This window comes from Lepeophtheirus salmonis, chromosome 5 (genome assembly GCF_016086655.4).
Source record: "Lepeophtheirus salmonis chromosome 5, UVic_Lsal_1.4, whole genome shotgun sequence".
NCBI classification, from domain to species: domain Eukaryota; kingdom Metazoa; phylum Arthropoda; class Copepoda; order Siphonostomatoida; family Caligidae; genus Lepeophtheirus; species Lepeophtheirus salmonis.
In genome coordinates, this window is record NC_052135.2 from 71,740,210 (window position 1) to 72,018,401 (window position 278,192).

General features: G+C 29.4%; 2 protein-coding genes across 2 annotated transcripts; both read left to right on the forward strand.

Annotated features, from left to right (window-relative positions):
* Positions 1 to 48,725: 48,725 nt before the first annotated feature.
* LOC121118885 (uncharacterized) lies at positions 48,726 to 76,900 on the forward strand. Its single transcript, XM_040713479.2, has 6 exons — positions 48,726 to 48,993; positions 53,491 to 53,641; positions 74,087 to 74,308; positions 74,372 to 74,659; positions 76,104 to 76,353; positions 76,442 to 76,900. The coding sequence occupies exons 1-6, from the start codon at positions 48,776 to 48,778 to the stop codon at positions 76,702 to 76,704; spliced, it is 1,392 nt and encodes a 463-aa protein (XP_040569413.1). The 5' UTR covers positions 48,726 to 48,775; the 3' UTR covers positions 76,705 to 76,900.
* A 4,754-nt stretch (positions 76,901 to 81,654) lies between these two features.
* LOC121117622 (uncharacterized) lies at positions 81,655 to 243,390 on the forward strand. Its single transcript, XM_071888944.1, has 6 exons — positions 81,655 to 82,053; positions 168,233 to 169,532; positions 187,014 to 187,164; positions 231,007 to 231,164; positions 237,389 to 237,750; positions 242,380 to 243,390. Exons 1-4 carry the CDS (start codon positions 81,941 to 81,943, stop codon positions 231,051 to 231,053), a joined length of 1,611 nt encoding a protein of 536 aa, XP_071745045.1. The 5' UTR covers positions 81,655 to 81,940; the 3' UTR covers positions 231,054 to 231,164; positions 237,389 to 237,750; positions 242,380 to 243,390.
* Positions 243,391 to 278,192: the final 34,802 nt, after the last annotated feature.

A 278,192-nucleotide genomic window follows, 5' to 3' on the forward strand; every position in this document is an offset into this window, starting at 1 on the left:
TATGAACCCCAATTTTGACATTAGGAATAAGGATTTTACCCACCTCTGTATAATACATTAAATATCACATATTCGACACTTTTAATGATATAACTATTTTTTCCCCTAAACATTCTTTAGTCACACTTTCGTTCACTTCTAACTCAAATTCCATTTAATTTAATTATTGCAAACATCCATAGCTACAAAGACAGTTGTAATATTCGATGGTTGATACTGAAATACAATTTTGGGAAAAACCACTAACTGGTATAATCTGTAAATAGACTCAAACAACAGCCCATACATAACTAGTTATTTTTATTATATTTTGGATTGTTTATGTCCAACCATCTCCGAGTATTTGAGGCAAAAACAAATAAATACTACAACTGTCTCCAGTCTCCTATATTTTTAGACAAAATGCATTCTTATAGCAGAAATGACAACAAGATTGTATATAGGCACTTTATGTGACCATTAAGGTGGGTCGTTTAGAAGACATTTATCATTTTTTTCGAATTTCGAAGTCGGATATCAGGAAAAGTTGTATGATTGTTTTAAAAATAGTTTTTGTGAATATGAGTTCGAGGGAGTTGGTTTCAGAGGTCTTTTAACTGAACTGATTTCTTTTTGCGGGGATGACTATAACCTCATTTACACAAACGTAACACTTTTTATGAGGACATACAATTTATTAGGCGTTGATAATTATTAAAACCTATTATAAAATAAAGTAAATAAATTTATTTTTTTGTCTTGATGCATAAAGATGAACAACACAATATTTCATAGAAAATTTGATTTGTGGAACATTTTTTTTTTCAATTAAACAAATATTTAAACTATTTTAATATAATAGGTCAAAAATACCCGACAAATTTATTTTAAAAATTATAATGATTCCAATAGTTGGTATAATAATTAAAGATATATATTAAAAGAATCCAAAAATATATAAAAATAAAGTTATATAATAGTGATAATTCGTAGTACAAATATCCTTACAAAATCAATTAGTTTTTATGGATTTAAAAAAAATAAATATACAATAGTTATTTTTCTCCTTGGCAACTTGGTTCTAACATGAGGGATGGAATCAAAGATTTTCACCATTTTTTGAGAATTGTCTTACCAAAATGTGGTGCATCTTTGACATCAAAATTACTTGAACATAATTGACAAAACCAAAATATTAAATGATTGACTGTTACAGTTTCAGGAACATAAAAACTATAAACATTTTTAGCCACCATTTCTGAGGTACTTTCAAACAATAATTAGTCAAACAATCACTTTTTTTTGTACGAAAACCTATATTTCCAACGCGTAAACCGATCGCACTTATACAACATGAGACACACATTGCTAAGGCCATCCATTGGAAATATTATGTTTACCACAACTATTTTGCAACAATAAAAATATTTCTTAAAAAATTCGTAGTAATACTTTCTGTTAAATTTGGGGACCTCCAAAATACCTTCAATTATCCTTAAAATGTGCCAAAAATAGTTTTTCATGTTTCTAGAAATTTTCCAATATCTATATATATTTTAAATTCGTATTTTCAACCCACTCTAATAACCAGTATAATTTTTAACTTTTTTTAATATCCTTTAGCATAAATCATATTCGACTATGTACAAATACATATACCGCTAGAAACAAAAGTGCCCATGTTAAGTGGGAGATACAAACTAGTTACAACATTATGTTGCTATTTCATTGTCTACACAATGTGTTTCATATTTATTTAGAATAACAGCATATATATAATAAAAAAGTAGATTTATTAGGACAACCATACATAATAGTGCCTAAGGGCTGCCAAAACCACCCTACACACGTATCTAATCAGCATTTTTATTTGTGAAGGTTAGGGTGGCAATCCATATGCGGGGAGGGGAGTATTAAATTTATATTTTTTTGTAGACTTTATCTAAAGAGACTTTAAGGTAATGAGGCGTTATGCATATCAATCAACAATATTTTTTATTATCTCTAATTCTTATTAGTCTAAATTATGTATATGTGCTGTTTTCATCTCTTGTGCAGTTCATTGTTATATTGACTAAGATTCATTTAATGTAATTTAATACGAGTCAATATTTCGCATAGATAAACTATTAATTAACCATAGTTCATAGTATCCAAAAAGTTATTCTATATTTTTTAATAATTTGTATACATAGATTTTATTTACTTTTTTTTTGTTACCTATTTAAGCTATAAGCTTGCTCAATTTTTTGTCAAAATCAGTTTATCAATTGAAATATTGACATTAAGTCTTAATTTAAGAAGTCACTCCTCCACATCTAAGAAATTCAGACAAAATATACATTTATTCAAAATGGATTTTTTTTCTTTCATTATCATCCAAATAAACAAAGATATAATTTTAAAACTTTCTAACTTTTTTTAAGTTGATTAAATAAACTTTTAAAGTACCTCTACAAGTTTTCTATAAAATAAATTTTGCTGTAAATATGGAAAAATAGCTTAAGGATAAGTCAATCTTCAAAAAACAGCTGTTAAAGTTTCATGACAATCTGTTTTTCAGTTTATTGTAAAAACAATCTTGTGTATTAACTCTATACTGCTCCTTGAGGGGGAAAAATACCGTTCAAGCTAAGTAATGGCTTAAAAACTCTTGCGGAAATTCACTGCATAAAGGGAATAAGATAAATACATAAATCAAAATTAATAATGTCAAAGTAGATAATTTTGATAGAAAAAAATCGGGTTTCTAAAGAACAAGACTAAGGAAGCACATTTGATATATAAGGAGTCAAAAATAAAGTACATCGATCATTTTTTACACAATTTTTTGTAAGCTCCTTTGCCTGTAGACTTTAAAGGACTTATGCCTGGATGTACTTCAAAGTCACTTGTTGAATAAAGACGAGTATAACATTAATTTAAGTCTTTCCAAGCCATGGTACATAAATATGCCCTGTGATCAAGTGGATAGATATATTGTTAATATATTTTTTATTACAAATATTTTTGATGTTCTTTTGATCTATATCATATCCTCATGCATATAAAAGTTTTTATTTCTGAAAATATGATGTACAGTCTCGATATTGGTGTTTTATGGTCTTTTTGAAAAAAAAAAATCAACTAATACTTTGTTTTGAGATCAATAATATTAGTTAAAAACGACATTTTTATTAAAAAAGATCACTTTTTTTCAAAATACAAAAGTTCAATTTTTGTCGTCTATACCACTATTCTCTATGACATTATTTATGGCAAAAATGCATATTATTCATGCCCATGTAGTTAAAAGTTGACCCCCCGCCCCTCTAAATGCGGTTTTAGGTTCTAACTCTTTCTTCCAAGAGGCCGCATACTTTAAAAATATTCGTTATTTTATATAAAGATCCCTGACATCTTTAATTACAAGGTTTTATACAATTACGAAACCAAAGGACAGTTTTATTTTTATCTATGTCTGTAATTCTAAAAATCTCAGAGCAACAAAAAAAAGTCAACGCATTTTTGATATCCTCTACGGCTGCGTCAGTGCTGAGAAGCCTCAAGAAACCGTTGACATTTCCATCGGGAATGCCTATAACAACAAGAACTATATTACAGGGCCATGTTTCCAGAAAGAACCAAAATTTATTTATCTAGAATATTGTTAACTTCTTGCATGCTTCCATGTTATCCTCTTCAAACCCTGACCTCTAACCTCTAGACCTTGTAGCTAAAGGTACCTTGAAGACCATTGTCTTCCACACCCCTCATCTAAATTTTGATTTCTCTGAGTTGCAATCATAACAACGGGGTACATCATGGACACAAATTTTATGGTCAATACCTTCGAATCTGTTCCCGCCGTATCGAAGCTATTTGTTATTGCTTGTGAAAAACTACATAACAAATATACCTTAATATAATAGGCAATTATATCAAACATTGGTTTTGAAATGTCTTTTCTTGATTCAATAAAAAATAACCCTTTTCGTAATTGATTGATTTTTGGGCCCCATCTCTGTATATGTACCGTGTATAACGTGCATTCTTTTCTCCTTATTTCATTCATTGACGAAAATAACTGATTTGAACATTTGTTCAATAAAACATATTAAAATATCATAATCTTTATACAAAGCATATTTGGTAATTTTATACTCTAAAACTTCCCCTTAGTTAGAATAGTAACGGAAAAAAAGTAAGGTTCACTTAAAAAAACAACATTTGTTTTGCTCACTATATATGGATTAACACCCTAATATAGTATTTGATAGAATAGGTAGAGATATTTACTACACATGTGTTGTTAAATATATAACTGTAATTACAATTGATTTTTTTTTACAAGTAAATTATTTATTAATTTGAAAAATATCACAAAAATAATAAAAAAATCGTGATCAAAGAGTTAACTGTTTAACCATTTATAGATCATTTTTGATATGAAATAACAAAAGAATGTCATTGATATAACTTGTCATGTGATATTTCTTTTTTTCCCCACATATTATGTAAGAATGAGATCTTTAATTTCTCACTCAACCTTTCCTATCAAAAGACGCAAATACAATACTTATCTCATTATATTATGTCTCAAAATCGCTCGGACACTTTTAGATGCAACGTTAAATTCTTTATTTGTTCATTTATTTACAATGAAATATTTGAAGATGTTTGTTGACTCAAGAGATTTAAAAGTTGTTTTTATTAATATTTTACTTCTATAAACATCAAAGTTATTTTCAAAGGCCGGAGCTACGGAAAAAAAGTGTATGCATAGATTAATTAGTGTTTTTATTTTTTTTCAAATAATTATTGTGGACTATGTGGGACATTCCAGAAGTACCAATTACACCACCTGGAAACCGGAGAAATTGGCCCCAATTGGGAAGGTCAAAGTATACCAAATCACCCATAATGTACAGGTTAATTTGAAGTGATGAAAAAAACTTTGCTCTGGTCCAAATCTGATGTACACTTAATACTTTGGAGGGAAAGTCTACATCATGACCGCTATAGCACTAGATGTTGTCTGTTTTTCAAAGTGTGGTAGCTTCATATAGAGATTAATTTGTTGAATGAGCACTTTTATACTCTTATTCAAAAATAGGGACGAGAACTAGGGCTCGAACCATACAACTCCAGTTTGAATCGAAAGTTAAGACTACAGACTTAATAGGACATGAAAGTCTCCTCAATTTTTACACTGGTTATTAAGTATTGTTTAAATTATCATTTATTTTCTTATTTTAAATTTCAGTAGAGTTGTGATAAGTATAACTTTAGACAAACTAGGACATATTGTAATTGCAACTTTTTTCAAAGCTGTAATTAATAGTGCGTGAAAAAAAGATAGTAATTTATTTGGGAATCATTTGTAAAGAGTGGCCTACGAAACTTTTTCCTTTTGATATCGCTATAAAAAAAAAGACAAATGGATATTTTTAATAATTTTTTATTATTTGGAAGCCTCAACATTCCGGTTAATGATGAAACACCACTTTAATGAAATGGCCGCCGTAACTGGCCTTACAGTAGCCCATTCTGTCGACCCAATTTTTCAATACATTTTCGATTGTGTGAGCTTCAATAGCTGCAATGGCGACTCCAATTTCGTGTTTCAAATCGTCAATCGTCTCTGGATCGAAAACATCGAAAACAAAGTAGTTCCTACATATGTATTTGCTTGATAAAGAGTAAGACTGACTGTTTATTTACTTTATCTGATAGCTACTCACAGCTGTTTTAATGAAGCTGCTCTCCTCTAAAGCATTCTTCAAATCGTCAAAATTACCATGTTGATTTACAAGGTGTTTTTTTCCATCACCACAAGTATTATTTTTTACAATTCAAAATATATGATTCAGTCATTTTGATTATTCTTAATAAACTATTGTATCCTTGCATTTACATTGATTATTACAATCCCGTATATTTTTTTGACTAAATGTTTCATGCACTTAATGTATATATTATATGAGAAAATATAAGTTGATATAGACTTTAGACATTAACATTGTACTACATATGAGTTGAAATAGCCACACCCAAGTGGATCCACCTTTACATTAAACTAGTTATGTCCTGATAGGCAACATTAACATCTCTCTACAGAAAATAAAGAGTCTTTTGCAATAATAAAGAAAAATGAATATCTAAAGATCCATGAATAAGCATTTAAAGATCAATTGAATTTAAAAATATGATCAAATAATTTTAAACATATTTTTTAAGGAAATAATAAAATTATTTTGTACGGAATTAGTTCCATTTACTGGGGCACTCAACAGTTTGTAATTTGGACCAAACTATAAACAAAGAATTTAAATATTTTTAAACTATAGGTTAAATCAACTGAGATATCTAAATAGTTAATACAAACTTAAATCTAAGTTGAGAAACGAAAACCACATGACCAAGAATTGTTATAATAATTCAAATATGTAATCCAATTTCAATACAAGATAATGTTTTTATCTTAAAATTTTTGCACTAGGGCAGGATCTATCATGGACACCTTAAACAGGGTATTAAGGTGCTTCATCACTTCTTGATGGAGGCATCGGACATGATCACCCACTGCTGCTCGGTGGAAGTCATCTGAATTTTTGGTGAGGAGTAGTACAGGCTCTCTTCTCCACTACTCCTCAAATGTAATAGTCAAGAAAGGAACGGTCTGGGGAGGAGTGTGGATAAATCGATGTTTATGCTTTAACCAAGTCAACAATTTCTAGCATTTCTTAACCCGGTTGGTATTGACGGCTGTTGAAAGCAGTTGCCGATGTTGTTGTATATAAGAACCCTTCCATTAATCATTTGCATATCTACCCACAGTAGAATGGCTGACATTGAGATCCATGGTAAACTGCCTAATCGACTTGGCCTGACTTCTGGTGATCGCAGTGTCCACTTCCTCCATGATCCCATTTTACAATGTATATGGCTGCCAGCAGACCTCTCTCAAGCCTCTGACCTAAAGCCACCATGTTTTTAATCTTGTAAACCAGACACAAGGAGAATCCTACGACCTTTACGATCTCCTCTTGGACGTGGAATATGTAAGACACCCTTTGCCTTTTCGCCTCCATGCTGACACCTGTTGATTTTTGAATTTTTTGTTGTTGTTTATTAACATGAATTCTCCCTACTTTTAATATCACAACCTAGTATTTTTAAAAGTCATCCAAAAGTAACTCAGATTGATTTTAAGGCAAGTCCACGATTTTACCTCGAACACTATAAACATCAATGATCAAAGATACCTATAGAAGGGGTACTCTTCATGTAACTACTTGTGTGCGGAAAAAAATAATTTTTTTTTTTTCGGGTCTTTAATTATCAGCAGCTACCTGTTACTACTAGAATATTGGTCAAATTGACGGTAGTTTTGAGTCTTTTCATTTTTATATAAGTACTTATGTATACGTTACCAGCAAAGTATTAATATCCGGCATTTACATAATTCCCAGTTGATGCATATATATATATAAAAGTAATAGTATATATAGTCGGCAATGTATGTAATACATATAAGTTACAAACTGCGCTTTTGAATGCAATGGTACGAGTTCCAATACCCAACGTAGATAAAGGGCGGGTTGAAACGCACAAACTCTTAGCTGTTGTTATAAAACGTGATAGAAGACAGATATTACAAGCTTGGATATATAATTTACAGGAAGGGGCAAGGATTTGCCAAATGTATGTTCAATACAAAATGCCAAAATAATAGGTGTATTAGCGTAAAAAAAAAGAAGAAGATAAGTTTAAATCAAAATGTTATTCTGGTTTTTCCTGCTGCATTAAATAAAATGTACAGGGCTCGGAAGCAAAATGTGGACTGTTAATAAATGTTAATTATGTAATTAAAATAAGGAAGCTTTGTGATTTTTCCCTGCATATTACGAATTTCTTGTCCATTCTGCATAAGTAAACATAAATAATCATTTCTCAAATCTTTCATCATGAGTGAGCAAGAAGCAAAAAGGCAGAGGATATCAGAACTTGTGGATGCCAAAATTAAGATGGCAGAGATTTTGGAGATTGTGGAGTACTCCAGGAGCTTCATTTTCAAGGTGGCCAAGATGAAAAAGGATGGAAAAATCTCTCAAGGAAAGAAAGAAATGGGAGAAACAACTTGAAAAGGGATTCTGAGTTTCTGGGGAACTGAAGAAGATCAAGGAGGACTCAACAAAATCCATGAATCTCATCTCTAATGAGTTAGACGTGGACGAGGGGACAATCAAGAGGACTTTGAAGGAGGACTTGGGATCGTCCTCTTACACAATGATCCCACGCCACTTATTGATGGACATTCTGAAGGAAATGAGACTGCATAGGTGCAAGAAAGTTCGTGCGTTGATCAAAGAAAATGGATACATATTCTAATATTTTATCTGACGAGAAACTTTTCATCTTGGACCAGGACTACAACCGTCGAAAGGACTGTTGGCTTGGGAGATCACCAGAGGAGATCAAGGGGGTGTTCCGTATAAAACATCCTGCTCAAATGGTCCTGGGGTTGTGGCAATCGACGGCAAGGAGATGCCTCCATTCTTTTTTAAGACTGGGAAGAAAATAGGCCATGAGGCTTACTACAAGATACTGAGGTTCACCATAATTCCATGGCTCAAGGCCATCTACCCAGAGGACGACTACGTGTTGACCCAATATGGGGCACCCTCACACACATTGACCAATTGCCAGAAGTTCTGCGGCGACAACATAGCCAATTTTTGGCCCCAGGGCATGTGCCCATCACCTTCGCCGGATTTGAACCCGTTGGACATTGCTGTGTGGGATACTTTGGAGAGAGAGACTAACCAGACATCCCACCCGAACATGAACTCCCTGAAGGTCGCTATTGTGAAGGAGTGGACCAACTTATCCAATATGTTCATCCTACAAGTGAAAGCTGCTGAGGGCGGATATATTGAGTGAACATTTTTTCAAAGGTCGTTTTCCAAAGTTTTGTTAAAAAAATTTCGAAATTATTTATCAAAGAATAAAATTATTGACATTTTTCTAAAATCAGTCATTCAGTCCACGTTTTGCTTCCGAACCATTTATAAGTCAGTTTCTCAGAGAAAAGAAGGGTTTATGTAAGATAGGGGCTTACTATTTGTGTTAGTGATATAAATTAGAATGGATAATGTGCGAGGGAGGTCTGAAAAAGGTCCAGCTTAACTATGATATAGCAAATTTGTTACTAATTGATATTTTTCAACATAGTCTTCTTTGCAATTCTACACACTTCTCCAAGCCATTCTCTCATGTCTGTAAACCACCCAAATCGTACTGGTTTTTTTTCTCAGCAATATAATTTTTCATGAAATACTTTTTGTATTTTGGTTCAATAACTCCGAGTTGGATTGACTTAGATGCGTCAAATTTCTAAAACAACAAGTCTTTTTATGTCTGCTATTCCGATAATTTATTTTAAGATCACACTTAAAAAATAAAAATTTAATAAGAGCTCAATATTAGTTTTTATCCATTTTCACAAAATCACTCATATTAACTCACTCAAATGACTGTTTCATAACATCTACACGTCCAAAATTGCTGAAAATGTGTTAAGTAACGGTCAGCTGATGCTAGAAAGACGTGACTAGCTATTACATGGAAGTAGACTGTCGAAAAAAGTGATTGTTAGCTTGAGAAAATATTTTTTCTTACAAGACAATATGTCACTTTTTATGCTAGTGCAGACGACGTCATTTTATCATTATTTGCTATTTTCTTCATGCCTATTTAGCTTTTTCTTCGCTTCTTGAATTTACCTTTTACATTCATTTAAAAGGGTGAATTCATGGAGGCTGCGTAATTACGTACAGTGTAATGTTCAACGCTGCAAGCCGGAAAAAAATTGTAAGTAAGAACATATTTTTTTACAAATCAGGGGCTTTGCTATCTTTTATAATTTGGAGGGTATAGCGAGTGTTGTGTCAGTCCTTGTTTAGGACGAAGGACCGCGGTCCAGTCCTGTCTGGTCCCATCCAGTCCTTCTTGTCGGTCCTTAAAGAAGGTAAAATCGATCCCTCGTGAAGTCAATGAGGGTGTTTTTCCTCCTTTTAAATATTCTGTTATATAATTGAATAAATTATATAATAAAGTAACAATTTTATATGTTCGTATTATATTATATTATAATGAAAAATATATTTTTTTTTGCAAGATATGTGCAATAATCTAAATACATATTTCATATATCTTATTTGGCCCAAGGACCAACAGTCTTAAAGACTGTTCCCAGATGTTGTTTTGAGGTTAGCCTGAAATGTTAGTTTAAAAAAATAGCATCGATATCGATTAACGTGGTATTTATTCCACAATCGTGAAAAACACAGAGCGTTGTTGTCGAAATCGATGACGGAGGCGAAAATATTGGGATTGCAAACTTCTTACACCTGAAAAAGTCCTTTGTCTTGAGGTTCATGACTCATAGAGAAACAGAAAGAGTCTGGAGGTGAATTAAGTAAAGGGTGTTGATCACAAGATTTTGTAATAAATATATTTTTTTGAGTTTGGTGGACACAGTGCTTGGCCTACAGCGTAACTGGAACAAATATTGATCACGTGGTCTCCGTTTCACCACTTGGTTGATAGCTATTGGCAAGACTAACTTAAAATACATTATTTCTTCTTAAAGTATAAATGGAAATACTTAAGCCCCAAAGTGATTATTATTTTCTCAGGAAATGAGAAGCTCCAGTAGATATTTTCAAATAAATCATATTTTCTACCTATATTAATCATGACCTTTAATGATACTCCATAAAACAATTTATACTGAGCGGTAAATTACACTTTGTATATAAATGAGAAGGTCGCGATGTAAATCCGTTTATTGCACGTCTCCATCTATGTTTTTTCATAAGTTGAACAACATGACCTAGATCATTTTAGAGGATATAATTTGAACATATGTCACTTGCAATGTTAGGAAATATTACTTATTACATAATATTACATTCAGTAATATTATAGTTAATTAGTGTTGATACTCGGTCCAATACCAATTTGTCTTGAAGTTCGGTATGTATTTATTTTTACTGGATTATTGGCCAAATACATAAAATTTTATAGTTGTTTAAAATTGATAAAAAATGGAGTTTTCTTCAGTTATTTAAAAATGTTTAAAAGTTGTTAAAAGATGGCAAGAAATCCCCTTTATAGAATATAAATATAAAATTTGTTATTGTTTAAAAGCCCATTTAGTCAATTTCTCTCACAATTGTTTTTGTTCAGACCTGCCTTAAGAAGAGTCATTTCTGATATGCAAGCAAAAATTATCATTAGAGTCTTTGCTATTAATGCCTTCGCTTTAAAGTCATTTTATCCTCTCATTGTAAGAATAATAAGCCAATATGACGCCTACATACTTATACCAAATCTATCAGTAATGATAATTTCCACCATAGATATTAAAGATCTGACTTGATGACATAAATAAAATTTAAGGATTCCACACCTTCATTGCATAAAAAAAAATTCCAGGGTTTGCTAAATAAGGCTTGCTGGAATATATCGAGAATGTCACCCACCTGTTCCAAAAGTTCTTCTGTTTTTACTATTTAGAAAAGGAGTTTGAGTGTATAATCCTTGGGTTGACTGCTCGTTCTGCCATATTAAGGTTCTTGCGGCAGTTTGCCACCATCAAACTGATAATTTTGTAGTATTGTTTCCTTTCCAATGCACCAATTTCTATAAAGAAGGGGATTGGCGGATCGTGTACGAAATTAGTAGGGAGTAATCCTTGCATGAAGAATCCAATCGACAATGTTTCCTTGTGAATCTTTTCATTTCGCCTGATGATGTTAGGGTATGTTCTTTATAGTCCTGATATATGATTCTCAGGCGTAGGTTATAGTTGATTCGTTCATCTGGATCTAAATCTGTTTTGTCTATGATTGATTTTTTGGAATCATCTGAAACCTTTGATAGAAATTTCATCGTTATTAAATCATTGAAAAATGTTTGTGGGGTCATTTTATTGACCTATTTTTTTAGTAGGACTCTAACCCTTAAAGGTTGAATTCACTATGAGATCAAATAATTAATTCCAAACGAAGGACCATATTACGTATTTATTAAAGCGCAACCATCATTGATATTTTCATTACTTTTGAGCATCAAAGACCCCAAAAATATTTAGTTAATACGTTATACATGATGTTATCCATAATTGATGTATAAAATGGGTAATTGCCAAATTTAAAATGGTATTGATAAGGGTCGATTTTTTTTGTGGGAGCAATCAAATTTATGAATGAAAGCGCTTAACTTATTTTGGTGCTATGTATGGACCTTATGAACATATTTGTACAATTTTATTGAAATATATGATATTTACTTTAAACATGAAGCCAATGAAATTTTTGAAAAAGTGACAAAAACACTTTCTTTACTTTTTATTTGCAAATTTTAGAAATAATTATAGAAGTTTAAAATCATACTTGAAATATGAATTATTTTATTATATCAGTCCTTATTTAGAACTGAAGACTGCATTTTTCCCAGTTCACTCTTGGTCTGATCTAGCTGTGCCTATCAGTGCTAAACTTTATGAAGTTTGGTTCTTAATTAAGTCAACCAACATTATTAAATCTATTTTTAATCAGTATTAGTTTTGACAGTACAAAGGAATAATCTCAAGGACTGATACAGGTTTTATGACTGGACTAGACCGAGTCAATAAGAACTGTCACAACACTATTTATTATCCAGCCCAACAATGAATTATGAAGGGTGAAGAAGAGATCAGATTCTTTATAAAAAATGTCATATTTAAAATTGTTTGGGTAGCTAAACACCTCTGGCATGTTACAGAAAAGTAAAAATATTATCCATTAAATATTTAGAATAATTATAGTTAATCAATAATTATTGATGATATCTGTTTTTAATTGTATTGGAAATCAATAACCTACATACATAATTCTCATAGGACGTGGAGAACTGATATTTTATTTGTAGAATTATAAACAAACAATAGCGAAATACATTATATATACACTAGAATATATTAGAAGCGAGTTTTGTCAATACATGAGTACAACGAAGCCCCTTTGAGATCCTGAGCGGATAATTAATTACGGATTTAAAAAGAAAATATATTAATTTAAGGCATCACAAAAAGTTAGAGTTAAAAACGTTTTTTAACCTACATACATGTACAATATTTATTTTGTGACTTTTCTAAAATTGTATCGGTCCTATGATATGTATGGACGAATAACCATAGCGACAGAGGAGATACTATAATATTATAACATGGTACACCACTCACATAAGTTATTTCTGAAGATGACTGACTTCCAAATAAGAGTCTGAATTGCTTTGATAGCAGACTCAGATTGACCGTTGGGCTTTGGATAGTAAAATGATGGATTTCATGATGATGAATATCTCCATTTTTCAAGAATGTTTGAATTTTATGAGTATAAACAATTTTAATTTAACTTAAAGGAATATTTATATTTATCTAAGAGTGCATTCTTAACCACTATTATTTATTTCTTGAAAATAGTTATAAGGGATTTTTTCATCTTTGGATTAAAAAGAAATATTCTAGAGAATAAAATTATAATTTTGTAAGAAAGTATTAATTATTTTATGTTTTTTTAATTTACTAAATTATATTTACAAATATAATATTGAAAAGCTACATTCATAATATAAAAACCATTCAGAACTATTTAAAAAAACAAGTTTACAACTAGTTTTTTAAACCAATGTAACATTTATTATAATATTTAGAAGTATTACTCTTCAAAAATTCCGCCATCTGGAGCAATTAATCTATTCATTATTTTTCTAATCCTTTGGCAAACTAACTTTGCAGCCGACGCTGACATTTTGGCTAAGCACTTCTCCACACATATATCTAGGTTGTTGATATTTTGGTGGTAGGTAGAACAAGTTTTCAAATGCCAAAGTACAACGGCGGGACCTTTGACGAATAGCATTAATCCCCATTTTGAGTCCAAACTCAATCCCAAACCTCATAGGAACTGTCGAGAAAAAAAAAAAGATGGTAGACCTAAATACTTTTTACTAGAAACTATCCATTTGGCTAATTAGTCAGAATGGAGTAAACTCTTTCTATCAGTTCGAAATACTTCATCATGGCTGATTGAGTATACTTTGCCCTTCCCGTACGTCTAACTCTTAGTGTTGTATCTTTTGGATTTCTGGTGATTTACAAAGTGCTTCTAGTATTGTTCACACAGTCCAGAGTAATTAGTTGACAAAAAAAATATTCAGTACATGTTGAGAATAGAAAAAACTGTGTGAGCCAAACTTATTCTTTATTGGTTCCAAACCATTTGGCTATTTACTCAGACAAGATTTATGGCTTTTCACTTCCAACTACTGCACAAGCACTTTCTTTCCTAGATCTGTTATTTAAAAGTGACTTCTATGTTTAGTGACATATCATAGTAATTAAAGCCAATTATTAAAGCTTTTGAGTACACGATACAACTCAACATCTTTTACTGTAAATAAATCAAAGAATGAAAAAGTTATGCATTCTTCAAAAAGTGTCCGAGCGATATTGAGACATACTGTATAATCCCTTTATTACACATAGATTATAAGATTAAATAAGACCGTACCTAAAAACGTTTATATTAATAAACGTAAAAAGATGAATGACTCTGTAATTTGCAAACTGATAGTGAACCGTTAGTATGTACCATTGAATGTCCATTATTTAAAAATATATCTTAGAATTTCTTCTATTAAAATAATAGTTTTTGAATAAAAAATTTATTTGTATGTTTCAAAAGTTAACAGCATATTCTTTAATGGGTTTTAAAGTATTAAATAACATAGAAATAGAGTATGCCTTAAAAAAATTGTTGTCCAAGGTAGATTAGATTTCACAGCAACTCTTAACATCAAAATCGGTTTTTTAAATAAAAAATGATGGAATAGTATCAAATTTTAATTAATGTTAATTTTCTCGTTACTATCAGGACGTTTAGTGATTATTTCTTGATATTCAGTTTTCACCGTCCTTTCACATATACAAACTATACTAATCATCTAGTCATTTTATTATCAAGAGAGAGCAACAAGCAACAAGGGAGCGCATCTCAGATCTCATAGATGCTGGAGTTAATTTGATGTGATTACAAACACTTTTAAGTGTTCTAGGAGCAAAAAAATAAATGTAGGAAACCTTTCCAGGATGTCAGGAAGTAAAGGAATATTTTAAAAGAGGGGTATAAAGTTTTTTTTAAGGTTGGAGAAGAATATAAAAGAGGATTAATCGCCTCGCCAACGACTTCTGTGTTGCTTCTAAGACATTCAGTAGGGCTATACAACACACCTTGGGATTAGTCTCTTTCAAAAGGACCCCATGCCACCTTGTTGTAGAGGTAATGAAAGCCAGGAAGCTCGATATGTTTAAGGAAATCCTCACATGGATCATGGAAAATAGGTCAATTGTGAAAATTTTAACAGACAAGAAGATTTTCACAGTTGATCTATTCCACAACCACCCAACGACTGATGGCTTGCAGAAACAAAAAAGGTCAACGGGTTTTACTGCACAAAATATCCGTCTCAAACAATGGTCTTCGGTGTTGTGACCTCTATAGGAAAATAAATGCCTCCGTTCTTTTCCTAGGCTAGACAGAAAATCCCCCGGGAAGCCTACAATTTGTTAATAAGGTATACCATCTTCATAGCTGAAGATCAACTAACCAGAGGGTAACTAAGTGTGGACTCAGTACGGAACCCGCTCTCACACGTATGCCAAGTGGCAAAGGTTCAGCTCAGATAACATGGCTCGATTCTGTTCCAAAGAGATATAGCCCCCTTCCTCACCAGATTTGAACATACTGAACCTTTATATATAAGATACTTTGGTGAGGAAAACCAACAGGACCTCACACCCTAATGTAGACTCGCTGTAGTTCTCCATAGTGGCTGCATGGGAGAACTAGTCAGAGGAGTTTTTCATCATCTCCTGATTTCTCAGGCATGATATTCAGGCGACGTGTAAAGGCTGCGATTGACAATGAAGGTGACCATATTTAGTCAGAAAAATTTGTAGACTATTTTGATTACTACTACCACCTCGTGACCAAGGACCAGTGGTCCCCAACAGTCCTCATCTTAATTCAATGGATTATTTTATCAGGGCTACCTTGAGGCACACACTAATAGACGTTCCCATAAAACTAAGTCATGTTTCGTGCCCAACATCAAGGATCACTTCGTATCCTTGCCCAGGGATGTTGTCATCAAGACTTGTTTCAACTTTAGAGGCCGTAACGAGGCTGAGGGCAATTTTATCGAGTAAACCACAAGACACATGACCTACTTTGTTTTTAATTTGATATAAAATATTAAAAATCATGGGTTTTACGTTGTTTTTTGTAAATAGAGAGAGAGTGCAGATTTCATCTTCGATTCCTATAGTGCTCTCTGATGTATATCATCAATGTATTTTTATTGGAGATATACAATGTAGCCCAATAAAATGAACTATAGCAGGGGTTTATATATAGCATCAAACATGTATACGAGAACAAGGTGCACTTTATGTAATTACGTTTCATTGAAGAAAAAAAAACGTAGTTGTGTCAATGAAATATTGTGGGCGTGGTCATGAAGTATCGAAATGTAGGAATGTTTCTAAATGAATTGTGTCGCCATATGCTTCAATAAATAATTCTACTTAATCCATGATTAGATATATAACTTTATCATAACAATATTAGAAGGATCTGATAACGTTACCCCCCAATTCGAACCTTTGCAAGTCCAAAGTATTAATTGACAAATGTATTATCACTACAGGTGGTGGATAGGATTCGAAACTTGTACTTGAGTTCATATTGCGAAGATTCTAAGACTCGATTTAATCTCACTATCAAAGACTTACATCTGCATTTTCACCGTAAAACTAATTTATACCGACCTCAATAAAAAATAAAAAGATTCAAGGACATAGACAACAGAGCAAGACTTGAGAATAGACTTGTAGTTGCAGTATAATGACTTTTTCTCACCTCTAATAATCACTGCATAGAAGACATAACACCTATTTCAGTATTTCATTTTGATATCCATGACTGCATTTTGCCACATTTAAGGAGTTTATTGGTCAACCAATACTTTGCACCTTCAAAGGTTCACAAAATATGAGATAATTATGTTTGAATTTCAATGCTTAAATAATACATATATTATAAAATAGGATAAAATTAGCATAATAATATATTTTTTTTTACATTCATGACTCTATAAATAATAATTAATATGAAGAATAAAGTTGAAATAAATAGAGGTGGTAAATGACGACGGACGTCAAGAGAAGTTATTAATTAATAATTACGTTTGTATGGTTGTTGAAAGATTGAATGTTTGGTGGTATGGTTGCTATTTATTGTAATAGGGGGTAAAATACCTAATGGTAAATGTTTCAGGGGGTAGATGGCTTGGGAAGTGAAATTCTAGGCGGTAAAATGACGAGAGTAGTCATTTAGTAGGTAAGAGTTCAAGAGCCTTTATGATATAGGTAGATATGTTACTCTGAATCAAAAGTATTAAATGAGATGGATGTAATTACAATAACAATATCTAAATTCATTAGAGTTTTCAAATTATATCACAAAAAGGGTACTAGGAAAAATGACCAGGAGAAAATTGCCAGTTAGGAAAATTGTACGTGATAATTTGCCTTGATTTGGTTTAAAGTTCATGATGAATGACAACACATTATAAATTCGCTTAACTTTTTTGGATTGACAGGACACTGGTATCTGATATTTTTAATCATTCGTCATTGCTTTATTTTTCATGATATTTAGGACATTTTTAAATTATTCGAAAAATCATTTTATCATAGGACTTTATATTTGTCTTTTATAAGTCTTCAAACTATGTCATTTTTTGGAATTTAATAAAAGAACATTCTACCTTTAAATACTTTTCATGTATGGATAATTAAGATTTTTTATTTCTTGTTTAAAGTTTCTTTAGTATAAGGAGTAATTGTGGAAAATTTTGCAATTTTTGATGGAAAATGCAAACGTTATTGCAGTTTTAAATTGTTGGGACACTGCTGTCCCTCTGAGCTTTGGGTTTTGTCATTTTAGAGTATTCATAGGGCGTGTACAAGGAATTACACCATAGTTAAGGCATGGTGATTTGTATTCCGAGTTTTTCTGAAAGATTTTGTAGTTTTTCTTGTACAATTTTGTAAGTTAAATACGATGACCACATTTTTATAGGCAATAAATCTCAGGGTTGCCAAGATATTGAGGTCTAAACTTGTTTAGGATATAAAATCCGCACTTGTTGTTTTATTGAAAACTACATAAATTTTATTTTAAATAGCTTATAGACCAGTATTTAAAGATGAACTACCAATAATAATGAAGATTGTTTTACACTAGTGATGAGATGATTCAATGGAATATAAATCGGAAATCAGATATTTTTTCTGGAATCAAAATCGGAATCCGGAAAAAAAAGTTTTATTCGTAATTCCAATTCTTATGTATTAATGCTATTCAAATATTTATTACTTTTCTAGGTTATAAAAACAATAAAACCCTCCAAAATTAAGGATTTCTTGCTTTGTACAAGAAAATTTAATGTTTAAAATTCACACTAATTAATTTTTTTGCAAAGATTTAAATTTTAGTGAATAAAAAAGTATTTTTTAAATTTTGTCCAAAAAAATTAAAATTTGAATTTATTTTTCAAAAAATTTTATTTTGGAAATTTAATTTTATCTTTTTTTGAGAACAGCTGGAGATTTTTGAAATTTTTATTCAAATTTCCATTTTTTATTTCAAGTCATCTCTAAAATATAATCCTATGAAAGCCTCTGATAGCAAAATTGTATTTTTTAAATATTATTTAAAATAACAAAGAATCAGCATCGGTAATTTTTGCAAGGGTTTAATCGAATCAGAATTGGTATTTTTTTTTTTTTTTTTTGTTGGAAGCGTTCCATCACTATTTTTAAATATTGAAAATATAAATATCTTAGAGATCTCATATGATTTTTTATTATACGTTTCCAGTTTAAGTATAATTTTTTTATGATATTATTATATTATCAATTGCCTATAACTATTGCCAATAATTATGAGTTTTCCTTACAATATTTGGCATTGAAAATTGAATTATATTAAATAAAAGATGTTACAAACGAAAATTATTTTCAACAGTGAAATAGATGATTTAAATTAAATTTAATTCAAAATTTAAAGATTCTAAATCTTTAAAGTTACATAAAATATTATATACTTTAAAAAAAAAAGAATTTAATACCCAATTTATCCCTATGAGTTAGTGTAAAATAAATAATGAAGTTTTGATGAAAATAATCTTAAAAGTATATCCATGTGAGTAACATAACACATGGGCGGAAAAGACTCAGGTTTCACACATATAAGGGATTTATTTTTTAAATTTACCTCATTTTCAGTTAGTACCAGCCTTCAAAAGACAATTGTCAAAATATTAAAAGAATCTGTTCGTTAGTTTGTGATTTATTGTACTAAGTGTGACGTTACTTTGTTATTTCTAAAAGAATGGATCAAAAACAATTTTTGTGTTTTAATTTATCATTGCTTCTTGATGGGAAAAAATAGCATTCAAGATTAGCAAAGGCTTGAATAATGTTTGGAGATTTTACTCCATAAAGCTAATATATAAAAAACAATTTTGTTCGAAACCAATAGTGTTTTCGTTGTTCAGCCCTCGACATTTAACTCGACTTAATAACCTAAATAAATTTTATTGTGTGTTCCTTTGCAATCTCCTGTCAGTGATTACACAAATTATTAAATAGCTATTACATAGGTTAACAAATAAACCTGCTCTAATGGTCAACTAATCTTTGCATGTCACTTTTCAAATCTGCTAAATCCAGTTCCACGTATGGATTTTAGAACATAAACCACGGTAATAACTGTGTCCCTGCAATCCCCGGGTAGCGGCCACACAAATTATTGAATATATAATACAGGTTAACAGATGAACCTGCTCCTAACGGTAGCTTTTAAAAACTTAAAACAGCCTATTGAGCACATAACAAAGAAGGAGTGACCGGTATACAACTTATAATAGACCATCTCTTGACGACTTAATAAATAAAATATGCACTCACATAATTTGAGAAGTGATGAAAATCGTGTTGATATTTTAGTTGGCCTGTTTTTTTTTTTTTTTTTTTGGAATTGGTGGTCTGAGGAATAAATTTTCATTTCCTTAGCAGCTATCATTATTATTTAATTCCTGAGTAGCGAACTATCTGCTCATAAAACATGGAGAGTGGTCTTGAGGATTTGTTGTAAGTTCCAGTGAGAGATTCAAAATAGAATTGGGGATCCACATGGAAGTAATTCTTGCCAAGGTCCTAGTTTATTTCCTTCTGCACCTCCTTCCGAGCCAATGGTGATTGTAGACTTCAATACCTTCTTCAAATTGGCAGTGTTGTTTATCCATTCCTTTTTTTTAACATGCCCATTATGTACACGATTTTCATCACTATAAATAAATATTTACCCCCCATTTATGTCTTTCCTTCCATTATTATCAGAGCATAAATTTATTCAATTACTACTCCAACGTAAAGATGATCTGTTATTGTATTATTCACTATTTTCAACTTTTGAAATGGTCCAAAAGTTCAAATCTGGTTTAAGCAGTCACAGGCACTATGTGATTTCCTTTCCATATTGCATAATAAAGGTTTGACTGTATAATGATCTATTTCTATCTCAATGTATTTTTGATATAGGAAATCATTATTCCATCTAAAGATTTATTACCGACAAATAGTTTTTAACAAAACGCCCCTTGCACTATATTTATCTCAACGCATCATCTCATCCATGTCAAATTAAACCATAAAGTTCATCTAGTATAAAGCCAACTCATACCGTTTTTTCTTCCTTCGTAATAATAACCATCGCGTAATATGTAGCATAGGAAGACAATATTTCTTAATGTCTTTTTATAACATCAATTTATTGTTCAAAATACCCTTTAATACTTTTTTAGGATGTCCTTAACATACATATGTTGAAGAACTCAGTTCTTAAAATAATTCAAGGTTAAATATACAGAGTGCAGGAGGTAATATTCCCACGCAGTTTTATATGATTTAAGCAATAACGTAGGGGTGAAAGAAACACATTGTTGATGCCCGTGTTTTTTGAAATTTAGGCTTAATATTCTTTCAATCTGTAGGATTTTTAGTGCATTACATAAGAAAAAATTATCAAAAACCAAAAATGACATTCATTTCCCGCAAAGCGCTTCTGTGTTTATTATTCTTAAACCAAAATGGTTTAATACATTAATAGGTGTAAAGATAACAACTGTATCACTTTAAAAGCTCTAAATATGGCTCTTATCAACACAAAAACAAACTAGATTTTTTTTTTCAAAACGTAGTGTTAATTAAATTTGTATTCTTTGGCGAGTATACGTCAATTTCTACCCACAAATTACTATTATTAATCCTTGGGATGTATCACAAAGTACACTTAATGGAGCTAAAATTGATGGTAAAATAAAAATAATGATAATTTAAATTGTCTTATTGAAAAGGAAATATTGTGGCCAATATACATGGGTATCTTAAATCAAATAAAGATTCTCGCCTATGACATAAATTAATTGATTATCTTATTTCATCCTACAAGTTTGAAGACAAGGGATATAATTAACTCAAATATTAGATTGTATTTATATATGAAGTTTTTATTTTATTTTTCTTCATGATTGGTTTTATGTAAGCTCACCACACCCATGATAGACAAAGCTTTAATTTTGAATTTATAATACAAACTTTATTAATAAATAGATTGAACAGTTTCTTGACTAAGAAAAAAAACATTGAACGTTGATTTTGCAAAGTACATAATTGCATCAGTTGTAAATGTAACTATGCGAGATTGAATTACTTTTGATCTTATGAGGCCTAGTTAATTGATTGTTCAAAAATAGAAGTGCTGAGCGGGAACAGAGCTGTAATCGAGTACACCTTTCTCAAGTCAAGTCTGAGTCCCAATGGTTTCGAGTCCAGAGTCGAGCACTGTATCATTAAGTAGATAAAATACTAAGCAAGAGTAGACTGGAATAGTTGTAGCAATTCCTTATTTCAACATTAAAAAAACTACAACTGCATTGTATATTTCATAATAAAATGTCTGCTTTAATATTGCTATCTTATAGTGCATTTTAGTGAAAAGCGCAGGCTGTAATTTTTTTGTGCAGTTTTATTCTAGCATTATCTGATAGGTGAAGAATAAGGAATTGACCTTTTCCTTTCACCTCTATTTTTTAGTCAGACAAAAAATGAGTAGATGGCCAGCAAAGGGGCAACAGATATCTGATTTTGTGGAAAATTATTTTGTCTCTGGGTAAGAAGATCTTCACTGTGAAGGTGGTTCTAGACGCCCAAAATTAACAGATTCATTGTAAGGACAACCAAAGAAGTTAAGAAAACTTTGAGAACAAAGAGTTCAGCTAATCAGGTCATGTATTTTGGTGTCATAGCAATTCATGACAAGTTGGTTAACTTTATAAGTCGTTAATAACAAGGAAAAAGTTAAAATATAGGCCTAAGACAAGGTTTCGAGACTAACCAATAGAATGGTCTTTTATAAAGTTATTCGATAAAGCTACCTTATGGAGGAAAAAAGAGAAACAAACATAAAAATATTTATGTTTCCTTTCTAAAATGTAAAAAAAAGAAAGGGGTCAATACGCTAATCATGAAATTTTCTTAACTTTTTTCACTTAATTTGTCCCATGTGACAATTACTTTATGCAAAAAAACATAAAAGAATCCTATTTGTATCTATATTCACTAAGTAAAGAGTTTTGCTCATAATTGAATCGAGATGTGCGACCTCTTAGGACAACGCAACTTTGAATTGGTAATTTTGTACTTTGTTCAAACCCCTCATAGTTTTGCTTTGCAAAATTTACCTCAATCTATGAAAAATACTTATCGCACTTTCCTCAGTTAATCTCAATCATCTGGACAACGGTGTATAGAGCGTTTAGGAGGCAAAACTTGCTAAGACCTCTCAACACAATGTGGGCAAATTAAAAGCCAGCCTCATGAAACCAAATTTCAAATTAATACATCCACAAAGGTTGTGGCTACTTTTGTTTTCATGTAAAGAATATGACTGTTTTTATTAGATCAACATTTAAAAAAGATAACAAATATTTTTCTGCTTATTGATTAGCTTCTATAACTAATGCTTTGGAATTCTCCATGAATACTTTTAAAATATTTATAAATTATAGACTGTTTTTAAACGGATTAAATTTCGAAAAAAATCCCTCCCGCACCCTGTATATCAACATTGGTAAATTGATGTAGAAAAATTATGGAAATAATAATCCAATGAAAAAAAAACAGAACATAAAATTAGATTATGTGACAATGTTTTAAGGAACTAATCTACAAGGGATATCCTTCTAAATATTTCCTTGCTAAAATGATGATGAAAAGCTTTTTCTGCTTATTGATTAGCTTCTATAACTAATACTTTTAAAATAAAGCCAGATCAACTGATGTAGTTATTATTTACTTTTCCCTAATTAGTCTTCAATTCATTCATAATAATTATTATCACTATTAATTAATAAAGAAGACTACTTTAAAAAAAGCCTAAAATACTATATAGCTTAATAACACACATTACATATATTTTCATTAAATCCAGCCATTATTTATCTTCAAAGCGAACAAGAATATAATTTGACACTCAAATTTTGACTCTGATTTTGGAAATATAGCAAGAGTACTCCATTTGTAGAATCAGTAAATTTTGAGCGACATATACATTTGAAACGAAATATGTACGGTGGTAGTTTGAAAAGTTTCCAACATAAAATAGATAAAATATATTATTTTTTAGTTTTTATTTTTCACCATAGTCTCCATACTTCTTCCAACGATGCTTTTCTCGCTGTAGCCCGTACTCGGCGATACTCCATTTTGTCAATTTTCACAAGAACACTTAAACGACTGTTACATAACAACTACCCCTCCAAAATGCCTGCAACTTTGATGAGTAACTCTCAACAGATGCTAGATAGATGTGACTAGCTTTTATTTAAGAGTACTGCCATATTCACCTTGAGGTCAGACACATTTCAGACCTCCCTTGTAAGTGTATGAACGTTTACCAAAAGTACTTCTTCGTACAATGACAAAGAAATGCACAATCATTAGATAGGTAGAGCTTCATAATTATAAAATAATGCAAATTGTGGTTAAAAGAAATAAGGGCTTGTTTTCAGATGAGGAAGACATTTTTTTCTTGAGTGTGATATTTTCATGCCTAAAAATGGTTAGATTGAATGTTCTTTATTAGCAAAAAAATAGAAAAAAGGGTGGGAATTCTAGTCATAACATCATGAAAATGACTTTTGGGCCCAGAAGATATGCCAAGGCTTATTTGAAGGACTTCTTTTCAAAAATATAATTTATTTTCAACATAAAATAGGTATAATATTTTATAGTAAATATTTATGAGCAGGCCATTTTGACGTGTAAAGCAAGGGGAGAGTATAAAAAGTAAAGGCAACACATGGATTAACTTAAAAAAAAGTTATTCCATCATTTTGATTTTCACAACAAGTTTAAATGTACCATAACTAATTGGAATAGTAGGGGCTTGAAAAATTGGTCAAGAATATGTTCATATTTTTTTCTTATCATCTCTGAATTATGATAATTTTAGATGTGAATTTTTGTAATAATAAAAAAAACATGACGTCTTTTTTCCAAATGGAAATAAAACATGTTTTATGATTATGAAAAGCTATATTTTTGTTCAATAATGGTAGTACATATTAAACACTCATTTAGGATTTAATGAAATATTGTGCAAAATTTTTTGATTATATGTTCTTGAATTTTCATGATTCATTTATTACCCACAAAAAAACAAAATTAAAATTAGTAATCGTTAGATTGATATAGTAAGCACTACCTAGACAGATGTGGGTATCATATTTGATATCCTATGATTTTAAATAATCTTTATGTTCCAAAACTGTGTACGAACACACTCAATCAAGTTCAATTATAAATGAACAAGTCTAGAAAGGAATCTTTTAACTTCTTGGAAAGATATAAACATGATTTTGATGAACTATTTATACTGATTCTACATTTTATTGTCCAAGAAAAATTATCGTATGAAAAATAAGACATTATTATCTTGTGTCCATATCTTATCTTGATTCAGAAGATGATGATTTTGAATTGGAAAAGATGAAGAATATGGGCAACCACTTATATCAAGTTCTTCTAATGACTGTTTGGAAGTTTTTGACAGGCTAATCAGTAAGTAACTTTGTTGAATAACATTAGTAGTTTTGTTATATGTATTTATTTATAACTAATTTGTCATTTTTATCATTTAAAAAAATGCTAGTATGCAATTGCAAAGTGACTTAATTCCCGCCTTCTAAGAAACATAAATCAAGCAGTTTATTAGAAAAGTCAGTGAATCATGGCAAGAATAAAACAATCTGGTACAAAAAATAGGAAATAAAGTGAGGTTAGCGCGTTTTAGCCATGAAAACATTTTGAAGGAAGTCTCAGAGGTCCAACATCATTTGCGAAACGTAACATCCAGATACAAATATAAAAATAAATGGGCATCATTTTTGATACCGACCATCGTTAAAAAGGGGGGGCATTACCATGCCTAGTTTCAATGTTAAAGTTTGGTCTTGTAGAGTTTTTGAAAATTATATCAGATAGTCCATCATTACAAATATACTGAATAAACCAAACTTTGTATTTTATAATTATATGTAATTATTTCATTATTTTTACTTCTCTATAGATAAATTTTCATTCAAAGGTTTTGGAATGATTGTAATTTCATACAAAAAAAACATTTAACTTTATAGTTGTTGGTGATTCATTTGGCGAATCCAAAAAGGTCTTACAAATATTTGTTCCAAAAAATCCGGTTTCTATTGCTTGATTTGAACCAAATAGTTTTTACACGACAGCAAATCTGATGGTACCAAATTTAGCTCTCTAGTATCATAATCCTTGTATTCGCGTTCAATTAACTTTGCAAATTATAAAACTGAATTGAAAAAATTATTTCATGGAAAAAGGAAGTGACATTTTTGTTATTAAAAATTTACATACTAAATACTCTTTGAAATGCTGCGTCCTATTCTTAATGTAAGTTTATCACTCAAAAATAATTTATAAGCGTAAAAGGTTAAAGTCTTCCCCACTAGAAATATCAAATTTTACATCGTTCTTGATATTAAGTGAAGTTAACATTATATATAAAAAGAAATACTTTTTTAGATAATCTAATGATATTTAAAAAAAATCATTTATGGCATTCAAGAAGAAAGTTATATAAAGTTGAATTTACATAATTACTTTTACAAATGGAGTTATACAATATTGTGAACATTCAGAGTTTTTTTCAACATCAAAAAATCTCTTATGCTCTACAATTGAAAATATACTTTACAACTCATAATTAGACAATTGATTTCAATTCGATTATTATTCATTTGAGTGTAAGGGATTCCCTTACCAATAAAAGATAATCTGGAATTAACCAATTAACTTAACATCACTAAAAAGTGTTTTCATTGACGTCACATACTGCAACATAGTTGAAGACCACGCCATATGGGGAGCCTAAAGTTGTTAATATAATCTGAGTCTATCATAAATTATTTCATCAGTCAAAATGAATGTTGAATGAATCTTTTAAAGGTTAATTAACAATTTTTGTAAAATGAGAAATAATATCAAATATCAAATGAAGGTCCGAAAGTTGGTATATTTAATTGTTTTCAAACACTGTAATGACATTTTTTAAGAGTTAATTGACATGGTAGATTAGTTTATCATTACCTGCTAGAATATGTTGAGGGTGCTATTGCCGACACAGATCTAAGTAGAGACATGTAACCTTTTTGCTTTCATCTTCTTTGTTAAGTGAGTTACAAATAAGCTAAATATTTTTTTTTAATTAGATACACTGGCTCTAGTTTGTTTTGTTTAACAATTTCATAGAATACATTTAACACTAGAATGGTCAAGGGTGTAATTATGATAGTTCTGTTTTATTTTGTACTTAACAAGTAAGAACTAATTAATTTTGAATTTTCTTATTTTAAGAATTACTTAAATTTTATTAATATTTTAATTGTAAGATGATAAAAACGACAAAAACACCTTATCACCTAGTACAGACTGGGATGTCATTTTGAAATTACTTATGTTATATATATATATTTTCTTTAGAAATAAGAATTTATTAAAATGACTTTAGAAATTACAATTATTAATAATATTTCTCTACATATAATCTATATCAATAATAAATAATTTATCTCCCCCCTCTCAATATTCGTAACCCTCCAATCCCTTGATCCAAATATTATGATTCCAGTTACCTCTCACGGTACGTGGTACTATTGCCTTTAACTATTTTTCTTCATGACATTTTGCCTTAAATTATTACACCTTAGGACATTTTTCCTTTAAGCCATTTTGCCTTTAGGATATTTCCTTAATATTTAAATAAATGAGGTTAATTCGTCGTATTTTATTTTTATTTGTTTTTTTTTGTTGAAATTGATAATCGTTTGAATTATTTAATTAAAAATCTAATGTTTATTGCTATAAAATACATTAAATGTTTCTATTCTATTAGAATAATAATATTTGTTTTCTTGTATAAAAAATTTATCGTGTTTTGTGATAATTGATAGGATAATTTTAATAGAATCGTTGACGGGTTTGATTATTCGCTCGTTTTTATTATACAAATTTTATTGCTTATTTTATTTCTGGTTCGAATTCATTGCATACTAAGATTTTTTGGGTCTATACATTGAAATTTAGAGGCAAAACTCCAATCATTTTATGCCTTTATAGTAATGTGAAATATCCCTGAGGCAAAATGGCTTTTAGGCAAAATAGTTTAAGGTAAAAGTACTGAGCGCCACCCCTCACACCCAACTTTGACCATTAATGAGGACCCAAAAAACTTTCTTATCAAACGTACTTTAACTTCTAAAAATATGAAATACTAAATTTGTGCTAAATCTTGGCTGTACGATGGATGAACGTTCTTTATTTGTTTATATCTTTTTACAATATTAAAACATTATTGATTCATTAAACATATGTTATGGTTTTTTTAAGAGTGATGCCAATATGCTATAGACCGCTCAGGTGGTATACGCAACCACTCATGCAAAAGTATTAAATTATTTGGAAATGCAATTTAATAGGTGCTGAATTACTTTTTAAAGGCTCAGTAGTCCTTAATGATGTGTTAAGATAAAAAAAAAGAGTTATTCATTTTTTTTATTGACATAGATTTAATTATTTACAATACTATTATGATATAATACAATATACTGAAAAAATAATTCGTTAAACATGTAGAAAAACGAAAATCAAAAATACTATTATAAAAAATAGAAGAATCAAGAATATTTAGAAATATCATTAATTGGACGATGAACAAAATAAATTTTTTTAAAAACATTCGCATAAAGATTAGCAATATGTAAAATTCCATTGAGGTTGATTTATTTTACTGTCTGTAATAAATAAACTATATTTTGCATTTTAACAATAATTGCATCAACTCTCTCATTATTTGAAGTAAATAGAAAATCTGTATTGCCTAGTTGTTTTATTGAGTAATGTACTAACCATTTCAATTACGTCCCCATAAATTTTAGATAAAAATTGACATTCCCACAAAATATGATCAGTTGTTTCTTTTGAATATTGACAGAAGAAGCAAATTCCCCGTTTGTCATTAGAATACTTGGCAGAAACTTGAGAGTCCTGGAAAGTATTCTGTATTTAAACCATCTTTCAATCGACGTAAAAAACCCATTGGTAATTGCCTTAAGGCTTTCTTGGCTACGTTTTTTAATGCAGTGTCGTTCCAGATTTGTGTTGAATAATGTTAAGGATTGTGAGTACATATGTTTTCTCAAATAGGATGTACTTGTATAACATTATTTCAGTCTAAAAGAGACAAGATGTTTTTTTACTGAATTGTTTGTTCCAAAAATAGATGAATAAAAGACAAAAGCCATTATATTCACTAGAAAATCTGCCAAGTTAACATCCGCAGCAATATTGTATTTTAAGGTACACACAACATTATTGTTATTGCAACCTCTAGTTGGCATCTCCCATTGTAAAGGTAGGTCAAACTTTTTACTATTTCAGTAGCACCATCACAAAAAATTTAAAACGCCTGAGTATAATGATAATACTACCAAAGCATCCGCAAGTCTTAAATATAGGCTTACCTAAAATTTCTCATGGTTAAGCTTTAAGAAGAGTCATTTATAGATAGTGTTTTTTGGTATAAGGACAAATTTGACCCAACCAAATTCCTGATTATTGATGAGTATTCTACATAATTTGTATTCTACATAATTCATGCTTAGACTGACGTTTCATAATTGGTAAAATAATGAATGTGTCCAAATTAGTTTTGGAAATTATGCATTCCATTATTTGCATTAATAATGGCTTTTTGCCTCATTATTAATGAATCATAAATAACTTATGTTTACTAATCAACATTGTTTATTTACCTTTGATATCTAATTCCTGTGCAATTAAATGAACACAGGTTATTCAATCACTGCACATTGCACAAAAGAATCATTTTATTTTTATTTTTTTGTCATTGGTTATGCTTAAATTATTAATAATTATATATCAATCATATCTTTATAACACGATGTGATTGTTATCTTTAAGTTTGTGGACGCCTCCGTCCTCACATTGAAGAAGGATAAAGAAACCACAAAATCGAACTGGAAAGGGCTATTATCATCTTCGAATTCCTTTTTGCTGGCTGTTCTTCCACGTTTACTTGAAAATGATCCATGTTACATTGCATTGAAGGCTATCAATGTACAAAATGTTCAAAAGGAGCTCATGAAAAGGAACATATCCAATTCCCTAATTCTTTTAGATTCCAAACGACTCCAAAAGCTGAATAGAACAGAAACGAGAGTTGGTGAAGTGGGATGAAGACGGTCATCAGAAATTCATTCACCGATTCAAGAGAGAGATGGTTACAAGATCGTCTAGCTACATTAACATTCTTTACCAACAGATAAAAATAAAAAGATGCTATTTTGTAACTGATGAAAAAAAATAGCTTTTGAAACAAATAAGCTAAACTGACAGCGTTATTACAATAATACCAAGTTATAAATTCAAATCTGAACGCTAAAATTAAAATTCAACAAGATATAATTGATGAATTAACAATATAATTTCAACAAAATTAATACTATAAATAGTGCTGGATGACAGTGGGTTTGAGGGCATCGGTGTTTGCAAAACGGATACTATAGGCTTAACTCTCGACATGCACCCAAAAGGTGTAGTTGAGGCCGTTGGTATCAGGGCTTTAGGGTGGGATACATGTGTCAAAAAGAGTTTAAAAGAACTCAAAAGAGTTTTGCAAAAGAGAAGTTGGGCTTTTTTCATTGCTATTGTTGCTGGGGGGGGTAGCCTCTCCATCCTTACAATACTCTGTTGACCCACTTTTTAACACCTCCCTTGACAGTTTGGTGTGAAACTTCGAAATCTCTTGCAAGACCACTCATGGACTTGAGGAGATTGCCCCTGTGGTGTTTTTTTAACTTCTCAAGGTCCAGTTTGGCCTTTTTGACAGAGCTCGTCTTCCTCTCTAAAGTTTCGGGCTTGCTTACAGGGTAGATGGTTGTCCTGGAAACGCCCAACTGCTTGGAGTGTGCGAATGGAAATTCGTCTTTCCCATTCAATTTTCTTTCCTCCACTTGAACGTAAAGTAGAGAGCTCAAATTTGTTTTGTTTTATGAGTAATTGCTTATGCCTTAATATATCGAAATATTAATTAATGTTAACCACTCAGCCTTCTTTAGTTATTGAATTAGTAATTGTTCAGTCTTTGCAGGAGGAAATATATAGAAAATAGATTTAAGTGAAATATTTGCTATCAAGGCTTTGGGCGAACGTTATCACATATTTTATTTTTCAACACCAGCTGTTCTCTGCTCCTTTTATTTTTAATTTTTTGGTCTTTTTTTATGTTTATCTGACCTAGGAATCTTGTTTGAAATCCATATACATAATGTATATTTCTTACTTGAGGAATGACTGGAGTGCTAACCTACGCACATTTAGTTCAAGTGAAGGATTTCTCCCTGGCGCGTTGTCCATGTAGCTACGTCCATTCCATCAGTTGTACCATTAATTGGAAGGTAAATCGATTAATTTTAAATGATTGGTTTTTCATTTAGAATGAAGCACTCACTTTTAAATGGTGTAGTTTGTCAATAATATTGACTTGATTGCAAAATGCATGTACAGGGAGCGGGGATCAAATTGTCCCCTACTTTAACCCTTGATAACTTGACGAAAATATCAAATAAAAAACCGGTTACCAAATAGGAAAGCTATTCTCGTCATCTGACGATACGTAGTTCAGTTAGCATCATGCCGTCATCATATGAGGAGATAAAGAGCTATAAGTGGAACGAGGAGCTTTCGAGATCCACCGTAGTCATGGCATTGGTTAATAGTGGAGGTGAAATCTCCAATGCAACGATTGCTTCAACCTTAGGAGTGATTTTACGGACTGTTCAGCGTATCCGTAAGAAGCTAAAGGACACCTGGGATGTTGATGCCACCAACATGAGGGCACCCAAGGAGGAGGTCACCGACAGGAAGGTCAGGGACACCGACTTTGTCGACAAGGTGAAGAAGATGGTTGAGGATGACCCTACCAGGTCCATGAAGGCCGGAGACAGGCCCTGGGTGTGGCAACAGGACTCAGCACCCTGCCATGTGTCCAAAATCTCCATGCAGTGGTTAACCGAGAACTGTTATGACGTCGTAACCAAGGATTTGTGGCCTCCTAACTCTCCCAACCTTAATCCTTTGGACTATTTTGTCTGGGGCTATGTCGAGAGACATATCAACAGACATCACCATAGCACCAAGGCCAGCCTGATGGACTCCATCAAGGAGGTATTCGGCAACATGGACAATGAGATGGTCAGAAGAGCCTGCGGCCGGTTCAGAGGCCGTATTGAGACCGTTATTGATACCAACGGTGATTATGTCAAATGAATGGCTACTCAATATCTATATGCTCGTTATAGTTTTGATTTTCAATAAAAAAGTTAAAAAATGTATATTTTGTGTTGTTTTTTGTACAAAAATATTTTGACGACAATTTAATCCCCGCTCCCTTTATATTAACCAAATCTTCTTCTTTTTGGAATGAAAAACAAAAATCATATTTTGAAAAGTACTCCTTGTCTCGTAACTGTAACTTCATAAACATTAGTGGGCATATTTACGTGTGGATAGTTCCTTAAATAATAATAACTTTGATTGATCCTATGTGAGATTCTACTGCTTGTAATGGGTCTTATAATAGCCATATCTTTGAATTAAGTCTCTTAATATAACGATAATGATAAAAAGTAATAAAGGCGATACATATATTTTTTGTCAAATATCATGCTAGACTAGTTTGACCACCTAGACAATTATGAAGAATGGGAGACCTAAGACAGTTGTAACACTAAGAGGTTACTATATGTTTTTATGGAAATTTTTGAACAAGGATATTTGTAAAAAAAAGTAGTACCAATTATAGTAGATAAAAAATGGGAGAGGGGTCAAAACCATTATTTTTTGTAACAATGCCGAGTGTTACAATTTAATCTGAGCACTTACAAATTATTATTATTTCGCTTCATATACATTAAAAAAGTCCAATTCCAATTTTTATTATTTTATAAAAACACAATTTCCAATTATAAATCATGGTCCTTAAAATGAAATATTTATGTTGCGTAATGTTCATAATTTTGCAAGAGATGTAATGAACATATCTCAAAAATTGTTTGACATTTGTACATACAGGTAGTATGTTACATTTAGCAATGGTACAAAGTAGAATACTTTTTAACATCAAAAATTTATCAAATTATTACCTAAATCTGTAATAAAAATATCCAAGGAATTATGCAATCAATCCTTGTTGAATCAAAAGTGGATAACTAACAGTCGAGGCAGGGATTTATTGCTTAAGAAACAAACTTTCATCAGTTTTTATACAGAAGAATCTTCTAAGAAAACAGAGTAACTATAATTCACGTTTTAAGCCCCTGGTTCTTCACTGTATTTAATGTCCGTTAAATTATTTTCCAACAGAATGGTTCTTATATTCATTTTTAATATAAAAAAATGCAAACGCACAAACATCATTACCTGTTCTACGATCATCAAAAGGAATTTAGTTAGATGCCTTATATTTATTCAATTGAAAATGAAAATCACAGAACTCAGCATTGGAGCCGGTACATGATAGGTTTTAATCCAGTGATCCTTGGGTAAAGTAGGGAGAATAATTTATTCTTAAAATATAAATGCTATCATAACCAAATTTCAATAATTTAGTAAGAAATGTCACGAACGGATATGTTCATTAAAAGATTTCAAGATGTACTCCATTAGATGTAGTAAATATTGTCTGGAATAAGGTGGATCAAATTGTAACCCATAAAACTTACTGTGGCTAATTTTCATTAGTTTGTCAACCAAGAATTGCAGACAGCTGCGTTCATAGGATAAAATAAATATATATCTATATACATATATTTTTTTTTTTGGGGGGCTTTTTTTTCAATTTTTCAAAAACAATTTTAAAATTACATTTGTGTTTGCTCAACCCAATAATTTGATCAAATCACATTTTTTTAGAAAATAAATACAAAAATCTTTATTTTCCCATTTCCATTTTTCTTCCAATGCAATAATTTTTTCTTGATTAAAACAAAAACAAAATAATTTGGGAGGGGTTACAGCCCCTCCAACCTACCTCTATCGGACAACCCTGCCATTATTAGTCCAAATTACAGATAAAGACGTAATTTGTCTAAAAGATCGAGTAAAACCTGTTCGTGACCCTATCTACGAAACATAAAGATCATGGGTGTAAAATGAGGGTCGGGATAGTTGTCCTCTGAGTTTATTGTGGGATGAAGATATATTATATCATTTTGAATTTAGTATGAGAACCACGGAATTCATACACGCAATTACTATCCTATTAGTGCACCTGAGGAGAGGGGAGGGAGCTGGAAGATGTGATCAAACACTTTATTGAACATAGTAATGACAACAATGGTGATTACTTCGAATAAGTCATAAGATATCAATTAAATATTTTCTTTCCGTATATATCTAGGAAGATTGTTTTGATTTCCTTATATTAAAATATATAATATAATAATATACTTCAGGACAATTTAAAAAAAAAATTACTGTGCGGACCAGAAATAGATTGATTAACTTTATTTAAGTAACCAAGTATTATATATGACTTAATGAATATCCATGTCTGAAAACCCGGAAAATATGACATAAATAGATAGATGGAATGTTAAATGAGGATTTCATTCACGATATCCGAAATTGAGTTATAACTGGTTTATTTGTGTGTATATAAATAGACTTGGGATGAATCAAATTTGTTTTGTATTGTATAATCGAATAGCTCAACATTTCATCTTCTTAAGAATATGTTCCATACTGCAATAGTCTCTGTGCACCGTTTTTGAAAATAAGGTACCTAAATGACAACTAAAAATTATCACAAAGTGGTGGACCATGACCCCTTTCCCTTGCTATGTGGCCCCCAAACTATGCCTACTACAACTCTTTTAATTACAGATACAAAAATAAGGAAGAGGTAAGGCAAACGGATGTATTGCATTGCCAAAACCTTAACCCATTAACGCCGAGTGGCGAAATGCCTTGTAACCTATTCAAACTACTTCCTTTTTTGTAATCAAAATGAGAAAGACTGAGATGAAATAATACTTTACAAGTTTATAAATATTTTCTTGAGAGGGTGTGAATCAATTTAAATAGTTGTACAAGGCTTTTTAACCCCTTATAACTGAGTTTTGTTGGAGAGAAATACGATTGATAAAACCTTTAAATCAAAGTTGTAAGTTTGCAAAAAGTTTCCCTTATGTTCAATGGGGTGTGATTGGATAAACATTTTATTTTTATCGGGACCTATACTAAATGTTATCATATGACTTTATTGCCGAGTTGCAAAAAATCATGGCCGTATATATTTCCAATACTGTTGTAAATAGGAAAAGAAAAAAAATATGATATGTATATTAATTTAAAAAGAAATTATATCGACCATTGTCCATCTGATTTCCCGCTTCTTACCTTTGCTAGTTTGTAGAAATTCAGAAATGGGAAAACGTCTTCATACTGTGAATACAAGTCAAGACGCAAAGTATTCATAATATGGACTCGAGTAGCACGTACCTATCTCATTTAAAACAGACATGTTTCCTTATTTATAAAAACTATACAAAAAGTTACGCCAAACATTTCCTGAAGCTTTGAAGTATTTGTTAACTTTATCTACGATTATAAAGGACATCATGTATTATAAGTGCAAAAATGGTGACGTATTACCTAACTACGACGTAAATATTTAAGGGAAATCTTGACAGCTTAAAAAGACCGGACTTTCCAAGTAATAAATTATTTCTATTAATTTTCAAAAGAATATGTATGTAATATTTATTTATGCCCAAGAAAGGGATGAAGCATTGAAGGGGAAATAATTAGTTGGATCATGCAGTGGTCTTTTTAAGATTTTTATATGTAGATACAGGGTAAGGCAGCAAAACGTTAACTGTTAATTAATATTTATTTTCTTATTACTATAAAAAGGGATTAGTGATTATTTTTTGATATTCTGTTCCACCGTTCTTTTTACATAAGCAAACATACAAATCATTTAGTCATTTCATCATTATGAGTGAGCAACAATCAAAAAGGAAGCGGATCTCAGATTTTCTAGATGCTGGAATTGATGTGATGTAAATTATGGACATTGTTCAATGTTCTTGGAGCCTGGTTTTCAAGTTGGTCAAGATGAAAGAAATTGAGAAGTTTTCTTCAGGATGTCAGTAAGTGGAAGGCATAATTAAAAGAGGGATAGGAGCTTCTTGTTAAGTTTGGAGAAGAACATGAAGGAGGATCCCATTAAGTCGATGAATCGCCTCGCCAACTACTTCTCTGTGGCTCCTAGGACCATCAGGAAGGCTATGGAAGGCATAACCACTGGAACGACCTTTGGTTTGTGACTGAAAAATAATAGGTCCAAGGGGTTTACCACACCAAATATCCGGCCCAAACAATGGTCCTTGGCGTTGTGGCCTCTCATGGAAAAAATAAAACATCAGTTCTTTATCAAGGCTTGACAAAAAATCTGCCAGGTGCTATCGTAAGTCACCTTGGCATGGCTGAAGACCAACTACCATGAGGGTAACTACTTGTGGACTCAGGACAACGTCCCCTCTCTCACGTCTACCAAGTACCAAAAGCTCTGTGTAGATAACATGGCTCGATTCTGGTCCAAAGAGATATGGTCCCCTTCATCACTAGATTTGAAACCATTGGATATTTCTATATGGGGAAATTTGGAGAGGGAAACCAACACACCCACATGTAGACTCACCAAGGTCATCGTGTGTGCATGGAACAATTAGTCAGAGGGGTTTGTCATCAACTCGAGCATGGCCTTCAGGCGACAAGTAAAGGCTATGATTGATAATGAAAGTGGCCATATTTAGTGAAAAAAGTTTCGTCAATACCTTGTCTACATATTTTGTTAACATTATTTTTTGCCTTTTATTGAAAATATAAAATTGTTAATGTATTTCTAAATCCAACTCTCCATTCCACGTTTTGCTGCCCTACCATGTACATATACTAGTTTATCAATTAATGAAGAACTTATCCTAGACTTGATCTAAACAACAATAAAGGCATACATTGATTATAACATCGACAAACAAAAAACCTGTAGACCCGCCTAAAGATCTGATAAACAAGCTACTATGTGATTAAACATAGCCGAGCCAGTTCTGATAAATAATAATGTGTAAACATTATAGTCTAAAACAGAAGAAGCAATCTCAACTATCTTTCAACGAAATCCTCAAGTCGTGACGTTTATATTTTTGAGCCCAAAGTCCAGCTGAAATATAATATACACATAATTTTAGTAATGACTGCGTTTGTTTTTTTGAGTTATATTCTATATTCAATATATGGACTGATTTGTAATCTTACAATGACATTTAATAAGAAAATAAATGATTTCTTTCCATCTGTGATTTAAAAAAATAACATATTTCTTTTCAATACTGTCGATATTTAAAAAAATAAAACTCTTTATTTTGAGATTGATATTACTTTTTAATAAAACAAAGGCGCTTTACACGTACTTTCGTTTCACAGTCGATTTAAGATTTCATTGAAATAATTATGAGTGTTCCAAATAATTTTTGATATAACATGGACAATAGGTTAAAACTACTAAAGTTGTTATATAACAACTTATCATAAAACTAGTTATATAGTTATCCAAGCATCAAATGCAGATATCTTAGAATCAAAACTATGCATGCATTTAGTTAAATACGTTTTAAGCAGTAGTAAAGCTATTTGAGAAACCAAATTACTTTTAATAGTAATTTACCCTTCATAATTAAACAATCTTTTTATAAAATGTTTAGTATACCGAGTATAAATTTACTCGAAAGATAAAAAAAATCAGTCATTATTTTAAATCTCCGTTAGTGAATATATTTTTCGAGAAAAAATAAATCCTCATTTTGACAAAACATTGATCAAAAATAGTTATGTATACGAATAAATCTAAAATAGGATATTTTCAAGTTAAATAAAGAATTGTATATACTCAGATTTACTGTTTAAGGAGCAAATTAAAAAGTATGGGCAATATAACGTAGATACAAAGGAATAAGAAACATTTTTATAAATATCATGATGTTTAATATTCCAGTTGACTTACAGAAGGCAGACTTTTCCGTCCATTTTATACTCGTAAATATCAACAAAAATTGTAAAAATACTTGTCTGTATAAATAAATTTATTTCATAGCATCGGAAAAAAATAAATTCATATAATAAAATAATCTTGACTAAATGATTTGGGATTTTAACAATAAATAATATGTTATTCTTTTGGTAAAACTAGTGATGTGCCACGATTTGAATTTTACTGTTTGAGTATTTTCCAGTTTAAAAAAAAACACTCGTGGAATTACAAGCTATAATTGTTACTTGCCTTAGAGTTCGTTACATTCCCTAATACTGTTTGCTGATTAAAATGAAGAAGAAATAAAGTTGAATGATGTCATCGAGGACTGAACTTTATAAGTTTTTAGGGCGGATATGCAGAACTGAATCGGACCTAACCCATAGCAAACAGGACGGGAACTACAGTCTTCAAACAAAATTGAGAACTGAACAACAATAGCTAAAATATAATAAATTTGTTTCGAACCAGTAGTCACACTGATACAAAAATATTTTTCTAAACCATATTTTTATAGCTTGAGTATGCTATATCAAGCCTAGTTTTTTAAAAAAATGGCTGTATTTTCTACAGATTTCTTTGAAGACATAATACTATGCATAATAGTTTCCCAATTAGATGAAATAACAAAATTTATAGTGTGAAAATGGAATGATACTTTTTAAAATTAAATATATGGTCTGTAAAAATAAAAATCACATACTAAATGTAAAAGATAAGGCTAAAATTTTGAATTTTTGAAATTTCATATTGGTCCTCAATGCCGAGTTATTTTGAAGTTTTTATAACGGGGTTGTGTGACTCACATTTGCAGCATTGTGATTCTAAATCAATCATTTATATACTTTCCTATTTGATGTACAAATGGGTAATAGTATGTCATGATTAGAAATTTGTGAGTCTCGCACCAATAGCATGAGACTTGAGAGCCCTATAAATGTAATCCAGTCTTATTTTTGCGAATAATAATAATCATTGCTTGTTTTAGTGTTGACAGACTAAATATTTCGAGTGAAACATGTGCATTTAGCACCTACAAATATCCAGCCTACAGTCTCAACATTTGAGCATACAAAGTTAATGCGAAACATGTGAGTCAAATTACAATGAGTAATCTAACACACAAAATGGATTTTTTTATTTGTTAAAACTATTTATTATCGACCTCTATAGGTCTATAGGTAGGTATTTGCATAATACCTACATACTTTAATAACATTTAAATGTTTTTTAACAATACATAAATATTTAACCAGGAGTCAGCCTAAGCAGTAAGTATATATATATACACAAGACAACCTAACATTGCAAAATAAGTCAATAACATTAAAATCTAATTTAGTGTTGTATTTTAGTCAAAAAATTTGAATTCCGTGGAGTTCAAGTAATTGATTTCTGCATCAAGGCATGGCCTATGGATACTGCAACCAATACAACCATAGTGGCTAAATTTCTTTACTGAAAAAAATAAATTCTAAGGAGAAGGTCATCTGACATGTCGTTTCACTTATTTGTAACCCCCAAACTTTCTTTAGAAAAAGAAGAAAAAAGAAAGACCACGAGCATTGAATTATAGCAATTTCTCCAAACAATGCAATTATTATTTAATATTGCTAGTAATTGTACACACCTAAACAAAAGCTAACTTGTTTTCAACCAATCCACGTTCAGAACAGAAGCAGAAACATCAACAGCAAACAAAAATGCACTGTAAAGTTTTGTGTTTGTGAGATAGTACCATGTTGAGAGGAAAATGGGAAAAAAATTATAAAATAATGTATAATGTTTAATATTTTCTTGGAAAAATTATAACATGCTTAATTAAATTCAAATTTTCAAAAAGGATGGATAAAAAAGTGCTTTGGAAATTAATTTTTGCTTCATGTCCAGTTTTTCTTTAATCAGTACTAGGATCAAAAATTTAATCACAGATTTGTATCAGGGATAGATTTGTAGATACGTTAACACTGTCATTAAAATTAAAAGGAAGTAAGAGGCTTTCAATAAAATACGAGCTGTACACTCCGTACCAAAGCCAGAATCAAGAAAAGTTGCATGGGACAACAAAATTAAAAAAATATATTAGGTGAATAAATTTAATATATTGGCTAAGTTGGTCTAACTTTTACGCTAGAGCTTATAATTTTAATGCATATGACACATATCTTTTGAGTAAAAAATTATGATTTTGTGTAAGTTGCTACCTGGTAAAATGAGAATTCACATTTTATCAAAAAGAATTTAGAGTGCACATATTTGTCATCTTTTCAATATAGTATTTGAAACATCATGAAATGTTAGTTAAGTTGGTTGGGTAATTTTTGACTTTTCTTGGGAAAAATAATATTAAATATTAGTGTTTGGGGTTTGGTCTTAAGCCTTTATAATTTTGAATTTTGTTGGTAAAATTTTTTGATATTGACAAAGAAAAAATATTGATTCAGAAGAAATGGAGCAACAAAATAAAATTTTGAAATTTCTTTTTCAAAAATAATGGACGTAACAAAAATTTAAATTTTGAAATTGAAAAAAAACAATATTTATTTTATAAAAAGGTCTTTTGATCAATCCTTGGACCCAAAAAAAATTTATATTGAGGATTTTTTTTTATGAAATTTTGGTTGTTTCCTAATTCCAAAAAAAAAATTTAAAAATTAAAAAAAATATTTATTTTCTCCATTTCTTCCAAATAAATAATTTTTTTGTCAATATCAAAAATTTCTAACATTTAATTTTAATAATTTAATCGATATATAAAAAACTAATATGTCAATTGAATAATAATTGAAAAATTAAATTAATTCCATTTTTGTTCTGTAACTTGAACGTTGAAAAACTTTACAGAATGTAGGAACCTTACCTATTTTTATCCATTGAAAACGCTTAATTATTCATCTGAAAATTTACTTTATGATAATAACAAGATATTTAAGTATGTAAAGAAGACTAAGGACCCCTTTGTCCAATTATCATACAAAAACATCCCACAAAATTTACTTTACAATTAAATAATTAAAAAGTTTTGTTAAATTTTCTACGAGATATTAGATATAAACACAATAAACGTGGGTACTGTCTTCTCTCATCCTCAGCCAGCCAAGATATTGGGTATATTTACAAACAAGGAGTGAAAATTTTTAATAACCCAACTGAGAAAGGACAGTGAGTGTGACCTGCAACTCTCATCTCAAGGAGGCTCACATTTGTAAAAATTACAATGGGGAAATTCAAATTATGCGTGCAAAAATAAAACTAATTTATTTTAATATAACAAGCAAGATTTTATAAAACTTATTTTTGAGTATTTCTAGATCATTTTATAAATTTCAGGCTTTTGCACTAATCCTAACAGTATTGGATTTTAAATTGTCTGATACTATGCTTATGATGGTTTATAGAAATAATTCCAACTATGCCTGGGTTGGGGGGGGGGTTATGGGGGGGGGGCCTGGTTAAAAATAATACATAAGTGAGATTTCGATTGTTTTAATACTTATTTTGATTTTTTTTAACATCATCGGGATTAATGGGAATTATGTCGTATTAAAAGGCTCTCAATAATATATGTAGAGATATACATTGAAGTAAAAAAAAAATAGAACTCAATTTCGGCTAATAATTTTGTCTTTATAATTGTTGAATGTATGAAAAGGAGTCAATGTGTGCTCTGAATAATTTATGTTCATTTTCAGTATATGTTAAGATTTGAATTTAATATAAATGTTGGTATTTTAAAATGAATGTAGTTTGATTTATTAGTAAAAAGTTAAAGTAATAATAAGTGGCATGTTAAAGAAAAGAAACCAAAATCAAAATCACACACAAATGTTTAATCAGGTTTTGAATATAATTGAATCTACTTAGGAATAGATATTTAGGAATTAAATAAAAAAATCATTCTTCAGATTACCAAATCCAAAAAAGATCCAGCTAAAAAATTTACCGGATTTCAACCACTGCTCATATATCATTCAAACATTTTTTTCTCAAACTCTTATCATAATACCATTCAACACCATTTTGACCTGCAGGCTCAAAACCACTTTTATTATTAGATTTTTTTTTAAATCGATGATTATTATGAAAAAATTAAATTTTTTCTGGATAAAAAAATTCTAAAACTACAGCTATTTACAAAAAAAAAAATCAAATGTAAAATTTTTGTGAGAAAAATTTTAAAATCCATAATTATTCATAGAAAAATAAATTAAATTTCAAATATTACATTTTTTAGTAACAAACAAAAATTCCTTAATTGTTTTTTTTGGGGGTTGGGAGAGCTAAACACCCTGAGTTATGTACTACTTGTAAAATATTCTTTCAAAATCCCAAGTACCCCCTCCCCAGAGGGTACGCGTACCCCCATTTGAGAACCACTGTTCTATATTAATAACGAAAATTGGTGTTTTAGACTCCGTCAATGGTAGGTAATATCGCTATTATTAAACACAAGAGAGCGAATATTCCACTCGGCGAGTTTTATCACCGGCAAACTTTACACAAAGTTAATTTTCCATGGGTGAGCTTGTTATAAGGTGAGTATCCCCAGAAAAAACTTTTCAAGCAAGTCTACCAAAAGCAAGTATTCCAAGATCCGCAACTAATCCCAGCCTCCCTACTGAGTCACTACTGAGCAGTATTCAATCTACTAACTGAATGGTTGTTGCAAATACTACAAATAATATTGTTGTATCTCTTATGCGCATAAATAATGCGTGTATTCAAGTATATATAAAGAATTTCCTCATTGTTTAGCAACAATAAACACATAAATCAAGTGAAAATAACGAGAATCTATTAAATTTTTTCTTTTTTAAAAGCATGAATAATTTCCTGTCAATTAACTTTGGAAATTTAAATAATAATAATTTAAAAAATAACTGAAAAATTTAGTATACGGCAATATATAAGTAAATGCAATCATTATTTGAAAAGGAAGAGGCAAATGTAACTTGTATGAAATACGTTTATACTTTTAAAAAATGTACTTAAATTATTTATTTCCTTGTAGAATTATATATTATGTTTTTATGTAAATAATTATTAATATTATAACTAATTGCAAATAAAATAGTTCATAGAACAATCATAAAATATAAATTACTTTCTAAGGGCTTATTCTAAAATTTTAACATTAACTTAATCCATTACATTTTGAGGAAAATACCTTCTATGATGTATTTATAATTGAATGTTATATTTGAATAAGATTATTTTTTTAAATTAAGATTGTATTTAGTTCAAAATATAATTTTTTTTAAATTATATAACGGAACTTTTTTATAATAATTTAACTCGCAACCTATTATCTTATGTTTTTCTTTAATAATTCAAAAAAAAACTACATACAAACAGGACTTGAACCCCTTACTTCCATCCTTTTTTTAATCATTATTATTGAGAAGTACTGTTTGAACAGGGTGGGAAAAGTATGTATGACAGCACTTTGGCGCTCTCTCTTGGGCAAACCAAGGCACTTAGGAAATGATTTTTATTTTTAGATAGCGTGTTCAAAGTTGCAACAGTCGGATAAAAATTAAATTAATAGTCAAATTCGTTGCTCAAAATATTTGGAAAATGCATAGAACCCTCCTTGGAAGCCGCCCGGGAGTGACAATATAACAATTGCTCAAACTCTGGCACTCAGTGAGACGTACGTTTACAAGGTTTGGAGGGATTTATATGTGGCAATAGGACTTGGTTCCCTGCCACACCTCGAAAAAAAAAGAGTATCAAATGTCTCCAAAACAATTCTGACCTCATCTCGCCGGACTTTTGGCTTTAAAACTCGCCGAGTTTTAATGTGACGGATTTTTGTTTTCCTTTGGTTGCAATCGAACAAAAAACCACAAATTGAGACTGTAGTTGAGGTTGTAGATGATTATATTAAATAAAATCAAAATCTATCAAGGTGAATCTGATAAACTGGCTGTAGGGAAAGTTACATTTGAAAAAAAACACCCATTTCGTGGCACAAATAACTTGCTCATCCTGTAAATGGTAAAATGTATAAATGAATGTCATGGTTGTTGGAGCAGTTGCTGGGCAATGCAACTTTCAACTTGGAATACTAAAGTAAGTATGACTCCTATCAGTCATCAAAACTTTAATACTAAAATAAAAATTGTCAAAACAGAGTTTCATTTGTCTATTTTATAAGATGAATGTAGGGGTCAATTTTTGAAAAAGTATGTATATGATATTATATTTAGAGTCTGGCAAGGGATTTTCGGATAACTCCTTAAACACGGTGAAATAGAGTCATGCACATCAAAAATGAATATTTAAAAAGGTAAATTATGTATAATTTTTAATAAATGTATTATTAGGTAATATCAACGTCATATTCGTAATAAAAAGTTTCAAATTACTGACATAGATGCATATCATTCATTTTTGATTACATATATTAAAACTTTATTATTAGATATTAAAAAAGACAGTAATGAGGAATGAGAAAGCTTATTTAACTCTTTGTAGTATGAATTGGATGAAATATTTATCGGATCCCAGTTGAAATAATAAAGTTTAAATATATAGGGTTGATAAGTGATTACGTCACGAGACGTCCGATACATCACTAATACATAAGTGATTAAGTTAAATTAATAAATTTGTTTGTATGGTTGTTAACAAATTGAACTTTTGGTTGCATGGCTGCCATTTATTGTAAAAAGGGGTCAATGATGGGTGGTATACAGCTAGGGGAGTGTAATGCTAGTGAGTAGAAGAGCAAAGGGGGTGGGGTACAAAATCATGGGTAAAATGGCAGGGATTAGAGACCTATAACTGCATAAAATATGTCATACCGGTTTGTAAAGATAAAAAATACAGAAAGTTAACTTAGTACTCCCAACAAATTAAATAATAATTGGAGGTAGAGCAGTTTAGCTGTTATGAAGTTTGATTAGATCAGCTGCATGCAGCCATGACAGGAAGGAATTAAACAAAAATACAACATCGCATATAGCAAGGACAGCTAGGCTGGAATAACTTCAATGTCGATCCCCAATTCTACTCTAAGTCAAATAAGCCCTTATATATGTATAACTCCGTAGAAAACTGATATTGTTACTCTGTGTCTTTTATAAGTCTTATAAACTGTTTTAAAAGCTGTTAATTTATTTAAATTTGAAAATCGGAGCTGTATTTTTTTATTCAGCTGTTATAATTATCACTTAATTACACTAAGCAATAAAATGAAGGTTATTTTGTTATTTAAACTGTAGAATACAATAATGACCATAAACTTTCAACTTCTGAAAATTAAACCTTAAGAGCCCTTTTAAAAAATCAAGTTTTAAGGGTATAGCTACGATTACGTACCATATTTCGACATGAAAGAACTTTATTGTTGAATATCAAAGTAAAGAACAAATTGATACAAATATTAAATATTTGAAAAGTGAATTATGTATTACTTTATCTTGATGAGAATTAATAAAAAATATATATAACCACTAGAAAATTGAATAAATTCGATAAGAATTGATTTTTGATCCGAGATAAAAGTTGAAAGTACATTAATCTTCGATGATTTACATCCCCAATTGCGCCTAAAGAGCCTTTGTCCAGCTTTGATGTCACAATTTTATTTTTCTTTGTGTTGGTTGAGAGTTTTCTTATTAATCCTTGTTATTTAAAAAAATCTACTAAGTCGATAATTTTCTTTTTCAACATCATTGATCTTTAATGACTACGAAAGCTCAGACACACATCTAGTTATTGTATTAATTTTGTTAAAATTCTATTGTTAATTAATAAATTATATCATGCTAAAGTTTAAAATTTTAGATTTTTAAATATTTTTCCAAAAAAAATTATTTTTTGAGAACAGCTATAAATTTTTGAATTTTTTTTCCAAAAAAAATTAATTTTTTCAGAACAGCCATTATATTTTATATCTTTTTTACTCTTAATTTAATGATTCAATATTTTTCAAAAAATTTAATTTAAAATTTTAATTTTTCATTTTATTTATTTAAAAAGCAAGCCTGCCTCAAAAGATAATCCTGCGGCCGCCTCTGAGAATATAATTAACGACTGTACTATATGAATTGTAGTTTTCATTTTCATTTTTTAATTCCGAAAATGTGTGTTGCTGTACGACACTTTAAATACCCCATTATACTCAGTCATAAGTCATAACTTATCATAAACTCAATTATGAGTTCATTGCACGGTTGTACATATATAAAATGATTATCTTTCTGTGTCATCAGAATATTAATGAGTTGTGTCAATTCTTGACAACTCTATGTATGCTCCAAATAATTGAATTATAGTACTTTTTTTTCATATAGAAACTATATTTATGTATACTTGCATTTATATATAGTGTAGGCGTTGTATTTACAAATGCTTTGAAATAGTGTAAATAAATGTATAAGTCGATTAAAGTTATGGGCACTGCACTTTATTCATATAACTATTTTCACTTTCCATAATAAGATATCCTCATTTTTTTTAAGTTGATCAACTTATCTTCTAAATTTATTTCGCTAAAGGGTAACTTTGGTAAATCAAACCACCTTTAACTACATCCTGAACAACAAGGAAAGTATATAACTCTGTTATTTCTTTTTTAAAGTGAGATGTTGAGCATTAAGCTTTAAGTTAGTTGCACTACTTTTTATTCAAAACAAGTACCATTTAAGATGGAAGAGACACGGAGGAACACCATCATCGAATTGGCTTGTGGGGGATTGCCATATCAAGCAAAATCCCAATAGTTCTGGAAGTGAGAAGAAAAGAGAAACTCTGATTAACGTTCTTTCCAAAAATTACCAAGGAAGACGTGAAACAGTCTCCAGGACCATAATCACTTACCATAGACTGCTGTCATGCCGTCTCTACAAAGACATATCCTGAAAGACAAAATGAAAGCCATCCAAGCTGTCCACAGCAAAGAAAAATGCTAAACGATTTGTACTCCAATGGTAACCGAATTATCTTTTATTCGTATGAGAAACAATAAACAGTCAGATCCCACAACATCCAGAACAACAGATGTTTGACCAAAGAGAGAGCTAATGCCCCCACGTTTTTTAAAACCAAGTTTTCGGCCAAATCATGACCCTGCGGGTCAGTGGGAGCAACGGGAGTGTCATTCACCCCTCTTCTTTGAGATAAATGAGAGGGTGGGTGCCGACAGGTATTCTGAAATCCTATATGACTAAGTGATACCTTGGATGAAAGCTGAGTCCGATAGTGTTGAATTCCTGTTTCAACAAGACACAGCCCCTCTCACAATGTCTGTAAGACACAAAAATTTGGGAAATAGGAGAAGGTGACATTTTGTGGCCCACAGGCCTGACCCTCTAACTCCCCAGATAAGAATCCCATGGATTACAACTTATTGAGGGAATTAGAGAGGAAAGTCTAATAACTTAACTCAGCTGTCTTGACTTTTTATTCGATCAACTGCAAGCTGCCTTGAGGGGAAGGAAATAAACACAATCCAACTTCGTATATATAGCAAGGACATATAAGATTGAATGACTCCGATGTCAAACTTCAATTCTAATCCTAGTCCAACAATGACTTAAGGCAAGTTACCATATACGTATAAATATACGTTGTGTACAAGTTGTAACTTGTACAAACTCATTACACCAATTGCAATATATTTGTGCTAAAATGCATTATATAATTCCGATATTGGTCGTTCTAACTACCATATATTAATAGATACATTTCATTTTGATCTTTTGAAATTACATGAGTCTTATGTATTTATGAGTAATATCACTTTGAGCAATTGAAATTTATACTGTACCATAGAATACTTATATTTAATTATTTTATTAAACTAGCTAAAATTATATTAGTAATATTTTGATCCTCCATAGAATATTCAATTATTTAAATATACTAATCTCAAGTACCGTAAATTCTTCATCTCTTTTTTGGATTACAAATTGTACAATATATTTTATACGCATCTCTTCTCACCTAAAAAGAACTGCTGATAAAACCATAATAAATTAAGTATTTACATAAATGGTTCCAAAATATAATATACTCAAAATCTTTTTAAGGATATTTTAGTATCTAAGTCTGGGGTGGATAATTAAATAATTTAATTTTTCTATAAGTTATCAATTGGTTATCTAGAAATCAATATAAATTATTAAAATCCAATTGTTTTTTTTTTGTAAAACCACTACAATACACGTTTTAAATATTTGTAAAAAAAAATGTGACCAGTCGCCATTCTTAGATAAAGGCGCCTGACAGGCAATCATGAAAAATTGAGACACTTAGATATTGGGATATTTACAAACGGCTTTAATGTATCTGATGATATTCTCACAGATCAATTAATGAACATTTAAAGTGAACTTAAGCCATAAACCAAGTGGTATTAAAAAGAGACTGTTATTATTTTTGGTACAAATTTAGTTCGCTTGGAGAATACTTTTATTACCGCTAGAGGACAATAAAAGTAACTATGCAACATCTATAAATCCACCCTTTTAATTGGATGGACAATGTTTTGATTAAGTCGTCTCTAAGGAGTCTAACATTTACCACTTAAATGACTACATTTTTTAATGACGATTTTTAGCATTATTAAATATTGAAAAAAAAAAATGTAATTGATTTTTTTTCTAAAGGATCATACCTAAAGTTATATATTTTTACAAACTAACTATTAAATGGAATATGTTAACAAAATACTTGAATAAGTTGTTTAGCAACGGTAACCTGGACGTTTCAGTAAAATGTGAAAACAACAAAATAAAGAGAAGGAATTGCATATAAACTAGCCCTAGTTGAGTTAATATTCTTACTCAATAAATATCATGAAACATAGCATTATCCTTTTTTCCATTTACCCAGCGCTTGTAATTTCTTCAAACTATCCAGCCAATTGGATTAAAAATGGGGAATGCCTGGATTTCAATGAAGCTCCACTTGAAGAGGACGTTGTGCCTGGGATCAATACAAATGTGATTAAAGTAATGGACGTTGAAACAGTTGAACTATGTTCAAGTCAATGCTTTGAATATAATATGTGCAGGTTAGTTAAATCATACATCGTACGTATTTGAATAACATAAAACATATAGAATTTTGTATTTAGTTACTGTCGATTAATCTGTAAATCAATTGGAAAATTGAATCTTACACAATTATATTTTATTTATTTGAGAGGTTCTGTGTGAGGAAATTAGAGCTGTATGTAATTTTATAGGTAGACATGTATCTTAAGCAACTGCTGGTTTTTGATTTTTTTTTAAATCAAACGAAAAATGTCATCGCAGTGAGATTCAAGGCTTAGATCATCAACTCTTCTTTGTGCAGGTCACACTCCAACAGAGGTGGCCAGGCTAACAGGAATGGCTCGTAAGACCACCGTAAATATTAACAAGAGGCTAGACCACAACGAGACCATAGAGATGAAGGAGGGCTCCAGAAACAACCCATTATTAATGTCAATACTCACTAGAACACCATCAAAAATGACCCAACCAAGTCTCTGCTCACGGCAACCATATAAATGTACGTTTTCAAGACAAATATACTCCTCTGGGTTCAGGAAAATTTTCCTGACGGCAACATCGTCTTTCGGAAAGATGGGGCCCTTCTCAAACTGTGAAAATTACTCGGACCTCTTTGCTAACAACCTGAACATGAGGATGTTGCAAACATACAGTCCAGGTGTATATCCTGTGGACCTTTCTTTCCGGCAGCACATAGAGAAGATGGCATGTAGCATTCGTCACCTGAATGTTGAAGTCATGAAGTTTTCCATCGACGAGAAGTGGGCTTCTATAGACCTGCACTTCACAAGCAATAATTGCAACTCCTTTCGCAATAGGCTTGTCGCCATCACTGAGGTCAATAGCCGCAAAATAAAATAAACCAATTTGACTAAATTGAGTTAGGATAATATAATTATAATTATCCTCAATAAAAAGTATGGATGTCGTTATTATTTAATAAATTATCTTAATAATATACACACAGTATGTCTCAATATCACTCAGAAAACTTTTATTATTTCTACAAAATAGTAGAAAACTTTTTTCATACTAACTTGACGATTTTATAAGTTATAATATGATAAACTTATTTTATACAAATATTACTTTTCAAAAATTTCAGTCTCTGTACCAATACATTTTTCCACCCCGAAGCCTTTGCCACATTAAGTTTATATTCGGCGCTGATATTTGGCCTATTGTCTTCCCCACAGAGATTTCCAGACTGGTAATATATTGGTAATTAGATATCACAAGTTTTTTCTCAATGGCGTTCTACACACAATAGTCAAAGGGATTCTGGTTATGTGATAGTTACTTTGACCAAAATCCCAAAATCTCTTATTTCTTTTAAAGTAGTATTGAGTGGCATTTTATGTATAATTATGCCCATGTCTAATTCCCAAAACCATAGAAGCTATTTTATACATCCACAAGTCTGCAATATTTCATTGACACGACTAAATGTTTCTTATATCAAAAATACATCAGGGAGTACTATTTACAGTGCACCCTGCACATAGTTATTTGTTGTATCAAAGTATTTTCATGATATATATCATGAAGCACTATATAGGTGCACCCAGTGCATTGTTTTCTTATATATAGACATACTTTGCTTTATTAATATAGATATTTCTTCTGTGCGAATTTTTCAATTATCTGGATTATTAATTTAAAACCATTGCCTCACTTCCAACATCGATATTGTCTCTTCGGTATCAATACTGATTTCCTTTTTTTAAATACATAATAATTCTTAAGTACATACTCATGCATATAAATTTGTAGTATAAGTCTATATATGTATATATATATTCATAAGTTATTTGTGCTTTAAAATACCTCCTTTATATTAATTTCAATCCTATAAAATGCATCCGTTTCTCTCTTAAAAATGATATTAAATACAAAAAAAAAAAAAAAAAGGAATAAATATAATTTTATAAATAGCTACCTTTATGAATGTTAAAATAACCGTTTCTTAAGAAAGGAGTTTTGATAATATTAAAACTAGGGCTCGACCAATTATATAGAGGTTAAAGAACCGAAATGTCTGTAGATCCTTTTTTTTCAAATCATCTATTGATTCTTCCACTAAAAGTAACAATTGAACAAAAGCTCGAATGTAGACTTTTGGTACACTCATACCTGATGTAATATTAATTTTGACATACTTTAGGCTAATATAAATATTTATATATATATTTTCAACATTTATTTTAAGAGACTCGATATTTTGACATACCTTAACAATATAATAAAAAAAAGATTATATTCAATATGAAGCCAAACAGCCTGAGTGTTAAGTTTGAATACGCCTCAAACGGACAATAGTTGACATTACGGGTGGTCAATTAAAATTCGAACACTTACTAATTCAATCATTCTTAAAGGCTGAGTAATTCGAATTAATTCATATTTTGATATATTAAGCTCTTTAGCTTATGTACAAGACAAGAAAATTACACTTGCACGTGATCGACAAATATATATTAAACACACTCCAAATAGTACACAATGTATGACTAGTAGAAGACCTCTATACCCTGCTCACACCCTCAACGACTTCACATTTTAGGTGCATGTGAAGGGGAATGTCTGAAGAGAACCATAGCCCTCAATGCCAAGCATTGGGACTCCATGACATATGACTACATCTGCTGCGGAAGACAGACCTTCTGCTGCCGCCCGGGAGACATTATTTTGATAAGGTTGCTACATCAATTATTAAAAAAGCTTAGACACATATCTATTTATAGTATTTTTGTTGTTGAAATTATAATATTAATTAATAAATTAAACATTGTTAATGTTTAAAATATAAAGTGTTTAGATATTAATTGACAACTCAGTACATATGTAGGCGTATTATGGTACTACTATATATTTTTTCCCCATTCAACCTCTCTCCTGTTCCGAAAGTATTCTGTAACATTAAAGAGAATAATAATAAATAATCAACAAAGTCCGTATACTTAAGATTCTTGGATTTTGTAATCCATTCTCTCAAATGTAAGACTTGGTTTCCTGAGTGTTTTTGCGAAAAATGATTAAAATCAGACTTGGTCTATCTGGGCCACCAGGCATTTTTACATTTTATTCAGCCATTTATACGTAAATTTTTTCATTTCCTTTGATTTTTGCTCAAAATTAGTCATATTTGCTATCAAATTATAGCTGTTTCCACGAATAATGCTTAAATTTATATAATATACTTAAAAAAAATAGAAATGTAAAAATTTGAAAAATCTAAAAAATGGCCATATACAATTTTTTTTATTTGTGAATAGTTAGTGAAGTCCTGTTGAAGCTCAAAAAGGAAAAGAATAACGTTTTATATGCGTCAGTAACCTTGTATTATTACCAATACAATAGCCTATCTCAATAGAAAGAATAAGATATTTTCAACCATTATTTTTCTTTCTATACTATTGAATATATACCTGTTTTTAAATTTTGCCATTGCAAGGATTTTTAGTATATTAGGCTGGGTAAAATTTAAATTCGTATTTCCTGCCCTTTTTTTCAACTAAGTCTTGTTTATTACTGGTCAAATCGGATCGTAAGATATAGCCTTGTAAAGTTTTGAGAATATGCTACAACCGCTTTTTGGTTTGTATTGCGCTTCACCGAATCAGTCGTGAATTATAGTGCGTGAAGTATGGAGATCTCAAAGGAAGACATTCGTCATATTTTTTATGTTTACTTCCTGAAAGGGAAAATTGCGTCGAGAGCGACCAAGAAAATTTCACAATGTATCTGGTTCCGATACTCTTTCGGTTTGTGTTGAACAAGGTTGGTTCGAGTGATCCTCCCTCCCTTCCAACAGATAAATTGTGCTCTCTCCTGTGAACAACTCAACCGTTTGAAGCTGAGGGATCGAACAGAAGGGGTGAATAGAGAACAATAAAACATATACATACAGAAGCTCCGGGAGAAAGGACAGGAAGTTCTTAAACATCCACCCTATAGTTCGAACCTTACACAAAGTGACTACCGCCTTTTCCTGTCTATGGCCAACGTAATTGGGGTAAAACTTGGCCTCAATACAAATCTGTGAAAATTGATTGTCCGAGTTTTTTGCTAATAGCAACATAGACCAGAAGGGCAACATGAAGTTTGATTCTCGTTAGCAACAAGTTATTGAATTGACATAGGCATACTTGGCTTAAATTTGATGATTGTAACACTGGTTATAAAACATTGAAATAAAGTGGATAATACGAAATTACTCTTTCCCAAACTTATTATTTTAATAATCAAATTCAAATGTTTATCAAAGGCATTATGTAGTTTTCATGGGAAATTTAAAAAAAATTATTTTATTTCTTAAGCCGTTTGATGAAGAAGTATTAAATATTTGTTTTTTTGTTATTGTAAAAATATGAACACCAAGATGGTGTTGCTATCAATTAAGATACAATATTTAAAGTCAGTACAAACAGTATAGTTTTGTATACTTTTTTGTAAATATTTATAAATAAAAATCAGGAACAGGCATGATTAATAGTAAAAATTTCATTTTCCAGATTCTTTACTTTTTATGGAGATGTTAACAGAACAAAGGAGGATTGTCAACTTATTGGATTCAATTTGAAAGCGCCTTGTTTCGAACTTAAAAATAAATGTGTACTCCTAATAGAATGTATAGAGTTTTCATCACAATGTCGAGACTGTAGCGTAAGTATTTCATATCTATAGTTGTGTTTATGTTTGTTGCCAAAGAAAAATAGGGAGGAAGGAGAAGATGGTAATGATACATTTGGCTCTACTGAAGTCTTACTACTATACGCTCTCCGTTATATGATTTTGAGGGGAAATAATAAACTAATACTCACTAATAGGATAACTTTCTACACTTAAATAGCATTAATGCAGGGGAAATATTATAAAAAAGTATACTTAAATTCATATATATTTATTTTATAAAATGTTTTTAGACAGTTTATATCAAACATAGGCATAAATTTTTTACTTCAGACGGAGAAGTTAACACCACCACAGCCTTAAAATAATAACATAAATAAAGAAAAATCACTCACAACAACCGTTTTTCCATTAATAATTCTAAAGAGTTGCTTTTTCATTACGAACATATCAGGTCTAACTCCAGGTGATCTAATAGGTGCTTCTGGAATTGCCAACAGTGTCGATTCTATATATTTTATTCATATAAAATCAACCGTAAATTATTTGGTACTGCCATTTTGACCCAGTGTCTTCCACAAGGGGCTTCAGGGTGGTGATATTTTCGTCTTAGGTGACATAAACCTTTTCCCAATGACACTTCAAAAATAGTTATGTTGACGGAGGCTAAAGTTTTTTATGAACAAAATATACCTAACCCTAATATACTTCTTAAGTAGGATTGAGTGCTCATTGGTGTAGGATGGAGCGTAGCTTAACCCGTACTCAAAAACTTCGTATAATATCAAAGTGCTTGAAAAAAACATTTGATGTCATACTATAAACAATTTATCTGTAAAATTTGTCTACATCAATGTTTTTGGGACCAAACTAGACTTAATTTCACATATGGACCGATCTAAACAGAATTTTTATATGAAACCGGTCAAGATGTAGCTTTTAACATTTTCAGACCGGTCTAGGATTTCCAGACCGAAACCCAACACTAATAATAAAACTCTGGCCAAAAACCCCTTTGTTTTAAAAACAATCCATTTTGACTTTTTTCATCGAAAAAAAAAGTTACTTCAAATATAATGTCTGATTGAGGGACCTTAGAAATTCCCATATATCTAGGACTTTGAGTAATATTATTTGGAATCTGGGCAATGTATCCAGTGCTAATGGATATCTCCCAGAGTCGACCGTAAATAGCGTGCGTCCTTCATCATTTTATAATAACCTTTGTGTTTCTTGATATTAAATAGCAATTAGGAAAATTATTAAATCTTTTGAGTCAAAAAAACATATTAAAATAAATCAAGGATGTAGAAGTTGTTCTTACTTCAAAAATGTCATAGAGATATTAAAACATGCTGTATATATATTTACATAAATTATAAAATAGCAAATTACTTTAAATTAAATTAATTTTAACACTTAAATATTTTTGTACTTTTTACCTTATCTTTGAAGTTTGTTTAAACGAATTGTATTCTGGATAAAACAAAAGTTTTGATCTAATTATTCTTATTCAAATGTGTCTTGTTTTTAATTATACATGTTTTAGAAGTGCTACGTTTTAATTAGAGACCTTTTAGTCAGTTGAGCTTCAATTCTAAGAACTTCATATATTTGTATTTAAAACAAAAACTAAATGTTGGGCTAAACAGATATTTCGCCCGTTGTTAGTCATGCACAAATTACTTTCTAATTGGATAAAGTTGCTTATTAAATATTATTGAATTTTAATATCCTCAATAAAAAAATCCATTTATAAAAGAAAAGAAAAAAAAATCAATATTTTTTTCAGTACTCGACCATTAAAAACCCCAACTATGCCAATAAGGGTCGAAAAATAGATTTCTAATCTTTTCATAAATCGAGATATTTGAATAGTTTTCCGAAAATTGATATTTTTTTACAACTAGTAGTAGTATTGGGCTATCAAAAAGTTTTGAAACGTGAATTAGTTGTGTTTTTGTTAATTTTATGCAGAAGTTGCATTAAAAACCCCAACAACTGATTATTTACCTGTTGAACCCCTTATTTACTAAGTCTCTAGGATAAATATTACCTAAATTGAGCATAAAAGGCAAGAAGTTGCCTTGAGTCTGTGGCAGATTTAGCCATTCTGAAATTATAAAGACCCTTCTTGTCTCCAGAATCACTATTTAGAGGGTCAAGTTTAAGGTCAACAATGTGAAAACATCAATGATTGTAATAGAAGCAAAAGGCAGATCAAATGAAAACCAGAACATAAACGAAAGCTTATTTGAAAAATCCGAAGATGATGAAGACTGACATGGCAAAGAAGCGGCCGGTGAGCTGTTCCATTGTGTCCAATGGTGTAAAAAAAGCTGGTGGTAAGTTTCTCTGACATATTGAATGACCATTGCTGACTCAACAACTCTAAAAATTAGGATTTGATCGCTGCAAAAAGTTATCAAAAAACCAAATTTTGTTCTTCTTGGACGAGAAGAGATTTACAGTGGATCCCGTTTACAATAGACAAAATGATCAAATCTTATGTTTTGGAGAGCCTTCATGAAGTGTCCACCACCAAATATCCGGCTTGGCATTGTTTCATCTAAAGGTCACAAAATGAAGCTAATTTGGTTTCCCTTGGATACAGATTGAATAGCAAGGATTACTTGATGATTTTGCTAGGCAAAGTTCTTCCCGGGTTTGCATGATCACAAAGCAATATAGAAGATAACTCTTCAAAAAATCCTTAGTGTATTTGAATAGATCTGAAATCAAATTTGTATTGCCTGTAGATACTCGTTTACATGTATGAGATATTTTGAAATTTTTTCGCTAGTGAGCTATCAATTAGTCCATTCCAATCTTATGTAAATTAAGACGTCGGACTTGACTTGAACTGGGATCTTAAGGACTCGAATAAAGATCTACCAAAAGGGCTTATTTTACATCAAAAATATTATATTTGACAAAATTTTGCAAATAACCTTTTTAAAGTTTTCTCTGCCGAAAAGACTAATGCTCATTAAATCCAATCTATGTATCCTTGTAATAGGACACAATCATATATATCAGTGATTAGATTATATTCGAGATCTCATTATAGTAAAATTATAAAACCGTGACTCCATAAAAATGTACACTTAATATATATGATCGTCATTCGGGGATAGTGGATTTGTGATTATTGCTATAATTTTATGATTTTTACTTTGACACTCAAATAAAATAAAGATTATTCCGCTAGAGTTGGTCTTGATACACACTTACAATTTGACAGTTTACTTATCTGATGTCGGGAATGACTTGCTTACAAAGATAAAATCAATGGTTCTGGCATTTTTAAATTTTTAGAACGTCTGGGCTTTATTATCGATAAAAGGATCTAAAAAAGTGTCATGACCGCTAAGCTAATTATTCAAATTATCAGGAGTAGTTCCTGTCTTAATGTCCTTGTTTTATACGCAGTAGGATTTGAGTTGCTTTCCTTCCTATCACGGCAGCTTGCAGATGATCTAATGGAACGTTATGACAACAAAGCTGCACGTCTCGCAAACATTCTTCAAATTACTCAGATAACTTCTATCATATTATACTTTTTGTATTATTACATAGCCGCAGAAAATTTTTATGTATCAATGAGTATATTGCAGTGAAAAAAAATGAATTATCACCCACTCGCTGAAGAAAGCAAAACTATGTCGGAGCGAGTTGATTTCAAATATCCCAACTTGTCCTCAACTATCGTCACTCTTATTTTACTCCTGAGTAGGGAACTTTATTTCTTTCACATTCAATCATATTCAAAACTTGATACGACATTCGCCTGTTCGTATAAAAGATGGAGAGTAACCTAAAATATTTGTGGAGGAGTTATAATTGTAAGTCCTTCTTGGACTCAGAGTAGAATTGAGGATCGACATCGGAATGACTCTTGCCAATGGCTCTTTTATTTCCCCCACCCCTCTCTTGCCACCGCTTATTGTAGCTTCTGTACTCCAAAACATTCTTCAAACTGTGATGATTACCATGTCGACTTTCATTTTCTTTATTTTTTAACATGCCCAAAATATACATGATATTCATCACTATCCATCTTCATAATTTCCTTCTATAGTAACGGTCAAGGCGAAAACCTGCGCACATTAAATTCAATATATTCATTCATCCCAAGTGTGTTGTCCATTGAGCAGCGTCGTTGTTTTCTTTCTATATTTATCTTTATCAAAATCATTTCACATTTATTTCCAATCAATGAGAAAAATTATTGTTTTTGTCCTCCGAAAACCCAATTTTACTAAATATCTGCAATAAACAGGATTTAATGAAACACTGGTTGCCTCAAAATGGGGTGATTCCACATTACTATTTACATAAGTATTAAAAAATGGTCGTTTTTCAAACATAAGAAATATCTGCATATGGTTAACTTTTCATTTGAAAAAGAGCTGTTTCCTTTATTCAGATGTGACTGTTTATACAGTGTGCGTGAGCAAAAAATTTAAACTTGACAAGAACATAATTTGAGAAAAATAAGTGAGACAACTCTTATACTATTTCCGATTTATAAACCAAACTAGTCACTATATTTTCTATACAAAATGTGATCCTCCATCAGTAACCATAGCCTCCAAACGAGGCATGTAAGCCTTGCAAATATTGACAACATAATCATCCGGCATGTTGATCTTCTCAATCTCCAAAACAGCTTTGAGGTCGTCCACATTTATATGTGGAGTAGCATAGGCCTTGCCCTCCACGAATCCCCATATTCCAATAGAGAACAATCTGGTGAGGAAGAATGCCACACTGATGCTGTTCAGAAACTCTGGAGATTATCTGTTTGCCACGTCTGTGGCTCCTTTATCTTCATGCTGGGGGCGTCATTCTATTACCACACATAGAATATCCAAGCATTATTAGTATCAACCCATGGCTTTAATATTTTTGTCAATCCTCTTTTTACTCTCTTGGGTGTGGACAAGATCCAATATCAATTGCCTTTTGGCCTTTTCCATCTTTTTTCGGTCCGATTTTATTTTTGTTTTGTTTTGGGAGGCTCATAAATTTTTTTGAAATTCAGATTAAAGTTTTTGCATAAAACATTGGATATGTCAGTTTATAACTACTTTTTTGAGTAAAACCCTTTTGCTTACACGTACTGTATATTATAATAACGTATGATAATACTAGTTCCTTGAAAACATTAATACAAAGGGTTATTTTTTCCTACACTTATTAAAAAATTAATATTCAAAACGATCTCAAGCTTTCATTAAATTATCATCTTTATATTTTATAATTCTACTTTTGAAATAGTACCACTGAGAGTTAAAATAAAATATTTCAACCCATTCAAAAATTATTAAAAAAGTGCATTTCAGTATAGATATAACTTAGTTTTAATTAGTAGTAATTTCATCCTCTATTCCTTATAATTAGATGTTTAATTAAAAAAGATTAAAATTTTGCCAAGAGAATGAATAAAGGTTAATGAGAACTAAAGCTAACTTCAACAAAAAGTCATAAAAAACTTTTCTTATAGTTTTTTTCCCCCTGTACTTTACACAATCAGACAATTTTAAGAAGTTTTTTAAAGTATTATTTATGTATTTAAGATGTGGGAATTATTCTTTCTCTAAACCTTTCCTCTTCCCAAAAAAAAAAAAAAGAAACAGTGATAAAACAGTTACTAACTATTTAATTTTTTCAAACATTTTCGCCTTGGGTATTAATGAACATAATCTTTAAGATAATGGGTAGTTCTTTTCAACGTTTGTAACTTTCTCTGGCCTCAACTCATCCCCCTATAAACTTTTTTTAATACAAATACACAAAAATGAAGAGTACGTCCGGTACGAATGTTACTCTACCACGTCAGTTGCTGATTATACCTTGTATTCTTTTAATCAGGAACAAAAATGTTGTACTTTTTATGAATAGTAATTGCATTTTAAATGGTAAATTTTACATCGAGTTTTTGGCAAAATTAGGAAACTGTGTTGAACAGGATAGCGATGACCCACTGACAAGGATTTCCCGGAAGACTTTTGTCCCGGAAGCAGCAAAAATTGGCAAAATCTGCGAAAATCCTACTTTTATTGAGAAAATCAAACCAAAAAGTAGAAAATAATCCAAGATAATTGATAAATGCAATAGCTTACTGTATCGATCTCTAGAGGACTTTGTTTCATAACTGCATATACATATTTATGTACATATAAAAGGATTTGATAATAATAATTATTATTTTAGTATAAGAGAAGGATTATAACAAATTTACAAACTTTGAGGGCTGAATGAGTGCTGAATCAACTAAATGACAGTTGATCTACAAAAAAAAATGGTCTCTCATAATGTACGAGACCGAAAAAAATTGGTCCATAAATGGAGACTGAAAAAAAAGTTGGGCCGTAAAGTGAGACCGAATTAAAATTGGTCTACAAATTAAGACAAAAAAAAATCTGTCTACTGTCAGAGACTGCGGTCTGGACCGAAAAATAAGTCCAAATCGGTCTAGAAAAAATCACTTGAGACCAAACTGAAAAAAAATCGGTGCTGCACTGAGTCTCAACACTAGTAAATATAAAAAGAAAAATAAAGAAATCATGTGTAATTGAAAGACGATTAGAGAGGCAAAACTTCGAAGGTCATGTCCACAAAAAAATTACTTATTTGGAGCCACAAAACCTTAGTAATTATTTTAAGGGAAATTTTGAAAAACAATACACACCATAGTATTATGTCATAAGGTTATGACAGTAAGGCTGCTCTTTTACTAAAAAAATTTCAAATGGTCTTGGAAGCTACATTCATTTTGAGTTTTTTTTTAAATTTTTAAATTTCCGGCGGGACAATTTTTATGCATCACTAAGTATATTGTATTGTAAAAATTGAAAAATCACCCTCTCTGTTTATTTTTTAGCCGGCTCACTTTTTGAAATTAGTAATCTGGAGAATGACATTTCTGTTTTTATTATTATTCAACTCCTCAGTTATGAATTTATTTTCTTTTACATCCAATAATATTCAAAATCTGATGGAAGAACTTTCGTGTGTGCGGATAACACACATGATGCAGAGATATAATTGTAATTCAATGTTGGACTCAGAGTAGAATTGATGATCCACATCAGAGTGATTCTTGCCAATGTCATTGTACATTTTCTTCTCCTACCTTGTCACACTAACTGTAGCTGGTGTAATGAAACATTATGATAGCTTAGCTACTCTTCTTCAGAACATTATTTCAATTGTCAGGGCTTCCATATTAATTTTCTGTTTCTTTAAAAATAACAAAATGCACACGATTTTCATTTCTGAATATTATTTGCTCCAATAGACATGTGTCTAAATTAATTAGCCGGGATCACTTTGTTGTTTCTTTGCAAGGAACACAATGATATAATATAATATATTTGACAGTTTTAATTTCAACATTTTGTTGATGCAAAGTTACGACTTTAAATAATGCATTTAAAATAGAATCAATTTAACTCAATAGAAATGGCATTTAAAGAACTGCTCCCATATGAATTTTTTGAATTCATAATTCAATTTAATATGTCAACCATATATTTTTTTTAAAAGTCATTGAAAAATTTAACTATAGCAACAGGGGAGTTTTAAATATTTTTTATAGATTCTAGATCTACTTACGTATCTGTTAAATGTCATATAAATATATATATTTGGTTTCTTTTTAATGTTTTTTATAAGGAAAAACCATTTTATTATGTCAAATTATTTATCAATTATATAAAGATACTGGTTAGAATTATGGTATTGGGGACTTGTTGTCCTTTACACAATGTTCTGTACTTTCACCTTAAACTATATTGGTTTATACTAATTCATCTATGGGAATTTCACCTTATAACCATTTTGCGTCAATGATATTTCCCATTAAAATATAAATTTCCTGAGATTTTTAAGTCGTATTTAATCATTTTTGCTTGAAAATGATGTTCCCTTTTTATTTTTATTCAAAGAATGTAACGCGTAATACAATCAAATGTATTAAATGGTTATTTTCTCTTGAAATAATGATGGAATTATGATCTTTTTTCATAATATGCATGTTTGTCAATCAAGGAGTTTTTTCCAACATGACTAATCCATCCTGTCCAACGATAATTAATAACGGAGTATTGATTAGATTATCTTCCATTTGTATCGTTGTGTTGTTTTTCATATTATTTTTTAATTATTTTGTTTTTGGTTCGAACTTTTTATATAGTGAGATTTTGAAAGTATATATGTGTAAACATTTTGAGTATAATTTTATAAATATTTATGTATATTTTAAGCCGAAATATCCTTGAGGCACAATGCTGTTAGGTAAAATTGTTTTAGGCGAAAGGACTTAGAGCCATTTAAAATTACCCCGTCTCTGTAGTTATCTTATCTATGTCAGATGTAGTAGCACATATTGATTATAAGTAAACATTATAGTATCAAATTTACTCTATATGACCTAGGAGTTTATTTGCAGTCCATTTACATGAAATCCTTCTCTAGAAACGACTGAGAACCAAACCTACGCAAAATGAATTTAGGGTAATAATTTATACAGAGGGGTTTGTCCATTAAGCTACGTCGTTCCATTATTAAAGTTCTTATATAAAAGTAAAGGTGGCTTACCACACGTATCATGCGTGTACACTTAATACATATACAATAATTTATTTATAAGAAATGTGCATATTATAGCCTTCAAACCTCAAGAACTCTTCCTTTCAAAATGAAGAAGTTTTGTTCCTTTAAATGTGTTTTATTGTTAGGAGTGAAAATATCATGACACAATATATTTTAGAAAAATGAATAATGCTTACGTGGCATATTCTTCCCCCAAACAGGAAACGCTTTAAATCACAAAACCTCTTTTTTCAATGGTGAGAGTTGTTGATATTTGAAATTTATAATTTGGAAAATTGTTAGAAATAAATGATGTGTAACCACATGACATATGTATGTGGATACCCACCTTAAGACACAAGTACACATAATTGGCAATATGCTAAAAATTTGCATATACTTTTAAGCACTAAAATATTTAACTGCATTGCGGATTATATTTATATTTTTAAATTACCAAGTGAAATATCTTTTTTGAAAAAACAATAAAAGTGCAAATTTTACAAATACTTTTCACAACTCTGCAAAAAATATATACCCATCACCAATACAATTACATATATAAAAAGCAGAATTATGAGCTTGAAGTAAAAATTTGTGAAAATAAAAGAACTTAGTATTATAAAAAACTTATTCATTTTTGTTAATCCAACTGGATCAAAAATGACCTGAAAGTCTGATTTTCTTTACATGTCTTCATAAAGAAAATTTAAGACTGCATCATTTTTTTCTTTATTTAATAAAATGTCATTAACCCTAATAACCCTTTTGTACATATACTGTATGATAATTTATTAAAGACTAACAAGCACGAACTTGCTATCTTAAAGATAGCCAATAAAAAGTTAAAAATATTTATTTATATTTAGCTTGTTTTTATGAACTAAAACGATCTACTATAATTAAATAATAGGTTAATTTATATTGTCAAATCTCCTTAAATACATCATTTTTTTTTCTGTCCATTTGATGTTAATATATTCAAATCTGTACCCCCTTTTGAAACTCTTGAAAATGCAACATATAAAATACAACGTGTTTAAATACTGATTTTGGTGAATATAAAGCAATTTATTCAAATGCTTGACTTTGTGACATATTTATTTATTGTCATTGTTAATTCACCATGTTCCTTCTTCAACCATAATGAAGATAGAAGATACATACTAATATTAACATGCTAGTGTTATTCATAATTACCTTTTTTAATTCACGTTAAGTTCTACGTTCTCCCTTATTCTACAATCAATATCAACTATGGAGTAGTGGAAAAACTGACACAAGAGGAGAGTCTATAGAAAACATAATTGATGAAAACAATCTGACTGTTATAAATTTGGGAAACGAGCCTACGTTTATCCCCCAACGAGCCAGTTCAACCACCGAGATCACAATTGTGAATCAAACTGCCTTCAACAAGTTCGAAATAACAGGTAGCATGTAGATCTTAGACCATCAATGTCTAACCATAGATATATAGCTTTTGAATTAGATACATGCAAATTTATGAGCAATCAAGAAATTTTAGAAAAGCTAACTGGGACATCTTCAGGTCCTACATAGAATCAGCGTCATTACCAGTTATGTGTTCAAACCCAAATGCTGTTAATGATTGCGCTGAATTGCTTAACAAGGCTATCAACATGGCATTAGATATTAGGTGTCCAAAAAGAAAAACAATCATAGTAAAATCAGTTCCCTGATAAACCAAACATCTTGCCAGCCTAAGGTATAAACTCAGGAAACTACGATCCAAAGCGTCATCGTAGTTCCCACAGAGATGAATAGCTTGTCACAAAGAATGATTATCACTCAATAATAATGGGGTGATAATTATCCAAAAAAATATATATATGTTATATTTTTTTTTTTTAAATGTACTCAATTATAGATTAAAAATAAAAGTTCATTTAAGGTTGATATTAGAAGGATTTTTATTCATTTTTTATTATTAAACAATAATGTATGTAGAAGCTGTTTTTGAATCAACTATTTAGAAAATCAAAAGGAAATCAAATCTATTCAAAGTCAGTTAGTGAAATACATAAAAATATCTTTGAGTTGTCAAAAATATTTGAATTGAGTATATATAAAATGGTACATTTTTTAAAAATGAGTGAAAAAAGATTTACAAAACCTTGTAAACATGTTTTGTTAACATTATTTGTTTGCCTATAATTGCATATATAAAATAATTAATGAATTTATTTATCAATCTCTTTAGTCTACGTTTTGCTGCCCTACCATGTACATTCTCCACTTTGAGGGCCTACACAATCAAGTTTTATAAGACTAAAAGCCTTTTCTTTAATTGGAATTAATGAAAAAGATGAAGATACTTAAATGTCAAAATGTGACTGACAAATGAAAAGGCTTAAAACTTTACTGTCCATCAAAATCAATCTCTCTAACCTATTTATTAACTAAAAAAAAGTGATAAAGTAATTAATTGTTTTATTTACATAGTGCCTCTCCGGATTATTTTAACAATTTTTAATACTAGTTTTAAATTTTATTGATATTAAAAATTAAGAACCTTAGAATTATCTCTCATGAAAATAAATTTTATACCGATATAGATCAACATTAATTAAAAAGGAAATGAAATTCTTATTGAGTCTTTTTCTTGATTGCTATTTCCTAAAAACCAGTTATGACATTTTCCAATATCAATTATTATGTATGAGCAGTAAAAAATATAATTTATGTATAATTTTGTTTAATAAAAAAGTGTTTGAAGATCACTATTATGAAATTTTTAGCATTTTAAATGTTTAAAAAGAGAAAAAATACTTAATTAAAGAAAGTACTTTTTACCCAAAAATGTTAAGCAAAAAAAAATTGTTTTTACATGAAGAGTTTTAAAATATTTTCTGTGTAATCCGGTAGCCACGGGAAATTGAACTTCAAACTTGGATAGATCCGGGAATTTTGAAATAAAATTAAAAAAGTAATGCAACTCTTTTAAGGATATAATAAAAATACTTAGCTAGGGTATGGAGTCTAAATCGTGTAGAAAGCCATCGAAGCACAAACTCTAATACGGTTTTGGGTAGCTAACGATCTTGAGCCATTGGACTCAAAGGTGATATGCAAGTTTCCAATTCTTATCTCTGCAGCGCTTTTCAGAGGTGTCTGTCCTTGACGCCCAAAAATATTTGCTCCGATGTAGTCGTCTGAACCAGGATACATTGAGGGATTTTCAAAATCTGAACACATTGAATTTTAAACATCAACAATATATTAATTAACAATAGAATTACATCAAAATTGTTTGTCTGAGCTCCCTTAATCATTAATGTAGACATACTTAGTTGCTATGATAGCTTCCAGGCGGCAGTGACAAGGCATGGCATCGCCTATGGATGATGAATGTAGTTCGTCTGTCATGGTGTTTCCATTCTGGGTGACAGTAGCATTGAGAGCCTTGGTGTTTGGATGGTGGCCAGTGTAGCTCTTTCCTTGAAATGTAAACAAAATGTGTTGTCGAAAGGGTTTGCATTGGGACTGTAGTGTGAATGTCAAAAAGAGATCAAAAAAATCTTGCAACGGACGAGAGGTGTTTCTTTCATTTCTGGTGTCAAAAGTGTCCTCTCCACCTTCAAAAGACTCTTTTCATCCACTTTTTTTTATAGCTATCTGGACTGTGCAAAAAGCCCAAGATCTCTTGCATGGGTTTTCATGGACATAAGGGGACTGACCGAGGGTGTTTTCTTTCACTTCTTGGAGTCAAACTTGAACTTTTTGACAGAGCTATTTTCATCTCCAACATTTTGGACATGCTGGCGGCTTGACCTGGGTCCTGGAGATGACCACTGCGTGAAATGCATGAATGGATATTTGTTAATCACGTTGAAGAGTCAATTTCACGACTATTACGTATGATAGAAGGATAATGTTTTTTTTTTTTTTTTTGTAAAAAAACATTTATGCTTTAAAATATCAAAACTATGAATTACTTTGAAATAGGCAGCTATCATTAATTATTGAATAAGTAAGTGCTCAGATTTCAATTGACCACCTGGTATATTAGACATCACTAGTACATTGCATATGTAAAATGTAATTTCGCCTTTTTACTCTTAGTTAGTTAACGTATACAAATGCAATTAAGTTCAACTTTATTTCACTCATTTAAATAGCTCACAATTTTTCAATTTAGGGTATCACATTAAAAATTTTTGTAACCCATTTAATATCATTAATCAAAACATTAAAGGGGTACTTACTTATATGAATGATTGGTGATGCTAATGACTGCATATATTATTCATTTTGATCTCAAGCATATTGTGTTTAAAAAAAAGTACAGAGCTTCAATAGTAATTATACACTGCATTTTATGGACTTCGTTTAACTCAATGTCTAAAAATAATAATAAATAAAAGCTTCCTTAATAATATTACTAATGATGTAAATTATATCCTAGAAAAACATCTTCAAATATTCTGAATGATTACTAATTCATTAAGAATTGTATGATGCATATAATACTACTGCCAAAAAAAGAAGGGTATAAATTTGAATGGGGTATATGAATACTTTTAAATAATTTAAATGATCTCTTAAAACTGTATTCCTTTAGATAACTCGGCAATACACTGTATTTGTTAGTATGCTTTCAATTTTTATCCTATTTCTCATTATAAAGATTATATTTATGTGAAATAGTTCTTGTTTAGATATGAACTCTGAACAATTTTTCATCAATTTTGGAATAGATGGTGGTGCCCTTATCGGTCTAATGGTTCAAGAAGTTGTATTTCTTGAACCGTTAGAACCAGAACAAACAAAGTTGAACCGAGACCAAAGTCTATTACTTATCGGCTTTGGTTCGTGTGCTTTTGCTCCTTTATATAATACATACAAAAATATAATATATTTTCCAATAAAAAATAAGCTTCAATCAACAAGTCAATTTTCTGAGATTTTTTTTTTTTTTGTGCAATTACTGTTTTTTGTAATTATATTTTTACGTCACCAGTGTCATCAAGTTGAATCTGATTTCCAAAAGAGATAAAGACTTCTTATGGATCTGGGGTAGTGGTTTTAAACACCAGACGATGTAAAGAAAAGATGAAGAAGTGGGTTAGATTATGGATCCTGGTCCGCTACTAAGTTTGTCGGATCCTATAATATGATAACAGCACTATTTCTAAAGGAATGTTTTTCCAAACATTATTATGCCAAAGCCCCCATTCACTAATACATCTTTATCTGGGGCCCTATTTTTACGTAACATATGTACCACGAGTACGCGCCTGTTGTCTGAAAGCAATCCTTAATTCGCCATCTTCATGCGCCTCCCACCCCCTCCAAGCCTCCTATTACGTCTCCCACTTTGAAAACCATTGTGTTAGCCAACCATAGTTTTCGTGGCCTCTGCTGGAACTTGGGGCACTACGAACTCTGCTTATAAGGTAGCTGCGGCCCGGTTTGTATCTAATATTATTTCCTGGGCCACAATTTTGTAGCAACACCCCTTATTTGATGTGCCCGTTACCAAATTGAACTAGTATAAAAATGAACCAAGACCTAATACGCTAAGACCCAGACCAACCTGAGAGACAACTTTCCATATTTTTGAGACCTCAGCATTTGGATGCCTTCCTCTACAGACGTGAACCCCTTTACTCTATATAGGCGTGTCTGGAGGATAGGGTGCATGCTACTTCTCACAGGAGTGGTCCAGTTTCCACAGATTTACATCAAGAAGGCTTTCACTAAGTTCGAGTGGGACTACATGGTCAAAGTCTGCAAAAGATTTAGCTCTAGAATTGAGGCACTTATTAGAGCTGAGGAATGATATATTTAATAAAAGTCGTACAAATCCCAATATTTCGATTATTCTATAAAGTAATTGTCCTTACTAAACTGTTTGTTTAAATTTTACTCTTGAAAAGTTGAAACAATAAAATGTGTACCACACGTTAGAGCCAACCCTGTACATTAAAACCTTTAAATTCGTAATTTTTATTATTATTATTATTTTTTGATTGAGGGTTTTAATGGGTTGGAAAAAATGGCATCTCAATAAGAAATATATCTTTTAACATTTTAAGGGACAGTGGTGCAATACTTCTCTTGCGGACGTTTGAAAAATGATCCCACATATTTTTAAGCAATACAGTGAATTAAATTTGCTTTACAAAATTATTTTGAAATTTGAAAAAAAAAAAAAAATCCCGTATGAATATTATAAATATCTTTTAATAAAATAATAATTACGAATTAGAACAACATTGGTATATCAATTACATTCGCGGGTGGCTGATATGAAAAATGTTCTTACCCAATTTTTGAAAATTATGAATGCCAACCAAATAATGATATTTTTGTCTTTTTCATTAATATATTTACAATTATATTATTTAATTTAATAACAAAATATCAAAAAATGAAGTTCTATATTACCGAGTACATGTTTAAATAAGAGAGAATAGGTGAGTTCGAAAATGATTCTACTACCTGCTGAGGTAGAACAAACTGTTTTATGATAATTAAAAAGATATCACCTAAGAAATTTAGTCTAGACGTATTGTTCTTATCCTATATAAACAAATTTTTTAAAGGCTAGTGTTTAACTTTTAGTAAATTCAAAATCTTTAAGTAAGTTGATTATCTCCTACTTCTAAGAAATTAATGTTAAGGAAAAAAAAATTAAAATAAAAAAATTTATAATCATTTATATTTCTAATTTCCTAAGATTATTTTTGGGTAATTAATTATATAGGCATTTATGAGGGATCTAAAATATTCGAGTAATTAATAGAATTTAACCAAATAGGAAGTTTTATTGAGGAAAACAAATATTCATCTAATAAATGAATAGTTATATTCATTCGCAACATTTTCACAGGATTAACGAAACCTAGGTAATTCATAAAAATACCCGTATTTACTAAAATTTATTTTTAAAGGTTATAAAATGAATATATACTTAATTACATATTTATTTACTGTAAATTAAATGTTTGATACTTTAAGTTTGTTAGTTAGGTAAAATTCAAATTTGAAAAAAAAACCTCAAGATGTGCATATAATCTATTTTTGTATATAGTAGTACAAAAAATTTATACTAGCTTTCATGTTATATGTATATTTCTAGAAAGTTTTGTTAAAGTGTAACAATAAAATACCGGTACAGGAATGTTATTGATAATTTAAAAAAAAAAAACTTCAGTTATAATTTGTGATGTAAATCTTTTTTATACTCGTACAAAGAAAAAAAAGAAACTAGAAAACAACATGGTTACCCTGTCAATTAAAGGAACGTTTTGGAGGATATAAGCTACAATCAGCTGCGAAAAGAAAAATGGGGAAGAATGAAATAAACAAAGACATTGGCAAGAATCATTCCGATGTCGATCCAATCCTACTCTGAATCCAATAATATCATACAATTATAACTCTGCAACGAAATCCCTGTGTTACGTACGTGTTTTTTGAGAACAAACACATTTTCAATCAAGTTTCAAATATAATTGAACCCATTTAGTAAAGAATGTTTACTTCTCAGGAATTGAATAATAATGAAAACTCTTAAAGAATAGACAATTCATTCAGAAATACCAATTCCAAAAAATAGGGCCCTTTAAAAAAATAACATCTTTTACATAACTAGTTATCACTCAATTGTACGTAAATACAGCTCGCTTTTTGAATTAAAAACAGGTGTAGTGCATTTTTTCATGGGGATAAAATATACAGAGTGATGATTATAAGCAATAGCATGGGAAATTCCGTGATGTCACGAGAGTAGACGAGAGAATAAAGATAGTTGAACAAAATATTCGAAACCATATTATTTCCTGCTATAAGCTCCAACAACTTTTTTAAATATTAGACATAATTTACATGCCATTACATCACATAAATCCCCTCATCATTACTACAACCCCATGTATTATTTTAATAATATATATATATATACCTAGGCCCACGTTAATCATACTGATTTGTTTGGCCTAATTGTAGCTCTGAAGAAGCAATTTTCTCAAAATATTGTATTTAAGAAAAATCAATCTATTAATGATCATGTCTCTGATTTATCTTCTGAATCAAGCCATATATTCGCATTACTTAAATCTATTTTGAAATTTTATACAGGCATAAAATTATATGATTTGGGAAAACGTGAAAGTTAGAGAAAAAATTTTAAAATTATTTTGGGAGCAAACTCTCAAATTTTACGTGTAAAAAATTAATAATTATTGATTTTAGAATTGAATGATAGTCTGATGAATTTCCCCAATCCCTCTTAAATATTTTGAAAGACTATATAAAATTATATTTAAAAATGAGAAGAAAATGTCAATATACTTTATAAATAATCTGATTATAAAGACGTTATTAACCAATTGACTGCAGCTGGTACGATACAGGGTTGTATCACGGTTTGGTGTTTTACGTATATATATATAATCACATATTAAATACTTCGTCATTATAAAAATTTTGTTATGTTATTTTTTATATTAATAGATTTAGATAGTGAGGCATTCTTATCTTTAAGAAATAATTTTGGATTATATTATACTGTAAAAAGATAATCAATTACAAAATCATATAATACATCCCAAGTGACGGAAATCCAATGGTAAGGTGGAGGGATAATTTAAATAAATTTCCCAATGTTTCCAAGTTAGCTTTACCATTTCTGGCAAGTGCAGAAGGGTGGCAATTTAATCACTTTTTGTGAAAAAGTAAAAAATTGATGGTTCAAATGCATTTATTTTAATATAAAAAATACGATTAACCAAGTTTGAACAATTTTTATGAATATTACATTTTTCTGGGGAAAAAAGTATTTTTGTCTTAATATCATCCGTATACTATACATTACAGGTTTTTAGTGTGAGTAACAAATTTAGATAAGTTAAACTTCTTTAAAAAGTTTTCCATAAATACTTATGAGAAACTATATATTATGTTTCTGAAAGAACGATAAAAATATTTTAATGAAATGTAGCCTTATTACTTATCTGTCGGTTCAACTGTGTATCACAGCCAATGAGCTGGTACAGATATCTACAAAAATTTGCAACTACGTTTTTTTATATTTGGATTAATAAAAAAAGTGCCAATTTTGATGACCTTAACCCTGATGCACTTTTATTATCTTTTTGAGGAAAAACATCTCAATAGCCAAGTTTTATCAGATAAAACAAAAAATTGTGTCTACTAAGAAAATATTGTAAAATATAATATTAATAAAATATTACGTAAATATTTATCTAATTTTTCAAATTTGCTTCAATGTTTTTTTTTATCAAAAGGACTGCATTTGAACCACCAATTTTTTACTTTCTCACAAAAAGTGAATTAATTAGCACCTTATGCTACAGGTACATTTGTATCAAGCCAAATATTTTTTTCGACAGCTGGCAATATTGAGACTGCTAATCGGTTTATTATCGTAAAATGTAGACCAGCTCATCTTTTTGCAAATATATATATTTATATATTAATTAATGAATAATAGTATATCCCGTGTATATTTTATATCAAACTTTAAAGTAATAATTTGTAAAAAAAAAATAGATTATTAATGAATAAAATATCGAAAAAGCTTGAGAAACTACCAAAAAAAACCAATACAATTATAACTTACCAAACAACGCACCATAATAGGTTTACCGCAGTTCGTACGGAGCCGTATGTTTAGCGTTCTGTCCCAACCTTACTATTCAGATCTCTAAATTTATATAATTATGACAATACATAATTATTATTACAATACACATTTAGTAAAAATAAAAAGATTTGGCGAGGTATCTATTTTTTTAACATACTTAACTATTACAATTGGAATGTTTTGGTCAACAATTTTTTATTTATTTGAGAACGGCGTCCAATACTCCTTCATATCGTAACTCTATTACGTCTTTTCCTTTATTGTATCACACAACCTATCATCCAAAAAAGAAACAGAAAAAAGGCCCAAATTCTCTGGTACATAGTTAGCCAAATAAGCCAATCATACCAACTGTCATGTAACTCTTATGTACTCCGAGACTATAACTGTCATATTATTTCGTCACCATTTTTAAAATAAATTACCTATTATTAAAATCTACATTTTATTTTATTCGATACAGTATTATAATATTGCTTAGTAATATTTGATTAAAAGAGTAGTTATGATTAGTTATTTGACTATTTCTATAAAGAAATAGTCAAAAAAATTTCTTCATATGAATAATAAAGTAGCCAATAAATATAAAAAATAAAGGATGAGGGGTCAACATGTAATTGTATTCCTGTTCTTTTGGAAGCGGAGCTTAAATATAGAATAACGTATTACTTTGTGTATTTATGAAAAAGAATAAATAATGAAATAGCCATGACGTACCAAGGGAGAACAGGGAATCTACAGCTGACAACAATATACATAGGGTAACGCTTTGGTATGTATTTATATCTATATAATCCCTTTATTTATTGTTAAGGAGGTTTATATTTTTTGTAGTTGAAAATCAAATGGAAAAAACTAATTGACTTTGTACAATACTATATGCTACAATTAATATGTATTTTCCAAGAAGACACCATTTTTAAACTGAAATAAAAAGTGTTTGATTAAGAAAACCTTTGTAGACTAAGTTTCATTTATCTGGGAGAGTTGTCGTTTGATTTATAACCACAAAAATTAAACTTTCGTTCACATGGGGTTGAATAAAGGAGACTTGTTCCGTTCTATATTTTAGTAAAACTCACTGTTTGATTCTTAACTATTAAAAGCAGCTGGCTATACGTATTATGAAGTCAAAAAAGGTATTACAAAGGATTTAGGTTTGCACAATTAGTCAAGGGCTTTCATTTAGAATATGTGTCATTTTGTATTCTGTTATAGATACATATTGTCCTAAGATAATCACTTCGATGTATATAAAAATAGCAAATACCATATTTCTTTTCAAATTTTTATTTTCCCTGGTAAAAGTCGAGGTAGAGAGTGAATAAAAAGCTGGTGGTGAGCGTAAAATGTCAATTGTGAAGATTATTTATTTATTATCATTTAAGAGTTCTAACCTAAAATCACTTGGACAAAAAATGATAATATAGTCAAAATACAAATACTTTCGGTATTTCAAAACTTTTTCTTTGACTAAAATATAAAACAAATAAATAAACTCAATTGCACTCTCAGGGGCGTTGGCATCTAAAAAAATTAAGTTGGAGTGCGCTGGTTAAACTTGAAAACATGAAAAAAAGATAAATTTTCATTATTTTTTTCATAAAGAAAATGTTTTTTTTTTGACATTACGTCATCTGTAGTTAAAAAATATTAACACGAACGGACGTTGCAAGTACCGATTTCAAATCAACTTATTTGTGTGCCATTTTAAATACGTTTGTATACCGGTACCACAAGAGTACTAGTATATCGAACAACACTCAAAATGATAACTATAACTTTGATCATCTTGAGTTGTTTTTTTGTGGATGTACCACACAGCTTATAACTAATTAAAATATTAACTTTTGAAAATAATTGTTATGGATAACATTAGATAGTTAATTCAAGATATATTACTTCTGGTTTTTGTATACCTATTTCTCAAGAAATTTATCAAACTATTTAATTAAAGGATATGAAGTGTAAATTTAAAATATAAATTATAGCTTAAAAATACCATAGTTTATAATTTACTATAGTAATTTTGTAATTGACAAAGAGTAATTTAATTTACAACAATATTTATTAAAAAAGGACGAAGTTATTAGTTTTGAATGTGCTTCTTAAAAAACATCTTTGAAGCGTCAGACAATCACGTTAAATGTATCATCGAATTAACATTCATGGCTTATAAAGTTAATAAATCATTGTGAAATCAATTTACTAATTGCTAATCTTGATGTGTTTTCATTTAGACTGGAATTCGACCTCTATCTGATATGAAAGAAACTGACGAAAAAATATTGTTATTCAATGGAGACATCGACAATCAAAATTATTTAGAGAGTGGATCAGAGCTCATGTCCCAAGATATCACAAATAATATGGAAATTTTGACAATTAATAAAACATGCTTGGTTGAGAGTCATGGACTAATTCCAAGAATCGGCTCGGTCGGAGTATATACAAAAGATAAAGTAAGTTTTAAAGTAATTATTTTTTCATATAAAAGTGAAATATTTTATGTTCAATCATTCTAGATTCTGAATTGTGGTGGTTATTCATCGGAGAATTTCTCATATTTAACGACTTGTCTAGCCTTAGACCCTAATAACTCAAGTAACTGGATGAATGCAGCTAGTCTTTCCACTCCACGAGCATATGCGAGCAGTGTTAATATTTTAGAGCGAATTCTAATACTTGGAGGATATGACTCTCATGAGGGGTTTCTTAGCTCTGTTGAAACATATAAAAACGGAACATGGAGCATTTCAAATGAATTGACGATGTTGAAAGGAAAATCACACTTTTGTGCTCTGACTACTATGGTAATAAATTAAATAAGGAAGGCAGATACTTGAAATATGCTGAAACATGGCCCTCTGTTCTGTTGGGAATGAGCCATCCCTCACTTGCTATGGGGGTTTCTGTTTTGGAGCCCCTTAGCAGGCGAGGGATGGCCTCGCTCGCCTCTCTCTCGCCTGCTAGGGGGTTTCTGTTTTGGAATTTTTTGTCCTTTTCGGAACGGGGACTCAACTTGGTATTTTAATCATTTTTTGGTTCTCTAAACACGGATCCCTTGTGTACTATGTTCCGCATAGTTATTTGCTCTCTGCCTCCCTTTGTATATTCGGTTTTCTAGTACAAATATTTACATTCATATATGAAAATTTAAAAAGTTGATACATATATATGTAAAATAAAATAAAAAAAATGTACATTAAAGTAAAATATATCGGAACACAATTACAAATAATTTTTAGAATAGTTTAATATCGAAAATAATAGTTTAAAATGGCATCATGTTATTAAACGTCAGATCGTCCTCCGATTAAAACTCTTGGAGAATATTTGAAAACGTATAATTTATCTATTTTTAAAATTTTAAAAACTTGTCCATATTGCAATTCGATAAACCAATTGCCACAAAGGAATTAATTAGATGTAAAAGATATTGGGTAAGCCAATATTTAATTTAGAACAAGTATTTTTTTTAAATGAATTAATTAAACTAAGCTATTCACCAACTTTACCCACACTATGAATTAAGGAGAGGGCTACAGTCTGAAAAAGAATATAACACTTAATGTTTTTAGACTAAATACTACTTATCTAGTCGAAGAAAAATAAAAACATGTGAGTTGGTGCGCTCCTATGACTGCTAGTGCGAATTCACACTGATTCGCTAACTAATATGCGAAAATTCTGAATAGAAAGGGGATGCACACTAAAATGAGGCTTATCACCTACAATTTTTTTGAATTTTGAAAGATAACGCTTGATAAACCTTTGTTTGATACTGTGTTTGGACCCGATGATTATACATATATATGCAATTTCATTTAAATATATATATATTTATCGGGAACCCAAAGCCGATGGAATTTTGTAACAAGTAACTATAAAGTTGGTATTAAGCAAAATTTTATAAAAATTTAAAACCCCCCGTTTTTTAAATGATAATTATATACAGTAAATATTGGTAATTTTAAGCTCTGTTCCAATTTTTGTTAGTTGATGATATTTTAGGATATACTATCTATTTCCTAAACGTTGTATTTTAATTTAAAATTAGCTGAAAATAGTATTAATTGCATTAAAATTTTTTATCAGTAAATATATATTTCGATGAAATTGCACTTAAATATTTTAATTAAGTTTATATATAATAACAAAAAAAAGTCAAGCTTGTTTGAAGCGTTGTATAACTAATTTATATTTGCCATACTTATAATTCCATAAAATTATAACTTTGACTGATTTTTTTAATAGAAAAATGAAATCGTTATTGCGGGTGGATGGAATGGTCAATATTTAAAAGAGATTGATCTTCTAAAATTCAATGAAAATGGAACTGTTACCGATAAATGGATCACCTTTCCAGTATTAATGAAGGAGCCACGATCCGATGCGGCCTGTGTGGAAACTCAAATTGGATGGGAAAGAGGAATTCTAATAGCTGGAGGTTACGACCGAATGAACACATGGAAAGGATCTATAGAGTTTTATAGCTATGACGAGGGTAAAATATTTACATAAAAAGTTACTGATTACTGAGTAGTCTAAATATTGAGTATGTTATTTAAAAATTAATTTAATCCAATTGTTAGGAAAATGGAAGGATCTTGATATCCTACCAATGTTATCCACACCTCGTCACTATCATGGAATGTCTATATTAAACTCTATACCAATCATTTTTGGTGGTTGGAACAATGGAGCACTTAGTAGCATTGAGTTTCTTGATGGAAAATCGGACAAAAGTATGAATACAGTCACTTGGAGATCACGATCTGATTTAAATTTAACAATAAGACGTGAAAAATTTGGATATACTAAAATTCCATCCATATTCAAAGATTTAAAATGTTAATTACATTTTTTATATTTGTCTATCATAATAAAAAGTTGGTATTACAAATGATTTAAATTGATTTTATAATTAAAAATACAATAAAATAATTAATACAATTTATTTTTAATATTCCAATCATTGCTCAAATTAAAGTTCATCTAATTAAGTATATGTGCACAATAAAATATAGCTATTACACCAACTTAGAACTCCATTTACACAAAGTAGAATTCCTTTTCTGATAGTAATCATAAATCGAACCCATGCATACTCAGTTCAAAACAAGAAACTTTATTCAGCGCGTTGTCCACCCACTGATTTATATAAACGCTTCTTGTTCATTCAAATGTAGAATATAATGTTTTACATGCATACAATATTGTCCTAAAAAGTGCTTAATTTTATACAATTTAAAATTATTTATTGTAAAAGGTTTTTTATGGCGATTGTAGAGCTATATCTATCTAAAGACTTTACAAGGTTATATTTTATTCATTTGAAAAAAAAAAAATTTTTTTTTGAAGAATCTATCCATACATAAAAAGGAAAATTAAATTGGATTTTTTAAGATATTAATGTTGATAGATATTGCTTGTTTTCCTTTTTTTTTTTTGCATACTACGTTAATATGTTGATGATATTTCTATTTATTGATAGTATTTATATGTAAATTGGAAGTAGAGAAGTGAAAAAAAAAGATAGGGCACTCGAATTGTTCTTTTTTGTTACTTTATAATAGTTAATATTTATTTGATGGGGCAAACTATAACTAATAACTTGTAGATACAATTTAATATTTGAAGTAAAGATATAACGAAAAAAAAGAAAGAGAAAATGCATTATCAGTAAAACAAAACGAAAAAATTTACATTTCTTTGGAAGTTTAACTAATTTCTTCCTTTTTGATTAAAAATGACAAAAATTATAGCTTGTTGTAAAGTGAAGACATATTTCTTTTTAATAAAAAAAGAATATGTTAAATTACTATTACAACAGTGACTTTCAAAAAAAATTAGAAAAAATTTATATGTATATATCAAGTAATCATTTTAGATATATTGATCTAGTCAATCAAAGACCAAGTAAATAATACGTGTCTCTGACTAATAATAAAGGTTAAGTCAACCAGAATAGGATATGCCTTCCCATGTTCATACGCAACAACAACAAATAAATCCACTAATAGAAATGCATCCAACAATTCATGCAACCACAACCTCAAGGCAATTAGTCGGTTTTCTAACGCTAGAAAATTAGTTGAATGCCTACATTATGATAAATCGTCACAAACTACAGGAAACAAATCTTAAAATAATTAAAGCATTAAGAATACTTTCTTGCAATTTTAAATCAAAGGGAACTCAATTCAAATGTGCCCTTTAGTATATTAATCAAAAGTATGCTTCAAATAGATATATGCAAAATCCTCCAAATCTAAGTCAAACCGAATTAAGGAATGATTATCTCCCCTAACACAGTACTTAAATACCTCTAAACAATAGATGAGCTTCGCTGAAGAATTTATACAAATGTTACAATCAAGAAGCAAACGTTGTTGTCACGAGAAATGTTCAATCTAGAATGAAATTTTGTAAAAATGTGTATATTACCTTTGACTCCGTCTCTTAATTAATAAATTTTATATTTAAATTTTTTAAGAATCACAGGAACACATTCGTGAGAGATCCTACAATAATAAAATTCTTCCCATTTCCACCAATGGTTGCATTTACACAATTAAGAAATCTATTATCTGTTAGACTAAAGTTCCAGAATCCAGGTCAAATGTGGGGCTCAAAAAGTAAACAAAATGGACCAATGCTATTGCTGCCTATTTCGGTATATTAACAAAGAAGTATGAGCTACTTAATAAAAAACTATTGTAAATATTAGTCATTTGGTCGACTTTGATACATCTGGAGTAATATATTGCATTACTTGCTCAAAGCCCAACTGTGGAGTCACACATATAGGCAAAACAGAAAGAAGATTAAAAGACAGAGTGACAGAACATGTAGATTATATTAAGAGAGAAGAATAAGCTCATCGGTGTCCACAAGATAAACTATATGAAATTACAAATAATAGAATAAGTGACCCCAAAAACAGAAGTGATGAGATTTACCAGAGAGGGAGGGTGGATTCGGAAATTCACCACAAAGAGAGGAGGACTCAATAGGAAATCGTGAGGAATCAACGTTCACTATTATTTCCCAGTTTCCTTCTTATCAAATTAAAATAATTAATTACCAGATTGTATGTGTTTTTTTATGTAGTTACGATTGAAAAGGCTCTCAAAAAGGAGTCAAATATATTTTTATATAATGAAAAAATTGTTTTTTTTTCTCCTAAGACAACCTAAAAGAATTATTGGCTGTCTTACTCAAAAAATAAATCTCTAATAAATTTTATCTTTACATAATTCAGTTATGAATAAATGTTATATATATAAATATTCACTCATAGTTTTTGAAATGTTGCAGAGATTTTATGTGATACACATCATTTTTTTTACAAGATAAAAGCCTTCAGGCACACACTCTTTCAATCCAGAGGCAAAAATCTTTTGACAACTGATTTAATTACTTTATGTATACATTTTGAATCGATTTTAACCCTTGGTTACATTCCTGGGGTCTTTGGGATTGAAAAAAAAGTTTTATATTTTTTATTCATTGAGTGGTCAGGAATTTACGATAAAAACGTAAATTCATCATAAATTACTTATGTTTTTTTCAATTTTCTTTTTCTTATTTCTTATGAGAGTTACCCAACTTATTCATTATTTTAGTGGATATTTTGTAAAACATAATTACTGAATATGACATTCTATTTGACTTTGGATCACAACATTTTTAAATAAGAAATATAGAAATAAAGATACTACAAAACTTTTTTATTAATAATTAATAAATTAGATTGAATAGACATAGTAAATTATATGTGTCTCGGACCAATAATCAAGATGGTCATAAATGGAGATTCTTAATGGTGTCAAGTTGGTAAAAGCGGAGAGAAGATAAACTATTGCCAATAATTATCTTAAAAAGAAATGTATGTCGTAATTTTTTTTCTTTCTTCTCATTGTTGTGCACCATGCCGACGGTTGACTCATTTTTAGCATCAATTTATCCAAGTGCACAAAACACATTTTTTTATTAATCTTCTACATGTAAAATAAATGAAATACTAAAAAATACTTGTATGAGTTCAGAATATTTCTTTAAAATATAATTTTTGGTTTCAAAATTATTCTTAACAGTAATAATTACAGTCTAAACAAGATATATTTTTTATTATTAGAGTTAAAAATAATATATATATACACTTTACTTTTTTAAATTTGATAAAATATTTATCAATTTTAACGATATTTTTATTCAATAATTATCCATTTCAATGAGTTGGAGCCTGTTACATAAAATAACAGCCTATATTACATTCGAAATAATTATAAAAAAAGCCATAATCACAACAACAACAAAAATAGATTTTTTTCTGTTTCTGGCAAGACATTTCAGGGATATATTAAAAAGGGTTACACTGTGATGAAATTTAATTTCAAAATAAATTAAAGATAGTTTAATAAATTTTGGTGTTTAGAAAATCCTAGTTCAATAAAGAAGGGTGTATGAGCTAGGGTGCCCATCATGTCATAGTAAGATGCTTGGTTATTTTTAGTGATGGGACAATTCCAAAAAAGATAATAATGGCGATTACAGAGCCATAAAGGTAAAAATTCCCAATACTGATTCTTTAATATTTTAAATTATAGTTAAAAAAATACAATTATGGTATCAAGGGCAATCACAAAATTATATATTTATATTTTTTTTTCGGGTGTTTTTGGCAAAAATTAAAAAATTAAATTTGTTTTGTAAAAAAAGTTACAAAATAGAATTTCAAACATTAAATTAAAAAAATATATATTCAAATTACGAATATACAAATTGATATTTATATCACTTTTTCAAAAAACCACAATTACACACAAAAAATACCGAACACTCAAGGAATTCTCAAAAATTATAAACATTTATTGTTGTTCATAAAAAATTTTGAAATTCCTCAGCTCTTTGTGAAAAATTAATTTTTTGAGAAAAATTTCAGTGATCTTGAGCTATTTTCAAAAAAAATTATTTTTTTTTTTGGAAAAACATTCAAAAGTACACAGTTGTCTAAAAAAATGTTAGAAAAACATTCAAAATTAAGCTTTAATCAAAACATGTTTTGAAAAATAATTCAAATTTTAAATTTTTCTCCAAAAAATTTAAAAAGTACACAGTTATTAATAAAAAATTAAACTTATTATAAGAAAAATTAAACTAAATTTTAACTATTCATTTTTTTAATAAAATTTCAATTATTTAATTTTTGTAAAATAAAATTTTAATTATTCAAGTTTTCAAAATAAAATTTCTATTAATTAATTTCTTGAAAATAAAATTTAAATAAGTTAATTTTCTTACAAAAATTCTTTAAATTGGAGGTTGGAGGAATTTTTTTTCTTCATATCTTAGTATAGTAATATATTGTAAAATTGGAATGAACACAAAAATTTTCTATTTTGACTAATTGCCACATCACTCATTATTTCATATGTCTACTTGCCAAATTTCAGACTGATCTGTTTGAATGGAAAAGCGGTCAACAAAAAATATTACCAAGAAGAATAAAAAACTTTTATTTATTGGTTGTAACTAGTCTTATTGTGTTGGTATGATGAAAGATCCCCTTCTTGTAAAGGTAAAAGGTTAATTATTTTGTGTGAAGCGCCTTTCTTAATGGCAGTTCTAAGCTCCACTTTTAATTTAACTCAAAAATAAGCTATGTACTCATGAAGGTATGTACGATATGAAAGCCCTTTTTTGGAAAAAATAATAATATTAATGAAATAGTTAATTTCATAACGCGCGTGTGCTTTTATATTTTTAGAAATATATATACTTATTTGTGTGTGCTTAACTTATAGTAACAAAAATATGTTTATTCGTAGGAGGGAGCTTTTGAAATTATATACATAAAAACCTCCCTTTTTTGCTCCCTTAACTTCATATAGTTTCGAGCCTTAATCCGCGTAGTTCTTCAATGGTTTATACAAATTACTATTATCAAAAAACATAGAAAAATTATTATACTTGACACGAAAATCATCCAAGGGGTATCCCATTCAACAACTAACTCTTTGAAATGTATATTTGAACATATATAATAGAACAGTGTTATGAACAATTATGAACCATGATTCAAGAAAATGAATTTCCTACAAATAAGTGTGTTAAAATTACTTCTATTACTCATCTCATCCATTAGAGCTCAAACAAATTCATCAAAGGAGTGTAAGAAAAAGGCTGGAGATTTGATTATGTAAGTGTATTTATTCATTAGGGTTTATTTTAGACTAATAATAAATGAATATTAAATTAGAATCATGCATTGTTGAAGCAAAAAAAAGCAACATTTATTTGCTCAAGAAACAAACGTAAAATAACTTATAATTTTTTAAATTAAAACTAGGATACTTATTAGTATCTAAAAACACTTTTTTACCTACAATATTCATTTTAACTGTAACAAATGATAATAAAAAATATTTTCTTTAAAATTAATATTAATGAAGATATATCATGCTGAAGTTATTTTGAGTAGGGAGATATTTCAAGTCTCCGTCGAAACAAATGGGTCGGGTTTTCTCACTTAAACAATAGGTATGAGTCTCAGAAAATCAATGGCACTCTGGTATAATACTAAACTATGTATCACATTGGTACTGGAAAAGAATAGAGTTTTTTCCCAGTTATTTAACAACACATAACAGATTTAAGGTGCGATAAAAGAAGGGAAAAAGTCATCTTTATAATAAATATATGAAAGATAATGTATGTAGTATAAAAGTTCATATAGTGAATTTATCTCACGATTGCTTTATTCATATCAACAAGAAGAGTCCTATTTGATCTGTATGCATATATTAATGTGAGTGGCTTTGGTATTTTAGCCTCCACTTAGAAAGGATTTTCTCCTCTCATTTTAAGAGCAATAAACCAATCTGATGCATTGAAACTTATACCAAACCTATTGGCTATGAAACTCTCCACCATAGCTATTAAAGGTATCGCTCAATCACAAAAATATGGATCGACGATCCCACAACTTCTTTGAAGAAACGATATATATACCTAACAATTTAACAACAAAAGTGAAATAATATGTCGATAATGTATCCTAAAATAATTTGTTTAGATTGACAAGAAATGAACTTTATTATTTGGAAAAAATGATTTGTCAATGTCTTTGAATTATTTATTATATTTAAGAATGATTTGGAGACTTTTGCTTGTGAAGGGTATTTAAAAGATTAATTGCAAAAAGAAAAAAAAACTCAGAATAAGGGTAGGCATATTATTAGGCCGAATAATTCACCCGGTGCTTTTTTTTAAATGATAACGTTTGTACTTTTTGGAGTATTTCGCATCTTCAATATTAAATATATGTTCTATTAATATAACACTTTAACACTTTTTAGTAATTGTTACATATCATGCTTTAAGCATCAGTGAACAAATTAATTCTCTTTACTGCTATATGTATATAATAGAAGAGAAACTCATAGTAAAAAATAATTGTAGAAAATAATATTACATATATTTTGTAAGCTGTAGATAAAAGTTTATTAATAAATTAATGTCAAATAAGAAATTAACTATAAAAAAAAACATTTTTACTTCCATTCTAACACATTTTTATACTCATCTTGGTGGTAGATTATTTCTAGAAACCCATAAAAAATATTAGTAAAACTTTTGATAATTAATTCCAAAATTGTATAATAACTCAAAAAGTAACATACCCAAAAATGTAGGTAAGTAGTATACGCATGCTAAATTACGAGTTAACGTATAAAGTGAAGTAGTTTTTTTTATAATACGGAGTTAATAAATACCCTCTAATTTTATTTTTTGAGCTATTTTATTAGACCATCATATAGAAAATAAATTTCTACTTGCATTTGCATTTTCTATATATACACTGGCAAAAAAGTTTAGAAAAAAATGATTTTTTTTTCTAACTATATATGACGTATCATCAGGTTACACAGTAGTTAGACTATTAAAATGAAGAAAAATTATGGTTTAATATGGTTATAAACATTTATTTGTAACAAAAACAAAGTATTTATATTCTAATTTAGCTTCATAAAAAAATCTTTCCATTGCCGTTATAACAGCTTCACAAACTTTTGGCATTCTTGCTGTAAGTTTTTCAAGAATGGCAGGTGTGATATCATACCAAACATTCTTCCAAATGTTCAACAACTTTTTCTTAATTGTGGGCCACTTTTCTCGAGCTTTTTTGTCTAAGAGTTCCTGCAATATCTCTATTTTGTTCAAATCAGGAGATTGGGATGGTCATTGCATAATAGATAAGATGTGTGAGGCTTCTTTCTCTTCCAAGAAGTTTTTGCAGAGCTTGGATTTATGTTTTAGGTTCTTGTTTTGTTGCAAAACAAAATTCCTTCCAATTTATCTTTTTTCGGAAGGAATGGATTGCGTCTTCAGGATGGAATGATAGCTATTCTGAGGAATTTACTTCCAATCTCTTATACTTGCTCAAGAGAAACATAACATATAAAATTCAGCCTGGCCAAAACAGAAGGTTTTTTAGGGACAAATGATTAAATAAATATTTTATGTATCGATTTTTTCGTAATAATTTTAATCGGGCTAAAGTAAAAAATATTGATAAAGTAATAAACATGAAGAAATAATTTTTTTTTCAACCTTTTTCTTGCAAGTGTACACAGGCAATTTTGGGATCAAAACATGAGTATCACCTTCTGTCAACGTCTCATACGTCGAAAAGACATTGAAAACAAATTTTATGGGTGTTTTTTAATTAAAATTAATTTTTAAAAGACAAATTTTGCAAGAATTCACATTTTAATAGTTCAGAAATGTTTTTTAACAAAGATGACATTTTTATAGTAGATCAATATTTCAATTCTTGAACCAAGCCATTTATTTGACAAATTCTGTGAAGTTATCCATGTTTCTGATTGGATAACACGATGTTATTGAGGTGGTCCCCTTCGAATCTAATACAATAAAATATCTCTTCATTAATACTAAGTACAAATGTAGTTTTCTATTTTGTGGTATTCTGTGCTAGTACATTTTTCACAGGGCTAGAAAAAAATGACTATCCCATAGGCTAATTTTAATAAACGATGAGCCTTGTGTATAGATAAATAAGTGAATATTTAATTAGGTTTTATTTATTTACTGCATTTTGAACGAAACAAATTTTTCATTTAGTTTTTAAATTAAATAACATTAAACAAATTAATAAAATAAAATTTTGATTCCAATGCATTGATAATTATTTAAATGCAAAAACTTTAGTACTTATTAAAACAATTTATTTTCGTTTTTGTTTATCATAGCACAAGATATTTAAATTTTATATTTGCAGGGAATATAAAATATTGTACATGCTTTTCATTTTGCAACGAAAATAATTAAGTTTGATTTTTTTTTTGTGTGTGCTCATATAACGAATTTATATATGTGTTTATTATGAGCAATCCCGAATGCTATAGCTGATCTACAAATTTGATTAAATGAGTTTAATAACTTGACAGCTGCATTTGCTTTCTAATAATTAAGGTCAAATATATATGTTTGTACATAGATCTTTATCCCTAGTATCAAAAGAACTTACACGTTTTGAATAAAGCACATGATAAATATTTAGAAAAATGAGCAGGGTTTGTGATTTTCTCTATTTAACATAATAAACTTCATATTCCAGGTCTTAAAGGACTCAAAAATATCTGGGTGCTGATTAAATACTCTTAAGCAGAGTTTTTACAAAAAATATATGAATTTCTTAATTAAGATATCTAATAAACCTGACCTTGAATGGAGATCGACTAAGTGTAATTCTAATATAGTTTCTTGTATTATGCTCGGCTCTGACATATGAAAAGTTTTTTGGAGTCCATATCTCAAACCTGGCAGCTATATATACAAAGAATTATATGACATGGCGATCCTGTGTTTGATTCTACATCAACAGTCGATATTGTAATTACTGTTCATGACCTGTACCCTACCACAAACTCTCTGTTAAATAATGGAAAATATCAGTTTTCCTTACAAAATCTGCAAGATATCATTTAAATCCATGGCTTTTCAAGTGCTGATGTGTAGAACAAGATATGTAAAAATTTCGTAAGAAAATTGAAACTGCCGGAGTCTTTTGGGGGTATGTGATTGATTTTTATGTCTTTTTAATTCTCGGAATGTTTAACTGTTTTTAATTGTAAGTCTAAGGAAGTCTAGTTTTAAGGTAAAATGCTTATTTTTGTTAATACAACCCAATTCCTCTCAGTAATTTCATATTATAATATTTTATGTTTGTATATATCGACATGTATGATATGAATAAGTAAAAAAAAAAGCACCGAACCGTCTTTTCGACCGCTATTCTCAATTATAAGTTTATTAGGAAATAAGTGTTTGGTGTGAGTAATTTCGTGAGCGAACTTTTTGTTGAAAACCTGTTTTCAGAATCCTATTTTTCCAACACATTTGATCCAAATCCCCTCTTTTTAATTTTTTTTTTTGAATACATTTATTTATATGGTGGTTGTCATGACTTTGTTACAATAGTTTTAAAACGGGCTCTGAGGCTCCTGTTGAAGCATCCTCATATTGAAGAAAATATTTTTTAAATTAATGACCAATTAATGATTGTATGCGTTTTATCTAATAAAATTGGAGTATCATAGATTGGAATCATAGTTACATAATATAACTGCATTAATGATAATTAAATATATGAGGGTTTTTCGGCAAAGTGGTAATTCGTCAAAATGTTCATCCAGGTAATAGTTCATTTAATAGTTTAAATTTAAACCACCTTATTTTATACTTGATGATTTTTAATATTTTATTATCAATACTGGGTTATTTTTACATATCTTCATAAAAATAGTTTTTTAAACGTATACAAAAAAAATATTTTAACTATTTCCACATCATTATAATTATAAGAAGAAATACCTTCTAAGTCGAAAAGTTTGAAAATAAAAATATATAAAAATGGTTGGAAAGACGTAGCTCAATGGACAACGAGATATGGAGAAATTATTCTTTTGAACTCAATGTGCATAAGTTCTCATTTCGGTCATTCCTAGAGTAAGAAATATACAGTATCTAAATAGACTTCCAAGACATTGCCTAAGTCAGATGAAGTAATTTTAATACTATCACATTTACTTATACCGAGTGGTACATTAAAATCTGATCACTTTGAATTTTATACTTTAACAACATATAATTTATAAATAAACCCGCACTGAAAGAGAGTTAACAATAAGAAGAAATTAATTTGAAAATTGTTAATGTTATTTCCCACCCTCCTTGGGCCTATCAACGCCGGGTAAACCTTTGCTAGTTTTCTTTTAAATCCATTTTAGATTAAAATTTGATTTTTGTTTTCAATTACAACTATTTTTTTTGTTTTTGTAAATTAACAATACAATTATAATAATTTTTAGTAAGTAATTTTCCTATTTTTCCAAATCGAGTTTTAAATCGACTTTAAAAGGTTCAAGAAAATATTTTCATTGTTCAGATGTACCATTTAATATTCTACTCACGTAATACTTTAATGATATAATATGATTTTCCATTTTTATTGGGTTGTTAAGTTTAACTTAATGCACTTTTAATGAAAATGTTGAAAGAAAAAAAAAAGTAAAGCATTTTATGGATTAAGTTGAAGTGCAAAAAAAATAAAAAAGACAAAAAAATTACATTGTCATATAACTTGATTAAAGTTGTAAAAAGTACAAAACAGTACTTTGTTATTTTCTAAAACTGTTATTATTACATTGAAAAGTATAATATTTAAGTTTAAAGTTTATATGGCTATAGAAAAACTGAATTGAAAATTGAATCAATAAAACTTTAAATTTAAAGTTACCTTTGCAATAGGTAGGATAAAATGTAATATAGTATTTTTCGTATTAATTCTATGCTTCATAAGAAATGTTGTAGTCTTGCATGTCCCTTGTGTTGATAACAATTACAGCAAAGACACAAATCAGGTTAATAACCATGGGCCCAGGGATTATTTTGAAGTATTTGAGGGGGCTTAAATACTTTTTAAAGTGGTGGTGGTGGTGGATTTTAACTTGCATAGTGTATCTTACGTAGTATTTAAGGACACATGGGCTTGGGATTCATTTTGAAGTGTTTGGAGGGAGCTTTAATGGATTGTGAAGGGATGCGTTTATTTTTAACCTGCTTGGTGTCTCTGTCATTGGACAAAACATGCTTTGAACAATAAACTCTAATTTTTCTAGTAAATAACTGGAAATTTTCCCAATGAGATTTTTCTCTATAGGCCTATGGAGTCAAATAGAGTAATTATAAAACTATAATGTGTACTTATACTAGTATCAAGTGGCCACTTTAACAACATATAAATTATTATTCAATAAGGGAATTTCAACAAAATTAATATTATAAATAGATGTATGGATGAGCTCTTTTAATCATTAATTAGCAATGATTGCTTTCCCTGGGTGGCTCAAACACCAGACACACGCTGCAGATGTAGTTCTCTGTCATGTCGTCCTAATGTTGAGTGATAGTGAATGGCTTTGAGAGCCTCGAAGTTTGGATGACGTACACTACAAGGAAAAAATGCAGAAATATATCAAAATTATACATTTTTGAATAGGTCTTAGATTATACATATATTTATGTGTAAGGATTTACATGACTCTGATTAACACTTATGGAGACAAAATTTATATTCGTTCTCGAATAATATAGTGTAATTTATTTAATTGAAAACTAATTACTTTTTTTATGTATATTGATTACTTTTTTCCGTATGTATTCAATGTTCGATGAAGTATTTTTCTCCATTATGCTAATTAGACAGAGATGAATTAGTACTAAAATTATTAACTACTAATTAAGGTAAAATTATTTTATTACATTTTAATAAATGTTAATGTATTTAAAAATGGTTTGTAAAAGTAAATATCCAAATGAATGTTATATATCATTATTTTAAAAGATTCATAATTTTATTTGATATGAATATACTTGGTCATAGCCTCATGTGTAAAAGATCTACAACAGAGCAATTATAATGAAACACAATTAATGTGTTTTTGATAAATTTAAAAAGTGATAACGTATATGTTATGTCAAGAGTCAACTTGACTAGTTTCAGCTTTTCTACTACGGTAGAACTATATTTTAACATATTATCACAACTTTTAGTAAATTTTAGTCTTGGGCATAATCGATATAATATTTTGTATATTAAAGTGAAATACTTAGACAATTGAATTTTTAAGTTTCTAAATTTATATATATGAAGTGGTACTTTTGAAGAAATATAATGTATTTCTTGCTTATTTGAGCTCTTTGAAAAACTTTAACTACAAAGCTCAATTTAATCTTGAAAAAAAAAAAAAAAATCTCAATGAGATTTACCATAACGCAGATAAATAATTAAGGTTGGGGGAATTTTGTACAAATGATCGACAATAATCTAATTTATCACACAATCAGGTTATAAATCATGAACCTTGGGTTCATTTTGAAGTATTTGGAGGGTGGTTAATCTTTTTTTTGTAGGGGCAGCAGTTGTTTTTAAACTGGATAGCGGCTTTTCTACTGTACTAAACAAGTTTTGAGAGAAGAAATTTTGATTTTGCTAGTAAATGACGAAAAGTTATCCCAATAGCAATTTTCCACGCTAACAATTTTCTTAAGAACAATTTCCCCGCAATTATATTTTTCTCAAATTTTTTTTTTTCTGCATGCAAAACAATATAGAAAGTGAGTATAAATTTTCATTTTCACGAAAATACATATGTGGCCTGTCAACACAAAAGCAAGCTATAGTAATTTTTCTTAAAATTAATCCTTGACGACATTTAACGAATTATTGTCCAATGCATATTTCTCTCATCTACTTTTCTGAGCCTTTTGAAGTGTTGAAAATTAGACCTGCTTTCATATTTTTTATCTATTCGTAATTGGAAAAAATTTATAGGTCCGCGAATACATTAGATAGGGGTTCCCACACGTTACACTTTTGCTTTCTATCTCGAAGCGGTAGACAGCGACAGAGTATAATTGAAATTCAATTATCACAACCTTCTAATAAAAAGGAAATCACTTCGCAAAGCGAAGAATAAATTATTAGAATCTCAATCGATCACAATTGTTCGAATAAGTTTACACGTAGAATTAAACAATAGCTGGAATTTGATATGTATACTTATATTTTTGTACAGGGTGAGGACTCAAAAATTAGAATCGTTTTCGTGACTGTCTAGCCTCAGTTCTAAAATAATAACAATTTTGTACCTGGTGCCGTTCAAAATAGCTGACAAAAAGGTCAAGGGAACCTTCAGGACCAAACATCTAGGTCAGGTCATGGTCCTTGGCGTCATGGCGTCCGATGATAGCAAGATCCTTCCCTACTTCTTCAAGGCCAACGCGAAAGTTAAGACGGACATCTTTTAAAAGGTCCCTAAGTACCATGTATTGCCATGGTTGAAGAGCACTAAAGGAAAAACTATGTTTCTACCCAAGACGGCGCCCAGGCACACACGTTCAAAAAGGTTGGAGCATTTATGCAGGGAGAAAATGGCTACCTTCTGGACAGCACACTTCTGTATTTCAACCTTAACCGAGGTGAACCACTGGACTTTGCTGTTTGGTGCGTCTTAGAGGGCAAAACAACAACGCCTTCTCCCCCGAATATCAATGTTCTAAAGGCTGTGATCACGGAGGAGTGGTACAACTTGTCCTCAAATTTCATCAAAGCCAGCCGAGTTTCTGTTTGTCCCCTTATTGAAATCATTATAAAGAAGTACAGGTCAAATATTGAAGTAAAAAGTGAAGAAATTTTTTGAATTACTAACTTTTGTGTCCGAAGTTTGCCGATTAAATAGCACAAAATAAAAAAACGCAGAAGCGACAACGGCTTTTAAAATTTTCGATTGTTTGAGTCCTCATCCTGTATGTTTACAGTAATTTTATGTTTTTGGAGTCAATGGATTTGATTGATTGGAGATCTTCATTTCACCGATTACATTTATCCTGTAATTATCTACATCCAAGAAAGAGTCAGAGTGCTTAACTTAATGAAATGTGGTCTCCTCTAGCCTCATCTAATAGTCTGCAGATTGACTCCGACTAACTAATCATACCCACCAAATACTTCATGTGAGATAACCTCCTCCACATAATTAGAGCTTCCATTTACATGCATGATCCTCCAAAGTATTAATTGTCCGAATATCTCGAAAAAGTCGGGATCCCTCTCCTCTTAATTCAATAATATTTTCTTCGCTTTCTTTTTTATCAAAAAGCTTGCAACAATAGAATTTGAACTATCTTTTGTTGTTGTCTCCAATTTCAAGATAGATTTTGTTTCAATGGTGAGCCCCATTGCTATGAGTATATAATTTATGTGTCTTTGAATGAGAGACTTCATAGCTGGAAGTATAGGTAGTAATCCCCCTGAGACGAATATTCAAAGATGAAAATTTAAGAAGATTATACATATAAAATATTGATAAGAATAGAATGACGAAAATTTGGCTCCAACTAAAAAACAAAAACAAAGCTATCCTTTATAACAAAAATCATCTTTCAACCATAAAAAACATTTAAATTATTTCCTTAAAATATGAGTAAGGTAAGGCAAATGTTTAAAATCTGTAAATAATGAGTAAAATATATATAACATACCTCTTTTCCCAACCAATGAAAATTATAGAAGATCCCCACTTCTCGGAATATATCAGTTTATGATGTATTTAATCTAATAAAATTAATAACATTCTATATATTTTTTTTAACATACATTGTTAGAAAATTTAAACCATTTACAATATTTTTTGAAATATTATAAAAAAAAATAATGTAGAATAAAAAGTTATTCATGATTAATTACCTCTTTGATAAATATATAATTTGCTTTTTTTTCTTTATTTAGATTTTGCAATATGCAAGCATCCATTACTGATTATAGACACATATGTATAAACAAAACATCAGATATTACCTATACTTTCTAGGGTTTCTCATTTATAGGGAAATTGTCCTTGAATGGGATTCTGGGAAATAAAGGAATCCCGTTATAAAATAATAAATTATGTGCTATATAAATATCTTTTTATATTTGGAGAAAACTCAATAATTTTTTTAGCTAGTATTTCATTTACAGGGTTCGTAAGCTATCTATGCAGCCACTTCAGCGTACTCTCTTTAGCAAATTCAGGCACATAGATAGCTATTTTTATCTGCTCGATAGCTTATTCAAACTTGCTTCAGTTGGAAAAAAATTGAAATCAGTTGATGTTTTCGTTATCAACTAGATATTTGGAAAAGACAAGAAAGCGTCCCTAGAATCTGGGCTGGGAGCGACAACATACTCAATTGCTCGAACTCTGGGACTCAGATAGACCTTTTTTCGCATGGTTTGGAGGGAATTTAAGGCATTAAAAGAAATTTTAATGCAAAAGGGATGCAAGCTGAGGTCAAAGGTCAAAATAACTTTGGCCAGAATCAAGAAAATTGTCAATGAAGGCCCAGGGAATCCTATCTGGGGAATTATTCGAGATGTTGGCCGGTCAGAGTCGCTTATACGACTCTGCATTCACAAAAACTTTCGTTACTACTCACTCCTGATAAAGAACGGCCAGACTATACAGAAAGGGCAAGGAAAAGCATTTATAATACACCCAAAAACTCCTCAATCACCCAATTCATGGAGAAATGCTATGATTTTTTTGAAACGAATGTAGGGAATTATATAAATCTTTTATATGATGCATGAAAAATTTGTAGACTCCCTTGGTTGATCCCCACTCCATATTTCCATTGAACAAGTATCGAACTTTCAACTGAGTAATTATTACTTCTACCAATGAAGTTGAATGAGGTTATGTTTTCGACTCGGTTTGTTTGTAAGAAGGATTACTAAAAAAGTTACCAATCAATTTTATTGTAATTTTTAATGAAGGTTATATAAGTAAATAACAAAACTCATTAAAGTTTTTAGATATCAAATTCAAAGGTCAACACCACACAAAAATATATTTTTTTATTCTTAAAGAAGAATTGCAGACAAATTAAAAAATCGATTTTTGTGAAACCTTGTATTTAATTATTGCCCTTCTTATTTATGTTAACAGGATAAGAGTCCATCAAATTTTGAAGTTTTTTATGACGCAAAATCCGCTACAACTTTTGAATAAAATAAGATAAATTAATCAAATTAGATTTTAAGAGGTCTGTAAAAAAAAAAACCTCAAATAAGTTATTAGAATAAAATAAATTATTTTAGGTGGGGGTTTGTGATCTCATTCTAGTTTGATATATATTTAACGTTTAATTTGATGAATTATATATTAATAAATAAAGCTCATTTATTAATTGATTAAATTTAGCATGTCAAAGGAAATTTTTTAATTCTAATAGCGAAGCCTTTTACCTAAAATATATCATATCCATAATTGTTGTAATTTTTTTTTTGATGATTCAACATTACAATTGAGTTATACCCATTTTTCATTTATGCACATAATAAATTCAAATAAAATATAAGATTGATGTTTTTTATGGAAACATGTATAAAACAAAACATGAACAGACCTTTATTTAACTTTTTAAAAACAGAGTTTTAAGAGTCAGTTTGCTGTTTGCATATACAGTGAAACACAACAAAAAGAAAGGTAGAATGATTTTTATCTAAATTAAGTGTGGATTACATTTGATTTCTTAGACGAAATATACTCCAATTCTATCAAAAATTTATATTTGATAGTTACAATTAACAATGAATAGATTTTATTTGAAAGGGTCAATATCGGGCCCAAAGTAAGTCCCTTAAATGAAATGAAAAATTAAACAATAGATACAATTTTTAAGTATCTTAAAAAGTGATGGGACGATTAATCGGGACCGGAGAATCAGGTATTTTTTTTTGGAATCGGGATTAACGTCCGGAAGATAACGTTTAATTTGCCACTCCAATTTACCTTATTTATTACTGGTATTTAATCATGGATTACTTTCCTAAGTGATGGGAAAAAATAGCACTCCCCAATAAAATAATTTTGGCTTTCTACAAGAAAATTTATTTATTTTTTTGAAATGATTTCACTTTCTTTTAGTAACTATGTAATTCACAAATTTATCTCCAAAAATGTAAGTTTTAAGTTATTTTCAAAAATATTTTGAATTTTTGAAATTTTTTTCATAAAAAAATTACAATAAAAACATCGTGTATTTTGGAGATTTAAAAAAAAAAAATTAATTTTATGTGAATAGCTGTGAATTTTTGGAATTTTTTCTAAGAAATTACTTTTTCAAATTTTTTCCAAAATAAGTTTAATTTTTGGATTTTTTTTCAAAAAAGTTCCCTCCCACCCTTTCTCAATGTAGTCCTGCGTATGCACCTGAAAGGAAAATTGTATTTCTTAAGTATTATTTAAAATCTTAAAGAACTGAAATTGGAATATGCATCAGGATATTTTTTTTATAGTTTGCATCGGAATCAGCATCTACATTTCTTTTGGCATCGTCCCATCACTAATCTTAACTTAGCCAACAAATATAAATACGAAACATATAATTGATTCAAATATGTCTATGAGATATTCGGCATTACTCATATATGAAGAAAAAGAAAATCCATTAGGATTTTCTTTTTTCCGAATAAATATTCATGATTGTTTTTATGTTGAAGCGCCACATATTACTTTTGATTTACAAAATTCATAAATGTTTATAGTTGTTATAATTTTATTTGAATAAAATTGATATTTATTTAACAAGGTTGTCAGTATTTATCCCTTTATCCGTTACGGAACTTTTTTGGGAACATGAAAATACTAAAAAATCCCTTCGTAATATCACCATAACAAATTGATAAACCAATTGATACATATTTAGATTATCAGCTTTTTATTAATATATTCTTTTGATTTGTAACCGTAATTTTGTCTCGAAAAATGAGCTCAAATAAGTCATATTATCCATTTAAATAATTATACAAAGGTATCGATAGAATGGGTATTATTGAGCTGATTCTTGCCGATTCCGATACTGATGCAACTGTACATCCTTAGTTATAACTAGATTCTCTGATATATATATATATAAATTGCCTTTATTACTCAGTTTATTATATCTATCGGGTTGATTAAATGCATCCGGGCTACATTAAAATCTATCGACAACAATATTTAGAACAAATGTGCAATGCATATAAATTATTGAATGACAAAATCGGCATAGAATCAAATACTTATTTTCCCCACTATATATCTAAAATTATACATATACATTTAATATGATCATCTTCAACATCAATAAATCCCTCAATATGAGGTCATAAAGATTTATTGCCATTTCTGTCATCCACAGAATAAATATCAGTAGAGTTACATTAATGTTGCTCCTAGTAATAGCAGGTTCCAGTTACAGCAACTTATCATAAATTTAAAAGGCATCAATGTTATGGTGTTAGAAGTCCTTAGATTTAATTTAAGTTGAGTTGTAGCAACATACCTCAGAGTTTAGTTAAGGTTGAAAACTTTGCATTGAATATGTTGTAGACATCACTTCTCACTTTAGCTACCTAATGCTTATTCTATACATCTGTTTGTTTCAATGTCATCACATTGCTGCAAGTGTTTATTTTTCATCTTTGAACTATATTTATTGTTCCATTTGTGGATTTTGATGACTTTCAACTTTTTATTTCCAAGGACATGTAGTTTGATGATTTCCTTTCTAAGTACAAAATTGGTGACTTTGAAGATAGTTAAATGATTCACATGAATGGACCATTTTAGGTCAGTAATAATGGTAAGGGGCTTCTTCTTGTCAGACCTTGGTATTTAAACTTTTTTACCTCTCCTTTCCAGTTCTAAAAGTAATAATAAACTGTGTTCTTGGAGTAACAAAGCAAGTTCTTGATCGTAGTTTGACCATGACCCGTATGAATTAATTAAAGTTTTGCATATACTTGATTTTTTATGCTAATGATGAGTATTTATGATAAGAGAAATATGTGCAATAACAAATAATATTATACTTTTATTTAATACATGCCTGTCACGTGTTCTAGATACAGTATTTGATAAGGAATAAAATAGTTCGAACTTATTTAGTCGAGACTGTATATTATATACAGTCTCTTTATAAAACTAATGGCTCACTTTTTTCAACTATTTGTTTCGTATCAATCATAGTTTGACATTGGTATTATAAAAGTATTTACAAAAAATATATTCATACCTATTAAAAACGTTTTCTACAATATATCATGGAAAAACACAATAACACAATAATGATTGCATTTGAATTTGTCGAGCCAATTTAAAAAGTCCATAGTTTAGAAGATATCAAAATAACATCCCTAGTAATTCTATGTTTTAACTTGTATTGTGTCGTAATTTATATCCATAAATATTTTACTATTCAAAGATTAAAGTAATGTTTAAATTAACAAAATCCATTAAATTACAAATTAATTAACGAGTACTTTTTATTCCTTTGGTATCAAATAAACAAGGATACCATTTTGATACATCGGACCTTTCTAATATTAATTTGTAATTAGATATCTTATTTGTTAATACATGACACTATACTTTGCGTCATTAATTAATATTAGAGTCTTTCAATCTATCAGTCCCCGCAGTTTTGTCAATATATAGAAAAAATTAACTAGTTCATTAATTTGTTCTAAAAAAATGTGAAAATACCAAATATTCAATTTTGAAAATAAAGTAATAATATTATAATTGATTTACGAATCTGACATGTACTTCTATATGTAAATTAGAGTGTATCGAATGTTCTGATTTTAGAAATTGATGATGAGAAGGTATTTGTAAATTTTTAATAATATGAAAGACTACTCCAAAGCAAAATTTTAGGAAAATTGAATGTATCTATTGGTGGTACCTAATTCAATTAAAACTATATTTTATTTTGAGGGTTAACTTTTACAGAATCAGTTATTAGTATTTTTTGCCTAAATTTTTACTCTTGGGAAAATTGACTTCTTTTTTATTATTATAATCAAATGGGTCAATTTTTGTTCTCATTAAAAAAATAATATATTTGACTCACGTTTCAAATTTTATATTTTACGTAAATCATTTTATTCTTTAAGAGCAAACCAATTATTCCTTTCCTTTTGATAATTATCAATATCTAATAAATTATAACTAATCATCAAAAAAAAAAAAGTACTCTTATATTTACGATAGAAGGAATAAGGTTTATAGACAGAATTCAAATTTATAATTGTTTCAGAATACCAAACTTGGTTAGAAAAGTCACCTGCACGAAGCTGTTACTTTATCAGTTTTTCTGGCCTTACTCCTGAATAACAGTTTGACTGACATGTATTGGAGAACCTTGGAAAGCAACTTTTTATACTTAAGACAAGTTATTTTTATACCAATAGACAACTTTTGTCGATATCCCGATTTTAAAATTCGAAAGTTGATCTCCTCCCTCTCGTTAAGTAGGGATCAAAGATTATAATCAACCCCTTCTTTGGGGGCCCTGGGATCAAATATCGTCAACATTTCCTTTTTTTTAAATCACATGTAATTTACAGAAAAAATACATTTTTTTTACCAAATTTCATCACAATAGGAAAACTAAATTTGGAGCTGCCGGAAATGTATTTCACAAAGGAGGAACAGAAATGTGTCGTAGTTATATGTTGAATTAATAATCAAAGACAAATCAGGAACCCTGATCTCTATAACACCACGGGGATGACAATGCGTTACATCCAGGAGGAAAACAGGAGGAAACTAGGGGATTCGAAGAGCCCCTCGATGTCACACTAGGACTTTTGGAATTCTCGACTTCTGAGTGACAAGACAGTTAGAACAATTAGTTAATTAGGATCTCCAATGCTAGTCTTATGAGATACAAACTGGCATGATCTTGACCCCCCCCCTGGTAGTCCCGATCTTAATCCATTGGATTTTTTGTATGAAGCTACCTTAAGGATCCCACTAATAGACGTGCCCACAAAATTAAAGCAAGTCTAGTGTCTGCCATCAAGGAACACATTTTGCATCCATGCCCAGGGTCTACTTCATCAAGGCCTAATCCCGCTTAAAGGCTGAGGGTAATCAGATTGAGTAGACCTCAAGACACATTTCTATAAGGGCTTTGTTTTTTATTTCAAATTGAAATATTGAAAATTACGGATTTTATGTTTTTTTTTTTTTTTTGTAAATACAAGAGAGGGGGAGGATTTTGTTTTTCCAGCCTCACCAAATGACCCTTCCAAATATAAGTACACGTAAAAAGTTAGTATGCATTTTTCAACAAAAAATATGTCAAAGGAAAAATGCACAAAGATTTGCAAAACATGTTTTAATTGGTATATTCATATATATGTACTTAATATTTAAAAGGCAGAAACAGTGGACAAAAAAGCAAGTATGAATAAAAATATATATTAAAATGTCCTTGCCCTAGTTATATTTAGTTAAGTATGAAGATTTTAATCTGTAAGGGTAGGAGGCTTGGTATGTGACTTTTACGTACCTAGGTACATGTACTTATATATTTATAGAAATATAAATCTTTGCATGCAAGCAAAGCATTTAAGTTCTAGTTATAAATCATATCTAACTATGTAGACCAGTAATGACTTTCTTTTGTTACTTAAAAATAACAAAGTATGAGTTTTATAAAGGACATCTATTGATCCTTTAAGACTTAACCCTTTATGAAAGATATAGTTTAGAAAATAAAGTATTAATTATTCTTTTAATAATCTACAAAAACCTGCTCTTTTCACATAAATCAAATTTAACTTTCCTTTAGTAAACTGGGTGGTTATTTGACTTAGGGTTTGTGACCGATTGCTTTAGAACTTTTTTTGGAATAAAATTATTATTTTGCCCTTTTTTGTGTGAAAATAGGTCATTTGCCCTCTTTTGTATGAAAAAGGCTAATTTTTCTCAACTGATATGAAGAAAATATAAAAAGTTGGGGTCCTAGTTAGATTACACAACAGCATTTGGTGATTATTTGAAGATATTCTTCAAGGGTAAATATACGTGCAAAACCCTTCTTTAGGGTCTCTTTTTGAAGGTAAAGGATGTATATAATGAATTCAGGGTTATGATTAAATGAGCGGATATGTGAGGGAGACAGATTTTGACAACAGACAATTAGAGGAGGGACACATTTGGCTCAAAACTGATTGTCGAATAATCCCCATTGAACTTTGCGAACAAATAATATATACTTTTGCGCCAAACTGGCAGATGCGGATCTTTCAATTATGTTAAAGTTTTGACATAATATCATTGTAGATGATGATGAAATGCCTCCGTCTTACAAGACTACTGAAGATCTTGCAAACTTCAAATTCCCATCAACTACTTATTTTGATGTCTTTTAGTATGTTTAAAATGAACAGAAGAAAATTTTTCTAAAATCTTGATTTGTCAATATAATATATACAAATTTGTGTATAACTAACGATAAAAATAAACAACAAAAAATAGTTTAAATTAATCTTATAAGACTGTATTTGTCTTTTAATACAAAAAGCTCAATTTTGATATTTTAGTTACTCAATTTTCAAAAATTTAACACTCTTTTTTGCTCATTTTGGCAAAAAAAATAGCTCAAAAATCCCAAGTCTAGTAACTATACACCCCACTATATATAAAAATGCTTCTTATTCCTCTGAATATACAGGTTTGAGCAGAAAAACATGGACTTTCGAGCCTCCTGGCCTTCATGAACACTGTCAGAAGGTGGCGTGGTGTCTTTCTGGAGGAGGTCAATTCCAAGATATCCTTCTTGGCCCATCTGATGGTCCTACCAGGCAAAGAAAATCGTTGGCGAGGCGATTTTTTCAATTTGGTGGGTCATACTTGATCTTTTTTACTAGCTTGACAGGAACTACAGATCCCTCCTTTAATTGTGCCCACCACTTACTGTTGTCCTGGAGAGGTCATTAGTCATATTTTCCACCTAAAAAACAAGGCTCCTGAAGCACTTAACAATTTCCATAATCTTCACCACTTTAACATATACGTCTAGGAGGTCTGAGATACGCTGGCGTTTGGCTTCTTGGTCACTCATGATGACAAAATATTTATTTTAGTTTGTATATGTACAAATGATGGATAATAATCACTCAAAATTTCTATAATAACGTGAAAATTTACGGTTTACATCTTGTTGCTGAAGCTCGTATATTTTATCGTCTATGCTTTTCAGTATGATTTTGAAACAATTAAATCATATGCAATTCAGGTCATAGTAGAACATGTTAGAAAGGTTTCATTTCCATTAATATTAGGAAATTTTTTCTATTCTTTATCAAGTACTTGCCCGTGTATTACAGATTTTTATTAAAACCAAAATTGAGGTAATTATACATTTAAATATTCCACTTTGACTTCGTTTTTGAAATCCTAACACCTCGGAGGGGTAAAGTACCAAATTTCAAGATATAAGATATTTTGGATCAAAAAATATACAAGAAACAGCGGCTTCTGGTAATTAGACAAAAGAGCGATCTTGAAATGTTGTTCTATATAGGAACTGGGACGAGTTTTTTATCTAATGAACAACTAAAAATTATTTGCTGAAATTTGGAACACTTGACAGACTCATAAATTTAAACTAGTGTGGCAAAAATTTGATTCTGATTTTGATTGTCCAAATGTCTTGTTTAGGATTTATTTAAATTTTGTGAATTTAACTAATAGTTTTGATAAAAAGCTTTTTCATTATAATTCCTTTTGATTTATTGGATTCTATTTGTTTTTCAATTGGAAGACTGAGTCGTATAACCTATTATTATATATAATATACAGAACCTCATCAAAACTCAGTCAAAATGTTTAAAATTGAAGTCAATGTTTCATTATTGTGGCGGAAGGCCTGGCACCCGCTGCGGATGTAGTCCTCTGTCATGGTGTCCCAGTTCTGGGTGAGAGTGGCATTGACGGCCACGATGTTTGGATGACGGACACTGTAGGTCTACCCCTCGTCATACAATCAAAAGATGTAGTCGAGGGCTGGCAGCATGATTGTAAAGGGCCAAAAAGTCAAAAAACACTTCAAAACAACTCAAAAAAGTTTTACAACGAAGGAGATGAGTTTCTTCTATTGCTTACTGTCAAAAGTAGCCTCTCCACCATCGATGGTTCTATTTACCCGCTTTTTTTATAGCTTTCTGGACAGTCCATCGTGAAACCCTTCAATCTCTTGGATTGCCCTCATGGACTTGAGGCGATTGATCTGGGCTGTTTTCTTTCAATTTTCTAGGTCAAGTTTAGTCTTTTTGACAGAGCCCTTCTTCCACAAAAATGTTTGAGACAGGCTAAAGAGTGTATTCGGTAGTCCTCGAAATGCCCTATTGCTTGTAGTGTAGGAATGGAAATTCGTCGATAACGTTCCTTATATCAGAGTATCCATTAATTTCAATAACTTAAACTTCATTAATGATATAAATTAGTAAGTGGTCAGATTAAAAAGGACCACCCAGTATGATATGAAAAATGAATTGTACCATTTTAAGAAACGGGGGTAGGTTTTTCATAAATTTAAAAGAATGATATCATTTAATGACATCTGACAAAAATAGTTCCTTGAAGTTAAGGGATTTCATTTGCTAGATCTTAAAAAAATTGAATTAGAATAACCCTTTCAGCACAAATAAGTATGTTACTATTTGAGATGCTTTCTTTTTAATCAGTCTTGAATATATCATGCATATCAAGCTCTCCGAATTATCAAGAAAGTATTCTGTAACTATCTTATTTTGAAATAACCAACCTAGTATTATTTTTGCATAAGCTTTCTACTTTCCATTCAATGGAAATTCCTGACTTATCTAAAATATGATGTAGTTTTATTTTGGTTTTTCCATGAATTATCTTGAAGTTATTATCAATTATTCATTTTAAATAAAATTTACATATTTTCAATGTATACCTAAATGAAAAACTTCTATTTTGATCGAACAATAATTAAAAAAATACAAATTTGAAAAGTGTTAATTGATTTCATTATTTAGTAAAAATTCAAAATTTAAAAAGAATCACAATATTAGCGTTGAGTCTGATCTTATTTATTCGTCCAATGTAGTCTTAGGACTAATAACACGACCCTTTGAACTGTCAGTCCTTAAATTTTTTGTATAAACGTTGTTAATTTTTTAAGCCAAATCAGATAAATAATATATTTATTAAGATCGTTTTACATATTTTACAACATAGACTCAAAGAACAATGCATAATATGACTATTTGTGATGGAGTCTTTAAATTTCACCAAAAAGTATCTTAGTTAATATTTCAGAGAAATGGTTGAAATTATATTTATACACATCTCCTAATAGAGACTGGTTGGTTTTCACTTGTTCTAATCTAAGGGACAACTACAATATGTATCAAAGCATCATTCATACTGAACGAAAGAACAAGTCAAACATGGGTTGTCAACATGTCAAAAAATCTGAAATTATCCATAAAAAAATATAGTGGATTATTTTTGTATTTTTTTATGAATTTTGTAAATCTCTATTAAGTTATTTTTCTTATTACCATGAAACATTAAAAAAAATTAGCAATTAAAGAATAAGAAATTAATAGTTTTTAGCAAAATTGTCAAATAAGGCACTTAAATCAAATTAAGTCTATAAACTAAGCCTAAAATTATTTTTTTTTACCACTATTCTTATTATGACCAAAATTCAAAATCGTTTTTAATAATAAAAGAATGATATATTTAAAGATTTTATATTAAATTAGCATATCGTGGCCAAGATAAGCTTCTTAAGTCAAATTTAGTTTCCAAACCATGGCTAAAAATCTTTTTTTACCCACAATATTTTTAAAGTTCAAGCTTTTGTTTATTTCTACATAATTTTAAACCTACATGTAAAATATAATCATTTCAAAAATTCATATCTACACTAATATTAAGGAAAAAACTCCATATATAAATTTAACAGAATGAGTTATGGTTGACGAATTATGGCTCAGTATGACAAATGAACCACTCATAGTTATATAACAATTCTTCTTCTTCTCTTTTTTTCCCTCTCGCCTTTTTCAAAATTACTCTGTATATTAAAAAGAAAAATAATAGTTAATCAAGAAACAATTTAGAAAATACAATTTAAAATGAATAAGGAATGTTTTTTAAAGTTATTATTTTATGTTATATTTTAAATTAATAAAGTTGAAGGTCACAATAAAGGTCAATTTTTTACAAGATTTTATCACTGCCTGACTAATAATTGAACCAATTTATAAACCTTTACAACCTGAATAAGTTTAAGATGGAATTTTAAAAATAATAATTTTATTTTTTTGTGTATAGTTGAGGATGTTTGATTTTTTTTTTCTAAAAGTTTAATATCTGAAATTTTTTCCCAAAACAGTTATTTTTTGTGCATAACAATTGATTTTTGTTTTGTTTTTTCCAAAAATTATGATGTTAGAACTAATCACATAGAGTTGTAGAAGGGGTGATACGATAATTTAAAGTTTGGTTATTTATTTATGAAAATTTGTGTTAAAAATATGCAGTTTGAAAAATTGTTTTTATAAAATCTATAGTCCGTTAAGAAATATATTTTATAAAAAAATTTAGAAGTTTTAATTTTAAATGTGATGCTGAATTTTATAAGTTTAACAAAAGTATTTTTTCGCAGGTGATTGAGATAATTATAATGCTGATGTTTTATTTTTAAGAAAAACAAAAGTTGCTCAACAAACTACTTCTGATACTCAAACAGTCAAAGACAATGCACAGACCTCTAAATCGAATTAAATAAGTATGAAAAGTTAGTCTAATTACTGTAAGTGGCTGAAATAATAGACATTACTATAATGTCAGATCAAAGGTACTCATAGTTGGACAACTAATCATAAGGGAAACTGTTAAGAAGTTAACTCTGAAACTTAACTAAGAGAAAAAATATACAAATTTCATGAAAAATCGACAACGAGAATTATAAATATTAATAATGTAAATATTTGCTTTGATAAATTGTACATAGGTAAAAAATATTTTCCAATATAACTCCCAGATAAATTTTTATGCGTGAAGATGTATATAGTACATTAGAAGGCGGTCAGAAACCCTCTTTCAATGTATAATACAATGAATTTTGTTATATTTAGTCTATATTTTCCTTTTCAATAAATTAAATATCTATATGAAAAATAAATCTATGAATAATTTAAAATCAACGTACATAATTGATATTTTAAACGTTTTATTAAGATATTTTTTAGGGTACGGTTTTACCATTTTAAATCAAAATGTGCATTGTTTTTCACATGAATAAACATTAAGAGCAGTTTCATTATGCTAAGGCTCTATCATACCTGAATCTTGTTGTAATAACTTTGAGAAATATACAGGGTCGTACAACCTGGAAATTTGTTTCCAAATTTTGTTAAATGATCAATAATTTATGTTTTCACCTTCAGATTTTTTTGATCAAATTCAACAAATTCTGTTACTTTCCCGAACATAGCTAATATGCACTTCTCGGCATATCTTTTACAAGAAAACTTTGAGTTTTAATCTAAAGATCTAAATGTTGTCTCTTCTCATACAATATTTTTGTTCAACAAATTTATAGTTTAAAATATGTCAGCAAGATAAGCAAGTGTCAAAAAGATTTATTTTTTTTCAATGAAGAAATGAAATATCCACAAATATTTGAATATAGAAAGTACTAAAGTAATTCAATCTGCAGTTCAGACACTCGTTTGAGAACATTCCTCGGGAGAGCCAGCGTAAATTAGAATGATAAATAAGTACTTTATTACATAATCCAAAATTGAGCCCTGCACACTTTCATTGATCTGATTTGCAATTTTGATGAGCTCTGATAAACCATTGAATAGCTACTCAATAAAAACTTTACAAGCCAAGCAATCAGTGAATAAAAATCTTATGGGAAGCAACTTAAAAGAGAAGGGCTTTATTAGTGAAATTATAAGTATTTTCAAAGATGAATAATCCATCATGTTTATTTATAATTAATGGATAAAGAAGAAGTTACTTACACTTGTTTCTATGTGAATCACTGTCGTATTTTTATCTTAGACTTATACTATTTTTACATCCTATTTTTTCTCTGATTAAAAATCATTACAGTGTAAATTTTGGATTGTATGTATGCATTGAAGTTTAAAAGCATTATTCTATCATTTTTCTATAAGAAAACAACTATTTATCGATTGTATAATAATAAAAATTACATAGTTTGACTAAAAAATTCAAAGGAACATAAATTTTTATCAAAAATGTACAATAAATATGAATAAATCTAATTTATTTATATATTTAAGGCAAAATATCCTTGAGACAAAATAGTTTAAGGCAAAAGTACCCTGTGCATTACTACATATACTTTATTTTCAATATGATGGCACGCTTAATGTTACATGCAAAAGCCTAACAGGTTTAATTATTATCAATATTTGTTATTTCTTAGCTCAAAAAAATATATAACCAGATTAAACACAGATCGACAGTAAAATGATTAAACTTGGTTTTATTAATATAAATAAATTAAAATGTTTTTTAGTTAGATGAAGGCTCTTACTCCAATTCAATGCACTTCCCAAAAGGAAATACCCAAGGAAAATTAATTATTAAACAAGATATATATAGCTGTCAATTTATTAGATTAGGAAATAATGTTTTTGTTTTTTTGCAAATAATTTTTTTCAAAGAAGGTAGTGTTTTTTAAATTCTTCCTCACACACTCTAGGGAAAATAAATGCACATTTTAAAACTGAATACTAATTTCTTATTTCACTATACAAGTATGTAGGTTTTTGATGTTCAAATGGGTTAAAGAGTTAAAAGTTCATGCTACTGCGCATGTTTTTTAGCATAGAAAATTTATAAATATGCCATATTTTAAAAGTTACATATTTTAAAAAAGAGCTATTAAGCTATATTAAATCATAAATACTTTTTTTTTATAATCACTGGTTTTCTATTCCATTTTTTATTTTAAATAATTGTCGAAGTGTAAGAAGTCATTTAAACCGTCCGACAAAACTATACAGTCGACTTCATAAAAATCATTATTTGACCCATTATTATTTATATATATACAATTTTTTAAACAATTTTGAAGACTTTTTAATATTTTATTCATATGAGTAATCTGAAGAAAAAAACTTAAAGACCCATTATAAAACTAAATTTAGCTTCAGTAACAAATCACCCCACAACGCTAATATTGAAACTATAAATGGTATCTGATTAACTTTGTCTCACTATGGGGTTTCCAAAATTATAGGCTAGATCAAGGTTAATAGAAATGCAAGGTTAGACCATCATTTAATCCGGCTTACTAGAATTTTCAATCTGATGTATTGTACCAACTGCTGGGCAAGACAGGGAGATTTTGACAAAACACACAACCACTCATAGTCTATGACGTCACTGTTACTATAATTTTCAATTTAATGTATTGTACCAAATGTTGACAAGAAAAACAGATGCTGACAAGACATGCAACCACTCATTTATAATTAAGTCAATATTAAAAGTGTAGTAGAAGTCCAACATAAGTCGTACATGCGTTATGGTATAACCTTGTATTTCTATTAACCTAGAGCTGAATCAATTATGGGGCAGCGCTGAACACACATAACAAGAGAAGCAGTACTTTATTGCAGACAATTTGAGATTAATTAATATGATAATGCCGTTGACAGTGTTTTATTTTCATAACATATCATGATTTTTTTTGCAGAACATAATGGCATTAATCCTTTGCAATTTATTTGTGATCTTTTCCGAAATAAGAAAATCCCTTTACTAAGTATTTGGACAAAGTATAAACTGCTTACCAAAATGTTATACTAAACTTTTTAGCCCATTTACCCATATATTGGGTAAATGGGTACCTAACGACTTGATGGAAACCTAAGATTTCTTAAAATGTTAAACCTATCAATTAGTTGTAAATAAATACATCTAGCATCTAGAAAAAACCAATGATGGTGATATTCAACTTCTTCTAAATAGCAGTACGATCTGGAAAATAGATAATATTTTATTTACTAAATGGATAATTTTTTCTCTAAATCCTTGCCCAATAAATATGTAAGCAGAATGGTAAACAAGTCCTCTCTAGGGTTTTCATTTATGTCTAAGCTTGATTGAGTCTGTTTACACACACAAGTAGAACAAAAGCCTTGGCCAATCTCCTCAAGTCCATTAAAACACTTGTAAGAGATCTCGAAGTTTCACACCAGACTGTGTAGAGAGACATGAAAAAAGTGTGTGGAAGGCTAATTTTGACCCAAGAAATGAAAGAAACTCATTTCTTTCGTTGCATGACTCTTTTGGATGAGTCTTTTGGAGTTATTTGGAACTACTTTTTGACACATTTGCCCCCCCCCCCTAGAGCCCTGATGTCAAATTCCTCGACTACATCTTTTGTTTGAACATGTAGGCTGGAAGAGTCCTTTATCCAAACATCAAAGCCCTCAAAACCACTGTCAGTTAGCATTGGGACACTATGAGATAGGACTACATCCTATCAGTTGCCAGGCCTTTCGTTGTCGTTGGACCCATCATTGCCCCTAAATGATTAAGAGAGCTCAGACCTACATCTATCTATACCATTAATTTTGCTGAAATTGTATTGTTGATTAATAAATTACATCTTGTTGAAGTTTAAAATCCAAAGTGGTTAAATCTAAATGGATCACTCGGTATATCCACGAAACTTTTACTAATTTTAAACTTTAGTTTTGTTTTTGTCGTTAATAAAATGAATTATGAAAATTAGAGAACTTAAAAACAAATACCATCAAGATGTTTCTCACAATATTTAGTATAAAACCTATATTGGTAGCAAATATGATACCCTTGCTGTTCTAGTATTAATAAGACACCCTTTATATTTTAACATTTAAAAAAATGGTATCCATCAACTATAAATTTACTTCACAAACATGAAAAAGTTGCAAAATTAATAGACCAGCACAAGTCCCTTGTCAAGAGAGAGACGAGGAAATGAAAGAATCTATTCCTTGCCACACTGCAAAAAAAAAACAACGTTGACTTGGTATGTAGATTTTTTTCTTCTTTGTTAGACACGGTGGCAGGCCTCCAAATTGCATCGTACCTCAAACCCATGTACTTGTTTGTGTGGAAAAACGTTGAGTTACTCGCCAAAAGTTCCTCTTGCAACACAAAAACCGATTAGATTTTCAGGATGAAATTCTGGAATCTACCGAAATATATTGTCATCCAGGTCGAATAGATGCCGTTATTGACGCTGAAGGTGATTAAATCGAATAGTAATGATCAGTTTTATTCATGGGTCATTTGGTATTAGTTTTTATCAAAATGATATTTATTATCAAATCGTTTTGGTTGTTAAATAGAGATTGCAACCTTTAAAAAAAATATATTACGGTGTTGCTATTTTTTAGGGCTAAGCTGCAAAAGTAATGAAAGCCAGCAACGCACCAGAGGAGGACCAATTATGAATTATTACTTTATTTATATATAACGTACTTTCTAAATATGACTTTCTAAGCTTGTTGTTGTGTCACAGTGAAGTGAATGATTGCAAATATAAAAATTAAGATAAGAGGGGAGTTGTGAAAAGGCAGTGACCGATTAACATAAAAGAGTTTTTTGTTTGGTTTGACTTTCGCCTATAGCATTTTCACCAATAAACGGATTTGAACTCTGATTCATGTTACTGTAATATAATTGTATACACACAAATACGTTATGATTAATTTGATTTTTATCAAGATTGTTTCCTAGTACAATTTTAAGTTTATTAGGTACATACCTGGACTATTAAGTGTGAGGTAACATTATTTTGAATGCTCTCTTTTTGTTTGAATATAGCAAATTACAGAATTCATTGGTTTGAAAGTATATATATTCATATGGAAATAAAGAAAATAAGTCGATTCACTTAAATCAGTCAACAATAAAAAATCTATAATTTGATAAAATTGATTATTGTACCTAAAGATGTGCATATATAATAAAGTTTTACTTTGATATTTTGTTTTTGATTTTGGAGCTACTTAATTCAATATTTACAATTACATTAGCAAAAACGACTTGTTTAAAATTATATTCTTCCACAAATAATAGTAGTTAGTCATGGTTAGTCGTTGAATTGAGATGGTGTGTTCCTGATTACTTTTACCTAAAAACTATTTCAAAATAAACTTTACTGACACCATTATTTTATCACTATCAATATGTATTATTAGCTTAATAACTATACAGTAATATTTTCTAAAGTAACAAATTTCAAAAAACTTTTGTAACATTAATTTTTATAGTGTTCCTTATATAATTATTGCAAAGTTTTATGTTCTTACCTTAATTATATCACGGAATTTTCTTCAAAAAAGAAACAGAGAAAAAGATTGGAATCAGTTGGTGGTTAGCCAAATAAGTCAACCATACCAAATGTTATTATACTCTTAAGTACTCCTAGATACTCATAATTGTATAATTTCTTTAGAATTTTTAAAATGAGTTACAGTATATTTTTGAGAACAACAAACATCTGCGTTATATGAAAATCTGTGTTGAGCAAAATTTTTGAATACTGAAATTTGTTAAATGGGAGAATATATTTTTAAAGTTTTTTTTTTTTTTAAAGTATATTTTATAAAATTTATATAGTACAATAAAAACTTTTTATTTATCAAATTAGTTATAATAATTTATGACAGACTAGGTACTTGAAAAATATTAGTACAATTCAATTTTAGTCTTGTAATTATTTGATTTTTATTCAAGTCATTTCAATACTGTAAAATTTAAATCATCAGAGTATGACCAATATTTAATCAACAATCTTTTTAATTATAAGTTTGTAAAATAACTAATAACAAGATGTTTTAAAGCTTGTGATCAAATCAAATAGTTAATCAACACTCCCCCCTTTCCTAAATGATACACTTCTTTTATTTGAATATATAGCCATAGTATAAACAACCTCTTCAACAACTACAAAGAATCTTTTTATCTCATATATAGTTTTGTATAAATTGTTGGCATAATAATAAGTAATATAAAAGTAATTTTGTAGTTCCTGCCCCTTTATATTTAATTAAGTATATTAGCTCATTATTGCTCACATTGTATGGAGTATGGAGGTTTCAAAAGAAGAAAATCGACATATTTTACATTATCTATTTTCCTGGTCAATTTTGTGCTCTACTGGGGGCCAAACAGAGGCATTGATAAAGCGCCTTAAACTCGAGGAGCTCGAATGGGAAGTTCTCAATCATCCAACCTACAGTCCTGATCTGGTAACAAAACATTACCACCTGTTTCTGTCTATGGCCAATACGCTTGGGTGGACAAATTTGGCCTTAATAGAGACCCTAGAAAATTGAATGTGCGATTTTTTGTCAATAGGCACAAGGGTTTCTGGGAGAAGGACCTTAATGAGTTGTATTCTCGTTGGCATCAAGTTATCGAACATAATGGGGCATACTAGGTTTAAATGGGATGATTGTAGCACTTCTTATAAGCATTGAAATAAAGCGGAAAAAACGAAATTACTTTTCCCCCCAACTTATTATAAATATATTATCTTCTTGGTCAAAAAATATTTATAAGATTTTTGGTTTTGAAATTGTTTTTAGCTATGTGATAAAATAATATGGAAGTTAATATTATTATTTGATTTTAAATATCTCTATCATTATCTTTTTTGATTTTGAGGAAAGTTTAATCAGAACAAGTTACACCACCGTATAAAAAAAGATTGAAATCAAACTTTTATGGTCTCGGAAGATATAAGAGGTTAAATTTGTCCATATATATAAATTGTTTTACTTTAAATGTTACATAGTTATAATGGTTTTTAGAAGTTTTTGAGGGGTCCAGAATCAGAGGCCTATCAAAAAAGTAAAGTTACACAAAGATTATGACTTATTAAAGAATTTATACTCTTATATAAACAATAGAATATCATTAAAATTAATTTTTAAATAGATTTGTATCTCACCTTTCTTAATCATTAATGTAGCTGTCCTTAATGGCAATGATGACCTTCAGGCGGTGGAGAAAAGCCTTGCACCCCCTGTGGATGTAGTAATCTGTCAAGTGCTTGCGGACAATGGCTTTGAGGGCCTCGGTGTTTGGATGACGGACCTTTAAGGCCCTCTCTTCGATATACCCTCAAAAGGTTTAGTGGAAGATTTTGACGTCAGGGCGGTAGGTGGACCAAAAGTAAAAAAAAAATCAAAAGAGTCTTGCAACGAAGGAGATAGCTTTCTTTCATGCTGGTGTCAACTGGACTTTCCACCTACTTTTTGGATAGTTTTGTAGACAGGCTTGTGTGAAAACCCAAGATTTCTTGTTTGGGCTCTTATGTACTTGAGAGGATTAGCCTGAGAAGTCGTCTATATCTCTTCCGAGTCACGTTTGGCGTATTTCACAGAGCCTTTCTTCCTCCCCAAAGTTTCAGACTTTGGGGATGGCGGTGACGGTGGTCCTGGAGACGCCCAACAGGGAGGAGTGCGCAATAGAAATCTGTCGATTACGTTCAAGTGTCATTTTCTCCATCTGTACGAAAGCCAGATAACTCATTTTTCTTTTATTTTGTAACTAATTGCTTATGCTTTAACTAATTTGAATTGATCAACCTTAATTAATTATTGAATTACTAAGAATTCAGATTTCAATGGACAACCCGGTAATGTGATTACCCTTGTTCATAACTGAATAAAAATCCTCTCAAATACGGTACATGTTTCAAGATGATATTGCTCTAATAAACATAAATTAGTTTTATGCAATTAATTAGATAAAAACATACATCAAACTTACAATAAAACGTAAGTGTAATTAAAACTATTCATCAACTCAAGCAAAGTTAATGTAATATAAGATCCTATGATCACTCATCAGGAATGATTCTTCTTTTCTCTATGTAAATATCACGTGTTCTTCTTCTTCTCTTCTTATCTGGTGACACTTGGGACAAATTAAGAATATTATATACTTTCTGCAGGGATATTTCAAATTAAGAGTATCATATTTCTTCAACAATAACTTACCAAAGAAGCTTCATCACTGAGTTTTAGATAGCAGCCTGGAACATTTTAGCTGCTGTCTGGGAGTCCTATCTGAGCCTAGAAACTTCATTACCCCCTCTTCGACCATGTCTACATTGCAAAGTCATCAGGTGAAAGGGGGGCAAGGGCATGTTCTCGAATGGGCTAACATTTTTGATATACTTGATTTGTAATATAGCCTTTTCCCCATTCTGCCAAATATTAGAATAGTTATGGCCTAGGTAAGGATATTTTTACACACAATACTCTTAATTTAATAACGTTAAGGTCTAAGATACACTAATTGTGAAACACCCTGTACATATATTGTACATTTTCAATTAAATTGAGACCAAATAAAAGATTTGAAATTATTAGTATTCAATCATAAAAAAATTCAAATAATTGAATTGATATTTCTTTAAAATATACATTTGTAATTGAAAGACATGTAGTTTTTTTTTGTTGAAAGGTTTTTTTTTAAATCATGCTTGATTAAACAAAATATATTTCGACTTTAAAAAGGGCAGTCATTAAGGATTATTATGGAAAGCAACTTCATATTGGATTTTTGAAAAAAACAACTTTTCAAACAATGTAACTTTTTCTGTAACTGTAAAATTGATTGATAAAAGGTAATACAAGTAAAGCATGATGAGTGATTAATTAAGACCATAAACCAAAATATTTCTTTCTTGTCTATTATGCGAGATCAGGATGATTTTTTTTTTTTTTGGCTCAATTACTCAACTAATTTGACTTATACTCGTTTAATTTTACCACAACATACTTAATATATGTTTAAAGGCTAAACTGTTAAGGATTCTGTTGCAACAGTCAAAAATATCGAATTTGAGTTTGAAATTAAAAAAAAAATATCAATATAATATTTTTTGATGAATAAATGATTTTGAATCTCTAATTCAAAAATTGTAAAGATAGAGATAATCAAGTGTTAAAGAGTTTGAAATAAGGAGTTGTCATTGAAAATAAATACTTTAAAATACAGCTGTAGTAATTCATTGAAGCAAAAAACTCAATAATTTTATTAAAATGAAGCAGTCTATTAATTAATAATCTTTTGAATGATAATTATCGTCAAATGAAATCAGAATCGAACTACGTAGGGTCAATGGAAAATATGTTCGGGTAAAATTATTCTCTAGAATTCAATTGTGTAGGTTCGCATGTCGGTTGAAGTAAATATACTTAATGTTCCAAAAAGGACTTTAAATTCCATGTTATTGTAATATCTACTTATACTTAATTAGTGCAGCTTCATATGACCAGTTACACGAACATATAATAAATCAGAATTTAGGAACAGACATTTCCATCAATTTAGAGAACGTTAATATAAAATTATCCAAAAGAAGATCATTCCAGTGAGAAAGTGTTATCGTCGCTATGAATGTTGCTGCTCTTTGATTGATTTTCTTGTTAAAAGTACAGTTACATTTGGATATAAAACAATAATTATGGAAACGATGCTATCCAGAATAATGTCAACGGTATTTATCACAGTTTAGGATATGAGACCAGTAAACATGTCTCCTATAATGTTGTTTTGCATAACCAAGAATGGTATTGATGTCAAGACTGTGGATTAGCTATTAAGTGTAAAAAGTATATTAAATATTGCCTACTTTGCCCATCACAGTTTTGTTGACTCTTCAGAATGCATACCATTGTAGATATGTATATCAAATTTAATTTATGCATATGAGCTTACAAGGATCCAAAAATATGTGCCCTTATGATGGTTTACTTTCCGTCATATATCAATGACGGTTTTCTTTTTACCATCCACCAAAAAAAGAAAGTGTCAGAAATTCAAATATCCTTTAGTGGTGTAAAAACCCAATGTTCTCTTTCCAATTTTTGGCTAGGCTAACCTCTTTTCACAATGAAAGAAAAACACCTGTATTAAGGACAAGGTTTTTATTAACACTACTAAATCGAAAGATAAATAAACAACATCTACGAACAACAAATAGATAGCTTGATTATAATCAAAAGAAAGGAACACCAAACAACTAATAAAATAAATAAACTCCACCCCTTTAAAGGGTCCAACACACTATCTCCAACAAGTGGACTAGTATATTAAATACGTAGAGATTTATAATATGCTTTTTATTCCTTTGAATTTGCATTTTATTGCCGTACTTTTCAATATGCTTTTGAAACAATTAATCAGATTACATAAAGTACTTATTTCTGTTAATAGGGCCTTGTTTAGGATTTAGCAATTTTATAATCGAAGATTAGTAAATTTCTGCTGGAAAGTCGTAATGTTGTTATTACTCTTCCTTTCTTTTATTCTTCTTTTTTCAATGTGAAGATTGTGCGGCTCAGCACAACAATAGCTACAATCTTATGATATTGTTTCTGTTAATTTATATGAATAATACACGCAATCTTATCAAAATTGAGCAGTACTATCTTGATTTTTGAATTTTTTATATCTCAAAAACGTTTAACGTTTTAAAAGAAATAATACAGATTATATCTTATTGATTCGCCTAACTCATATTGTCAAGATTACTTGAATAATAAAGAATTTATTCAAGTATTTTTAACATTTCAGTTGATATTTATGATTGATAAATAGATCAAATAATAGAAATACTACAAAATTGAAATGGTGTTATTGGTATTGTTGTTAAACTGTATTCATAAAATTACATCCGCCAACGAAGTTATACGGAGGTTATGTGTTTGACCCTGATAGTTGTTTGTTTTTAAGTCATAAGATGACAGTAAAAGTTATGGATGGATATCTATCAAACTTGATACAAATATAATATGTATTTGAGCACAAATTTTTGAACTCAATTTTCAGATTAAATAAATCAAACCAGATTCTGAAAGCTTGATGTATCTTAATTTATTTTATTTAATAAGATTACTCCCCCTTATATTAGAGTATCTATACGAGGCCCAAAGCGCAAACATGCTTTTGCCAGTTGTTTATTCGGCAAATCCAGAAATTCCTTCTTGATCCGATTGATAAGTTCGACTGTGATATTTCAAAGGAATGCGGTTGGGTTCTTTGTCAATCGTGCTCCCCACAAAAGCATCTGTCAGATTTAGACCCGTCGAGTTTGGAGGGCAAAAGTACAACAAGATTAAGTCATCAAAAATGCCTTAGAGCCATACGAATAAATAGACTTATTTTTTGGAACACGGACCAAGTTTTTCGGATCTTTTTTGTTCCAGTTATTATTGATAAGTTTTAGCGGGACGATACTAACAAAAATAGAGCGTTGCAAATAATCCTTTTTTTCATTATTTATTAGCAATGTGACAATTAATCAGAATCTGAAAATTATGTGTTTTTTCAGGAATCATGATCGGAATCGGGAAAATAATGTTTAATTTGCGATTCCAATTCTTATTCTTAATTAGTATTTTAATTACTGTATTAAGTTATGAAAAAATAGCCCCCTACAAATTAAGAATTTTTTGGTTTTTACTATAAAGTTTAAAATAAAATATTTATTTTACAATTTTTTGTGTCTAAAAAATTCAATACTTCAATTTTTTTACGACAAAACTTAATTTCTCAATTTTTTTACGACAAAACTTAATTTCTCAATTTTTTTACGATAAAACTTAATTTCTCAATTTTTTTTCAAACAAATGTAACTTCTACAAAAATATTTGTAATTTATCTCCCAAAAATATAATATTTTTTTTGTTTTTATTTTATATTGATATTTAATTTATGAAACTTTTTATAAAGCGAATTTTTTTTTGAAAGATATAACTTTTTTTAAGCAGCTGTGAAGTATTGAATTTTTTTATACAAAATTTAATTTTTTGCCGAATATTTGTGGTTGTGGAGGCCCCTAGTATCAAAATTGAATTTTTCACTATTATTTAAAATATTAAATAATCAGATACGTAATTTCTACAACAGTTGCCTTGGCATTGGGTATTTTTTTTTTGAGAATCGTCCTATCCCTACTATTTAAACAATATTTACTTCTAAAATTAATATTAACTGTATTTCTTTTTAAAGCTACTTTTAATAACGCGCTACCTTCATTTTCCTATATTCTATACAAGTAATCAATCATATTCATTAAAAGTATAAGTGTTGGATAAAATGCTGCTAAAAGAAAAATTGTAATAAAGACATAACAAATGGTTAATAAATTATACATTTGAAGGTAAACATGGACTGTCAGATGAAAGTTTGATTAAACAAATTCTTTATTTCCATTTTTTTCAACCATAACAATTTTTAACGTGGAGTTTATTTTCATTTCTTAAATACCTTTATTTAGCAAAAAATATATTATATATTTTCAAAATATTAAGTTGCATTTGAGGATATATAATTATCCATTAGGTACAGTTTAAAATTCCTTCACCAGATTCAGGGTTATTAACATAACCTAATCTAATCATTCACGGAAAAAAATATCCATAAATATTTACTGAATAAAATGTAAGAAATTATAAGTACAATTATGTTCAACAATGGCAAAAACAAAAACAAAAAATAACAACTACGCCTAATTTCAAGTCAAGCTCTTTCTGAAAAGTATTAGTATCTTCCACAATGTCAAAAAATGTATATGACCTTTATGGGTAATAATTAAAAGTTGCCAATAAAATGAAAATTCAAAAGGAAACATATTTTTTTTTAAATCTCAGGGTGTATAATATTTCAGTTTACTTACAGAGAATTAACAGGATCCATAAAGTGTTATATTTATTTTTTATATAGTGAAGTGTTATTCGAGATCGTTGTAATCGGGATCATCGATATTTTATTGTTGTTTAAATATTGCCTATATGAATTCCTGTAGGTCGATAATTTTATGTCATTAATTATTGTATTTATATGTACATGGCGTCCACAGAGTAATATATAAATAAATTTTTTTTTTTTTTTCGTGGGAGGGAGGCTTGGTTTGTAGAATTTTGTACAAAAAATTTTTAAAATTAAAAATTTAAATTTTTTGTAAAAACATGAAAATTGAAATTTTTCTGTAAAAAAATAAAGTAAGGTAATTTTTTCAAAAACTACAGCTAATTACAAAAAAAGTAAATCTTTTGGAAATACAATTCAATTATTAAATTTTTTGAAAAAAAAATAAATCAAAAAGCAATTGCTTTTTTCGAAAAAAATATGTTTTTTAATTAATTAAATTAATTTTTTTATAAGAATTCAATAATCAATAGTTATACTCAAAAAATTAAATTTTTATAAATTATAATCAAACTCCAATTTTTTATTAGTAAATTTTAAAAATCTACACCTAATTAGCAAAAAAATTTCAAATATTAAATTTCTAGGAAAAATATTTCAAAAATGACAGCTTTTGACATAAAATTAAATTTTTCGGAAAAAAAATTGAAAAAAAAAAAGTTGTTGAAAAAGCGAAAACTCCTTAAATTTAAGGGGTGTACAGCCCCTCCAGCCCACCCCCTGTGGACGCCCCGCTATATGAGGACTACTATTGGGGGAAGGGGTTTATCTCTTAGCTAGTGGTTCTGTATCATCATGTTGATTAATCATATCTAGAATCCAGGGCATAATATTATGTACGCTCATCATATGATAAATATGATCTGAAATGATCTAGAATATCGTAAAAAAGTCAGCACTAAAACCAAAATATATAAATAATTAGGTCGATGTCCATGTGAAAGTGAGTAATCACTATATTTTTCCAAAGTACGGTGCATCGCACAACAACAAAAAACTCTTGGCTTTATTCACAAAACAACTATGTAAATAATTTTAATTTAAGGTAAGCTTTTAAGCACCTTTTACACATCCTATTGTTGGAAGTCTCCCTAGTAATTTATTTCTAACGAAATAGTATCTATTAATTCTTTATTCCTTATTAAAAATATAAGTGTTATTTGTATTTGCCTTTTTCACGATTGCAATTAATTTGAATAAAATAGGACACAACCATAGATGAGTGTTTAATATTTCCCTCCTTATACTCTCCAGGGCATCACACTCTACCCATTAATGAATTGAAAACTCTTTAGACAGACTAGATGAAACATTTTCTACTATTCTCATGTTCTTAGATGCTTTCTTCAGAAAATATGCCATGTTATAAAATCAGCTTATTACTGAGCATGATTAAACTGCAATGTTTGTATATGATACGGTAAACGTCTAATACACTCCTTACTAAAATGTTATTTTGTAGATTAAATCTGTTCAAAGATATAAAGCCCTTTTAAAATAAACCCTTAGCAGACATATGGAAAGAGAGACAAATTTGACAATATTAAAAGAGGATATACTTACTTTTTTACTTTATCTGATATTTTGTTAATGTGAATCAATAGATTATTTCTAACTACTGCAATAAGGTCTAATTAACAAACCCCTTATGAATGTAAAGGGTTTTTTTAATATTTCCTTTTTTTTATTATGCAAAACTTACTTAATATGACCTAAAAAAAAAGATCACATCACTTTGCACTAAGTTAATTAAACTATTTATTTTGCTATAGGGTATATATTAGCGTTAGATAGAGACTATGAAAATAGTTTTAAATTAATAATGAATGTTGCGGTGTAGCTAAAACATATCTTCTACTTAATCTTATTTCATGTATAAATTGCATTATTTTAATGTCAGTATCCAACCACTAAAAAAAATATAATCATCATTTCTCAGTCACATTCTTTTTATAACACAGTTAGTAAATTGGGTAAAAAGTACATTGAAAGAAAATTAAAATTTTTAAACAATCTAAATAATATGATTTTGAACAAATTTGAAATAAATACAATTTTTTAATCATAGAGTAAAAACATTAAACGTTTATTCCTATAAAAAAATTATATAAATTTCTGTTAAGAAGAGCGTTGAGCCATTTATTGGAAAAAAAAGTTTGCTCTAAAATTAAATAATAGGAAGTGTGCATTAGCCAATAAATGAATTTCTAAATTCCATATGATAGTGGTTGCGGCGATGGTCAAGAGAAAGAATATAAACAAAAAGATTTGTGACAGCGACGTCGAGGGAGCTCCAAGACAACACCACATTATAAATTTGGTTTAGCTACATACTGAGATGTTTGTTACATAGCAATCTGTTGATTGTTTACTGTTACTTACTATTTAATTTACCGAACTTTAGCAATTTGTATCTTGACATTTTCATTTTTAAAGTGGTTCACGTGAGAGTGGAAATTTGTTTAGTCATCTTCAAAGCAGGCGTAACTGTGGGAGTATCACCGTATACACCATACCCGTTCAGAAGTAATTTTGACGAACATAAACTTCTTTTTAAAATAAAAACTCAGAAGCACCACACAAAAATTTTAATCTGGATTTATTTTATTTTCTGGGTTTTATCGATAAATATATTTTGGTTTTTGGGCTTTTTAACTATTGTTTTAGAATAAACAATGAACTGTACTTTTTACATTCAATTTAAATGGATAATATGTTTTAAATAACATTATTTTTTTTAATTTTTAAATAATTTGACAAACATAAATCCGAGCCTTACGTCCGTGGAACGGAATGGCTCAAACAGTATTACTATTCAGATTTCTTTTCATGTTTTTTTTTTAAAGATGCTACACAACATTTGTAAATGATATTTTTATTTATCTATGTACTTGTAAATTGAATTTAATCTCTGGAATACAGAGGGCATAAAAATATATATTCATAACAGTATGCAAGCTTTGGAAATCAAATTATTAACCATCTGTTTTTTATGTGGTTGTGTGTTTTGTATAAAATACTAGTTACAACAATTTAATGCTGTAAGTATCGTTGCAGTCTCAGTTCTTACATTGAAAAGAAGAAAAATCCAAGAAATTAAAAGTGAGTACTAATGGATCGACTTTTAGGCAAAACAGAAAATTACAATCTCTTACTTCTATTTATAATTTCCAAATATACGAATAAATACTAAACTTGGCATAATTTAATTCAATATAAAAATAAGTATAATCAGATTACATTTTTTAAATTGCTTTATGATTCAAGGGAATATGATGCATTTAAATAAATATCATGGTGTTAATATCCAAGTTCACTAATAGAGGGTAAAATGATTTTTTTTATATCAAATTGATCAGTGATTAAATTTTAAAATATTTTAGACCAAACAAAATCCTCCCAACCTGTAAAAGTTTCAGAAAATACAAAATGACATCAAAAGAATTTCAATGTTCGTACATATTACGACCGTTCTACATATTATGTTGATATTTCGTCAATTTTGCTTCAAAAGCTACTTAAAGTGAGAATGCGTTATTGAGCACACCTAAACATTAGGCGGGCCGCAATACAGCCAGTGATCTACAGCGAGGAATATCTCTGCACTAGATTAACAATTTGTTGCAACGAAATTATATCATAATTAAATACTTAACGATCAAATACCTTTCAATAAATTGTTCAATAATCAAATTAACTACAATCATTTTAACTGGCAGTGTAAAAGAAGTTAAAATGACCCTTGACCACTATTGAAATTTTTATAGATTATCCGGGCATTTTGAACATTGCACGTTATAACGTAACATATATTTAAATTTGGGATATCATTTTATCAAAGAAATCACTTTTATATCAGCCATGGAATTTCTGTGGACATTTGAACAAAATTTAGTTTTATATATAAGTATACATAATTTATTAGACATTATTTTAATTTTACAAAACCAAAATTACTTTGTACGTACGAATTTAAAAATTTCTTGCAATTCAAATCAAAAATAGATTATATATTATAATTAATATTTATTCAAGTGTGCATAGTTTAACTAATTAAAAGTTTTTAACTTTGCACTTAGAAGTTAAGGTAGAAATTAATTTACATTATTGATTAATTAATAAGTTGCATGAATCAAAGTTTAAAATCTTGACAACACTTAAAAGTTGTATTTTACAAAAAGATGATAATTATTTTGGAAAAAACCCTCCTTTAGTGTAAAAATAATTATGAAAACTGAACTGTAATTTCAAATTCTAATATTATTTTGTAAAATGAAATACTACCTACTTACAATAAGAGTTGTAATTCCATAGCAATTATTCGAATGCAATATTGTTGTAGTTTGGCACTAAGTGCAGTGTTTTTAATTTTTACAAAACTTTTACCATTATTCTTGAGAAGAGAACATCCATGTAAAAATTGACAACTAGATTTTCGAATATTTGTCTTTCTTATCAGGATTTTGAAAAACAAATTTCTAAACTGCAGGATCCTGGAAAAATAAAATCTATTATGAAATAATTAATAATATACAATTTTAGTACTTTTCTTTATATTTTAAGAAAAAAGAATGAAGTTTTAACTAGTTCTACGCATTTATTCTAAATTATTATCTTCTTTTTAAAATAATTAAAAACTAAATTATGAAAAAGCAAATTTTCGGTGGTCTATGTACAGGTTTGATTTTATTTAGTGGAACAAAATTTATTTTTTCATTCTTAAATGACATTTGTGACATTTTTTTGAGTGGACAACACGATATTTGATCTCGGAGAAGAAGAACCTGAAAAGATTGGAAAGAACAAAGAAGATTGTAAATTTTCTCTAGGAGAACAAAAATTCGGCAGTCCAGAGGTTTGGCGTCGGGTGAATATGGTGGTAATATTTATTTTGCCTAGAAATTGATGTTATTGTTCAATCATCTTTGGACCGCTTCAAGAGTTTGGGCAAAACAACATGATCATCCGTGAATTTAGTTTTAACCTCTGAAAAACATAAAAATAATATTTATAACAAAAAAATTCTGTTTTTGGGGATTGTTGACAGCAACATTTTAAATGTTACTTTCTATGACCCTTGATGCTTCAATTAATATACAAAAGCTCTATAAATGGGGATTTTTTTCTGTATTTATTACAAAGTTGTATGTCTACAGTTTATAACAATCCTTACATATTGTCATTTTGCTCAAAAATATATAATATATTAGATTTTATTAATTTGATTAACTTTCAAAGAAAAGGAAAAAAATTTAACATTTTTTTGAAGTTACAAATAATCTTTTCCGATTTTAAAACAGATACGAATGTCATGAAAACATTTTTTATATGAAAAAATGTTGTTAAAAACTTAAATCTATGCTCTTTTCTCTTAAGGTGAAGAATCAAACTAAATTATCCCCAAATTATTTTTCTTAAATAATGCATCATACCAAAACATCACCTTTTTATACATTAAATATTTATCGAAAATGTGTAAATCTGCAATCTTTTTTTACAACTGAAAAAATTATGAAATTAAGTTTGATTAGATTTTAATATAATTTTCCCTCATAAAATATGCTAAGAAAGTTTTTATGTATTATTATTGTTCAAAATTCATTTTTAAACTGATAAAATTATTTTCAGTTACAAAAAATAAAGTACTTAAGGGTTATTTAAATATAGTTTACAAAATAGTAATTTTGTAATTCCCTGCACCTTTTTACTAAGTACCATATCTTGTTCGTTATTTGTCAGATTGGATTTTACTATAAATCGCTGTAAAGGTATGACAATATACTACAAACGCTTTTTCCACATAATTGCACTCGCATGGACATTCGTGAATTATTGTTTGTAGAGTATGGTGGTCATAAACAAAGAAATTCGTAATAATTAACATTTTTACAACCAAAAAGGGGAAAACACGTCGAAAGTGACTAAGAAAATTTCCAATGTATACTGGGGCCTTACTTTTTCGGTTGTATTGTATAGCAGTGGATCTTATGCAGCCACCCTACAGACTGGGCATGGCACCAAGTGACAACCACCTGTTCTTGTCTATGGCCAACATGCATGAGGTTATAAATTTTAATATCAATAGAGAGCTTGAAATTGGATGTCTGAGTTTTTTTGGCAATACCGACAAGGGCTTTATAAATTTGGATTATCGTTAGGAACATGTTGCCGAACAGAACAGGGCATACTTAGCTAAAATCAAATGAATGTAACACTTCTTATTAAGCATTGAAATAATGCAAATATACGAAATTGATTTTTTTTTAACTTAATATGTTGAAAAAAAAAAAATATATATATATTTTATAAAATAACACTTTCTTAGCCACAAAATCAGAAGTTTTGAATTATAATGACCACTTTCATAATTTTTTAATTAAAAACAATCAAAAACTAACATTCTCAATTGTAGATTTAAAAAATATATAGTTTATGAAGAAGTAACTGCACTTTAAACAAGAAAAAAGCTAGTACAAGAGCGGCAACATTTCTCAAGGCGTTCGCACTTCCTTATAAAGAAAATCTCTTTTTTTTTAACTTTTTTATCAGGTTTTTCTGTCAAACTAATATGCTTTGTAAAATCGTTTTCTTATCTAAAATTTTAAATTTTTTCTTAATAAATTTAATTGAGAGCAAAAAAAAAAATATGGTTAACAAAATTAAAGGACGAATAATGCCCATAAATCAGCATAAAAGTCATCTTAAAGTTATAAATCGACATTCCCACAGCACTAGCAATCTCATTCTTTTGTCATCTATCACCATATCATGGATTTTATAAATGGTTTTTGGAGTAGTAACCTCAACATCCTGTTGATATTACTACTCCAGAACATTCAGTACCACCTGTGTTCATATGGGCACTCTGAAAATGTTGAAACACTAATAAATCGTTCTAATCGAAGGTTCCAACTACAAAGTACACATAATATTATTAAGCTTCTCTTTAGTCTCCTGAAGAGTTTTGTCTTTCAAAGAGTAATGTTTAATAACCTAACGAAATTATTTTCTGTCCATTTTTTGAAAATCACTCCACTTCTTCGATTAAAACGATTGCCAAGGAGAAAGAAATAGACCGATCTGGCTGAAATGTGTTGTGTGTTCTTTCAAGAGATGCTTCTAACTAATCACAAATTATTAGTGCCATCTATCAGACTTTGCACAGAATTTTCGAACGACCCATTTAAAATAATATTTTTTCAAAGAAATTTAAAAAATTTCTTTTCAATTACCTGATCAAATTTGAAGATTAATTGATGTTGATCCTTAACTTCCTTTTTTTCATTTTTTGATAAACATCATCGTCTTTTCGGGTTCTTATATATGTCCATATTTTTGTTGATAAAAATCATGTACATTCATAAATAGGTGTACTTTTTTTTTTACTTTCTTTTATATCTTTTACATATATAAAGTACTTACCATTTATTATAATATTATAAATTTTATTCAACAATGGAATATATCTACATGATATTAATTAAAAGAAAAATACATTTCACCATAATATTATGCACCAATGCAGCATTGAATTTCATATTTTGAACAAGTAACATTGCCAACATTAGATATACTTGTCACATGGTAATATTCCTAGTATAAGTATATATGCCCAGTCGACATAAAAACAAGCTTGATTTTTCTAAATATTAACTATAAATTCCATTTGTATTTTCCACGAATTATCCTCAATCTCAACACACAAATTTTTCTTTTTGTCCATGTAAAGGAGCTCCAAAGTGGACAAATCGGGGCCAATATAAGTCTCTTTGGTATTTTTAAATATAAAGTCTATTAGTGACATACAGATTTTGACAAAACAAACAACCACTCATCTTCTTTGACGACAATATCGAAAGCGTGGTGGAAGTCAAACATCAGTCGTCCATGCGTTAGGTATAACATTGTATTTGTATTAACCTTGGAACAAACCAATAGATTTTATAATTTTAAGGACTTTCCATGTTATAATCTTCAAACCTCTACAATTCTTCAAATCAAAACCAAGAGGTTTTGTGATTTAAAATGAACCTTGCTTGGAGGAGAGAAAATGCCACTACAAATAAATTTTGGAAGCACTTTAACTACTAACTATGTGACGTTTATGCTTGAAATACCTATAAACTAGTTCTCGAGTCAATACTTGTGTCTATTTTAATGAACCCGGGAAGGTTACAGATGACTTGAACTTTACTCAGAAACTATGGACTCGTATTCATTTCTGTTGTTTAACAATATTATTCAACAAAAATACAAAGAAGAAATATTGATTGAAAAAACTTACTTAATCGTTTCAGTGTAAACCACTCAACGCAACTACAACGGTTTCAAATTTTTGAACAACTCATGATACAATTTAAATATATTGAACACTAAATATGAGGTTATTGCTACATTGTTTCATTCAAGTACATTTCCTGTACTCGCTTGCAAATTTGTATATTCCTTCTAAAAAACTTTCCCACCTTCTTTTTTTTTTGTTTTGAATTTGATTTCAACAACGTCGTCTAATTTACCTATTTTATTGATTTCAAAACCGTAATTTTTATCCAAAAATGAGCTCAAGTAAGTCATATAAAATATATAAGTAATCATTCATAGGTGCCGGTTTGAATCGTCAATATTGAGCCGATTCGAAAAAGCGATTCCAATACGTTAAAAAAGGCCGATTATGGCAGATTCTGATAGCGATTCTAATGCATCAGTACATCCCTAATTCAAAATTATTTTAACATACCACCCATATACCTTAATATGTTTATTCTTTCCTTTCAAAAAATAGAAAGTAATAAAGCCTACAGTTTTATTGAAGTAAACAATCTACTTCAGTATATCAAACTCTTTTACTATTCTCTATATAATATTTGGTATATTCAACAATTAACAAGATTTAAATTGAGTTATGCTCAAAATAAAGTAATAGCCCACAATCTCAACGCCTCTGAAAAAATGCAAAATATTTGTTCGTTTTGGACTTGCATTCACTAAAACGCTGTTTATGCATATAATACAAGTTCGTTGGTAACACAACTTTTTTTTGAAATTATAAATTTCGAATAATAACTATATCAACATTTTCCAATTGGAGTTAAGCTGTCAATGTAATTATTATAGAAAACAAGGGATAAATGATTTGATGTTGGCCACATGTTTTCCAACAGAAACAAAAATTAATGGGGGACAATTAGGGAGGTGGGGGAATTTTTCACAAATGAAGACTAAACAATCATCGAATTAATATAGTATTTTTGAAATATCGGGGAATATAATAATTCTGGACTATTTTCATTGAAAGTCCTTTTTTTACCATTAAAACAATTCTCACATTAAAAGCAAGAATAATAAAATATATGTAAAAGTACTTTTGATAATTTAAAAAAAAACGTTTTTATTGATTCTTGTATCGTGTTTTTGAACTCGATATGTTTCAATTCCTAGCCTAAAAAATGATGAAAAACGACAATCTTCAATCGATCCTTATAACTTATTCATAATACAAAGCGATGAGAAATATGATAGACTTTATAAATTTACTTTTAATTTGGGGATTGTTTAAAGGGTAAAACTGACTCTGAATGATAACAGTTCTACGTAAACACAAAAAAAAAAAAAGGAATAAAATAAAATATAATATGACCACAACTTTTTCAACAAAGTCTTCATAAAAAGTCATTAGATGAATAATTTGAAAATTTTTACTAAAATTGGCAAATTAATATTTGCTATTTTTCATGAAAGGAAAGAGCTTGTTTTGTTTTTTTTCCAAAAAAAAAAAACATTTTGGAAAAAAAAGGAGCTTCAGATATTTTACTATTCCGAAGGCCTAAATATTATAAATTCAAGGACAATATCAATTGAGTCAAAAATAAATAACAACGATGTATAAATCTGATATATGTATCAATTAAGACAAAAGTACCCGACACCCTTTTTTTTACATCTGAGTTGAGATCAGTGGTGCTATTGATATCTGTCCTTTTGAAGGTTAAACACCTCATCCACAATAAAGAATCTTCTTGCAAAAGAATTTTTTTCTATTACTTTTGAGATACATCAGTAGTTTCTTAAACCTTCCTACCTATTCTTCCTTCTTTCAAATTTGTTGTCAACAAATGTTTTGGAGGGTTGACAAGAGATTTGAGACCAGGATTCTCATTCTCAGCGTTTGTAATTGTACACTCCGTAACATTATGGTCACTGTCAAGACTCATCATACAACGTCATTGTTTATTTATCAATTACGTAACAATTCTTCCGTTAATATTTTGATACTAATCTATCAAGATCTGTCGCAGTAATAAGAGGTGCTAGAACAACCGTATTTAGTAATAAAAAACTAAGACATGGGTCTCATCTATTTAATTTTGAAGGATTATACCATTACCTCTATTGCAGGCCTCAACACATTAAGGAAATGACTTTTAGGTGGACTTCAAGCTGTTGGAAGATATATTGAGCAAGTGGAGATCAACAGCTGTTTTTACAGTGTCGCCATTTAGGTATAGGATTGCAAAAGCCTTTTGTTTCATATGCGCCCACCCAGAATAGACCAAAGGGGATAATGCTCCGTTTCGACGGTGGCAAGAAATCCTATGACCAGACTTCATTGGACCCCAACTGGCTCTTCCGATAGAAGGTTTTTATTCAAAAGCTCTTATCATCATTATTAAGTTCAAAGCAGTTGATTTATTTCATTAAACTACAATTAAAAAGAGGTAAATATAGAAATGAACTCTACACAAGGCATTAATACTCTAACATACAGAGAGTTTAAACTTGTCTTTGTCAAAAGCTATCGACTTAAAAAGACAACTGTGTTATTTAGCTTTTTTAGTAACTGGTTCATCTCTTAAACTTAGAAATATAAAATTGTAAATATCCCTGTTAACCTTATTTTACAATCCAAACCAAATTTAGTGTTGAATTTAATAAATGTTGCCTTCAATAAAATGCATAGTACCATTTTGATATAAATAGCAGGGATACATTGCCAATTATAAAAATTGACAATCGTGTAACTTGGTGAGTTTAATGATCAGAGGAAAATTTGAATATCTTAGCTTCAATATTGGCAAAGATACAGTCATGCAAATATTGAAAGTAAAATGTTTCAGTTCAAGCGTTTCTCTAGATAGCATATTTTTTTCATTAGGTCAACAATATACAGAATGGGATTTGTGGGTATTTAGTTTTTTCTCACAGCTTCTTGCAGCTGATAAAAGAACAATTTTGAAGTAGCTCTCCTCAGGATTATCGCGTTCAATTTTCGTTTCTTTTATTTTTACATACATACATGCAATGTTTTGTACAACTCTTCTCTGACCCATTTCCGGTTAAATATAAATGCGAAATGAAAGATAATTTTGATCATATTTTTCTTTCAGCCGAAAATCAAAAGAAAAAGATTGATAAAAGCATTGAAAATAATTCCCAATTTTTTTATTACAAAATGGGATATATCGTATTACAATTTATGATATTTGTATGCAGGAAAAAATAAAAGGCTATAATTTCTTGTAAACTAGTGGAAAGTCTTTGCATTAACGGCAACAATGAAATTTTTGTAAAAGTATAATAAATAACAACATTATCATTTTATGCAATCAGTTGTAAGCTTACTCATTAGAATGGGTTGTTAGTAGCCTTGAAAACTATCAAATATGAGAAGCACCATACAAACATACTACAATTTGAATTGAGTAGAACTGTATAATTTGTTTTTACTTCCTATTTGTTAAAATCTTTTTCTAAAAATATTGATTATTATATACTTTTTATTCCAATTATAAACCATACCAAATAAACGGATAATTGTTTGGTTGTCTGCGTAGGATTATTTTTTAACAGGGAGTGTGAGTATTCATACGTCAGGCCGACATATTACAAAGCAAGGACATGAAAAAAATATGTTACTTTTTTACACATAGTTGGTATTATTATTTTTAATTCATCTCACTTTCAGTTAATACGAATCTTCAAAAGAAAGCTGTCATAATTTTATGATAATATGTACTTCAGTTTGTGAATCATTGTACTAAGTGTGATACTACTTTTTTTATTTCCAAAGCAATTGCTCAACAACAATTTTGTATTTTAATTTTTGACTGCTTTTTGGTGGGAAAAAATACAATTCAAGATAAACAATTAATGAACAAGTGTTATAAGACTCTGTTCTATCAACAACAACAATTGAACGTGGGGTTGCTGACTTTAACTGTGGTCCTAGAGACACCAATGATGCAGAACATCGAGGACGTCCAAATAATGCGGTAGCAAAAGAAAAAATTAAAAAAATCAAGTGTATGATTGAACAATGAAGCTGTGTGAGTTAGCTGACATCGTAAAGATATCAAAAGAACTTGTTGCCTTTATTTTGCATGAATATTTGTCCATGAGAATACCTTGTTCAATGTGTGCACCGTGTTTGCTAACTGTTAACCAAAAATGTGCCAATGAATCAAAGCTTTTGGCCATGTTTAAACGTAATAAACCTAAATCATTGCGTCAGTATGTGACAATGGATGAAACATAGATCCATCACTTCACTCCAGAATCAAAGCTTGCATTATCCAAGTGGACAGCAACTGGTGAACCTTATCCACTTCCTAAGTATTCTTAGGCGTGCGAGTTCTGTTGTTGTTGGCAGCCTGACTAATGTATTTTATTTTATCAATAATTATTCCTACATTTCTGATGATTAAAGATTCAAGTACTGAGTAACTAGAAGTGAATGTGCTCTTTATAAAATGAAAGTCACTCTAAAGTTCAAGTTAAAATATAGTAATGTGAAAAATTCAAATTGGAACGACATAAATCAACGGACAACGCGCTCGGGACATACTATTATCTTGATCTAAATATGCATAAGTTTACGCCAAACCATTCATATAGTGGAAAATATATTTTATGTATATGAACTTCATAGACAATACCTAGGTCATATCGAATAAATGTAATACTATAATATTTACGTAAACTTAATGAGTGTAACTTCATATGACAAGTTTAAGGAAAATAAAAACCAAATTATAGTTTTAAATGTGTAATTTTTTAAGCACCTAGAAAATAACCAATTTTACTCAAAAAACAAGTCATTTTTTAAATTGTAAATAGCTTAAGAGGTCATATCAATGGTATTTGATTATTAAAGCTAATTTTATTAGATTAACGAAGGCAAGGACCTCCCATTGTAGATTGCTGGTATAAAAGATTAACCAGCCTGTTTTTAAGTAAGTCAAATCAGTCAAATTGTCGACAAAAACTTTTTTGAAATTTAAAAAGAAAGATTTAATGATAATCTTTTTTTTTGTACAACTAATAGTTATTACAAAAAACAACAAAAATGGTATAGAACCTTTTCCTCATTATGCTGAAACAAAAAATTCCCACTAAAGTTTAACAACTATGGTCATTAACATAAGAATGATATTTAATTATGTTTTTATTAATATAGATAGTTAAATACAAGTTTTATCTTGCTGCAAAGCATCAAAAGAATGCATTCTGATTTGTCTGAGAACATATATGAAGAAGAATTATTTGTTAGGATAATTAAAAAAACAATAGCTCCGAAACATTTTAGGATTCACATGTTGGATAATTATATTTTTTTTAAGGGTAAGGCTTAAAGATTACAAAATATTTTACAGCAAAGTCAAAATGCTATCCAGGAGCGTCTGCATGATTATATCTTTAAAACTTTTTCTTAGGATGGGGGTAGAATTTTTTATGATTTTTTTGATATATTTAAAATTAAATTTTCAAAAATTGAATTTTTTAGAAGAAGAATTCAAATATTAATTTTTTGGGCAAAAATATCAAAAATCCAAAGCTATTCTGTGAAAACATCAAAAATGCATAGGTACTCTAAAATTTTTTTATATATATTTAATTTTTTAGAGGAAAATTTCAAAAATCCATGGATATTCATAAAAAAATTAAATTTTTTGGAAAATTAAATTATTTTCAAATATTAACTTTACTAGTAAAAAGCAAATATTCCTTTATTTTTCAGCCCACCTCCTGTAGACGCGCCTGCAATCAAAAATGATATCATTGTTGTTACAAAAAGAAAGATTCATTTATAACAATGATCATTAGATAACTGTCCTCAAGAGTAATACAAAAAACAATTAAACAGATTTGTTTTTTACATTTCCCCCTTCCATCTTTATTCAGCAAAGTTCCTTATTACAGATAAATAAAGATTTTATACACTTTAATTTTAGATAAAAGTAGAGGAAAAAATTGATAATTCGGAGTAAATGTGATAAAGTTATAAATCAATTGTATTTATGACACGCGAGAACTTTGAGACATTGAAATACATTTGCATAATGTTCGTATAACTCATTTATTTATTTTTGTATTAATCAAATAGTTTTTGTAATCCTATACTTTTCTCTTTAAATCTAATAAAACAACTGCATTCATGTATTAAAGTAAAGGAAGAGTCAAAAGTCATTCTGACAGATGCATTCTGCATTTCTTGTAGCATATAAATAAGCATTTAGTGTTTTATATGATCATAAAATAACAGATTTTGTACATAATCTTAGGTAACTTATCTTTTTATCCGAACAAGGGTACTTTCCTAAAAAAAACGCATTTATTTTGCATAGTAAATGTTGAGTCTTTTATGGAAATATCCCCTATGCGTTATAAACAAGTTTATATTTAAATAAATGCTCATATCTGGAGTTTCGATACAAGTTTTTAACAAATGGAGGACTTTTTATATACTAATAATCATTTGCAATTGTTTTTATTCCTATAAAAAGAATAAATGTTAGTAAAGTTACGCTCCAAAGTATCATTAAAGATGACTTAGTACAGAATCAAGTGCAAAGAGGAAATACCATCTCATTAGGATGACCAAAAAGGAGAAGCAAAAATGCGTAGGTTTCGTGGCCTTCCACTGCTCCCTGGAAACCACCATTGCCGATAAATGCGGCTTCATTAATGATTAAGAGATCTCAGACATACATCTGTTTATAGTAGTAATTTGTTGAAATGCAATTTCAAAAGAAATAAATTATGGATTATTCATTTGTAAACTCGATAAATTTACAGTGCTTAGTGAATAATTTTTATCATTTTATTCATTAAAAAAATATATATTTAACGATATTCATAGTATTTGATAAGTTTTTTGCTTAAAGTTTTGCTATAAAATAATTCTTATTTTTTTATTTTAAATAATTGCAAAATATAGCTTAGACATTGTTGGACTTACAGTTGTTATTGTGAACATAGAAATAAAATCAACTTTAATGGGAAAAGGAAAAATGGATTCTTTTTTCCAGATATCAAGAATTTGATGAAACATTTACACTGTACTATAATTCTTTTAGTACGTCAAATTACATATTATTGAAAAACTCAAAAAAAAATATTTCAAATCCATAAATCAATTCAGCTTCACGTTCTAAATTTATTTTTATGACAAATTTGATTGAAATAGGTATTGCACATGGTTAATAGAAGTACAAGGTTAGATCATCATGTAATCCAGCTTCCTATAATTTTTAATCTGATGTATGTTACCGACTGCCGGGCAAGACAGGCAGATTTTGACAAAACACGCAAACACTTATAGTCTATGACATCACTATTGCTTGAATTTTCAAGTTAATGTATCGTACCAACTGCTAGGAAAAAAAAAAGATTCTCACAAAACATTCACCCACTCATATTCTATAACATCAATATTCAAAGCGTTGCAGAAGTCAAATATCAGTTGTACATACGTTACGGTATAATCATGTATGTGAATTCACCTTGGTATTGAATACCTTTGCATTTTGGATTTTATTTATTTTACTATTTATATAATAAACACATCAAATACAAAATTCGAGAGCTATTGAGCAAATCAAACATTTTTTTTAAAAATCTACTCATTTAATAAAAAAACTTTCAGATAAGGATAAAAATCAATATCAAATTATAATAAAAATTAAAGTGGAAGGTAATTTTTTTCATAAATATAAGGTTAATTTGTCATATAAATAAAATAATATAACAAATTCAAATTGAATAGTTTTTAGAGGTGCAATCCTTATAAGTTAATGAAGAACCGAAAGTTTGAGTTTGAGTTACGTATTTGAAATTTCATTCAATCATAGGTTATTCTAAATATAAAATTTTATTTTAATTAGATACAAAGAATATTGTTTATAATTTATTTACTGAATGACCCTGTTACATATCAGTAAAAAAAGTTTTAAAATATTTTTTTTGGCATTATATTCATTGTTTAAGAAAGTAATTGGAAAAAAGCATATCAACTTTTGCAAAATTATTTCTTAATTCATAAAATGTTACAAAACAGGACAATCTTTAAAAAAAAAAACATCTTCCACACTTCTTCCATCTTTTTTCTTTATATTCATCGATGGGATAGATAAATAATATGGATGCATTGAAAACATTTCTTGAAACCTCGTTAATTAATTTCGAAATTTGTTAAAAACTAATAAAGTATCATCCTTAAAATTGAAAGCAGAATGTATATGACAAATTATTAATATATATAGAAGATGGAGGAAATATTTGATGCACACAAGAAATTTAAAGACTGTTTAAGTGTGTGGAAAGGTTTTTACTTTATTTTCAATGCTTTAATTACTATTCTCTCCTTGCTTTTTGTAAAACTCTCAGGAATTTTTCAAATTGTCAGGATAACCATATTAATAACACCATGCATCAGTATTTTGCCCCGTAGGCTAAACCCCGCACTTATTACTGGTATTTAAGACGTAAACACAAATATGATGGTTAAACATTTTAACAATATGGGTTGGAGTTAAAAATCTCTTCAAAAAATCAATTTTTAGGTTATAACTACGATTCAGTGCCATATTAAATATGATAGAGATATATAGATGAAAATAAAAGCAAATATAAATTTATAAAAAACAGTTCAGCTTTTGAAAAATGAATTAAGAATTCATTTATCTCGATTACAATTATTCTAAATTATATATAACCACCAAAACAATCGAACAAAATGAAGGACCTTACCTAGAAACTAATATTTTTTTTTGTTTTTGTCATATTCTGTATATCCAAAGTGAAATTTTAAAAAGGTTTTATTTCAATATAAAAAAAGTTACCTTATAAAATTTTTTTTTATTGATTTTTGGTCAATTTAGTTTTTAATATTTATTTAGAAATTCAAATATATATAAGCTAGATAGGCTGCATGAATATAGATAACAATAATATTCCTAGAAAATAATAATACCCTATGAGTTCAAATAATCAATTATTTTTTAATATGAAGCATCTATAAACTTGTTTTAATCCCCTTACAACTAAATTATTATCGATTATTTCAGTAAAAATTATAACAAACAGTTCAAATTTATTTTTTCAGAATATTAATATAATTTATATGTTTTATGTTATATATTTATTTCTAGAAACTACATATGAAATCTTATTGGTCCAATTTCAATTTGTTAATATTTTGTTTTTTTTTTTTTTTAATAACACATTTTCTAAATCAGCAAGAAAAAAAAAATTAACAACATGCTTCATTCAAATAAAGTTAACGACATAAGGAGGATAAAACAATTGAAAAACCAGCAGATCCAGAGATTTGATAGATAAATTGTATCAAGAAGAGAGATTCTTGAACTAGTTATTACAAATTATCGTGGGTTAACATTATATATTATGTATTACTTATTTGTATTTCTTATCGATGGAGAGGAGTTGAGGATTATATTTACTTGAGAGACGTTACCATACTTTGTATTTTGTAAATAAGGCACTCAATCTGCCACCTATTTTATATCTATTTGTTTCCAGATTTAAAAATAGTCCAGTTATTTTTATATTTGTTTATGAACAGAGGAAATGCTTATCAATTACGCCAAAATGACAAAAGTTTCATTTATATAAGGTCATTCTCATATTTTTTGAGTTAAAAGTAATCAAAAACACACTAACTCAGTCCAAGGGCAAAAATATGTATAATATTGTAGTTATTTTTAGAAACCAGATATTATTTTATACAGGTCAAACATAATTAGCCGTAGCTCATGGACAACGTGCTTGGAAGAAGTTATTCTCTTGAACTTAAAGTGTGTAGGTTGCTTCCAAGTAGACGAAAAAATATACTCCGTGTATATTGATTTCACCAAAAGATTTCTAAGTTAGATAAAGTAAATTGACCACTATAATGTTTACTTATACTTAATAAGTGCAACTCCATCAATTATAGGAACATTAAAAAACAAGAAATCAAAAAACATAATGTGTGACTTTTAATAACTTTTGTAAAACTCTAATGCTATGCCTCACGAATACTAAATGCTTTGAAGCTCTTTAGAAGGTCAAAAATAAAATAAATTAAACTTTTCATGCTACTTTCAATTTAAAAAAATAATTATAATTAGAAGAAATAATTACATTTGATATGGAAAACAAAACATTTCAAACTAAAATTGTTGAAATTAGGAAAATATTTAAATATAAGAACAATTGAATTTTAACATTTATAAAGGCTTCTTTCATTTATAAAGAAGAAACAGGGAAAAATATTATATTTGATAACATTATAATGAAATTTTTTTATCCTCATACTGTCTTTTTTATTTATTTTTTTCCCTGATATTAAAAGTAAATGTAATATCTAACATTTTATAAATGATTTTTTCTTCAAATAAAAATCCAAAAGTTTTCGGCGGTAATAATTGTATCAATGTTATTAATATGTGTTTACAAAAAAGTATATCTCTCAACGCATTTTCAAGATGCCAAACTAAGTCCACAATCCAATCTCAAGCATACTACGTGGCAATGCCAAAATGCACAAATTTTCTCATAGTTATATTTATCCCATTTTGTAGCTTTGCAGTTGATAGAACAAATAGTTTCTTTGTTCAATACTTTTTTCCAGGTCATAGGCTTCAGTTATTGTTTTCCACTTGTAGCGATAGCATCATTTTAAGTGCCCAAGAAAAGTCATTATGTTCAATGAGAGTGATCGTAGGTGCGCTGCTATTCAGAATATGCTTAGCAATCACATGAAATTAAGCAATGCTGACATCCCTGGCCTTCTGTCAATGCCAGTTAGAAGGGTCAGAAGTCTCAGGAAGCAGCTGGAGGAGTCATCGGACCCGATGGACGTTGTTGACAGGAAGAAGAAGGAGGAAAAGAGCACCAGGATTGTCCAGGCCGTCACATTCATCAACAAGATCAGGGACATCATCGACAAGGCCCCCAGCGTTCCATGAGATTCATGGCAAGGTACCTGGGCGTGGCTGGGCGGACCGTGAGGGCTTGTTTAAAGGAGGACTTAAGGTCCAAGTCCTACAGGTATCAGGCAGCCCAGCTTCTGACTGAAAAGACTCAATGGTTGCGGCTGATCAAAAGCAGTGAAGTGAGAAGAATTTTGTTCAGGATCAAATCCACAACTCCCACAACCCTTGGTGGATTGCAGTGAACAACAGAGACCTCCCCAGGGTCATGAAGACCAAGTTTTTCGGCTACAGTCATGGTCTTTGGGGGCGTGTCAAGTGAGATCATGTCATGCCGCCTCACATCTTTGGGACAGCCATAGGGTGAACACAGACATCTACCTGCAGGTCCTAGAGGACGTTTTGTGGCTGTGGATCAAGTCGGTTGTCAGTGATAGGCCATGGATGTTGCAGCAGGACTCGGCTCCGGCCCACAAAGGTAAGCGGACGCAAGAATGGCTCAAAAGCAATGCTTTTCTGTTCGTACCCTTCTCTTCTTGGCCTCCCTCATCACCGGATTTGAACCTGTTGCACTACTTTGTCTGGTCCTAGATGGAGAACATGACCGACCACTCCTCCCATAACACCAAACAGTCTCTCATCACCTGCATCAAGGAGAAATTCAGTGAGATAGAAGCAGGGCAGATCCAAAACGTTTGTTCTCGTTTTCGAAGCCGCATTGAGCGGGTTTTGGTCGCAGCCGGCGGCTACATTGAATAGATAGCTCCTCGATATCCTAATAAAGATAATCGTTTTTATTTTCTCAATAAATGTTATAAAATAAGCTTGGAGTTGTTGTTTTTTTAAAGCGGCAGATTTTGTCCACGCACTCTGTACAAATCATCTTATGAGGTGGTTAGCGAGTAAGGTATTTCTCTCCTTCTGCTGGGTAAAAGGTCACAGTAATGTCACTGAAAATGAGGTTGCTAACATGCTGGCCAAAGCTGGATATCTGAATCAACCTCTTACGCAAATTTTTGGTATCCCTCAGTCATCTTTTAGGAAGAAGGTTTCTTTCCATAACGTAAGCAAATAGTATGTAGAGATTTTTGTCCAACATTCACTATTACCTTCAAAGCCTTTTGATGTTCTCAAGAGTTTAACTCGGTAGGTGGAAGCATCTTTTGAATTTTTTGAAATGAAAACTGAACTCCTTGGTCCATTTTACAACTGGACAGTGTCTCCTACACCGCAACTATCACTTTATGCACCATAAAGTTAGCCCACTATGCTATGGGTACGGTTTATTCATGTCCTAAATTTATGATTGAGTGGAGACAGCAGTTGGACAATATTTGACTTTTTTAAGGACATTCCATCTCCAGCCCCTCTAGTTTCTTAATGAATTCTGATATCGGGTGCTGACTGGACAATGAACCATCCCTAGAGCACGTTCAGGACAAAGTAAAGTAGGATACCTAATATTGCAAGGGCACCGAAAGTTAGAGTTATTTTTATATGTGCCCGTACTCATTGTATTTTTAAAAATTAAAATGAAGATCAGCAATACATGTTTTAATAATGTATCCGTTTATATACTTAATCCCCACTTTCCCCATTGATGAGGCTAGTTGGATTAAAAATTGCCAATATGAAAATGCATATCAAAACTAAAATATGTTCAAAAATGTAACCAGAAGTTTCATATTGTACTGAATTAAGCAGTGCCTACTTTTAATTTGAAACCAGTGCGGTCCCTGTATGGAATTATCCGGCTCAATCCTGCATGCTTATCTGAAAACATTCGATATGGCACACTGCTTCAATATGCAACATAGGCAATGATGAAACTCCGGTGTAGTGTGGGCTTGTTAAAAAAGATACCAAAAATCAACACGGTAACCCTGACAATATGAAGAATGTTTGAAGAAGAGAAGGAATATTGATTAAGACGTTTTATTAGATCAGATACAATCAGCTGTGACAAGAAAAGAAGGAGAAGATGATATAAAAAAGGACATATACGATACAAAATTCTCCGATATTGATCACCAATTCTACTCTGTGCCCTTAAAGAACATACAATTAAAACTCTGAAACAAATCGTCAGAGTTACACTCCGTCTTTTATAAGTACAGTCGAACGTTTAAATGGGTTTCAAATGTAATTAAATCTTTTTAGGAAAGGATATTCACTACTCAGGAAAGGATATTCACTACTCAGGAATGAAATTATATTGACAACTATTAAGGAAAAAAAATTATTTTTTTATACTACCAATTACAAATTACTGGGCCACCTAAAAAAAAACACCGGATTTACATCCTTGATAATAGGTAACTCTTTTTTTTATGCTTGTAAACAAAAATAGGAACAAATAAAGGAAAATGGAAAATATTTTGCTGTTTGTATTTATCAGTTGTTGGATAATAGAGTCTTCAACTACTATGGAATAACACCAAGTGCCCATTTGTCATTATCTCTATCTTGACACCATTATAGATTAAGCCATTTCATCTACTATGGCACTAATTCAATTATTGATTGCGTAGTCATGTGTGCCGGTCAAAAAATAAGTATCTTACTCTCCTTCTTTGTGTCTGTTTTCTCTAATCTCCTTCATTTTTGTTTCTTTGCTCTTCTTCGTGGAGTGCCGACTAGTGTACCAGGCCAAAAACCCATTTCCACCATGGCAGCATAAAGGAATGGGTTTTATGACAACGTCTTGGAAGACCTTGTTATCAACATAAGCACATATATTTATATTTCGCTTTTATTAGCTGAGTATTATCCCAAATGCAAAAAAAGTGCCCACGATCCCCATACAAATTTTTATAATTCTTCTTTGTATGTCTTAATACAGTGACGTGATGCAAATAAATTCAAATCCCTATTTGAAAAATAGCTTAAAGTTACTAATGAATGCATTTTTTTCTTTTTTTTTTTCAGTGAAGTTTTTTTTTTTTTTGCAGTACATGAATTGATGCACAAAACATGTCATTAGAACCTGTCCAAAATATGCACTGTGCAAATACCCTCAAACATGTTTTAAAAATATTTTGAATTAGTCATTGAATGTCAATATGATTTAAAATAATAACTAAGTAAAAGAAAATATAAATTCTATTAACTTTAAAGAAACGTGCATAAAAAAACCTACATGATTTTTATTAATCAAAAGCCTTAATAAAAAAGGCTGTGCATTTAAGCAAAGGCTCTCTATGTTGTCCATAAAGGAAGTTCAAAAGAAGGCTGTGCATTTAAGCAAAGGCTCTTTATGTTGTCCATAAAGGAAGTTCCAAAAATTTGAAAAAAATTATATAGTTTTGTATAATGAGGGGCAGAGTGCATTTTTCACTTATGTGTATATTATTGAGGTTGTAAAAAAAGATCGGAACTCAAAATTCAAAAATAGGACACTTTTGTTTTAATTTTAATATATTGTAGTTTAAAAAAAAGAATAATCCTAGGCAACTTTTTTGCTAGTTTACTCCATCAATGAAGGAAGTTGGTAAAGAAGAGATTATCGATCAATTATTTTATAAAAAAGTTAGTATTTATTGTTATAATTCAAGCAAAATTAAAAGAAAAAATATATATTTTAAACATTCTAATAGACTTAAAAAAACATCTATTATATAAGTACATATGAGTAACTCACAAAGGAATTTTCATATGGTAACAGATTGCACTTAAATTCATTATGTTGTTTCATTGATAGCTTCCAACCTCATTAAGATTCAAAATATGTGAATTATAACTAAACTGATCTTTGAGAAAGAAAATAAGAAAAAAATATTTCATGGAAGATATAGTTGTACAGTAAATGATATTTTATGAACAAAAATATTCTATGAATGAGGTTATAATGTCTAAATTTAGTATTACTAATTCCCAAACTTTACAAACTTTAATCTTATTTTATAGTCTTTTTTTAATTGTAATAAATTGATTTTTCCCAAATTTTGGAAAATCAAAAGCAAATGATATTATTTAATCATCTCCATTATTCAAATTTTAAAAGGTTAAGAGTCATATTTTTTAAATTTTCCTTAAAGCAATGTTGTAGATCACATAATTAGCTGTCGATTACTACGAAAAACATTGTAGTAGTCACAACTCTGAGCACACAGTACAGGAAAAGGAGTGAGATAGCAGCGCTATCTCAGGCTATTATGCCATTTCGGAGCAGACTGGGGTCTCAAGGAAGAAGATTTATAATGTCTTATATTTTAGGGTAACGACATGAAAATGTATTTCCTAGCAATTGATAGATGATTATATATTCTTCTACATTACTAATGAGAACATCTAAAAAAAAATTACATTTAACTTCTCAAAATTTGGATAATAGAGCATATAATCACGGCTCATGATCTTGAACATCATTCTTTCTTCAATAGGGGAAAGTTTTTCTTCCTACTGATAAGAGCTGGAATCATTCATTTTACTCCTATTCTGTGTCACTGAAGAAGGAATTTTCCCCTCCAACTCTGAAGAACATGCGGACAAAATCTGCGATGGATATTTAAATTTTTCGAATCTACCTAAAGCATGGATCAAGAGGATTAATAGTTCCATATCTAAAATTGTTGATGAAAAGCAATTTGCAGCTCAATGTTTTGATATCCGAGGGTTGTTTATTTTTCACTACTCCCTGTAAGGACTACGGCAAAATCTTCAACACAGTCATAAATGCGTTTGCAAGTTGCCCGGCACTCTAAATTTGAGAGATTTTATCACACTAAACATAGCTGGAATTACAGAAAAACTTATGACGCTTTTAATTTTATTTTCCCTCTCCTTAAAAATCCAAAGTGATCCTACAAAAACAACAGCTATGGAGTTTGCCTTATCAAGCTGTAAAAATATGACTGCAAAGAGGTTGGCAGTAGAGGAGCCTATCATAGTCGAAGAAATCAGGCTATTCTGATTGTAGCCGCAGCCCAATATTCTGCCTTCCCCGTAGGGATTGAAAGGGTATATCAGTCTTCAGGGAACTATACTGGGGACAATACTATACAATACTACCATTCATTGTCAAATAAAGACTTAAAATTCTTGCGCCGTGTTATGCACAATTTTTAGAAATTTAAAAAAATATTCCGGACCTTCAGAATAACTATTGTTTCATCCTTTTAATTTAATACTAGGTAACAAATGCTGATTCTTTTTTATGAAATTTTAGGCTCTTTTGTGGCTATGTTTTATTTAAATTTATTTATTGTATAATTTTATAGAAAAAACGTTTTGTTGAAAATGGATTGATTACTAACGTCATATACAGCAATTTGTCAACATGTTTGTCTGTGTTTAGGGAATTAATTTTATACTAAAATATTTATTTATATATATATATATTATGTAACTTCTCTGAATTAATAAAGGCTTAAAAAAAAAAGTTCTGAATTATTGTTGACCAAGTAATTACGTATTTAAAAAAAAATTGTAATATAAGTTTTGTGAAGGTAACTAGCTTTTTAATAATGTATTTATTTGCCTGTCGTGACATTAGTTTACAATATATCACAAATCAACAATTAATTAAAATTTAATTTATTTGTTAATAAACCAAGAGTTGGACCAAATTACAAATTCAATATTTCATTTTTATATATGACTATTATTCACGTTTACTCGTAAAAATTGTTTGTTGAATTAACGTTTATCTAATAAAAAAAAAAAAGACATCATATTTAACAAATGACATTTAATTCGTTAATGGATAAAACAAAACTAAAAGGTTTTTATTCTTTAAAAACACACTAAAAATAATTTAGCAACTGGAACCAGTTCTATCAACTAAATTATAATTATTCAAAGATGTTTTTTTTTTTTTTTGAAATTTGTTTTTATATTATAAAAAGTAAAGTCCGTTTTATTTGACTTTAAAAAAAAATTTAAAATACAAATATTGATTGCAATTTGAATTTGAAATAGAATAAAGATAAGTATTTCAATTTTCTTTAGAGTAATATATAATTCAAATGTATCAACTTACTTTTCAAAAACTATGTTTAAAAATTTTCAACAATTTGGAAAAAAGACCCATCTTTTTTACTATTTTCATACTAACTTAATTTTCAATGACTTTACGTCTTAAAAGTTACACACTAATTTAGTTTGATTTTTTTTTCATCTACAAGAAAATAACTTGTATATTTTATTGTCAGTATGATTAAGTGAGGCAAATTACTTTTCCAAATATGTTTATAATAATTTGAAACTAGATAACATTTTGTACGATAAAACACTTAGTTGTGACATTATATGAAAAGTTAAAAAAATTATTGCTGATCAGATATAGTTCAATAAATGATAAAATTATTTTGTAAGGTTTACACATGTACAAATATTTTCTTATCATCATTGAGCCCTCCATCAAAGAAATTTGGTGTCTCTTGATATAGAAAATAGGCTCATTTTTATAAATTTCGTCCATTGATATTTTTTCATTAGTTTGAAGTTTCCTTGTCATATTTATATTCGTATATGCTCATATATTAATATTAATTTTAGACATGAATATTTTTGTAAATAGGTAACCTCTTGACACTTGGACCAATATAGATAAAAATAATATTGTCTAAGACAGATGTTAATAGTTGATATTCTGTTTATTTAAAAAGATAGTTTTCACTTATCATTGGAAAGTGTTTTAGACATTTAACCTATAATTACTTTTAAAAGAGCCTAGATAATCAGATTTTATACACATACATTTTTTTTTTAATAAAATTTGAAAAAAATAATGTGAATTACTAAGGCCTATTTGGATTTTAAAATAAGATTGACAAATAAAAGATTTAAATATTTTCTGTTTATCAAGACTATTTGTTTAAAGCTCCATTTACAAGATGAAATATGAACATAAAATATACGCAATCTTTAGATCCCCCCCGGAACCAAATTTTGTTGTCATATCATTCTTTTTTAAATCTTGTGTAATATACAAAATGCATTCATTCAGTCTAATTTTGTGTCCCAATGGAAGAACTCTACTCGGAACTACCAAAGATTTAGTACACCGAGAAGGAACGGAGATGCACCGTAGTTATATATATATCAACATCTACATTCATGTGATGGATCCGAATATGATCCCCTAGATCTCCCAGGTGGCTAGGGGCCACACCTGGATGTGGCAACAAGACTCTATTATGTGTCCAACAATTATGTTGCCAGGATAGAGGAGAACTGCTACGATCTGGTGACTCCGATCTTAATTTGATGAATTATTTTGTTTGAGGCACACACTACATAATACATATACGTACCTATACAACTAAGGCATGTCTGGAGGACACTATCAAGGAGCACTTCGAATCCATGCACAGAGACTTCTATAAGGCTTGCCCCTGCTTCAAAAGCTGCATAGAGACCCTGATCGAAGCTGAGAGAAATTATATGGAATAAGTCTCAAGACGAAATACCTAAAATGATTTCTTCTTTTTACATTTATAAATATACATACATAATTATAATAATATTAAATGTTAGGAAGAATTGAGTAACAAAAAAAACCCCATAAATAAGCAGTGAAGCTTAAAATTGGACTACCTAATCAAGACCTAACAACAGTACAAGGAATGACTAACTAATTTATAATAACGTATATAAAATATTGTAAAACTGGTGAAAAATTCCTCAATTTAAAAGGTTGTTCATTTCAAGAAATGTTCATACCGTCGGACAATCCTCTTCAACATCGAATAGTATTGTCGAAAGAAATCAGAAATACGATACGTAATCACCTCAAGGGGTAAGACCCATTAGCTACAATTAAAGTTTGAGATTTTTAGATAAAAAGCAAAATATTTCGCGGTGGCCGATATAATTATTAACCATAAATTTAGCTAACATATATTTTTTCGAACTTAATTAGCCTTGATGCGACGAAAGCCTTGGTATTTAAAAAAATGCATGGCTTGACTTTTGTGTAACGATTTTCTGGATTAAAGCCATGTTGTGGTGTGTCATTTCTAAGATCAAAAATAAAAACACTTTATGTATTCCCACAAAAGGACAATCAACGAAAGAATGCAGTATACTATGAAAGCGTTTCCTACAGTCCTTAAAAATACTATTTAAAAGAAGCAATTTGTGGATATTTGGAATTGTGAAGAAAATTTATTTCCTTCCACTACTCAATGTGGGGATTATCAGCCAAGTGTATGGTATTTATAACGTTCTTTCATTTTTTTATTTTTTTTGCACTCTTCGGATGCCTCCTCACTATATGATGGATAGCCTTTCATTTTCAGGTACCAGGGGCTGGGATGTTGATTTTTTCTTCCAGATCTCATAAGGGAAAATAAAAATTTCCATGGATGTGTAATGAGTCCAAGTTTTGATGAAGGTCATGCAGTCTAAGAATATTAAGATTTTGAAAAAGCTCTCTTCGATGAAATCTGCTTAATTATACGACCGCTGTTGTCGAATCTATGATAGGTTTAGCATACCATACCATACTTTGAACAGCAGCCCATGATGAAGAGATTGAGCTCAATTATTCATTGGAGAGATCTGAGCTGAGCCATGGATATATGATCGATTTAGGTTTTACATATATCCATACAAGTTGGGGTCTAGTCCATAAGGGAATAAGAACCTTCGTATAAATCTTAGGTAAAACTCTACTCCAGAGTACTAAACCTGCATCAAGATCTTTCTGCGATCTTTTGAAAGGCGGAATATAATATTTATGGAAAATAAACAAAAGCCATTTTCCTTCCTCTTTTATTGCCCTGCCAGCATAGAAAGGCGGAACTTAATGTTTTTATTTTTGTAAATACAAGAGAGGGGTCAAATTTCATCTTCCAGTACTGTATTTTATATTATTTTTGCATTAATAAAAAATTTATTTTATTGTCTAGCCAATATATTATCAACGATCTGGTATTTTTTTTCAGTTATTCTACTTTTTTTCCTTTCCTAATCAATCCTTGACAAAATTATTTATGAAACTGTAGGCCTTTTATAGGAATTTTCAGAACATAGATACATATTTAAAATGACTAGTAAACAAATATTTCCCCTTAAATTGAGATTGTGTGTTCTTGATTACTTTTACCTCAATAATTATGAAAAGTTTTTGTTTTTGTGGTCTACAGAATGCAACAATACCTAAACTTTTAGTAAATCTTGATAGCTTAATGAAAAAACAAAAAATAAAACATCATTAATGAAATATTTTTTTAATTTATTAATTTGTAAGATATAGTTTTTGTAAATAAAGTTACAAGCTTTAGCAAAAACCCACCAAAAGGTCGAATTTGAAAAAAACGACGCATTGTTCTACAATCTATTTTATTCTCTTAGTTAATAAAGAAAAAAATTGCTACTAAAATATCAATATAATAAAGAATTATAAATTAGATTTCCACGTTCCAATATCTTTATGTCATATGAACATATCAAAAAGCTAAAAATATAGTAGGCCTGGAATCTCTTCTTTTAATATAAATTAGATATATATTATATCTACACATGATGTTCACATATATGAGCATTCACTACATCAATAATAGGGTGGTTTGTTTCTCAACGTTTTTTTTATAATTTCGAGCCTTGCTATTATGCAAAAAAGTTGTGCTATAAAAAAAAAAAAATCTACATTAACACAAAGCATTTCTGAAGTCATCCTTTATGGGGAAGTATAAAAAGTAACACATTGAAATAATCATCTTCATAGAACACATATCTTAAGGAAAAATCAAAATATACAGTGTCATACGCGTATTACTGAGTGGTCCATTGAAATCTGAACTCTTACATATTCAATAATTAATGAAGTTTGAGTGATTGAAATTAATTTATATTTTTATATATTAAAGCATTAACAAATAGTACAAAACAAACCTCAACTCTATAGTCTACGTACAAATGGAGAAATTAACACTTGAACATGATGGAACATTTCAATTCGCCCTCTGAGGAGTTGTGTGTCTATATAACCCCATCAGCAAATCTGCAACGTTAGACAGGAAAAAGGGTTCTTTCAATAGCCCAAAACTGGACTTTGTGGTGTTAAAAAAATCAACCTTGGCCAAATTTACGTCAGGGGAGTATTAGGATAACCATTATTCTGAGATAAAGAGGAAAGACATACAGAAAAGAGGGGAAAACATTAATCTATGTATATATATACATTAGAGGCTATAGTTGGTCCCTCTATTTTTATTTTATTATCAACAGTCTATGTAAAATTTGGAAAAGAAAAGAAAAATACCCTTAAGACAGTTTCATCTATGATCCTATGTAGCAGCTATGTAATAACTTGTGTGATCCCTGGCCGTAGATTGCAGGGACACTCTTCTTACAGTTTTTATTCTATGTAATATTTGATTTGGTACTTTATATGGCTACACAGTGCAGGTTATGATTAAATTGTGACTTATATTTGATCATTATACAGCCAACAAAAACAAAGCATCGTAACCAACAGTATGGCTTACTTTTGGTCTGCCTCTATTGGACTCTCCTCTAGATCTGACATGAAACTACTAGACTTTGCATTTTAGAGTGTCTTTCAGTTGTTTTTCTATCTTACCTCTCACAAAAATTTAGATTATCTCCGAGCTGCTGTTTTGACAGCGCAGCCAGCCAAATATGTGACCTTTTATTGTCAATATGCCAATTTGTTCCCGGCATCTCGAGGTAGGAATTGCTTATGAAGGTAGACATCCATAATAAAAACATAGAGAAATATAGCATTAAACATATCACCAATTGTGTTTTAATTGTTTTTTTCTTTTGTCAAATTATTACATGCTTTGGGTTCCTACGTTAAAAAAATATACTGTAGAATATTGAAATTTTTTGTGTGTGGGATCTTCTTACCTCATGACAACTTTAATGTACAAACTGTAATCAAAATTCGATAATTGTTGCAAAAAAAAAAAAAAAAACACCCCGTACAAATGCTTGAATACTGTGAAGAAAAAGAAAAAGAGAGTATTACCCATGATTTTGAAGAAAGCAGCATGTCTCCTTTATTAATTTATGCCCAAAAATATATTTATTGGTATTAAATAGTAAGAATTTGTGGTAAATGTTTTTTAGAAGATAGAAAATGACAAAAACATTTTCATTAGGTTATTTTTTTTTCTAATAATTTATTACTTATTTAGAGAGGAGTAAAAGAGATTTAAAAAAATACCCAATAGGTTTGACAATGAGATTCACGACTATAAATGGCAAAATAAAAACAAAATCCAAGGTATATAATTTATACAGCTATGGCCTTTTAAATAAGTTGAATTTATGTTTTATTTGTAAAAAATAGGAAAATAAGAATCTAGTTCGAATTAACCTTATATCATTTGTTCAATTCTATTCACCATAAAATCCAAAAAGAAATAAGTTCAAAAAATTGTCCAATACATTTTTTTATCTTATCTTCAAATGGAATTTAATCGTTCTTTGTGGATATCTAAAATGAATGTTTCAAATACAAATAAACTACCTGAATACATAACAAAACTTTTAAGGTATGTACAGTCAAACCTTGTTTAATGACTAGCTGTTTTATGTGTCCACACATTAAGCAGCCATATCCAATTATTTTTTTTCAACTATGTGGTAAGATTGAGTAATTGTAACTCAGTCTGAACTCAAAAAAGATTGAGGGGCTTATATAGGATGAATACAAAAATCCAAATCTATAATTTATAATACTAGAACGTCGTTTTGTAACTTTTATAACTCCCCTTAAACAACATTGGGTATCAAAATTGATAGTCATTTATTTTATAACATTTGTATCAGTAATGATGTTACGGTTTACAAATGGTAATGGAATTTGGTACTTCTTTACCAATGTTTTTTTGGCTAAACAAGGTGAACTCTTTCTACTTTCTATTTGCGTGTACCAGATTGTGTTATCCTTGCCGACATGAATTGACTCTTATAAAAAGTTGGATGCTTTATGTGTCTTAGATTGTGGGATTTGAGTCACTTGATTGCATTCTGGGTTTTATGTTTTAACCTTAATTAATTATTGAATAATAGTGTTCAGATTTCAATGGACCTCCTGGTATCTCAAATTCATTTTCAAACTTTGAGGATTTTTTATAAAAAATAAACTGATAGCAAAATACTACTAGTCAAAAAACTTTTTTACTTTTATTACGAGGGTATATTCCTTGATGTTTTTTGCTCAAAAACATCAATATAACATTGACTATGAAAAACTGATTTTTGTATGGCCAATAGAGGGCAACATTTTGTAAAATATCAATAAATCTATAATAGCTGAACAAATATAGAAAAATATTTTTTGTTACCTTTATTTATATATATTTATAGTTGAATGTTTTCAATTTACTACAAAAAAAGATTTTTTTGTCCAAAATGACAAGTTTATTAGACATCAAAAGAAAGGGCATTTTCATTTTCAGTCATTTTTTTTTACTTAGAAAACCTTTTCTTCGCTGCCAAAACAATCTAAATATTTTCTTAATCTTGAAACTTATATCTACAGTGTATACTTTATGGTTTTTTTTTTTTTTTTTTTTTTTTATCTTTTAAGGAGAAAAAACACTAAATAGTTTTAATATTGTAATAAAAATATAAAAAAAAACACTTTGTAGTTCACAAAAAGATTTGTAATAACATCCCCTCTAATCCACCCCTTGTGGATTTAATGACATACAGACCATTTCGATGTGTTTACACGTAAAAACACACGGGAATAAAATATTTTCATCATGTGAAAAAAAAACAAAAAAACTTAGAATGTATACCTAGATTTTAAAGATAGCAAGATATTTAATGTATCAGGCACGAGTAATACAAACTAATGGTTGGTAGAAATTGGCATACAATGATAATTAATATATATTATACAGGGTGCGTGGACATAATCTATCGCATTTTAAAGACGACATTACTCCATCAGCTGATGTCTGATCCGTTTGTTTTTGGTGTTAAAATTTTTTCCGGGTCATAGGCTTCAGTTATTGTTTAACACTTGTAGCGATATCATCATTTTACTTGCCCAAGAAAAGTCATAATGTTCAATGAGAGAGATCGTAGGTGTGCTGCTATTCAGATTATGCTTAGTGATCACATGAAATTAAGCAATGCTGACTTCTCTGGTCATCTGTCAATACCAGTTAGAATGGTCAGAAGTCTCAGGAAGCAGCTGGAAGAGTCATCAGACCCAATGGACGTTGTTGACAGGAAGAAGAAGGAGGAGAAGAGCACAGAGACGTCCCCAGGGTCATGAAGACCAATTTTTCGAGCCACTGTCATGGTCTTTGGGGTCGTGTCAAGTGAGGGTCATGTCATGCCGCCCCACATATTCGTGGATCAAGTGTGTTGTCAGCGACAGGCCGTGGAGGGGGCAGCAGCACTCGGCTCCGGCCCACAAAGCTAAGCGGACGCAAGAATGGCTGAAAAGCAATGCTTTATGGTTCGTACCCTTCTCCTCTAGGCCTCCCACATCACCGGATTTGAACCCGCTGCACTACTTTGTCTCGTCCTACGTGGAGAACTTACCAACTGTTCCTCCCATAACACCAAGCAGTCTCTCATCACCTGCATCAAGGAGAAATTCATTGAGATAGAAGCAGTGCAGATCCAAAATGCCTTTTCTCGGTTTCGTAGCTGCATTGAGCGGGGTTTGGCCGCAGACGGCGGCTACATTGAATAGATAGCTGCTCTATATCATAATAAAGATATTTGCTTTTATTTTATCAATAAATATTACAAAATAAGTTTAAAGTTGCTGTTTTTTGAAATGGCAGATTTTGCCTCCGCGCCCTGTACTTTAGTTTTTAGAGGTTATGCGACTAAGTTCCTTTCTTCTTATAAAAATTGTATTTTTCGTTGAGAAACCACTTGTAGTAATGAAATGTTATAGAAAAGGGCTCAAGAATAGATCTGATATAGTACCTAGTATTTACTACTGTTATATTCTAATGTAAAATTACCTACAGCAAGTCAATTACGTCAAAAGGTAAAAGCATGCAAAGCGGAAACAATCAAGCGGAAAATGTATGAGGTGAATCCCAAAGAAGTCTTTTACCCCAAGCCATGGAAGAAAACTTTTGTGCAATATATGAAACAGTATGTGTTTTGATTAAATACTACTACGAGCTGTTTACCAAATATATATTTATATTCCATTTTATATTCTAATGTAAAATATTTATTTGAGTGAGTACCTATATTTGTACCCTAGAAAAAGTTTACCTTTGTTTGGAAAAAATTGTGCCATCAACTTACATAATAATAAATTATTTATTTTAATAATATTTTTTTCATGAATATTTATCTCCTGGTCAATGATGAAAATGCTTACATGACGGTCTGCCTCGACAATTTCAATTATTTTATCCGCATGTTCGAAAACTGGCCTTCCAGAAGGTGGTGCATCTTTGACATTAATATTAACAGAACGGAAACGGCAAAATTAGAGTAGCACTTGATTTTCTGTTGCATTCTCAAAACAATAAACGTAATTCTATTTTTAGGCACCTGGCTTACGTTTTTGCCTTCATTGAAGAAAAATATGGAAAATATAAAGTATTTTGTTTTAGCTGGTGTCACTTTTGTCCAATGCTCAAACAATATTATGTCAAATAATCACAAAACCATCTTAGAATTTTTTTTTGTGTCCGAAATCTACTTTTTTTAGCATCTTCACATAATTCAAAATTGACCAAGTTTTTCTCCGGAAGAAAATGGCTTTTTGGGACAAGACAATGTTGCCAAGATACACAACAGACGTGGACTTTGCTTTGTTAGTGCATTAGAAGAGCAATGCCTATGGTAAACATCACGCCAAAACAGAGCCCAGAATACCTTTGTCGATCAGATTTGGGACAAAGGCGAAATGGAAGTGCTTAGGAGGTTATGTTCTGCAAAAAGATGTAGCTAAATTAGACTGATGAAGTATGTACGTAGAGGATTCGACAGCAAAATGTTGACTGGTAATTAATTTTAATTTTCTTAAAAATGTGGGAGGGTTAGTGATTATTTTATGACATTAAGGATTTCATCCATTCTTTTTGTATAAACATTTTGTCATCATGACAGAGCAAAAAGTGAAAAGCAAGTGCATTTTAGTTATCGTAGATGTAAAAGTTGAGGTGGCGAGGATTATGGATATTGTTAAGTATTCCAGGAGCATAGTTTTCAAGGTGGTCGAGGTGAAGAATGATGATGAATAGATCCGTAGGTAATGAGGAAGTAATGAGCACAATTTAATGAGGGATCCGCACCCTACCAAATTGATAAATCACCTAGCTAATGATTTATATTGAGCGGCTAAGGTTATAAGGATGATCGTCATTGGTGACTTAGGATTGTCTTCATACATTAGAGCACCACGCCCCTTTCTGACAGAGTCCATGAATACGAAAACGGTCGAGAGTCTACGTTTTAAAAAATAAGCCTGTAGTTATTGATCAAGTTTGGTGTTCTGAATCGGAAATAGCTTTGATCCACCCAGTACTGTAATAAATTTGATATTCAAAGAAGTTAGAGTGAGCTTTATTTAAATAAATGTATTTCTGTAGAATGAAATATGTACCCTAGATACATACTTTTGTGTCTATACATAAATTTGGATTTTTTTCAAACTCATTCAAGTACATTAGCCATAAATATTAGTATGTAGTAGCTTCCATTTAAGTGAGTATTGTATTGATATTTCGAATATTATATATATATATAACAAAGAGCTCAAGTAATGTATCATGTTTCTGTTTTTAAGTTATCCTTTGAAAACAAATTTAAAAGATTGCACATAGCAAACCAATATATTTAAGTACATAAAAAGGATAACTCATACAGTTGTTAATTGAAAGCATTTTTGGTATATATGAAAAGCAACTAAATATTACAATGTAACTAAATTTCCTCATTTTTTGGGAAAATTGTCATTGACGGTATCCCAGAAATAACCGAATTCTAGTAATACTTAAAAAATACTGTGAAATTTTGAAATTTCTTATATTTTAAAAATATTTAACAAATTTTTGTATATATCGAGGCAATAACTGTTTCATAAGTTTTTCCAATAGATTTTCTGTTCATTTTACAGTTTTTTATAGAATATATAATAAATAATCAATGTATGTTTGTATAAAGATATGTCAAAATTAAAAAAAATTATGTCTATTTTTTGACTGTTTGTTAGAAGTAAAATATATATATATATTTTTTTTTTTTGGGGGGGTGGTAGATTAACCCCAAAATAAATTTATCTAATGTGGCTTAGGTAGGATAGATGTGTTATAGGAAACTTTCCCTGATCTCCTGGTATAAGAAAGTATTCGTGGTCAAATTTCCCTGGAAAAATTTATGGCGTGCTGCCTGTAAAGGAAACTTTATGTGTACTATTAACCAAACACCTTAGGAACGCTTGGTACCAGAAACAAAGATTAAGAAGATATATTTCCCGAAAATGTGAGAGAGAAAAACACTTCAAAGAAATACGGAATTAAAAATTCCCTTATCCAAGGAAATATGAAGAAATTGGTCCCTTAATAATATAAAAGAAGGTTTATACTCCAATAAAACTACTTATAGTGTATACTGGTGGAACTTTTATGTAAATTCAAACTTATATATTACTTATGCGGAGATTGGAAGGGGATGTTTAATATTGCTAAGAGGTTGCAAACTAGAAGAAGAGTACCATTTCCAAAATACAAAATAGAAAAGATGGAAGTTCTCAAAAGAATGGGAGGATTTGGATTGAACGATATTGAAATTATAATTTCCAAAACCTTAGGAAAATGATTTTTAGAATTTTAAACGAAAATGTTCCATTTTTGATTGACATTAGACAGGGGTGTGATTTTGGATGTTTACTTTTCGGGTATAAGAATATTATATATTTCGACGAAATAAAAAATATTATAGGTATTTTGGAAGAAACTTGTATTTTGGAGGGGATACTGGAGATGACAGCTATCGTATTTGTGTCAGAATGGAAGGACTTATGAGTCACAGAAATGGTAAGAAAGTGGGATTGGCAGAAAGGGCAGCTGTAGAAAATAAAACAACTATCAGCGACTTATAAAGATAATTGCATGTGTTTGATGGATTAACTGGTGAAGGAGTGGTAAAATTTACATGCTACCGGATCACTAATATGTTAATTGTACTTGGACAACCAGTTAACAAAAGTATGGTGCCTTCTTTTAATCTAGAGTTACCCCCGGCAATTAAAAGAGCGAGAAATATATTAGGATTTAAATCGGAATTTTATATAAATAATGTAGATTGTTTAAAATCCATTCTAGAAGACTGGAGCAGGGTGAAGGAGAAAAAAGTTCAAGCCAATTTTTTTCGCAATAAAAAGCATAAAGAATATTGAATGTAAAAATTTGCAAACACATATAAATAACCGATCACTAGCATGCAACAAGGGAAATCACTATTAGACCAACTTTGTACTTTTAAATATAGAGAAATTGACACCCAATTGCATATGATTACTTCATGTCACAAAAAAAATATATTTAGGGAGTTGGTGTCTAAAATTTTACGAAAATTAGGCCTGGAGGAGAAAGCCTGGACTTTCCTGCTTGCACCAATGGAAAAGGGTAACAGGTCAGCTTTGTGTAGGAACCTTTTATGTTTGATAAAAAGTTTCTGTGATTTGCAAGAACGAAATATTTGTGAAAAGTATGGATAGCTTAAAATATCATTTAACTATACATTTAATGGGAGTAAGGAATTAATACGACAGACTATAGAAACTTTAGCGAAATCAACTTTTAAAGAACACATATAGACACAATTAAGATTGGTGTTAGGGAACCAATTGTATTTTTTAGTCATCATAATCGAGGAAGTGTTAACACCTCAATTTATATCAGTGCTACTAGTCTTGTTTTTTGTTTTCTTTTATTTGTTTGTTAAATTTTATATTATAGCTGAACATTAGATGAAATATGGATAAAAAAATGAAACTACTCACCCTCCAATTGCACAGCTGACGCGGTCCCTTCTGCTCTCCTTCAAATCGACTATAAGATCCAAACCTATGAATATGGTTCTGAATGTTCCAAATCGTTCTATCAAAGTTGAAATGTGTTAAGAAGATCAAAATCTGAATTAACTCCAGATTTTTACAAGAGTTGCTCTAAAAAAAGAAAAGAAAATGTAATTGATTTGGTTATATTTCACTTTTGATCTCTTCTTTTTATAAAAATATTCATTAATTTTAACAATCATTCAAGTAATTTACTTTATTTAAAATATTTTGAAATTCAAAAAGGAGGAGAAGCGAGTTGGTCGTAAACAAGAGTTGGGATAAACTTTAAGTGACTAGTTTAAAGATAATAGCAAAATCTGGTTTTTTGAGGGGAAGCCCTAATCTTCAAAAAATTTTAGGTCGTCTATCTGCTGGCAATCAAGAGCCTCTAGGTATGATGAAATTCTTCTTTTACCAACGTTTTCTGCATATATAATTCCTTGGACTCTTGCAATTATGAAATTAATTTTAAAAGACTTAGGGTGTTTTGGGAATGTTGCAATAATCCAGTCAGAGAAGCACAGGACCACATTATAAGCTTTAAGAATCATACACTCTACCATACGGATAAGGTTGAGTTTTTTTGGGTAGTGAAAGAGAAGATGGAGAGACGACTCCAGCTCCAATATACACAAATGACAAAAAAGAGCATAATAAAATGATATTTAATATATATAATTATAATACATTAAAGCTAATTTAATTGTAATAAGTAGTCCTCGTTTCTCTCTCCTCCAAAGAGCATATAACAAGTAGTTGATATTAAGATGAGTCTTAATTCAGTAAAACGATAAATATCACGCCCTACAAAATTCCCATACTTACTGTAATATATAGGTTATTTGTTATTATTTAACATACGTCTTACCGGTTTTAATTATGAAATATATGTGTGATACGAGTATACTGATGTAGAAGTCTTCCACGCTTATTCCAAGATGATATCCGTGATATAATCGAAAAACACAAGGCGCAGTGAGTATAATTTTAAGAACAATAAAGAAAACAGACTTGTGAATTCATAAGAATGCAAAAAGATGTCGAATGAAAAGAAGGCTGACTTCATTTCCTTAGTTCAAAGATTACATTAGAATTATTTTGAGTAGCGAAAGCGGATGAAGACTATCAAACTACTCACAAAAATATAATTTTCTTTTAAAAAGAAATTCAAAAGTTAAACTTCAAATATACAATTTCTTTAAATTTTTTAAAACGCTCAAAAGAAATTTGTAATAATATATACTTCCCAATAAAATTTCAAAATTTATAGACCTTCACCAAAACTTAAATTTTTGGGGAAAAAAATTGCATTAAAAAAAAAAAAAAATTCGAATATATTAACATTCTAGTCAGAATCAAAAATTTCTTGGGGGGGAGGCTACAGACCATCCACCCTGCGAACGCCCCTACCCTCTTTTAGTAAAAACCCATTGAATAACTCAGTTCAGAAATGGGGTGAAATATAAAGAATAAAGGATATATTAGATTTTTCAAAGAAACTACAATTTTTCTTGATTTTATGTATTGTCTTTTATTTGTAAAAAAATATATAAATAAATATAATACTTTAAAAATTTGAAAATATATATATGTGCAAGAATTATAATTTATGCTCTTTATGTTATTTTTGATTATTTTGGAGAAAAATAGGGCTAACTCGAAAAATGTGGCCAAAAATTATTCAAAAAACAATACCATATAGATCACAAAAACGATAACATTAAGCCAAAAAGTCTAAATTCAAAAAAATCAGAGGCAGACAATCTCAATCCAAGGGCAACAAAATTCATTAATGATACTGATAAATGATATCACTAAAAAAATCCGATTTTTAAAATAAAAAATAAAAACTATTATATATTTTTTCAAAAACTAAAATTTATCAATTTTTGTTGATTTATTGACATTAAATTTGATATATTATACATTATGCACAGAAAGATAATTTGTATTCAAATAACATCAGAAAATATATAAAATAAACTAATCTTTGTATATGCGAAGATACAATGCATTTATAATTTATAGTACCGAGTGGTCTATTGAAATCTGAACACTTACTAATTCAATAATGAATTAAGATAAAGCGATTGAAATTAATTCATATTTTGATATATTAAAGAGGATGAGTTAAAGAATATAGACTAAGCCAGTTCCCTGAAGTCCATGACAGTCCATGCAATACATCTCTGGGTTTCACACTAGACTTTCCACAGAAAAATCAAAAAGTTAGCAGAAAGAGCATTTTGAGGTTTGAGAGGCTCTTTTGTTACCAAAGACGAAAGAACCCCATCTCTTCCTTAGCCTGTATTGCAACAAAAAAAAGAGTTGTTAGGGGTTGATAAGCAATTTGAAGAACTTCAAAAGCAAATATAATGAACTATTTATTATGTACATACTTTGATAACCAAATAAGAATTATGTTTGATTTCTACAAGTATTCAAATGTTGAAAACCACTTTTAATGGAGTTTTTTGTTATTTAATAAAATAATTTATTTGAATTTTTAACAATAAAAGTCACTTTCATAAATTAGGAACTGAAGTATATAAATTTTTTTTGGATTTTGTTAAATTATGATGGCAAAACATACATTTGGATTCCTTATAATATTAAAAATTTATATTTTCATCTTTATTCATAAATTTTTTATTAAAGCAATAAAAAAATATTAAATATTTAATACGTCAAAATTAAGACAATTTTTTAAAAATCATAAAAAAAAAATTCGTCATATCTCTTTTTTCACTTTTTACAGTAGAATACTTTATTTACATATTTGAGTCTATTTTAGCCTTAAGTTCAAATTTGTAGGATAAATTCAGCTAGGCAAAGATTGAAACTATAGTTTTGAACCTATAATGGCCTCAAGGGATACATTTTAGAGCTTATATTTGGCAATGTCATATTTTTTTATGAAGACGATCATTTTTGTAACATTCCTGCATTTGGCTAATATATTATATAAAAACATACGTATATTAATAAACCAGGGTAATTGTGTAATAAATGTATAACAAAATAGTATAATTTATAATAATGCTCCGGGATAAAATTTCAACTAATATTCTAAAAATCAATCTTTAAAAAAACAAAAAATATTTAACATGCAAATTAACAATCAAATTAAATATTTGTTAAAATATTTTGTTACCTTTTTAATAATTTTTTATAATTACATGAAGTCGATGAAAGGTATCAAATTTAATTTTGCATAGTTTAAGTTCAATTTATACCATACATAAATGGTTTATTAGAATAATTTGTAAATATAAATTGACGATAATTCGTTTCATAATAGACATGAAATCCAGAAACAATTTTGAAAAAAAAAAGAAATATTATGGATTGCTTTGGGTTTACAGTTCACATATTCACAATTTTAACAAATTAAAAGAGGCAAATTATAATTTTTTTAAATTTATTCTCTTATGGGACTATCAATCAAATATTGATTGGGTTTTGCAGGAAAGTTATAAAATCTAAAATATGCAATAATTAATGAAGGTCTTCGACCTATTTAAATGTGAAAAGCAACAAAAAAATAAACTTAGACCAAGGGTAGTCTACACAACACCAATTTTAATACGTTCAATGTGTGTCAGTAAATTTCTAAGTATGAATAAAAAGTAATGTGAAAATCCACTTTTTTTGTCAAAACTATGAAATGTTCTTTTTTTTTTAAATTTTTGGTTAAAGGATTTATAACTTTTTGATTTTTCATTTATTTATAAAAATCAGGAACTCATTTGCTGTCTGAGTAGTATATTTTTCATTTTTAAATGGATATTTGCTTTAAAAACGTTTTAGTTTAATAACAATATAGATTTAATTTACCTTTTTTAATTGTCAATTCAATCATTTAAAGATGTAAATATATTTTCGTAATTATAGTTTTTCCATATTACATTAAGATCATTACATGGTCGGATTAGTATCTGGCAGGTGCATGCAGAGATGTCCAATAGTTTGTGCAGTTTATCTTCTAAATTATTTTGTGGAACAGTGGGAATTGACCTTCTATTGATTTCTTTGGCTCTTTTAAAGCAAGCTTTATCAACCATTTTTACCACATGATAAATGATTGTATAATGCCAGATGTGGGTTAATTTATCTCCAGATTTGAATAACATCCGATGAACTTAGTTTGACAATCTCATAATATTTGCATTTGGCTTACTTTTGAGAAGAAAATAGTTATAGAGAATCAATTGACAGAGGGTAAGAGTATCTGTCTTAGTAAGAGGACAAGGATGACTACCGAACTTTTTCAAACATTCACTTATAGTAAGCACTATCTCTTGCCACTTTCTTTTGAAATGTCTATAAATTCTTAAAACACAAAATAGAAAGAGCCATCAGTTTTTTTTCCCTCAATTATTATCTGGATCATCCAAAATTTGCGTGGTTTTATAAATAATTTTTTATTATTCCTGTCTTTAAAAATAGAGGTTTCGAGAATTGAGTTTTTTAAAGTTCCAAGAGCTTAAATTATTCTAAGGATCAAGGATTACTCTTGTCATAATCTTTTGATATTTCTCAAGCAGTGATCCCATAAGGAAACAGGAAAAGTAGATTCCTATGTTTAACAGAGTGAAATCCTAATATCTAGGTCTGTCCAATGATCTAATTCCAAAATCAACCTACCTTACTGTTCAACCAGCAGCAAATTTATTTTTATTAATCTTTACAATGGTGATAGAGGAGGGATGAGTCCCTCATGACTCCAATGATGGATAACAGCTTGATAAGAATAGACCGTAGAATAATCTTTACATAGAACGCAAAATATTTTTTCCTTTTCTTTTTTGAAAACGAAATGACTGGGGTTAAAGGAACTCACTTGTGTGAAGCAAGCTTTTTAAAAATAAAGAAAGGGTCAAAAGTTTATTACTATTCTATTACATATAGGTTTTTCTCTCCTTCCATCTCTCATCTAAATGAGGAGATATCAATGAATAAATAAATGATTAATGAAGACTGAACAACGAAAATCAATTTATAACTGTAAATAAAATTAAAAATAAACTTTTTCCAATTATGATCATATAAAATATATGTTTATTTATTTAAGTCAAAAATAAAATTTATATATAATTAAAATGCTGTCGTTTTGTCAATTTTCTTTGACAATGGTCGTAAACTAGGACTTTTAAATCCCATTAATATATTTAAAAAATTTAAATTAATGACCGTATTTTTGCCGACTTCTAATTACTTTGAGCAATGCAGGGTACTCTGGCTAGTACCTACTAATAAAAACATAGTCAATCAGCAAAATCAACAGGCATACACATTTTAGACATAAAATAAAAGTTGTTCATAATTTTGAGCTATGTACAAAAAGCTATTCTGATCAGACCATATTCCTGGGCTCCAGTGGGTAAGTTTGATTTTTTTTATTAAGTTGATTTTTTTTCTCATAAAACAAGTTCAAATCCCCGTGTCTCCATTTTTTTAAGGTATGGCTTGTCGGTTCGAAAATACACCAAAAAATTAAAGATCCAAAATACAAATGATTGTTCAAACAGAAAAAGGGAGAACGGGTATTAAATACAAATTAAAATAGGGAATAAGGAAGAGGATGAGCCAGTTAATTTAGTATGTATCTTCAAAATGGTTGAGGAAAGAGAATGACAAGTTAGCAATTGCAAAGATTTTTTAAATAAATCATTTTTGTCAAACATATGAAAAAATTGCTTTATATTCATCAAAATCAGTATTTTCACATTTTCAACAGTGTCACAAAGGGTGCAAATTATATTATATTTACATGACATGACAGAAAAGGAACCAAAAACATATCATTCAAAAAGATTTTAGGAAAAAAATTATAGTTTATAATATATCGTTTTAGTTTAGAATTTGAACATATTAAGCTAATAATAAATAAATAATTTTTCATTGACTATCTTTAAAATAGCGTATTTTGCTGGTATTAATACATAAAAATTTACTCATAAATATATTACATAATAGTTTAAAAGATGTATTTATGTGCAATATTTATTAATATTATTGATTAAAAATAATTGTAGCATTTGACTTAACGAATTTAATTAAATATTATTTTTTTTACTTCTGTAGACTTCGATAAAATTAACTTATCCAGCAATTTTTCATTTATTGAATCTTTTTATGCCTTTACAATTGATTGTACATTATAAATTTATATAGCAATTACATATATATAAAGTATCATAACCACCTAAAAAATTATTCTACTTATTATAGTAGAAACAATGTGTCTGAGGACATTCTGCCTAATTCTATAGTACTTTTAGGAAATTACCTGTAGGAAAAGTATAATACAATTCTTATTGCTTTCGTATAAGAAGGTATTAACAAGATAAAGAATAAACGATTCCATAAATTATTTGATATTGTGCGGCGTCTAATTAAAGATTTTTGTTCATTTCCCCTGCATTTATAAGATAACAAGCATTAAGTTTAATTAATTAAGGAAATACAATTTTGTTAACATTTAGAAAAGAAGACAATAAACTATAGAATTAATTTTAATATTTTCCTCGATTGCAATTCTTTATTTTGCTAGAATCGACTTAAATATTAATGGACCCATCTTGAAACGAATTTCAATTTCTAAATATATTTAGCAAATTATTCGTGTCAAGACAAAACAAAACATTAATTTATCTACGACTAGAATTAAATCATCTGACCTTAATTTTGTATCCAACAGCAAACGATTTTTGTACAAATTTTTCAGCCCTTAGTAAAGCAACTTCACTGTTTTTTAATTGTTAAAGTTTTTTGTATGTTCATATAAATTGTTTGGTGATCAAAAATGGTATAAAAGCAAGACTTTGTTTTTTAAACATTATTCAAACTCTGCACCAGCAAAGTTAACCATTGAAAAGTAATTAGAACTTTACAAAATAAATGTTTTTTATTATGTTAGCCTGCAAAATGTTTGGCAATTTTGGTATTATACAAGTTTATTATACTATTGCACAACGATCATCTTTTATGTATCAATACTATTAGGGATGGAATGTTTATAGAAAAGCATAACATTTATATTATCTTAAAAAAAACTAATAATAATATTATATCTCTGGTTATTCAAGGGTCTGAGAATGAGTGAAAATAATTTCAACTGTCTTATATTCTCTTTCCTAAGAGAATATTCAAATAATTGTTTTGGTCTTGTGACACTATGAGTATGCAATCTCTATCAACGATATCTCTTCTAAAAAATAGAAAACGTTTATGGCCGAACCAACATTTGACTGTTAAATTATTCCCAACTGACAATTCTTCATTTCAGGAAATATTAACTAATTTTTAACATCTTAACGGAACTTAATTCTACTTCAATTGATCAATGTTAACAACAAGACTAATTTACAATCTGATAGGTAACCCAAATATATATAGTTACAATACTTCCAAATATATAAAAAAAATATTTGCATCCTGAATCATAAGATAGAGTTTTATAATCAAAACCAAATTCCAAAGATTTTCACTATAATTTTCTTAAATCGTATTAGCTTTTAAGACAGGGGTTTATAAATGGATGTTATTTTGGAGAGTGTAAGGCGAAGGCGAGTATAAGCCATGCTATTACTGAATAAAAACTTTTGTTAACATCAGTTGCCTCTTAAATGATTTTTGGGAAAGGGAGATATAAAGAGGAAAACCTTCTACACATAAAATAGCATTACTGCTAGAGAAACATTATTGTTACATATAAATAAATAGAGCAAAATTAGGAATTTGTCTTTCAGAGAGAGTTGTGAACACCAAGAGGGTCACTGAACCCTTTTGTATTGACTGAACACTGGTGTCCCATATTTTGATTAATTCTTCATTGAACTATTATTCATAATATTTAATATATTTTTAAAATAATGGAAAGATCAATAGTAGATTAGTAAATTTTATTAAAAATATTTGTTCATATATCTTTACGTTCGAGCTATATAAGTCTTCAAACTTTCCCATTTATTTGAATTCCATAAAAAAAACTATTTTTTCAATTATATACCTTTCATATATGGATAGTTCAAAACACTGGTGTCCTTTGTACTTGAAAGGTATAATTTTGTATTAAACTATTCAAATTAAATTACACTTTTGACAAATTAGTAAATAAAACATGTACTAACGTAAAAGAAACTCCAACAATTATACATATAGATATTTTATGAGTACTTTAGGATTGACTTTAGAGTTGTTCAAACAATAAATTATGGAAAGAAAAAAAAAAACAAGATATTATAAAATTTTTAGCAAAACTATTGGTGAGCAAATATATACCATTTTTAGATGAAGTAGACATTGTTGATGAAGAGAAGATTGACAATTTATTAAATAACATTGATATATTTTATATTAGATCAGGGGTCAGAAAATTACGGCCTTGGGGCCAGATACAGCCCTCGACGTCAGTTCATCTGTCCACTGACGGTACTTGAATATACTTTATAAAACGTATGGAACGCCAAACTTTGTGATTAATTCTAAATTTGAATATGTTGATTAGAAAACTAGAAGATAATGATTGATTTAGTTTTGTTGTAGTGCATTTTATGTGTATTATCTTTTAAATAACTATAGAGTATCCTTATCTTCTTCTATGCATTTCATGCTATGCTTTCCCGTCCTTTCCTTTTGAGATCCCATTTCTTTCACTCATCATTATGTCTATTAAAAAAGAGAAGTGGACACTGAGTGTCGTGTTTTCAATTAAGAGTGGGGAGTAAAATATTTCTTTGTAGAAACAAAGGACCAGAAAGCTAGTTACATAATATGTAGAAAAAGTATTGCAGTTTTGTCGTCACAATTATGCAAAATATCTACCAAAACTATTCTGGAACGTTACACTTTGAAAATTATGAATCTATGAAATGTGGTTCAGAAACTTTTGCTGAAAACAAATCTGTCACTGTTACAAGTTAGAAAGAAGAATGATTATTTGGCCCAAGATAGTCATTCTTTTATTAATCAGGCCTACAGTAAAAATAATTTTGGTAACCCCTGTTATAAATGATGAAGGGGTCGCACAGAAAAAAATGCATAATATGTTTTATTGACTCCTGAAGCCACGATTCACGTCGTCAGAAATGATACTTCAAAATCTTCACTTTGATGATAATCTCCTAGATGATAAGAGTGACTGATTATATAATTGAAAGATCAATGATAGTCTATTAGATCTAAAGGTTAACAAAATTATGGCCTTTGAATTGTAAAGCTTTGCAATAAAGGCAGAGTGGGAATCATTTTCATGGATCAAAGAAGCTATATCTTCTAGATATAATATGTGAAAATAGCTTCATAGTTTGTAAAATAAATATTAAATTAAATTATAGCTTCTTGAATACAAAATTGTAATTGTCCAGAGTCTAAATAAATATTATGTAGAGCGTCAAAGGGCAATAGAATCATCTGGGCAACGGAAAATAATAAATATATCTCTTGTAACAGACAACCATGGTAGACATTTACTGGAGTTTGAATATAAAAGAAAAGATGTGCCTATTGTAAATATACTTTTGATAAAAAAGAAGATTTTAAATAGAATGATTTTTCTTAAAATTGAGCGTGGATTTGTTTGTATTCTTTGATTAATTATTGTCAACTTATTTCAAATAAAATTCTTATTAAGCCTCGGGTGGTCCTACAAATTGCACTAAATTACACCAATTGTGAAATAGATCATCACAATCAATAATGAGGAATTGATTGATTTTATTTAAAAAGCCGGATCGAGCTAACTTAAGTCTAATAAATCAAATAAAGATTTTAAACTACCTGTTGTTCCATTGAAGTAAGATGAATTACTATTTCAATAATTTATTGAGGTTAAGTGATTGAAATTAGTTCATAGTTCGATTTATGTAAGGATAAACAATTAGTTACAAACAAAACAAACCTTGGCCTTCTAGTTTACGTACAAATCAATAAAATGCCGTTTAACTCATGGACAAAATTATAATTAGGGCACTCAAAGCAGTTGGGTGTCTCCAAGAGGACCGTTTACGATGTAATCAAGTCCTAAATATTGGAGAGAAAGAAGTCAAAAAGGCATTACTGACCCGTAGGAATTAAAGAATTCAGTTCAGGCAAATCCCCTCAAGCCCATGAGGGCCTCTTCAAGAGATATCGAGGTTTCACACCAGAGAGATAAGGAAAAAAGTGTTGGAAAGAGCCTTCTGTAGCGAGTACGAGTTCTTCTACTGTAGCCTGGAAGACATCATTGCCGCTAAGGACTTCTACATTAACGATTAAGATACCTCAGACATACATCTATTTATTGTATTAATTTTGTTAAAATTATATGGCAAATTAATAAATTAGAACTTGTTAAATTTTAAAATTCAAAGTGTTTAGTTTTAAATGGACCACTCGGTATATTAAAATTTTTTGGATCGATAAAATTATTACATAAATTTGAATACAATACTTATAATTAATTCAAATATGTCTATTATAAATATGTATTTCTGGTTGTATATTTAAAGTTGATTAATTAATTATGATTTTCTTCTTTCTACATTTTGATTTAACATTTTTTTTATGTTGACACAAATTTTAAAGTCATGGGATTATCCAATAATATATGTATAAATGATACTTTTCCAATTAATTTAAAACTATTTGTATACCTTTTATTATGCTTGGAAATTCGTCGATTTCCTTTAAATTAATTTTACATGACAATAAAATATTGGCAAAGTGAATTGATAATGGGAGGTTCAAAATAATTATCTACTTAATTATATTTTATTTGCTTTTGAAATACATTAAAAGTAATAACATAAATATTCATTAATTAAAAAATAGCATTTTTAATGACCCTTAAATATTTATGTTCAATATTTGATTTTAAGTCAGAGTAAAAATATCAAATATATTGAATGCATAAAACCCTTTATAAATTGTTATTGCACATATGTTCATAGAATTAACTGTAATATTTGATAACTTTTTAAACATAACCAAGCTTATAAGATAACTTTTCCTAAATTTTCACTTCTCGTTCTAAATCTTAAGGGTCTGTCATGATTAGTCAGAAAGGACGTGTCCTGGACCATGGTTTTTTAAATGACATCATAGATATGAGTCATTAGCTTATCATCCATCGATATCAGCTGTCTAGGTATAGTCAGGAATTACTCCGTTTTCAATCTACAATTTTATTCTGGCTCCAACAGTTACCACTGCCAACAAATCCTCATAATTACTCTCCATCCTGCATGGTCACACACTTATGGTTATACTTGCTAATTAGATGCATTCTGTGGACTTTTTTGAAAAAGAACAAATGGAGTAAACTTTTGGAACATATTTCTGTATAGGTATATGTTTTTATGTTTGAAAATGATTTTTTCATTGGCTGTAACCAGGGCATACAACCTAGGCCTAACGGCACACGATAACTTTGAAATGAAGGCCTTGGATATAATCACCCTTTAGGGCATCTAAATTTTTTTGTTGAGTAGCACTAAGAAAACAGTCTTGTATGAAGACTAAGACGGTTAAACCATTTTATTTTAACCAAGTCATCAATTTCTAGCCTGTTTGACACGGTTGGCATTGGTTACTGATAAAAACAGTTGTCCATGTCATCGCCAATAAGAGGTCTTCCACAAATCCTTCACAAACTTCCTCAGAGTCCAATCACCAACATTGACGGTTTTGGCATGCTGTCTCATCAACTTGACCAGATTTCTGGTAATGGCAGTGTCCACGTCCTTAATAATCTCAATTTTCCGGCGTTTACCACTGCCAGGGGACCTCTTAAGGCTCTGATCTGGTGATTGTCGTAAGTTTTGTTGGCCATTGCTTATTAGTCGGAAAAGTCTTTCTTTTAATAACACAAACTAATATATTTAAAATATTCACCCTAAAGTAATCTAGATTGATTTATAGTCAAGTCCACGATTTCTCCTCTCACACTATATAAGATTTAATTTAAGTGAGAAAACAAGCCTCCTGTCTTTCTGAAAATCTTTAGAGCTACAAACAAAATCACAAAATTATGTAAGTGCTAGGAAAAGTCGGATAAACAAAGACAATATAATATGAGTCAAAGGGAACCAGTTGTAAATGTATTTTAAGGGTTAAAGAATATTGAAAAAAAAATAAAAAAACACATTATTATCATACTTGAAAGATAATTGATATTTTACCTGGCCAGTTTTATTAGCAAACTGAGTGTATAATTTACTATTTTTGATAACAATAAGTGTTGTAACTTTTATATCAAGTGTTATGCACCCTATAATAACTATGAAATTTATAACTATATAACTATAAACAGTAATAATTAATATAAATATGTACACATATTTCAAGGGTTATCTGAAAAGTTTCTTACTTCAACTTGAAGATGGTAGAACTCGTATATAAAATCAATTCACATCTATCCGTTGCAAGTTACTCAGCAATGTAACAACCATTTTTGACGCACAGTTGTTCTTTAAGAGTCGTTTGATTTAGTTGATGTGAAAATAAACATAATCGAGTGTCAAGCAGTCGTTCATTTTTTTTTTTTGAAAGTATAACGTTTAAAGAGATTCAAGCAATAACAAACGTACAAAACCGTGTTCTGTTAAAATTTGACGCGTCTAAGTGAATCCCAGCCGGAGTAATTGAGACAAAAACAAACAAAGAATAAACAATTATTTTGCAGAGAAAATTGCATCGTTGTAAAAAGTGTATAGTGCTACAGAACGACTATGTTGAAAAAAATAGAAAAAATGTCTTGTATCTTTATTCGGTCGGAAACTTTTCAGACCACTGTTGTACAGTTGTGCGCGTCTAAAATTGAACACTCCTTTAAATTTTAGGCGGGTTTCCTTGTCTACATGCTTGAGGGGTTGACAAGAGGTTCTCTTGTAGACTTTAAGGTCAAGATCTTTCTTAATTAGCATGTCTACGATCCTTCTGCTGACGTTGAACTCCCTGGAGAGGCTACTGACGCTGACCTTGCCTCTCTTGTCCTCGACAAACTTTTTCACGGCAGCAACCATTTTGTCGGACCTTCAAGGCCTTGACTTAGACCTTGTGGTAGCCTCAGGAGTCCCTTTGGCTAACACGCTGTAAACGGTAGTGCGACTGCAGTTCAGAACCTTGGATATTTCAGTGGGTGTTTTTCCCCGCACGGAAAGTTCCAAAATTGCGACTCGACATCTCTCCATATTATCGGCTGTTGTTTCACAGTTGCTATTTAGATTTTGCTGGAGTTTTGTGTATAACTAGTCAAGACCCTTGCCTCGAAGTATAAACCGGTTTCAACTCAACAATAAAATCACGAATATGTACATGGTATAAAGTTTAAAGGAGTGTTCAGTTTTAGACGTGCACACCTTTATACGTTATATATAAATACCAAACACTGGAACAATTTAAATATCTATTATAATAAGACAATAGAAAGGGAACTGATTATAAAATCTATATAACAGACCTAATACACAAGATAAATGATGTTATAAAGTTTGATACCATTTTGACTTCCCCATAAAAATTTATTTAATGTTCAAACCCTCCAGATTTTATTTCATTTTAATGGAGTACATCGTTATAGGAAGAATTGAAGCTATGGATGGTGAAATTATTTTTACATATACCAACTTTTACTTATTTAAACATGTAGCCGGGCATATTGGAATTCATTGTTTTGTTGTTTTGCACCAAGTGAATACTGGTATAGCCACTATATTAGTCGATACGGACTTAAACATACTTTTCCACTTTTGTCGAATTTCGATTATGGCTAGTTTGGAAAAGTTGTGATACGGTAAGAAAATAGCTTAAGTAAATTTGCTTAGACTGTTTTAATTCAAATTTTGAATAGAGACAAAATTTATTTATTTCACCAGTAAAAATTTAACAAAAACTAGCACATATTAATTTTTCTTTATCGAAATTAGGTTAGTGAAATAAAATAACTTTAATTTTACGAGCAAATATATTTAAAACAAAATGGAGGTTATTGCAGTCTTTGCTCTTTTTGACCAATTATCACAATAAGTTAGTAAAAAAAAAAAGTCCATTGCAAATATATATAGATACATTTCTTGTATTATAAGGTTTGTTCTAACACCAAGGGCATAGTTAATAATTGGAGAATTTGGCTACCTCTAAATCTTTAACTATGTTGTTTCAAATCTATATTTAATCTGACCCTCAGAGCTCAATATTACTAATACATTTAAAAATAAGCTCAACTCTTCTAGATGTTGTCATTTTTGCTGATATGTATTTATCATTATATAGTTTCAAAGTGCTATTAAGAATTTATGTATTAAAACTATGAATATAAATATCCTATAACATTAAATATACCAATGTGACTTTTCTGTTACCCTTTACTCTAAGCATTGCTTTTTTGCAACAAAACATATTAACTTTTTTATATAATAAAGTAAAATATATTTAAATAATAATCTCATAAGCCTTATGTCTTGTCTTTTATAGAAAAACAAATCCAGTTATTGTTGAAGAAAGAAGAGAGGGTTCAAAGATCACAACAATTCAAATCAGAGAGGATCGGTACTTGGGCTCTCTGACCTGTCACATCCTGCAAGACTCTGGACAATCCTTTCAAACTCATTTTTCAGCCGAGTCTGTTACAGAGTTTCCAGGATCTTCTTACGACATATTCCGATTTGGAAAGCCATTGCCAAAAAAACGATATTTTGATTGCGATATATTTTTGTCAAATATTGAGGGATTATCAAAGGAAGAAATCTCTATCGATTTAGACGTTGTTTTGCTTTTACAGCCATTAAATCTAGCCAATGCTGCCAGCTCAAATCCTTGTACAAATCCAATTGTCTCTAGAAAAAAATTAACAATTATACTACCAGGAATAAATGAAAAAGATACAAGCTTACAAACAACTGTTGAACCAGAGGACATAACCTTGACAGAGAGTATTTTAAACCCATCAAATTTAGGACCAACTTTAATAAGCCTCACATCTAATCCGACCAGAGCCACTACTTGGTCATCAACTTTTTCACCTATAAAACCTATTGCCACACTCTCAGATAATGAGATAACTACTCTTCTATTCGAAGAATCATCAACAGACTTACCAACTACAAGTGTTTACACTAGCTCTTTACCAAAAGATGAAACAAATAGTTTTGAAGGAAACAATGGCATCGAACTCACTACATTAAGTACAAAAGCAGAAACTCCAAGTCCGATAATCCCATCATTTATATATCAGTCAACTCAAACACCTGATAGTGACAATAATATAGACATTTGGGAAGAAAGTTCTGATTTCCCTTCAAGTTTTACTATTCCATCAACAACCACGAATATTGATTACAATGACAACGCATATATAGGTCCACCTAATTCAGAAGAATCAATTAATTCCAGTCCTAATATCCCAGAAAATGAGTCTTCTTCCATAATCGGCTTAAATAGTGTTGATGACAATAGTGTGAATGAAAATAATTTATATACGTCATTGCCGTCTTCAGCGTCTTCTGATCCAGAAAAAACAGCTTATCAAGAGGACGAATCATTGAATAATGAAGATGATAACTTCATTCCTCAACCAGAAAACAATGGATCTTTATCTCCAATAGGCATAAACCAAGGTGACTACAATATACCTTTACCAGAAGAAGAATCTCAACCAGAGGAGGACCCCACTTCATCTAGAGGCCCATCCAACGAAAATGCAACACTTATAGCTGGTCCTCCTATACCCATTAATAATCTAAATCAAGAATCAACGTCCTCGACATCTAATTTGGTAATATTAAATAACTGTTAATTTATAATTAGAAATGTCGCTAGTTTCTTAAAAGTAAACGGGTACAGCTTTTTATTTTTGAGTTAGTAAGGGGAGTGTGGCCTAATAAACGTACTTTTACTTTTTTCATTTTTGTTTAGCCTTTAGAAATAATATTGTATTTAAATTTTTTTTTTTACTATGTTTAAAACAATATGCAATTTTTAGGATACATTGAATGACATAAATCATGGTAGATTAGCTGTAAAAATGAATTTAAATGATGTTATTTTGTGTAGCCAAATTGATGAAGAAGCGACTATAAATTAGTAGTACAAAACAAAATAGAATTTATCATTTTAGTTAAAACAAAAATGAGATTAACCAAAAACATATTTTCCAAAAACACAAGTCATGGTAGTATAAATACATGAATATCTTTCAACGCCGTTTTACTGGCCTATTTTTCTGCGTTTATCTTGTTGGATTTTGCTCCAAATACTCTTCAGTCATCACTTTGTTCTGACCTCCACTCTCCGGCTTCCTTTCAAAATTTTCCAAGTCCTCGGTCTTCTACTTCACCATATAAACAGATGTCCTTTTGTAACGAACAATCCCACAAATTGAGGGGAATATAAATTCAAGCATGTAGCTGCCACCAACTTCTTGTCTTTTTTGCATCCATTTTAAACCTTTGCTGTTGTCTGATTTGAGGAAAACTACTGATATTCCAACAGGATTTATTGTTATTTTTATTATTGAACGATCTAAAATAAATAAATTTTTTTTTAAAGATAAAAGGGCTCTTAAAATATACAACTTCAATTCAAACACAATTCTTTTTTAGTTTTGTCCTTAGGTTACTATTTGCCAGGTCTAGTTTCTACATTTATTTTCCACCAATTTGGTTTTTTATCAATAAGTTTATTGATATACAGAGAAAATTATTAGTATTATTAGTGCCTATCTAAAGCCAATAAATAATACATTTTCTTCGCAGAAAATTGGTTTCCTACACTATTAATAAATAATTTATCATCAATAAAATTGATTAGAGAGCAACACTACCTTCAGATGTATAGTTAATACAATAACAACCAACCTTAATCTAATGTACATATGTATGAATAGGTATATAGTGTTTGAGATTGTCTCCCGGGATCCCTTTGTTTGTTACAATTCATTCCGATTCCTTCTTTTGCTACAGAATGAGCCTTTTTGCCAGTTGTATTATTTATATTAAGAATCATAAATGGTAAGAGCAAAAACCATATTGATTTTTAAGGCGAGGTCGTCGGTTTGATTTAATTCACACGCAATTATTTTATCTTTTCCAACAAGGTAACGAAGTACAGGGCGGTCTACACCCATGGCCCGTAACAGATTTAAGTAAAATTTCACAACATCCAATAACAGTTAGAATTTTTTATCCAAAATGATTTCTTCTTTATTGCAAGATTCAAGAAATATTAATCAACAGTAATTTGGTTACACATTTTCCTTTTCCCTTATTAGCTGCTATAGGAATATGGCTTCTTCACATGCCCGATATGAAATCATATAATCATATAAATAGCTGTATATACTTATTTTATGTAAGATTAGAAAAATTACTAATTTTCACAAGTAATTTGCAAATGAGCTATTTTTGTTCAATAAGTCAAAATGAAAGTTATTTGTTAAGCGATTGAGAGTTCGCTCACAAATCAAAAGTCCAGTTCTTTTGAAATATGATTTTACAGTTATTATAAAGTTTTCATAATAAATCGGGTTTTTATGGTACACACAAATTACTTATAAGACAACCAAATATCTAAAATACTTAATATTAATATAATCTTCATAGGAATTTAGGAAAATGAACAATTCCCAATATAATTTTTTTCTTTTCAATCAATATGGATACTTATCATGAGCGCCCTGAGAAGAACTGCTGAAAAATCCTTGATTATCTATTAAAAATAAGATCTAATCAAACATTGCCTGCCTCAAAGATAGGAGGTTAACTTTTAGTTTTTACATATGTTTCCAAAAAAATGTTTTTTTGTATATACTGCAAAAATAAGAAAAAAACAGATACGGTTAACTTTTTAACGTGAAAAAATAGCAAATTCCTTTTACCTGGATTTGACTGTTGATCCAGGTAATTAATTAAGCGCTCCTCATCGGGGTACTAAAGATCTTGTAAGATATCTTTATGAATATAGTTATCTTATTTAAGTCCTAAACAAGAAAAATTAAATAGCTCAATTTTTTCTATCCCATTATTGGTTTGAATAGGTATATGTGATATATGTATCCTGCATGAATTATTTTTGGAGACGGAACTTCATTAATCAATTAGTTATGAGCAAAGTTTGGAACTAATTATGGAGTATTGGAAGAATGTTTTCTTATGTGTTCATTATATATAGAGCATGTCTTTTATGGTAGTAATTTATCAGTTCAAAATTAGTCTATCCTCTACAGTCCACGCAATTATATGTTTTTTTTACTCGCTACTAATTTAGCCTATGAGTCCATAGATATAAAATATTATGGTGAATAAGAAAATATTCAATTTGTTCTGATGTTTAAAATAGATATCTTATGAAACTAGTACTTACTAAAGTTTTAAATGCTAAAATATATATTTTTATGTTTACCATTTTTCTGGAAATTTTTTAATTTTTTTCAAAATTAGAAAAAATTATATATACTGATGTAAGTAAGATATCTTCTTAAATATTTAATAGTTATACTTTGATACCTGAGCGGATAGAGTATTGTCCTGTATAAATCTAGGTATTGAACGAGTTAAGGATCCTTATATTTTTTTTAAACTCAAAACATCGTTTCATTTTATATTGAAAATGGGCTAAGAAGGCTTTACATCTATTCAATTTTTATTAAAACTACATAAAAACAAATGATCACTTCACAAATGGGATACATAAAACATATTCAAGGAGGGTTATCCGCAACGTAACGAGTTTTCTCAACTGATAGCAGTCTTTTGCTAATAAAAATTATTCACATTAAACGTCTGTAATCTACACGGTCAAATCCTAACGCTGTATTCCTTAATTATCAATCCCTCAAGCATTTTCTATAGGTGAAATAGCCTAAATATGTCTATAAGTTAAGGTAACTCGAAATGAAATAAACTGGCACTTTTTTTGTATATAATGTTTGAATAAAGGAAGTGATATAACATTGATTTTTTTTATATTTTATCTACAGAGAACACGTACAAGTAAGTGGATCATTCTGGCAAAAGCACTATCATATAAAAATAGGCAATTGAGAAAATAATTACTTCTTAAGTATAGACATTAATGTTGCATTACAACAGCGGTTCTCAACCTTTCTGGTGTTTTGACACTTTGATAACAATGATCCATTTGCTGTTACCCCAAGGAAACAAAATAAGTTGATTTGATCATCTTTCTAAGCATTGATTATGAAGGTGTTATTCGACAAGGTTACTGATTTTAATTCATTAGCATATTTAGCTCGAAGCATAACTCGAAAAATGTGTTTGGTTGATAGCTGCAGTAAGTCCACAGTAATTGTGAGAAGTTTATGGGCTTTGGCGATTCCAAGTGTAACTAAAAATGAAGTTTTATTTGGCTGCCATGCTTTGATGTTAGTATTTGCCCCAAAATCAAGTTTGTAGTTTTTTTACACTAACAGTTTGGTTCTAATAATACTGGACATCTGTGTCTGCAATGTTAGGATTTTTACCATCAAAATGGCGTTTTATTCTGTTGGGCTTCATTGATCGGCTGACATAATTTCATAGCAAATAACTAATAGTGTTTTTTTCATTCCTGTTTCAACTATGTTCATCCATAATAATTTAAAAATTCCATCTGTAATTTATTTTCATAATACTTCTTTTTCAATTCATCATAAAAAATCTGAGACTTTACAATATAAATTTTACTTGAGTTAACTTTTATAATCAGATGATATTGCTATTAAAAAGATGAACACAACATAAACACTTTCACTACCATATAACAATTTTTTAGAAGACTTTAACTAACCCAACGTAAATTATCAGGGTACCCACTTAGGGTCACAAACCACTGTATTGCAACCACATAAATACAAATATTCTTTACATACAGTGGGCATATCATCACACAAGCCAGGTATTTAACGAAGGAAATTCCTACGTAACAAGAATTGCTTACCTAACATCGATATTTTCTTTATACAAATAATTCCCATCAAACATCGGGCAGCCAATCGGTCCTTGCCTTACTCTTTAGCCCTAAATTGTCCAAACTAAGCTCATTTTTTAAGTGTAAAAAATCATTTTAGCAAGATTGTGCCTCTATGGGTCTAGCAGTTGAAGCGATTCCAGTTCTTTATTATTATTAAATCATCTAGCCATTTATTCTTCTAAACATAATATTGAATCATTAGTGTAGACACATTTTTATAATACATTTAAAAACACATCACAAGAAAATATAACATAAATAAAAACAGTATATGAAATAATGACTTATCCCTGCTATGACCTCTTCAATATGTATACATTAGGGTATGCCGTAATGAAAAAAGTCGGAATTTGGTCTCGTCAGGTATTTTTTATAAAGCATTCTATTCTTTTAAACAAGAAAATATCCATCAAACGTCCGAAAAAATGATCCTTCATGGACGCGTTTTGATTTGAAAATCAGTAAAATCAAAAAAAAAAGAAGAAAAATTTGGTGTTGTTTCTTTAAAATTATCGATCTGAATCCAGCTACAGGATTTTTATACTATTAAGTATTATAGAAAAAGGATATATATTACAAACCTTAGAAATTAAGGAATAATAAATAAAATGTCCTATTTTTAGGAGTTTAATTGACTGTTTTCATAGTCCAAAATTATAAATTCGTTAAATAGGTTGTCTCATTCAGCATAAATGAACAACAAAAATATTTTTGGTAATAATGTATGAGTCACTTTGTATCAAGAAAGTGTAATTTGAGTAATAAAAATGAAGATGAACTTCAAAATACTTGCATATAATACCCTTTACCAAAAAATAATGGTTACTGATTGGCAGCATGTTTGAAGTTAAAATACACATATCATGAGAAAGTGCATTTTTAATTATTTTTTTGCAAAATATATGCATTTTCTATCATACTTTATAGTATCAAATTCCTCTAATCCCTCTACTCCGTTCCAGTTATTGAACCACTAGAACCGGAACCGACAAAGTCGAGCCAAGACCGCAATATATATATTTTTTTTGCGTGCAATTGCAGCGTTTTCCAATGATTTTTTTACGTCGCCATGTTGATACAGTAGTATCTGAGTTCCTAATAACTAAGGGCTTCTTATGGATCTGTAAAAATGTATTTAGGTACCAGACGGCATGAATAAAAGAGCAAAGGAGTGAAGTAGATTATAGATTCAGCTCTACTACTAAGCTGGTAGGGTTCCGATAAAATGATAACTATAAAATGTATTAAGCCAGGGTTCCCATACTGCACTATGCCATATCCCCTACACTAATGTATTTTTAGCTGAAGTCATGTGTAAACTAAAAACAATCATCGATTCTCTATCTTCCTGTGCCCCTCCCCCTTAATGTCCTCACCTTGAAGAACATTTGTTTTAAGTAACTTCATTTTTCGCGGTCCCTGCTGGAACTTGGAGCGCTTCGCATTTTGCGTATAAGGTAGCTGCAGCCTTTTTGAAGCTAATATCATTTCCCAAACATAGTTTTTCTATCGACGCTTCTTTTTTTAAGTGCCTGTATAAAAATAGTACCGAGACTGTTGAAAAAAAAGGACCGGTACCGATAGAACCGCAGAACCTTTTAACTTTAGAAATATAAAAAAATCTTTTGGGTCATATAAGTACCCAAAATCGAAAGGCTAAGAAAATAGTCTCATCTTGAAGTGAAATTTCTCTTGTGTTAACGTCTCCTCTACTTGGTGTAAGTACCTATCTGCTTAACATCAAGAAATGATACATAGTCTTTTTTTTTTAAAAATAAGGTTTTTCTGATACATTACTTGTGGAGATGAGCATATGGTTTTATAAACACAGAATATGACACTCCTAACACAAAGAAGGAATCTTTTGGTCATCCTTTTTCCGCCAAAATATCAGTTCTGAAGTGAATATTGGCTAAATGGAATATAAAAACCACGCTAAAGGGCAGTTATAAAAAATATGGTAACATTAAAAAATGGTGTCTGCTGACAGAGATCACCTTATACTAATTTACTCTTTGCTTGTTGATATGTAAGAACTTTCCAAACAAGAATAAAAATTTAAAAAAAAAACAATCTGATTTGGCTCCTTTACAAATTTACTTTTTTGATTAAGCTCATTCCCTTTTAGCCAATTTTCACAGCTCTAGTAATTGAGTAAATTTTATGTACCCAAGAAAAAAAGTATATTAGCAGGGATTAGAAATAAGACGGTTCTTGGACCTGGATAAAAGTAATTGGGTAAATTATAAATAAAGTTTTATTATTTGGTAAGATCTAAGACCTTAGCAGGTCTGATTGGTCTAATAAAAATGAACTCTTGTTAAGCTGTGAAAAATTATCAACTATTATTGAATAATAATTCAATAATGGGAATAATTGTATTACTACCAGCAGATTTAGGGATTTTTACGAATCTTTTCAGATGAGAGATAGCGATATCAATAAAGGTATTCAGTTTGCTTTTTAACTTTTTTCGAGTTTCCACCATAGCAAGTTCGGAAACGTGGGGATTTGGTAAGAAAAAACCTAGTCAAAAATTATTTTTTTACGATATTATATCTTTCCCTGTCTGTAAATGTCAAAATATGATTTGCACTCAACGTGGATCATCAAATTTTCCTAACTTTTTTTTCTTTTTTTTTGGTACGTAATACAATTTTAGAAAAACTTTTTATATGTCGGAAAAATGTCTATCAAAATTAGTCAATGCAAAATAACTAAAAAGGAACTTTTAATATCTATGTTGGCTAAGTAAACTGTTTATACCTTTTCTCATAATTTAAACTAGATTTGCAATCTAATGATGACCTCAAAAACAATGAAGGTTTTATGGTTAGTTTTTATACAATATGACAACTTTTTCGCACTAGCTTTAATAAAAAAAAGTTAAAAACGCCAATAACTGATGCCCAATTTTATTTTAACAATTCTAATATAAATTAATTGTTATATTAGACAATGTTATATATCTTCCAATAAAATAGGTTTAGTAACCTTCAATACAGATGTTCCGTGTATATGTTTATTTAATAATATATATCATGATGAGAGTAATTCAGGATTCTCCTTCTGTAAAATAAATTAAATATAAAAAGTCCATGTCCTCATATATATTGGGTATTGTTTTGGCATCAGTATATTTAATAAAATATTTACGTCTAAAGATCTGAATTGACATGGATCCTAGAAAAGGTGTCCCTTTATCTATTTATCTACAACCTGGTTTTATATGCCCTAAGTAGGATAACACCCTATCAAACCAAAATTCTTAATTTGAATACTTTAAAATAGTGCATTTGGTCGTCATATCATCATTATTATAGAGTTTTTTTAATAGTTTCTAAAGCCATGAGCAGAAAAACTTTTGTTAGTCTTCCATATAATATGTATTTTCCTTTGATAATATGGACTTAAAAGGGGATTATTTCTTTTGTATGTTTTTACAAACATACTACATTTGAAGTGCATTAATGGTATTACTCTTTGCAGTTATGGTATTTTGATCTCTCTAGGTAATACAAAATGACATGGATGCTAGTATTTTGTTGATAATCATGTATAAATATTTTTTTTTATGAAAATAGTGACAAAAACTGAAACTGGAATTATTTCATGATTAACTTCAGTCTCTAGGATTGTTGTACGAACCGCCACTATCCCGGTTGCCACAAGGGTTGTATATGTTATATCTGCCGCCGTTATGATGACGCTGTAGTGGCGATAAATTCCTCGATCTATACCCAAAGTTTGTTTCACAAGATTTTTCTGTATTCAATTTCTTCTGAGACTGCCAATATATTTTACCTTTATTTCTGTCAATCGCCTGACAGGAAATAAAATAGAAAAATGACTTGGATCTTTGGTTATAATTTTCTTCGACAACAACTTCTGTCACAGTTTGTTTGCTCTCTCCTACTTCAAAATCACTGTTCTGACTTGCATTGCAGTCTCTTCAGTATGTGGATGATTGAGGGAAAAAATAACAATATATATGTTTTGGAGGATACAACTGGGCCATTATTCTAAGAAAGGGACATCCAAGTCGAGGAATAAATCCCAATCGGGAAACCAGAGAAGGGGATTAAACTATATCTTTCAACCTCATCTATAAATTAGATACCTGGTGATCCATTGACATCTAAACCCTCACTAATTAAATAATTAATGAATGTTGAGTGCTTAAATTAATTCATATTTCGATATACATAGTAAATCATAAACAATTAGTTACAAAACAAAACAATCTGAGCTCTCCAGCTTATGTGCAAGTCGATAAAATTACGCTTGAATCGGAACGACGAATTTTCATTTGTCGTACTCCAAGCAGTTGGGCGTCTCCAGGATAACCGTCTTAGCTGTGTGAAAGTCTGAAACGTTGTAATTGAATTTGGGGTCTATCAAAAGGGACAAACTGGACCCGGAAGAGTTAAAGGAAACAGCCAAGGCCATTCCCCTCAAATCCATGAGAGTTAATGCAAGAGATCTCAGGGTTTCACACCATACTATCCAGAGATCCTTATAAAAAGTGGGTGGTATAGAGCTATACCCAACTGCCCAAGAGTTCATCTCAACTAAATGAGGAGTATTTTTACTTCAGGATATTTTGCTGCTTGTAAGTGTAACTAATCATTTGTATTATTAATATATACGGTCTATATGAGCTGTTATACAAATGGTGTTTCTTTGTTTCGTGGAAATTCATCAAATGCATACTTATACGAATATGCTAATAAAAAATGTAGAGAAATTTAATGCATTGATTGAAATATTATGGAAAAATATTTCAAGGTTGATGTGCATGTACATTAGTCTGTCCCGTTTCGGCTTTGATTGTTTTTCCCTGCTCTATAAAAAAATTCAGCTGTTCATAAGCAACACGTTAATTTTTACGTATGTTTAAAGTCTGTATCGGTATTTTTAACGTGGTACAAATTAATTTAGTTTTGAAAAACACATTATTATTTCTGAGTCAAAATTGCCAACTTTTAGTTATTGAGTACTTTGCCAAATATGATGCAATGATAAAATAAATATAATTTTATATAGTTATGAATATTCAAATTAGAAATTAGAAATATATATGCGCCATGTTTTTATTATTTAAGGTCAACACCATTATTACAAAAACACAACAATTAATATATGCAAAAAAAAACTAATAAGGACCAAAACCTTACCGACCTCATCCCCATGATTAATTTACAGATTAAAGTAATTAATGATATGGGCTAGTTCTTGAAGTAAATGAAGATTATACCAATAACATTATTTAATTTCTAATTATACTTCTGTTTGTTTTTTATCTTTACTTTTTGTTTGATGATTTTCTTATTTTTGCCTTTTTTTTTTTTTTGTTTGCTAATTTTCTTGATTTCACCATTGCTTTCTTTAAGCTTAAAATCGTATGTTTTATGCCATCTACTAAGCCTTTTGTTTATTTTGGTTCTGAATAAAGTTAGGCCATGTAGCAAAAAGAACTACTGTTAAATTTTAATATGTTATTTTTTATCAAACAAAGAAACTGCAAAATCATTGAGTATATATCAACGGCCGTTCATGATTTATAATAAGGTACACCATCAATTTTATATCATTCAAAAACTGGTAATTTATATAGAAAGTCCATATTTGTACTTCTGACATTTCATTTGGACAGGTAAAAGATACCTAAAAATGCCTTTCACTCTTCCAAAAATGGCTTGTGAGGTACCAAACTTTCTCAATGTCTGTTGTTTTTTTTTTACTTCAGTACTACTATCTTTCAACTCTTAATCTGTAGTGTTCTGCAGATTAGTTTCAATATTTTGTAAAGTCCTTAGATAATTAATTTATTGTGCATCAAAACATCTATATGTAAAATTATTAATTTTATATGATAAAAATATAATTTAACATACGCTTATACTTAAAAGAACCAAAAAAACATCAATTGTAATTTTTAGCAATTCATGTGGTTTCGGAAAAATAACCAAAAATCAGGACAGTCTAATATGCATATATGGGCCAAATATTAGTATTATCATTTTATTTTTTAAATGTATTTTTTCCACGAATAAGAAAGAAGCAAATAAATAAAAATAAAAGTGCATAATCTGATTGGATATTGTGTGTTTCTCATAAACTCAAATATTTAAAGAAAACTTCCGTATCTTTGTTTTATTTTGATTTATATAGCTTTTATAGACATTAAAATGGGCATTTACTTGTTATCAGTGAAAACTTTTTTTAAATCATAGTTAGTAAATAAAAATATACACTAGCTAGCCTCAAAAATTATACACGATGCAGAATAAGGACCTAAAACTTTTTGTAAAATTTAATTATACTGATTCCTGTTATTTTTAATAACAATGTTTCATTATGCAGTTTAATGACAGGACAAACAATTTTTTAGTTTTACCCTGTCTTTAAGTGTATAAATGTCACAACCACAACAAAAAGACAAACCTTGAACGAACTCTTCCATACTGATGTCAGGATGGAGAAAGCTGCAGACACTGTGGCTATCTCTATCAAGAATGCCTATAACATCAAGCCCCATACACCCTAGAAGATCCAAAACTTCTTCCGTAACTATATAACACACATATAGCTTGGATCTTTGTGGCCCTCCTCCAGCCCTGCCATTAATGCCGTAGGTTGTATAGTTTGAAGCGTGTTGAAAAAGAATGTCTTCCACAATTTTCATTCAAACTTGGATTCCCTCCAAACTAACATCAGTATGGCATAAACAGAGCCTTCATCATCAATTGCTGCCCATCTGTTTGCAGGCGTGTCTAGGAGGTTATTGATTGTGAAGGAAAATGTATTTTATAAAAAATAAAGTGTTATATAGTAACCAAACATAGGCTAATGAACATATCTTTGTAATTTTATTGAAATAAAGTAAAACCTGTAATAAACGGTCAGGCAATGGAAACTGAAAAAGCAACCGCTCAATGTAGGTGACCTTATTCACCAAATTTCTTATTGTGTATAAATTATATATTTCAAAACTGGATATTACACGCTTAGTGCAGAAACATTCTTCAACAGGTGAATCTTGAGACTAAGTTCGTCTGTTTATAAATATTTTGTTTAAACGCAAATACGTATAAATTTTTGAAGCAGTGACAAAAAACTGTAAAGATTGGGTTTTTAAACAGCCTTATATATTTTTTACTATGATATTATAGTGTATGGTCATTGTTATTCGAATGTTTCTTGAATTTTAAAATTATATCAATAAAAACACTTTATTTTTTTTAATCAAGATATCGAAACATACTCTTTTTTTTTTTTATTTAAAAATAGCACATTATTAGATTATTTTTTATTCTTTTTGTTTATTAATTATAAACATTGTAAAAAGCGTGGAGAACAAAATGTATTTTAACATCTAAAACAATTTATGAATGATACTTTTATAAAAAAATATTTTTAAATTTTACAATAAAATATAAACATATAATGGGAAATATGGTTTTTTAACTTTTTTTACTATTATTATCGGTCTGGATCTTGCATATATTGAATAATTTAGTTGTAGCAAAAAATATATTTGTTAGAATTATAAAACTTTCAATTAATAAATATAGTTGAATAATGTGTTAGAAAAAAATGCTTAATGAATCCAAATTTTGATCATTTAACCTTTTGATAAATTATTTTTTAAATACTGTTCATGAGCTATAATGAGTTTTTAGTTAAACTAAAATCAGTACTATATTACAAAGTATAAAAAATTTAGAAACAATTTACTTGGCATCTTCCAGATAGTGCATTAAAAGACATTTAAGTGAATAATCTACTATTATTAATAATTTTGTCAAGATATGAATTGTTGTATTTGTCTTCTAGAAGATAACATGGATAAAAAGTATATATACTATTTTCTGTGAATAATTAGTATGTAGTATGAAAAAATGAAAGAACATTTGAAAACAGACTAATTTTAACTTCAGTGACTTTATTTATATTTTTCCAAGAAATATATCGACATAATTTGGTTTCATCAATATAAAAATCTAAATGTTGTAAATAAACCTAATATTTTACATGTTCGTATACACGAAAATGTTGTTCATATTCGTATTTTACAAAAGTATAGCAACCATAGGTGAGCATAGGTGATTTGTTATTCCCCTAAACCTTAACCCATAAATTGTATTGGTCATTTCACTATCATTTATTCCTCTTATTTTCTAGTATTATCGTTATGCCAAAACTAATCAATTTGCAACATATTCTGGAAGATTTACCCCAGGAAGTTCTTTTAATTAAAAGTTCCAGGCTTTGGGACTAATTCTTCCAAACTCGGTCTCGACAGAAGCTAAATAGTTAAAAATTGGTTCATTTATATTTTACTCTATGGTTAGTGCATTTGCTGCAAGAAACTACAGACTAAAATTTGAAGTTTTTTTGATCAGTATGTCTCAAAGATAGCAAAAGTTGATACTAAGACCAAAATAAATATTTAATGATATCAATGAACTTTTATGATCATTTGTACTCCATACATATCTTTGATATTCTGACTCAAGGTATTAATTACCCAATCAAACTTTATGTATATTTTTGGTATCATAACACATGGGCTGAAACCCCGGGCTTAACAAAAAAAAACACAATTTTCTTTGTTCAATTTTGATTTGTTTTTTAATTTGTTTTTTTTCATAGAGTAGAATCTCCATAACACTTTTCAAGGTATTTCTTAGCTTATACTGTACTTTTTCCAATCAAGAAGCAGTGTAGCATTCAAAAACGAAACTTTATTCAATCCATGGTTTTATAAATAACAAAAGTAGCATTGCACATAGCACAATAGCTGACAAACTAAATAAAACAAGTTATAATGAACTTCTGACAAGTCTCTTTTGGAGGTTGTTACTAACTTAAAATAAGGTGAATAAAAAAAAAGTTCTGCTATGTATGTGCAAAGCATGGGATTTTTTCAGCTTGTGTGTTATATTTTCTTGTTCTCATAAAAGTATTCATGTTTCCAGACGTACAGAAAAAAAAGATATACTCCAATTAGTAAAGTCAAAATTTAATCGTTTTTTTGCATCACTAATTAGCTGAATTTTCACCTCTGCTTTCAAAAAATTATAAATAATTAAGCATTCAATTAATATTTTTAATTATACAACTACTGTTTAAAATCGATAAATAATGTTATTACTTTCAATATTTAAAAAAATAATGGTATACTACTGCAAACTGCAATAATTTATTTACATATTGTATATAAACTTTCCTTTAAAAAAACCAAAAAAATTAAATTAACATATATAAATACTTACATATTGCAATACCAATATTTTAAATATTTTGCAATAAATTATAACATATTTTAATATAAATAGAAATCCGTATATTTCCAAAGTAAAGAAATAGTATATCTACAAATATATTATTTATCTTTTAATGTTTTTAAAGACTACATTCATTTGCATATACGAGTACAAAACGATCTATTTAGGCACTAGAGTTTATCTTCTGAGATACTTGGAACCCATTAACTTGGTATTAAGGAGTGTTTAACCTCTATTGAAAATTATCAAAATATGTGGCCTTGAAGAAGTGTGAGCTGTTCCATTTTAAAGGGCTCCAAGACAACTTAGAAATATTAAATTAAGACAAGCTTCAAATTATTTGCACCTACTTCAAATACAAAAAGAAATAAAACAATTTCATGGTTTAAATGATTGTATCAGAGTAAATAATTATTTTCTGGAATACAAAATTGAAAAAAATAAAATTATTGTAGTCATACCCAACGAAAATTTTCTCATAGTAAATATTTTTTTTTCAAAATGTCTTCTCATTTTTTTCTGACTCAAATATAATATAACATTTTTTTTTATGAACAACATTTCAATTTGTGAGTTGTATCCCATTTTTTTAATGTTCCTTTAATTGGTCAGATGGAGTTTCACTGCTTAATTATAAGTAAACTTTATTCAAGGTTAAGTGTTGAATATTTTATGACGCCATGGTCATAAATAATACCTTTATATTAATATAAATAAAAAGAAATATATATATACAATTATAAATATTCAAACTTGTGATATTCATCAATTTTTATATTGTATATAAAGTTATTGATACGCACGTTCTTAAATATGTGCTTTATTAACATAAAAACAATATTTAATATAAAAATCAAAATTTAAATAGTGTGTGGGATAAAATTGTCTACTTTTTGATAAAGATCAAATAGGATTAACTTTTGCAAGAATGAAAGTATTGCAACAATAAGACTTTATCACATACTTTTTGATTGGTTTATCTTTCAAAATGATTTCGCTTGGGTTTCAAAATATTCCACCTAAAGTAATTCCGATCGTATTAAAGTCAAGTCATCTAAGCCCTAGGCCCTCAAAGACACAGTCAATGCGATGTTATAACAGAGGACTACATCTGCAATATGTACGAGACCTTTCGCAGCCGCTTGAAAGGAATGATTGACGTTAATTTTGTTGATTGATAACATATATCTTGATGAAGTTTAAAATTAAAAGTGTTAAGATTTTAATGAACCACTCGGTGGAATTCATCCAAAAATATATATTATTTGATGTTTTTTGTTGAAACATAACTATTGAAGTATGTACTTCACTTTTTGGCTTTATTATTTTTGTACAGTGTACACACAATATAACACTTAAGATAGTGTAAACAAGGGTGACTACAGCCCCCAACTTCTACTCCCCCCATCAATTGATTAATATTACACCCTCACGTATTATTAAAGATGGAAAAATGGGATGGAATTACTTAACTCAATTATCATCGCGCTCAAAAGATTTTTTTTTTTAACTCTAGCTACTCAGGTTGGATACTGGGTTGTTCAAAAGAAATATACATTTAGAACAAAGTTTGTACATATTTTCCGTATTTAAACAGCTCCTACTATTAAAATTATAATTTTTTAGATAAAAATTGAATTTACTTTTTGGAAAAACTTCCACATATATTCTTTGATTATAACGTAACCAGTAATTATTTTTAGTAATTTTGCCTGTTGAAAACAGGATCGACCGTAAAAGTTTTCTCATCTGAAAAAATGATGATGCGTCCAGATGAGCTCTTGATATCATGCAATATTTTTTTGGCACGCTCAAGTCTGACTTCTCGCTGACGTTCAGTTAGCAGAGGGCGTTCAGTACGCCTCAGGGACTTTCCTCCAGCCCTTTTCAATGCCCTTGAAACAGTTGATCTCGACGTTCCCATCTTTCTGGCCATGTCAGCAATGGACCTGTTGGGAGTCCTCTAGAACACTGCCTTTACTTGCCTTGTTGAGACAGTGGGATTCCTGCAAGCTCCAGGGGAATGCTTGAGATCACTGCCAGCCTCCAAGCGCTTGGAAGCGTTGTAAATTGTCTTCAACGAGGGCCCAACCTGTTCCTTAATGTTGTTATGAGGCACTTCCGCTCAGAGGAGAGCTGCAATTTCGATCCTCTTTGTTTCCTGATTGGACATGGTCTCACGTGTGGAAGTTGTTACGCTCTCAGAAGAAGGATTTTTGTTTATTTTAACAGTAAAAATACGAAACAATCAGATTGGTTGCCACAAAACCTCTGAAAAAGTATATTTACATCATTGTTAAATAATTTTGCACGGCCCGGTAATTCATAAAGCCTCTGTCATATCGAAAGGATATTTTTTAAATAAAAATGAATTTACGGGTATCAAAATTTGTATCTATGTATTCTTCGTATATATTTTATAAAATGATAAAGTACTAAATAGTAATGAAAATCTTGTGTATAATGGGCATGTTACAAATATATATATATATTTTTTTTTTTTTGCTTAAATATGATATTCCCATTTAATATTTTATTTTCATTGCTGTATTAAGTGCCCGATGGCAGTCAATTAATTATATTTAATTGTTTTCTGCTTATATTTACAAAGTTTTTATGATCCAAATAGTATCTCATAGATATACCTTGTTTTTAAACGTATCTTGGTCGTGTTAATTTTTAAAGAAGGCTTCCACATAAGGAAGAAACGAAAAATAGCAATTAGTAAAGGAAAAACGATTGCTGCGTGTGTTCTTTTTTCTTTTTTGTTCAATATTTTATAAGTCTTGGGGTGTTAACGAATTACATGTACATTGATTTAAAAATGCATAATACACAAAATATAAATATATGAATAAAAATATAATTACCAAGTGGTCTCTAAAAATAACACTTTTTGATTTTATGCACTTTTGAAGTTGGTCTTTCCGACAATGCAACGATATTTGACATTACTTCAGTATATTTATTTTATTTTTCGCGATAGTCTCCAGATAGCTCTACAATCTTCTCCCAGGGATGCCCCATCTCTTTAACTCGTTGAAATAGCAAAACAGTTTTATCCTCCGCAAAATATATTTTCAGGAGACCCTTTTTTTTGTCTCTTACTTTTAGTTTAGGAAGCGTCAAATTATAAAAGGACATCCCTCTATTTATTTGTTATATTTTGAATCTATTTAAAGCTTACACTTCCACTAAAATACAAATAACTATGTCATGACAGCTCGATACTCAATTTTGTCCATTTTCACAAAAACACATCAACTCATTCAAACAATTGTTGCACCTCCAAAATGGCTGAAACTTTTGTAAGTAACTGTCAACAGATGATAAATTCGACTAGCTTATATATACAAGCACTGCCATCTTCACGTTGAAATTGGAAACTTTTCAGACCAAGCTCATATATAAGCCAGGATATTGTTTTTCAAATAAATTCAATCAATTTCTCATATTTCAATATGGACTATTAATTTTCGCTACTCTCAATGTGATTTGGAGTGTTTCAAAAGAGAAAATATGAATGATAACTTATTAGAAATCAACAACTGTTCCTAAATGTAACTTGTGTTTCACTTTTAGAAAATAATTACCTCTTGCTTTTTTGTTAGCAGGCAACTTAGATCGATAGCAAATGCTTTAAAAATCCACAAAATTTATTTTTAAAGACTTCTTTGTACTTTATAAAAAGTAAAACCATTGTACAGCCATATCATATCTCCAAAATTAAACAACATAATAAATGTTTGATTAGGACTTTTTTTTAACTAATTGCCTCTAAGATTTATATCTAAATTGCCAGATATAAATTTACTATTTTATTTATTTTTTCTTTCATTATCTAATGTTCTTCCCTTTATTTATTCTAACGTCTAAAAATGCATTGGGGATTATACATTTAAGTAAGACAAGTCTTAGTTATATGTTACTTGTAAAATAGAACATGTTATTATATTAAAGTGATAAAGTACTTTATAATTTATTTTTTTATTTAGGAAAAAAAAGATCATGCCGCTAATGAAGAGGGGGAGTTGTCAGTGCTTTTTGGATCCTTCTTACTTTGGGGATTCTTATTCTGTTGCTCCTTATTTGGATCTGTTGTTGCCAGTGTTGTCCTGAGCTATGCTGCTGTTTGTGGGGAAAATGGTGAGACTTTCAATAATTTTCTATTTACTTACTATAAAAATTAATAGATAAAAAAGTGTAATTTTGTAAGATTTCACATCATAATGTGTCAAAAATTAATTGTTCATTCTGAAAAAAAATACTAAAAACAAAAAGTTTTGCATTTATCATGAGTCTACTGTATTATAAAATTTCATATTTTATAAATAATACATAACTACAGGGTGTACAAGCTACTATGTCACGTTGTTTGGGCAAAGTAGGCACTAAGATAGCTGATTTTGTTGTTTGATAGCTAGATAAAACCTGCACCAGTTAGAAAAAATTTAATTATGTAATGAATTTTTGTCCAAATATTTTGTAAAGACAAGGAGCATCCCTAGGAATCTGGATCGGAAGCAACTATATAAAAAATTGCATGTAAGAGACGCGAAACGTTGGATGGACAGAGTTGAATGTAGTTGCAGAACTCAACTCTCTGCCACACCTACGAAAAAATTGCAAATAGCTCGAAGAAAATTTTGACGACTTAATATGTTCTGGGCACTTTTGCCCACCAAACTTGTAGGATCTAAATCCTATCGATGTTTTGCACAATCAGACGAAGAACTATGAAGTCTGAAGGTGGCCATTTTGGATAAAATATATATATATGCTACAAACGCTTTATATTAAAATTACGTTTTTCTGGATAACCCTATTTTTGTTCAACTTGTAGATGATGGGTTCGGTTGAACCCAACTAGTATTCAAATGCGTTTTATGAATTTATTGTCCACGTTTAATTAATCAATTTACTTTGAAACATTAGAAGAAACTATCAAGGGTTCGGAATGGTCAGTAATATGACCACAATTGGAAAAAAGACTCGTGTTCTTAAACTTATGCAGCAAGGAGTAAATTTAAAAAGGGTAGCTAACGACTTGAAGTTAGGCAAATATGACTTTTTATGCTCAAAATAGTTACTTTTTTTATTTACAGAACGACCAAAATTACAGTGGATGTAATTTTATGTTTTACTAACCCAAAAATGCCTTTCATGTTTACCATTTACCTACTTTAATTCCATTGTTTAATCACAATAATTGAGATAAGCCATAGTAATATTTAAAAATTATACTAACTTCTATAAATATGGTCATTTGATGCAACAAATTTAGTCAAAATATTAATGTATTTATGATGATTGCACATTCATTGAAACGAAGAAATAAAACTTAAATGTATGAATGTGTATATTTTTAAATATAAATACAGAATACATAAATATTAATAGACTTATCAGAGTATAAATTTAACTTGATAATATAATGTTCTTTTACATTATAATGATCGCTATTTCTTTGATGAAATAGTATAAAAGTGCCCGCTTGAAGTAAAAATGTGACATTTTTCAGAATAACAGAAAAAAAAAAATGGATTTACTTTTAGTCTTGGTCTTTCAAAAATTCGACAGGGCTATTTTGGTGATTTTTACTAATTTTACATATATATGTATAATATCGATTTTAGACATTCTTCAAACAATATTTCACTACATTAATGTGAGAAGGCAACCTACAAAGAAAATAAAATAGGCTACTTTGACGTTTAAAAGGCTAATGTAGTTTCAGAGGAAAACAAATACAAATTACTTTGTTTAAATTATATCGCATTCAGGAGTCAGATAAAAAATTAAAATGGATAATCAAGTCGAAGATTATTCTTTCATTTATTATTGTATATTGTAAAATCCGTATTAAATCGCAGAAACGTCGATTTCTTCGCTTCTCAGGCATGTATTAGATATGCAAAGATGCCGAGATGATTCGTGTATCAAAGTTGTGTCAGAAACACTGGCAGTAACAGGACATCTATCTGTTATTTCAGAAGTTCAGAAAGAGAGACACTTCCACACATTCTGTGGAAGTGTTCTGTTTTAAAGCGTGTTTACTCAACTCTTGGATAGCTGGTAGAGGAACACTTTGGAGACTCAGTGAACTGGAATAATAAGCAATGAATCCTCAAAATTCACTTTTGCATCTATGACATAAAGGCATCCGGTTACAAGCATGATGGGTGTGAGATAAATTTAATAAAAAATCTTTACTAGTACTTAAATACATTTAGGTTATGTCTTGAATATTTTATTAAAATTTGTGTGTATATATATATATACATTTATTATCTTATTATAGCATTTGTCCAATATTTGCAAATATTTGAAATAAATTATGTTTATGAAAAAAAAGGAGAATATCTTTTATAGGTTATCTGTATATTATTGACCTATGGAAGATTCGATCATTCATCCTACTGATAAGTGATCGGGGACACTGCTTATGAGCTATTGCCTAAGGAGCTATAAATTACAGTTATATTAATTTTTATTAAAAAAAGAGGTCATTTTCTTTGAGTACTCTGAAAAGTGCACTTAGTTTCATAAGTAAGGTAATTTTCAAAAATATAAGATTTATTGAGGTTGTTAGTCATTGCCAAATGATCCTGATAACTACAAATAACCTATGGTACATGAAAGTTTTGATCACTAACCTTGGTTCCATTTGATTACATACATGCAAAATGTTTATGTCCTTCTTGAGAGATTTTATATGTTTATTATTGAAGTTTTGAAAATGTGTAAATCATATATTTACTTAGTCGACTGCTTGTAAGTATTACTTTAAAGGAATTTGTTCGTTAAACCTTAACTATCACTATCAAAATCTTTTAAATGACCCAGGCAAGTTTGGGAAAAATTAGAGTTATGAAATTTATTTTTATAATCCTTTGACATGTTATAACTGAACTTTACATTGGCATTTCCATACTATTTTCCTTTATTTAAAAAATAGTGGTCACTTTAATATGCAGATGTGCAACATATAATATTCAATATCGTTTATTACTTTTTTTTTTAGTTGAAAAGGAAAAAAGAAAAAAAAAAGTCATTTTATGAATATTCAATTATAGAGATCAAAGAGTAGTTTAACTTTTGATTTGAATGCTAACATTTTTATTTTGTTAATCCATGAACACATTAATTATATTAAAATGTTTCATGCATATTGAAAAGACAAATATATATAAATTTATTTAATTTAATTTTTTTTAAAGAAAAGTTGCATTGGATAACCAGTATTGGCTTAATATATCTAGAATTGTAAATTTTTTGTCAGCAAGATATAAATATTCATAACAATTTGATAATATGTTTTGACACTATTTATTGCAATGGCTTGCAAAACAAATGAGTTTGGAATCAAAATAGTTGGATCCAATGTGGACAGATCCAGAATCCTCCTATGCAGTAACAAATAAATCATTGTCAATATACAAAGATTTAATGTCCCATTTTCTCATCTTATTCAGTTCAGTTTTTTATGGGAGATTCAGATTATATGCACTAGTTTTTTTAATGTCCGGACTATTCTTAACCAAGGGCGTCTGCAGGGTTTTATTTTTAGTGGGTCTTGGTATTTGTCGAAAAAGTTTTTTTACTTTTTTTTCAAAAATTATTATTTGTTATAATTAATTTAATTTACTAGAAACAAATTTCAAATATTAAATTTTTAGAAAAAAATATCAAAAATTAATTGTTTTGAAAGAAATTTTTAAAAATTCAAATCTATTCATAAAATTCAAAATTAATTTGTTTTGGAAGAAATTTTTAAAATTCAAATCTATTTATAAAAAATTAATTGTTTTGGAAGAAATTTTTAAAATTCAAATCTATTTATAAAAATTTAATTGTTTTGGAAGAAATTTTTAAAAATTCAAATCTATTCATAAAAAATTATACTTTTAAAAATAAAATTCAAATATTAATTAGTTTTGAATCAATTTAAAAATTCACAGCCTTTCACAAAAAATTAAATATTAAATGTTTTCAAAAAAAAATTCAAAGTATATTTATTTTATTAATAATATCAGGAAAAAAAATTAAAATTGGAACAACTCTATGAATTTAGCTCAAACAACCTGTGTTTATTGCTATATTTTGTGTATGTCAATATAAACGTATCAAATTAATCTTCTACAGTCCCCGTAGAAGGTCAACGTCCCTCCTGATGACATCGACCATACATGTGGATAGGGATATCAACCTTTGTACCTTGCTATATGGAGATGGCTTTGATGAGAATGGAGTCCGCTTTTAAGGAGTAGAGACCTCCAGGTGATATGGCAAACATCCAGTCTGCCTTTGTTAGAGTTATACCAAACTTATTTTAGGATAAGTTCCTTGACTTCGTTTCCCCATGGAGTTGTCATATGACACTTATAGAACATATGTAGCGAAGTCTTCCACTCTTTGGCACAGAAAGAACATTTACTCACTTCTTCGTTCTTATTGGACTTGTTTGTATAGAGGTTTGAGGTAGCGAGTCTCTACCTTAGCTTTTTTTGTCTCAAGTTAAATTTCAAATATTAAATTTTTTCTCTGCTGTATAATTTTCATGAATAACGAAAAAAGTTCTAGTAAAAGAAAAAGTTCCTTAATTTGATGTGAGTAATTCCTTATTGAAAGAAATAGTGATATAGCAACTTAAATAAGTGCAACCATGGCTAGCCCTGATTATATTCATGTCTACAGAAAAGTGTAATTGATGCCATTATTTATCAAAGCCTTTGTTTTTGTCTCCTAAACAATTTTGTTGTAGATTTTGTCTGTAATAAAAATTTATAAAAAATCAAGGAAGAGTTTCATTTCGAATAAATCAACTGGAATATATTGAGCGCCTGAATATATATTTGGAATCATAATTGTCCAACTTAAGATCCCATCTGATTGTTGGTGCTTGACTATTTCCGTTCAAAAAATTTTAATCTTGGTAAATTATCTAAAGTTATACCAACTTTACTTTGCCTTTGCTCCTTTTATTGATTGCTTTTGATGCCAACATTAGCAGGGGTTTCATCTTCTCTATATTCCTCTTCCTGAACAGAACTCTGCAATTCTGCAGATTGACCAATAATTATTTTTCTCTATAGAGTTGGCGTCTAAAGCCCGGCCAATCTTATCTAGGTAATCGTCTTCATCACTCAGTTTGGTCTTGCTGTGGAAAAACCTCAACATCAGTAAGATAATTAAGACTATTGTCTTCTAAAAAATCCAAAAATTATAATGTTCTAAGTTCAGTTTTTTGAGCAAAAAAGGAATAAGAAAATAATTACATACATAAAAAAACAGCGAATTTTGTAGCTGACCTTTTGTTACATACTTTAAAGTACTTTAAAAAAAATATATATTTTACTTGATACCAAATTCTTACACCACATTTTTTTCTTGATAGCAAAGTTGAGGGCTTAAACATGTACTATAAACAATCGAAATTAAACTTAAATTATTTCATTTTTCTCACAATTGACTTTAATTGGAGCGTTGATTTTGGCATTTTGAAATATTACATTTACTCTTTAACTATTTATTAGAAACTAATGAGATTGATGACCCGTTATTATAAATAAGCTATGATTTTAACCAATTTATCCATCCTTTTTATTATTTGTATAATCTTCTACAACTGAGGATTTCATCGGAGTAGTGCAACAAATTTACTCTTCAATTATCAAGTAAAAGTACATCATGAAAGTAATAAAAATAATATTCTTAAAATTACATAAAAGTACAAAGAAAAAACTAACAAAACAAATAATCCTATATTTTAACTATATACGAGTATATATGAATATATATCACAAAACAAAAGAGAATTAGCTAAAAATCTCCTGAGGTCAGCATCACTTCCTGGAGAAAAGCATGGAGGTATAGAATTCCAAAGACTATCCAATTATTAATATCTGCTTGAAGATGTCTACATTTGGATAGGAAGATGAATGGATCGGAAAAGTAGCCATGGTTTAGTATTCAGAGTGGAAGAGATAGATTTTTCTGTTTGTTTAAAATTCGGTAGAGCGTAAAAACATCTTTCATTACATGTTTACACATTACGCCCTTTATACTTATGTTCAAATGGATCTTTTAGAGTTAAAAAAAGAAACTAAGTTGTTTTTAGCCTGAGTAAGAGAAAAAAACAAATTTGACTTCATATTATACATTTTGTGTCATCTGGTAGATTAGCTGAATTATTCTCTGATCTTTGGTAATCTATATAATAGTTTTTTGATTATTATTGTAAGCTTTCTCCATCATTGGGTTAACAAATATAAATAATTATTTTATAAATATTTTTTATAACCTTCCCAATTTTTAAATTGTATTAATTTTAACTAAATTTTGATAGGTTAATGATAACTTCTATGCATAAATTAAATTTAATATAACTTAGTAACTTAATTTCATTTTTTTGCTTTAATATTACACCAAAAAAATGTCATTTTTTTTATTAAAGCATATTTAATCTGGAAATATTTCATATATAAAAATCATTTTTCTGAAATGTTGCAATTTTTGTATAAGTTCTAATAAAAATCTATTTTAATCAAGTAAATTTAAATCAAAGAAACATTTCAGGTACACAGATTAATCATAAACATAAAAACACTCTAATAATTTAATATCTATTAATTATTCCATCCTAATTACTAATGAAAAATTGATTTTTTTTTGTTATGAAATTTACTAAAATATATTTCATTTTTTTCAATTTCTAGCAACAGATGATAATTTTGTAATGCAATATATAAGAACATATCTTTATTTGGAAAAAAAATATTTTATTTAACAAAGACGAGGCATAGTTTTTTTTGTTTGGTCTGATTAAAATATATTACAGGGGTTAGAAAAAGTATCCGTACAATATTTCAAGTAAGTTGAAATAATAGTAGATTGCATTTTAAAACAATATTTATAACAATTTAAATTGAACAATTATTTGTGGTGTCATTCAATATAATTACCATATGTAAAAGAGACATAAAGGCTGACAGAGCCGTTATTACATATTTCTGGTTGAAGTGGGATATGTTCCTTTTCACTGAGAGATTTTGGGATGTTAAGGAACTATGTGGATGTTTGTTTACCTTCCTTCTCAGATTTCACCACAACTAGAAATAACACAGGTTAAGGTCAGGGATGTTGGAAGGTCACTCACCGGCTTTGATAATGACGTGGAACTGACTGTAGATTGTTGTCTATGGAAATTTCTTTCAGGTGAAGGTAGAGCTTAGTATGATAATCACACTATATTAATAAAAACAAGTATTAAGGTTTTCGGATACTTTTCCCCACCTCTGTATATCACATACAATCTTATTTCAAATTATAAACACTTAATTGGTTAAAAAAATTCCGCTTTCTAGAATTTTTTCCCATTAAATTTTACAGTTATTCCTTTACTAATTTACAACTTTTCACAATACACCGATTTCCAAATTTGAAAACATTTATTAAACCTTTTCCAAACGACTCTTCCTTCTGTTTATCATTTATTAAGGTTTGTTTGTTTTTTATAGTAAGATTTTATTTCTAATTGAAATATTAAATATACTACTTATACGAAAAAAGTAATTCAGAAGAACATAAATAAACATCAGCTGTTGAATACTGTTGATTTTTTTTAAAACTGTAGTTATGTTATTTTGTAATTTCATTCCACTTCATAACAAAAATAATTTTTTTTTATATGCACAATACAAACATTTTTGTCTATGTAAGTGATTATGTTTTTAAAGAAACTATATTTATTTGCCCATATTCACCAATTAAGGCTATTTGTATCTTATTTTCAAATAAAGCTCAAAAATTAGGCTCGAAGAGGGAATTAGATGTTTTTGCTATTATCCAACACAAGTTTAGATCTAATAATCCCACTAAAATTATGTTTCTGGACGTCGTTTCCTGCAATTTTAAGGCATGTAAAATCTTTTTTTTCTTCAGCTGTTTTATAATCCACTACACTATCATTTTTTTTTAAATTGGACTTTTATTAGAATTTAATACAATAATATAAAGATTAAAATAATTATAAAATACATCAAGAGGGATTGCGATAAAATTAGTTATGAATAAACGTTATAGAATTTCCTTCAATATATACAAAAATTGAAACATAGCTTATTTGTAATTTTAATATATTTAAAGCGATGTGTAGTGTATTGGAAGAAATATCCCTCTATACCAAATGAACACGACTATGGGTACATATGTACTTAGTCGCAAACAAATTCTAAAATTTAGTGTAATATTATATAACAAGTTGTTAAAAATAGTGATGGAAATCGTTTGTATATTTAAAAAAAATCCATTAAAAGTAATTAATTTCTTTTATATACAATGAATACTTTACACATATGAGTAAATTATTTGGCTGTAAAAAGCGTTCCCTCATAATCATCACAGCTGCATCTCACAGACCAAAGCATTAAACTCAAAAAGATTGGCGGTAATATATGGAACCACATTAAACAAGTTTAATCAGTGTGCATCTTGAATCAATCTAATAGTTGTTCTCACTCGTCATTTACAAGTACCTGGTTCTCCCCTGTACTTAAATTTTGAAGACTTATCAGGAAGCCTGCCAGAATAAAAGGATATCAAATAATCTAATTTCTATAATGTTATTGTGATTGTATTTTTCAATGTAGGGTTTTAATTTATTGTCACCAATCATATTAAACGGTCTTTTGAAAATTCAAAGAAACTTATGCATGAACGATTATTAAATCTAATCGAAAACGTTGTTTTGATTTTCTATGCGTTTTATTAGGAAAAAATATATTTCTTTTCGAAAAAAGAAAAATGATTTTATGTATATTATCATACAATTGATTATAAATGAATATATATAATTTTAAAGTATTTATAAAAGCACAATAAGTTAGTATGGATTTAATTTTTTAACGAATTAATTTTTCTTTAAAATATTCGAAGCCATTCAATTTTGCATTGTATTTCTTTAATAATACATACATATTTTTTGTGTATACGCATTTATTAGTTTTAAAATATTATGATACAAAATCATAATTTTTTTTTTACAAAAACTAAAATTGGCATTTCATATAATGCCACTAGTCCATAAAATTTTAACTTTTGTTAGCTTTTGAATTGAGATTAGATGTTCTTGTTCGGGTTATTTTACCTCTTGAAACATGAAAATGATCCAATTGATATTTTATTAAAACTTTCATATCTTCTTCGATTTGAGGTGTTGGGTTTATTGATTTTTACTTCCCCAACACTTGTTGAGGGGTTTTCTTCTATGACCTTCTCATTATCTTTACTTTTTATTATTAATAAACTATCAATTTTCATATTGCATTTATTTTTTTTGATAATTTTTATATAGGCATTGATTATTGACTTGTCATTTTTTCAAACTTCTGAACCGCTTCATATGTAATTGATTTTAGTTTCCAATTTGCTGTTCGTTTGTATCCTTTGTAATGTTAAATTTTTCTTTATTGAAATTCTTGTGATTACTTATTTTCCTGGCAACTTCGCCATGTCATGTTTCGATCAAAATAAATGAATGCACCTGCAGGACTTTAACTAATTTTTTTTCTTAATCAAATCAATATTATATTTACTTATCATTCCATGATAATTGCATGATAATACTCATACTTGATATCACATCAGGTTCCATAAAAACATGCAAATCTTTGGATTAACTAGAAAATTCATTTATCAGTAGTTGAATTATTGAGTAAAGTTGATTATCCTTATTCATTTCATCATAAAAAATGATCACTATTTAAAACTTAATGACGATTAAGTATTGATGATGATAAATAATTACTACGTTTGAAACATAATGATAATATTTTTCCATCCATGATGCATAGAAATGATATTGAACTGCATATACAAAATTTGATTTCTGAGACCTTTAAATTAAAAAAACAAAAACAAATTTGAACCATTTGGTTATTATAAGTAGCAAATACCAGTCAAGTTTCTCTAAGAAGCAAACTTTGGATAGTAATTGGTAATAATTGAAATTGTTAATAAATTTTTTTTAACTTAATAGGAGAAGCTTTAAATTATTATGAGTCATTCTAAAATATCGCAAAGGAATAGTCTGTCATAGTATTACCAATTTCCCAAGAAACCCCAATTTTTGATTCTGAGACGGTTATTTTCGACTCATTCTAATATAAAAGTAAGGCATTTGAAATGTTTGCAATTTTGTCTGGCCTCATTCCATCCCCTACAAACTAGATTTTATAGAAACATTCACTAAAGGAGAGTAAACATGGTACGAATGTGACTCTAACAAGTCTCATTTATATCAGGAAACAAACGTTATAAACTTTTGTGTATTTTGTGCAATTTAAATAAAAATAAACAACACTTTTGGAGCTAAATCCATTCACCCTAAAAACTCAGAAAACGTGTCAAACAGGATAGTTTGGACCTGCAAACGATGATATAATTCAATAATGACTTAAGGTTGAATAATTGAAATTAGTTTATATTCCCATACATTGAAGAATAATCAACTATTTACAAAACTAAACAAACATGAGCTCTATAGCTTAGATAAGTCGAGAAAAAAACAATTGAACGTGATCAACAAATATCCATTCTGCCACCCAAAGTTGTTGGTCGTCTCCAGCGTTGTAGAGGACAAGGGGGTCTGTCCAAAAGACGAAACTGGGCCACGAGCAGAAAACTGACTAGGCTACTCCTCTCAATTCCATGAGGGACAATGCCAAATATCTCAGGGTTTTACGATTGACTGTCTTTCAAATTATAAAATAAAAGTCGATGGAAAGAGCCTTGTAGGGTGGAGAGGCCACTTTTGATACAGCAATGAAAGAAACCCATCTCCTCCGTTGAAGAAACTTCTGAGTTCTTTTGAACTCTTTTTTTTTACCCTTGCAACCCCTCTACAACTTAATGGCGACCCTTTCGTCTAAAATTTTTAGGTGCTTATTGAAGGGACGGCCTACAGTGTCCTTCACCCAGACACCAAGGCCCTCAAAGCCACTCACAGCAGCATTGGGAGGTCATGAAAGATAACTAAATCTACAGCGGTTACAAAGGCTTCTGCCGCCGCCTGGAAGCCATTATTGCCGCTAAGGGAGCCTATATGAATGATTAAGAGAGCGCATACAAATTTATATTTTTAGTATTAATTATGTAGAAGATTTATTTATTATTTCATAAATTATATCTTGTTAAATTCTAAAATTGAAAGTGTTCTGATTTTAATGAAACATTCCGTTAACTTGATTTTTGTGAATGTTTGATTGGAATTAGTAATAATTTAAGGTCACAGCAGCGTTTTACTTTGTTACTCATCTTACAAACGTTTAGATAAACAGTACTTTTCATGGAATTGATTCTATGAAGCTTTTGAAATAAAAAATCATCAAATTGCTCCAAAAAAGGACTTCAACGCTCATTTATTCATATATAATACGCATTAGGGGTATCACAGGAGCCCAAAATTGAGCTATCACACATTCTGATCCCACAAAGGTTGCAAATGTTAAATATAAATCCGTTTTACTAAAAAAAATAATCCAGGAGAAAAAAATGTATTCCTCACCCTATTTTTTGTCTGGAACAGTTTCTGTATGAAGTAAAAAAAAATCATACATAAACTTTTTTTTCTTATTTATAAAAATGCTTTATGTGCTTAAAAAAATGATTTTACACAATGTATAATTTTTTGATAAAAGTTAAACCTCTCACTTCTTAGCGTGATAAACGTTACTTTCCCCGGATTTAGTGCGAAAATAAACGAAAAATATAAAAATTACTCATGAAAAGGAAGAATTCTGCCATTATCTTATTTTTTTTTGTATATAAGTTAGTGTAAAATAATGTGGATACCATAAATATTTGTAAATTATATTTAATTTGTACATTTGAAATAAAGAAATCAAAATTTGTTATTACCTCTTTGTATTTTAAAAAATAGACTTAATAGTAAGTGTCTTTTATAGAACAACTTCAAATAGAACCATTATTCAAGAATACTGAATATAAATGCGATGCAAGTGATTTTTCACAAAGTAGTATTCAAACAGAAACAACAATGGCTGCAAGAAGTTTTACACTGCATTTCCTTTTTTGTCAGCCCAGTGATCTAAATCCAGCAATTCTTACATCTACAAAGGATGTCAATAAATCCCTTTTAATTGTAAAGCAAGATTTAAATCAAACTCGTCCTGGTAAATGGTTTAAAAGATCTTATTTAACAACTGATGATTTAGTTTTGTCACCATGGAAGCAATTCAGCATTCCTGCAATGAACAAGTACTTTGTTGATGTTAAAATTTTAAAAAAATAGACGAAAAAGTTGACAGGATTTCTGAAAATGGGTTGATAACGGAAAATCCTTGGGTCAAAAATTTTGTTAATGAATGTGATAAAATGTTGGATATTACTTCATGTCAATGCTATAATAACTGATTGTGTTACTACAAGAAATAATTCGGATACTGCCAGTATGGGAGACTGTCAAATTGAGCGGGAAAATAACAAAGGGAAACGGTTAATGGACCGAAATTCTTATAATTAGTCCTTAACCAATTTTTCAGATGTTGAAGATTTCCCTATGCCTGAAAATGCTGCTGAGAACTTGGGCATTGACAAAGAGTCTATGAGCAATTAAAAAAATATGACCATAATAAAGGGAGTTACCCTAATCATGCAAAAATGGCAGACACATTTTGGTTGTCACATACAACAGTAGCTGCTATATTTATTTATTTTTAAAAGATTTCGAATTAATTTTACCTTCAAATATATTAAATAAGCAAAAAGTTCAAAGAGAAAGACAGAAGTACAGGAAAATTCAAGGAAAATCTTCAAAAGAAGAATCAATGAAAATCAAATACTGTATTGATTTTGATAGCAAGTTCGACCTTACCAAAATGGTTAAAAGTGTTGAACATCAAGAGAAAAGCAATGAGAGCTTCTTACCCAAAATGTATTCTGCAGAGAAAAAGAGGAGCATATAGTCATTATTAAAGTTTCTCTAACATGAACGAGTTTTAATTTTTATTCCTATAAACTATATAAAGGTGCTAAATTGTAACTTCCATGATTTGAAACTAAAAACATTAAATTCACAAGAATAATGTTTCTTTTTCAATTTTGAAATTTTAAAAACATATTCATGTTGGTCTTTCCCCCATTTAATTACCCCAACTTGTATACATTGACCATTTTTCACCAAAAAGTGGGAAAACGGAAGATCAAAATAGAGAAATACTATCGGTTCTAAAAGATCATGAAAGCCTAGAATCCATAGTTGTTATCATATGTGATGGTTGCAACCCAAATGTATGAATTGGGTCTGGCATTGTAAGAAGGCTTTAACTTTTCCTACAAAGACCCTTTAATGGCTTTAAAGTTGATGTACAAAATAAATTGATGGTGATCAAAAAATATCAAGTATTTATAGGGCTTCATTTGAAGATAAATAAATTAAGATTTACAAAAAATGTCATTCGTCAATTTCAGGCCTGTTGTAGGAAAATTAACAAAAATAATAAAGATATTTAAGGGATTTATGTTCTTGTGTCGTTTTTTGCAGGCCTTTATCTCCACGTGCGCCTAGATAGGGAAGTCTAGTGGGTTCAGATCTGGGCTCTGAGGGGGCCAGTAGTCCTTGGCCAAAAGTTCATGTTGTCCTTGAGCTTTCTTGGAAGCGTGGGCGGGTGCTCCATCTTGTTGAAAAACCCAAGGAGAGTTGCCGACTATGGATTTGATACACAGAAGGATCTTGGACGCCAGAATCTTCACATAATCCTCTGCTGTTAGTCTGAGCTAGTGGGGAACTATACCGGCTTCATGGCCTTCCCATTGGATCTCCAAACATCTCCAAAGCTCACAACACGGTCATTTTGCCAGTTGAAAACAGGATCGACCGTAAAAGTTTTCTCATCTGAAAAAATGATGATGCGTCCAGATGAGCTCTTGATATCATTCAAGATTTTCTTGGCACGGTCAAGTCTGACTTCTCGCTGACGTTCAGTTAGCAGAGGGCGTTCAGTACGCCTCACGGACTTTCCTCCAGCCCTTTTCAATGCCCTCGAAACAGTTGATCTCGACGTTCCTATCTTTCTGGCCATGTCGGCAATGGACCTGTTGGGAGTCCTCTTGAACACTGCCTTTACTTGCCTTGTTGAGACAGTGGGCTTCCTGCCCACCCCAGGGGAATGCTTGAGATCCCCCCCAGCCTCCAAGCGCTTGGAAACATTGTAAATTGTCTTCAACAAGGCCCCAACCTGTTCCTTAATGTTGTTATGAGGCACTCTCGCTCGGAAAAGGGCTACAATTTCGATCTTCTTTGTTTCCTGATTGGACATGGTCTCACGTGTGGAAGTTGTTACGCTCTCACAGGAAGGATTTTTGTTTATTTTAACAGTAAAAATACGAAACAATCAGATTGGTTGCCACAAAACCTCTTAAAAAGTATATTTACATCATCTGTAAATAATTTTGCACAGCCCGGTATATAACTTATGAAAGCAAAGAATGGTCCTTTGAAATCAGAGAAATATCCATACCATTCCCAATCTGTAGAAAGGGCAGTGAAACTAGATTCAGAGGCTTCGTATAAGGTTGACGAACATAACCAAAGACACAAATACATTTTGTCAACATTAAAATCAACAAAAAAACTAAAGAAATTTAAACAGAGTGTCCGTACCAAGTTTGATATATGTACATACTATTTGTTTAAAAATAGCATTCACCAAAGATTACGGATAATTATCCACATTATTATATACTAACTTACGTAGAAAAAAAAAAAAATATTGGCAGAATTTTCTCTTTTTCATAAGTATTTTTTTTTCATTTTCGTCTATTTTCACACTAAATCCGGAGGCGTGCAACGTTTATCTCGATGTAAAAGTAAGTGATTTACTTTCTGCAAAAAGTTACATATACTGCAATATTATTTTTTTAACACGTATAGCTTTTTATAGATAAGAAAAAAAAAATATTTTCTAATTTTTTTTTCAATTAATAAAGAAACACTTCTGGACACAAAAGGGTGGGTTTAAATGTTTTTCTCCATTATTTTTTTTGCTAACAGATTTTTATTTACCATTTGCAACTATGGAAGGGGTGGAATGCGTGATAGCTCAATTTTGGGATGAAGTGATACCCCCTAATACGCATGGTCTTATTAGGTAAACGTACTACGTCAATATCTTTAGGCCTTAACTCAAATATCCTGACTACTACTGAAAATAATAAGGCAAACAAAATAATATTTAATCCAAGTATCCAGAGAGGCCGAGAGAAGGACAAAGCAGTTGATGATTAATTTAACATAGATATATTTACATTCTATTTATTGTAAGAGTATACGGATTACTTAAAGATAAAAGGATTAAAACAAATCATCTTCGATCTAATACGTTAAACGTAAGCCTTTTGTGTATCTTGTAACCTTTTTTTTTTATGGAAAACAAGAAAGAAAAATGGGCATTAATCTATTGATAATAGATATACTTGTATATATATATTTTTTTTAGACTATTATTTATCTTCAACCAACCAGGAAAACATAACCATTATCAACGAATTACTAATTAAGATATTCATATAAATTATAAAAATACGTAATCTTACAAAAAAAAATATAATTAAATGAGTTTTTTGAAATTCATTCAGTTTCATGGGGAGAGGGAATTTATATCTTCTAATCTTATATAAGATTAGTATTTTTTTTATTTATTAAAATGGTAATTTCTTCAATACATTCTTATCTAAATAAAAGTAAAATGACTCGTCAGTTTTTTATCTCCCTTCTTTTTCCAACTTTTTTTAATTTTATTAATATAAAGGTAGCATTTTTATCAGACATTTTTGTGGACTGAAAAATGCAGTCCCCTCCAGTTAAACCTCAGTTCAGTACAGGTCTTACTCAATATAAGTTTTAGAACTTTTAACATCTGGTCCTTGAAGTCGTCACTCAACTTTATTTTTTTTTCAGTCAGTTCTAGCACTCACAGTCCTAAGGACTGAAAGTCTTAAGGACTGATAGAACCGATCCAAAAAATGGACTGGACTTAGCTGAATAAATAATGGTTGACACAAAACTAGGAACAATGCTTACCGAGTACACTACAATTTATAGTAGCAATTACAGCTATTCAAGAAAAAAAAGTGACAAGCTAACAAAATTGTTAAATCTCTCTCATTTACATTTTGGCAATTAAGAAGTCATGTAAAAAAGAATTATTTTTATAGAAAAAAAGAGAATCTGATATTGTATGAATATAACAGGTGGTCCATTTATATCATAACATTTCTTAATTAATTAAGATGAAGTTTTGAAATGAATTCATGTATCAATATATTAAAACTTACAAAAATATATGCAGGAAAAAAAAAAAAAACACTTGAGCCCTTTAGCGTATACGCAAGTCGAAAAAAATATTACTTGAACATAATCGACGAATGTAGATTATCTCACTCTAAAACAGTGGGACGTCTCTTGGACCACCGTTTAAGTCATCAGCAAGTCCAAAACGTTTGAGAAGAAGAAGGGATTTGTCAAAGAGACCAAACTGGATCCGTAGGCAAACAAAGCTAATTCCCGTCCCCTTTATTCCATGAGGGCCCTTGCAAAAGATCTTGGAGTTTTAAGCTAGACCATCCAGAGAGCTATCAAAAATGTGGGGAGGAAATATCCTTGTCAGAGTGGAGTGGTCACTTTTGAAGCCTGCTACGAAAACCCATCTCTTCCTTTGCAAGAGTCTTTTGAATCTGTTTTTTTAACACTTTTGGTTCTCCACAGCCCTGTTGCTCACCCCCTCGACTATACTTTTTGGCTAAATGTAGAGGGGAAGTCCTAGAGTGTCCATCATTGAAACACCTATGCCCCCAAAGCCACTATCAGCCTAAGAATGGGGCACCATGACGTGAGTGCCAGGCCTTTCACCACCTGAGAAACCTTATTTGCCGCTAAGTACAGATACTTTAATGATTAACAGAGCTCTGTCATACATCTATTTAAAGTATAAATTTTGTAAAAATGATATTGTTAATTAATAAATTACATATTGTTGAAGTTTAAAATACTAAATGTTCATATTTAAATATACAACTCAGTAATTATATGTAATGTTTTACGAACAGACTAAATTTTTTTGGCGATAAAATGTAAATATAGAGTAAGAAAAAGCTTTTTATTAATATAGGGGTTTATAATACCCAAGTTCACTAAGGGAAAAATGAGAAATTACATTCATTTTTTTATTATTGAAACTATGTATTCTATCATTAAAATTTTTGGTAAATAATATGTATTCATATATTATACTTTTACTTTTATTAAAGTTGTCAATACTTTCTATTTCTGAGTTGTATTATGGCACTAAGCCAAGATTACTTTTGAAAGTGTACTTAGAATCCCCTAATGCATAAAATAAATTGGATTCAGGCTTATAAATAATGAGTATATTTTACCTTTGGAGTTAGTTTCTTTTTGTTAGCTTTTTTATATAGTTTAGTTGTAATTTTAATTTGATTTCAATTTTACAAGGGAAGAAATTACAAAAAATCAAAGTAGTTTTTTTATTGGATTCTAAGTAAATATCAGATGGATAAAAAATAAATCCATTAATTTTAATGGACTTTTTATGTGTTTTTTCCATTAATGTTTATTGAGACGACAACAACTTTTTTTTCAAAAATAAATGCACAGGTTAAAAATGATTCCTAATTGTAAAAAAAAAAATTTATATGTATTTGCGAAAAGTTTAAACAGTTTAAAAAAATATATAAGTAGGGGAATAAAATTCTGAAAATTTATCTTTTTAACACTAGAATGGCCAGAAAATTGATATCCCATTTTTGGCTGAGATGTCCATTTGGACACCTAAAAAATTTGATGATTTCTGCCAGGAAACATTACCCAATTCTTTTTAGCAATAGTAAATTTTGATTGAATATTTTGAGAATACGGTTGTTTCTTATACTAAACTTCATAACTTTAACATTTTTATATAAAATCTTTATTTTTTTTTAGAGGATTGACATTTTTTTAAATTAATTTGACTTTTATCCATTTTTGTACTTTCCACTGTTTAGTTTTTAGCAGACTTGACATTGTGCAACAGTATTATTTTGACAATTTCTTGAATGACACTTTCTGCGTTTTTACTTATCAGAAGAAGAAACTGTATCATCAGCTGCTTTTTAAGGAGGTTGTCATTCTTTCTCGCTCGTCAAATTATCTGAAGAATCCCAAGAGAGTGCAAGAGATCCTATTTCTTCAGGAGTAAGCTTTCGTTGCATTGTGCAAGGAATTGAAGAAACAAATTATGTAAATGATGTGCATGAACAGTTATTTTTCATAGTTCCTAACCAGATAATACCCAAATAAACTGACTCTGCCAAAATCATCGTAGGTGTCGAAATCGACACCTTGTCCAACGATGGGGCACATTTAATTTCCGCAACATTATACGCTAAAACAAAAGAGAGACATTGCAAATTTCAAAGCTGTCCAAAAATAATAATTGTCATCTAAAATCAGCTCCCGACTCCTAAAAATAAGGTTTCCAAAAAGAATAATTGTGATGGAAAATCAAATCCTGACTCTTAAAATAAGGTGTCAAAAGCGATACTTCGTCCATTCATATGTTAAAGTGACAGATTATTTGCTTCAATATTGTTTCTATACTTCAAATTGAAAATTTCTTCTAAAAACAATCAACTCTGCTAATTGAACTTACAATTAAAAATATTATACCATTTTTTCTAAAAAATTTATAATATATGTCTACAATAAAGTAAAGGAAAATTGATTAAAATTTAATTGTTAAACACTTTTTTATTGCCTGGGCATATCACAATTCCACTATTTGAATAAAAAATATCAAACTTTACGGCTAGGTTGAAATCACATTAAATTAAGTGAAAAATGTTAATTTTTATTAATCATGACCAAGTAGAACCCCTGTTTTATTATTCATTGCATTTTTAATGTCAATTTACTTGCTTTAATTTTGTTTCCAATTTCCCATTGTTTAATTTCTTAAAATAAAGTTTTTTTTCCTGTACCAGATGAAAGTTTGTCTACTGACAATAGCTTATCAACTCCTTTTCCTATAGATAAACTAAGTTATCTATGAGCTGTTTTGAAAAAAAATTGAATCATTCTTTAGTCTCAAAGAGGAAGCTTCAAGAGAGCAATTTGCTTTTATATCATGTGATTCTTTGAGTGTGTTCTTTGATCTGTTTTGACGAATATATTATCATTTTTGTAAATGTTTTGTCACAGTGCAGCCAAAATTATAGCAAATTCTGATAATATTTTAAATTCTATTTAAAATTAAAAAATTGAAAAACATTTTAAATAGAATAGATTTTCAGTTTTGTGAAATATAATTGAATTAAAATTATCTCTTCCTTGAAAAAGTGATAATTCTATTAAAAATTGTTCATTTTTGTCTAAATTTAATGACCTTTTTAATAATTTTAACAATATATAATAATTCTTTCAGAATTTCTAATAAAATATATTTAATTAGCAATTTATAAAAGTTTGATTTTTTTTTTTGCAAAAAGATTAAATACTTTTAATTTGTACTTAATGAACAATATTCAAGCAAATATTCATTTTTTCCTACAAAAATGTAAATTGAACTACCTCTAAATATTTTTAAAAACTGTTTAAACTTTTTTCAAGTGTTTTTTTGGGATAATTAGGAATCATTTTTTTTCCTAAGACATTTACTTTTGCCAAAAAATAAAATGTTCTCATATTTTTCATGTTTTTGGTAATCACAACAGGGACAGTCGAAAATATCACTCGATAGGCTGTAACAGCGTCCGGCCCATAAACACTATTCCCATTTATAGCCGTCTGGCTTCCGTTTTCGATTTGTTTGAAGAAAAACTGGAACTTAAGGCGTATTTCTTTTTGCTGGTATCCATGTTTGACGAGTGCTTATACATTACTTTTTCAAAGAATATCTAAACTGTTTCATGAGTTTATTTAGTACAAAATATTCTCTTTCTAACGTTATCAATTATAAAGTAATCGCCGTTATACTTCACCAAATACACCATACTCAAATCATCAGTAAAAATAAAAAGTTTATTGTTACCTCAACATGAACGTTGAATTTAAAATTATATATCTGTTAATTAATTAAATTATAACTATCAAAGTTTTTAATAAAGTTAGAAACTTAACAAAGATATAGTTCATACAAAAAGAATAAATAAAAAGAAATAAAAACTATCAAAATAAATAAGTAGTTAAGAAGGCCTATGTAAGAGGGTGTTACCGTATCGTACCCTAATCTTTAGACTTCAGCAATTCTCCCTTTTCAAATTATTATGTTCACTGATTTAAAACATGTTTTCTTTGTAGGAGTCCAAATGTCCTGACTACCCTTGTAGCCAGTGACGATTGATATAGTTATAAAATATCAGTTTCGAGTTATAAATTTTAACAATTGGACACAATAATAAATTAAAAAATAGAATTTCCGTGATGTTGAAATATTTAAATTAAATTTTTTAAAGAAGATTAATATATACAGGGTAAATCTAATCTAGTTTTACGTATTTTATTATTCACAATCCGGAATAACATTGGTACAAAATCCTGGAGGGGACCAAAAAGACATCTTATCTCCAAACAGAGTAAGCTGAAATGGTTGTAAAGAGCAAAGAATATTCTAAATTTTCTCAAGAATAAAAAATGTTTTGGTAAGCTTTTGCCCGTTTCAAATAAAAATATTTTCCCATTGACGCCAGTTTAAATAATCGGAACAGCCATTACTTCACTACCTAACCTCCAGACAATGTCTCAGCTCATTGAGAATATATCCAGAACAAAAAATACATGCGGAACCATGGTTTTGGGCGTTGCAGAGTATGCCCTGCCATTATGTGGAAAGAAGGAATGGCTCAATGCAGATGCGTACATCAAACGTCTGGACAAGAAAATGCAACCTTGGGTTAGACAAAAGTTCGAGGACATCACTTTTTCACTGAAGACAGAGCTCCATGGGTGCCGCTAAGGTTAAGAGTTTCCTGACAGACCATATTCTAGGAATTTTTGGACATCAACATGTGGTCATCCTCCACTCCATTCACGAACCCATTGGACTACTCTATTTTGTTGCACCAGGAGAAAAGGGTGTTTTTTTCTTCACAGGAGTGTCCTAAGAAGGAGTGGACTAAGCTCGATTCTGAATTGATGTTTCTACTAATCGTAAGATAAAGAAATAAAGCATTAAACGCTTATAAATTTCTACTTGACTTTATATTATTGATCTTTTTATAATAGTTGGCATTAAAGTATAATTAAGATGTAAACTATATTTCACAACTTAATTGATGTTCGAGAAAAGGAAGTGATGGTACTGTCCTTTACTTCTCTTACAAAATGGTTTTCATATCTGTATATATTATATAAGTACTAATTTTTGATTCAATAAAATTATAATATAACAATACTTTTAACAGTCTATTTAAATGGAAAATTTTATTAAAATTAAAAAATCAAATTCTTATTTTGGGAATAAAGTTCATTTCCACTTTTTGCTTTGAAACATAAAAAAGTTGACTTTTATCAAACCCCATAAAAGAAAATTATTTGCGTCTGTACATTTATTTTTCTTTAAAAAATCATTTAATATAAGAAAAACAATTTTTTAATTAAATATTTCTTTTTACATAATATCTTATTGTGCCTACTATACAGGTGTGAGCGTTTAAAACGAACACTCCTTTAAATTTTACGCCATGCACATATTTGTTATTTTATTGAGTTGAAACCAGTTCATACTTTGAGGCAAGGGTCTTGATTTGTTACAAACAAAACTCCAGCAAAATCTAAATAGTAAAAGTGAAACACCATCCCATATTATGGAGAGACGTCAAGTCGCAATTTTGGAGCTTTCCACGCGGGGGAATACTCCCGCTGAAATTGCCGAGGTTCTGAACTGCAACCACACCAATATTTACAGCGTGGTACCCAAAGGGACTCCTGGGGTGACCACAAGATCTAAGTCACGGCCTCGAAGATCGGACAAAATGGTTGCTGCCGTGAAATTGTCTGTCGAGGACAAGAGAGGTAAGGTCACCGTCAGCGCAAGGACCATGGACGGGCTAATTATGAAAGATCTTGTCCTTAAGGTCTACAAGAGAACCCTTTGTCATGCCCTCAAGCCGTAAAATTTAAAGGAGTGTTCAGTTGTAGACAGGCACACCTGTAACACAAAGCCAAATAACTCATAAACTACAAAAAAAAATTGTCTTTTAAATTTTGACAGCTGTCTTTTGAAGGCTGTTACAAACTGATAATGATTTGGATTATAAAAAAATACCTCCATATATGTTGAAGCCCTCTAATTTTCAGCCCATGCGTTCTAAAGTATCTTATTAAGAGAAATATGTATATTATATTAACACAGATCTATTATAGTTTGTAATAGTAAATTTGTTGTGGGATTACTTACCATATAGAAAATTGATCTTTTTTAATTTCAAATTATTAATAATGTTCCATAAAACTAATTATATATATTTCTAGATAATTATAATCTATTTTAATTTGTTTTAATATCTACAGGATGCACAAACTTTCTGTGCCGTGAATAGGACCTTTTTCAATAGAACTTTCTCTCTAACGAGTTATCAGATAAAAAAAAACACAATATTAAAAAACATGATATATTTTGATTTATTTACTGAGTGTATAACATTCGTTTTGATAATGTTTCCATAAATTCACCTCCATACACATTTACGTCTCGATACAAGGCCGAATGCATAAGTAAAACATGGCCAATTAGTTCCTTTAGTAAATCTTGAAATTATTTTTTGATTTCGTATGTAGTATTACAGGGGGTTCTATTAATTTGTAGTTATATCACACCCCACACACACAAAACTCCAACAGATTCAGATTGGGTGAGTTTGGATGCCAAAAGTGTGCCAAAATGAATTTGTCAAAATTGTTACTTCGATCTTTGACCTCAACCCGCATTGATGTTGACTCTGTTGGATTGTTGGAATATAAAAGGATATCGGGAGAATAACTTTTACGACATATAAGATAATACAGACCATCACTCTTAATGCCTCGTCCAACGACTTTATCTGAGTTATACATAAAACATTGATCTCCTATGAAGGAAATTGAAGCTCCTCTTTCAGACACTTTTGAAATACTTAAAAAGTCAAACGATAATTCTGGTACATATAATACATCATGAAGTGTGCATGGTCTATCCAAAGTATCAGTCGTAATATCTACATTGCCAATTCCAATGATCCTCAACGACCTTCCATCTCCAAGTGTGATCTTCATGGACTCTTCTTTCATTGTGTTTATCTCTTTAAAAACACTTTTATCACAACACAGATGACTCGTTGCACCTGAATCAATAATCCATTCCTTTAAATTAAACTTATCTAATAATGCAAATTGGTTAATTGTAAGTCTGTAATCTTCTGATTTAGAGCCTTTACACGTTGCCACTTTGTTTATTTTATTACCTTTCTTCAACCCATGGGGAAACTTACCCGTAAAATTTCTCATTTGGTAACAATCCCTTTTCTTGGGTCCAGGTTTGCCCCAAGCAAAACATTTGAGCAAGCGTCCGCTCCCAGTGGCTAAACCCTTTTCAGGTTCTCTTGAAGTATTATCTTCAAGCTTCCTCTCTGTGTTCAAGATCCGCTCCACGACTATTTCCCAATTAGGTATCTCAGGATGAGCCTCCAATGCCATCACAAGCATGTTCAAATCTTTAGGAAAGCTAGTGTTTTACAAACTCCCAGAAGAATCGCAAACCAAGCTATACAACTTTCAAATCTTTTATGATGACATCGATGGCTTTATAAGCAAAGCGCATAGCCTAAGTGTTGTCATCAAATCTCATCAAATATAATGCGTCCAGTCAAAACCCTTAACTTTATCTTGCACATGAAAGAAATAGTTTGCAGCCAAATAAGTGAAAAAGATTGCATGTAAATCATAATGATTACTTTTCATTTTCTACAGGTAGCAAGATTGTACTATCGAAATGTAAAAGTGAGACCTGAGTTCCTGCAGTCATTCAAAAAGCTTCTCTATGAAGCATGGTTCATCTGAAATCATTTTGTAAAGGGTAAATCTATCGGTGTTTCTTCACAGATGAATAATGATCCTTATTATTATCGCCAAAGAATGTAAACAAAAAATCAGTTAGCACTTTTGAATCAATACAGCTCCCACATCTACCTAGCTCTTTGCCCTCTTTAAAAATACCAATTGGGCTAGTAGATTTTTATCAGATAATTTTGAATTCAATATCTCAACAAGAAGATTTGTTTTCTGGTTGTAGGTCCAAACATATGTATAGTGAATTTGTTCCACTAACTCCTGGTAATATAGACAGTTTGGGTCTCAATGTACAATTTTTGATTAGACCATTTCAATCTCAGGATGTGTCTTTTTCAAAGACTGAATCAATTCTTTCAAGTTACTTAAAACCAATCGTTTTTGCTTGTGAACATATTTATCAGTTTCAGTGCATTTTTTATCAAATTTTATTTTAATTGAACAATCTTTTTCCTTCCATTAATGTTGTTTGCTCTCCTCGACAGCAGATAAGATACTGATTCCGTAGAGTTGAACAAAAATACTGTATAAATTTATTAAAGTATTATAACTGCTGTCCATATAACTCAATGAATCATCCTTCATTAATGAATCTTGATTTACAGTGACTGATGGATACTAACTACTTCAACTTGATTTTATAATAAATTTATACATTATTAAGAATTAAATATAGATAACATAAAAATGATAGGAATATAAATAAATATATGACTGATTTTTAATGTAATATACTTACTAAATATACAATATATTGACTAACCTTAACAGTAATTTATTCAAGCATATTCTTTCCCAAGTAGATAATTTTATCCGAAATGTTGCAGAAATTAATTGACTTTGTTTCCGAAAATAAAAATTAAAGTAGATTTCACCCTGAACTAAAATTGTCAATACTATATCAAATATATATTGCCCAAGCACTAAACTTTCTATGTATTTAGTTTTTAGTATATGAAAATAAATTTGTCAGAAAAAAATAGGGTGTTTAAGATATGGACCGCAGAAGAGGGTGCTGTCACTGAAAGGGAAATAGGTTTCTTTTAAAGTATTTTTTTCATTTTTAATGTTCGAATGGGTGTTTGTGTTTTTTTATATTAAAATCCGAAGAAGTTGCATTGTTATACATACCATATAAATAACCCTTATAGTTTAAATTTAGTCCTTAGGACAAAAGACATCATACTAAAAATGTAAATATTTATAATCAAACAAAAGTATAAAAATCTAAAAAAAAGTTCATATAATTCAAATAAAAACTAAGATAAAGTTGTGAAACTAGAAAATGTACAAACTGTACACTTTTCAAAAAAAAGTAACAAAAATAAAAAATAACAAAATTGACATACATTTTTGCCGGATTTGAACCTCCTGTATCTTCTTATAGTCTTGTGTATGGTTGTGACATGGATTGCAGAGTCCTCATCAAGGAATCGCCTGCCCATGACTAATCAATGTTGCCAAAATTGGGAATCTTCATAATGAGCACTACATACCGGGCGCAGGAAGAAATTACAATTGGTCTTACGTCCTTGTTATAAATTTCTTCTTCAATGTTTCATTTAGTAAAAATTAGTGTTTTTCCATTTAAAAAAGTATAATTTACGGACTTACTTCTGATTGAACTATCGGTTGCAGGTCCCAATAATAAAATTGATAGTAGCATTTTTTTTTTCTTCAAGCATTTCATATTTGAAATAATATTTTTTTTAAATTTTATTAGATGAGCAATCAGCTATATTAATGTTTTAGCAAGGAGAGTCCAAATAAATATCTTCATTGGCAATTTGGAGCTGACCGTAAATTGTCTACCGTCTGCGATTTGATTCGTTGAGCTTAAAATGGTTGATTTTCATGATTTCGGCAAATCAATAGTTTTTTAAATAACTATTGATAATTTCAAACACCTCCTCTGAAGTAGCTATAACAAAAGGTATTTCCAAGTGCCAAGGCATTAGAGGGACATGCTTGTTTACAGAAAATTTGAATTTTCATATACATAATTGGACAATTCTCATTTGTATAGTGAATAGGAATTATGTTTTGTCTAAAAGTTTAGTACACTTGGGTCGATTCTATTGACAATTTTTTTTTTTTTTTTTTTTGCAAAATTACCTCAAAAATAACCACTGTAGAGTTGTAGTTGAATCGACGATTAGCCTTCCATCAAGCTCTATGGCTAGCACACCAGGAAGGAAACAAGGCTGAAACATATAAATAAGTGTTTTCAGATTCTAGCATCAACCATCCGTAAATAGGACAAGTGTCACTCAGTTGTCGAATTTCGCGACAAGTCAATAAAAATATTTTGATAAATTTTATGTAAAATTCTAAATAAAGTGTCCTTCCTCCTCCCATTTGAGATTTAGGTCGTTTTATAGCTACAATGCACCTTCGATGAAACAACTTTACTATGCACTTTTCATCTTCCTTCATTCAACTTCTATTAATCTGGGTAGAGAAGTAGCCTTATAAATAACCTATGTAATCACCAGGTTATTGTAGACATTGATTCTTTTTTGCAGATTGAAAGATATCAGCCTCTAATTGTCGATTAATTTTTTGATTCAGGGTCAATTAATTGGAGTCCGCTATATTGCCATATTATACCTAGTAATTAAATTTGGTTTTTAATAGGACAGCCCATAAATTTTGTATGTTATTTCTGGACACCATTCACCTAACGGAAGAAATCCTGATTTTTCGCTATTATTTTCCTGTCTTGATTTCTCTCCAAATTTTCTACAGAAGTTCACGACTATTTCAATCCTTTTCACTAATTTTCTTAATTGCACTAGGTGTGATAAAAGTTTCAGACTTAATCTGTTTCAATCGTTTAATTTGGTCATTTTGGGTTCCAAGCCTTTTTTTTATCCATAGCTATCTATGAAACACAGTATAATGTAAAGTTTTGGAAAAATATAAAACCATATTTGAGAATTTATTTTAGATTGTTGCGAAAAAGTTGAGCCTTTTTTTTTTCTTTGCATTAATACCTTTTTTTGTTGATGAAAAAATAAATTAATTGAGTTGATTAGCTATAGCTTTTCCCGATGTCATGGATACGTAGCTGCCCTGAAAGCTTTGTCGTAGTTTTAAAATAAAAAAATCATAAGAGAAGGTTTGCTTTGGAATCCTAAAACCATAAAATTTAAAAGGAGAATGAAAATCGATTTCAATTTGTTGGTGATCGAAGCTAGCTCAGAGTGGTAATACGCATTTTTTGTGATTTATATGATGGATTTCGAGGCAAGAGCCAATTAATCCAGGAAATTGGTTTGCTTTTTCTCAAGGAAACAGTTTCATTCAGACTGAAGACATACGCTAAAATAGCCATATTAAGCATATATATAACTTTTTTTTCAAGATTTTAGTATTAAGTTGGTGGTTACTATATATCTCTAAGCTAAGATATCCTAAAAGGGTAAGAATTAGCAGTTTTTTACCATGATTAATTATTGCTTGAAAGAATGGGAAAAATCTCTGTTTGTAAGAATTTACCGAGTTAAGACTCAAATTTGGGAGCCAAGTCAAGATCTTATCCAAATCACTCATTCTAAAGAATTCTTTGGTACATGTTGGACTAGGGACATTCTTGGAGACAAATGTGTTAGTACTCTCCTTTCATATTCAGATCCAGTAAAAAAGGAGTAATTTTTTTAGCCTAACAGTAAGGGCAATTAACTGTACATATCTAAGATACAATTGCCTCAATATTTTGCATTAACAAATCTGGTTTTAGTGACATTAAATTTTTCATCAGAGCATGTCGAGGTATTCTACTTTTTCCTCTTCTCATATTAAATGAACTTATTTTATGAATTCCAACATTGCTCAAAAACACTTTGGAATTACTACCACAAAAGTAATGCTCTATGCTTGTTTGTTTTTATGTATTCATTTTGAAGATTAGGTACTGTTGGAACGAAGATCACTGGTATTTTTCTTATTTGAGTGTGACTAAGATATTCTCTTTTGAAAATAAAAGAATAATGATAGTTATAGAAAACAAAAAAGATTGGCAACAACAAAAAAACTCTCACACTAAAAAATGCTTGGGTGCTATAATCCTAAATATAGGCATTATCACTTCTGCAGAGGTTTTTCTTTAAGCATTGAATGGTAAAGCTTTATGTCAAGAACTCAATATATATAAAAATAGCTTCTTGACTTGAATTTGCAATAAGTCAGTCAAAGATGCTAATTTCTAGTCAGAATTACTCTTTAACTCTGTTCTCGAGTATTTTCTGACTCCAAAGATCTTTTTGTCATTCTATAAAATAAATGTAGAATATTGCATATAATTCTTTATATTTTATAAAACCAAGAATTATTCTGATATCGATCTCCAATTCTATTCTGAGTCCAACAAGGACTTACAAAAATAACTCTGCAACAAATCTTTAAGATTACTCTTTGTCTTCTATGAGTACACACGAATGTTCAATCAGGGTTTGAATATAATTGAAAATAGTGGAAAAGCAAGTTCACTTCTTAGGAGTTTAGGCCAGGATACAAATATATTAATATTTACATCGTTAATAATGACAACAGTCAAGGGAAAGAAAGTTCTTTCTATGGATTACAATTTTTTTTTAAAAAGACGGGCCTGAAAAGGTTCATGAGTAACTGTCAAAAGAGTTGTATATCTTTCATTTACGAGTGCTGCCATATTCACATTGAGGTAGGAAAATTTTCAGAACACCATCGTTTAATAATAACATTTTTTATTTCACAGTATTAATTATTAACTAACTGGATCAAGTAATCTAAAAATAAAATCCCTCCAAAATGAGAAACCATATTATGTAAATATCTATGTATATGAAATAAATATATAAATCAATAATAGTACCATAATTTTTGGTTTTTCCTTCCCTTTTGCAAACAAACTAAAACAGAAAATGCATCAATATCGTGATTGCAAATTTTTAAGTTCATGTATGTTTTAATACTTTATTCAACTTACATATACATCCATGTTTGTAGTGTACATAAGGTGTATCTATGAGTAGTTACTAGGAGTTGATTAAATTAAAGATGTGCAATCAAATTCATATATTTGTAGTTAAAAAAGTTATATTCTTTTATAAATTGGTAACATGGATACTGAATATATAAGTAAACAAAACTTTTATCTAAATAGTGAATTTGGTAATTGATTTTTGTGAAATTAAAGTAAATAAATACACTATACATATTTGATATACAAACAACTTATTTATATTTAAAAAATCTAAAAATATAGGTTAAGTATTATTAAATATAATCTCAACTCGAGTGAGATTTTTGTTTGGTGTTTATAATTTTCTAAATCTGTAAATAAAATTGTTTAATTCTTCAAAAAAAAACATGCAATTTTATAAAGTATTTACTATACTCATGATTGCTCATAAATGAATGTGAGTAACTTTAGATTGTTTGATGGGACTTATCAATAAAAATTATTATGTTTAATTACAAAAATCCTGTGTATTATAGGACAAATAATAATATTAAAAAAAAATGATCAAGGCAAACTTTGACAATTTAAAATTATTTGGGGAGGATAGCAGCTACAGTCAACTGTCACAAGGGAGGAGGAGGAGGAGAAGGAAATAAATTAGGATATTGACAATTTGAAGAATGTATTTTAGGAGAGCAGTTATAATTGGCTGTATCTTGGGAGAGGTATAAAAAAAAAAAAAAAGACATGACAAAAATTACTCCAATGTCCATCCTCAATTCTACTCTGAGTCCAACAGGGATTTACAATTATAACTCCCCCACATATACTCCAGTTTACCCTTTGTCTTTTATGAGCACACACTAATGGTCAATCAGGTTTTAAATAAATTGAATTTAGTAGAAAATAAAGTTCACTACACATGAATAAAAAAATTATGGCAACAGCACATGAAAAGAAAGTGATTCTTCAAATGAAGAATTCCATACAAAAAAGGGACATTTTAATAAAGCATAAGATTTGCATCCTCAATTATATTTATAGATAAACGATACAATAATAGAATTGTAGAATTAGAAGGGGAATATGTTGAAAAATAAAATAAATTCGGAAAAAAGTTTTGAATCTTTTTAGGTTGGAAACTTCTAAGACCACACTCGTATACTGGCAAGTGTGTTTTTGTTATTTAAAGCAGTTATCAGTACTATTTCTTTCTTTCAAAGAAAACAGATGTGTATAAAATAATCACTAGTGGTGTGCTCATATATAAAAATAAAGTAAGATAAATAATTTGTTAAAGAGTTATAAGCGAACACCATGCGTCATATTTAAGTTTAAACTAAAGATTATTTCTAAACTTTATGAAAAACAAGTTTGTTAAGACAGTGAAAACAAAACTATGAGTATTTCCACTGAATTTTAACTAAAATTGACTTTTTTTATCCAATATGGCCTCCCTCAGCTTCAATGACGGCATACACATTCTTCCAGAATTCTGAAGATACCTTATGGAGGTATTCATTTCACAAGTCAGTCCATACAGCCTTGATGACAGACTGCAAAGATCTGAAAAAACCCATAAGGTTTGTTGCAGAGAGCTCCCTCGATCTTTGTCTAGATGGAATAATCAAATGGGTAAAGATCAGTGTAGCTGGGAGGCCACATGTTCTTGGACGCATTCAAAAAAGTTTGGTTCTGTACAACCTCTTTTCTTTGGGGTCGTCGTAAGGAAATATTTCTTACCCTTTTTTTATTTTTTGCTCCCAAGTTACCTTTATTGATCTTTCAGAGCGTAACATCGCTCACATTTATTTTATAAGTCATACTGCGAATTGTCATCACTGGGTTTCTAGCAAAGGCAGTGTTTGACACGCATTATATTGGCGTTTGTACTTACTGTTCTTTTCCAAACTTGACAAGACTTTTTGGTGATTGTTTCTAGTACTTTAAATTCCTTTCTAATCACACACTCATTATAAATCTCGGTTAAGGTCTTCTGGCGCATAAGCATTTCTAGCAAAATAAATTCTTTTGTTAATCATTTTATCTTTTTTGAACAAAAAGCTAATATTAAAAAAATTGCAAATGATGATTAAAATATTACACATTTTTCTTTATGTGTAAACATAAATATGACGCATATTGTAAGTCCCTGTCAGACTCAAAGAAGCATTGAAGATTAACAAAGGAGCAATTCTTTCATTTTTTATTGCTTATTGCAGGGTTAACCTTTTATATATTTACTTCCTTTAATAGTTGCTTGCAGCTAATCTAATAAAACGTCATAACAGCTCTCCTCCAAAAAATTATTCAAAATGTTAAGTTTAACATATTAATTACATGTTTTTTTATTTAACAAACTTAAAATATTATTTAAAACTCTCTATAAATATATTATTTTCATGGATGAATAGGTAGCTTGAACTAATAATCTATGACATGCAATGGAAGGTAATGTTTGCTCACTTTGTTTTTTATTTATTTTTGAACAATTGTATTATTATTATTGTGTTGAAATAAAAATCAATACAATTAGTATCTATAAATAAGTATTTGTGAAATTTTACACTTTAAATATTAATAGTTTGAAATGACTGAAGCATGCACTTATCGGATTGATTATTTATTCATCTCCTCTTCAGTATAAACAAACTTGCAGTGTGAGTAAATAACTATTTATTATGTAATGGATTACTTTTGATATAACTCCTAAATTTGCATCTTTTTTTTTTGCCAAAACGGTGTGTTTTTAACTAATTTGCTGTCAGGGAACATGAAAATCACTTTTATTACTCAAAAAAACAGTGTTTTTTTGCATAAATATAGTTTTTGAGAACATCAACGTGGGTTAGTGTTATTTTTTGTATGAAAAATATAAATAGAGAAAAAAAGTATTCAACCTAGTTTGTAGCTAAACTTTAAAAATTTAAAAATTTAAAAAATATTATTTTTCAGATTTGCCTCATAGTATAAAATTGAAATTTTTCTTTTAATTTCAAATAAGCCCTTTTTATCACAATGGTAATAAAGATAATGGGAAATAATATGATATGCTGAAAAAAATTAACCAAAATTGTATGTGGTCCCCCTGACATTTTTATTACCTGATAAATATTCGGTAGTAAACAATCTATAATACGAATTTGTATTTCTCATCGATGTAGAGGGAGTTTAGAATTATAATTACTTGAGGGACATTATCATCGAGCCACAAAAGGCAGTTTAGATTTTTTTGCTTCACTGCATTAATTTCCACTTTTTGCTTTTGATATAAACCATTTACGTATTTTGCGGAACTTGGCCAGATAATGTTCTGACATTGAAGGCCCTAAGGAAAGAGAACCAAATAACTTATGCTCATCTTGTTCTCCAATATTTAATCCTGCAAATGAAAAATACATGGAAATATCTGTTTCGTACATTAAGTGCTTCACAACCAGGAGTTTTAATATTGAAATTTAAATTATACCTGTATAGCTAGAATATCATATCAAGCTGTGAAATCAGTAATTATAAAAAATATGAATCCTAAACAACTCCTTCATTCCTTTCCAACAAGATTATTCTCCAAACAGTGGGATCTTCTCTACATAGATGAAATTACTAACATATTAGTTTATAACGGTTATCGTATTGTAGTTCCCTCTTCAAGCCGCCGTCAAAAAATCCACGGAGAGCTCCATACTTCACAGCAAGGCATTCACAGAACTTGAAAAAAGAGCTAAAGCTTTATATTATTGCCCTGGAATGTCAAATGAAATGAAACAGTTAATGCCTAGCTGTAATTTATGCTTAAAGCTAGGCCCTTCATTACCTTTAGAATCATTGAAAAATCTTTAGCATCAAGGCCCTTTGAATCCATGACTTCAGGACGAATGTAGGTCAACAGGAAAACATATATCTTCGTCGTGGACTGCTATTCAGAGTAACCCCTCATAACTAAGTTACGAAAGACTTTAACTAAGTCTATTACTGATGTAATGTTGACGTTGTTTAAAGATGTGGGGCTTCCAATGCATATTCGAACGGACGGTTGACCACAATTCCTTACGAAATATATTTTTTTTTTGTCAAACTCTTTTTATTATTCTTTTATTTTTGGGGAGATTACAAGTTATTGTATTCAAATAATTAGTCAGTAGTTAAGTGTGAGTGTGCCCCTGAAGAACCGAGAGAATTTCTTGTTGATATATCTTTAGAGATAAAAATTGTGAGTAATTTTGGGATTTAAATAACAAAATATGGTAATACTGACAATTTGAAGAATGTTATGGAGAATAGCTAAATAGATGTCATGACGTTTCATTAGATCAGCTACAGACTACTGTGACATGGGAGGAGGGGGAAAAGGAAAGGAAATAAACTAAGACAATGATAATAATTTATCCTATGTCGATCAACAAATTATCAAGGTTAATCTTTGTTTTTAATAGCACACGAATGTTAAATGATGTTTTAATATTATTTAAATAGAAAGGAAAGATCACTGCTCAGGAGTTAAATAATAAAAACAACTGCTAAGGAAAAAAAAAATCATTTTTTATATTACCAATTCCAAAAACAAAGGCAAAAATAAACAAGATTTACATCAATAATTTTTCTAAATTATGATAAAAATTTTGTATTTAACAAATGCCTAGTTGGTCAATTCCTGGTACTACCACAATAAATACTTTTAGATAGTATATATAAAATTTTTATCTCTAAAGACAAAACAACCATAACTTTTTTGCTTTTTCTTTTCGTGTTTTTTTTTGATAAAAACAATCAGAAATACAAGGTCTGAATACAAGGGCAATAATTTGTTCACTAGTGTAATTTTTTACACGCTGTTATTTCGAGATAAGTGTAGACAATTCATTATGAAAACAATAGCCATCCATAAATTTAGTTGTATATAAATGTAACTCGAGAAAATGTACAATAAATATAACTTATCAAAGATTTATATATACATATAATACTTAATCGCATTTCGCATACTACTTTAAAGCATGATACATTAACAAATGTGGTGAGTCAATATTAAACAATCTGAAACCGAAATTAAGAAAATGAAAAATCCAAATTTTATATATTTTTTTTATTTACAAATAAAAAGTGGGGACCTAAAAAATATTCAGGCATGATTGACTTTAAAGAAATAATTCTTACGGAATAAAGGAAAACCAAAACACAACCAAATTGTGATGTGTTTAAATACTACATTTTTTAATCAATATGTCCTCTACAAGGAACGTTTTCGACACTACGCCAAAGAGATTGCCAGTTCTGGACAATGAAGAAAGTGTCAATGGCGTACCACACAGTCTTGATGGTAGCTCAGAGTGAATACAAATTTGTATGAGAGGTCCAGCAGACATTCTTTTCCCAAACGCCTGAAATTCTAAATTCAATAGATTTGGATTCAATTCCTGCTTCCTATAAAATATGTTTGATGACGTCATTTATAATCCATAAATACTATAAATCAACCATGCCCGTCTCACATCTATCACTAGTCATCACTAATTTCTAAAGTCGACTACACAGTGTTCAACTTTCCTTTTATAACGATACAAAAAACTGCTAACTAGTTGATAAATATCAGCCGCATGACGTCACTAAATATCCCCCTTGAATGGAATGAATTTACTGGAAAACACATTACCTATCACCAATAAATATGTATCTAAAATTTATCAAACAGATAATTCTTAATTGAAACAGTTGTTATTATAATTAAGTCAGACGTTTTAAGCCAAAGAAAGCAATGTTATAACAATGTCATTTTTCAATCTGCAAATTCTATGCTACGTTGTGGAAGATGTTGAAGATCCTGCTAATATACCACAGACAGTTCCTTTGGATGGTTACTTAATAAGACTTAAATTTAAAGGCGTCAAGCTGCAGTGTCAAAACTGTTATGGTCATGGACATAAAAAACATGGTTGTAATAATGCTGAACGAATATTCTGGAATATAGAGGAAAATTTTTTCACAAATTTTTTCTAGCGATAGTAAAAAAACTGACTCTCCGTCAAATCCATCTCTTATTTTAGAATGAGAAGCTCTTCAAGAATAAAGTATCTCTGACGCTGATAATACTAATGAATCAAGTAAAATCTTATCAGCCAATGTAGTTGGATTGGATGTTGAAACTTCTGATGAAATCGTTTGGATGACTGAAGTAAAAAATATTATTGAAAATATTGATGTGTACGTCAATGAACAATCAAATCATGAAGATATGGAAACTGAGAAAAAAAGCAGCGTTCCTTCAGAAGTTAACCCATTAACGACTAGTGTGTAAATATTATCACAGTACATGTTTTTATGTTTGCATTCATATTAACTGATAGTTGCAAGACAATTCTTAATAAACTTATATAGACAATGTAATTCGTATACTTCTTTATTGTTTTTATTTTAAACACTTGACAAAAAAATCACGCATTTAATTTTCATACCATTATTGAGGTGCAACTTCAAACAACAAAAATGGGTCATGGATTCTTGTGGAAGGTAATTGGTTCTATTTGAAAATTTGAAAAACATTTTACCCAAACGAAAAAAAAACCCCTCTATTTTGGAGACTAGTATTTATTAATGTAATTCAACACAAGAGTAAAATTAATTTATTCTTCTTGATTTTATACTTTCACTTTTGCGTGATTATATGAACACACAAGGCATATATCAGTAAATATATTTTATTTATGAAGGAAAAAAGTCTTACTCTGACGAAAATTCTGGATACTTTACTAGTTAATGATGATGTTCAGTATGATAAATTTATTGAACCACATGATCCGAAGTAAAAATTAGTCGGTGCTTCAACTGTTTTTGGCCAGCATCCTACTGGTAAAGTAAGATATGTTCGAAACAGCAAAATAAATTTATGGAAATTGACGTGCCATCAGGAATCAAAGAGTATAACAAGTCAGTGGGAGAAAGAGATAGAATAGATCAAAATATTAATTGTTAAAGAATTGGAATTAGAGGAAAGAAATGGTGGTGAACTTTATTCACTTGGATGATAGAAGCCTCCATCGAAAATGAATAGATTATAGGAAGCAAAAAAGAATTAAACAAAAAGCCAATTAGAATCTGTTGATCTGTTGCAGTGAGTTACTTAAGAAGATACCAATGTAATGAAAAAAGGTATGAGAGAAAATCTACATCTGTAACAGAAGAAAATGATTTTAGATTTGACAATGTTAGCCATGTTGTTTAAAAAGTCGGAGAAGGTGTCAGGGACAATTTTGTAAAAAAACAGTTCCAACAGGATTTTCTTTATGTTGTTTGAGCCTCTGTATATAATGCTTTCTTCTATTTAATCAAAAATAAATATTTATTTTACCAAAGTTGCTAAAAAGAATAAATGTGTTGAGAATAAATTTTGTACCTTAATATGCCTAGTGTAATCATATGAACACGGTGTGGTTCTGCAAATCTGCAAAACCAGTTCTGAAAATTAAAAAAAAATATAGATATATTTATAAATTAGCTCCATGTGAGGATATAAAAAAATTTCACCGATTTTTGAAAGAAAAAAAAATCCTTTCACTAAGAGATACCAATGCCCTGGAGTCCTCCTCAGTAGATACAGTTAAGATAATTGATAAGTCATTGTGTGCTCAAACAAACGGCGAAGTAGTTTAGTCTTTTCAAAAGACGAGAGTTCCACTTTTAATAATTGTAATCAAAAAAAAAAAAAAATTGCTGCTAAATCCAGATCTTATTCTACTTTCAAAGACAAGGAATTGTTCGGCTTCTAAAAGATTCCACGAATTCGGGTCTTCCACCGCAGAAATGTCCAAATAAAATTCCAATAAGTTAGGTTTTATTTTTAGTTTTTATATTTTAAGACCTCAATGCCTTTTTAATATCAATCAAGTATATATGATTTTTACAAACTACCCCTTTCTAGAGATCAAAAAATAAATATAGGAGTGAATAAAGTAATCTTGCTAAATACGAGATGTGGTTCTGCCTTTTGTCTCGAAGTCAATCAATAACCCAAAGTGTAAAAAGGAATTACCAAACTCAAGTGAGGTGCATAAAATATTCATCCCGACAATAAGTGGGAATTTTACATATTAAATATTTATGGACCTATGGTTAAGTGCCTTCTTTTATGTCATTATCAATATGTGCAAAAACGACATTTATCGTCTCTTGATTATTGGTGATCTAAATGTAGATTTGTATTATTCAAAAACTCATTAGATAAATCTTGGAGTTCTGTCTAAACTCATCTTAGAGCTACTCTTCACAGAACGATTTGGCACTTGCTCGATCCTCTAAATTCAAAAAGAAAATAAATGTAGGCTATTGCCCTCATCCTTAATCAGATCACAAAATGATGGACATCGATATTGAGCATAATCAGACTAAAAATTGAAGACAAATTTTGTATCAAAATACTGCAAACACGAGTATTTCTGATTTATAACCCTTCTTTTCAACCCAAAAAGATCGCTTATTTATTGTTTTACACAGTTAGATCCAACATACTCTTAGGAAAAATAGGAAAACTTCCATGTTCCAAAAGGAGTTTGAACATGTTTTAGATAATGGTTTTTTCTTTTTACGAACAATTACAAAAGATACTGCAAACCAATTTTGAACCACAGCGATAGCTGAGACAGAATACAAAGTACAAACCATGTTGGAAACTAATCCATCAAAATACTTACAAATTTGGTCTGAAAAGATTGATCGACTACAATTATCAAGAAAATTATTGAAAGTGACCAAACATCACTGACCCAAAAGTAATTTTAAAAACTTATCATGCGCGCTTCCAAAGGCTTATTGGTGGTGATAGAGCTAATTTTCCTCAATCCTAATCAGGAACGCATACAATTTTACTGAATATCTCATTTCCAAATAAAAAAAACATTTTAATGGTAATGAAGCTTCTGGAACACATGGTAAGGGTAGAAAAATTTTCCCCAATGCGTGGATGAGGAAGTTCAATACTTCGCCCAACTGGGAAATTCCATGAAAATATATGGGAAGCTTCCGAAATCAGTTACTAAAGGCCGGATTGCTCTTACTCCTAAGAAAAGTTTGGCAACGGACATTAATATTTGGAGACTCATTACAGTGCTCAATGAGGTGTTTTTGGTGTTCTCGCAACTGAAATCGAACCAATTTTTTAAATTCCAAAATATAAAGGGATCAAAAAGGTTTCCTCAAGGGAAGAAATGATTTTTGGTCAATTAAAAGACTGTACAATCCACCATTGATATTTTGCAGAAAAGGGAAACTTTTGGAGTTTCTATTTGCTTTTGACTTTAGCAAGTCTTTTATTTCAATTGTACATGATCATGTTATGAACAGAGTAAAAAAACCTTCCTAATAGATACTTTGATCCTGTCAGAGCTCTTCTCTTTTATTGAGCATCAGTAGTATTTATGGGTGATAGGAAGAGTTAACCTATCTATAGCTTTGAAAAAAAGTTGTCAGTCAAGCTATTTTTCAGCTCCCTTTATTTTAAAAAAGTTTAAAGGTTTTGGAGTAGATTTTGGGAACTCAAAACATATAATTGATATGTATGCCGATGACGTCATGATAATGTTAAAAGACAATTCTGAAAGACAATTAACCAAACAGATTGAAATTGTTATGGGCTAAATCAAAAAATATGAACAGAGATCCGGTTTTAAAATCAACAATAAAAAAACCACGATTCCCCTATTGGCTAATGAAATCCGGATAAAAATTATCATATTGCAGATTGGGATCGGATGGGACAGAAACAGTGCCTCTGTTTCGAACTGGACGTTTCTGCATAATTATGTTAATTCAGCAATCTATTCTAGGGGAAAATTTAATCTTCATAAGAGAATCGATCTGTATAACTTCTTAATAATTCCTCATACAACTTTCAAAGCAAAAGCTATTCCCTGGCTCTGGCTGAGAAAGCAACTGGAATTGAATCTAGCTGGCTCAATCGATTGTTTTATAGATTTTATTTATCTTTAATCAAAAGACCTAAATCTCTTATTGGAGGAAAACTATGTCTACTCACCAGAATAATCCCTCAAATATACCAAAAAGTTGTTTTGATCTTACGCAACATCTGAACGTTGAGTGGCGATCTCTTATCTCATGAAGTCTTTGTTACACTTGGCTTATGCTTGGAACAAATATCATAAATAATCATCTGGTATTTTTTTAAATCTATTTTTAGCAGCTATTCGAAGGATTTTATGGAAGGAATGCCGTATTTTTCATTGTCCTCGATCATTGACGTGGTGAGATAAAATTGCATAAGGAAGTTTATTTAGTATATACCTTGTAGAAGGCAGAAAATTGGAGTGGATGGCTTTATCAAATATTATTTGTCCAATTCAGTATTTAGGCTACAACTCAATATTCAACTATGGTAATTTTTTTACCCATTCTTGAAAGTCGCAGAATTTTATTTAATGCCCATTTCATGACATTTGAGAATGTGTTTCAAATCAAATTTTAAGGAAGATGCAGAACAAATATGCAACAAGTTTGAAAAGATTAAAACCTACTGATATCGTAGAAAAAGAGAATCAAGACCTTTATTTCGAAAATTAATCATGGAAAAAGGTCTATTTCTCAATCTCAAATCTCCACAGAATGTCTATTTTCTAATGCTCCTTGCAAAGATTGTGGGAAATTATTTAATACAGCAATACATGCACTTCCCTGCTCTTTCCATTATGAAGAAATTTATTTCTATTATCATATCTGTACAACGGGATAAATTCGTAACTCCACTGCTATTACTCAGGTTAACATCAAATGCCCCTAATTCTCCAACATAGACACTTTTCTTCATACTTATACTTAATCAGTGCAAGTCCATCTTAACAATGAAAGCAGGTACATAAAATTAACCAAATTTCTTTAGCAAAGTAACATAGCTTCATTGGTAAGATGGACTTGCACTGATTTAGTATAAGTAAACATTATATGTAGTATTAAATTTACTCTATCTGACTAAGGAATCTTTTTGTAAAATCCATAAACAGAAAATATATTTCTTTCTCTAGGAATCGCCTGGATGCGAATGCACATTGAATTCAAGAGAATAACTTTTCCCAAGCGCGTTGTCCATGAGCTACAACGATTCCATCATTTTTTGAGATTTGATAGTGTTGTTCTGTTGGTGCTCTTATTTTACATGTTTATATCTGAAACTTTTTTTTATGAATTAAATTGACTACTAAAAGAAAACTGAGCTACAGTTATTCTTAATAAAGTTGACAAATTAAAAGATAATATTATTAGGTTATAGTTAATTTTTTACATTTTTATAAAGCTTGGTTTGATTTAAAAATAGTTTGTTCAACATTTTTAAATTTTTAATGTTTTTGTTAAATTCTCATTTGGACGTCCATTGCGTTCTTCATCATTCTGTCTCTACGACAAAATTTGAAGTTAGTCAACCAACGTTTAGTTGTTAATAATGGTAGAACAAAGTTCCCATAACACTTTCAAGCTTAAGCTTCTTGAAAGTTTAATCAAGATTATAATAGTAGATCATAAAAAATAAACTTACAATGTATATTATAACAATACATGTAACAAATATATGTTAATGGTACATTTACTCGTAGTTTGGGGATGCCTTAAAATAAATAAAAAATACATATGATTACATATTATTATATGACATAAGTATACATGTAAATTATAACGATGCCATATAACTTAAATAACTGTTGAGTTATTGCAGGAAAAAAAAAAATGTTTGCAATATAAGTATGTACAGTGAGCATTTTATTTAGAGAAGATATTAATCAAATACGAAGCAGTGAGACATAGAAATTGCAAGGTGAAAGCTCAACGTCGTTTACTATTCATAGATAGTTATTGTCCGTTCCATATATGTGGTTTTTCAACATACAATCACGACTCATTCTCTTCTTTTTATTTATAGAGAGAGGATATTTGTTTGAATATGTACATACCTTTAACTTATATAATTTTTACCCTGTCTGATTGATTAAAAACGGAAGTGTGGATTATTCAACATGTTAAGCATGAGTTCGTAGATGTATTTTCTACATTAATGCAACAAGTCATTATTTTTGCAACAATTCAAACTAAAAATACAGCACATAATGAAAATTGATTGATATTTCTTTATTTCAAATAGAGTTTGGTAATTTATTTTGACAGTATATTCAACTTTTACATCCTGTTAATTATTCACAACTTTATTTTTAAATATGACTGCTATGAATTCTCTTCAATTGGAATAAATTAAAATGATCACTCAATTTAGATTAATTCACCTATACAATAACTATATATTTTTATTCGAAAATCCTAATATAAATTATTCTACATCAGTATTAGGTAATAAAAGATCATTTTTCTCTGGGTGCACCCCGTAATTTTTTAATATGTATAAACAAAGTACTAAATTTATGCTTTAGAGTTGAATTTTTAACATGTATTAATTATTTATTTATCATTCAAACAAGTAATAATTCTACAATGAAAAATTGATCAATATTTTTATAATAAGTGCTTATATGTGAAGCATGACAAAGCAATTTATAGAACTTACCAAGCAAGATTAAAAGCCATGCAAATGACTAAAGTTTGATTTTCTATATTTTTGCTTGCACATCTTTTTCTTTTCGTTTAAACTCCGGAAACTGTCCATTACGATTGTCCATTATTAAAGATACATTTCTCCTTTTGTTGGTCTAGACGATTGGGTAACACTCATACGCCTTTTATAATATCTAATCTGACTCTTGTCAATAACAAATTTGAAGTCAAGAATCGATAATTTATTTGGATATTTAATGTTAAAAACGATATAGCCATTTACATATACTATATCTAGAAGATCAAAGAAGATTCTTGAATAAAATCGTGTTGATGGTATGTTAGTGGTATAAAGCAGTTTTTTGATCCAGGAGATCGACTTTCCCATGCTTTTGTTGCAGAGCTTTACAATTGTAGGACGAAAATTTGTGAACCTTTTGTTCAGATAGACTTTCAGTGATTTAACTTTATTTTATGTTTCACTCTTATCATCTTTGATATTAGTATCAAAGTGATAATTTCAAAGTATCATAATAACAATTTCAGCCTCAGTAGTCAATGAAGCATATTTTGAATTTGTTTCTATTGTAACCTCTTCATCAGCTATAACTTCAGTATCACCAATAGTGCAGCTAAAAGATTTAAAGTATCTTGTTCTTTGTATTCTTTCCCTTTATGAATTACTCTACTTTTTAATAATATAGTATTCATAAAAAATATTTCTATGAATATATATTACATGCTAATCTATCTACTAATGTAGAATAGCCTAATAAGAATAGTCTAAAGTGACAAAAACCAAGGATACATGTGTCATCCTGAACAAATTTAAAATTTAATTAAAAGAGAAAAAAAGTATCTTTTATAACCCAGAGGGACAACAGTGTCCCAACAATTTTAAACTGCAATAAAATTTGCGTTTTTCATCAAAGCATAGCTAAAAAAAATTAACAATTACTCCTTATACTAGAAAAATATTAAACAAGCAATCAAAAATTTAAATCATCCATACATAAATTAAAATAATTAAAATATATTTTATCGAATTCCAAGAAGTGAAAAAGTTTAAAGATTTATATAGGACGAATATTTAGTACTATCATAAAATGTTATACATAAATTTTAGATATCTACTATTATTCGTTGTAATAATTTAAAAATATCCTAAATATCATGAAAAATAAAGCAATGACAAATAAGTCACAATACGGGACACCACTGTCCCGTCGATGCAAATTTTATCAATTAAACATGAATCAAAGACTCAATGCGTTGTTTTAACCCTTGTTCCGTTGTACAGGTCAAAATGACCTATTTTCAGCTCTAACATACGCAAAATTCTACTTTTTACCCTTTTTCAGACTTGAAATTACTTGTATTTTCCTAAATAGACATCTACTTTAGAAAAAAAGAATTTTGACCAGGATATTATGAAAGATATTTTACATAATAAACAATTTTTGAAAATCTATGCAGATGTTAGAAACCTCGAAGGAATAAAAATACACCATTCTTGTATAATACCAAATACATATGTAGTTCTCTAATTCTCGTATCAGTAGATTTAGAGTGACAAATATATTTGAAATGCAATATTTACGTAGAAAAACTCTTCCCAAAAGTAACTTGTAAATATGTATTTGATAAGAAAGGATTGCAAGATCTAGAGTTTGAAGGGGATGCATCAAAATAAGATGATGTTGATGAATATTTGACTCATCCTCATAAGAAGAAAACATATTTTCTTTCTAAATATGATGTCTTCTTCGCAAATATATTAAGATTTAGTGGCTCTCAGTAGTAAAAAATAGAAAGAGGGTTATTAATTATACTCATAACATCAAAACAATGAATCCTAGATCCATAAGATATGCCATAGCTCATTTGAATGAGATCCTTTCAACGTTTTGAACATACATCACTCAAAAAATTGAAAATGACTAACTCGAAAGGTTTGAGAAAGTATGTCGAACATTCGACAACCATTCATAAGACTGTACTTCAAGTTTCATTAGGTTATTTACATTGGCAGATCTATATCGATGTTGTCATGCGACTACTTCTGGCCTTTGGAACGGAGAAAGTAGTAGGGCAAGTTTTCGAATGACTTTAAGACACATTCAAGAAACATGGCAAGGGATCTTTAAATAAAGTAAAGACCACAAAAAGATTAAAAAACAAAAAGGGGGGGGGGATATAACAAAGGTATTCAAGATAAATTTGTCAGTCTGTATTTCGACAACTAATTACTCTGAACAATGTTGGGAACAACCGCTAGAAAAAAAAAATTTATATTTGACATATTTATTTTTCTTAATTTTTTTCTTTTTGTAATACTTTCATGATTTTTTATAATTAACTAAAAACATTATCTTTTTGTATACATTTTCAGTTGCAAAAATCGTGTCAAAAGTGAAAACTCAAGTCAAGAGGACCTAAAAGTCGTATCAATTCGTGATAATGAGGGGCACATTATTTCTTCTGCTTCTACAATTGACATTATAAAGAGGAATCATATGAAAACCTATCCTCTTACTTTACAAACAGACGGTATACAATATATATACATAATGTATCATTTTTTTATATTACTTCCTCAATTTAAATATTATTACTTTGTGTGTGTCAGTCAAGTGTCGGATAACGTAAGTAACCTATGTGTTATAAAATTTGTTTGTTATTGAGAACAATATTTATTTATACATCTTTTCAAATAGTAATATAAGAGACTTAAGGAATTGGGGTTCTACAGTGAACAAGGTAAACGGTGGACTTTTGATAAAAAAACGAACGGGGTAAATTTTTGAATGAATGAAAAGGTGTACAACATTTAGGCTTTATCACAGACTTCTTTATTGATATATCTTTTTATTTTTCAAAATGATATCCCTTGGCGGCTACCATGGCCTACAACTGGGGTCTAAAGCCACTGCAGCACTTCATGATGAATGGCTAGGACATGGTCATATACTTCTGCTCATCGGAAGACTTGAGGTGATCCAAATTTCATTAAGGGGTAGCTCCTCACTATGTCCAAAGGGAACAATGTAGCGGGGAGGGTGGCCAAACTGACTCATTATGCTTTAATTAAGTCAACAATTTCTTGCCTCTCTTGACCTGGACGACAGTTGCCAATGTCGTGTGCATAAGAGACATTCCCCAAATCCTTAAACTTCTCTCACAGCCCAATCACTGACATTGATAGTCTTGGCATTCTGCCTGATCGGTTTGGTCGGACTTATGTTGATCTTTGTATTCATGTTTACCAGGATCCTAGTTTTCCGGTCTCTAACGCTGCCAGGGGACTTATTAAGGCTCTGACTATAAGCCAACATGTTTTTAATACTATCAATAAGATTCAAGGAGCACCCGACTACCTTCATGATTTGCTTGAAACTCACTTTCGCACGGAAAAAAACAAATACCCTATGCTTTTCTTTCCCTACTTTCTGACAATATTTGATTATGAAAGTTTTAATATTATTAATTGGAATAGTCTCTATTAAAAAAAAAAAAAACCTTCTATTTTAAAATATTCACCTTAAAGTAAAACACATTTTTTGAACCCAAGTTTATCACTTTATCTTCCACATTGGGGTATACTATTTGTTGGGGAGTGTGGGTCATTTTGAGGGGATATGATCAGTTTTATCCTAATTTTGATATCTAGATATTGGAAAAGTTTTTTCTTGTATCAAAATAGTTTGTGTAATATAGAAGTAGGCTCCAAAAGTTTCCTAATACATACCGAAAAAGAAATAAGTATTTCATCAGAGTCTGGTTTTTAAACCCATCGTTACTTAACTATGAGTTTATGCACCTCAGATTTGTTAAAATTGCTTAAAATCTCTTTTACATATACTATAATGTGGAAAATTGCAATATGACACATATTTCAGATTAAATGCAACTTTTCCAAATGCAAAAATCTATTTTCTTGAATTCATTTACGATTTTTGCAATTTTTATCTAGGTTGAGAGAATTTGATTAATCTGTTCACTATAAGTCGTTCTTTTGCTTTGTCTTATTGCCTTTTTTTAATTTAAGGCATACGTGCTGCTTTAAATGTATTAATAGTTGTTACACCATATATCACAGTCAATCTCATTCAAATTAAGGAGTTCATTTTTGGAAGTGAAAGTTCATTAAAAGTAATTAATATTTGTAAAAAAAATTTAAAAATTTTACTAATTAAAATTATAATATTTCAACTTTATCAATCACAAATTATATCTTTTTGATGCGCAATCTAATTTTGATATGAATATTCGCATAATTCAGAGTTTATGTAAACTGTCTATTAAGATGATGCAGTTGCCCTCGAAATTAAAAATCCTTTTCAAAACTTTGGTACTGCAGCTAGGTAAGTAGAATACAAATGTTTGCAAATTGGATAAAAGTTTACCTATAGCACAATTAAAATTTCTTAACATGTATGAAGCAAAACATTTTTTTGGCGTAATTTTAAATACATGTTATTAAAAAATATATTTTATGAGCAAAATAAGATTATGTTGATCGATAATTATTTATTTGTCACTCTAATTTTCTTGATTGTAGAAATAAATAAGTAATTGCCTAGACCGTTTTTTAAATATAAAAAACATTATTTAACTTCACCAGAAAATTTTTTAAAATTGTAAAATTACTTTTTGTTTTCTTATTAATAATCTTTTTACAATAATATAAATTTAAATTTAGAATGTAAATATTTCATTTATATTTTAACAAGAAAAATAACCACAATCTATAATATAACTTAAAGATGATAATTATTAAAAAAGAAAATAATTAAATAGGAATTTTTTTTCTTTTTGAAGTTTAATAATATTATCTTTATTTTCTAAAGGTTAAGGCAATTTTACTGATTGCTTGATACAATCAAGGATAGAGTAGATACAAAAAATAAATTAACAAAACCGATAATCTTTTTTTTTTTATAATAGAAATATGTTACATTTAACATGATAATATTTTTACAATAACATACATTATGTAACTTCTTTAAAAATTTGTCGCTAGCTCAAATCCAAGATTCCAAAACTCATGTATCTAATATTATACAAATGCCATTATAGGGTTAAGAAGATTTGTGGTTAATCAATTATAAAAAAATTGTATTTTTTCTAATTTTTTTACATCAAAGAAGTTTATTTGATGAATAATTAAATAGGGTTTCGTTATAAGATTATTAGATTTTAAAATATCAGGTTGAGAGGGATTTTAGATTTAAAGTTATTTTTTTTTAAGCATATATTTATTGAAGTTTACTTTTTTAAGTTTTGTGATATTGAATTATATTGTTAAAAAAAAAAAAGACTTTAAAAATATAAATTGGTAAATAATGAAGCTATGAATAATGAATACCTCCTATGGATATTTTCCTTTGTAAAATTAATTCAAATTGATATTGTAGCTTAACTAGACCTTCTATAACCAAGTGCCCTTTTGTAACACGTCCTTATTTGTATTGCATTATGCAACTTTCTCTATAAAAAAAAAAAAAAAAAAGGCATAAAGTCAACTGGTAGTTAGATAATTCAATTATACCAACTAATATTTATATCTTAAGTAATACCAGGCTATCATTCTAATATTTATTATCCACCATTTTTGAAATGAATAACATATATACTAGGGCTGAGACAGAATGCCATACCACTGTTCTGTACCAACTGCGGTACTCCCTTTGCGGTATGTGCTTCAGTACGGGAATAATAGTAAAATGTTTTTTGAATATAATTAATGTAGTTTTTCAAATTTATTCAATATTTTATTCTTTAATAATTTATTTTCTCTCTAAATATATTTTTCTTGAAAAACATAACTTCTCTATAAAAATAATTTTGATATAAAACATATAAGGATTATATAATACTATTATTAATGAATTTATAATTTTCAGTGAGTACTCAGAGGAGAAGTGAAATTATGGTAACTTCTGGCATTTTTTAATAATCAGAAAATCAACAAGATTAACAAGAAATATTAATTATGTCTTTTTGGAGACAGAACACGATTATACTATAATTTAGTAATTTAAGAAAAAAGGATAAATTATCAAATAGCCATAACGTATCAAGTGAGAAAAGGGAATTGGCAGCTGTCAACAAAATAAGAGGGTATTTTTGTATTATTAAAGTAACAGCGTGGTAAATAAGACCGTAATCATTATGTTTTAAAACAAATTCCTTTGGTGTAAAAACAATTGAAAAATATAAACATTATTATTTTTAAAACCATATTCTTAAAAGTATGGTGATTTTTGGACGTTTCAATTGCTTTTCCTTAGTATTTGATAATCACATCTAATATGCTTATAATATCAGAGCTTTATTCCTCTTTTGATCATCATCTAAAAAATTGCTGAATAGAGTGAACAGAACCAACTCCTGTGTCAAATGCCAAATGTGATTATGTAACTCCTTCATCACGACATCTACTAAATCATTTTTAATTCTTCTGGACAATAACATAAGACAATTGCATGTCAATTACTGAACCATCTGCTGCAAATGCTGAAGTCATCCACATTAGTGTATAAAACAAAGTTAGGAATTTGTTCCTTCTATCCAGCTTTTTCACTATAGCTGAATTTAAGCAGTAATTTAAAAAGCATATACTTAAAATAAGCATAAATTCAATAAAGAACAATCTAACTTTTATCTGAAATATTGTTTTGTTTTTTTAAATATGACTCCCTTATAAAATCAGTAGATTTAAAAAAAAAATATTATGGATTATTCTTCATAGCCAAATTTGATACAAAAATATTAATTACAGATTCCTGATCAACGCGATAGGTACTACAAAAATTAAAAATTAAATTCAAAGATTTTTATGTTGACTTGTACAATTTTTTTTAAATATTTATTTATTTCAATGATTTTATTTATTATTATGAAGTGGTACTTCTTTACTTCTTTTACCAATGCAATAAAAAATTTGTAATGAATTAAACTATAAAAAATAACCATTTAACTTTTTTATTTATTTACAAGACATTGTATCTGTTAAAAGAGATATAAAAAACATGTGTGTACAAATTATACGTTATGATTTTTTTTTATTACACCTTTTGACGCAAAAAGAAGTATAACAATGGAGATGCTATAAATATAATTAATAATAATATAAAAAAAACCCATAACCTTTGACTTATAAAAGTTGTTTAAATATTTTTTGGAGTAAAAACAATTTACAGAAAACACCATTTCAATTTAAGGTTAAAAAAGTGGAAATTTCGTTAAACAAGTTTATGACAATGCTAAAAACTTCCAATATTATCACGAAAGCATAAGTTATAAGATCATTTTTTCTTATTTTACTTTTTGACATATTATTCAACTTTTAGGGGAGATATAATTTTCAAACGTAAAGTTCAAAAATAATTACCAACTTTTAGCACCAACGTCCTACTATAATTTATTATCTTTAAGGTGCTGTATTAATTTAAAGAATTTTTGTTATACAACGTGTCCCATGTCCATCGACGAGGGATGTTGAGATATAATCATTATTGATTATTCCTTTACGACTATAATTCAAATAATTTATGAGTGTGTCAGATGTTCGCCTGATTAGGAAGACTATTGTATAAATGTATTTATTTTAAAAATGGAGACAGACATATACTTTAGACAGATTTAAAAATTGTTCATAATTTGGAGTTATGCACGTGGACTATTTTTCATTCCGATCAAAATCATATTTTGGGCTATAGAGGATAAGTTTGTTTTTGTATAAATATTTTTATTTTTTTTATAATACAAGATAAATTCCCCGTGTCGCAAACGTTTTTTTTTAAATTATGGGTTTGCGATTCGAAATTGCACAAGCAATTATAAAACTTATTATTGGGCAAACTGAAAAAGGGGTTGAAAAAAAAATCGAATGCTGGCTTGTGGAAACAAAAGAAGAGGTCCAAGGGGTTTATAACACAAAATATCCGGACCAAACAATGGTCCTTGGCGTTTTGGCACGTGACAGAAAGATAATGCCTCCGTTCGTTTTCAAGGCTGGACAGAATATTAGCCAGGAAAGCATATATTGTATACAAATTAAAAAGGGAATTAATGAAAGGATTAGAGAGTTAGTCATAGTATGTATCTTCATTTTGTTTGAGAAATAACATCCTATATTGTAACTGTATTAAATTTTTGAATCGTCCTTACTTCTGGAAGTGATGAGTTTTCACTTTCTCTTATAAGAATTTTTTTTTCAATTCAATTAAGCCAGCAATGGTAATGACATTAAGTAAATCACAAGGTCAAACATATGAAAAAATTGCTTTATATTTACGAAAAATTAGTATTTTCAAATGGTCAATTGTATGTTGTATTTAAAGAGTGTCAAAAGAGGATGCAGATATTATTGTATTTACATCAAACGGACAGAAACTACAAAAAATGTTGTACACAAGGAAGTTTAACAATAAAAACCTATCTAAAATATATTTATAGTCCAAAAAACTTGTTGATTTAAACACATTGCTATATATAGTTTACTATAACTTTTGCAAGTAAAACACTTTTTTTTCTTTGAAGAAATGAACTCAATTACTTAAACAATTTTGTTGGCTTTACAAACAAAGCTTAAAGTAACGTCTAAGGATCGTAGCTATTGAGTTAATTTTCCTACTAGGTGAAAAGAAAATAGTTAATTAAATACCATAGTATATTTACATTTATTAATTTTATATTACTTGAGAGAATGTATTTTTTAAGTCGTTTCAATCCATCTTTATGTAAATATTATGTTTATTCATATCCAGATAAAATTTATCCAAAGCCTCCTCTCATACTTACTCCGGTATCAACGACAACTGGAATGCAAACAGATCAGCTAGTATCTTCCCTATCATCACGGCTTCCCTATTCTAATTCAATTCATGAATCGTCAAAGGATCAAAATTTATTTCTTCGCCAGACGTCAGGAACTAGTGGAGATAACTTCAATGTACTTTTGAGACGTCCCAGCATTGTCCCTGTTGTTGAAAATAATGAAAATAAGGAGGATCAAAGAGAAATCATTCAGAAAGTTTTGTCTGCCATGACCCCAAAGGAATCTTTATTAAAAGAAACACCGGGTTCTTTTACTCCCACTACAGATAAAGAACCTTCTCAAATAGGATCTGTAAGATAATTTAAACATTTTTAATTTCTCAATCTACAGAAAATCAATTAATTGCACTTTTATGTCTTAATACTTGTGACAGCTTCGGTCATATAAACAAAGGTTCAAATTACAGGTTATCATTTTTATATTTATTGCTTGCTAAGGCATATATATGATTGATATCATAAATAATAAATCAAGCCTCAACCAAAATATTAGAAAGCATTTTTATCATGTAATAAATAAAGATGACTTTTGCATATCTATTGTTTACAGGTTATAAATAGAAAAACAAACATATCAATTATAAGTGCAAAAGTTCTATCAGTTTATCAGTCTATAAGATTAAAAAAAGACCAACAATAAAGAAAAATATAAAAAAAAATACCTAATTCGTCATCACTATTTTAAGGGATACAAAGGGTTCCCCTATTTTTTAAGACTATTGAAGAACCTAATAATGTGATTTAAAATTTTAAAGTAATTTAAATAGTTTTCCATAAAATACTACACAATTTACACCGCTGTATAGAACGTCGAGGTACTTTCAAATTTAAAGCTATATATATCTTGATTAGCCACAATACAGAAATATGCCCCTTTACTCCATGCTATCCATGTAAGGCTTAAACCCAAATGACAAAGCTTTTTTTTTTCTTGTGGGATGTATAATATCCCAGTTCACCTACGGAGGATTAAAAAGTAGTTTTTTTTTATTAAAAATCAAACAAGTAGCAAAAATATAAATAGTAGATTTGAGTTCATGAATTTATATTCATAATTTTTTTTATCTTAGTTCACAAACTGCGTTATAACAGGATTAAGATTTATATAAACATATATCCCTACGTATGTTTCTTTTTTCGCTTGGATGGAGGAAAAAAATATATAAAGACTAAGGAATGGTATTCAATCATATTTTCATGTCATCTGCCAAGAAGAATGAAAGTGTGTATAAGTTTCTCAAACTATGTTGTTCAAAAGTAGGCAAATAACATAAACCATGTAAAAGCCTGATTTATTATATCACCTTGAGAAAAAAACAACTGAATCAACACACACGGTGTTTTGTCTTCAATATAATATACATATACAGGGTTGTTCAATAATAGCACTTCAACTTTTTATAAATAAAACGCAAACTGTTAAACCTTTTGCCAAATTTAAATATTAATAACAAATTATTAACAGAGTTCTTTAGTGTTACCACACCGAGCATATTTACAGAATTTAATAGCTGAACATAATTAATTCTCCCCTACTTTTTCCAATAAATGACCAAAATTACACCAATTTGGAGTTCGACATGACCTCGTCCAACGTTTGCCAGTTTAATGGTGTAGTTTAACTAGTCCATTTCTCGAAATAACATGCTCACCAATCTTGCTTTACAATTAATTGAGTTTAACGTTTTATGTCAAGTGGTACCTTCTTGTGGAAACTACATTGCTACATGGTGCAATAGCTTTTTCCTATTAATATTAATGAGGCAATTATCATCATTAAGGAAAAAATATAGCCCAAGATTCCTCCAGCATGAAGCCCACCCCAAACGTTTATTTTTTCGTGATGCTACGTTGTATGGTGAAGCACTAGTGGACTACTATTTGGCAAATACCATATATTTTGCTTATTAACAAACCTTTTAAATCAAAAATTACTTTCATCAAAGACTATAATTTCCCAATGGAAATCAGTAATAGAATTGAACGCTTATTTTGCTAAAAAAATTGTATTATTTGCATTAGGTGATCAAGTTTATATTGCTCCATGATGAAATGTAGCTATGTTATTGAAGTTTATATTTGTCAAGTGAAAAAAAGAAATAAGAAGTTGTTTTGTCCCTAATGGAAAAATAATTGAAGCATATAAATGAAAAACCCTTATATTGAAATAATCATAAACTTTTATCATATTAAGAAGAATCATGAATAATTGTTTAGTTCAAATAATAATTTCAAATGAAGTTAAAAAAATTTTTTTTACTGAAAACGGTATCTAATTTATTTATTTGAAATTTTTTTGGCAAACTATATAAGATTTGATTTTTTACCACCTCTCACGTTCAAATAGCCAAATGGCAAAGGTAAATTTGAAAAAAAAATATATATATATATATGGCACCTAGCCTTCTGTATTTTTCTTTTTTCCAAATCTTAATTAATTTTTAGATAATAATAATTGACTTAAATGATAATTTTAATAATGTCTGAATACGAAAATACACAAATTCTAAACGAAAGTCCTAGATTGATAATATTTTTAAATATCTGAATAAGAAATGACAAAAACTCTAAACAGAAGTCTTTGAATAATAAAAATTAATATATTAATCAAAAGCTTATGAAATACATTTTTTAAGGTTATAAATTATGCATAAACTAGGTTTTACGAATCATAATACGTAGAGTCAGCTTTTTTAAATCATACAGGTGTCAACTTATCAAAATTAATCAAAACAGTTGCAATGAAAATACAATACATCAGTGTAGTATTTCAAAAGAAAGACAAAATCTGGTGTATTTTTGAGCTCACATGTTTTGTTTTTGAAAGTGATAATCTTGATAGTTAATTTTCTTTTACTCAGTGGTTTTCATTATTATTAAACTCCTGAGTAGTGAGCTTCATTTTACTACTAAATGCAATTGTATTCAAAACCTACTTGAACATTTGTGTGTGCTTATAAAAAGGCAGAGAATATATAACCTTAAGGAATTGATGCGGTGTTATAAATTTCAGTCTTTGTTGGACTTAAAGTAGAATTGAGGATCGACATTAGTTATTTCTTACCAATGTCCTTGTTTATATATATATCCTACTTTTCCCTCGTTATAGTTGACTGTAGTTGATCTTATGAAACATCATGACAATAAGCTGTTCTCCTTCAAAACATTCTTCAAATAATCACTAACGATATGTTAATTATTATTCAGATTAATGTTGAGATTTATAAAATTATAAATTTAATTAAGTAAATAAAAAAAAAGAAATTAAGTTTTGTCTATGCAACATAAATATTTATAAATAAACAAAAAGACAATATAAATATATATTAAGCCTATTTGGCAAATCACGGTGATTGATTTGGTAGATCTCTATCATAATACTTGGTATTATATTGCTGATATCTACATAATAAATATGAATGTCGTCGTGTGTTTGTCCTTCAATCACAACTAAACCAACGCATGGATTTTGCAGAATTGTTTTTATTCATATTTTATGGTTTCATGGTTCTGGAAATTTTTTTATTACTGCACTTGTACAACATGTGAGTCAGGGTGCATTTTAAACGTCAGAAAAGGTTTTCAATGGTCATAGATGCGGCAGCAGAAGAATTTAACCGGCTCCATATATACAACCGAGTTTAAACTGTCTTGAGGCCTAGTGCGTCACCTGTACTACCTGAAAGCCAGGATGTATTTGAGGATATTAGGAGGGTTCCTTCGTGCTCAAAGAAGGTGTGGCATGGAAGTTTCACTTGCATCGTGACAAAAAGTTAACCTGGACAATCTGTGGGCTGGTGTGTTCTATGGAATATTAGAATGGTTCCTTAGTCCCTAGATACAAGCCAGCGGTGGAGTTTAAACTGTATTTTGGCCCATTACCTAGCATATATAAGCTGAGTGCCACGATGTATTTTGAGATATTATGAGGAGACATTTGCCTTGATTCGGAGCAAACAGTTCACTTACACAACCCAGGGACTGGGTTGTATTATAGCATATTAGAATGGGTTCTTGGGTTGTAGAAATGCGGCAGTGTTAGGTTTCAAACTTAATTTTGGCCCAGTACTTCACTTGTACAACCTGAGAACCGAAGTGTATTTTTGGATATTAAGAGGATTCGTTGATGCTGAAAGAAGCGGCTGGGAGGTTCAAGTTCGGCGTCTGAATCAAAATAAAGCAAATACTTCTTAATTGCCTGAAAGAGGAGTACCTATATATCAGTTTACACATAGTCATAAAACCAACATGAGAATAATCCTAAAAAATTATGGTCTATATTTTCTGTTTTATATTAAGTAAAAGTGTTTTTAATTAATTTACATTTCTTAATGGGCAATACAAATGTCTGGCTGTGTCTTGGAATCACTGGGAAACCAATGGATGGATTTTTCTAAAACTTTTCATATTAGATTTTTTAGCTCAAGAGATAATTCTGGTGATTTTTTTTTTTTTTTTTGGTATTTCATGCCAGGAGAGCTTTAAAATAGAATTTTTCTGAAAACGAACTTTTTACTGACAAATGATTTTTTTATAAAAGTAAAAAAATTAAAAAAATATTTTTTTCCAGATTTCAAAACATGAAAAGATACAGATTTTCATTATAATGTGAAGAACAGTTCCTCTGGGACAGGGTTATTTTATTGTATTAGAGTAGGCTTGACCTCATTAATGTTAACAAATAATTTAAAGGACATACAAACACACCAAACTTTGAATACCTCAATTAAAAAAAGCAAAAAAACGAAAGATAATTCATTCCCAAGTAAAACCTTTAATAAAAATGATATTTTATCTATACTTTTCATTTTATGAATTGATTGACCCTACATATAGAATATAATGTTGTAACTTTTCGTTGACATAACATATATAAGCAATAATATCGTCATTTCTAATATATTGAAATTATTTTTTATAGGTTAGAAGTCTGGAGATTCTGAGTTCTGAATTTTCTTCTCCGTTCCCTCGTCCAATCTATCTGCGTGATCCACCAGTTCGCTCTGGTGCCTTATCAATCCCTATTAACGATGAAACAGATGATGATGATGAACTTGGCTGTAATCCAGATTGTAAAGTACATATTGGGCATCCTGACTCCTTATCGGCATTTTCTCCCCCATCGTTAAGCACATTGAAAGAATACCCAGACAGTTTGGACAAAGAAGAATATAACAAAGAAAAGACAAGTAGTGGCGAATCAAGTATTGATGTCCTTGAACAAGATGATGGAAAGGAAGGAAAAGAATATACATACAAGGATTCTTTTTCCGAGAACATTGGTTTCCTAAACATGGCAGTTCAACAATTACTTGAAAAGGAAATGCATTCTAAAAATCCTATTGTATTTGATTCAGATTCTGAGTCGAATTCCACAACCACCCGTATTTATCTTCATGAATCTGAAGATGAAGAAATATCCATGATTCACAATAAGAATTTAGTAAAAGATGAAGTAAGTGATTCGGAGCTACTTGACAACAACGACATTCCAGGACCTGTTTCTGCAAGTGATTCGGATTTGAATAAGGTAACAATTCCTTTAAATGCTCTTTATGAAGAAGAAAAAGCAAAAAGCTTTATGAAAGACGATATTTCATCACGTTCTGGATCGTCATCTCCTATTTTAGAGCAATTTAAATCAAGGCGGCAGTCCACAAGTATGACAGAACTCACCAAATTTGACTTAGGTCATCCAAAAGTAGATAAAATGATGCATGATGACCGTTTTAGCATCACTACAACATCAATTTGAACCATGATTTGTTTAAACAAAGCGAATCATAGCAAATTTATGTTTGTTCTTACAAGAGAAAATGATTTCGAAGATCTGCTGCTACTTTAATCATTGATAATGTATAAAAATTTCTAAATAAATATTTGCTTATATATAGTTGTATTTTTTGAGTTAATAAATGTAACCAATGATTTATTGATATGAATTTTTTGAGTCAAGTACCATATGTTTTTGGATGTTAGACCTCTTATTTGTAGATTTTATATGCTTACATCAGAAAAACGATGGTATCATTTCAAATTTAGTATGAAACGAAATAAACTGTTCAAACATAAGCCTTCCTAAAAATAATAATTTATCAAGCATGTGAACACTATGCATAAAATAGTGGTCAGTAATTTGTTACACTCAAAAAGCCATTTGGAGCCGTTTACCACGAAAACGAAAACACTAAGAACCACTCAGTAGTTTTTGAATTCTAAAATAAATTTAACACTGTAAATACTGTTTTAATGATGTATATCTTAATGCTGGTAGACAGTGACTTTGAGGACCTCGATGTTTATTTGACAAACGCTTAGGATCTTCCCTTTGATATGCATCCAAGTTTGTAGACAAGGTGGTTGGCATCAGTGCTGTAGGGAGCCAAAAGTTTCAAAAAGGAGTTCCAAAGTACTCAAAAGACTCATTCAAAAGAGTTTTGTAATGAGGAGATGGGTTTCTTTCGTTAATGTTGTCAAAAGTGGCCTCTCTGCACACACAAGGCTATATCAACTCACTTATATTATTATTCTATGGATAGTCTGATGTTAAATCCCTAGATCTCTTGTATGGGCACTCATGGAGTAGAGGGGATTAGCCTTGGATGTCTTATATTATTCCTTGGGAGCTAGTTTGGCTTAATTGAGCCCTACTTTCTCTAACGTTTCCGACTTACTGGTGGCGTAGACTGTAGTGTTTTAGACACACAACTACTTGGAGTGATCGTCATGAAAGTAAAGGATCAGGTTAAACTGTCATTTTGTCGACGTCAGTTAAAAGCTAAACTTTGTTTTGTTTTGTAACTAATTGTTTATGACAATATTAATTTATTTCAATCACTGAACCTTTATTAATTATGCAATTAGTAAGTCCATTCAGATTTCAATGGACTACCCAGTAGTTTTGAAATATTTATAGGATCATTTTTGATACCAGCATTCTACGAAGATGATTTTCGTTTTATTGTGTATTTAATTTTATTTATTAAAAATAAGTTTAAAATGTTCATATAAACTTTTTTGAAATATTATTGTGACAAATGTTCTAATTTGCAATGCTTAAAAACATGTGGGATCTTATTTAAAACCAGAAATTAGCAAAAGAAGATGATAAGTAATCGTCGCTCAGGTATAACTGGACAGTAAATAAGAATTATAAATATCCCATTAATACTATGATCACTGTAAATATAATTTTCAATATCACCGTAACAAAATAGCTTATTCTCCAAAATTTTGTGACATCCTAGAACAGAGGTGTCAAACAAATATTGACAGAAGACCACATGAGCATTGAAATTGACTTAAAATTTTTGAATATAACTCTAAAACAAAAGCAAATGGTGGGTGTTATTAGCCAGAAAGCTTTGTTCTATAACTTTCTCTTTATCTGTTTTATTACTAGTTTATCACTAGCTGAGAATTTTATTTTAAAACAGCTTGAATCGGATTTAATATTATACTTTATTTTATATTGATCCTCAAATAAATAATTTTATGGGATATTAGGTGGAGTTGATCAAACTCATGATGATAAGAATATTTTAGTTTTACTTTAAGCAATATCGAATTGTAATTTCGAGAAAACTGTAGCTATTTATACTTTTTTATTTATTTAATATTTTTTATGTTCCTTCTATGGGCCAGATGAAGTTGCACGGACTAAGTATTAGTGGACAATATAGTATTATATTTACTCCATCTGTTAGGCCAGGAACCTTTGCACATTGAGTTTAAGATAATAATTTTTCCTATGCACCTTGTCAATTGAGCAACGTGGTTCTATTTATATACAGAAGAGACTCAAATATAATTTTTTGTGTTGGCCGGAATAGTTTTAACCCTTTAATAGGATCACTTCTTATACCAGCAGTCTACAAGGGGAGAAGCTTACTTTTGTCATGCTAGTGTGTATTTAATGTTATTTGTTTTAAAAATAACTTTGGAATGTTCATATAACCTTTTTTGAAATAATTATTCCTGATACTAGTAAATCTTCTAATATTGATTCTTTACCAACTACCTTTCAGTATTATATTACAATAAAAAATGATAAGTAAGATGCAATTAATACTTAGACCACTGTAGGTTTAATTATCATCAACACTATATACACAATATAGTTTATCCGCTAGGTCTTTGAGGCATCCTTGAACAGAGATGTCAAACTCATATTCACAGAAGACAACCAACTTCAACGTTAAGGTTGACACAAATTCTTGGGTGTATCTCTAAAGCAAGTGAGTTATACTGGCCTCAACTTTGATAGCCGTGTTGTATAATATTTTTGATGGAAATTTATGAAACCTTTTGTTCAACTTTTGTAGAGTTGGTTAATATATTTTCGCTTTATACAAATTAAGGATCTTGTGATCTGTTAGAAAATAAAATTGAGTTCTTCTGTCATGAATCTTTTAGCACTTTTCTAAAATATGGCACCACTTAAATATATATAGTACTGCTTTTAGGATCTATATTTCAAAAAATTACAGTTTCTTTTATCTTAGAATTAATAATTTTATATTAATTAAATTTAGATCTTCATTTTTTTATACAAATTTCGAATCAATATATTTTAGGTAAAAATAACTTTGTTTATTTTCTTTAATGGACTTAAAGTACTTACGAGTATATTAAACTACACGGTATGTCAGTGCACAAAAATAAAATTAGTTATAATCATTAGAGACAACCATATAAAGTTTCATATAACAATAGCATTGTTGATATCAGACATTTTTGGGGCTGAAATGACCAAGTTTTATACGAATAAAATCCCTTGATCATTAATATTAGGGGAAAAAATTATTATGGGATGTCGAAATGTTACCCAACAAATAAAGTTACTCAAACTTTGCTGGCTATCGAATATATATCGCTCAAACTACTAGTTTTTTTATATGTCATTCACTAATGTCTATTAAAAATATATTATTACATCGATCAAAAGTCTTCTTTCCATAGTATTGACAAAAAATAGTTATTAAAAAATGAAGGAATTATATACTTTTCTCATATTATCAAACTTTGATCATCCATTATCGATTTAAAAAAAGTTTTACAGATCTAACTATTTCATAAGGATTTTCAGTAGTTAATACTTTGCTTAAATTGTTTATCTATGTTTCCCCTTGACAAAAAGAATGTAATATTTAATGCAGATGATAATTCTTCTATTATTCACAAATTCATGTTATAATTAAGATTTATTGGGAAGTTGTCTATTTTATGCTGTAAATATATCAGTTTAAAATCCCAATGATGGTGTTGATTTCAATCATAATGCATTTGATGACGTCATTCAAATCTTATTTTTTTACGGAAGAATAGTTGACCAGAGCACTAATTTCTTGCAGGTTAACAAAATAAACTTTTTTTAAATTAACATTCGCGAGGATGTTTATAATTTTTATATTTCTACCCACATAAAATTATAGATGCCCAGTAATTTTACTTAAGAGCAACTTCGCTTCAAGGATATTCAGGAAGGATCAACCTATTAATAAATGAATTTTGCAAGTTATTATAGTTTTTATTGGTTGAACATGATGATCTTAATGATATTTTATAATCAAAATATGCAAATCTCCAACTACACTATACACTTTATGATTGTTTGCTGTTGGAATTATAAATGAATTATGCCTTTGCCTCAAATTTTACTTGTTCATCAATCCATGAGTCTTTTAAATAATGCAAAATCCATTATATGATTAAATTACCAACAGAGAAGGGATTAGCAATTATTCTATTTAAATCGTTACCGTGTTTATATATATATTTTTTTGTTATTAACGTAATTTTATTAAGTTTTTTTGTCTCTGGTTTGAATTCATAACATAGTGAGATTTTGTTAGTATATGTATTTAAATTTTGGACCATGATTACATCATTTTTTTTAAAAACAAAGCAACCCTTTCATGTGTTTTATTGAAATATACAAAGGGCCCTAGGAACAAAAAAGATTTAACGAAAATAAGAAAATGATGTATAAATCTCATTTATTTATTTATATAGGAAAAATATCCTAAGGCAAAATTACCTCGCAGTTTTATTGCAATGATAATAATTATGTCACCTTTTTCACTATCCTGGTTTATTTACCAAATGGAAAAAATATGTTATGAATGTGATTAAGAAAATAAATCAGATGAATGAAAAAACTTATTTTTTTAGAAGTAAGTACGACGCTTTTTTTTTCTATTATAATGGTCCTATTCAACAAAGAACTGTTGAGTTATACCATTAATCATCTAGACAAAGATATACATTCCTTACTGTTTTTATTAATGATACATACATTTTAGGGGATCTCATTTCCCGGGAAAATGTGTTTGTGCCGGATCTCGGCACACACATCTTTAAATTACAGAATATGGTTTGACTATTTGTAACGAAAAGTATGTCTGTAGATGGCTCATTTTTGAGTGTACTTTTATTATCTGAGAACTACTAAGAAAGAACAATGTTGCAACGATAGTGACTAGAGCTTTAGCTCAGTGTCATATTAAAAAACTAAATAGTAATAACTCCTAATGCTGTGTACTCCCGTATAAGCTATAAAATTTAAGTAATTCTTTCTATATTTTAAAATAAAATTATGCTGGTTTTATCCATCATATATTAAAAAATTATATTTTTTTTATTCTCATCCATATCACTATTACAGCGTGGATTGTGGTTAAGAGCCTGCAGATACAGAATGTAGGAACACCGTAACCCAATTCGAAACAGAAAAAAAATCCTATTTAAATCATTAGAACCTTCTCGAAAGGGGGGCTAGAAGGGTTGTAACCCTCCCGCCTTCCACAACAAGGAATTTGTCGTTTGATGGAAAAATTATTGAAGATTTTCTAAAATAATTTTGAATGGAAAAACAGGGATCACATTTTTTTGAAATAATTTTTTTTTTTTTAAAGTAATTTGGATACAATTCAGGGATGAATAATTTTTTTAAAGTTTTACAAAAATAAACTAAGCCCCCCCAAAATATCATCCCATGCAAGTCCCTGTAATTAATTAGTAATGAACAGGCAAATAATTACCATCTGTCTCCTTGACTACGTCCTAAACCCCATCTTTATTAATAGGAAATACTGTAACACAATTTAGAATATTGACGAACGAATATTTGTCAGACCTGGGTGGAGATCCTCTCTTTTTGATCTGATATACTTAACAATTTTCTGTATTTATGAGTTTATCTATTTTGATTTCCTCGTTGTGTGTTTTGAGAAGATTTTTAAATTAAACACAAAAATTATACCCAAAACATGGAATTGATTCCGTTAATTTAAGTTAAATTTACTGTGCATTTAGAAAATGTATTTGTAATTTATCAGCTTTTAAACAGAATGAGCAGGTTAATTTTTGCATTTATATATAAAATGAAATAAACTTATATTACGAATTAATAATATACTAGATTTCCCTGGAATTTTCTTTTAGAGTAAAACCTTAGAAATACCGGGCGTTTGGGTATACTGGGATATCAAGAAAAAACCCTAAGTATTACATGCATTATCTACAATAGAAAACCCTTTTCTTATTGTTCAACGAATACTTTCACCTTGCTCTATAATGAAGATACATATCTTTACAACTAGTAAGGATTTTATGTATTGTATACATTGTGATGAACATTTCACTTAAAGTCAAAGATAGTAGTTTTCCATTTAAGACATATTGAACAAACTCTCAAAACAATCTTAATCATTAAGCTACTTATCCGAGACTCACTACAATTAAAAACAATATTTTTAACTGTATCATATTACTTGAATATGATTAGTATTTGACATTTTAGTATTTTTTTTTGTATAACTAAATATTACCAAGGGCTGTGCAATTAATAGTTTAAATTTTTTGAAAATTAAATTTATATTTTGAAATTAGTAAAAAGTAAAGCTTTACTTTGATTAACAAATTTGATATTTAATAACATTCGCATTAATGAGCGGAGTATTCGTTTGTAGCCATATTTGTAACACCAAATGTGTTAGCAATAAACAGGAAACGGAGCTATTATTTTGTTGGCAGGTCCAAATTGTAGGGTGGATGCAAAAAAAACATCCCATCCGGGCTCCCAGTGCTTCTTGCGAGTCATCAAAAATGTGGATGTCCTGGTGTTGTCCTGTTGATATCTTTTTGTATTCTATTCATAATTGGTGACCGCTTCGGTTCAATCGGGAGCTTCAAACAGTCGAGTTGTTCACAGATGAGTGGAGAATTGGGCAAACAAAAAAAATGCCTCAACACTTACGTGCAACACAAACCGAAAGAGCATTGGCCCGTATACTTGTACATGGCAAATTTTCTTGGTCGTCTCCGATGCGTTTTCCCTTTTATGTAGTAAAAATGTAAAATATGGTGAATTTCTTCCTTTAAGACCTCCATACTTGAAGCAGGATAATTCACGACTAACCCACCTAAGCACAATATAGTACCAATAGGATTTTTAGTATACACTCACACCCTAACAATGTTTTATCTTATGATCGAATGTGTCCAATAATAATCAAGAAAATATTTAATGAAAAAAAAAAGAGCAAGAAATACAAAAATACTTATTTCCCAACCAATATTTTATATATAACAGTGATAATTAGTCATTTATACTTTTTTTGATTTTTGTTTTAATTTGTTTTTGTGTTAACTCACTACATGCATATCCTAAACATGACCAAATTCCAGAATGAAGGAGTTACAATCTACATATACTTATATGAATATATAGATTTCAAAGAACTGTAACAGAAGAATGTTTGCAATATGATTTAACCAATAAATCTTTTAAAAGAATACTTATTCATGAACAATAAATACACTGGTTAAATTAGTGAGTCCATATTTTTTTTTTTTGTAGCAAAAAATACGAAATGACTGTTATAATAAGAAATAACTGTGGCCTGAAGATTGATAATTAGAATTTTATTTTTAAAGGTCGACGTAATATTTGACATATCGGTCCATCAACTTATTATTTCTCTTTAATTATAATTCTTTAAATTTAATCTGGATTATAATTATATTTTACGACAAATTTTTACAATATCTATCAACAAATCGTTCGGTTAAAACATTTGAATGGATTTGATTTTAATGTTCAAATCGGGGACAAATTAAGTACCATATATCAAATGAAGGTTGTAAACCATAGCTTAGATTTTACTAAAAGATGTCAATGAATCAGGGGCGTCTCAAAGGGGCTACAAATTTTTATCTTCTTCAAAAAAATAATTATTCGTTTTAATATTAGCTCTTCCAAATTTTTTAATTATAAAACAAATTTTAAACAAATATTTTCCCACATTTGTCATAAATTGTGTATTTTTATAATATTCTACTTTTTTAATTATTAAGGATTATTTTTTATAGCTTATATTATATGATAGAATAATTTTGAAATAAAATAGGAAATATAATGAGTTTTGGTCCTCCAAAAATGTCTTGTTCTGATTTTTTGAAATTGAAGACAAGATAAGTTTATTTTTAACACAATCATGAATGAGCAAGAAAAAGTTAATCAAGATTGCATTTTGGATTTAAATTTCCCATTTTAGGGACAAACGTATGTTCATCAATTGATGGTGCTTTTTTAAAAGCTGAAAAAAGGGCTTAACAAGTGATTTTTATTTAAAAAGTATATAATTATTTAGAAATATATCGACCCATAAATTTTTAAATTTTTTAAAGTATCAGGGATTTTGTTTTTTGTCAATCTTTTCTCAATTGATTTTGTAGTTATTTTCTTACATTACTGTTGCATTTTCATAAATTTTACTCTGAACTAAAGCACAATTTTTTTCCATTAGAGATAGGTCAGAACAGTTGGCTAGCCAGGTACCTTTTCAAAAAAAAAGAATCCAAATTTATTGGACAGCATTATATTGCCTTATTTACATATTTGGTGTGTAATTGCCTTTTAATGTGTCAAACAACATTTCCTCTTCAGAGGGTATGCTAATGGAACTTTCAAGTGAATTCCAAGTTTGTATACAACCTAACTGGAGATTGGAAAGGTATCCTTGGTACTGGGAAAAGTTTCCAAAGTATAAGAAAATTATACTTTCTTAAAGAAAATATTAAAAAAGTCGACCTTCCTAAAAGTATGGGCAATTTTGGGTTCAATTCTCTAGAGAAAATAACAGCAAAGATATTCTCTGAAATGCTTCTAGAAATTTTACAAGAGAATCCTTGGATGACAATTTTCAAAAACAAACATGAATTGAGACTAATTTTATTTGGTTCTGTGAACATCTTTTTATCGTTGGAAGAGGAAGACAAAGACATTCTGTACTTTCAAACAAACTTTTTATTGGTCAAAAAGCGAAGGAAGACTTTATATGCAAGGGTGGAGGAGATTTTGGCGAAGAGGAGATAACGAAAGATCATTGGAGCAGAGATGAGGCCAGCTATGGGAAGGAAGTTGATACTGGAATGAATCATCAAAGATGAGTATCTTATGGCCAAATTTAAGGAAGACAAGCCAAATAAACTCGTAGCCTATCAAATTGCGAAATGTTCGAAAATGTGAATATCCATATTTAAAAAAATAACACCATCTTTTATTATAATCCTACCAAGAGCTGTAGAAAGAGTTGTAAGATTTTTAAAGTTGAAAAGATTTTACCATGATAAGACTATCTCCCGTCTTTCTTGCATCTACGATCCTTGCAAAATTAAAATAAAGAGCAAATGCATGTACTTTCCATTTCGGACATAGTACGGCCATAGCCAGAAATTAATTAGTTATAATTAAAAAATCAATAATGATAAATAAAATGGATGGATGTGTGAGATCTTTGGAGCTGCTTAAATGTTGCCTGGCTTTTTATCTAATATCAATTGGATATTTTAATAAAGGAAAATGGCTCCTACTTGACAACCTAATTTTACAAAGCTTCTAAAAAAGCTACAAATTTGGTTCAAAGAATACCAGAATCACAAAATCATTATAACGAGGAAGTGTGAAAACCTCTTTTTTTGTTTAAAGCTATGCCCTATTAATGATTAATCATTTATATTTTTTCTTTTTTATATTTAATTATTTATTTCATAAAAATGGCTGAAACATTTGGATGAATAAAAAAAAAAAATTATCTTCATAGCCATTTTCTTTCAAAATTATCACTTCAATTAAAGTTTGTATCATTTTTAACTATTACATTTATTTTGCATTCAAAAATATCAATGCTAAATATACTTCTATGACACTTAAACCTCAATAGAAAGTAAATTATTATATAAAAATAATCTTTAAAAATTTTGATGATTTTTTTTCAAGATATAATCCTTTTTTTTTTTCTTTAGAGAAAGCATTAAATTTGCATTTTTAAAGTACAACTCTAAAAAAAATTATAAATTTTGATTAGGTTGCGTGTATAACATAAATAATTCCTACAAAATTTTATTTTGTAAATACCGTTTTATGCCCCAGCCCTCATATTGAAAATAAGAAAAGTCCATGATATCAAAAGGAAATGAAAGGAACGACTATTAAGAAAACAGTTAATTTAAATTTAGTAAAAGAATAAACTGTTGAGTTATCAACTTAAGACGTTTTACTGATTTATTGATTCTATTAATAACACTACAAATATATTCTATACAAAGGTACATTCTAATAGTATATATATTTAGGTTTAATCTTTCTATGTGATGACCTCACAAAATCTGAAACAAGTAATTATCAAGAGGAAAAGAAATTGCGTATAATCAGTTTTAATAATTTAGAGGTTTATTATAAATTATTTTTGATGAAATATAGTTTGAAAAAAAAAGAAACAATATCGGGGTGTATAATATCCCACTTCAATAATCAGGGTTAAAGGAAAATATAAGTATTAAGTCTTGCTAATTTAGATGTCCATACATTTTCTAATTAGTTAACCAATACATCCCAAATTTTTAGGACTTTCACAAATAAGTAATATCAACATTAAAAAAGACCATTAATTTTAAAATATGTAGTTATCTCCCGTAGCCTGTGAGGAACAAACTTCTTCGATAAATTAATAGTGCACTTTATGTAAATATATTTTGCAAAAGTAACATTCATTTGTTAAATTGGAAATAAAAATGTCGTATTCCTTCGTTAAAAAACTTAAAATATTGTTTCTCAAAATAAAATACATTCAGTCATAATTGAATAAGAAAAAAGAGGTTCTTCAATATTTAAATTATCTCCACGAAAAGATTAAAAAACAAACAATATTCAATTAATATCATGGAAAAAGACAAAAAAAAGGCCATACAAACTGTGACATTTTTAAGGCGAATCCGATAAAAATATGTAGTATATAAAAACGATATATAGGACTAAATGTCATTTTCAATTATATATACATATATACAGAACTACTCTTCTTTTTATACATTTTTACTTTTTATTTTTAAAAAACTATAATTTCTTTAGATTTTTTGTTTTTATTGTGACTAAAATGATAATTATAATTAATATTTCTGGCCCAATAAAGAAAAAACAAATATTTATTAGTGAAATTAACTTTATTACTTTAAAAATATTATCCATGAAGATATTTTACATTTGTTTGGACCAATTTTTAAACCATTTTTTCCATTCTGATTGAGGTAACTCCAAAACACAGGCATAGGCTGTATCAGTGGTGTCATCTATTGATGATAACCACTGACTCCCTCATTGTTTTTTAAAATAGCACCTTTGTCCCAAATTATTTCAGTACTAGCTTTTTCTCATAGCAAAGATCTGCAAAAATACAGGATCTGTTAACATCGAAAGGCCGTGAGGTTTCATGAAAGATAATCTTTAGGTTTTCCAAATATCTATAACAAATATGACGGTAACCATGTTACGAGTGCACCCGATGCCTTAGCCAAAATGAATCCAATAGGCTATATTAGCTTCAGTTTTGTCTTATAAAATTGATAAGACATGTATGTCAGAATGTACCAAGTGGTTCATGAACATTTGAATACTTTAAATTTTTAATTTCACTAACACATAATTTATTAATTAACAATAGAATGTAAACTAAAATAGTACTATAAATAAATGTGTGTCTCAGCTCTGTTAGTCGTAAATGTCGCCGCCCTTAGCTACAACAATGACATCCAGTTGTGCATAAGAAGGCCTGGCACCCACTAAGGATGTATTCCTCAGTAATGGCGTACCAATGCTGGCTGAGAGTGGCTTTGAGGGGCGCACTTTTTATATGACGGACATTGCCGGAGAAATATGTACTCAAGGACGTTGTTATCAGAGCTGAAGAGAGGCCCAAAGGGTAAAAAACAGGTCAAAAGACTAATTCAAAAAGTCTTGCAATAGAGGAGATCAGATTTTTCAATACTGGTTTCAAGAGTGGCCTTTCCATTCTCACAAATCTCTTTTTACCCACTTTTTTTAAAGCTCTCTTGATGGTCTGGTGTGAAACCCTAAGATCTCAGGCATTGGTCCACATGGACTTGAAGGATTGGCTTGGGCAACATAGACAGATTATAAACTAATTTTTTATGCTATAATATATCGAAATATGAATTGATTTCAATTTCTCAAACTTGATTTATTATTAATTATGTAAGTGTTTTCAGATTTCAATTAACAACCCAGTAGGGTCAGATCTGCCTTGCTTTCCTCAGTTCAAGTTTCAGTTTGGAAGAGGTGGTTTTTTCCGGCAAAGGTTTGGAAGAAATGACGGTACCTAAGAGCTTGAAATACCATCCTGCATGATCTTTGTAATCGCTTCCAATTGTTTTTGCTGTTGAACCTTCTGCCGCTACATAAGCAACATGATCTTCTCCATCCCATAGTTATTGAGAAAATATTCTTCAATCTAATCTGCGTATTTCCGTAAAGTACCAAAAAAAATGGTGAGGACTTTCGAGTTTTGAAGAAGATCCTATTGACTGCGTCAAAAAATACCTATTGTGACTTTGTGTTAAGTTACAAGGTATTACACATTCAAAAACTATTTTAAGACTGAATGTATTTAATATTTATGTACACATAATATATAGGTAGGAGGGAAGGTTTCGTTGATGTAAATATTTTCCGCTCTAAGAGTGTATATAATAATTAATATGTATATACGACAGACAATTTCATTTTAACATCATATCAAAGAGGCAGAAACACTTCTAATTTGTCCTTTTCACGCTGTACATAAATTCCAAGGAGGATATAAACGAAAAGCTCTTAAAATTATGACATTTTTACTCTTCAATACCCAAGAGCTTAAGCACTTTCCAATATGTATTGAATGATTGAAGTTTATATTTTGTCTACAACATAATTTTATTTCTGTTGTTTTTGTATTTTTATGTTCTTGTAACGTTGAGACGATAGAATAAATCAAAGAAGAAAATAACGACAACTATGTTCTGGTTGCAACTAAGAAGTCTTCGTCTAAGGTCAAACTTTTTATATCTATAGATATTGCCACCTCCACATTCAAAAACGGTGCTTGCAACTTGCATTTTACATTACGTGAATTTGTTATATTAAAAAAATAAAAGATGTTTTATCAAGGGAAAATCCATTTATCCTCTGAACAGTTCAAGAAAATCTATATATATGAAAAGCATTTCTTCTATGTGTCATAAAATATGTTAGTACATGCTTGCCAAAAATAGAGATTATTTTCTACCTAAGATCTTCATGTATGTTTATGTGCTTTATTTGGCCAATTTTTCTATGATTACATTATAGGTACTTATACAGTAGCCAATATATAAACAAATATATGTTTTTGTGTATGTTATTCGAGATCCTTAAGGCGATACTTTGACAAATGGGAGTATATTATGAACTGCTTCCATTTTTATGTTAAAATAAGATAATAAAAATGAAATTAATAAAATATATATTCGTTTAATTTATGTGTCTGTTATGTTCCATATGATACGGGAATGGTCATTTTTTAATTAAAAAAATCTAATTTCCCTTGTTTTTTTTTAAACCCAGTTTTTTTAAAATTTTAAATTATAAAAACAATGAATAAATTAAAATAAATTCGCGAGGGAAAATTTATCTTTTACTATTATAAAAGTATACAATTATTCAATACATCTATAGCTGTTTAAAAAAAAAAAAACAGGACAAACAAAACCACAAATAAGGCAGGTTGGAGATAAAAACCGGTAGACCCGGCTTAAGATAGGATAAGAATTTTACTATATGAATGAAAATAAGCAAGAAGATAGGATCTCAACCCACTTCTGATATATAATTAATTGTATGTAAACATTATAGTCTAAAAAGATTGAAGCACCCTCACCTGACTCTCAACGAAACCCCTGAGTATTGGCGTATTTATTATTGAGGCTTTGGTCCGGTTGACAAAAAATATACACATAACTTTTGTGATGACTGCATAAATTTTTATACGAGCCCGAGGGGTCGGTTTTGTATTCGAGCTCAAATTTTTATATTCTGCGTCTGTTTTTGTCCATACTCAGAAAATATCTAATATTAAATAGACGTGCGAATCAAACAAGCTAGAATAAAAGTAAGTATGTCTTGTTTATAATTTATTTGTCATATTGATACGGTTTCCATATAATTTTGAGAAAAATAGCTAGCTAAAGCTTGAAGAGCGAACAATTTCCGTCCCCTTAAGGACTATACCTCGGTTAATACGTTTCAATGCTTAATGTGTAAATGAAATGTTTCAGGTGCAATATGTGGCAACATCAGCATTGCTTACTTCATTATCACAAATAATGGCTAACCTACTAGTAATTACTATATTATTTTTTTTGAAATTTTGTTAATGTAGCTACAAAATGAACCTATTTGAATAGGCTGATTTAACACTAGAACAACTAGGGCATCATTTTTGATATCCCCATTAGAGTTACAATTAAATATTGTCAGAAAATTTATAAATCATGTTTGTTCAAAATTTCTTGAATACTCCTAATTCATATTCTTTATTATTATGTAAAAAAAAACAAAATTAAAAATTAAACTAAGTAATGGTTTCGTTGATATTGTGAACACTACATAGACAGATGAGGGTATCATATTTAATATCTAATCGTTTCCAATCATGTTTTTATCCTAAAATTGTGTATTAAAAGGTTCAAGCAAGATCAGACATGAATGGACAACTTTAGAAATATTTTATGTACCCTCCTTATTTAAATATAAACATAGAATTTGCTGACAAAGCAATTATCATTCATCCTGTTATTGTGCAAGGATATCCAAAAAAAAAAATTATCTATTGAAGAAATAAGACATTTTCTCGTGTCTACATCATACTCCAATTCTGAAGGTGATGATTTCAAATTGAAACCAGGTTAATAGTATGTCCAACCACCTCAATCCAAATCTTCTGATTACTTCTTGAAGTTTTTGACAAACCTGTAAGTGAGAAATTGTGTTAAATACCATTATTAGTCTTTCAAAATGTCATTTGTATATATTGACAACTAAATTGAATATTTAAAATTTCAAAAAAAATTCAGAGTGTAATCAAGTGTCTCAATTCCCACCTTCTAAGAAATAAAAATCAACCAACTTATTAGCAGAGTCAATGCATTTTGGGAAAGATAACACAAAAACAATAAGAAAGAATTATGCCTGTTGTTGACAAGAAAACAATTTGAAAGAAGTCAAAGGTCCATCATCATTTGCAAAACTAAACATATATACAGACACAAATATATAGAAATAAATAAGTTTTTTTTTATATCCACCGTCGTTTAAATAAATTACGATTCAATTTTCTTGTTTTAATTTTTCAAAATTTCACTCTTTCAGATCCACAAGGAAATGAAGAGAAAATCAAAAATAACTATTGTCAATTCTTGATCTCTTCGGTCATGTTAGAACTAATTAGAATTAATTTTTTGTTAAACATCAATATGTTCGCCAGAATTTGATGGGGGTACTGATGTCCCTATGCGTGTGAACGGCAATTTTTTACAAACAAAATAATAAAGTTACGCAATGGAGTTGAATTCTTAACGTTTTTGTGTTTTTTATATATTTTTTAAATATATAAATTAAGTAATAATTCTACTATGAAAAATGGATTAAAATAAATACAATATCTGCTTTAAAAGGACTCTGAAAGGACAAAAACCATACATAAATAAATGTCTCATCCTGAACAAATTTTAAAATTTTATAAACATAGAAAAAAATTACCTTTCAACCCCAGAGGACACCAGTGTCCCAAATATTTTAAACTGCCATAACACTTGTATTTTTCATCAAAATATGGCATAATTTCAACAATTACTTCTTATACTATAAAAATATCTTAAATTTAATGAAAAATAATGCAAGGACAAATGAATGAAAATATGGGACACTATTGCCTCGTTGATGCGAACGGGTTAATAATAAACTGTTCTGCAAATAAGTATCTTTTAATACATTTTAATGTTACTGATACTGGCGATACGTTAGTTAATTATATGGATTATTTCATTGACATATATATCTAAAATTTATTCAAGAATTGTTTCTAACTTTTGTATATAATTATCACATGTTATGAGTTTAGCCCGGGACTTTTTACCCAAAGTGTGATTTTTATTGGAGAAGTTTAGTTGTAAATGTAAAATAATAGTTGATAACAGTTCTAAATTTTTTGAATTGCATAAAAAAAAATTATTATTTAGCGGGTGTTGAATTAAAATCTGAACACTTACAGATTCCATAATGAATTAAAGAAAATTAATTCATTATCCGATATATGAATAAATATACAGTTAGTTACAAAACAAAACTAATTCAAGCTCTCTAAATAACGTACCAGTCGAAAAAATGACCATTACACGTAATCTACGAATTTTCAACCAGGCACTCCAAACAATTGAGTGTCTCCAAGATCAGCGTCTACGTCGTCAGCAAGTCCAAAACGTTGAGAAGAAGAAGGCTCTGACATGAAAGACAATACAGATCCAGAGGAGTCAAATAAAACAACCCAGGTGAATCCCATTATCACCATGAAGGTCAATGCAAAAGATCTCAGGGTTTCACACCAGAATGTTCAGTGAAATATCAAAACATTGGGGTGAAGAGCCTTGTGGTGGTGAGAGGCAACGTTTGACATCAGTAATGAAAGAAACTTATCTTCTCCGTTGTAATACTCTTTTGAAATAGTTTCTTTTGACACTTTTGGCCCCCATACAACCCTGATTCCAGACCTTGCAGGTACACCTTTTGGATGCATATCAAAAAGAAATTCTGCAGTATCCTTTATCCAAACACCAAGGTCCTCCAAGTCACTGTCAGCTAGCATTGAGACACCATAAAAGAGTACTACACCCGCAGTGATATCTAGGCCTTCCGTCTCCGCCTGGAAGCCATCATTTACACTAAGGAGGCTATCTTAATTATAAAGAGAGCTCATGCACAGATATATTATTAGTAGTAATTTTTTAGAAATTCTATGGGATATTAATTAATTATATCTTGTTGAAGTTTAAAATGCAATGTGTTCATATTTAAATGTACAACTCGGTATGTGCAAAGATATAGAGATAAAAAACTACGAACTTTTAATTTTACATTGAATTATAATTAAAAATTACTTTATATCTTTTCTTGAAAAGTAATGAAATAAAGCATTAGAACTAATTATTATTTATGTAGTACACATTTATTGCTAAATCCAAATTTATTTTTATTTTCTATGTATTTCTTTTTGACAAGTTATTGAGCTATTTATTTTGAACCAATATACAGTTTGTTTATTTGAGTACAACATTTATTTGATTAAAATTTTGCAAAGTTAAATAAAAATAAATAGAAAGTTATTTAAAAAAAGGAAACTTTTGTTTAAAAAAAGTTTTGAAATTTTGCTGAAAAAATATTTAGTTAAAGTTAATTTTTAATCAAATTTAAATAGTTCAAAATAAAATATGGTTATGTTATTAACTTCTACAAAATTATTGTTTAACAATCAGTTTTTCAATGAGTTTTCAGACGTTGTGAGTAGACAAACTTTGTTTCAAAATATAATATCCGATAAAGTATTAAAATAATGAGTGTATGTATCGGATATCCGTTCGTCCAGCTTGGAAAAAAAATAATAAAAGTTGAAAAAGCGAGACAAATACAGACTTTATACATAATATAAAAGTTTTTTCTAAATTTTGATTTATGCACGTAGGGTTATTTTTCATTCTGATCAGACTAGATTCCTTCGCTATGGGGGAAAGTTTTTATGTACTCGCATATAATTTGATTTTTTTTTAATAAAAGAAGATCGATTTCCAGTGTTTCAAGTTTTTGTAAGGTATAGATTGTCGTTTCTAAATTATTATTATAACGGAAAAAGAGAGAACGAATATTACATACGAAGTTGGAAAGGAAATTAAGTAAATAATTAATGAAAGAACAGGTTGAGTGAGTAGTTTTAGTATGTATCTTCATTATGGCTAAAGAAGGAACATGGCAAAATAACAATGGCAAGGTCAATAAAAAATCACGAGGTCAAACATTTGTATAAATTGCTTTATATTTACAAAATTTAGTATTTTTCACATCATCATTTGTATGTTGCATTTTCTAGGGTGTCAAAAGGGGATGCAGGTTCAATTACATTTACATCAAACTGGCAGACAACAACACAAAATGTTGTAGACAAAGAAGTTTTACAATATAAATTTACCAATTACATATTTATAATAGATCGTTTTAGTTTATAATTTTAAAATAAACAAATATAAATAAAATCGTAAAAATTATTCATATGCCATCTTTAAGATAGCGTGTGTGCTCTAAGAAAAAATTAATATATTTCCTCAAAAAGTACTCATTGTTAGTCATTGTTTTTCTAAAGCACAGTCACACGCATTTACTCATTACCTATATGTTCTCTTCTCTGGAAACAAAATAATAAAGATAATGTTTTTTTATGACGTGATGAACCAAGCACTGTTTCAGCTTGTTGCAAAACCTAATCTTAAGCCACATTTTTTAAAATATAAAAAATATCTACCCTACTTTTTACTAAGAGTATAATCTAAGCGCCTGCAAGATTTCATACATTTTTACACACCGTTTCTATACATATCAAAACATATTTTAAGATGACGCACACGTTCGATTGTAATGTTATTTCTTAAATCAAATATCTACACTCAAGAATGACTTAAGGATATCATACATACAAATATAGATAGAAACAATCTTTGATTTATTAACATAAATATATTGTATACATTATTAACTGCTTGCATGTGAAAATGCATTCTCTTTTCTTTTGTAAACTGATGGCACCCTCAATTCTTCATTCAAGTAGCAAATCAGATTTAATTAATATATCAACAATTTTGTTTCTTAGATTAAAATTATGTATATGACTTCCATCGGGGAGCACTTTATTTAGTGCATAATGTATTCATAATGGATGCTAAATTGAAAACGGCTGCAATAATTATTTAATATGACTACATTACTCCTTATTTTTTGAAAAATGGTTTTGCCCAGGAAGAAAAATGACATTTGCTATATTAATATGAAGATTCAGATTGTAAAAAAAAAATAATTTATGCTAGAGCATTTTTGCCTGCAGGCTGGTACTTACATTAATTATTGTTTTTATTGCAGTAGAATAAAATAATTACCCTAAACACTAAAAAAAATATAAGTTTAGCCTTCTAAAAGTTCATTTTACTGATATAGGGAACCACGCCACATACTTAGTAGACGGCTGTTCTATATGTTATATACTAGATATTGACAAATAATTTCCCCAAAAATCATAATACTTAGAATACAGTCAAAATCTACGAATCATCACATAAAATGAATCAATTTCTTTAATTTTAATTTTAATTAATATAAACATATGAATACATTTTACAAAAGAAAATGAACTTCTAAAAATCTATTGTAAACGACGAACATAATTCAGAATTAAAAAAAAACAAAAAAAAAACTTGAAGCTATTTATTTTCCAATATTGTTAAATGATAGAATAACAATTTTATAAGAATAAAGTTCCTTAGACTATAGAATTCATGAAATGGACAATATTATCCTTCAGTCCAATATGAATGGGAATTTATTTAAATTTGAAAGAGTATAATTTTAACAAGCGTTGCCTTCACCTTGTATTCGACTTTTCGTGTAATGTCGGAGATGTTTTCTTTCCATACGTTTCTGAGATAAGGCTATCAACCATTAATATTTTTAAATTGGCTTTTTGACAATAGTAGAGAAGATTAAGTGAGGTTTCTATTGAGTTATTACAAAACAAGAAAATAAAGTTTTCTTTATACGATTTCTCTTATCCATTGTACAGATCAACTTCTTTGTTTAACTTTCCAGTGATCTTTATGCAAACTCTTTGTTTGAAGGATAAAAATGATCAATTACAAAAATTTCATATCAAAGAAACTTTGTATTTAAAATTTGATATAATTAATAAAATAAGCAAACCAATCGCTAATGTTTCATCGAAATACGTATTAATTTTGAGTGTAATGTTAATAATAACAATAACCGATAAAAATATATGTCTTATGAATAAAGATATTATCTTATGAAATATAGTATACAAGTGTATATAAGTGTACCTTATTCGATTAAGAGTATAAGAAAAACGTTCCATGGGTAGATTTGGCCTCTTCTAAAGATCTTTCGTTGGCAGTTTATATCAATATTTCAATGCAGCTTAATGGTAGGTAATATACCATATTTTACAGGCGATATCTGGGAAAAACTTCTGAATTTGTCACATTCTTTGTAATGGTCAATAAACAAAAAGTTGAATGGATGTCCAAATGGGTTATGGAATACATTCTGGGGCAAGATTAATTGTTTTTAGTTCTAAGTGCAACTTAATTTAGTTTTAATTATATCCAACAAGGATTTCAAGGCAAGTTACAATTATATCCAATTTGTCATTTCTTTGTTTGTTTTTTCAAAAAATTTCTTATTTCAAAATTAGTTGGCTCTAGACTAATAAAAATGTTTCGCATAAATAAATATTGCATTTATATCATCATTATATGTCATCCTAGATATAAGCCTACTGTTTCTCTTTCACAGTGCTCTGATTATGGATCTATGTTAACTTAAAATAGTTAAATTTAGTCTGCAGGACAATATCTATGAGTATTTTATAAAGTTTATCTGTGTATCTTAAATATTTATAACATAAAACATCATTTATAATAACCCTGTAAAAATACCCATAATATAATCTGTGTACAAAAATCTTTGTTAGAAAAAACTTTAATGATTTAATAAAATAACATTTCATTATTCCCAATTTTAAGGTATATTTTCAAGCAGAAAATAAAATACAAAAAAACATATCTAGGTTTTCTTTTGTAGTTTAAAGTTGGAAACGGGTCAATTGGATCCCTTTCATGACAGGACGGTTAGATTATCAGTAAGATTTTTTACTGTACAAACTACAGTTTCCATCCTGTTACATGTAGTAAAGTCATAATAGAAATAAAATAATACTTTTTTTTCAATTTTGCTGAATATACTTGAATAATCGAATTGACGTAAAATGTTTGTAATTAATTGTATTTTGGAATTTTACTATTTACCTAAGTCTTCTTAATCCCAACTCAAGGTACTGTCAGTTATTGTATAGTAAGTTTATATAGCACTTTAATTAATTCTTCCAAGCTTTCTTTCAACATCCAACAAAATTATTTAGAAAATTTTATATCTTAATTAGTGCTATGACTGTAGACAAATTCATTTGTGTTTTATTTTTTTCTTATTTAAAAAAAAGTTCTGTAGTTGAAGACAAGAAGTTTAGAAAAAATAAAGTTTTCATTGTTTTTACCTTTCTACCAGTTGAAATTTTATATTATCTTTTAAAGTTATATCTTATTCTAGAAAAGTATTTCTAAGTTTAATTTATAAATTGTTAAAGCTGATATCATGTTTCATTTGGTTTATAGATATATGAATATAATAGCTCTTTTATTTATGTACATATGGTAAAAAGTTTTGTAACAAAATCCTACATATTTCTGAATGTTAAATTTAGAATGTATTGAGAGTTTTTTGAGCTCTTTTCAACCCCAAAATGTTGAAATCACCTTTTCTTAGCAAGGCAAATTAATTTCAAAAGAACTTACTAGGTATGCGCCTATCAAATGAGACTTTCAGCTATTGGTCCCTAGATCTACCCAGTTAGACATTATAAGCCAGCCCAATAATCAAAAGGCTTATTTCTACATGTGTCAATAATATCAAATTCGTAGTTTGTATAGTTTCATTCAACAGTACACTTTTTTCGTTAGTAAAATTGTCTAATTTTGTGCTTACAAACTAGAATGTGAAAATATCATGGATTTTCTGTTACCAATTGAAGAAAAACGCTTCTAAAGCCATTCAAATGCTTGTGAAAACTTACCATGGACATACTCCAAGATGTCAAAGTACCTCAGGTGGCTTAAGAAATTCCAAAATTGTGATTTTAACGTGAGATACGAAGAAAAAAGAAAAGCTTCGGAAAGAAGTCAATGATGTGTGTATCCTGGAACTAGTGTGGTGTCATATAGTATTTTCTTCTACAACCCGATCAAACCGTTCATGGTGACTGCTACCAACACGATTAGCCGATTTGAACCATGCTATACGGCAATACTGCCCAAAATATGAAGCCAGGTAATTTTCCTTGATGACAACGCACCACTGCATCTTTCTATAGCCACCCTGTTGAATCGTACACTTGGGAAACTCTTGCTCATGCAGCTTACTCAACAGACCTTGCACCTTCCAATTATCATTTGTTTGAATCGATGGGCCACGCACTAAATAAGTTACGCTTTGATTCTTACGCTGAAGTCAAAAAATGGATCGTTGACTGGTTTGCAGCCAAAGACAAACCATTTTTGGGAAAGGCATCCATAAATTGCCTGGAAGATGGGGAAAATGTGGGGCAAGCGAAGGTGCTTACTTTAAAAATTAAATTTGTACCCACTTTTTCACAATAAACGTTCAAAAGTTTAAAAAAAAGTATCATTTCATAGGCACAAGCCTGGTAAATAAGTCATAGAGGTTTAGTTATATCGTTGTAAAATAGTCAAAGGTAAATAAATGATCATTTGTCAACAAAATTTGTTAAAATCATTTTTCTTCCATCCCTTTTTCCAATTTTTCTTCTCCAAAAATATATTTTCTTAAAATTATTTATCTCTCTAAAATTTGATTTGCCGTAAAATGAATGTTTTTATTAAGCAAAATATCTTCCAGAATGTTATCTTTCTTTGAAAAAACGTATCTGATACTTCAGCAAACCTGTTTTTTTCTGGTCCATATCATTGCATTCTTGTTATAACTTTTCTACATTTATGCATTTTTGCCTATATGTACCTGAAATAGAAATCTGTTAGTGAATGCGTAAGTGCTCAGGCGTATTAATGTATCATATACACTAGCATTCAAAAATATTCAAATAGATATAAACATATGATTTATTTTATTTCATTATTGTTTAATCAAATACAAATAGAATTCAGAGATTTTTAATTTAATATTTGTTTGTCCTTTAATTTGTAGGTCACATATAAAGTGATTATCAAACTTGAAAAAAATGCATTTTGTTTATCACAAAAGTTAAACATCACCGAGATTAACAAGAGTATTTATATATATATATATTTTTTTTTTTGGTTAAAATAATTTTTTTATTCTACAATACAAACAGTGAAAATAATGAATACACATTAAGATAAAAGTAGATCTTATATATAAAAATTAACCGGAAAATTGCGTTAAAAAAAACATAAATGAACATTATAGTTCATATTTAATGTCCTAAAGTAAAATAACATGATATAATAAAAAAATTTAAACATCAGCTAAGGTTAATAAAAACGATGATGTCTTCTTATTAATGACTTGATGAGCTTAAAAAATTGCACAGACCTCGAAGGAACAAATTTGTTGATATTTCCAGCCCATACTCACAATGAAGATGATGACAGAGGGATTTTGATAGAAAGTGCTGAGTATCGAGAAGCTGCGCTTATCATTATAGCTCTTAATTCTTATGCAGAGTCAATAGTTAACTTTTAGCAATCAATCATTTAATACCTAGAGCAAACTCCACGGCTTTGTGAACAGGAGAAGTATTAGGGTAGAGTTGAACATAAGTTATATTTTTTGCTGAACTATAATTCTCCCATTAAGCCTACTTGAATAAATTTCGATTTTTTTAACAAAGTTAGTGAATAGGAGTAAAACATTACTTAAATTATAAAAATAATTTAATTTACTCTGCGTTAGTAAATTTCTTTTTATAACACAGTTAGTAAACTGTGTAAAAAAAGAAAACCACAAAAATATTACGTCAATATGTATTTATCAACAATTGAAAGATTATAGTATATAGGTCATTTTGTATAATTTATAACAATTTCATGCATGTTGAACTCATAAATACCAATTAAAATTCTAAAAATACTTTTATGAATATAAGGGCATGCCTTCATACTATAAACAATAATTTCAGCGAGGTTCATTTTAGCAAAAGTCAAAAAGACCATAATTAATTGGGTAAGATTATTTCTAGCGTCGTTCATTTGAGCAATACTTTCTTATAGTAAACATTATAAAAAAGATAAAAATATTTTATATCTCAAATTATTAGTTGTTAGATTATTTGGAGAATTTTTTTTTTTTTTTTTTTTAATTCAATGTGAATAATTAATTAGTGATATTTAACGAAGATGAAAAAAATAATCTGCATTTTATACTGGTGGGACTAAAGCAAATGCTTTATTTCTATAATACACTTAAAATAAACTGCAAAAGAGGACATTATACTTAATTTTTTTTTTTTTAAACAACGTGAAGACTCGAAGTCGTCTAGCCTCAGTTCTAAAAGTTTGAAAATTTTGTAAGTGCACCATTTAAAAGAACTAATGAAAAGCTATAATTTGATATATCTTTTGTTTTTATGCGATAAAAAATGGCCGAGCAACAAGCAAAAAGGCAGAGGGCATGGGATCATTTCCATACACAAGACAAGGAGATATTCACAGTGGACGTTGTTCTGAACAGAAGAAATGATATCTTCTTGGGTGAATTAAGAGCTCAGATCGAGGGATTTTCGGGGCCCAACATTAATTTCAGACCATGGTCCTCTGTGCTGGGTTGTCCGACGACAGCAAAATGTCTCCCTACTTGAAAAAGGGAACACGGACGTCTACTTTATGGTTTTCTTTTACCATATCTTGCCATGGTTAAAGCACTTTCTATGTTTGAACCACCATTTGTTTTCCCAAAAAGGTGCCCCGGAAACCCGTCTAAGAAGGTGCAGAAATTCTGCATGGAGAAAATGGCTTTCTTCACGCCGACAGACTTCTAGCCTTTGTGCTCAACCAACCTCAACCCCTGGAATTCGCTGTTTGTTGGGTCTTCATGACTTCTCACCAAAATATCAATACCCTGAAGGCTGTGATCACGAAGGAGTGGAACAACTTGTCGTGATACTTCATCAAAGCCAGTTGTGCTTCTTTTTGTCCCTGTATTGAACCCATTATTCAGAATGGAGGAGGTATAAAAAAAAAGAGTCTAGAAGATTGTTTAATTACCAACTTTTACTTCAACGGTTTGCCATAAAATGACAAAAATTAAAATATGTATTAAACTTTTTTAACTTTTGAGTCCTTACCCTGAATATACATACAAATATTTTAATTTATATAGTTACCTTTAAATGTATTACATTTATGAAAGACATTACCTTCCAAGGCAACATATTTGTTATCATTGTATATGGTAAAAAAAATAGAAAATCGGATAGTGTAGAGTGTATTAAAAAATACCAAAGAACTTTGTAAAGGGGATATTTATAGTTGATTTTGTCCTTTAAGAATGCTGAATATTTCTACATTCAATGAGGCTGACAGAGTGATGAAAGAGAACCCAAAAATATCCGTCCAAACTCCCTATGAAGCCTTCTCTTAAAAAGAAAAACATACATATTGCATTGAATTAATTCAAAAATGATTCATGAATCAATGTTTACTCTCATAACATTGGACAACAAAAATTATCTAAGAATGCACATCCTTTTTAACGATCATACTCCAAGAGGACCCATCGATACAAATGTATGAATGCCATCTCACTCAATATGTTTTGTAAATTCACCATTCTACAGAAGCTTACGGACTTGATACGAAATCCAATATGAGCCTCTGTTGATTATGTTTGACTTTTACCATTTATTTTTGAACACTTCTCTGCTGATTCAGGACGTTTAATAATGATGTAATGTACCTTTTAATGTTTACTATATGATAAAGTTACTGAAATGAAAGACACTACATAAAAGCTTGCCCAAATAAATACTTGATCAAATGAATGTTTCTAAGATAACACTCGCTGAAAGTGTGCAGCTCAAATGCACGGAGGCGGATGTAAGCTATAAAAATAAAAAATACATATTTATTACTAATTACTCTTAAATTTGGGGTTGAAACAAGGTATAATTGTTTATTCTTAAATTAAAAACAGTGAATTTTGATTATTGATAAACATTAATATGGTTTTTTGTAAAACAAGTTATTGTTAATAGAGTTTTTGATAAGATTACGTAAATTTTATACAATATTAGCTATTTTATAGCTACTGTTCTACGTTTCAGTAATTAAGAAAAAGCAGAATCCCAGAAATCAAAAGCAAAAACAAAGAAACGATTGCTATGTTAATTAAATTAACTAAACCTAGATTAAAAATTGCTAAATAAATCAATTAATCCTAAACAATTACCACAATAAATAAATAATGCATATTATGTGATTGAATCTTTTAAGAGTATACTTAATTTTTTTGGCGATAAAATGTAAATTCAAAGGAATGAGAAGTATTTTAACAATCTATGAATGTGTCATATCCCAATTCACTAAATGAGGGTTAAATAAAAGACAGTTGACATATCTACATGTAAATTAGTCTGACTACTTTAGAATAATTGAATGTGTTTAAGTAATCGGAAGAAACAGCTTTTTATATACAAAATCCTTAAAATATATTAGTTTGCAATCTAAGCAAGTTAAACATTAATTTAATATGGGACATCATATATGAAATATCATTTCATATTACATTTATAGCAATGCGTGAAGATTTAGTATTATGCATTGTCTAGCGAGAGTTTTTTTTTGTATTTGGAAGTCTCACAGTGTTTTGGTTTTGGATAGCTGTTATTACTACTCTTTAATTCTGGAGAAGATAACCTCAAAGTATAAAATAACAATCTGTGCGTGTGTCTATGAAATGTGGAGAGTAAAACTGAAGATTATTCGGTAAAATATAAGTATAATTTAAGTGTACATTGGAGTAATTCCTGCCTACGTCCTTCTTCAATGTGAAGTAAGATTTAAATTTCAGTTGGTCTCTTATTGCTTCTTGAAGCTAACCTAATAAAACGTCGAAGAAGCCAACTTACTCTCCTTTGATGGATTCATTAATTTGCTAGAGTTGCAATGTTATTTGTCGATTTATTTTTATTAAAAATCAAAATAACCAACATATAATTTTATTTATATTTACGCTCACAAGGATTTATATAGTTTTATTTTCAATTATTACGCATAAAACAGTAAAAGTATTGGGTCTAAAAGTAAACAAAGCAAGTAGAAAAAATAAACATTTAATATATTTCAATCTTGCACGGAAACGACTTATCTTCTTAGTATCCATCATAAGTTCGTTAAATCCTAAAAAAAAAAAAGTTACACGAACATAATTCAACATTTTTCTAAGTATGAGGGTATATAATATCCGAGTTCACTAACACAGGGTTAAACATAAATGTCTTTTCGAAAAAGGGGAATACTTTTATGTAAGTAAATATGTTCATTTTTGTATCTTTAGGATTAAAGCCTCATATTTTTTTTGGCAGGTATGTCAAAAAAAATTACTTTACGTTTCATTTGATCAAGAATGTAGTCACTAATAACATTTCCCTTTTCCCTGTCAAAAAAAATTCTTTATATTCTTTGATTACTTTTAGCTTATAAGAGTAATGTTCAGTATTCTATTCAGAAGACATAACAAAACTGAAACAAGCGAATAAAAGAATAACCTATGTTAGAAACAATTCACAATATAAGCACTAACAGTCTCCATCGTAAGACTATTTTTTTTAAATGCTTTGTTAGACTATACAACTTTAAAAAAATATTTATATTTTACTGAGATCGAGGATTAATGCCGATTAACACCATTACCATATTTACACCTTGATCCATTGATCCAGAGGTGTCCGAAACGATCAAAGAGAAAGCAGCATATCTTCTAATACCTGAGATGATAACATTTCTTATCATCTCAGCAGGTAAGGGCTTATTATTCGTAAATTAGTTTGCAATTAAAGCTTAGGAAATCAACAACGCTAATTTCAACGCATTCAACTTTCTTGGGCATCCGTATCGTTTTGAAAGTCCAAATAAAACCATTGCTTTTGTGAATTTTGATTTTGGTCAGCCAGTCTCTTTATATTTTTTGCGTTAGAAGACTGAGACAATCCGCAAAAGCATATATAGATGAGTTATTTCTCCAAAGAGTTGGACGTTTCTTGTAGTATGTATGAATGGCCATTCTTTTTCTATTAGTCATCTATAAGCGCTCAATATGTCTGTTTTTTCTGAGAATATAGAGGAACTTTTGAGTAAAATCATATTTCTTCTAATTGACTTCATTGTTTCAAAAGTTCGTCAGCATATCAAAGGCCTTTTGGATGTGCTGGGATCGCCGAAAATCCAGGATTTTGTCATCTGAACGTATATTTTGATAAATTTTTCAATCTACGTTGAACAGCTACGTAGACACAAGGCCACTCTTTCTCTACTCCTTTTCTATTTTCAAAAATGCCTTTTGATTCCCATACCTCAAAATGGTACATGAACATATTAAGATTACTCTAACCATTCTTATTATAAAATCGTCGAATCCTGTCTGATATAGCGAACGAATGATACACTCTTGACATAGTGTGGCAAAGGCTTTGGCAAAATTTATGCGAACACATTGATGTTACTCGATTGTTCGAGGAAGTTTTATACGGAAAAGGGAATTTTGTCGATAAATTTAACAATAACAAATCTGGGAGGGGTTGATATATGTGACTGGCATACTACTGAATTTGTTAGTCAATACACAGGAGAAAATTTTGTATATAGAATTCTAGAAAGTTAACTGTCGGTAGTTCTTTAGGTATCCAGAATCCTTGAAAGAAAAAAGGAGAAAAAGCCAAGGAAAATTACTCTTTCATAAAATAAAATAAAACAGGTATCAAGAAGTCAGCGTATTTTTTTGAAATTAGAACGTAAAGCCAAATAGCCAAGGGAATTTATTAAGCTTAGCATTTTTAATATTTAAATCTCAAAGTGAGTCAAATATTTTTCAGTAAGATCTCTGCCTACTACTGATATCTCAGCATCCTCGTTTGGTTCACACCTTCAGAACTCACAAAATGAAGCTGTATTCGTCTGGCATATCCTGCATCTAATATCCTTTTGGCAATCATAACAAGAGTAGAGCTTAGAATAGAATTAATTGTTCTCAAGTCAGATGGATTTTGGGTCAAATGATTTCATGCTATTATCTTCATATAACCTAATGGTTTTTTTATAGTACTATCATTTTCTTTCCGCATACAATGCAGTTTGTAATAAATCATGCTCTCAATAATTGACATTCCCACTCTTTATTTAAGATCGTTTTACACATAAATTACGTTTAAATGGCTTTGTTTTTTCGTCAGTAAGAATGCTCATGGAAATGAGTTCGATTTTGTTAAGATATTCCCTCTCTCTTTTGGCAACAACAGATCCTTTTCTTATGCACAAAACTTTTATCCTATATGGCATTGATTGTACAAGCAAAAACACATCACCTTCATACTATAGGTTTTGGGTTAAGTCCAGAATTATGCTTACAATCCTTTCATTAACTTGGGGATCATCAATGGTGCTGGATTTAAGTATCAACTGCTATTTATGTCTAATTTCCTTTAATTGGGGTTTTAATAATAATGGAATTACCTAGTGATCTGAAAGTTTTGCATCCATTACGTTCCACGAATTTATTGCATCTCCTACAAAGAGGAATTTGATTCTTTGCAATCTTAGAGTTCCTATTTTCAATTAAAACCAAAGGACCATAATTTAGTACTTTTGTAGATCGAGGAAGCTTGCTGCCTTGCTTGTTGTGTCTATGGTCCTTTTCTTCACGTTAAAGACTCCTTCAATGAGACAATTAGAGTTACCTTTAGAAGTCTGAGTAGTCAAAGATCAATTAAAAGTTAAAGGTAAAAAATTTTCATTGACATTTCTTCTTACACTGTAGTATTGAAATTTTTAGTGTAGAGCTGACTTAACTTGTAAAGTTACACCACGTTTGAGGTTCTGATTCTTACCATTGAAGGACGAGAACGAGAAGTTAACTGGTGGAATTGAGTTATGATTCTCCAAATTACTTCTTGTATCACAATTTATGACAATGTCGAGTAAATTAGCATATTTTATTAGTCTAGCTACGTCATATTTACATATCAAACATTGTATAGAGTTAACATTCAATGAAAAGAATGATTTGGTTATTTTTTTGAATAGGTTAATTTGGTTGGGAAGAAGTTTTAGCATCAGTAGTACCATAATAATTTATTTTTTTTCCAAATAATTATTGCATTTTTGGTTGGGATTGAAAAAAAGAATAAGAAAAATGTCATCTACCTTATATACAAAAGTACTATTTGTTAATACTTGGTCCAAGGTGAATTTCTTTTTTTAGCTTCAGTCCTCTGTGAATCTTGCTACATTAAAATGGACTCATATTTTGGTGCAGATCGTAATCTCAAACCATAGTTTAAAATGCAATAGTTTTTAAATCGTTGACTGTATTTTCAGTATCATATTTTTTTTCTTTATTTTGAGTTATGAGTTGTTCAAGCGATAATTTTCGTACTAATAATTTTTATCAAAGGTAAAAAAAAGTACAAAGAATGTAATTATGAATGTTTATGTAAAAAATGAAGTAGCTAAGAGAAAATGGCTACATCATACATTTTCACTAATAAATGGTGTTCCCTTTGTAGTTCAGAAATCGAAACTTAAAAGTTTATATTTCATGATTGTCCAAGAGTATCCCATATTGTAGCTTCAGCCTTTGGGTTTCTAGAAGAAGCAATGGTGTCCAATCTAAATAGATGAACTACTGGTAATATCGTCCCCCAGACAAAAAACAAAAACACTTTCAACGAGAAGCAGTTATTACAAAACTATAATAGTTCAGTTATACGGCCAGGTTAGGCAATTTCATCATAACATGTGTCTGGATAAAATCATATTCAGTTTAATCTTCATTTAATACACAATTTAAAAGAATGTATCTCACTGAGTTTAGATAGAGTATACTAACTTACCAGTGAATTCACTTATCTAGGGTGAGATTCAAGAGGGCTCGTGTTTCATAGGTTAAATTAAATCAATGAGAAGAATTTCCGCTTCGTGACGACAAAAGAGAGCTGATACTACGGTATACTTCATAATATATTGAGTGAGGAGAAGAAAAGGAAGGGAAGAAAAGAAATGAAAAAATAAAAAAGATACAGGAAAAATCTGTCAAGTCCAATATAATGATATTTCAATGCCCATTTAGTATATACAATGTTTAATAAAATTATATGAATAAGTTTTAGAATAAAGATGTTTATTTATTAAATAAAAAAAGTTCCTCAAAGAAAAATATTCTGTCATAGAAAGTTCGATAAATACTCTATATATCATTTATGGAAAAAAGCACGCTACAAATTTAAAAAAAGGCTATTTAACATAACATATTATAAAACGCTTATAGTTATTAAAAATACATATCTTTTTGTTAAGTATTGATATATCACAATACAAACTTTGGATGCATTTCTTGAAGTAAATATATTAATTTGCTCCTAATTTATGACAGTAGTTGTTGTAGATTTTGTTATTAAAATTGTATCAAGTATCAATGCTGTCCTAAGATACACTTAAAATAATTGGTTGTCGTACATCCACTCATACTGGCATACTTTGTTGAATTAATGCAGAATGTAATTAAAAACAAAAGTATTTTTACTCATGAATGAGGGAAATCGAATAGACTGAAAACAGTATAAGGTCATTGATTGACAAGGAGTGAGACCTATGTTTATTTTATTTATCTCACAACCTCTGGCATCTAGTTTGATGAAACGCCTTCCTCTCAAAGATTATTTAACCCACGTGTCTTCTCACGGATGAAATTGATCCGTTTTCAATTATAAAATTAAAAAATACCTGTTATTGATATTTTTCAGACCATAAATTTCATTACTTTTTCTAAATTGACCTTATCATTAGGCAATTTAAAAAAAAATTGGTTGAATAAATATTTGGTAAAAATAACTCTATTATAGACACAGTTTGATTAATTATTTTGACCCCAGTCATTATACATGATGTATTTTGTTAGAAAAATTAAATGTAAACATATGAAAACCATGAAATATCACTAAATATGACAATTTTCGATCTATAATAGGGCACTGTTAGTGAGAAACAATAAATTTAGATCTACAACGATTTATAAAGGCAGTATTTATTTACATTAACTTCACCAAAAATGCCAAAAATGTTGCAAAAAAAACAACAACACATGTCTATGCATTAGTCTTAAGCAAAATAATCCCAAATAAATATATAAAGTAACATAGATATTTATTTTTTGTTGAGAAAATACAAGAATAAGAAGTTGTTGAAATTAAAAATAGAATTCAAAAGTGACTTGCTAAAATATTATTGATAATAATTCAGGATCAACAATTTGACAAAGAAAAGAGAAAAAAATTATTTTAGAAATTACATTCCAGGACTTTAAACATCTTCAATGGGAAAACTCCTTCATTTTCTCCAAAACTGTAAGATGGAATGGTCCTCATTGTCACAAAATGAAAACAAATGAGGAACAGCTAAGAACAAAAAGTAATTACTAATGCACCAAAATGTATTTCAAATCACAATAAGATATCCTTTCATCGTTTTTTTTTTATTAACCACTCCAAAGAACAGAAGTGAAATTATTTTGAAGGTTTTGCAGATGCCTTGGCACCGACTGCAGAGGTAGTCCTCAGTCATGTTGTCCCAGTGCTGGCTGACAGTGGCTTTGAAGGTCTCAGTGTTTGATAAAAGACACTGCAGGCCTTCCCCTCGACATGCACTAAAAATATTTAGTCGAGGGAGTTGGTATCAGGGCTGTGGGGGGCAAAAGTGACAAAATAGAGTTCAAATGAACTCAAAAGACTCATCCAGAAGATCATTAGAACGAAAGAGATAAGTTTATTTCATTGCTGGTGTAAAAAGTTGCCTCTTCAACCTTACAAATTTTTTTCCACTTGTTTTTCTGATAACTCTCCGGATAGTCCGGCTTAAAATCCATATATTTCTTGCATGGTACCTCATGGACTTGAGGAGATTGTCATGGGTTGTTTACTTTGACTCCTTTGGATAAAGATTTTGATCTTTTTGATAATACCCTTCCTCTACTCAAACGTTTTGGACATGCTAACAGCATAGACCTTGGCCCAACTGCTTGGAGTGCGCAAATTATACATTCAAGTGGCATTTTCTCGTCTTGTACGTTAGCTAGAAAGGTCAGTTTTTTTGTAACTAACTGTTCATGCTGTATTATATGGAAATATAAATTAATTTTAATCAATATTATTAGTAATGATCAGATTTAATTGACTACTCGTTATATGCATATTTTGAAAAACATGTTTATGATTGACTGACCTTCAATATTTACTGAGCTGTTGATAAATCTTTGTGATGAGGCATTATTTATTCTTTTGGAAGTAGAGAGTAGAAAGTCTTCTTAATACAATTCATCGAATACGAAAATAAAGTTTTTTAGGTGACATGGATTTATATTAGATATTTTTATAATCCTTTTACATTTAAAATTAATACGTATTTAAATGACACATTAGCTAATAGTTTGTTAATTAATGATATATTTTATCATTTATCTCATACATCAAATATACACGTTGTTTGAATGGATATTTTTCCAAGCAAGTCATTTTACCTTTTAAGACAATGAGTGTGCACAAAAAGTAATGACAATACAAGGATTAAATTGTAAGAGTTTCCCCCCCCCCTCCATTTAATTAAATTTTTATTCGTATAACTGTCGGAATATTATAATTGTTAATCTTTTTATTGGGGATGTTATATGGCCTCCCCTTCCTCATAATTGAGTTGAGTGTGTCTTCTCCAAGTTGATTTTGAACCATAATTATCAAGGGGTGAGTAATTTCATTTTTTAACCAATCGTCTATTGTTCTACAACTAAGAAATGTCTTTACATTTTCAGGTATTTTTATTTGGAGAAGCTTACTCTCATGGAACAAGGCCGCCTTCTTATCTCGAGTCAATACATCTTCCTCGACTCTTTAGGTATACTTTGTATCTCTCTCTATGCTGAGCATTGAATTCCCCCCACCAGTGGATTATTCTTTGCCATAGAAATATCCCTCCCTTGACATGATAGCAACAAAATGCTCCATTGTGTCCCAATATCGATCATACCAAGGCCACCTAGACACTTTGGAGTGAATAGTCTTCTCAATCCTACCGTTTTGCAAAACAAATAAGTTCCCTCCCTTTCTGCCTCCATATTTGAATCTGTATGTCGTTATAGGCCATGCATCTTATAAGTTGGTTCACTCTTGGAATGACTACCATGTTCCAACATTTAATTCACTCTTAAACGGTGACTCTATATTTTGTTAGTTCTTGAATTAAGCAATCTATATTTTCATGGACTCTTTCAATATTTTCAGCACCCATACCTCTATATGAGATTGGATTTCCCCTCCACGATGACTGTATCTGCTAGTTTGAACGATTTTAAAGTATAAGGTATAGTGGACATATATTAAATCAATTGAGATTTAAATATATTTTTTTTCAGGATGACTTCTTATGAAAATTGCCAATTATATTATGAAGCTTTGAAGCATTCTCAGTGATGTTTTTCCCACTTAGGATGACAGTGCAATCATCTGACAAAGAAAATATTAGTCATCTTTTTTCTTCCTATTTCCATCCCTTCAAGACATGTATCCATTGTATTCTGGATTTGTGCAAGAGTAAGAGTTGTTATGTTTTCCAAGTGGTCCTTTGAAACTGAACACTTTCTAATTAAATAATTTATTAGGGTTGAGTGATTTAAAATATTTCATATTTCGATATATTAGAGCCTCAACAATTAGTCTCAGAACAAAAAAACTAAAACTACAAATATTCAAATTAGATCTGTTGAATATAAATATAGCTGGAGTAAAATAAGAGAAAACAACTATAACAACCTCAAAAACTAGGGCTCTCTAGCTTACGTGATCGACAAATTTGTATTTGCGCACTCCTGGAAGTTGAGTGTCTCTAGGACCACCGTCTACTATGTCAGCACGTGGTCAACATTGGAGATGAATGAGGGCGAACTGGACCAGGATGACATAAAGAAAACAGCTAATTTCCTCAACCACATGAAGGTCTTTAAAAGAGATGTCAGGCTTTCACAGCAGAAAGTCCAGAGATCTATAAAAAAATTGAGTAGAAAGTCTTTTGTGTGGGTGGAGTAGCCCCTTTTGACACCAGCAGTCAAATAAACCCATCTCCTCCATAGCAAGACCCTGATGCTAACAATCGTTGGATGCAGGGGGAAAGGAAGGCATGCAGAGCCCATCTTTCAAACGCAGAGGCCCTCAAAGCCTATGTCATACA

Excerpts from the sequence above, each read along its gene's own strand:
- LOC121118885 (XM_040713479.2), top strand. The coding sequence starts at position 48,776 with ATGAAACATAGCATTATCCTTTTTTCCATTTACCCAGCGCTTGTAATT. Across the intron at positions 53,642-74,086 it reads CACAATGTCGAGACTGTAGC|ACTGGAATTCGACCTCTATC; the intron begins GTAAGTATTTCA and ends GTTTTCATTTAG. Across the intron at positions 76,354-76,441 it reads GTTTTATAGCTATGACGAGG|GAAAATGGAAGGATCTTGAT; the intron begins GTAAAATATTTA and ends TCCAATTGTTAG.
- LOC121117622 (XM_071888944.1), top strand. The coding sequence starts at position 81,941 with ATGAATTTCCTACAAATAAGTGTGTTAAAATTACTTCTATTACTCATC. Across the intron at positions 82,054-168,232 it reads AAGGCTGGAGATTTGATTAT|AAAAACAAATCCAGTTATTG; the intron begins GTAAGTGTATTT and ends TGTCTTTTATAG. Across the intron at positions 187,165-231,006 it reads TGCTGTTTGTGGGGAAAATG|TTGCAAAAATCGTGTCAAAA; the intron begins GTGAGACTTTCA and ends ATACATTTTCAG.